The 276,017-nt window shown below is 38.9% G+C and overlaps 7 protein-coding genes across 12 annotated transcripts; 2 read left to right on the top strand and 5 right to left on the bottom strand.

The window, feature by feature from the left end:
• Positions 1-1,155: 1,155 nt before the first annotated feature.
• Positions 1,156-27,273, bottom strand: abs (ATP-dependent RNA helicase abstrakt). Its single transcript, XM_028303381.1, has 14 exons — positions 26,967-27,273; positions 25,915-26,097; positions 24,998-25,165; positions 24,181-24,370; positions 16,099-16,235; positions 13,637-13,734; positions 11,591-11,754; positions 9,232-9,319; positions 8,481-8,598; positions 6,555-6,671; positions 5,184-5,374; positions 3,891-3,990; positions 2,444-2,561; positions 1,156-1,433 (listed from the first exon to the last, which is right to left on the bottom strand). The coding sequence occupies exons 1-13, from the start codon at positions 27,184-27,186 to the stop codon at positions 2,473-2,475; spliced, it is 1,863 nt and encodes a 620-aa protein (XP_028159182.1). The 5' UTR covers positions 27,187-27,273; the 3' UTR covers positions 1,156-1,433; positions 2,444-2,472.
• Positions 27,274-27,848: 575 nt separating this feature from the next.
• PAPLA1 (Phosphatidic Acid Phospholipase A1) lies at positions 27,849-158,934 on the top strand. 4 transcript variants are annotated; one of them, XM_028303373.1, is made up of 21 exons: positions 27,849-28,140; positions 103,360-104,010; positions 115,843-118,836; positions 118,885-121,889; positions 123,269-123,398; positions 124,233-124,347; positions 124,966-125,035; positions 126,142-126,282; positions 128,696-128,846; positions 132,103-132,188; positions 133,152-133,310; positions 134,473-134,619; positions 135,340-135,469; positions 138,539-138,647; positions 139,112-139,197; positions 144,041-144,162; positions 146,033-146,104; positions 146,470-146,595; positions 153,773-153,889; positions 155,764-155,791; positions 156,296-158,934. In XM_028303373.1, the coding sequence occupies exons 1-21, from the start codon at positions 27,987-27,989 to the stop codon at positions 156,325-156,327; spliced, it is 8,625 nt and encodes a 2,874-aa protein (XP_028159174.1). In that variant the 5' UTR covers positions 27,849-27,986; the 3' UTR covers positions 156,328-158,934. The 4 variants fall into 4 exon arrangements, with proteins under 4 accessions (XP_028159174.1, XP_028159171.1, XP_028159172.1 ...); XM_028303370.1 differs by having other exon boundaries at positions 115,843-121,889; XM_028303371.1 differs by lacking the exon at positions 153,773-153,889 and adding an exon at positions 147,707-147,824 and having other exon boundaries at positions 115,843-121,889; positions 146,470-146,594.
• Positions 32,191-86,855, bottom strand: LOC114351977 (uncharacterized). Of its 2 annotated transcripts, none has more exons than XM_028303375.1 (20): positions 86,687-86,855; positions 72,123-72,558; positions 70,117-70,240; positions 67,450-67,686; positions 53,540-53,640; positions 50,553-50,717; positions 49,528-49,650; positions 47,961-48,083; positions 47,327-47,456; positions 46,380-46,503; positions 45,763-45,914; positions 39,448-39,544; positions 38,845-38,975; positions 38,207-38,397; positions 37,857-37,943; positions 37,549-37,646; positions 36,506-36,618; positions 35,697-35,876; positions 34,739-34,912; positions 32,191-33,012 (listed from the first exon to the last, which is right to left on the bottom strand). In XM_028303375.1, the coding sequence occupies exons 2-20, from the start codon at positions 72,510-72,512 to the stop codon at positions 32,855-32,857; spliced, it is 2,898 nt and encodes a 965-aa protein (XP_028159176.1). In that variant the 5' UTR covers positions 72,513-72,558; positions 86,687-86,855; the 3' UTR covers positions 32,191-32,854. The 2 variants fall into 2 exon arrangements, with proteins under 2 accessions (XP_028159176.1, XP_028159175.1); XM_028303374.1 differs by having other exon boundaries at positions 67,450-67,689.
• On the bottom strand, positions 107,651-111,756 carry LOC114351978 (uncharacterized). Its single transcript, XM_028303377.1, has 4 exons — positions 111,535-111,756; positions 110,691-110,847; positions 110,130-110,432; positions 107,651-109,186 (listed from the first exon to the last, which is right to left on the bottom strand). Exons 1-4 carry the CDS (start codon positions 111,715-111,717, stop codon positions 109,110-109,112), a joined length of 720 nt encoding a protein of 239 aa, XP_028159178.1. The 5' UTR covers positions 111,718-111,756; the 3' UTR covers positions 107,651-109,109.
• Positions 158,935-168,208: 9,274 nt separating the features above from the next.
• On the bottom strand, positions 168,209-171,955 carry LOC114351982 (protein MEMO1). The gene is made up of 3 exons (XM_028303382.1): positions 171,881-171,955; positions 169,472-169,576; positions 168,209-168,565 (listed from the first exon to the last, which is right to left on the bottom strand). Exons 1-3 carry the CDS (start codon positions 171,953-171,955, stop codon positions 168,428-168,430), a joined length of 318 nt encoding a protein of 105 aa, XP_028159183.1. The 3' UTR covers positions 168,209-168,427.
• Positions 171,956-208,580: 36,625 nt separating this feature from the next.
• On the top strand, positions 208,581-275,202 carry LOC114351983 (kin of IRRE-like protein 3; the record flags this gene model as incomplete). Its single annotated transcript, XM_028303383.1, is given in 10 exon segments — positions 208,581-208,757; positions 265,205-265,354; positions 265,794-265,977; positions 266,578-266,772; positions 267,672-267,866; positions 268,098-268,169; positions 268,359-268,479; positions 271,244-271,390; positions 273,784-273,968; positions 275,047-275,202. Coding segments are annotated over 10 exon segments (1,582 nt in total), but the record flags the coding sequence as incomplete, so codon positions are not given.
• Positions 233,103-238,350, bottom strand: LOC114351980 (uncharacterized). Of its 2 annotated transcripts, none has more exons than XM_028303379.1 (3): positions 238,240-238,350; positions 235,976-236,055; positions 233,103-235,599 (listed from the first exon to the last, which is right to left on the bottom strand). In XM_028303379.1, the coding sequence occupies exons 2-3, from the start codon at positions 236,053-236,055 to the stop codon at positions 233,313-233,315; spliced, it is 2,367 nt and encodes a 788-aa protein (XP_028159180.1). In that variant the 5' UTR covers positions 238,240-238,350; the 3' UTR covers positions 233,103-233,312. The 2 variants fall into 2 exon arrangements, with proteins under 2 accessions (XP_028159180.1, XP_028159181.1); XM_028303380.1 differs by having other exon boundaries at positions 233,257-235,599; positions 238,243-238,350.
• Positions 275,203-276,017: the final 815 nt, after the last annotated feature.

The following is a 276,017-nucleotide window of genomic DNA, read 5'->3' on the forward strand; positions in this document are numbered from 1 at the left end:
AATAACATATAACGTGACAGAGCATACAAGACGGAAGCATATATGAAGTCTATCTGACGTGTGACGTCACTAAAACACCCTCCCATGCGGCTCCTATAGCTCAGCCACTGACCCTAAACCTATAGTTAACGACTTAAATCTATAGTTAACGACTTTAACCTATAGTTAACGACACCCGTGATATTCCAGTAAAATATAATAATCCTCCCAAACCAAACCTTCCCGTGCGGTCCGCCCCGGGTGCCAAGCATCAGGGGGTGACACAAGTCGCGCAGATTAGTACTCACTGGCGCATCTGCATGGCAAATCTGCGGTCTATGTCATGATACGGGGGGTGCTATTGTCTTTCAATCTTCGAATCGGTTGGTAACCCCAAAATCCTGGGGGGTGCCGGTGTGATCGCCCCGGGTGCCAACCCATGCTACGCCGCCACTGTTCCAACGAACGTGAGGCTACTAAGGGGCTGAATATGCGAACATCAGCCGTCCCTAACCCGTCTGGCCAGTGAGGAGTGTAGGACTAAGCCTTTGGTAAATAAGCCATTTAGTTGATGCTAATGCCATCAATTAAGAAAAAAATCAATTCTATGACGTCATTCACTTTACATTCTTAATATTTAAATGACATTTATCATCATCATTTCAGCCTTATGACGTCCACTGCTGAACACAGGCCTCCCCCAATGCTTTGCACGTTGATCGATTGGTAGCGGCCTGCGTCCAAAGCTTCCCCGCTACCTTTAGGATTAATTTAAATGACATTATCGTTGTCTAATGAAAAACATAGAAATTACGCGTTCTTTCCAGATAAATAAAATAAATATCCTTTTACATAATTTAAACATACACTATCCTATCTAGTCCCAAAGTTTGAGAATTTGTGTAATTATGTTGCTGTCGCGCTCGCACACTAACTGCGGGCGCCCGTCGCACAGTCGCGACAGCAATATAATTACGCGCGAGCGATAAGGATGGGTAGCTTGGGGTCATTGGACGGGATTCTACGTGCTCGCGGACCAGGCTTTATCTAGTCCCAAAGTTTGTGTATTGCAGAGCACCTAAGAGTACTTATTATTATTCCGTGATTGAAGTTTGATAATAAAAGACAAATTAATTCTTACATTAATTTATTTACAATAATATTTACACCATTCAGCTTATTTACTATGGATTAAAATACATTTATAAAATCATGTTCTCTGAAATTTATTTTTTTAGACACATCATTATTATCATCATCTACGACTAAAGATAAAATCGTTGATGTTAAGTGAAAATAAATCGAGTTTTGAGTTTCGTTCTGTAAGACACTGACGACGTTTATAAGTACCCTGAAAAGGCTACATACTCGTACTAATAAAAAATTGAATTTGACAATATATTTGTTGTGATTTTGAAATTCATTAAAAAACGCGGGTAGCCTTAAATTGTAATGAGGATCATTTCGATTTTTAGCTGTGAATGCAGATTTATAGGGCTAAGAAATCCTTAATACACAGTGCAAAAATTTTTGTTCTACGACAAAAATTGACGAAGTTATGGCCAAATTACTAAAAAAGTTCACTGACCGCCCGGCGCGGGGACGATGACGTCATTATATCCGATCCGAACGCTGCCGGCGTACTGCGTGGATAGAAAATATTGTATTCTAGCCAAATTATCAGTTTTAGAGAAAAACTTGTAATGACATTTATTCATCAGAATAAAGTAAGCTATCGATAGGTAATTTTTAAAAATGGAAATTGTGAAAAATAACGCAAAAAATCCATACGCTCATACGATTCAATGGCACGCAGAGACGCGATTGGGGTCTCCGCGGTGGTATATTTGGCGATTTATTCAAATAAAGTGTACATAAGTGTTGTTAGAGTCATATCTTCTTCCAAGTAAAATAGCCAGAAGCTGGGTAAGGCTTGCCCCTCCCCCCAGGCTATAAGTTGGGTATGACTTATCCCCCCCCCCCAGGCCAGAAACTGGGTATTAGCATCATATTAAGTATTATTATGTTCAATACAAACAATCATTAGTTACACTCACCCCAACCGCGTCTCCGCATTGCATCGAATCCTATGAAAATGTGGTTTTTGGACATAGCAATAATTATTTTTCACAATTTTTATTTTTAAAAATTACTGGTCGATAGGTTACTTTATTTTGAAGAATAAATGTTATTAAAAGTTTTTTTCTAAAACTGATAGTTTAGCCGGAAAAAAATATTTTCCATCCCATTAGTACGCCGGCTGCGCTCGATTCGGATATAATGACGTCACGCGGCCTTGCGTACGTTGACTTTTAGCGGCAAAAACGGCCTATGTTTATTACTTAATATCTTCGTAAGTAATGGTCCGATTTGGATAATTCAAAAAGATATATCTTTCTTATGTCTTAAAGATTAACGTAGATACTAGTTTTATTGAATTTTCTACAACAGTACTGATCCTCATTCTTAAAAAAAATGTGGGTAGAATTAAAACTAATAATCCGCAGCCGTGTTCGCCAGGTAGTCCCTGCGACCGATGTTGGACGCTTGCTTGTTCTGCACTGCCTCCAGTTTTGGACATTCTGGGAAAGAAAACTCGTGTAAGTACAGTTTTAGTTATTAAGTAAATAATAAATATCCTTGGACATTTTACACTACGCTTCTAGTCCCAAATTGCGGTGAAATACCTGCCTTGTCTAGCATAAAAAAAAGCAAAGCTTGTACAATGGGTACTAGACAACGGATATAAACATACTTAAATACTTTTTTTTGTAAATCTAAATATATAAAAGGAGAAACTGACTGACTGACTGACAGATCAACGCACAGCCTAAACGGCTAAACGTAGGCACTTGAAATTTGGAAGGGACGTAGTTTAGGTACCGTACAGGTGCACTAAGAAAGGAATTCCCGAAATCCCCACGGGAACGGGAATTAGCGGAAAAATCCTTTTGTATGAAAAATCTAAACCGCTTAAGTTTGATGCTTGAAATTTGGTGTGCAGGTACCTTAGTAAATTTAAAGCTTAGGTACAACAGGATATCGTAAAATTCCCACGGGAACGGGAGTTAGCGGGAAAAAACTTATGTATGAAAAAATCTAAACTGCGTAAGATACACGCTTGAAATTTGGCATGCAGGTACCTTAGTAAACTTAAAGCTTAGTTACAACAGGATATTGCAAAATTCCTACGGGAACGGGAGTTAACCGCTAAAGAAAGATGAAGGGGGTAAAACGGGATCCACGCGTACGAAGTCGCGGGCGGCCGCTAACTTCTATATAATATCTATCTATATAAATAAAAATGAATTGATGTTCGTTAGTCTGATTATAACTCGAGAACGACTGGGCCGATTGAGCTGATTTTGGTTTTAAAATGTTTGTCGTAGTCCAGGTCTAAACGATGAGTAAATACGCGCGCGATATTGTTTTTCTGTGACAGACAAAATTCCACGCGGGCGAAGCCGCGGGCGGAAAGCTAGTACATACATATTATACATAGTAACACCGAGACCTGACAGAAATTAAAATTAATCATTTCAATTTCTGCCCGGGCGGAAATTGAACCCGGGACCTCTCGGCATAGTAGTCCGTTCCGAAACCACTACACCAAACGGCCGACATATTGTAGTAGGGCTAAAATTGTCTTTTTAGAAAAAAAAACTGACTACCTATTTAAGTGGACTATTTTATTTTATTTTTATTTTACAATCTATTGTGAGTGTTTCATGTCATGGTACCTACATACCTGTTTCTTCTGATTAATTTCGTTGCGGATCCAATGCCAGTTTTACTTTCCTTGGGACAAATTTGACCTTCACTGGTTGGGTTATTGGCGGTCAAGCTGTAGATCCTGGCTACACAGGAGTTGCAGCGGTGGGAACGAGAGATGGTCCCGTATATTGACGTACCTGTGATCCTATGTCCGAGACCGCCACAGTATGAGCAGCCCTGGCCGTCAGCCGCCGGCACGTCTGGTTCGCCGATCATGTCCAACAGGAACGAGGGTACCTGCACAATTTATACCAGTTTAGGGCCTGTGCACACGTTTATTAAGTGGTACAGTCAGCGCCAATAGTTTGTGACAACACAACCTTAGTAAGTAGGTAACTAAAGAGGTGTTGCGAACTTTTTGACTACTTTGGGTGTCACGAAATATTTTATGCTGATTACTAGTTAGTTAAGCCCCCTGAATAAACATATACAGGGTGGAATTTTGTAATGCCACCTGGAGGGAAAGTACTCTTAATACTGTAGATAGAAAATTTTACTGAAAGAAAACATTCCTTTATTTTTGAAAAGAAAGAGAACTGCATTTAAAGATTTTAAGAAAATTCTCTACCATACCATACAACTTCCTGTACATAATAAAAATAATTTAAGATTTCATGGTTTTCCTTTCATTTGATTTATCAAGTTTGTTAGAGAGATTTCATCCTTATACTTAACCCTAGCGATCGATGCAATAAAATACAGATTTTGGTTGGTTCGAATCTCGGGTGTAGCAAGCAAATTTTTGGAAATCTTTGAATGCAGTTCTTTTTCTTTTCAAATATAAAGGAATGTTTTCTTTGAGAAAAAATTTCTATGCTATCGATATTGTACGCTTTACATACTTTCTGTCTAGCCTCTCTTAGCAAATGCGCCAAATCTCTCAGTACGCTGGTATCCGCCGCTCGGCCCAACAAAGTGGTAGCTACTCCTTCCCCGCCCGCGCGGCCCGTGCGTCCAATTCTATGCACGTAGTTCTCTATGTCTTCCGGCATGTCGTAGTTGATACTTACGATCGATACGGTAACTATTGCTATTAGGCCTAACGATAGTGTCGATGCTATTTAATTTAGACACTCGATGTCGATAAGTGTCTAGACTATCGATATCGATGAGTCCCTAGTATCGATAACGATAAGCGTCTTTAGTATCGATATCGATAAGTGTCTCCAGTATCGATATCGATAAGTGTCTCCAGTATCGATAAGTCTCTAGTATTGATATCGATAAGTCTCTAGAATCGATATCTACAAGTGTCCGTCTCTAATATCGATGTGTCTAGTACCGATATCGATAAGTATCTGTAGCACCTATAGTCCTTTGGACATCCTGTTAGTCCCTCTATCGACTATCTCACCTTCTGCCTCGCCTTTCTCAACAATTATCGACTTTGTCCTTTCTCTCCTATCGATAGTAAACTCTATTCCACCTACCTTCTGTCTAGCCTCTCTTAGCAAATGCGCCAAATCTCTCAGTACGCTGGTATCGGCCGCTCTGCCCAATAGAGTGGTGGCGACGCCTTCCCCGCCCGCGCGGCCCGTACGTCCAATTCTATGCACGTAGTTTTCTATGTCTTCCGGCATGTCGTAGTTAATTACGTGTTGGATATTCGCGAAGTCCAGACCTAGAGAGATAATACAAAATACAAACAACCCTATCATATTATTTAAAATAATCCCAGATTTTATCTTCTTAGTACCTACTTGCCAAATAGTTATATGTGTTGAAATCCAAATGTAAGCAATATGGCAAAATAATGAGACATGTAATATCAATTGACAGCAAGTACAGATTTAATCAATCCAGACAAATGAATTCATTTTTGATTTGATTTTTGTTCGTCCGATTTCAATTTTATCAAAATCGGTTTAGTACTTTTGTCATTCAGGTTAACATTTTTTTTCAGTGGCTATGTGTCATTAAAATCAAATTAAAATCTAGTAGGGAAATCGATAATTACACTCGTATATTTACTTACAAAATTAACGGTATTATTCTGCATTTAGGTGGCACACTATTTAAAAACACATGTCGTAGTAAACAAACTCTCCATTTATTTATTTAAAAGCAATGTTTTAAAAGAAGCCAAAATTTAATTTTTAAAAACGAAGGGTGGGTTTAATTCCCACTTTAGGTTATTCGATTTTATCACGCTACTAGCGGCCGCCCGCAACTTCGTACGCGTGGACCCTGTTTTACCCCCTTAGGGGTTTAATTTTGCAAAATCCCTTCTTAGTGAGCACCTAAGTTTTAAAACGAACCCCCATGCTAAATTTGAGGCTCCAAGCACTTGTACTTTCTGAGATTTCGTGAGAAGTGAGTGAGTGAGTCAGTGACCTTTCGCTTTCATAAATATAGATTTTAGACACTTTTCAACCGACTTCAAAAAAAGGAGGAGGTTCTCAATTCAACCCGTATGTTTTTTTTTTATATGTTTGTTACGTGATAACTCCGCCAATTATGAACCGATTTGAACAAATCTTTTTTCGGCGTATAGGTAATACCTCAAGGGTGGTCCCATTTAAATTTAATAATAAAAAAAACAACCCCCAATGGTGGAAAATTGGGGATGAACTTTTTTATACGCAATATCTCCGCCGATTATGAACCAATTTGAACGATTATTTTTTTGTTGAATAGGTATTATCAAAAGTTTTTAGTTTTTTTTTTGTGTTCACGCATTTGAAGTCGGTTTTTTTTTAAGTTATTCTGACGCTACGACCACAAAAATTTATCTTACAAAGTTTTTAAAAGCATTATTTACCCGACTGCGCCAAAATGAGGGTTATTTAAAAGAAGCTTACCCTTGCTAGCGACGTCGGTAGCCACAAGAACGTCTTTCTCCCCGCGCCGGAAGGCTTCCACGGCGCGGGAGCGCTCCTCCTGGTCTTTTCCTCCGTGGATGGCCACGGCTTCCACTCCTGGGAAAAAGAACGGTAGATGATGTGCTAGCACAGAATAATAATAAGTACTACGTACAGAAGTTTTACTTCGCGAAGGTATTTAAAAAAATGTATGCTCAATGTCATTAACAGTATGGTGTAATTTAGCCTGTCTCAAGAGTCAAGCACCATTTTGTTGACAAACGTCAGTGATCGGCACTGCGCCGAAGCTATAGGGCTGACTTCGGTAAAATGATGTAACGTGAGGTGCCAAACTGCGGAAAATGGCGGAGGAAATACATGATTTAGCATGAATTATCATGAATAATATTAACTAATTATTTACCTCTCAGTGTCTTGAGGCAACTTAAAAAAGTACATTCTGTGTTTTTATTATTATTTAGGCAGTTAAATACTGCACAGTATTTAGTACACCATTTTCTTTATTTTCATCCATCATACCTACACAAGAATACGCGTGCGTGAGTCAATGTTCGCTCGTATGTGAGGCCTTGTCGAATAGTATCCTGTAGGTGGGCCATCGTGCGTGTTTTGTTTTCGATGTAAACTCGCGGAGATGAACAGGCCTGGTGCTAGTACTTTGTGTAGGAGGTTTCGCTTGCGTGGTCTGTCACGGAAAATCATTATTTTAAAGTTATATTATGTATGATATTTTGAGTTAAAGAAGGAAAAGTATTTATTCGATGCAAGTACACAACAAGATAATAATTACAACTAAACAACAGAACTTTAAATGACTTTATCATGTCAAAAATTATGGTGTGTTTTGTATTTTCCTAGTGGGTCGCCTAATGGTACATCATAAGGGAAGTTATTGGGATGGTATACGTTAGTATATTGTCTACTTCCAACAAAAAAACCGGCCAAGTGCGTGTCGGACTCACGCACAAAGCGTTCCGTACCGTTGATTTATGATTTTTTTTTAATTTAAGTTATTTGTATGAAAGATTACGCGGTAAAAAGCAGTTTACGATTTACGAGGTATTAAAAAAAAACTACTTACTAGATATCGTTCAAAACAATTTTCGTTGGTAGTTTTTATAGTAATGTACATCATAATATGTCTTTTTTAGATTTTTCATTTTTTTATTTTAGAAGTTAGAGCAACTTTTTTCCACTTTGGAAGCGTCTGTCACGCAAACTATTCGGTTTAGAAAAAAAGTATTTTAGAAACCTCGATATGGGGTAGCCCCCAATATTTTTTATTATTTTTTTATTTTTGCATCAAAATCCTAATGCGGTTCACAGAATACATCTACTTACCAAGTTTCAACAGTATAGCTCTTATAGTTTCGGAAAAAATGGCTGTGACATACGGACGGACAGACGGACGGACGGACGGACGGACAGACAGACAGACATGACGAATCTATAAGGGTACCGTTTTTTGCCATTTGGCTACGGAACCCTAAAAACAGGACGTAGTGTCTTCTTAGAGAGATGATGACGATGCGTTGCGTTGTCGCAGCGGTGCCGCTCCGTAGGTCTATACATACATTATACAGGGTGGAATTTTGTGATACTACCTGGAGGGAAAGTACCCTTATGCCCGTTTTCACCATTAATCCCTAATTTGTAAGTGACCCCTATGAAAACAAAATGCCTGTTATGTGATACCATAGGGGTCATTTAAAAATGAGGGAATAATGGTGAAAACGGGCATTAGTCTCCTAATACTGTAGATATAAATACTCAAAGAAAATTACTTTATTTTTGAAAAGAAAGAGTGCATTCAAAGATTTCCCAATTTTTTTTCGAAAATTCACCTCTCATAAAGAAATAATATATCGTATTGTAGATTGGGGGTAAGGGGCAGTTATAACCAACCTTTGAGCAGCAAATACTCGTGTATAGCATCGACATCTTGCTTCCGTTCAGCGAACACTAAAACTGGCGGCGGTGTTTTCTGCAAGCATGCTAGCAAGTGCACCGTGCGCGCTTCCGCCTGTAAAAAAAGCAAAAAGTCTATACATCTGTGTTTCTCAAACATTTGTGTTATGTTTATTTAATGGATAATTAATTTATTAAAAAAATATATGACAAAGTCGCTTTCCTGTCTGTCTATCCCTATGTATATTTAGATCTTTAAGCTACGCAATGGATTTTGATGCGGTTATTTTAATAGATCGTGAATTAAGGGGAAGATTTTTAAGTATAATACATACCTATGCGAAGCACTAGTACATTCTAGTACATCCTACTAATATTATAAATGCGAAAGTTTGTATGGATGTCTGGATGTCAACATGTTTGTTACACTTTCACGCAAAAACTACTGAACGGATTTTAATAAAACTTTGCAGTATTATAGTTTATAACCCAGAGTAACATATAGACTATAATTTATGACGATCTGTGACAAACTAAATTTCACGCGGGTGACACCGCGCGAAAAGCTAGTTCTGTATATTATGTCACCGTAAAATTGTGAATTCTGTCAGATTATAATCTGACGTAGTGAAATTACAATCTAACCTAACCCACTGTTAGTTTACAATCTAACGCGTTATATTATAAACTGACAGAGATCACTATTTCACGTTGACATACACATCACAATGAGAATAAACAAGCTTACCTTGACCGGCTCCAACTCTTGACGTACGTTAAGAGACGCGGCTCCCGCGCGGCCCACGTTGACTGTTACAGGTTTTACCAGGGCTGACCTGGCGAGAGGGAAAGAGAGATGATATAGGTCATAAGGCATAATGCCCGTCTTCACCATCGATCCCTAATTTTAAGTGACCCACATGAAAACAAACTCCTGTTACGTGTTACCATAGGGGTCACTTAAAATTAGGATTGAAGGTGAAAACGCGCATAGGTCTATTAGTGGGCGGAGAATATAGCTCGTCGAATAGCTGTTGGATTAGGAAAGTTCTCGAGTGGCAACTATTGGAAAACATAGTATAGGCAGGTCTCTTTATCAGTGGACCGACGACCTAAAGATTGCTGGAAGTATCTAGATTCGGACAGCTCAGGACCGGTTGTTGTGGAAATCCTTAGGGCAGGTCTTTGTCTAGCAATGGATGTCCCACCTCTCGTTCTCATCGCTGCAACTGTGTCCAGGATCTACAGCTTGACCACTCATCCCAGCGGTATGTCTACCTGGCGAAGTTTTGTATCGTCTGGACCGGTGGCTGTGAAGATTTTTGGAGGTCTTCGTCTAGCAATGGATGTCCCAAGGCCTGTCCCAGCAGTGGCGAAATTCTATCTTTCTGGGCTGAGAATCAACATTGTGGGGATCTTTGTCCAGCAACTGACGTCTCAACCCTCGTCCCAGCGGTGGCCTACCTGAGTAGTGACTGAGTGTCTTGCTATATTGTGCGTGACTTGGAAAGCTAGATTGTGTCCTTGGCGAGCTATATTCTACTTCCCTGGCGAGCTATACTGTGCGACCTTAGCGAGTTATATTGACTATCCTGGCGAGCTAAACTGTGCGTCTTTAGTGAGCTATATTAGGTCGACCAGGCGAGCTATATTAGGTCAACCTGGCGAGCTAGATTGTGCGTCCCTGGCGATCTATATTGTGTGTAACTAGCGAGCTATATTCTGTATCCCTGGCGAGCTATATTCTGCTTCCTTGGCGAGCTATATTCTGCGTCTCTGGCGAGCTATATTCTGCTTCCCTGGCGAGCTATATTCTGCTTCCCTGGCGAGCTATATTCTGCGTCTCTGGCGAGCTATATTCTGCGTCTCTGGCGAGCTATATTCTGCTTCCCTGGCGAGCTATATTCTGCTTCCCTGTCGAGCTATATTCTGATTCACTGGCGAGCTATATTCTGCTTCCCTGGCGAGCTATATTCTGCTTCCCTGGCGAGCTATATTCTGCTTCCCTGGCGAGCTATATTCTGCTTCCCTGGCGAGCTATATTCTGCTTCCCTGTCGAGCTATATTCTGATTCACTGGCGAGCTATATTCTGCTTCCCTGGCGAGCTATATTCTGCTTCCCTGGCGAGCTATATTCTGCTTCCATTGCGAGCTATATTCTGCGTCTCTGGCGAGCTATATTCTGCTTCCCTGGCGAGCTATATTCTGCTTCCCTGTCGAGCTATATTCTGATTCACTGGCGAGCTATATTCTGCTTCCCTGGCGAGCTATATTCTGCTTCCCTGGCGAGCTACATTCTGCATCCTTGGGGAGCCACATAGCTCGCCCTAGCGGTGGACCTACCTGGCGAAGATCTATTTTCTTGGACCAGTGGCTGTAAACATCCTTAGGGAAGGTATTTGTTCATCTATGGACGTCCTAGCAGTGGGCGAAGTTCTGTATCTTCCGGGGCCGGTGGCTGTGAAGATCCTAGGCTGTAAAGGTCATTATGCAGCAATGGACATCCCAACGCTCGTCCCTTTATGTATCTTCCTGGACAACATCTGGACTACTGGCTCTAAAGATCCTTGGGGAAGGTCTTTGTCTAGCAATGTGTGTCCCAACGTTAGTCCCAGTCCCAGCGGTGTCCTACCTGGCGAAGTTCTGTATCTTCCTGGACTAGTGGCTCTAAAGATCTTTGGAGAAGGTCTTTGTCCAGCAATGGACGTCCCAGCGTTGGGCCAACCTGGCGAAGTTCTGTATCTTCCTAGGCGACATATGGACCGGTGGCTGTGAAGATCCTTGGAGGAAGTCTTTGTCTAACTATAGAAGTCTTTTGGTGAGCTATATTGGATGAACTGGTGAGCTATATCGGGCGTATCTAGCGAGCTACATTGGGCGTCTCTGGCGAGCTACATTGGGCGTCTCTGGCGCCCTACATTGGACATAGCTGGCGAGCTATATTCTGCTTCCCTGGCGAGCTATATTCTGCTTCCCTGGCAAGCCATACTGTGCGTTCCTGGCATTGGGTTTACCTGTTGAGCTTAATCTGTTTTCCTGGACCGGTAGCTGTAAAGATCCTTGGGAAAGGTCTTAGGTGTCCCAACGTAGTCCCAGCGGTGGCCTACCTAGCGAAGTTCTGTATCTTCCGCGGCATGGTGGCGCTGAAGAGCAGCGTCTGCCGCTGGCCCGCGAAGTAAGAGAAGATTGTTCGCACGTCCTCCTCGAAGCCCATGTCGATCATGCGGTCGGCTTCGTCCATGCACAAGTAGCGGCATACGTTAAGACGCACCTAGAATATAAATATAATAATAATAATAAGCATTTCGATCATGGACGTACCCTAGGGGGGAAGTCGCTTTGAAGGTACTATACCCTGGTCTTGGTCACGTTAAATTTTGTCCAATGACCCCAAGCTACCTATCCTTATCGCTCGCGCGTAATTATATTGCTGTCGCGACTGTGCGACGGGCTCCTGCAGTGAGTGTGCGAGCGCGACAGCAAATTAACTGACATAAAATAACTGACTTGACCCCCCTAGGCCAGAAGCTGAATATGACTTGCATTTGCCTCAGGAACACCTGCAGTGAAATGAAAGCTAAGACGGTAAGAAGCCCATATCGATCATGCTGTCCGCCTCGCCCATGTACAAGTACCTCGTCCATGCACACGTTGAGACGGACCTGGATATCATCAAAAAATCATATTGTAACATCCCGTATATTATAGTAGTCCTTCGAGCCGGATAAGTCTCCACTGAGGGGAAACGACTTTTTAGTCAAAAAGTCAAAACATTTGTGTTCTTTTCTGTGTTAAATTTATTCATGTGACTTAATATAAGCGTAACAAAGGATTGATCGAATGTCGACCACGGGCCAGAAGACGTAGACAGGCTTCCTACTAGGTAGACCGATCTATTAAAGGTAGCGGGAAACACCTGGATGCAAACAACTCAGGACCGGTCGTTGTAGAAATCGTTGGGGGAGAAATTTGTCCAGCAGTGGACGTCATTTGGCTGAAAACGAAAGAACTGACGAGCAGCCGGTAAGGCCCGGTGTCCACCAAGACGGAGAAATGTTTTGAACAACCAATCAGATGTAATTCAGATTGAAATAAATCTGATTATTCAAAACCAGGGTTCGAAAATATCCGATATTTATATCATAAGGATATTTTCGAACCCTGTTCAAAACATTTCTCCCCTCCGCTTCGCCTTAGTGGAAACCAGGCGTAAGTATTGCAATATGTAACGTATTTATATTATGATGTATCATGAGTAATTGTTGTGCTTAGTAGCGCTCTCCTTGTCTCGGTGTCCACGGAAGACCAGCGTCGTGGCATTATTTACTGAGATACTACGACACCATGCTGAGTGGATACCTTTTCAGTATCATTGTAATTATAGTTCATTCAACTTATGATGGTGATTTAGACAGATAAAACGTTTCGTTTTATGATTCTAACTTTCTACGAATAAAAATATTGAGTTGTAAAAATCAATTACTTTTGTGTGTTTTCATCCTTCCAAAATATCAATCACCAATCTTTCTCAATTAACCTAAACAAGAATTTCTATTTATTTATTAGTTTATTATTTAGAAAAAATTGTGAAAAAATATTAAATGAATTGCTTCTGCATTAGTCAGAACTTTTGCTCATAGGGATGGGACATAAACAATCGCAATAAATCAGTAATCGGCATGGTGGTCATCTTACCATCGAATCACGATTATTATCTCAGGCAGGTCAAAGCTAAGTCAGTACGTGTGCGTTTGCCTTCGATGACGGTTTTGTTTTATGCGATTTCTCCACGTATTGTTTGTTATTGTTATTTTGATGTTTCATTGAATAAAATGCATATATTTAATTCTTTGTGATTTATTTTGTACCACTAAGAATATTCACGTTTATTCCATTTCCAGATAGTTCAAATTCATAGATATAATTTTGATCGAGATTAAAAATCAAACAAATAAAAGGCGATTAGATTTCTATAGAAAATATTCTCGATTCTAAAAAATATCGATTAGGTTTATAAGGAGCGCCTCACTAAATAGAACTGTCATAATCACCATCTTACGCTGAATGGATGGACTATACCTACTCATTAAATAATTTTAAGTAAGTGTATTGTCGATGATACTGAATAATCATTTTTTCTTTCTTTCACTCACCATTTTCTTGTCCAGCATGTCCATAAGCCTGCCTGGCGTGGCCACCATGATGTGAACGCCTCGCTGGACTACCTCCATACACTCGGACACCGCCACCCCTGCACAAAGGATTCGAATTAAGAAGTTTTCTGATTATGTGTTTAAACACTGAGCGAACATTTTAGATTTACACTAATGAAGTTTCTTTAGAAGTAATTTAAACCTCAAGGCCGCTGCAGCCTCTTCCGACCGGTCGCCCGACCAGGTATACAGGGTGGAAACGTTAAGTGATCTCACTCGATTATTTCTAAACTATTCAAGATATTGAAAAACTCGTTACTGATCCTGAAAGTGCTTTATGAGCTCTTTCAAACGGTACCAATAATAGGTTACAGAATAAACTGGATCTATCTGAAAATTCAATGTTTCCAGCTTCCATACTAAATGTATGCCAGACACATAATATTAGAAGTGTATTTTTTTTTCATTGAATAATAAACTCTTAAAATAAACTCTCGTCTTCTGCGTATGGTACAGCCGAACTCTTTAATAAATTACTAGCCCCTTCTTTAGGGGTAGTGGAGTTGGCTCACCTCGCAGAGGCCAGAAACGCTTGGACTAGGGCATGCCCGGGAGCCGATCCACCTACCTCTCTATCGTCTCAGAGGCAGTGGGACGAGCCGCTCTGCTTGCGTTTTCAGAGTGATCTATTGGCTTCCTCCGAAAATGCTGCAGAGCGTGCTCGCCTACTAGCGGTCTTTCAGGCAGAGTCCGGTTATTGGCTACATGCTCTTCCTTCGGCCAATATCGGGACTCTGCTTGACAGGAGTACACTGTCCCTTGCCATTTCCCTTAGACTTGGCGTCAAGACAAACCATCCCCATCGCTGTCGTTGCGGTACTCGCGTCGGTGAGTTAGGACACCATGGCCTCTCATGCCAAATGAGCGCTGGTCGAGTCTCCCGACACGCCTGCATCAATGACGTCATCCGCAGAGCTCTTGTCGCCGTCAATGTGCCAGCAGTTTTAGAGCCTAACGGCATACTCCGTGACGACGGCAAGAGACCTGACGGCATGACGCTCATTCCCTGGAAGCAGGGACGTCCTCTTGTGTGGGACGCAACATGCGCGGATACGCTTGCTCCGTCTCATACAGGAGGTACCTCCCTTGCCGCAGGCGCGGCGGCGGCCTCGGCTGAGTGCTCCAAGCGGCGCAAATATGCAGCTCTCAATGAGAGTTATATATTTGTGCCGTTTGGGGTTGAGACTATGGGACCATGGGGTCCAAGCGCTCGTTCCTTTTATAAGGAACTGGCAAAGAGGCTCACCGAGGTGACCGGTGATCAAAAGGCTGGCAGCTATTTTGGTCAGAGAATTAGCCTGGCCATTCAACGTGGCAATGCTGCCAGCCTTTTGGGCACGATTCCTGACTGCGGCGCTGGGGGTGAAGTATTTTTTATTTTGTAAATAGTTTTTATCATTAGTAATTTTTTAATTTTAGTTTTTAGTCATTTTAAGTTAATGTAATATTATAAAATTTATTCTCTAATAAATAAATAATTAAACTCGTAAATTGTATTCTTTTTTAAAACTATTCATGGAAAACATTGGTTTTAGGCTTTACTTGCTATAATATTGTCAAGAGATGAGTGTCATGACTGTGGTAGTACTAAATGTATGGAAGAAGGAAACATTGAATTTTTTGATAGATCCAGTTTATTCTGTAACCTAATATTGATACCATTGGATAGAGCTTGTGAAGCACTTTTAGAATCAGTAATCAGTTTTACGATATCATGTGTAGTTTTTAAAATAATGTGACTTTACCAAATGTATGGAAGCTGGAAACATTGAATTTTCGGATAGATCCAGTTTATTCTGTAACATATTATTAATACCGTTTGATAGAGCTCATGAAGCACTTTCAGGATCAGTAACTAGTTTTTTGATATCTTGTATAGTTTAGAAATAATCGAGTGAGATCACTTATCGTTTCCACCCTGTATACCGCCACTCGGTCATGCATCGTGCGGTCCACACAACTTTGACCGCAGTCTGTGGAGGAACACTAAATGTGGTCGCGATCCTAGGTGAGGAACCAAGGTCAAAGAAGAACCTCCTGTTATGGAGACTATAATAATACTCCCAAGCTGCTTTCGGCTACGGTAACTATCACAAAGTTCCTTTAGTCCGCAATAAGAGGGCTACGCTGGGCTGCCCTATCAAGTGATCTAACATGGCTATAGTGACCAATCTTGTTGGTAAACGTGCGTGAACAATGTCGACACGTAAGAACACCGCCGATGTAGTTGTAAATGTTAGCCGCTGGTGGTCTGGCCTTGAGAGCATCGCGCTTCAAATCCAGATCAGATTTCCGCTGCTCTTCGAAATCGTTAACTTTTTTCTGCACCAGGCGCCTCCACTCCAGACGTGGACGTCCCAAAGTGGAGACTAAATGACGATGATGATGACGTTGTAACTTACCTCCTATAGCTAAGCAGGAGCGTATCTCAGGGCCGCCGGCTATCTTGATATGCTTGATGAAGTGCTGGACGATGTCGTGCGTCTGCTTGGCCAGCTCGCGCGACGGACAGATGATCAGGCCGTAGGGGCCTTCGTTTCTGAAAACAATATAATACAAGTTGTTTTTTTGACAAAATACATGTTTCAAATGGCACACGAAAGCAGCAGACATAAAAAGTACAGAGTAAATATCATAAGTCGTTTATGAAATCCATTTAAAAATTGAGGAATCCTATTCCATTCTGAAAGAAACACACAACATTCTAGCTGAAATCGAGATGCAAAAAGATAAGCCATGTAACATGGAGTAGCTGTCTCAGATCCTTTAGAGAGAAGAGCGTTCGCTGTAGCCATTAAAATTCCACACGCCCGGCCATCCTAAAACTAACGCTGCTGCTTCTAAATGGTAGCTTCTAATAAGGCTAAAGCATTTATGGCATCCATAGGGGAGGAGTGGAAGTTATCCTGTTCCACTCTTGCTGGATTCAACTCCTCGTCACGCTGCTGTAGTATCTGACGAAAGCCATCTTGATCGCCTGCTCCAAACTAAACATGATGATACTTCTTCCACGTAAAGAGTGAGGGTAGTCTTAATCCGCTCTGCTGGAACCACACAGATAGCTATAGTACCTGACGAAGGACATCTTTTGCTGGAATCACGCAGCTAAAACCACCTTCTCTTTTCCTCACATCTCTTACAGTATCTCCTCTCCCCCTCACCTGACGAAGGGCATCTCCTGCTCCTCCAGAGCACTTGTAGTGACGAGTGACTGAAGATCCTGATGCTATACGAAAAGGGACCTTGGGGGAACCACACACGGTCCAGAGCACTCGCAGTGAAGAGCGACTGAATATCTTTAGGCCAGGCGAAAAGAGACTTTGGGAATAACTACACAGCGTCCAGAGCACTAATAGTGAAGAGCGACTGAAGATCCTGAGGCTAGACGAATAGAGACCTTGGGACAACCGCCACGGTCCGAGTCATTGAAGATACTTGAGGAGGCTTGATGTTCAGATGTTTCTTCCTTAGTGATTTACGAAACGCTTAATAACTTAGGAGATACATGGGAAGAGTGAAGGTGGTCCTATTCTATGGACGAGCGAGACCACACTGAACGGCATCTAATCTTCTGTTCCAAGCAATTGTAAGCGAAAACGCGGGATTTCGGTGTCCCATTTAAGGAGTTGGCTGGACGCATCCAGGGTAAAATCCAAAAGTGGGACATCTGCCCTCCCTAGAAAAAGTTACTAAAGTGACAATCTTGGCTCTGAAATTGCTTCGTTCCGGTGTGTTTTTAGTTACTTCTCTCCAGCGAAGGTTTTCCTTATTCTGCTCTGCTGGAACCACACTGCTGGGAAGAGAGGGAGTCCTGTGGGAAGGAGTAGGTACCTGATGAAGGGCATACAGAGCACTCGTAGTGGAGGCGACTGAAGATCCTTAGGCCAGACGAAAAGAGACCTTGGGGGAACCACGCACGGTCCATAGCGCTCGTAGTGAAGAGCGACTGAAGATCCTGAGGCTAGACGAAAAGAGACCTTGGGACAACCAGAAACGGTCCGAGTCATTAAAGATACTTGAGGAAGCTTGATGTTCAGATGTTTTTTGCTTAGTCACTAACGAAGGCCTTAGTAGATGACTACGAGAAGACTGGGGGTGGTTCTTTTCTATTCTACTAGAACAAAACAGCATCCGTCCTTCTCGCGCAAAGCGAGATGCTACTAAGAGTAACAGAGATGGACAGTACCTTCTCTTCTGACACGGTATCTTTTCTTCACGCTGCTGAAAGTGCCAGATAAATGGACGTTGAACTCTTACTCCAAACAGAGTGGAAAGTGGTCTTTTTCCACTGAAATTTCAGTGGAATCACGCGCCTGTTGAAGGGGGTTTTGAGCTCTTACTCCAAGCACAGCACGGGAAGAATGGGGTGATCCTGTAGGAAGGCAGTAGGTACCTGACGAAGGGCATCTCCTGCTCCTGCTCCAGACAGAAGCAGACGAGCGGCAGCGCGAACACCAGCGTCTTCCCGGAGCCGGTGAAGGCGATGCCGATCATGTCGCGCCCGCCGAGCACGGCCGGGGTGCCACGCGAAAACGGACCTTAGGGGAACCATACAGGGTCTGAATCACTCGTGGTGTGGACTGACGGAAGATACTTAGGTCAGGCGAAAAGGGACCTTGCGGGAACCACACACGGTCCAGAGCGCTCGAAGTGACGAGCGACTGAAGATCCTTAGGCCAGCGAAAAGATACCTTGGGGGAACCATACAGGGTCTGAATCACTCGTGGTGTGGACTGACGGAAGATACTTAGGTCAGGCGAAAAGGGACCTTAGGAGAACCACATAAGGTTCAGAGCACTCGTAGTGAAGAGCGACTGAAGATCCTGAGGCTAGGCGAATAGAGACCTTGGGACAATCGCACACGGTCTGTACTCATGGTGTGGAACGACTAAAGATACTTGAAGGCCTGATGTTTATGTTTCCTTCTTAGTCACTAACGATATCTACGAGAAGATTGAAGGTGGACCTGTACTACTCAACTGGAATCACACTACTAAAGCAAAAAAGAGGGGTTTCGGCGTCCCATTCAAGGTGTTGGTTGAACCAATCCTGGAACAGCTAAAATGTGACATCCTGCCAAAAAGGGACATCCCGTCAAAAAAGGGACATCTGCTCCCTAAGTAACTAAGTTACTAAAATGACAGTTCTAGTTCCGAAATAGCTCGGTTCTCGGTTTTTAGGCTTCGGCATAGGCGTCTAGCTAGATTCCTTGGCTACACTACTAGTATTTGACGAAGAGTATATCCTGTAGTTATTATGACCTAGACACCGGCTGAGAAAGGATTTTCCAAAATTGACCACCTGAGGGGAAAAAAAGGCCCCAAAGACGACTCGAGCGAAGGCTGTGTAATAGTCCTATCTCTGTTCCTCTCCCAGCTTGCAGTATCTCCTCTCCTTTCCCCCAACTTTTCTTACCTGACGAAGGGCATCTCCTGCTCCTGCTCCAGACAGAAGCAGACGAGCGGCAGCGCGAACACCAACGTCTTCCCGGAGCCGGTGAAGGCGATGCCGATCATGTCGCGCCCGCTGAGCACGGCCGGGGTGCCACGCGAAAACGGACCTTGGGGGAACCATATACGGTCCAGAGCACTTGTGATGAAGAGCGAGTGAAGATCCTTAGGCCAGGCGAATAGAGACCTTGGGGGAACCATACAGGGTCTGAATCACTCGTGGTGTGGACTGACGGAAGATACTTAGGTCAGGCGAAAAGGGACCTTGGGGGAACCACGCACGGTCCAGAGCGCTCGTAGTGAAGAGCGACTGGAGATCCTGAGGCTAGGCGAAAAGAGACCTTGGGGGAACCACACACGGTCCGAGTCATTGAAGATACTTGAGGAGGCTTGATGTTCAGATGTTTTTTGCTAACGAAGGCCTTAGTAGATGACTACGAGAAGACTGGGGGTGGTTCTTTCTACTATGCCAGAACAAAACAGCATCCGTCCTTCTCGCGCAAAGCGAGATGCTACTAAGAGTAACAGAGATGGATAGTAACTTATCTTCTGACACGGTATGTTTTCTTCACGCTGCTGAAAGTGCCAGATAAATGGACGTTGAACTCTTGCTCCAAACAGAGTGGAAAGTGGTCTTTTTCCACTGAAATTTCAGTGGAATCACGCGCCTGTTGAGTGTAATTTTTATCTTTTGCTCCAAGCATAGCACAAGAAGAGTAGCTGGTCCTGTGTGGGGGAGGGAGGTGGGAATCACGTTCCTGAAGAAGAGCATCTCTTGCTGGATTACGCTGCTAATATCGTCTTCTCTTTTCCTCCCACGACTGACAGTATCTTCCCTCCTCTTCGCTTATCTTACCTGACGAAGGGCATCTCCTGCTCCTGCTCCAGACAGAAGCAGACGAGCGGCAGCGCGAACACCAGCGTCTTCCCGGAGCCGGTGAAGGCGATGCCGATCATGTCGCGCCCGCTGAGCACGGCCGGGGTGCCACGCGAAAACGGACCTTAGGGGAACTACATACGGTCCAGAGTAGTGAAGAGCGACTGAAGATCCTTAGGCCAGACGAAAAGAGACCTTGGGGGAACCACGCACGGTCCATAGCGCTCGTAGTGAATAGCGACTGAAGATCCTTAGGCCAGACGAAAAGAGACCTTGGGGGAACCACGCACGGTCCAGAGCACTCGTAGTGAAGAGCGACTGAAGATTCTGAGGCTAGACGAAAAGAGACCTTGGGACAACCGCCACGGTCCGAGTCATTGAAGATACTTGAGGAGGCTTGATGTTCAGATGTTTTTTGCTTAGTCACTAACGAAGGCCTTAGTAGATGACTACGAGAAGACTGGGGGTGGTTCTTTTCTATTCTACTAGAGCAAAACAGCTTCCATCCTTCTCGCGCAAAGCTAGATGCTACTAAGAGTAACAGAGATGGATAGTAACTTATCTTCTGACACGGTATCTTTTCTTCACGCTGCTGAAAGTGCCAGATAAATGGACGTTGAACTCTTGCTCCAAACAGAGTGGAAAGTGGTCTTTTTCCACTGAAATTTCAGTGGAATCACGCGCCTGTTGAGTGTAATTTTTATCTTTTGCTCCAAGCATAGCACAAGAAGAGTAGCTGGTCCTGTGTGAGGGAGGGAGGTGGGAATCACGTTCCTGAAGAAGAGCATCTCTTGCTGGATTACGCTGCTAATATCGTCTTCTCTTTTCCTCCCACGACTGACAGTATCTTCCCTCCTCTTCGCTTATCTTACCTGACGAAGGGCATCTCCTGCTCCTGCTCCAGACAGAAGCAGACGAGCGGCAGCGCGAACACCAGCGTCTTCCCGGAGCCGGTGAAGGCGATGCCGATCATGTCGCGCCCGCTGAGCACGGCCGGGGTGCCACGCGAAAACGGACCTTAGGGGAACTACATACGGTCCAGAGTAGTGAAGAGCGACTGAAGATCCTTAGGCCAGACGAAAAGAGACCTTGGGGGAACCACGCACGGTCCATAGCGCTCGTAGTGAATAGCGACTGAAGATCCTTAGGCCAGACGAAAAGAGACCTTGGGGGAACCACGCACGGTCCATAGCGCTCGTAGTGAATAGCGACTGAAGATCCTTAGGCCAGACGAAAAGAGACCTTGGGGGAACCACGCACGGTCCATAGCGCTCGTAGTGAATAGCGACTGAAGATCCTTAGGCCAGACGAAAAGAGACCTTGGGGGAACCACGCACGGTCCAGAGCACTCGTAGTGAAGAGCGACTGAAGATCCTGAGGCTAGACGAAAAGGGAACTTGGGACAACCGCACACGGTCCGAGTCACTGAAGATACTTGAGGAGGCTTGATGTTCAGATGTTTTTTGCTTAGTCACTAACGAAGGCCATAGTCGCACCGACAGGAAGAGCGAAGGTAAAGTACTGTCAGAACAAGACAGCATCCATCCTTCTCACGCAAAATGATTTGCTGACATGAGTGACAGTGACAGATACATCTGAAACTACTTAACCTGGTTCTCCAAGTCCTTGTATTCTTTTTCGACGTCAGTTAGAAAGAAGAGCAGTCGCTTTACACGTCTAAATTTTACACGCCATCCTAAAACTAACGCTGCTGCTTCTAAATGATGAACCTAGTGATGCTGATATGGTCGCATGCCTCAATTGTTTATGACATCCGAGGGAAGAGTGGATTCTCTTCCGTACCGTGGTGTAGTGTTCCAAGAGTAGCTTGTGAGAGTGGGGTGATCCTGTGGGAAGGCAGTAGGTACCTGACGAAGGGCATCTCCTGCTCCTGCTCCAGACAGAAGCAGACGAGCGGCAGCGCGAACACCAGCGTCTTCCCGGAGCCGGTGAAGGCGATGCCGATCATGTCGCGCCCGCTGAGCACGGCCGGGGTGCCACGCGAAAACGTACCTTGGGGGAACTACATACGGTCCAGAGCACTAGTAGTGAAGAGTGACTGAAGATCCTTAGGCCAGACGAAAAGAGACCTTGGGACAACTACACAGGGTCCGAGTCATTGAAGATACTTGAGGAGGCTTGATGTTCACATGTTTCTTCCTTAGTGATTTACGAAACGCTTAATTACTTAGGAGATACATGGGAAGAGTGAAGGTGGTCCTATTCTATGGACGAGCGAGACCACACTGAACGGCATCTAATCTTCTGTTAAAAGCAAGTATAAGCGAAAACGCGGGAATTCGGTGTCTCATTTATGGAGTTAGCTGGACGCATCCAGGGTAAAATCCAAAAGTGGGACATCTGCTCTCCTTAGAAAAAGTTACTAAAGTGACAATCTTGGTTCCGAAATCGCTTTTGTCCGGTGTTTGTTTAGTTACTTCGCTCCAGCGAAGGTGTTCCTTTGTTTCCACTATTAGTGACTTATGAGCTGCATTCCAAGGCTGCATTTTGTTCTGCTTCCCTAACAAAACACTGTTTAGGAATGACGAATTTTTGACCACGGGAAGATTGAGGGTGGTCTTATTCTGCTCTGCTGGAACCACACTGCTGCGAAGAGTGTGGTGACTCTGAGGGAAGGCAGTAGGTACCTGACGAAGGGCATCTCCTGCTCCTGCTCCAGACAGTAGCAGACGAGCGGCAGCGCGAACACCAGCGTCTTCCCGGAGCCGGTGAAGGCGATGCCGATCATGTCGCGCCCGCTGAGCACGGCCGGGGTGCCACGCGGAAACGGACCTTAGGGGAACTACATACGGTCCAGAGTAGTGAAGAGCGACTGAAGATCCTGGGGCCACGCGAAAAGGGACCTTGGAACAACCACAGACGGTCCGAGTCATTGAAGATAGTTGAGGAGGCTTGATGTTCACATGTTCCTTTCTTAGTCACTAATGAAGGCCCCAGTTGCATCTTACGGCACCCACAGGAAGAGTGAAGGTGGTCCTATTCGAATGGTAGTAGAGTAGTAGAGTACTGCCAGAACGAGACAGCATCCATCCTTCTCACGCAAAATGATTTGCTGACATGAGTGACAGTGACAGATACATCCGAAACTACTTATCCTGGTTCTCCAGGTCCTTGTATTCTTTTCCGACGTCAGTTAGAAAGAAGAGCAGTCGCTACACGTCTTTTCACACGCCATCCTAAAACTAACGCTGCTGCTTCTAAATGATGAACCTAGTGATGCTGATATGGTCGCAGGTTCGCCTCAATTGTTTATGACATCCGAGGGAAGAGTGGATTCTCTTCCGTACCGTAGTGTAGTGTTCCAAGAGTAGCTTGTGAGAGTGGGGTGATCCTGTGGGAAGGCAATGGTACCTGACGAAGGGCATCTCCTGCTCCTGCTCCAGACAGAAGCAGACGAGCGGCAGCGCGAACACCAGCGTCTTCCCGGAGCCGGTGAAGGCGACGCCGATCATGTCGCGCCCGCTGAGCACGGCCGGGGTGCCACGCGGAAACGGACCTTGGGAGAACCACACACGGTCTGCACTCGTAGTGACGAGCGACTGAAGATTCTTAGGCCAGACGAAAAGAGACCTTGGGACAATCGCACACGGTCTGTACTCATGGTGTGGAACGACTAAAGATACTTGAAGGCCTGATGTTTATGTTTCCTTCTTAGTCACTAACGATATCTACGGGAAGATTGAAGGTGGACCTGTACTACTCAACTGGAATCACACTACTAAAGCAAAAAAGAGGGGTTTCGGCGTCCCATTCAAGGTTTGACGAATCCTGGAACAGCTAAAATGAGATATTATGACAAAATAGAGACATCCCGTCAAAAAAGGTGCATCTGCTCCCAAGTAACTAAGTTACTAAAGTGACAGTTCTAGTTCCGAAATAGCTCGGTTCTCGGTTTTTAGGCTTCGGCATAAGCGTCTAGCTAGATTCCTTGGCTACACTACTAGTATTTGACGAAGAGTATATCCTGTAGTTATTATGACCTAGACACCGGCTGAGAAAGGATTTTCCAAAATTGACCACCTGAGGGGAAGAAACGAGGCTCCAAAGACGACTCGAGCGAAGGCTGTGTAATAGTCCTATCTCTGTTTCTCTCCCAGTGTACAGTATCTCCTCTCCTTTCCCCCAGCTTTTCTTACCTGACGAAGGGCATCTCCTGCTCCTGCTCCAGACAGAAGCAGACGAGCGGCAGCGCGAACACCAGCGTCTTCCCGGAGCCGGTGAAGGCGATGCCGATCATGTCGCGCCCGCTGAGCACGGCCGGGATGCCTTGCGCTTGGATCGGGGTCGGCTTGGTTATACCTTTGTCTGCTAAACCTCGGAGAATGCCTGGGGAGAAAAAAGAGAATAATATTAATTGGCGTATGTAGGGTTATTTTTCAAGGGGATTCTGGGATTCTGGATATTGACATGCCATGTCACGGAGGGACCACATATAGGTACGCGCATGATAATAAGTATTTTAGGGTATTTCATAAAACAGCGAGCGTTTTTAAACGGTTGACGCCGTTTTTAAAATGCGGAATCATACAAATTGCCTGCGACACATAACTAAATAACGAGTATTAGACGGGATACGCGATTGGGCAGTCTATGTATACTAGACTTGTGGCAAGATGTTGGCAGCTAGTGGCAACATATCGGCGACCTAAGGCAACATGTCTGAGATGTCTGTGACTTGTGGCAAAATATTGGCGTCTTGTGGCAGCATGTCGGCGGCTAAAGCCCGGTTCGTGAGCACGTAGAATTTTGTCCAATGACCCCTAGCTACCCATCTTTATCGCTCGAGCGTAATTATGTTGCTGTCGCGACTGTGCGACGGGCGCCCGCAGTGAGTGTGCGAGCGCGATAGCAACATAATTACGCGCGAGCGATAAGGATGGGTAGCTTGGGGTCATTGGACAAAATTCTACGTGCTCGCGGACCAGACTATAGTAGCTATGTTTATACACTCACCCTTAGGGAATTTCATGTGCTGAAAGGTCTTGATGGGCGGCGGTACATCCTCTCCTTCTACCAGGATACGTAGTTCCCTTCGAACGCGTTCGTGCCTCTCTTCTGGAAGTGCGAGGATGCATCGGGGAGGTTTCCATGACGTTTTGATTGGCTCTTCGTACTGGATGCCTTTGTAGAAAGAAGGGAGGAAACATTATTAAAGTAGCGACATAAACGACAATACCCAAATGGTGGCGATCTGCGCTTGGCTGATTTGAGATACGAGGAATGCTAGTTCTATGCCCGTTTTCACCATCAAACCCTAATTTTTAAGTGACCCCTATGGTAACAAATAACGGGAATTTTGTTTACATAGCCGTCACTTAAAAATTAGGGATTGATGGTGAAAACGGGCACTAGATTCTCTGCCACATGCATATTTACCTTACCACAAAGGGTTAAACTGAAAGTTCATCATTTCAGTTAAGATTTTAAGTTGAACCCCAAGATACTAAGCATCAAAATCTGTTCAGAGCTGGTTTTTTTCAGTGTGTGAAACATTAATTCTAAAGCACAACTTTTTAGAGTAGGCGCACACCGTTGATTTTTCGTCAGCCGATAGTTTAGTCGGGCAGTTGATCAGTATGGGCATGTATGGGAGTGCGCACACTACGCCGATTCGATTTGGCCGATTCTTCATACAATTTGAAATCGGGCACAAATATCGGCCAACTAAAAATCAACGGTGTGCGCCTACTCTTAAAAGCCAATTAAAATAAAATAAATCAATGAGTTCTATTAGTACTTATTATTATTTTGTGGTTCTATGACTATTTTTTTTACAATATGAGTTTGACGCAGCGTGGGACGTCCACCCACAAGGTGAACCGAGCAATGGACGTCCTATGGCTGACATTTTGATGATGATTTATACACACCTTTGGCCAACTCAGCGACGCCCATCAAAGCCTTGCTCTGAGCGACGCTCTCCAGTATATGCTCCTCCTCCCTCGCTTGCCGCTCGGCCGCTGACAACGCCCGGGCTTCCGCTATCCGTTTGAGTTCGCTGTGCTGGTCCAGCAAGGAGACGTTGTAGCGGCGACCCCATTCTTCTTGAGAAGCTAGTAAACACAAAAGTAGAAGTCTTACAGCGTTGTTTATTTTAATTTTAACTTTATTGGAAAAAACAACATGTGGTTCACAAGAAGTAATGCTAAAGTGTGTTTCCACAGATTGCAAGTAACTTAATAGTACATAAAACACTATCTTATATATATCTAGCTTCATAGCGATAAGACCGCCTAATAATTGTACCTTGTGTGTTCCTTTTCTTCTGTTATGTTATTTGTTTGGTGTGCAATAGTGTATTTATTATTATCTCTTTATTCATTTTCCTTCTTATTTTTAATTTTTTTTTACAATGTAGAATATAAAAAAATATTATTATTATCTTTTCACTTTCATCACAGCAATATGTTAGATTTTTATTATTAAGTCCATGCAATAAAAATACATGCTTTTAAACTGGATTTTTCAGATGGTAATAGGCAAAGCTTATACACATAATTTTAAAGTATTAGCTGTGGACTACTCTAAGGTCAGACTTTGTAAGTGCCCTCCGAAATACAGAATCCATATTTCTTTCCTGACAGTAGATTTAAGAAATCAAGCCCACAATGTGCTGGCCAAGGTGGGAACAATACAGTGATAATTATTTGTGTGTGTCTCACATGGGGGTCGAACTTATGACCTCCAGAACAAAAGTCTATCAGTCTACGATAAGAAAATTTTGTTTTTGGACAATGTGTTTTTATTTAACACGTTGGACGCCTCACCGGTGAGCCTCAAACAATACAATTTCCATTGTGTCTAGCGTCTCGGCGTTCAATGACTTAAGAATAGAATAGAATACGTTTTATTGACACATGATTTAAGCTTACATACAGTACAGGCTTACAGCTTGTGTGTAGTATTGTCAAGTTCTACTTACTTTCATCGTCAGGATCGTTGTCGCTTGAGCTCTTGTGGTCTGTAGAAGCCTCAGCAGCCAACTGTCCCAGCCTTCCAAGCTTCAGGAGTTTCTGTTTTTTGCGTTCTTTCACCGGTACATACGGTTCGTAATTATCGATGTCTTCCTCAGATTCTGAGGACTTCTCGTCACGTCTGTACCGTTTTACTGGCGGAGGGGGGTCCTCTTTATTCTCAGACATTTTATTTTTAACTCAACTATTTGATTTATGCTCAGAAATCAATGAAATTAGAGCACAACAAACGCACGCTTCAGGATGTTATTGACATATATTTTTATGCCGATTTGTTAGTCAAAATTAGACCTAAATACCTTGCGATAAGAAACAAATTTAGAAATTTGACCGCAAAACTTGAATTGCAAAGTGATTGTGTACGCGTTTTGACGTTTGAGATGTCATTTACGTTCCTGTCTTTGGATACTGATATTTTCCTGAAGTGTAAAGTAAAGGTTTTGTAATAAATACACTGCTTTAATATTTGTGATTTTATTTATGTTAAACAATTATCTTTTTTCTATGATTTTGGTAGGTATCAAGTTATTAAAGGCTGCAAAATAGTTGTATAGAAATTAAATGAGTGTGCACATTCTGCGTATAACAATACTACTGAGTTAATGTTTTCGAAGACAGTTCTTTATCACTTGGTATAAAGCGTAAACTTCTTTTTTAATGCATGTTTTCTTTTAATAGAATTTGTAATTTATTTTCAAGTTATATTTTTATCAAATAAAAATAACGGTTTAACAATTTTATCGCTGAAATAAATATTTCAAGTTAGGAAATTCAGGGATTCTTATTTTAAATTTCTTATTGAACTACCTTCAAACACTGCCTTGGACACATCGAATTGTCACAAGAAAAATTTGTCAAAATATGCAAGTGACACGTAACTTTATATAATTAAATTTAATTTTTGTGACCTCCAAATGTGTAAATTCGCGAAAAACTTTATTTCCGCCGGTTAATTGTTTTATGACAAAATGTCTGACAAAAGTTTCGGTGATCACACGAACAGGAATGTTGTGAAAAATCCACTTCTTCTGACCGCAGTGACTGGTCTCTCTCTAGAAGATTTGACACATAATGCTGTTTTGCTGCCCGTAGCTCAGAGTCAGGAGCTGATCACTAGACAAGGTGAGTGTTAGTCTTTATTTTTATAACATATCTACGCGCAAAACGATTCTGGGTTGGCCTTGAGACCTTAAACATGCCAAAAGTACGCGTGATCTGTTGCGTTAGTTTACCGTCAACATTTGCGTATATTGCAGGAAATTCGCGAGACTTTGTGTAGTTTTCTATATGAAAACATTAATTACAGACTGTCATCAACATATTAAGTGGACAAAAGTGTCAGAACTCGTGTGTTTAGTGCTAAAATATTAGTGTCAAAATATGTCGTCCTTCTTATATAAATCTTACCGTAATGCCCCTTTTGAGAGCGGTTTCTTCCCCGAATTCTGTATCAAGACCGGTAACAAGCATAGGAAAGTCGACAAGTTCATAGATTTTGTTACTTTTGTAAGTTCCTTACATTATTGATAATTTTAACTCAACTAATCACTGAAACTTTCAGTCCTCTGTATGCCAATATTTTTCAGGGATGGACCCCTAAAATACTACTAAATAATCATAATTTTATCAGCCTAGTATAGTTAGTTTTGCCGGGCAATTGAAGAGTCACACTTAGATTCTCATTGTGCACATCAGCCCAGAATAATTCGATTTGTCAAACATACTATTGATTGATTAGCAATGGTGCCAACAATTATTAATTTTTGTTACTTTCAGTTCATTGGTACTTTTAAGGGTCAATTTCAGGAGCATTTCGGATTCTTGTTATGTAAAAATTCATTAAACATTTCTCAAACAATTGAAAAAGATAAGCACCTATAAAGGCCTATAAGTACTGAATAAAAACTTTTGAAATTTTTATTTTGTGTAACATTCTTGCAATTGCCCCTCCATTTTCTCGTTGGCATATCTATTTGGGAAGTAGAATCCGTCTATTTGTTTTACGAACCTGTAAATACTACGATCTGCTTCACACTACGATGGCTCCTACGTATACTGGCGTAAGTGAAAAAAGTAAATTTTACAGGAGAGCCATTTTAGTGGCCAGAACCATATTTTTGGGTCATATCTTCTGACCTACTAAAACGAATTTAATGAAATTTCACATTTAGCCTTAACATGTAATGCTTTTGCTACTGCTGTTATCAATTTTTATATTTTTCTTATATACTTTGAGATTTTACGCATTGCCCTTTTACGTCGTCACATTCATGTATATTGTTCAACGTAAAGAGACTTAAATGACAACGTAAATATAATATTTTAAGCGATTACTCTCTTTATTTATGCATGTAATTATTTTAATTATTATCATGTGCTATATTAATAATAAATCAGTTAGAAAAAGTTGTTTAATGTATCGTTATTACGTTTTAACGCAAATACGCCCATATACTGTGCTCGAGATTTAGTTAGGTCTTTTAACATAATGTGTCATATTTTTAAAAATTATAAATAACTTGAAAAAATCGAACTGCCTAAGGCGGGAATTGAACCCACGATGCCTTAGGCAGTTCGTTTTTTCAAGTTATTTATAATTTTCAAATTAGTTTGAGATGCGACTCTTAACGCTAAAAATTAAATAACTATATAATGTGTCATAATTTATAAATAAAACAATTTGCTAAATATTTTCATGGCATTATTTAAGATTTGGATTATAAAAAATATATATTTATGTAAGCAACTACTCGTATAGATTGACGAATCGTATGATTGGGCTTTATACGTGGCGTAGTTTTGCACATACGCCTATTTGCCTAAAATTTTATTTTGTATCTAATGGAAAAAAAATTTTTTTTCTTACTGACGTTATACAGGGTGTTAGGTAAATAGGTATATGAGCCGACACTAGCCCATGTTAACATGGGCATATAAATGGTATGGCGAAGTCAGAAATTTGATATCATCATTTTATTTTTTTAAAGTTTCATACAAAAAACATTTTATAAAATCCGATTTGTATGAAAATTTAAATTATTAAAATGAAGATATCAATTTTCTGACTTCACCATAACATTTATATGCCCATGTTAACATGGGCTAGTGTCGGGTCATATACCCATTTACCTAACACCCTGTAGATTAGAGCAAAATGAAATCATTGCTTAAATAATTGGAAAAAGGCGTAAGCGGCAGTTTCGCCTTTATACGTAGGAGCCATCGACTAGGTATACTTTGAAACCTCTGAAGCACTTTGCTTCAGAAATAAAAATACAAAGTCGAAAATACAATAAATATAATGAAATATTTTTGCATATTATATCCTTAAAAAACATGGCGTTTCATATACTTATACCAACATTAAATAATCTTAATTTATCTACCCGTATTAGTAAAATAAAACTTATCAGAAAATTATTTTTTTACGTACAAACTGTATTACCTGTTATGACACTGTAAAACGATAAATACAAGTATGGTCTGTATACTTGTTATTGTACTGGGTGGCGCAAAAGTACTGGCACTAAAGAAAATACTTTTTTTTTTTTATATGACATTTTCTGTCATTTTTTTGTTGAAAATTGTGTATAGTGAACAAATGTAAAATACACTGAAAATAAACATGGACCGTTTTACTCCCCAAGAACGTGGAATAATTGTGTCAATGTTCTTACGGACGCTTTTCCAGGCCGAGTTATCTCTCGTTTTGGCGATTTGCCTTGGCCTGCAAGATCACCCGATCTGACCAGTCCAGACTTCTTTCTTTGGGGTTTTTTGAAATCTCGGGTGTATGTGAACAAGCCACAGACTCTCGCAGCTCTAAAAGAAAACATTCGTCAAGAAATAACGAACATATCGCAGGAAGTGTTACGGCAAGTTATGCAAAATGTCATAAATAGGGCTCAAATGTGTATCAACTCTGGAGGTCACCATTTAAAAGACATCATCTTTAAATCCTAATGGTACGAAATTTAATGGCACAAATATACATTTAAAAAAACCTAAATCTAGTTTTCTAATTTAGAAAAAATGTTATAGCTGAACCAAATAGGGTCTTTACTTTTGCGCCACCCAGTACAAGTATGAATTTTCATTTTAATTTTTCATGACAAGTATGATTTTCAGGAATACATTTTAAATTACAGTATAAAGTATGCATATGAATATAAATTAGGCCTGTGTTGATACTAAAATTCTGTTAATCACAGGCTTGATTTTATACAGATTGAATAAGTTTTGAGCATAGCTTCAGAATAAAAATATAATGGGAGCTTCATATTTTGTTATTATATTGGCTCCCAATATTTGTATCGAAACGGTTTGTATTTGTCCAGAAATTACCTTTCAATTGGAGAAAATTCCATCTGTTACTGCCCTGTTATTTCACCTTTTCAAACTGTTAAAAATTCTGATTCACTTGTTATGTCAAAATATTAATTATTTTTTTAACTCATTGAATGCCAACTATGCAATAATTTACAGGAGTCATCTAAAAAATTTATCATTCAAGATGTTAAAGTTAAATATAGGCAAGTTTTCTAAAGTTCTCAATGACTTTCCTTATTTGTCTTATTATGAATTCAACGCACCATCGTTGGAGTTCCGCGTGACGTCACAAAGTGCTACACTTTAAGCACGCCTTGACGCCACGAGCCTCTTCTTTCTTCTCTTTTTTCTTCGGAACTTTGACGCGCTTTATATCTTTCAATTTTCAGTAGTTTGAAACAGTGAAAAATACGTGTCGAGAATTTTTTGATAAGTTAACTGACAGACTAATTCAAACTTTTGCTTTTTTACCCAGGAAACATCCCTATTGTTGAAAGACAGTTGCACCTGTCACGTTCCGCAACTACAAAACGTCTGCTTTGCGATTGTAATAGCTGCGCAATCATGCAATTTTTGTAGTGTGTAGAATTTTCTTATCTTTTTAATGGTTGATGGTTGATATTTATAGATAGTTTCATCCACGAAGACGCGCTCCACCACTCTTCCGCTAATGTTTGAGTGTTATCGGTACACGCTAAATCATACATGAGTGCACACGCACACTACAATAATGACGCTCGGATTGCTCGGATTAAACTCCCCCCACCCTACGCTTCCCTCGACCAAAAGTGGTGAGCGAGTCTTCGTGGATGAAATGAACTATAATGATACCCTTTTTTTCACATCGGTTTTAGTCTAATCTTACTTAAAACATACATTATTACTCTACGCTTAACTTAAGGTAACAAATGTAGTGTCTTAATTAGTACGAAATTGCATTATTTTCCATACATACAAGTGAATTTAGTATTATCATCAAAAATTAAGACTAGTACCTATTATTTATTATTATTTACCTGTAAAATCACTTTCAGTTTTATGGTTACCACAGTATGTATTTTAAATAATTATTTTAAATTAAAATATAATCTTAAAATTACCTGGAATGTATTGAAAATAGTGGTTCAATAATTTTGGACCTTATTTCGTTGACAGAGACTTCAAAATGGGCAATATTAATTACATTTCTTGAGCACAGTTCGTGTTTTCTGGGTTTACTCCCTATAAGGCAATTGGCACAGTATTTTCAATCTTTGTCCCCTGTGTTAAGGTGTAAAATCAATGAAAAATTATATTGCTATGACAGTGAAAGGAAAAACAAACTAAAATCCCGAAATCATTTCTCAGGTTAAAGTAAAAATTAAGATTTGAATGCATCATGTAATTGTAGTTGACTTTAAATTATAAATACAATCCGGTCCGGTACCTGGCAGCCGTGACGTCACGTCGTCGCTCTGATACGGAGCGAGGTGCGCAGTTAGCATGACCGGTTTTTAAGTTGATTTCTTCAACTGATGTTCCTTGATGACGTGGAGTAGGGCAATTCTCGTGACTCCTTCCGTCTTCTCACACACCAGACGATCAGAAGAACGATGAGGATGATCAGGAATATGAATAGGAACACCCCGAGCACTATGGCAGCGATGCCTGCCTCTGTGATGTAACCTGGAAAGGGAAATTGAATTGTATTTGTACCTAGCTACGATCAAATTTCGGTCAGTCACAGAAAGTGTTTATGACGTGCGTATCCCCGCGTGACCTGGTGCCATTTGCCCTGTACCACAAGGCTCTCTACGGAGTCGGTGTTACTTGTCTAAAGAAACTTATACTAAAGTAGACAGACGTTGCTTGATACCGAGTTCTTGGAGTATAGAATCATTTGCTCGAAATTCTGTCCACGATATTCCAAGCATAAGTTGTACTTACTGGATATGTCGATGATGTAGCTGTTTGCGTTGCCCAAAGCATCTGCTGCGGTGACCTTGAACACCAGTGAAGGTCAAGTTTGTCCCGGAGGAAAGTTGAACTGTCATTGGACCCGCAACATTTGAGCATAGCTAAATAAACATTTTGTAACTTAAGTAATACTTACTGGATATATCGATGATATAGCTGTTTGCGTTGCCCAAAGCATCCACCGCGGTGAACACCACTCTACTACCTAAATAACGGGACTATTCCTACCTCTCGTCTCCACCGCTGCATCTCCTGTGTAGCCAGGATCTACAGCTTGACCGCCAATAACCCAACCAGTGAAGGCCAAGTTTGTCCCGGGGCAAAGTTAAACTGTCATTGGACCCGCAACGAAATTTATTAGAAGAACATAGGAGGAGTTCGAACTCAGGGTTCGACTTCCCTCCAATGCAAAGCGGATTACAGGTGACAAAACAAAGGCTAAATCAAGTGACCTATAAGAAATGATATACATGAGAATAGCTAGATAAGTTTTTTGTAGCATGTGACTGCAAATACTTACTGGATATATCGATGATATAACTGTTTGCGTTGCCCAAAGCATCCACCGCGGTGAACACCACTCTACTACCTAAATAACGGGACTATTCCTACCTCTCGTCTCCACCGCTGCATCTTCATGTGTAGCCAGAATCTACAGCTTGACCGCCCATAACCCAACCAGTGAAGGTCAAGTTTGTCCCGGGGCAAAGTTAAACTGTCATTGGACCCGCAACGAAATTTATCAGAAGAATATAAGCGGATTACAGGTGACAAAACAAAGGCTAAATCAAGTGACCTATAAGAAAAAATATAGGGTGGGTGCACCAGTCCCACACCAGGAACCAGTAGTACACCATTTCTAATTTCACATCAAAATATTAACAATCTGTCGAATTTTCCGCCACTTTTGTAACGTTTGGTAGCACTGCCGTACTTCTACCAATCATTAGTCATAAATAAAAGCGACAAACACGACTTTTACGATCTGGTCAACCTTAGGCACATTGCGACTTTCCACATTGATCTATATATATAAAAATGAAACCCGTTTCGCGTTGTCACGGCATCACGTGTGAACGGCTGAACCGATTTCGATAATTCTTTTTTTTAAATGTTTGTGGAAGTCCAAGGATGGTTCTTACGGAAAAAAATATTAAGAAAATCTCTACGCTAAGGCGGTACGAAGTTCGCCGGGTCAGCTAGTTGTTAAATAAAAATAAACCTTACAGCTATTAAGAAAATTGGAATAAGCTACTTGATTCTATGATAGACAAGGAGTAGTTAATTCTTTTTTTTGCAATTATTGTTGTAATAATTGAGTCACAATATCAAAATTAGTTTTAAAATGTCGCTTATTCGGTTTGTTACTGGTACACCCACCCTACATGAGAATAGCTAGATAAGTTTTTTGTAGCATATGACTGCAAATACTTACTGGATATATCGATGACATAACTGTTTGCGTTGCCCAAAGCATCTACCGCAGTGACCACAACTCTGGGCGCACAACAGGTAGCTCTGTATACTCCGTTGACTTCGCTCCGTGAGCCGGCCACGAAGTTGCTGTCGTATGACAGACCGATGGGCGTTGAGGTTAGGCGTAGTAGACCTGGGAGAAAGATTAATAATAAAGTTAACCCTTTATTAGGCTCTGTCCCATTCTTCTTTTTCTTTTCGTGTCGACAACAAACCTACACAGTGTCAGCCCAAAACTCCGCCATAAGAGTGGCGTTGTCAGTAGCACTCATCAAATCCTCATGAGTGCAGTTGCTCGGGCACTCAGGGCATGACATCAGGTGCTTCATCGACTGTCCCATTCATAATCATCATTTCAGTCATAGGACGTTCACTGCCGAACATAGGCCTGCCCCAATGATTTCCACAATGGCCGGTTGGTGGCGGCTTGCATCCATCTGTCCCATTGTCAGCATATTTTAAAGCTTATATCCTTGTCTTGAGAGAGATTTGACTACCTCTGATTTTACAGAATCCCTGTTCGTATAATCGACATTTAAAGCTTCAAAATTACGAAATAAAAATAAAGAAAACAAAGGGCCATATAAGGTTCAGCTTAAGCTGCCATGATAGCAAGTCTTGGGCTGCAAAAACAACAAACAAAGAAAGAAGTAATTGTTTTATTGAGTAGGTAAGATCGCCAGCGCCCAGCAGTTACCAATATTGGAACTATTGTTCTGATTTATTTTATGAAGCCTAGATAGCAGATACATTCTGCTTTTCTTTTGTCATTAACTGTTGAAAGCTCCAAATTCTTGAGGTCTGAGGTCCAAGACTGAACTGCTATAGGCAGAAATGTTAACGAGAAAAGATAACCATAGGTCTTTTCATAGATCGTTTGCCTCCTGCCACATAAAAGAAAAAGATAATAATATTACCTGCATTGGCATCTCTAGCGATGATAGAGGCAGACCACACGTGCTGCGCACAGTCGTCGCCCATCCTTCCGATGCATGAACCCTGGAAGTTGTGACGTACTTCCGGAGGCCACACGTCATTCACAGCCGTACCAGCGCTCATAACGTAGACGTACGATGAGATTGATACTTGCTCGTCACCTGCAGGGAATTTATGGGTTATTAAATTAATTTCGAAACTGCTTATTCGAAAGGACGCTACTAGTCGACCGCTTAGTGATCCCACTTCTAACACAAGCATACATTTAGCTTAGTTGGAGGATTTGAACCCTTTAACTCTATGTTTATAAAAAATCCGATGTTTAAATTACGCTTAAAACTATTGCGTAATCTAACATTATTATAATTCCTACTCCTTTTTTCCTCAATTCTTCAAGGATTGTTATCAGTTTCTTGCAATCCACTAATGTCCTTTAGAAACTGGTTTAAATCATGTTTTGAAGGACATTGCGAATTTTGTAAGATTTATCTTACATTTGATAATCTACCCGATATTCTATGAAAGTTTTCAAAAATGAAATGCCAATGGTTTTCAACAAAAAGTGTTGTATGAATTGAGTTTTTCTTTTGCAATATCTGCCTTTTAGGCCTAGTTCAGACTCGGCAGAATCCACTTGGTTGCTGGGCATTTCTCGGAAAGTTTGCATCGGACTGTAACCGCACGGTTACCGCCTCAGTCAGTACCACCAATAAACCGCGCGATTACAGCGCGTGCCTGAACAAAGCCTTACCCTAAAAATATCTTATATTTTGACGGATATTTCACGTACCACTAGTGCTCAAAGCCGAGAAGGTGATGAAGTCCCTCAGACCAGGGGTGGCTGTCGCCGTGATAAACAGGCTCACGACTACATTTAGCGTCTGTCCTGGCTGTATGGTGTCTCTGGAAGGAGAAATTATTCATTTATAGCTTATTCTAACAACTTAATTAGTGAAGGAACTAGCCTTTTATACGCCTGGTGCAAGCTTTTATAACTCTTGTCTTCAGTCAGTAAGGTCTGGTCTTCACATCCGTCTTCACGCCTTGTGCTTGAGAATTGGCGTATCTAGGGTAATTTTTGGCCTAGACCCTGACATGCCATATGTCATTCCATGACTGATGAGGGGGGGTTTGTGAGATTAGTAGTTGTTTAAGTTTGTCAATCGAAATGAAGTTAGGCATGTAGTTATTTGTTTTTTCAAATGTTTCTGGCAGAGTAGTAACTCCATTCCCACTCTTCTTGTGGTTGTCGTAAGAAGCCACTTATTAGGCCTTAGCGAAAAACAAATCCTTATTAGGCCTTAGCGAGGGGAGTGTAAAATCAAATCCTCTTTGTTTTCTAAAGAAGAACGGTCACGCCCCATACAAAAAAAACCCAGACCTCACTTATCGTTCCATATGTAGAACCACCCTGTATATTCCGGCTGTATCTCCAGGTCACCTAGATACATTCCATAGCAGCTGTAATAGACATTTAGGTACATACATTTACCAATTTTGGTGATAAATAGGCCTTTATTTATTAGTTTTTGTATAACGCCTGAACAAAAACAAAGGGTAATATTTTGGTGTTATACATAGATTTCGAATATAAAAAATATATAATTTAACTAATTAAGACATGACAAAAAAACTGAGGTATGTCTCGTTTCTGTCGGGCCTGGGTCACAGATGACCGTTCTTCTTAGACAAAGACAAAGGACCGAGCTGCCTGGAGACGCATGATAGGGCCGACCCCAAATAAATGGGAATGGGCCAGGCAAAGAAGAAGCAGAGATAATGTCGTGCTCCTGCAGTGGGGACTAAATGACGATGATGATCAAATAAACTTACTGTAAAGGAGAGATGCCCCTCAGGAATCTTTGCTCCCCGACGGCCCTGAATCTGAAGCTGACGGACTGGTCCCTGTAGTTGGTCACCTCAAAGTGAAGCTGGAAGAATTGGCACTTGTTTTAACAACCATAAAAACATCGTTGACTTATTAAATTCTTTATCGCCAATTTATACCATTTGTCGCAAAATTGTGTCTTTCTATGTCTGTCTTATATCTTTTTAAAAGGTAAAAAGAATTTCGTCAGGAATTCTAATAGCTTCATCTTAATAATTTGACATTCAGGAAATGCAATGAACACTTAATTTACCTGTAGGTTATCACCTGGAGCGCCATACAATCTTGACCCCAGACCGATTTGAACCGCAGTTAGTATGGTACCACGTTGGTTTACAACCTAAAACAAAAAAAAAACATGTAAATGTAAAAGTCTGTCCGTTTGCCACATTTTCACGCGTTAACTGCTAAACTGATTTAGATGAATTTTGACAGAAAAATCAGTAGGTAGGTAGTCAAGTTTCGCAAACTAAAGGTAGACATTGTAGATTCTTTATATCCATGGAAGAGTGGTGTTTTGACAGTTTTTAATGTAATGTTAAGTGACCAGTCAACTACTCCATTGCCTGTTTACTCACACTTCAAGCTATGGTGGAGTCTTACCTGTGAAACGGCCCTGTTATACGGTGTAACGTTATCGTTCAACTCCAGCCTCTCATTGTAGATCCTGGAGTTGGCTTCCTCAGCGGCTTCCAGGTCGTTCTTGGAGTCTGGGAACACCAGGGCTGCTGATCTGCCCATCCTGACCTCTGATTGGTGGAGGAGCGGGCCTGCTAGACGGGCGAAGGGTTCTCCTAAAATGGAAAAAGTTATGGGATCAAAAATCTTCCTTCTAAGTTGTCCTTAACGGGTCATGTTTCTCAAATGAGGAAGTTTGAAATTGTCAAACGTTAATACAACATAAATGCCTATACAAAACATCGTTTTAAACTCGATTTAAGCTCGGTTAAAGATTCCTATTTCTGTGATAGGTCTAAATAATATTAATACCTTCAACCTATAGAAAGCCTCCGCCAAAATCTATGTAAGAAATTGAATCGATGTTTAAGCTTCGTTCGTTCTGTAATACGCACCTGATTTAAAAGTGGTTTTAAAAGTGAGCGAATACCGGGCTTGTCTTTTAATCATCTTTCCTCCTTTGTGTAAATAAATACTGTAGCATGAGGCAATTGTAGTATCCCTACTATTTTCAACAAAACTGACATAGTTTTAGTCTTTCCAATAACAATCTCTTAACTTACCCTTAGTGTCTCTCCCGACGATCTTGGCATATACCCTCGACCCTTTCACGCTCGGTATCTGCACGTCGGCCACCAGATCCGCCACTGGGCTCTCCATGGTGTGCTCTGGGTCTCTTGTCATTGGGGGGTAGCTGGAGAAGATAGATACAAACTTAGTTGATAAACAAATTAAACTAAAACTCATTAATTCATTTAACGTCGGACCTCTGACCGTCAGCGAATAACGGATATTTCTTTTTCGGATAATCAAGTTGATTGAACCCTGATGCTGTGAATAAATAGGTATTAAATACAGAACGGCTTTTTGTTCTATGCGTAATTTATCTGGGAACAGGCCCCTCTTTACCACTGGGCAATCTGGACGTGCCTAGAGCCCCGCGATCAAGCCCTGTCTGCTCTTAAAGAAAAACTTTTTCAAGGTAAAAAGGGCCCCGTTGACCCTGAAGTGCCCAGGGCCTCTAGTAGGTTAAAGACGGCCCTGTCTGGGAATCAAACCCTAATTTACCATTGGACCATGGAGACGGTGGTGGAACAACAATGATAACGGTTATCCCTGGGTCAAGGAAAGGATATAAAATAGTTTAAGGGCTTTAATGAAATTACCTGTAGGGTAGTTTGGCAAGCTCCAAGCCGTATTCGTCGATCAGAACTGACTCCCGCACGCTGGCTACCGGCCCGGTGATTCTGAACTTTAGCTTGTCTGAAACAAGAAACAAAATTGATTGCTGTCTCTTCTTAGGATTCGCGCGTTCTATCCCCATCTCTCGCCCCACCGCTGCAACTCCTGTGTAGCCAGGATCTACAGCTTGTCCGCCAATAACTCAACCAGTGAAGGTCAAATTTGTTTCAAGGGAAAGTTTAACTGTCATTGGACCCGCAACGAAATTGATCAGAAGACCAGTTAAGATAACCCTCGTAAGCTAAATAATTGCGTGTGTTTCTTTGGCTTCACTACAATAGCAATGTCGGCCAGTCCAACACCTTCACCGTTGGGCTATTGCCTATAAGATATGTGCCTGTATTTTTGGACTATGATAGTAGCTAGTGAAAAGTCATTATAAGTAATTGAGTCCTAATGTAAACATTCTGACTCTCCCTCCCCCTTTGCTCTAAAGGCACTTAATCCAGTAGAATGAGGCGCGTCAGCGATGTTTTCAGCATTTTTAATACTTTCCCGGACAGTAACCCAGACAATAAAAGTTTAATTGTTATGACGGCTATAGCAGGTCACTGTCCAGGAAAGTATTAAGAATACACAGTCATTTTCTTTGTACTTAGATAAAAAATCGCTATAAGTGTTGTTTTTTTGACTAATTTCCTCATCCAAAATAAGTTCATTGAAAAAATTTGGAGCGCGGAAAAGACTTATATTATTTGCTTTATCTCGTATCAGTGTTTTTTTTACACCGTATATTGTATTTTGAGAAAGAGGCTGAGAAGATGGTGACGACTGACTTACATACGCTGCATCTTTTCAGCAGAGACCACATTAGTGTCCCGAAGCAGTGGGTAGGATTTAATAGTTGCATAAGAAAATGACTCAAAAAGATTCTCCTATCTTAATCGCTCTTATAAGATTTTCCGAATGAGTGAAAGAGATACGAATGCGGAAAACGGCATTTAGTAAATAGGAAACATGACGTGTGTGCCACGGATCAGGGTTCACAGTTTATCAAGTCGATACTATGATAAAGACAAAACAATTCTGGGAATAATCTATACTTATAATAAATCTGTAGAGAGGTCAATTCTGTACATGAAATATATTTTCAAAATAACTATCACGGGATGATTAGAGATAGATACTGATGCCAAAAATGCAATCAGTAAAATTTTTGTCTGTCTGTCTGTCCGTCTGTATGTTCCTTATAGAAACAAAAACTACTGGACGGATTTTAACGAAACTTGGTACAATTATTCTTCGTACTCCTGGGCAGGTTATAGTATACTTCGGAATTCCCACGGGAACGGGAATTAGCGGGAAAATCCTTTTGTATGAAAAATCTAAACCACTTAAGTTAGACGCTTGAAATTTGGCATGCAGGTATCTTAGTAAATTTAAAGCTTAGTTACAACAGGATATTGCAAAATTCCCACGGGAACGGGAGTTAGAGGAAAAAACATTTGAATGAAAAAATCTAAACCGCGTAAGATTGATGAAGGGGGTAAAACGGGATCCACGCGTATGAAGTCGCGGGCGGTAGTATTAAATATTATTAGATCCCGCCTCTGTGAAGATGAGAAGATAAGCCATCTTCAATGGCTGATAAGAACTAAGGTTATAGGTCTCAGACGTCAGATGTAATGAGCTGTCATAGACCACCAACCTTAATGATATGATAATTATTATTATAATGTAGAACCTGGCTGTATAGCAGGGTTGAAAAAAACATGCTTTTTTATTTTAATAAAAAAAAAAACAGAATTATCAAAAAGTATCAAGTTTCATATTTCGCAAAAATGTTTGTACATAGAAAAAAAATTTTTTTTTCAAATTCTCCATACAAAACGACAGCAATTAGTGAGGGCAAATACCATAGCCCCCATTCTTAGCTGGTTTTAGACAGTCAGCTATTCCCCTGGCTGTACAAAGAACAAACTACTAATATTTCTATGAATATTTATTATATTGATTCAGAAGTCAAAATAAATAATATGATTAGTGTTTTAATCACGTTATTATCAACATAGTGTGTTTCATTTGTGATAGTACACTATTTTATGGCGTAAAGACTGTCGTCCAGTTATGGTAGGTATAGCTTAGTTTATACTTCTGTGTTGGGTAGTGGAACCGGTTTTAATTATTAATTTGTTTTTTAAACATTTGACAGTCACCGTCAAATAGTTCGTGACACCCAAAGTAGTCAAAATGTTCGCAACGGTCTTTGCAATTTTGAATAAGGTTGTGTTAACAACTTTTAGGCCACCTACGAGTCACGAACTATTTGACGTTGACTGTATTATTTTGTTAAAAAAAAACTATTTTTTTTATCCCTAACTTGATTTATTTGTCACTCCGCCATTGCTGCGTCAAATTCTATGTCAACATTTACCAAAATTAACATAACAAATCGAGTATTTTCCGCACTTATGATATTTGTTTACTTTAGACATACACTCCAGTATATAATTATTTGTTGAAAAATAGCACACATAAAAACTCTTAAGAGATGCCACATTGCTGAGCAGTCCGTCCATTACTCATAGCTAGCAGTAGCATCGCTTGCTTTGGACTTTGACCCAAGATTATGATATAGTTAAACAAATGACGAATACCCGATAAACCATGTAACCTATATGATAGTACCAACTTAGTTCCTCGTGTGTTTTGTTTGAACGCACTCGTGCGATCGTATTTTGTTATTTTGTAGCGGCATTTGTTTTTTTTTACAAACGTGACTTCGTTGTTGCCTCTTCGGGAGTCAGTTTTTTGTGTTTTGTTTTAAAAAAATATTGACGGACGTTATTCGATTTGATTGTGCTTTTTTTTTGTTTTTGGCAGTGTTTATTGTTGAGGATGTTGGTTATTTGTGAAAAAAATTATAAATCTAACAAAAATCGGTTATTATAAGTAATTTTTTAAGAAAAAATACAAATGAGTATAAAAATGTCACAAAAGAAAAAGAAACATATTTTTTCTAACTTCCTCCACAAGAGTCATGATTACAGCAGTGATTTGCCTTTGTCGTGCTTTTTTTAAACGTTTCCTCCACTTCTCACGCAATGTGCACAGTTTTCAACACGCATATATTGAAAAATAGCATTTATCACAACTACTTAAAACATATAATATAGTTTAGCTCTACTTGCCGGTCTGTATGGAGGTATTAACGCTTACAAAAGTGTTCTCGTAAAAAAACCAGTTATGATGTCACGTTCGGTGAGTTTGGTTCGACATTTAAAATTACAAGCGATGTTCGATCGAGATTGTGTAGGCATTCGGCGGTTGTGTCCTTGACCCAGAAAAAGTGCGTCGGCATTTTGGCGCGAAGAGCGCTGTCAACTTGACGTCTAAAGGTTATTTTTTTAATTTTTGCTCTTTGGTGTTTGCATGCGCTTTTAATGCTTGGATTCTGTGATGTTCCCTATTTTTGATTATACTTTTTTGTTTTTTTTTTACCACGAATAAGAAATCATGTTTTAAAACTTATTTGGTAGTAAAGAACGCTCTACAACTTCGTGTTGCTTAAAAATTTTACAGGATCTCAGTATTTTATTTTGATGCTATAAAAATGTAGGGATGCATAAGAATCCTTCCAGCATTTTGCATGTGTGATGGACTTACAAACCTATTAATTTTTTAAACTGTTTTGTTTTGTAATAACATTAGTAATAGAATTTACTGTTTTGACTTGCTACTAAAACTGTTTCGTAATTTAACTCTTTTTCTTGTGCAAAATTAAATTTTAGGCTTCTTTACGTATTTTAACATCCTGTATATTATTGTGTATGACCTTTATAGTGTCGGTAAATGCTTTAAAATTTTCCTTGTTTAGTTTTTATGAAGTTATAAATAGATCAAGAAGGTTTGATTGCTCTATTTTTATGACTACAGGAAATTGGGTAATTGCTTTCAAATGACCCATATTTTAAGTATTTTATAGGCCAACTAGCTTTTACCCGTGGCTTCGCCCGCGTGAATTTATCACAGAAAGACTTAAATAGTGAGAGTTTCCAACACCTGGCATACAAACTATTATCCTTGACAAATTATAAACCTAAACCTTCCTCATGAATCACTGTATCTATCAGTAAAAAATATATTAAAATCCGTTCAGTAGTTTTCGAGTTTATCGCGAACAGACAGACACACGGCGAATGACTTCCTTTTGTATGTAGTTAAATAAAATTGCCAGTTTTTATTGAAGCTGATATTTCTATTGGAGATGATTGATCTAACTAAAATATTTGATAGTTTTTTTACAAACGTTTATTTTTTGTACCTTATCACAACGCAATAGAGTCCAAAATAATATGCTAATTACCTACGAGTATATTTCTAGATTTAGTTTTTGTGACTGTACAACCATGAATGGTTGTACAGTCAGCGTCAAATAGTTCGTGACACCCAAAGTAGCCAGAAAGTTCGAAACACGTCTTTGTTACGTTGAAATAAGGTTATGCTGCCAACTTTTTGGCAACTTTGAGTGTCACGAAGTATATGACGCTGACTGTACAGCTTATCAACTACATTTTTAGTGCAAAATCGATTCTATTACAATTGCTTAAGAATCCAGTGTTTCTTTATTTACTGTTGAATGTTTTTTTTAGTTTTTTGCCATTTTTTGCATGTTTTTTGCGCTGCGAATTGACAGTCAATATTTGGATGGACATTCCCAATGCTTTGGAGTTTTTTTGGGAGTTTTGTTGTATTTTTTTTATTTTCCTTGATTACGGATTTGCGAATGCTAACAAGTATGGTTTGATTAGTCTTTATGTTGAATTTTGTTTGAACTTGTTGATCTTACGTTGACTTGCTAAAATAAGTTATTAAGTTTGAGTTGCACCATCTTATTTTAACCGTAGCAATAACAATAACCGGTGTTTTTTGTATTGAGCTTGACAGATTTTTGACACTTGTCAAAGTTAAAGTAAGATGGTGGTGCAACTCAGCCTAAGTGTAAAAATCTCAAAATGCTTAAAACCGAATCGGGTTCTGCATTTTTTGAACATTCAAATCACTCAAACCACAGTTACCTAAATACCTACTACTTTTCTTAGATTATTTTTAGTTCCTGTGATATATTTTTTACCTTTCCTGGTAAAAGGGATTTTGCTTAAAATCCTAACCTAACCTAACCTAACTCATGAAATTATGAAAAATTCACGTTAGAACGAAATTAAAACAGACAAAACCGTAAAATATTAAATAGTCTGGTTAAAGATTAGACTGGTTCTTATAAAAAACAAACATAGCACATCAACCTAAAGAGGGATCTTAGTAGTTGTAATAATAAGTGCTATAATACCACAAAAAATATATTCTGACGTGGTGTTGCCTGTGCTGTAACATGTCAGAAAATGAAAAATTCTCACAGAGGACTTTATTACCTTGGTATAAAGTTGAAAAATGCTTGATGGGTTTTATGAATTTTTGGTACATAAATTAGCAGTTAGTCTACAATCTACATGATGAATCGATGATTGATTCAATAATAATACCGAGTTTTTATGATACATAACTGTTTTGCGATGCGAGACGAGTCGGCGCGAGTTTTTTCGTTAAATCGATTTTTATGTGTCGAATTATCGATACAATCTGTCTTGCTCACTCTTTGTGCTGTAAAGATAGACAAACGGATCCTTGTCCAGTGGACACTAAATGTCCTGATGATGATGTTTATGGTGAATTTTTCCCCTATTTGAAATACATTCAGAAAACTGAGCCCTTCTCTTCGTAATTTATTCGTTCTTCAAAAAACCGAATTTTTGGAAAATACCGGATTCGTCCAGCAATCCTTAAGTTTGGCGCTTAGCAACGTAATTAAGCTACATACTTGTATTAATAATTAATTTAGATAAGTATATTACTTTAATGTGATAAGAAAAAGGTCTTTGAACTGCGTATTAGTTTTTTATACATAGTTTCAAAAGATTTACACCTTTATTGTAAGAAACTAGTATATTTTCACACGGAAGTCGTTCTTTCCATGGTCAGACCATGGGTTTTTTGATGTTAAGATTTTTTGGATTACTTTAACCTTTTCGGGAAGTTACATGTATTAGTTTCTTAATCTCTTATGGTCCGTGTCAAATATTAATTAATATGGTAAACAAAAATTAAAACTTTAAACGTAAAAAATTGGGATATTAATGTGTTGAATGCAGATACAGATATTTGTGATCTTCAGTATTCCTCAGCCACAAAAAAACGAAATAGTACCCTATCATTACCATTATAGAGTTCAAAATACTCACCAGGCCGATCTGTCTCCTCGACGCCAAAATGCAGTTGCGCGCGCGCACCCACACAAAGACGGTAGTCGCAAGTGTCGCAGCGCACGCTCAGGTGCCATGTACCCACCATCGCTGCGTCGGAGGCCACTGGCGTCGCTGGTATCACTGACAGTCTGGTGGGAGAAGGATATGAGTTATATTGGTGGAAGGAAGTCGAGCTCTACTTATGATTGATCTGGTGGTTACAACAACTGTCACGAATGTTAGTTTGTCTAGAGCCCCTGGCCCCCTGGCATGGTATAGTTAGAGTCGGGTGTCCCCATAGTACAACATGATTTATGTAGGTACTAGTATAAACTATCTTGACTATTTTTTTGGCTCTATCTGGTCTGAAAATATTATGGATTTGGAGATATTTTTACGCCCTGTTTTCTTGGAAAAATAAAGTTTATGTCTTATCCATCCTTGCTCCATGGACCGACAACCCCAAGAAAGAAGTTCAAAAGATTAAAAAAACAGGATATTGTGCTCTGTGGCGTAGGCGATCCTTGAAATAGTTCTACGTCCAGTACTGTCACTGAACTGATAATGATGCAGTATGCAGTATTATTCACAGACAAATTCGTGGTAAAACTCACATGTCCTCCTCCAAGTTGACTCCAGGGAAGACCAGGAGAACGTCTCTGGGCATCAGGCCCTCAGTCTTGGAGGCAGGAGAGAAGGCACTGACCGAGGATGTGTTGTAGAGGTCGATTTGAGGAGCTGAAAAATGAATGGTGTTGGAGAAATGATTCTTGTGCTGATATTCTTAAGGTTCGATTCTAGTTGGATGTATACTTTTTATGGCATCACATACAACCGACAAATAAAAGAAAAAGATAATTCGAAACGGCACAATTTAGAATCTTATGCTAGTTTTCGTTAGGGTTAGACTGAGACGGGAAACTGCCAGGATGCCTCCTGGCAGTACAACAATCGTTAGACTATTTTTAGAAAAATAGCGTCTATTATAACTCCATAGATACAAAATTCTTTAGCTCATTGTTGATCCTTGTGAGAACCCTTGTTCCTACAGTGAGATGCAATGCAACTAGCTGATGATACATACCTTCATCGTCTCCTGATTTGAAATACTCCCTAATGTTACTCCCTTATACCTGATTGGTTATTCAGTATGATGTATTGTATTCTAACAGAAATAATACCTATCATCCCCGCTATCATCCACTACGCCGTAGGAAGCTCACAAATGACTCGCAATCACCAAATCATTGCAAATGATAATGACCATACACTGCTGTTATTTAACTGTCATATTAAAAATGATTTTCCGCAATTCAGAGGCATCAGTAATCTAGTGTAATTTTCTTAATCATGTTTGACATACCTACAGTTTGTGCAGGACCATTCACACGAACATCCACGAGAGTCCCGCAAAAAAACCGATCCGTTCGAATTTGGAATTCGAATTTCTGACAGACACACATGTGTTCACACAACAGTCCAGTTTTGCCGGATCCTGCGTTAATGGATCCTGCAAAACTGGATTGCCGTGGGAAAAGGGCTTTAGAGGGTACAAACTCACCGTCATTTGGAGGGTACAGCACCGCGTGCTCCACAGCTCCCTCTATGTACACTCTGAGTGCCGTCACTCCGTTGTCTACCGGCACTCCGAGTGATATCGCTTCGCCGCCCCCTCGCCTTACCAGTAGCGTCTGCAAATGGGGCAGTCTTTAGTGGAGGCTTTCGTCCTCTATATCATTTTTGCTTCTATAGTGGCTCTTGAAGGTTTTTGAAGGACTTTAAGCTTTTTGCTAGGTTTTTATAAAGCTTAAAGTACATACAGACAAGTAGAAGAATAGGTCAGAATCTGAGCTACCAAGCATATAAAATCCTAAGGATCTTCTGGATTATGTCGACCACAATGTCCTAAGCTCTGTGCATCTTTCAAAAAGAAAAGTTTTGATTCTAGATTTCCTTTCCCTTTAAAATTTTAAATGGTTTGTGCTCGAATTAGGACAAAGTTAGTGCTCCAATTCCGCTAAGAATGTGTTGACAATTGCGAAACTAGGTACTTCATCTCTTTCTCTCTTTCTAATTTTAAGACCTTGAATATTAATGACTTTGAACTCTAATGACTCATTAATTAATGATATTTTTTAGGAACTCTTCTTGCAAGTGGGTGTAAGTAAATCAACCTTAAAATTGTGGTCAAATACCTCAAACTTCTCGTCATCCATGTGGGAATTGAGGCGTCCATGCCTCGTCGGCACCATGGAGTCCATGGGGTCCCATTCTTGAAGCTCCGCTTCTGATGCCAGGTTACTTGAGGTCTCCATGTCCTGGGATACAAAGTGAAATAGCATTATGACCTTTTACATTCACAATTAGTTTAGGTGGATGCTGTAAGACGGGACTATTCCCACCTCTCGTTCCCACCGCTGCAACTCCTGTGTAGCCAGAATCTACAGCTTGTTTTTTTTTAATGAGTTTTTTAGACCACTTCAATCATTTCCTGGATGTTGTAAAAGGCGACTAAGGGACAAGTATGCGATCAGGCCTCCCCAACCAAGTCAAGTGTATGCCATATTCTTCCATTTGCCTCTGGTAAATTAGAGAGGTCGTGTCGTGCTCCTGGAGTGGAGCCTAAACGGCTAAACGTAGGCACTTGAAATTTGGAACGGACGCAGCTTAGGTACCGTAGAGGTGCACTAAGAAAGGAATTCCTGAAAGTCCCACGGGAACGGGAATTAGCGGGAAAATCCTTTTGTATGAAATATCTAAACCGCTTAAGTTAGAAGCTTGAAATTTGGCATGCAGGTACCTTAGTAAACTTAAAGTTTAGTTACAACAGGATATTGCAAAATTCCCACGGGAACGGGAGTTAGCGGGAAGAAACATTTGTATGAGAAAATCTAAACCGCGTAAGGTAAAACGGGATCCACGCGTACGAAGTCGTGGGCGCCGGTAGTTAAATATGGGAATAAATAATCCCGTATAAATCAAGACAGAGTTTCAATATTGCAGCGGCCATGATTTTAAACGGTTATTACTTTGTAATTTTGTATCCATTAAACTTACCACAAAATAAAATATTAAATTTAAGACTAAAGATCAAGGCTAGTTCTGTTTTAGATCTTTAATTGGATGAGTTTGTTGTGTAAATTAAGACATCGTAATTTATAGCGGTTCTCTAGCAAAATTTACTATCAATTGAAGTTTATTGCCCCTCGTAGTCGTATTAATTACTTTACTATCAGTTTGGTGGCCCTAAGGTTGACTGGAGAAAAATGTCCGCCTTATGTACAATGTTTTTGTGCATTTAAGTTCAAAATAAATAAATAAATAATAATTATTAAGCTAAATATGCTTGTGTTACAAGTTATTCCAAGTGGGCCCACCACAATAGTCGAGGGACGGCGGGATTCGAACCCGCGTTCCTCGGATTTCGATTCGGCTAGTCCGACCCGTTCACCGTTCGGCTAACGTGGCTTCAAAAATATTAATTAATGCACTAAATTTTTACATCTTGGATTTCCCATAGAGTTAAGAAGGCGGTTTTGTTCCCCAGTCGATGAGGCACCTGATGTCATGCCTTGAGTGCCCAAGCAACTGCACTCAGGAGGATTTGATGAGTGCTGCTGACAACGCCACTCTTGTGGCGGAGTTTTGGGCTGACACTGTGTAGGTTTGTTGTCGACACGAAAAGAAGAAGAAGAAGGCTTGGAATCTTTACAAACTAATTTTTCAATTTTGACCCCCATGGAAATCGAATCTCACACTCACCATGACTTGTAAAGAGTACGGAAGCACTTCTCCCTCTGTATGGAGGGACACGTTCCTCAATTCCTGCAGCTCAGCTTCAGATTCCGTCGAAGGGTGGTTGGGATCCGTCCAGATGGTGTAGACCTGGGGGTAGACAAACATATTTTTACTATAGTTGTTGGAATTCACGAAGGCGAGTGAGCTTTACATATGTGGTGGCTCGCTACTGTTCGTTTTTCAAAAGTTTTGATAGACATTACACTATCGTTATGTGCAATAATGTGCATGTACATGTACACGTATACACACAAGTAAAGCTCACTCGCGTTCATGAGTTGCAACTTGCAAGAACTATAAAATGGAACTAAAAAAATCATATTAGCTTCTTTCCACCTGTAGTCTTATTCAAAAACTTTGACTAGCTTTTGCCCGCGGTTTTACGTCTGAATTTCGGTCTATCATAGAAAAGAAAACTGTTGCTGGCATGGCTCACTTCCAAATATCTTATGTTTTTTCTAGATCTCACGCTATCTCTATCAGTCCAGTGGTTTAAATGTAAAAAGGTAATAGAAGACAAAAAGACAAACAATCGGAATTACTTATGCATTAAAATTATCATTTAATAAATATAATTTATCGTGTTTGGACAAAAAGTGATTTACTGCCATACTCGCATGATCTGCTAATTCGGTACTAAAATTCTCATACTCATGTTAATTATTAAGTTCCATTAACAGTCAATAAACATTAGCAACCTTGACCGTGTGTGTGAAATCCCCCTAAATCTTGAGTTGAAATTCCAAGTACACTGTAAATTTTTTGGTTATTCGTCAGTTCAACTGACTGTGAATGAATTTCCAGCTTTAATTAGTTGTAAAAGAGGACCGGGAAGCGCAGTGGGATGTCCTGTCCGCCCACAAGGTGGACGGACTCATAAAGGTATCAGGAAGGCGCTGGATGCAGGCCGCTACCAACCGGTCAATCTGGAAATCATTCGAGGACGTCCTGTGGCTGAAATGACGATGATAAGCCACCAACCAACATACCTTGAGCCTCTTCTCTATCAGTGCCCTCAAAGCCAACGGCAGCCTCTGAGGGTCACCAGCTCCTTTGTCTGTCACCACGAAGAGTGCGCTGTCGTAAGGCACCAGCTTGGCTGCTGATGCCAAGGCTCGCATGGTCCCGTCGCCGCTAGCATCCGAGTTTACACCCTGGGAAATAATTTTGATTAGACTTCTGGTATATTGACTGTTTACCTTTCCAAACATGGTCTGAACTGGTTGGGTTTTCTTGGCTTGTGGATCCTGGTTAAACCAGCTGTTCCCGATTAAACTTCTTTGAGTAATTTTCATCATAGTTATCATGATCCTAACTGTTCCCAATCCCATAAACTGTTAAAATAGAGTTCATCTGACTTTTCCCAACAACAACAAAAGGCGATACAGTAGGTTCACGTAGTAAAATATATAATCTCGTACCCACCGTTCCTGTACAGCCAGGAAGGCTGAGTAGTTCCGGGATAAAGCAGTTTTAGAACGAATTAATCAGAAGAATGTGAGAGGTTCTTGAAGGTAACCACCTACCACGGTAAAGGTAATTTGACATGTAATGAACATTATGAATAAATTTCTTATTCTTATTCTTATTCCTCCCAAATTACTTTGTAATAATAACGGATCTAAAATAATGTAAACGTCTGGTATAGCCTGTTCAATATAATTTTAGCAGTCTTGTCACATGCCGTAAATTATGTATGACAAATGTGTTGAAAGGCAGACTTTATTGTTCATTGTTTGCTTATACACTGATTCAGTAGGGTCGCTATCATTATACTCGTATATCTAGTCAAAAACAAACTTAAAACGTTTAGCTAAATTCTTCTATTTCCCGTATTTACGTCTGTGGGTTCTGGGGACCCCCATTCCCCTAAACCGATTGTTTTTATAGCGGTTTTATCCTTGTGTTGTGGTCCTGGTGCAACAAGACAACCGGTCCAGGGCTGCTCTATGCCACTGCTTAGTCAACTGTTTAAGGACTGCATACGGAGGATCACTGTCAACTGTCAACCTTTACCTAAAGGTGAACCTACTGTATTTTTTTCTATTTGTTGGTATGAAGTATTGTGGACAATCGGACACGCGAAACACGCGAACTATGCATTATATTATAATTAGCATAAGCATGTATAATGTCATTATCTAGCGAATGACGAGCCTTGGATCAATGTCGCGGTGAACTTCAATGATACGTTATAATGAACTGTGTTTTGACGCTGTTTGTGTCCCAAAATGGATTGTATATTTTGAGAATATTGTGTGCTGATCTACTAATACTAATGATTGGACTACTTACTATAATAAACTACATCAAATGCCATAGTGTTTTTGTGTGATGATCGTCTGTACAGATACGGGAATACGGGACTAATTCCACTTCTCTTTACCACCACTGCAACTTCTAGGATGTTACCTAGTCAGATCGTGATAGCAAAGATGTTCCGGAGTTGTGGTAACACGTTCTGAAAAGGCCTTAATTCCTACTAGTATAGGGGCTATTTCCACCTCTCGTTGCCAGCCATCGCTGCAACTCCTGTGCAGCCAGGATCTACAGTTTGATCGCCAATAAAAACCCAACCCGTGAAGGTCAAGTTTGTCCTGCGTACATTTAAACTCTCATTGGATCCGCAACGAAATTAATCAGAAGATTCATGAACAACCCTTCGGATAGTGGATCTCGCCCAACTGGGCATAACAGAAGGACTTCGTTTTAAGCCAGGTCAGACGGCAGCAAAGCTCCTCGTCCTTTCCGGTCCAGGAGTGGAGGAGAAAGCGGATAGGCTGGCCGCTGCCCTTCGTGCTGTCCCTGCTTTTCCAGCGGAAGTGGTTGCAATAAGGCGACCAATTAAAAGTGAAGATATCCGACTGTCCGGTTTGGATGAATCCATCGAACAGTTGGACATTGCGACGGCAATCTCCACCAAAACCGGGTGCCCACCAGAGCAAATAAAGGTGGGCAAAATAAGCAGAACCCGGGACACCCGCAGTGTCATCGCGCGGGTACCGTCGAAAACGGCGAAACAGCTGGCAGGTATCCGCCGGCTTCTTATTGGATGGGCCTCGGTACAAATTACACTGCTTAAACCGAGGCCTTTGAGGTGTGTGTCATGTTGGGGCGACGGGCATGTCGCCCACAAATGTGCTGCCAACGTCAGCGACCGCAGCGAACTCTGCTTCCGATGCGGTCAGTCTGGGCACCAGAGAAAGGAGTGTCCCGCCAAAGAACCCCGCTGCCTACTTTGTGCAGCGGTAGGAAAGGCAGCGGACCACATGCTGGGGACGAAAGATTGCCCTCAGCCACAGCAGATGCCTAAGCCGGCGCTATCCGAGCCCGGCCGAACAGCTAGCCTCATGGAGGTGGACGCGGGGGCGTCCGCTTCCTAACACTGAGGCCCGAAGTGCGCGCGGAGTCCCCGCGCGCTTTGGAGAGAGGACCCCACTGAAGGGGTCTATAGAGAGAGGCTGCGGCTGTTGCGTGGGGGCAGACGCGCGAACGATTCTTCGACTCGTATACTGCCCCACTAAGCGCGACCAGAGGGACCCGACTGGTTTTTAGTGGGTAGGCCTTGCCCTTCAGGCGAGGAGAGCCCCACATAACTCATCGGCTCCCCCGGGCTGGTGAGTATGCAGTTTCATGCATTTTCCAGTCGAAAAAAAAAAAAAAAAAAAGGGTTTCTCAAAGTGGGGTCATTCGATGGCTGAGGTTCGCGACAAAAACGTAATGTTAAAATTGTCCAAAATCACTCTTAAAATCTCATCCATTTGCGACAACAGGGGGTTCGTGGAGTCGAAAGTTTGAGAAATCCTGGGGTAACGGAACCTGCATCTATTTCTATCAAGGACGTAGCATTCTAAGGTGAATTATTTTTTCAAATCGGTCCAGTAGTTTCGGAGCCTATTCAATAGAAACAATCAAATCTTTTCTCTTTATAATATTACTGGTAGATGAACAATTTGATCCTTTGGGTAGAGCATACCTGGTATTTGAGCAGCAGCTTCGAAAGAGCCTCAGTGACTGCTCGGTCTCCTCTTCCCGTACTGCTGGGCTGAAGACTGTGCCTCGAGCGCCAGTTTACACCTGGGGACAAAAATAATATTAGGTACTCCTTGATTTGAGTAAAAAAAGTTGACTGCGTTAGTTGATTGAGATTTGATCTCAACCACACGGGATGAAACCACATGGGATCCACGATATGAGGTGCACACAGGGCTTACCAATGCGGTTAGGTACCAACTCGGCATGAGGCATACTAAAAAACCAGCGTCGTAGCCTTACCCACCGTGGGCCACTGCATATGCTGTGTGGGGTCCCATTGCGATGGGCATCGCTGTTGCGAAAAGGCACTGCTCAGTTCACTTTTTATTTCCTTGTAATATTTATGTGTTATTTCTGTCTTTTTTCCGTATACCTTCTTTGTCATTAACTAAGTGATGTTCATCGTAATAAATGTTTCTTTCTTTCCTTCTTTCTTTCTTTCAATGGCTTAACATCTCACCTCACCTCGCACATCTGCCGCAATCGGTTCCCTCCAAAGCGCGGCCAAGTGCGCGTCTGCGACTCACTTTGTTAAGTGCCTCCCCACGGAGGGTGCCCCCTGTGAGGTAGCCGCCTTAGAGGCATGCTTCTTGCTTATGCGATCGGCAACTGCTAATGAGTACTCCTTGCAGGACGCGACGACCGCCTTTTTCCCTTTTGAGAGCTGCTTCGTTTCAGACAAATGACGTCCACTGCTGGACAAAGGCCTCCCCCAAGGTTTTCCATAATGAACGGTCCTGCTTTGAGAGCTGCTTAGGCACAGGGCATTTTCTTTCTGGTCCTTCCAGGTGATCGGCAGCTCTCCTCTCAGGGACCTACAGTTCCTCACAAAACACGATACAATGCATTAAAGGCGAAAATCGCATCAAACTCCACCGCCTCTCTCTTAGCAACTCCGAACCCGCGCAACCCGGAATCGCCAGCAATTATGGCCGGTAATGCAATGTCATGACCGCAAGTACCCAGTGTAGGGTTGCCAGTTACCAGGTTGCAATATTTTCTCGTCTGGCCTGTCCGTCTTTTGTTAGGCTGGATCGGAGCAAAGAAGTGTTTTGAATGTGGTCATTCACCATCAATCTAATTGGTATTAGACTTCATTATTTCCACATGTCACCGCTGCAACTCCCGTGTAGCTAGGATCTACAGCTTGACCGCCAATAGCCCAACCAGTGAAGGTCAAGTTTGTCCCGGAGGAGAGTTAAATTGTTATTGGACTCGCAACGAAATTAATTAGAAGAACGTAGGAGGAGTTCGAAGTTAAAGTTCGACTTCCCTCCAGTGCAAAGGGGATGACAGGTGACAAAACAAAGGTTTATTAACTTAAATAAATCTACGATTAGCTATTAATAGAGTTATGTCCGGTTCTTGGGGTAAATGTGCCAATTAAGCACCGAGTCCAGCTTTTGCGCGCCTTCTTGGCTGGTAGCCTCAATATGGTCTCGGTCAAGAGGGCGCGCAATTCGCAATCTCATCGTATGATGGTTCCCGCTGAAAACCAGCTTCTCGACATGGCGCTTGCTATGTCGCGAATATAGCTGAGCGGACGCCACTTCAGCATAGTGTATATGTTACGGTCAAAGTGATAAATGTGAAAATTATGAATAATCGCCGGTTATTATGAATAATTACCGCATGATTTGGTTAATGTGATTATTATGAGGTCATTTATGTGTGTATAAAACTAAATGGGCGGCTTAGGGGGTGGCCCAGGGCCCCCCCCCGCCGCACCTTAACCTATTTTTCACTTTAAATCAAAACATTATGTTATAGGCATCATGGAAAAGTAATATTATGCAAGAAACATTCCAAACTCATTATGCCAAATTATATTAATATATGATATCAAAACGTTCAAAAGTTTGGCTGTACACGAGCACGTACACAAGATGTTGTTCTCTTTTAAGAAATTTGTTAGTACTAAGGTTGAATTATTAAATAATCACTGTTAAATGTGATTAATTTATCACTTTTACCGCGACTGTCGGTAATTATTCATAATAACCGGTTATTATTAATAATTTTCAATTTATCACATTAACCGTAACATATAGATTAATGTTATAAGTATGTATGTACTGTATTTTTATTTTATTTTTTCTATGCTGAATAAAGTGTTCTTATTCTTTTGTTTTTTCACCTGGCAACCCTACGAGTGACCTTGTCCAAGTGAATGTGCGTTATATAAACTTATAATGTTACGCTCTAATTAGTCTGTGGTTTGCCAGAAAGGTGTTCGCTTGAGAAAAAACGATAGGTTTTAAAAAACACGAAAAAAACCACTTCTACTGTACTTTGTAACGATAGAGAATTATTTTGGAAACATTCGTAAAGAATCGTGCACGAAATTGTACTATTTGTATGAATTCCTTTAACTCTACCTCTCCTCTGAACAGGAAATGTTATTCACACTGCAAAGCATAAATCTCCTTAAAATTCCCATGTCAAATGAAAAAAAGTCCTATGTCGTTATATCGTGGTTGGTATCGTGCATCTCTATTTACCAGAGGCAAATGGAGGATTTGTCCTACACTCCCCACGCTGGCCAGACGGGTTGGGGAGGCCTGATGTTCGCAATTCGCATATTTGTCCCTTATAGGCCAGTAGAATTAAACACAAAAATTTTCGACTTCGACGGAGTTGTGCTTAAGTGGTGGGGGCCCCCGAAAGGGGCGCTTTTTCGGTTTTCCGGTTATGCCGCGTAAAGGACTTACCCTATCGAAAAGTGGTCTTCCTGACGGTTAAAGGGCATTTAATCCTGCATTAAATAAGACCAAATTCATATGTTTTGAACAAACCGTTCTCGTGCAAATGTTCGGCAAAGTAGAAAATATGTGTATAATTAATGACCCTCTCCACGTCCAATAGCTCGTCGCCCGTAGGCTCCCAAGCCTTTCGGGGGCCCCCACCACTTAAGCACAACTCCGTCGAAGTCGAAAACCTAGGAGAGTCTTTATGGGCAACTAATGAAGCCATTATAACTAATAAAGCACTAAAATCTTTAGTAGGAATGATTTCCGACTTCAAAGCTAATTCTACTGGCCTATTAGTCGCTTACGACATCTTACTAGAAGAATAGGGATTAGGTTCAATACACATAATTACGTTATTTATGTAGTAATTATTTTTTGACATTAACTCATTTGTAAATTCCATGCCGCAATATACTATTATTTTAGCATTCGAGTCAGGTATAAATGGCTTCACATCTATTATTATTTCGATGATTATTTGCGCAACAAACCGATATTTCTGATCGTTTGTATAACCTGTAGTTATTACTACGCCATGACTAGTGTTGTTAGGGGCTTGAGTCCTGAAGTTTTATATTAATGGGACTTTCGGATTTCTTGAAGAAAGGATCAGCTCCTTATAAAGACTTGTCACTTAGTCCGATCAACGAAATTGAGTCTGAGTCTTTTAAAAAAGATGTTACTGCGTCTTTTAAAACAGATTTTTAAAAATACTCTTTTTAAAGAGCTTGGAAAGAGTGAGTCCTCCAAGTCCCTAACTCAAGTCAACAAATTAAAGCATCATTCGTCTTCAATTAATCACAAAGTTAATAAATTGTGTCACTTTTATTACGAAGGAACAAAAGATCGGCATGGCTATAGACAAAATTACAAAAACTCCAACTGAAGAGGCTCAAAAGACTCAATGGTATGAAAATAATCAAAGAGACTAACTAACTAAAAAACTCGAAGTCATTTACAACACTAGCTTAAGCCCTCAGGGCAATACCTCTATTAACTTACAAATTAATTCGAAATTTCTGTCATAATCATTACGTACACAAATCAGCACTTTTCGACCTTGAAATCTCCTCTATTCACTACGTAATAACAGCTACATTGGCAGAGCAAATGTAAAGTTTGACGCACCGGGTGTACATACGTCATGATGACAGTTACCCATTTATTAATGGCGTACACGTGTTTTGTAACTTAACTGGTTTAGCATAGCAATAATAATATGTTGATCATTCAGTTAGTTATTGGTAAAAAAATAAAATGGTGTTTTTATTTATCGTGGTTTTAGCCTAAGCGCAGACCATCGACTTTTAGTTGGCCGATAATTGGACCTGACTAATTTGTGTGAAGAATCGGCCGATACCAAATCGGTGTAATCTGCGCACTTTCATGCATCTCCATCAGCGTTGCCAGTTTTTTTTTTGCCAAGTCGGGAATTTGGTACTTTTTAAAATAGCGGGATTCTTCCTTCAGAAGCGGGACATAGTAAAAAAACGTATGTAATCAAAGATTTTCAAATATTTATCTTTTTATTTGACTTAAAATTACGTTTACGTGACAATCGATAGCAAAAGTAGCCATAGAAAATGTATTTTAACAAAAAAATAATAATTTTAAATCAAATTTAGTACGTACGCCACGTACGGTCGAGTTCTCTCCGAAAAGCGGGACTGAGCCTGTCCCGCGCAGGACATTTAAATTTGATTTAAAAATCGGGACGTCTGGCAACGCTGTCTCCATACTAATTAATAGCACGACTCAACTATCGGCCATCTAAAAGTTGGTGGTCTGCTTATATTGCTTGTTACTAGCTGACCTTGTGAACTTCGTATCGCTTAAAAGTCAATGAATGGCGATTATTTTATGTATTTTAAAGAAGAGATGTAGGTACTATTATATCACTAAAATCGGTAAATCTGTTTTTCCCCAACCGGTCTGGCCAGCGTGGGGAGTGTAGGCCAAATCCTCCATTTGCCTCTGGTGAATTAGAGGGTCATGCTCCTGCAATGGAGACTAAATGATCTGATGATGAAGCTGTCATCAATCCGAAAAATTTTGGCACCAGTTCGAACGCTTCCAGAATATGCCTCATGGCCCTTGGGACATGGTAGCTCTTTGGTAATAATAATAATAATAATAAATAACTTTATTAACACACATTATGACAACACAATACAATGGTTAAAATAAAACGAAAAAGACAAATGAATGTTAATAGGGCGCCCGCTCAGTTTTAGTTGGGACACCTTGTAGGATGTCCCAACACTGATTTTCAGCAGGAAGCCCTATCAGCTACTGCGCATCCCTACCGGCGAACCTGGTGTTAGAAGAAGAAGTAGTAGAAGTAGTAACGTAGTAGGTAACAGTTTTTTAGAATAATTACTGGTTTGATTAGAAAAAATATTTTTGTATTGGATAGCCCATTTATCGAGGAAGGCTTTGGGCTATGAACATCACCCTACAGCCAATAGGGGCGGAGCAGTAAAGAAAAATGTTGCAAATACGGGAAATATTATTCAAACTATTTCACGCGTAAGACGTCGCGGGCACAGCTAGTGTGAGATAAAATACTCATTAAACTCATTTATTTTTGCAAATGGGCTTTGAAAAAGCACTTATACGTTCCAGTATTAACCCTACCACTGCTTCGGGACAATAAATGGGCCAGTGCTGAGAAGAAGCGGCGCAAGAAACTCGGTATACGTATTCACAAGCGGTTCTTTAGCCTTCAAGTAAAATTTTGCTCACCAAAATACATTATATTTGCATCCATTTTGAATAATAAACGCTTGTGAATTAGTTATGCTTATTTATTATTTAAATTCACGAACCACATCTGTTTCATATTGTTGATTGAGAAGTTTACATTTTGACATTGGACTGACATGTTTAACTGTGTTTGGTTAAACAGACTGCAGACTTTTGGTCAGCTGATAGTCTGTCTGGTCGGGTTGTTAATCAGTATGAACATGTATGGAGGTGCGCACATCACACCGATTTAGTATCGGCTGATTCTTCATACAAATGGAAGCTGATCAAACTATCTCCCGACTATGGGCCTTTGCTCACGGCGACTTTTTGTCGCGCGTTTCGTAAACGAGCGACAGCATCGCTACTAACGCGCGTTAGTCGCATTTGCAACGCACTTCAGAAGTGATGCCAACGCCCTACTAACGCGCTACAGCAGCGCGACTGCATCGCTACAAAAAGTCGCCGTGGGCGAGGGCCCTATGACTTTGTACTCTGCGGAGTGTCTAAGTGACGGTGTTATACATTATGCATGATTATAATTTGTATGAGTGTGATTTTTATTCTTGTATTTTTTCTGTTTCAGGTAAGATTTGCTGTATTCTTAGTGTATCTGGTAAGAGCTTTTGGGTATTCTAGTTCTGGCAGAGTTCGTTCGTTTCAGCCAAATAGCGTCCACTGCTGGACTAAGGCCACCCCCAAAAATCTCCATCTGGCAGAGTGGAATAGGATAGCTCCCACTGTTCCCGTGGATGTCGTAAGAGGGGACTAAGAGACAAATATGTGAACATTATGTCTCCTCAACCAGTCTAGCTAGAGTGGAGAGTGTAAGACAAATCCATCAATGCCTCAGGTAAATAAGTGTCTTGCTCTTGCTGTGGAGACTAAATGACCTGCAGGAGCAGACCCTCCAATTAACTAGAGGCAAATGGAGGATTTGTCCTAAACTCCCCACGCTGGAAAGACGGGTTGGGGAGCCCTGATGTTCGCACATTTCTTCCCATAGTCGCTTACGGGAAGAGTGGTGGTCCTTCTCCACTTTACCGGAGACACACGGTTTTAAACTTTATGCTCCTGAAAATAAATGCCACAAATTCCTCCGTAGTTAGTCGCCTCTTTCGACATCCACGGGAAGAGTGGTGATCCCCTCTTATGATATCAATGGATAGAGGGAGCCTTTGTTCGGTATAGGACAGATTCTGGGATTGGACAGATTCGTGGATTCGGCAGATACTGGATTGGACGGATTCGTGGATTCGGCAGATTCTGTGATTCGACGGATTAGCTATACGACAGAAAATGAACAGTCGTGCTCAAAAAGATTAAGTAAAGTAAAAATTGGCCAAGTGCGTGTCGTGACACGCGCAGTGTAGGGTTCCGTAGTTGTCCGTCGTTACCACAATATATTTGAAAAGCAAGCAATTACTTCATCTAAAGTAACTTTTCATATTTTCTTCTAAGGATTTGTTAATAAGGTATGAAATTTTATAATACATGAGTTAAACGACTATTAACTCTTAAACTAACTAATCTATCTTAACCGTTATAGTTTTCCTTGAAAGTTCATAAAACTACTATTATTGTGAATTTTTACAGATTTTTCAAGCTAACAGTNATCAGTTAGTTACTCGTAGTAGCGATTATTTAGAGCTTGGATAATAAATTATAGTTGTTGCAATTCACAAAGCTTTGCATGTGGTTAATTACATTAATCAGTACACGCATCAATTATCAACTGACTTCAAAAAAAAGGAGGAGGTTCTCAATTCGACCCGTATGTTTTTTTTTTTTCTATGTTTGTTACGCGATNAATACATGAGTTAAACGACTATTAACTCTTAAACTAACTAATCTATCTTAACCGTTATAGTTTTCCTTGAAAGTTCATAAAACTACTATTATTGTGAATTTTTACAGATTTTTCAAGCTAACAGTTTAGTTTTTAGAGGGGGGGGGGGGGGGGGGGGGGGTTGTTACCGCAACACTGAAGAATGAAATAAGTGTATTCGATTGTTTATAAAACCCAACTACGACAAAAAACGACGCTGAAAAAGTATAAAACAAGATTTTCAGAATACTGAACTGAACAAAGTTGCTAATGTAGTTGTATAGTAATATTCATGTTTGGAAAACCGCAGTCACACGTTGTCAAAGTGCTACGGTAGGTAGGTATATGTAACGTGTGACTACGCCTTTCCAAACACGAAAATTACTTTGCAACTACATTAGCAACTTTGTTCACTTCAGTATTCTGAAAATCTTGTTTTATACTTTTTCAGCGTCGTTTTTTGTCGTAGTTGGGTTTTAGTTTTTTTACTTTTTATTATTTGTACTATTTTGGTGTTAAAGTGTATTTGTGGCGCATATTATAAATTGATGAACTAATAAGTAGTAAAGCTATGAACCAAAAGATGTGAATTATATGCAATCAGCCCATGAATACAGGTATAGTCACAAGCAAATGCTAGTAATAAGTACAAGTAAAGCGCTTTCAAATGATACCAAACACGACATATTTATTGGTTGGGCCTATGTCCAAATTTCTTATCTTCCTTTTCTTCGGTGGCTCCAACTCTCAAAATTATCTAGCTGTATGAGATGGTTTCCCACTAATCTGTTTATCGGATTCTTATACCATTTTTATCCTTACATTATTTTTTTACTCTGTATGTTTTCTCCGCTAGAGGGCGCCACATTAGATTTGGGAAATCCCATATAGCCTATAATCAGCGGACAATTAAGACGCTTCTAATGATATGTCATTTGTCGAATTCTGACAAGTAGTTTAGAAGTTACAGTGACATACATACACATACATACATACATACAAATACATACATACATGCATAGCCTGTCAAAATCATAACCCTCCTTTTGCTTTGCCGTAGTCGGGTAAAAACGGTTGTGCAAGATAATTTTTTTATTTAAAACAAAGTAATTAATGTATTTATTTACACCTGTACTTCTGTCGTATAGCTAATCCGTCGAATCACAGAATCTGCCGAATCCACGAATCCGTCCAATCCAGTATCTGCCGAATCCACGAATCTGTCCAATCCCAGAATCTGTCCTATACCGAACAAAGGAGAGGGAGGATCCTATTCCCAGACCTAGGAATCACGGCAGACTGAGCTTTATGCACCTAAAAATAAAGGCTACAAGCTTCCCTGATTCCTATCCTACTCTGCCACACAGTACTGAACTTTATGCTGCTGAAAATAAACGCTACAATTCTTCAGCTGCGCTTGCGCATAGCCACGTTGCCACATGTTGCTTGACACCTGTCGGTTTGCAATGTTTCGGCATTGAGACTCATGTTTGTATTGTGGTATTATTCATAAAACCGGTCAATTGCGATTCGGACTCGTGTACGGAGAGTTCCGTACTTATGGTGCAGTAAAAAGTCTGAAAACATTACTTCCAATTACTTCAGAATTAAAATCAATAATCATTTGTTTAGACAAATTAAATTAGTTCTTACATATCGCCAAATGGTGTTAAAGAGCCCCTACAAATCTCATTTTTTTGCCCTACCAATGCTTCGAGACCAACATAATAACATAACCAGGTAAGATAGCCAGTTCCTCTGTGGTTGAGGATTCCGGGTGAAGCTCGCTTCCACCTTCGGCCTGCTCGTCACTTACCATCAGGTGAGATACAGGCCAAGAGCTTCCTCGTTGTGGATAAAAAAAAACATTTGGCAAGTGCTGGGAAGAAGCGCTGCAACAAACTATGTTACCACACCACTGATAAAACAATCAAAATAATTTAAAAGTTAATGCCTTTGGGTACGGAACCCTAAAAAATGAGTTACATGTATGACGTTAAATTAGTGTCAGTGACTTTAGCTCTTGATGTCCAAATAGTAACAATAATTTGTGGTTTTTCGGTCCTAATTATGTTATATCGAAGAGGTAGTAAGGCAAACAAAAGTTTGTCTCTAAAGGCTGATTTACACGTATTAAGTACTTAAGTAGGTAACTAAATATTAATTATTAACTTAATTTTTGCTTGCGACTTGCTACTTAAATTCTGTGTATGTGTATGTTGCATGTAGCAATTAATCACTTAAAAGTAAGATAAAATCTAGTTACCTACTTAACAACCTAATATGTGTAAATAAGCCAAAATACGTACGTACGATGTAAAAGCTCCTTAAGAGCCAGAAGTTTCCTATTTTTGTAGGTAGTATTTAAATGAATTTTAACAGAAAGATTTTTTATTGCATTAGTTGATTAGTATCTTACAACCGTATTCACAAACGATGCTTAAGTGAAGCAGCAAATCGAACGCACAGCGTTGAATAGAGCTTTGTGATTGGTTTAATGGGTCGTGTGTCACCCTGTGCGTCCACGCGCACTGTGAGACCTCATAGTGATATTTGTGAATACGATCGTTAGTTCTATCACCAGGCTTGTAACCTTAGTTATCACCAAAGAAGATTAAATACTCTAACGTATGATTATAACCATTCGAGTTGTTTGTCTCCGTTGATTAATGCCAGTTTTAACTGCTTGTCGTCACAAGTAACGTATCCTAACAATTAACCGTGAACTTGAGTGAAAATTAGCATTTAACGACAATAGCACAATGGAGGTAGGTATAGTAGTTTCGTAGTTCCGCCAGAGGATACCGAGGGCAGAGTAAATATAAATGAGTAGGTCATCTTCATAAAAACGCACCGAGCGCGGTTTGTATGCGAGCGCGCCAATACGTATGCGGCGCACACGCGCCACACGCACACACTGACAACGGCGTTCGTTCGTTTCAGCCAAATGACGTCCACTGCTGGACAAAGGCCTCCCCCAAGGTTTTCCACAATGAACGGTCCTGCGCTGCCCGCATCCAGGCTCTTCCCGCGACCTTTACCAGATCGTCGGTCCACCTAGTAGGAGGCCTGCCCACGCTACGTCTTCCAGCCCGTGGTCGCCACTCGAGAACTTTCCTGCCCCAACGGCCATCGTCTCTACGAGCTATGTGCTTCGCCCACTGCCACTTGATTTTAGCAATTCTGCGAGCTATGTCGGTTACTTTGGTTCTCCTGCGGATCTCCTCATTTCTGATTCGACGGCGCGCACTCACATACGAGTTTGTTCCGGCGTTTCTTCTCAGCACTTGCCATATATTTGTCTCGAAGCGCTGGTAGGGCCCAAAAGATAAGGAGACATGTAAAGTGCCCCATAAGGGCTACCTTTTTCTTTTTTTATTATTTTCTATTGACGTTCATAAGTGCCACTTGTGGTCTAAACTGAATAAATATTTTTGATTTTGATTTTGATTTTTTGATACAAACCGCGCTCGGTGCGAAGATGACCTACTCATTTTTACTCTGACATTACTCTAAAACGCTCCCTAGAAGTTCATACAGATCGGCCGTGCGGAGAGGGTCCGCACCGGACGGTCCGCATGACACTAAAACCACCCTTAGTATGAGTTTACATTAAACGACTATTTTAATTGTAATGTTAAGTGACATACAATAAGTACATTATTATCCTGAGGTGACATTTTCAATATGATATGACAATAATTATTCAATATGACATTCTGTATTAGTTTATAATTTAATTAATGATAGTTTATTAGTTTTCTGTTTTTAATCAATTAATGTAATATGACATGTTAGTATTATTTTCGATATAAAGTCTACTACTCTTTTTAATATTTGTACGCTTCCTAGTTTGAGCAAATTTCAGTGAAACCTACCAAATCTATGTAAGACCACTTATGTACCTGGAATTACGCAAATAAAGAAATTTGATTTGATTTGAACGTCGTCACTAGTGAGCGCGTAAAAAAATAACATTAATTCTACGACGGATTGTACAGCGCCCCTAGCGGATACTTTCAGAACTAAAATATTCATAGATTTTTTAAACGTGCTCACTAGTGACGACGTTTTATGTAAACTCACTCTCAGCTCTCCGGACAACTTGATAATACCGAACTGCTTAAGGTGGGAATCGAACCCAAGACCTTTCGCTTGCAGGGCGACTGCTCTTCCATCTGAGATACTTACATACTGGATGAAGGAAACACGTCGAAACTTTCAAGTGTCTAACGCCCGTATTCACAAACGATGCACTTCATTATGTGCATGTTCACGTACACACACAAGTAAAGCTCACTCGCCTTCGTGAGTTGCAAGAACTTATACCATAGTAACACCATAATAAGCCTTCTGGAGTATGCCTCAACTGTGACTATAGGATATGTGTGGTTTACTCGAAGTAATTTGATAACCTCAACGTCATTAATATATTCATTATTCATGCTAAATGCAGTCGTGTTTACATAATTCTATTTGCCTGGAGATATGCTAAAACCATAAAGTTAATATTCCTTTGGAATAGAGCAACAACCACGAGCTGTCAAACGAAACCGATTTTGGATGACACTGGATATCATTTGTGTGTAAGTGTCAGGATTACTTCACTATTTTGTACATATCAATCACTGAACCAGTCACCACGTTTCTGAAGCACTATTTCTCATAAACATCCACGATTTCACTCACGTAAAATCTTAAAATATGTCAGAGTTCAAATTTTCAGCGTGCCACTAAGTACATCCGAACTGGTGAAGCCGTCGACCTTTGGAAAGTGTTGATGTGGTGAAGATCAGGCTGAAGGTTGAAGCGAGCTTCACCCGCAATCCTCAACCACAATTGAATAGGCTATCTTACCTCCAACTGCCAAAACAACTATGCTCTCACCATTTTCGTTATGGCGACAGACTCTCATTTCTGGATAGGTAATATTGTCATTTAATATCTCTCGTTTCCAACGCTGCAACTCCTGTGTAGCCAGGATCTACAGCTTGACTGCCAGTCAATTACAACTAGTAAAGGATTAGTAATCCCACGGAAGTTAACCTGTAATTGGATCCGCATTCCGCACGCAACAAAATTAATAGAACAAAATAGGATGAGTTCTCTAAGCTAAAAATTAATTTATAACCACTAGTATAGTCTTGTCTGTGAGCACGTAGAATTTTGTCCAATGACCCCAAGCTACCCATCCTTATCGCTTGCAATAATATAGCAATATAATTACGCGCAAGCGATAAGGATGGGTAGCTTGGGATCATTGGACAAAATTCTACGTGCTCACAGACCGGGCTTTAGCTCTTCTAACCACTAGGTACTTACTCGTAACAGAGTTTCGTGCTCGAAATTTTCATAGAATTACACAACATTCCAGTTACGTTTTCTTGGTAAAAAAATGGCAATCATCATTAGTAATTATCGCATTGTAAATTGCCCGAATGGTCATCCATTGTTTTGTTTTATTGTGTGAGACTGGAACAGCTAATGGTCAATTATTGACCAATTTGCAGTACATGACAATTCACAATGTGTCGTTAAAGCATACTGCGTTATTATAAGGCTTTATAGTATCCAAAGTGGTCTACTTTAACCCCTGAGGTGGCATGCAAATGGAAATAAAATGTGCTATAGGGTAGTTGAAACCACTCTCGATTGAGTTAGTTATTAAAAATATAGTTTTCTTTTGCTAGAAAGGGTTCTAGAAGTTTAATGGCGTCAATTACTCCGTTATGCAACTGATAAGTTTCTTGCTTCTGTATGCGGGCAGCGCAGGACCGTGCATTGTGGAAAACCTTGGAGGAGGCCTTTGTCCAGCAGTGGACGTCATTTGGCTGAAACGAACGAACGAACGAAGTTTCTTGATCCGAGGGGCGCTCATACACATTTCTGTTAGTGGTTTATCATTTTTCATGTGTACAAAAACCTCGCTCCGCTAAGCCGTTTCCATTTACACTAGACTTGCTATGAGTCATCATCAACATCATCATTTCAGCCATAAGACATCCACTGCTGAACATAGGCCCCCCCAATGATTTCCACAATGGCCGGTTGGTGGCGGCTTCCAGCGCCTTCCCGCTACATTTATAAGGTCGACGGTCCACCTTGTGGGTGGACGTCCTACGCGGCTACACTGCGCTTTCCGGTACGTGCATGCTATGAGTGTAGTTTGGTAAATGAAGCGATTCTATTGGTGCTAGCTTAGTTCTTCCCTTAAAAAAGGCTTACCATTGTATACTGTCACTCATTCTTCAATCTTTGTAAGAATGAGACATAAACCACTTACGAATTGGAATTGTGACCAGCTTCTAAGCTAGGGGGGAGGGAAATCACACATTTTTAGACAGGATCCCCCTGGCTTTTAGACATTTCCAAACGAAATTTATTCCTGCACATTCTTGTTCGCTTCTGAGCCAGGGAAGGGGTTATTCTTGCTCGCTAAGGTAAGGAGGGACCACATATTAGGCAGGGTCCTCCGCACTTAGAAAGTTGAGGATAAAAATGGTGGGTAGGTGGTATGTAGGGACTTACCATTAGAGTCATATCCCACAATGACGATATCAGACACGTTCAGTCCTTCCACCGTCAGGTCGCTCCACACAGCGAGCGCTCTGTTCAGAGCCATCGGCCTGAGAGGCACCAGCAGGCCTGCGGGAGGCCGCGTCCAGGTGTCCTCCAACCAGCTCTTGAGGGTTGAACTCTTGCTGACGACTGGTGTAGGGCGGGGCTTGACTTCGAAGTTCCGCTTGTCGATTAGAGTCTTGGGGTCTGCTGGAAAGAGAAGGGTATACGTTAGTGTTTACTGCTTCGCTCATATGAAGGTGGCGCTCCTCGTTCTAAGGTGTCAGGACAAATCGGTATAGGTTTTATTAATAGGTAACGCCCGTATTCACAAACATTACTATGAGGTCTCACAGTGCGCGTGGACGCACAGGGTCACACACGAACCAATCACAGAGCTCTATTGAACGCTGTGCGTGCGATTTGCTGCTTCATTTATGCAAGCATCGTTTGTGAAGACGGGCGTTTGTGTTCTTGGGCCAAATGAAATAGGATTTCTTTTGGAATCAGCAATGTAGGGATGGTACGCTAACCTGCGTCTGGTTCCCCGATGATGGAAGGGAAATATTACTAAATATTCTTTGGAAAGAAACCTATGATTCTTGTCCCATTTTGTGACGAATCACGGGACTATTCCCACCGCTGCAACTCCTGTGTAGCCAGGATCTACAGCTTGGCCGCCAATAAAAACTCTACCAGTGACGGTCAAGTTTGTCCCGGGGAAAAAATAAACTGTCATTGGACCCACAACGACATTATTCAGAAGAACATAGGAGTTCGAAGTTAAGGTTCGACTGGCTAAACTCGTGACGAATCACCGAACTAAACTAGACAAGACGGCTATACAGTTTACCTTGATATACCAGTCTGACTAACTGACACAGATTAAAGCCAATCAGATACAAACTTACGTTTTCCTCGTAAAAAAATCAAATAATCCTACTTAATATTATAAATGCGAAAGTTTGGATGTCTGGATGTTTGTTACTCTTTCACGCAAAAACTACTGAACGGATTTTGTTAAAACTTTACAGTATTATTGTTTATAACCCAGATTAACATATAGGCTATAATTTATGATGTTATTTTATTAATTTATTGGTTAAAATCTACAGCGCAGTACAGGAAACTATGTACTGTTTTTGACGTTCGTAAATATTCATGCGGGGGAAGCCGTGAAAAGATGGCGTTTCAACATGATATCAAACAACAGAGGTGCGAACTAAGGCCCAGAACAGACGGTGAAACGCAACTGCAACGAAACTGCAACTTTCTGATGATTCTTATGAATGAAACTGAAAGTTTCAAACTGGTCGCGTCATGTGTGGTCTCTCAACGGACGCTATGGCAGAAACTTAGATGCAACTCAAAAGTAACTAGCAGTTGCAGTTGCGTTTCACCGTCTGTTCTGGGCCTAAGGGGTAAAACGAGGTCCACGCGTACGAAGTCGCGGGCGGCCGCTAGTTATAGTCATAATTTGTCTACATGTGAAGATCCAGTTGCATGGAGTTTACTACGTTGGAATAAGGTCAAGTTTGCAACCGTAGTATTAATATGTGTGTGTACGCTAATTTGATGCTAAATGGCAGGGCTGTCATCGATTGGAAGAGAATAGTGTAACGTTTTAATATTTATTGAGGAAGTTGTTCAGATATGATATAAATTATCGATGTTATTTAGATGTTAATTTATTTGCATTTTAGCAAATATTCCTTGTCTACACTAATATTATACAGAGGAAAGATTTCATTGTTTGTTTAGAACCAATAGGCTCCGAAACTACTGGACGGATTTGAATATTCTTTCGACATTAATTTTTTTTTTAAATAAGTTGGTCAAAAAACTTCGATAAATTAGGTATTTACTTTGCCATTTTCCGCGCTATTGACACTCATGTCACATTTGAGTTTAGTCAATTTGCCGAGCCAGCTATTGTCAAATATTTATAGGTGTCAATTCCACTGTCCACCGTGTTTCTCTAAACACTCGACATTGGCAAAACCAGTGTGCTTCAAATTCGCACCATTGTGCATTGTAGCCATTAGACAGAATAATAATAGGTGTCAAACAGAATACGTTCAGAAATTAATATTGCGATTTTATAATAAGTTAAGACAACTTTTTATTTACCGTACTAAGTTCGCTGGGACAGTTCATAAATACATAAATACGCAGGTGTCAACCCTCGACTCAGCGGTAATCCGTAATTTATGTAAGCGCAAAGTTGATGCCACTTTCTAAGCTGCTATACAAGTTTGCAATTCACAAATAGGGCGTTATGTAGTTGATATAGGAGCTATTTTTCAACGAAAAATTGTGTGTCCGATGTGCTGTCGATTGTACTTGAAGTACACGTCTGTTATCTGATTCCCTTTTTAACCGACTGCAGATGGGAGGTTCATGTACACAAATATTTGTATGTAGGGAAATGTAGGCCAAATTAAAGTTTAATGTCTAACCCGTATTCACAAACGATGCTTGCTTAAGTGAAGCAGCAAATCGCAGCAACGCACAGCGTTGAATAGAGCTTTGTGATTGGTTCGTGTGTCACCTTGTGCGTCCACGCGCACTGTGAGACCTCATAGTAATGTTTGTGAATACGGGCGTAAGAAAAGTAAATCAAATATAAGGACTCACTGTTGTCAGTCTTCGGACTCCTCTGTCCGGTGATCTCCAGGTCATCTCCAAGCTCAGCTATCCTGGGCACGAAGTCCTCCATCTCATCCATGGGCCTGGTGGTCCACTGGGTGGTTGCTTCTGTCTACGAAACATTTTATACCGATTATTGTCAACTAGTCTAGATTAGGCCCCCGCCCACGGCGACTTTTTGGGGCCTTAATGACAGCGTTTTGTCACAAGAAATAGTATTTATTTATCTTTGTCTCCCAACAATTTTTAGTCACACTAAAAATAATACAGCTATATTAGCTAGCACTAACCAGTGCGTGTGTCAATTTGTTAACACTCCAAAAGAATTAAAAACAAAACAGAAAATATTGTGGATTTTTTTAAAGAATATTAGCAAAGGACATCATCCATTTTAGTCCAAAATCAAAAGTGCCGGCCAAAAAATAAAAGTGCTGTATTCTGATAGAATACGTCCGCCTTAGCATTTCTTACTATGGCACCAAAGCTGTAGCACCACTGTGCATCGTAGTATTTGAGTTCTAAAAATATATGAAACGACTGACTTTGATCTCAAATACTACGACGCACAGTGGTGCTACAGCTTTGGTGTCATAGTAACAAATGCTAAGGCGGACGTATTCTGTCAGAATACAGCACTTTTTTTTATTGGCCGACATTTTTGATTTTGAACAAAAAATGTATGAATCGTCGATGAATTTTAGATCTCAAATACTCGACGCACAGTGGTGCTACAGCTTTGGTGCCATAGTAACAAATGCTAAGGCGGACGTATTCTGTCAGAATACAGCACTTTTTTTTTATTGGCCGACACTTGATTTTGAACAAAAAATGTACGAATAGTCGATGACTTTTAGATCTCAAATACTCGACGCACAGTGGAGCTACGGCTTTGGTGCCATAGTAACAAATGCTAAGGCAGACGTATTCTGTCAGAATACAGCACTTTTTTTTGTTGGCCGGCACTTTTGATTTTGGACCAAAAATAGGATCCTCAAATGCTGTATACAACATCGTATCAGGTGACGAATCCTGGATATACGCGTACGAACCCGAAACAAAAAACCAGTCACGAGTTTGGGTGTTTGAAAATGAGTTAAAGCCAACAAAAATTGTTCGTTCACGGAGTGTTGCAAAAAAATTATGGCCACGTTTGTCTCCAAAACCGGCCATGTTGCGACTATTCCTCTTTGGGGACAAAGAACGGTTAATGCAGAATGGTATGCTAGCATTTGTTTGCCACAGGTTGTTTCTGAACTCCGTAAAGAGAACTGCAACCGCGGCATCATCCTCCATCACGACAATGCGAGTTCTCACACCGCGCACAGAACAAAAGAGTTTTTAGAGCAAGAAAACATAGAATTATAAGACCATCCGCCGTTCAGCCCCGACCTAAGCCCTAATGATTTCTATACTTTCCCTAAAATAAAGAATAAATTGCGTGGTCAGACATTTTCATCACCTGAAGAAGCTGTGGACGCCTACAAAACGGCCATTTTGGAGACCCAAACTTCCGAATGGAATGGTTGCTTCAATGATTGGTTTCGTGTATGGAAAAATGTGTCAAATTTCGCGGAGAATACTTTAAAAAGCAATAAATACATTTTTAAATAGTAATGTTGTTTCACTTCCTTGATTCCCGAAATTTTCAGTGCCGCCCTCGTATATGAAACGTGGATGATGTCCTTTCAAAGTCGATTTGTGACAGAAAAAAATATGATTATTTTGATATACAACCGCAATCGCACCTGGTGTTAAGTGAGATGCAGTCTATGAAGGTACATATCTGCCCTGTAAGTGCCTATTCACTCTCGCCTTAAAAAGGCCCGGATAATAGTGTGATAGGGATAGTTAAGGTACGACTAACGTCCTGCTCAAAGCGTCTAATTTGATATAGCCCTTAGTTTAGTGTTTAAAATACTATCTCACACTACGTCAATATTTGTTGCTATTGTCCCACACCGTCCATTGAATAGTTCAATAACAATAACACTCACCTTAGTATCTTTGGCGTGTTGTGTGTCGCCCAAATAAATATCCTCCTCCGCTTTAGTTCTGTAAACAGTATTCTCAACTGTATCTGTTGGCAGTTCTGTTGGAGTTACTGCTTCATCTTCACTTTCCACTTCTTCACTCTTATTATCTTCTGGCACTTCTGTAGTTGTGTAATCTACAGTCGTCGGTCTATCATCACTTCTATCAGTATCTTCAAACATCATAGACTTTTCTGGTTCTATATCTTTATGCCTATACTCCTGGTCGTTGCTTCTAAGTAGATCTGCTTGGATGTCGTCCATATTATAATTCTGTGTTCGGATATCATCTTGGCAGTTGGTTATAACTATGTTCACTAATAATAATGATAATACTGTCTTGGTATACGCCATTTTGGTTCTTTCACTAGTACATCGTTTTTGGAACTGGTTTGTTTACCTGTAAAGAGAGAGAGATTAGTTTGTTTTTTTTCTATTTCATGCCCGGCTATTTTTACCCGACTGCGCCAGAATGAGGGTTTTGTTTTTTTTTTCTCTAATTCAAAACATAGCAATTACTTTGTGAAACACTTCACTTGATAAAGTTCAGGTACCTACATAGTTTTTTGACATAAATAACTACGTCCAACATAAAGGATATTAATGGTGACTGATACACAGGATCAGGAACTTTCTTAGTTCAGGCACAGAATAATAATAAGTACTACGTACATAAGTTTTACTTCACGAAGGTATTTAAAAAAATGTATGCTCAATGTCATTAACAATATGGTGTAAATTAGCCTGTCTCAAGAGTCAAGCACCATTTTGTTGACAAACGTCAGTGATCGGCACTGCGCCGAAGCTATAGGGCTGACTTCGGTAAAATGATGTGACGTGAGGTGCCAAACTGCGGAAAATGGCGGAGGAAATACATGATTTAGCATGAATTATCATGAATAATATTAACTACTTATTTACCTCTCAGTGTCTTGAGGCAAATTAAAAAAGTACATTCTGTGGTTTTATTATTATTTAGGCAGTTAAATACTGCACAGTATTTAGTACACCATTTTCTTTATTTTCTTCCATCGTACACAAGAATACGCGTGCGTGAGTCAATGTTCGCTCGTATGTGAGGCCTTGTCGAATAGTATCCTGTAGGTGGGCCATCGTGCGTGTTTTGTTTTCGATGTAAACTCGCTGAGATGAACAGGCCTGGTTCAGGTATAATCCCACCAAAACATTTTAAAAAGTAATAGAAAATGTTGGGTATTCCCATTTATTGGAAAAAAACTATATTTTATCTGCCAAAATGTCTCTTTTCAAGACCCATGAAAGCAAGTTGTAGTTTATCTATCTAGCAGATAAGTTTTCCTAATAAGTTGTCAGGGACTTTATCAAGTAGTGAAACAGCCTGTCACACTATAGCAAAAATTTTAGTACAGTCTGCGTCAAGTAGTTCGTGATATCCAAGTTGACAACACAACCTTATTCCAATGAGGGCTATCGTTTTAACGCTCACCAGTTAGTGCCACTGTAGAGTAAGGTCCTGTCACTTGCTAGCAGCGAAGACAGTGGCACCAACTGGTGAGCGCTAAAGTGGTAGGAGGACTATCGCATTTGCACTCATCAAGATGGCGCCAATGTAGAGTAAGGTCCTGTCAATCGCTAGGGGTGCCAACTGTTAAGTATAAAAACGATAGCCTTCATTGCAACAAAGACATGTTGCGACCTGTTTGGCTACTTTGGGTGTCACGAACTATTTGACGCTGACTGTACAGTCGCGGAATGAAAAGGTTCGTCAGTTTTCAAATTGATTCCTTCAACGAATCGCGAGCACATATTACCTTTTGAAACTATGTTACAGAATAATCTCGAGATAGACAAAATAATCTTTAACTGTTAGTCAGTAAAGTTCAAAATTATTCAGATTAAAGTTGTTTGACATTTATCTTGTCAAGAAAATTTTTATGATTGAAAAACTAAAACCTTCTTGTTGGTTCAACCTGCCATTATTATTTCTATAAAATAAAAAAAATACATTTTGTAACATTGCACTGATGCGATGGGACAGAAAAATAAGCTAAACCTTCTTCGTTAGCAAACGTCACATTTATTTAAATGTTAGCAGCACTGTTTCTTGCACTGGTATGTTGGCAGGTTTGACTCTTACAGTACCTAGTGCAAGCGAAAACCGACACTAAGGTGACGAACCTTTTCATTCTGCGACTGTACATCTCTGTCTGAAATATATCTCATTATAGAGTCCTTTACAAGTAAGATAAACTAGATGCCTCAAACTTTTGTCCCTCTCGAAATGTTTTTTAAAAGATTAGTGTTGTCACGAGACTTGTATCGACATTGTCGATATTTTTTCTAAAACACAAGCTGACCCAGCAAACGTTGTTTTGCATCTGGGGGTATGAAAAAATTTTCACGTCCTGTTCCTAGAGCTACTGAATATACGCACAAAATTTCATAAGAATCGGTGAATCAAGTCGTTTCGAAGGATTTTTGTTACAATCACTGTCTAACTGAACTTTACTCGGCCTGAAAACTTGTTTCTTGTTTCAGGTTTTAAATTAAAATAAATAAATACTAAGACTAATTGTGTTCGATGTGGAAATAAGCGACGTTAGATTTTTACGTAAAATCTTAGCAATAATCGCGTTATAACAGCTAATGAATGTTCGCCAATTGATTGATTTAATCGATTACGCAACAATTTAAAAAAGTACAATTAGCACACTGCAGTACAGTTACTAAAATTGTACATTTGTGTCATTTTTTGGGAATAAAAATAATAAATACTTTTTTTACTTTACTTTATTAGAACTCTTTTAAGACTATCGAGCAATTATCGACAACACAGCTATCGACACGTCCCCAACACTGCCGCATTTCAATCGGGTACCTGTCCAATAAAGCGAGAAAAAAGGCAAAGGAATTTGGTCATGTCACCGGCGCGCGCGCATGTATCGAGCGGTTCTTAGGTCCGTATTATGAACCTTATGTACTTATAACAATAAGTGCTATTTTGCAACGAAAATTTTTGTTTGATATGCTATCGACTACAAGGTGCAAAAGTAAGATTTGTAGACCACAGACTTTTGTTAACCAATAGTAAATTCATTTATTTCGCAAGTAGGCTTTTAAAAAGTTCTTTTACACGTCCCAGTATTAACCCTACCACTGCTTCGGGACAATAAATGGGTCAGCTGAGAAGAAACAGCGCAAGAAACTAAATTGTGACTAAAACTCAATTGTTATTATGACGTAGGCATCCGCTAAGAAAGGATTTTACGAAACGGGGTAAAACGGGATCCACGCGTACAAAGTCGCGGGGGGCCGCTAGTTACTTATAAATATCAATCAAATTGGAAGCCGATTAAACTATCGGCCGACCTAAGTTTGTAGTCTGTAGGAAGTCTTTCTTACGTCATAAAATAACTCCTGAAACTTGATTCGATCTCAGTCGTAAATGTTCTGTGATTGTCAAATTTGGGACATTTTACATTGCAATTAGTGAGTACTATCGCCTGACCGGACAAGACCGTCAACTACTACCGACAGAGCGCGAGTCGTGTATCTGGCGAACAAAAGCCGGACAACCCGGACACCGGTTCTGACCGGCCGGACACGCAATCAAAAAGCCTAACTATGTCTGGCTTTATCCGGACGCCTGCAACCCTAATGTGGCAAATCGTTTAGGTTTCTAGAACTAGACTTTTGCCTGTGTTTGTATTAATATCAAAACAATGCGGTTCCGTCTGTTGATTTGTTACAATTTATAATTAACCGACACTCCGAAAGGGAATGCCAATAATGTCAAGGTTTGCACCCGGTTTCCTACGTGCTTATAGACAAGCTAGAGCATTGGTTCCCAAAGTGGGGGGCGCAAAGACCTTTAAAGGGGGCGCGGGCCATCTGTGTACTTAAGTATAAAAAACCTGCGACCGCTGAGAGAATGCATTCCAGAATGCTCGTTACAACCAATAAATAATCTTGACTGGAGGAGGGGGGCGCGGAATTTTTTGTATGGTCGAAAGGGGGCGCGTCTCAAATAAGTTTGGGAACCAATGGACTACAGACTAGAGAATATGGGATCTAGAACTTTATGTGTATGTGAAATAGAATGGTAATTGCTTTAAAATACGTAATTAATATGGTGTGTGTGGCTTGGTCGAGGCAGACATTATGGCACGAAACTAATTTTGAGTATGTGAAGTTCATTAAACTCAGCTGGCTTGCCCACTAGAGACCAGAGTTAGTTAAATGCCCGGTACAGCGTCAGATCGCCGCAAAATGTAGAGTTTGTTGCATAGTGTAGCGTTAGTTCACTGCATAGTGTAGCATCACTGTTCCTAGAGAACTGCCCAGTGTAGAGTCAGTCCACTGTACAGTGTAGCGTTAGCTTGCTGCCCAGTGTATCGTCGTTCAATTTTCTGCCCAATGTACTCTGATTTCGTAATATAGCGCGCAGTAGCTAGCTAGCTCTTTGACCTCTGTACTCTGTAGTCATATCGCTGCATAGTGGACTAGCTAGCTACCTACTACAACCCGTACTCATTGTCTAGTGTAGCGTCTGGTATTTGCGTTTTGTCACTTTACCTCGCTGCCCAGTGCCAGTGCAGATTAACTCACTGCTTAGTGTAGCGTTATTTCCTTAACCAGTGTATTGTCAGCTCACTGCCAAAGTAGCAACATATCACTGTGTAGCTAGTGTAATGTAGCGTCAGCTGACTGCCTTCTGTAGCGTCAGATCGCTGCCTCCTGTAGCGTATCTCCACCCAGTGTACCCCCAGCCTAACCTCAAACGTTAAATAGCTCTTTAATAATAACAAGTAAAAAACATATTTTACTGTTACGATTTAAATATTAACTGACGGGCTTCCTGACATAAAACAAAAACTAAGGCGGTGCAAAAAGTTAAGTAATGTTAATATTATGTTGTTGTGACTCATTCCAAATGATGTATCTCCCGGTGTAAGGCTCGGTGCACACGGTTGTAGTAATAAATGTAATAAGAGTACTGTCAATTTGGGTAACTTTGACCATCAGTATAACATTGGCGCAAAAATACTAAAAATATGTTATTTGGAATTTTTTCACTTTGATTTTGTTGCTTTAAAATAAGCTTTGTAATTTTGACTCGTTGTTCACAAAGCTTGTTTGAAATATAAAAAATCAAAGCGAAAAATTACATTACGACCTAATGTTATATTATATTGATGATGGGCAAAGTTATCTTCAAATGACATGCACGATTAGCAAACCAAGATTATGGCTTTCCCTCGAGTGCATTTTTCACACTTAAAAATACTTTATTTTCGTATCAAACAAAAATACAAAACACGATATTTCATAAAATAAATAAGTGAAAAATTACGGTAGCCACATAATATCATTTTTCTCATCTACATAAATCTAAAGGTGTTCATCAAAACATTGTTTTTGTTGTTGTTGTTAATTTTTTGTGGACAGTGTGTTCCAACCCCAATACTGGTCCAGTTAGTCCCCGAATATAATGGGAGGATGATGTAATTTTCTCGCGGCGAATTTGGCAGTAATTTGGGTAAATATTCGAGGGTCCACAGTGACCCGTGATTGCGTATCATTTCTGTATTGGCACAGCTCGGGGAGAACGGCCAGGACGCTTTATAAATGTGTCTTGAAATCTCGACTGCAATAGATTAGTATACAAACGTGATCGTGTTTCTATAGAAGTTTATACTACTAAGTACGAATTTAGATAAAAGAGAAAAAATATGTTGAGGACAGTGAGGAATCAGAGGTTTAGAGAGAAAAGAGTGAAAAATATCCAAATAAATTTACTTCGCGTTTATTTCGTACCGTTGCTAAGACACTACCAACAAGACAGTAGTCAAAAACAGAATTCTTAGAGAAAAATAAAAAATATCAATAACAAAGAGGTTCGGTTTGCCACAAAATAAATAAATAAAAAAAGTATTTATTGCCTTCGAACCTTAATTTAGTCTCCACTTCAGGCGCACAAATCTCTTTAATACACCAGAGGCAAATGGAGGATTTCGCATACATTCCACACTGGCCAGACGGGTTGGGGAGATACGATGTTCGCTAATTTATCTTTCTTTTAGCTGCCTCTTCATATCCATGGGAAAAGTAGAGTTCCTGTTCTATTCTGCCAGAGTTACACGGCCAACGGCTAAAGTTTAAGCAAAACAATTTTTTTTGTGAAATGCGCACAAATCTTAGGGCCAGTTATACCCGGTTTCTTGTTGTTTTTAAGTCATGTACAGTCACTCCCACGTTCAAAGTCATTTGTTCATACTGTCCTCTCTTGGCTGTGGTATCAATGACCCACGATCGGGTGTAATTTGGTCTTATTAGACAGTTTGAGGTGGTAAAGTGATCATTACGGACGATTGAGTTTTTTAAGTGTATCCGAAGAACCAAAAGGGTTAAATATACAGCCGGGAATTCGGGATTATGTGACTCTTCAGTGGTGGCTTTTTTGATATTTTTCCCGTTAAAAATTTTTTTTTAATCCATAACGAGGAATGAGAGAGAAAGAGATGCAGGCTCTTGGCCAGAATCTCACCTGCTGGATAGGTAAGGAAGTGATGATCAGATCAGGCTGAAAGGTGGAAGTGAATTCACCTTTACACGTAAACCTCAACCACAGAGGAACTGGCTATTTTAGTTTCAACTGCCGGAACATGACAATGCTGTTAATATTGTTGTTATGGCGACAGATGGTTTGCACAGATGGTGGTAGCTAGCCAGGCGGACTTAGAAGATGTAGAATGAGGGTTTTCGCGTATGAAAAATCCACCAAATGGCAATACGTCCAGATGTATGGCAGTACGCGAGGTCCAAATGCTGCATGATTGGTTATTTTTGACATGACATTGACAGATATGTCAAAATCCACCAATCATGCAGCAGTCAGCCCACATCCACGTCCCGCCATCTAGCGGATCTTTCATACGCGAAAACCTTCATTGCATGAGACCTGATAACTTTTTTTACATACATAATCTTTTCTTAAAGGTTTTAAACCTTTGTTTGTCACCTGTCATCCGCTTTGCAATGGAGGGAAGTCGAACCTTAATTTCGAACTCCTCCTAGTATGTTCTTCTGATTAATTTCGTTACGGGTCCAATGACAGTTTAACTTTCCCCCGGGACAAACTTGCCCTTCATTGGTTGGGTTATTGGCAGTCAAGCTGTAGATCCTGGCTACACAGTCAGGAGTTGCAGTGGTAGGAACGAGAGGTGGGAATAGTCCCGTAACTTTTTTTACAATGGCAATTTTACATGAAAATGTTTTTGGTAGGATTGTTTCTTTACGCCTTAAAGTGAGTCATGTTTTATATTACTTGAAATATAAAATTGGCAATAATATTCTTGCATAATATGATGGTTGATGATGTTGTAGGCCTTTCGAAATACCCTCAATTCTTGCAGTTTTACTTGTTTTTATCGTGTCGCTCGGTGTTATATGCGAACCGGCTTTGGGGTTCATTACCATTAAAGGTGGATTCAGATTCATACTTGGCATACGTATAATGTACCCTTTTTCTTAAACAAATGTCCTTGCTCTCCCTGGGTTGCCTGGAAGATATCAGTTCCTACAGATAAGAATGTCTAAATTGTGCCATAACTTCGAACTAATATGTTCTTCTGATAAATTTCGTTGCGGGTCCAATGACAAAGTATGACCTTCACTGGTGGGTTTTTATTGGCGGTCAAGCTGTAGATCCTGGCTACACAGGAGTTGCAGGTGGGAACGAGAGGTGGGAATAGTCCCATAAATTGAACCGTTTCGATTTATTATGAGCATGTGAATATGTATAAAGAGATCTTAGTTGTACAACACACCTGGTTGGAATCAGAAACACTAGGTCGAGTAATTTTATCATCATCAGGTCAGATCTTAGAGATATAGAGAGATACCAAATATACCAATGCGCTGAGTTATGAGAAATTGACACAAACCAAGTAATCAAAATATGTGCTCATTATCTACTGCGGTATCAGTAGGTACCTACTCAACTTTCGAATAATTTTTAGTACTACGCAAGCAATGTAAACTACATTATGACGTCTGCAGCAATGTGTTCTGTTTTTGGGCATATTGCTGCGACACCGGCCCCGCCCCTTTTCACTCATCTTTTTAGTTTCTGCGATCTGTGGGTCAGGTCATTTCTGCGCAGAACAAGTGCAGCGGATTTCGGAATTATATCTTTAGGACTGCATTTACTCGTATTATTGAACTTAAAAGCCTATCTGTCCTGACGTTTGACTTTACAGTTCCCAAGAAACCATCCTGGAAAATCTTTCCCGCAAAACGCACTATTTTGCCCACAATTCCAGGATATGCCGCATCACGTACTGATCAACCACAATGGATTGCATTGCCGTTCCAAAACAGTAACTATTCCGACTGCATAAGACGCTAGTCTCTAGCTTGATAAGCCGGCTGTTTGCGTCATGTAAACCATGCTCGGACATGATCCGAATACTCAATGAAGATAGTATAATGTCAAGGACAGATCGACGCTTTCCGGGAGCACTAAACTGTGGGTATACTCGTTTTTTCTGGTTACTAGTTTATTGTGGGAATGACACGTTTATTTTTGAGCATAGACTATGGATTTATCTACTCAAGGCTCTTCGCAAGAAGTTGAGAGGAACGTTTGTATCGAATCGATTTGTAAGTATGAAGAGTGATCAAAACTGATTCTATGCTGGCTAAGCTGATGGTAGGAGCTAGTCTAAATATTCTGAAAAATAATTAAAATTGTTTGCATTGAATTGGCTCCGAAACTATTAGATCGATTTGAAAAAATATTTCACCACTATCCCTGACGAACATAAGTAAGAAATCTTGGATATTGTAAATTGTAATGTTTAAGGGTGGATTCGACTAAATAATAAATATTAATCTCAGAATAAATCGTCAGTTTTGACTTATTTCCCATACTGAAACTGTCAATGTGCCAGTTACATCAGGAGTTATTCCCGGATAAAAGTTGGTCGAATCGGGCCTAAATAAATTAGGTATTTACTCCGCGATTTTTCGCAATTGACACCTCATGTCACACATTTGACTGGGCGGTACGAAGTTCGCCGGCCCAGCGTTTATCATATTTTCGGATAATGTAAGCCTTTTTCTATTACATAACAACACAATGACGAAAGAGTGTCAAAATTTTCAACCTCTTGGGAAATAGAATTTCACTTTCTGTCACTTCGTAGCGTAAGCGCACAATGGTACATAATTAAAAGTAAATGAGAGAACGCCAAAGTATCTGACTATTAGATATTTTGTATAGCCCGTAGAGCATTGGTTCCCAAACTTATTTGAGACGCGCCCCCTTTCGACCATACAAAAAATACCTCGCTCCCCCTCCTCCAGTCAAGATTATTTATTGGTCGTATCGAGCAGTCTGGAATGCATTCTCTCAGCGATCGCAGGTTTTTGGCCCGCGCCTCCCCTTTAAAGGTCTTTGCGCCTCCCCTGGAAGGTGTGGGCCCCCCACTTTGGGAATCAATGCCGTAGAGGGACATAGTATTTTCATATTTTTTGTTTTTAGACTTTAGGACTAGGTAATATGCTTCAAATTAATTTGAGAACTATAGTATAGTCCTAACTGCATGTAGACTTGTAGAGTTCGAATTCAGAGGGACTTTCGTGTGATAAAAACTCATTTATTTATGCTAGTAGGCTTTTAAAAAGCACTTTTAACGTCCCAGTATTAACCCTACCACTGCTTCAGGACAATAAATGGGCCAGTGCTGAGAAGAAGCAGCGCAAGAAACTCAGTCACTATTGTCAGCCTCTTTTTCAAGGGTTCACAGACTTTAAAATATACACTCGCGAGCAAAAGTGTGGAATCAACCCATTCGTTTTGAGTAATCTTTGTAGCTAAACGACTATGAAGATTATGATGATGATGATGATCCATCCGACCGATTTCGGCCATGGCGACCACTCCGACTCCTAGCTGTCTTGGCGGCGCTGGTGTGATGTGACGTGTGTGAAGATTAAATTAAAAATGGTACCAGTTTAAAGGTTACATTACAAACTTTAACTTGATACCATAGATGCATAGATAGTCATTGAGTTCAAAACTCGAGAGAAACAAAACTCTAGAGGGTGATTCCATACTTTTGCCCTTAAGTTATAAATATTTATGCAAGCTAGGCAGTCAACCATCAGATCATTATTAGAGAGTTGGAATCCCTCAGCCCTAGTAAGACCAAGAGTGGGAGCACTCTTCCCGTGGATGTCGTAAAAAATATGCGAACATCAAGCCTCCCCAACCCGAGTGTAGGAGAAACCCTCCATTTGACTTGACTTGACTTATGGTCCTATGTCCCCTAGATGGGGCAGAGGGCGTCCACAACAGTCCTCCATCTCGTTCGGTCTTGAGCTTCTCGCTTGATCTCGCTCCAGGTCTTGCCGATCTTCTTCGCCTCGTCCGCTACAGTGCGCCGCCAAGTTTTCCTGGGTCGACCACGTTTGCGTTTTCCTTGGGGATTCCAATCCAGAGCCTGCTTAGGGATGTGATCGGGGTCCCTTCGGAGAGTGTGGCCAATCCAGTTCCACAAACCCTCCATTTGCCTCTAGTAAATTAGAGAGTCGTGCTCCTGTAGTGGAGACTAAATGACTGTTGATAATGATTTTTTTGTTTAATATAATGCCCCGATTCTGAATGAAGATTTTTAACTGGAGTTTTCTCTACTTAATCTAAGTGGACATAAAGAGCCAAAAATTAACTTATTAAATACATTTTTGTTACATATTTTTTAAACACAAAACATTCGGACCGGTAAAAACAGAAATCGACATGCATACAAATACGAACTGATTAAATTCAAACATTATAATGATTGTCAATTATGTTGCAGTTTAAAAATAACCAAGAAAACGAAAGTTAAATTAGACAATTTATGACAACAAAGAACTTAACTGAATATTATTATAATAATGGACCCGCAATTTTCTATTGAGGCCAAGGTGTGCTATTTCCACACACAAACTGATTTTGTTTGTATTGTACGATAATTGACAAATATTTTGTGTGGTAAATAATGTGTCTGGTTTATAAATAAGGTATTTTAAGACGTGGAAAGTCAACGCTTTATGCTGCGTTTACACTGCGCTGAAAATTAGCCAAGTCAAGTCAAAAAAACAGTGGGGTGGGGATGAAAAAGTATCATCATCATTAGTAATTAAACGAGGTCCACGCGGCCGCTAGTTGTTGATAATTTGTTTCTTCCCGATTAATATTTATTAGTATGTTGATTTAGAATATAAACCTATCTGAAAAGTACATTTTGTTTTATTTAAACTCAACTCATTGCAAGTGGCTTACACAATCCTTTAAGTAATTTATTAAAACATTTTTGTAGATGACTATACATAAACACGTCAGATTTCAAAAAGGTGCGAGTTGATGACATAAAAAACAGAAGGTGCCAACTCGCATCTTTAGAGGTGCGAGATGACGAATAACTCGAATGAATTTCATCCCCACTCCTGTGTTTTTTTGACTTGACTCGGCTAATTTCCGCATAGTGTAAATCCGCCATTAGAGTCTTCCAGCGACTTGGCCCATTTTTAGCTTGATCCTCGGGCCAAATTCTTGTCACTATTGTCAGGCCTGGCTCACTCCGCGCGGTACATCCGATAATTACTAACAGCGAAGCGCCCCGCCGGCGGGTATTATATCAGTCGAGTGTCACGCGCGCGCCCGTCAGGACGCTGGCGTGCGTTGTAGTACCTAATTCTATGATCGAGGTATTATATAAAAATGGACATAAAGAGAAAGAAATATTGTGCGGCGTTCGGGTGTTTAAATTCGAAAAGAAATCTACTGGATTTATCTTTTTTTTCGCTTCCCAAAGATGCTGAAAGGCATGTTGGCCATGTAGGTAATCAATAATTCTTAGGATAGTATAGGAACCTAACCTACCATGACTACTGCTCAGAATGCGTTCGTTCGTTTCGTCGACGTCCACTGCTGAACAAAGGCCTCTCCCAAGGTTTTCCATAATGAATGCGTACTTACATACATACGTGTCATGAGGTACGTACCTCATGACATATAAGTAGATTAATTATTTTTTTCACTAGACAGCAACCCTAACAGCGTAAGAAGAGTTCAGAGGCACGCGATGGAAAGAGACAAAACTTGTAGGTGAATAAAATTGAATTCCACTGTATCGCGTCGTAGCAAGACTCGCATTTATTTAAATCGTCTTGCGGAGTAATCCTTCTGTACCTGTACTATTACTTATTCTGTGCTATTGTCATCATCATCATCAGGTCATTTAGTCTCCACTCCAGGAGCACGACCCTCTAATGTACCAGAGGCAAATGGAGGATTTGTCCTACACTCCCCACGCTGGCCAGACCGGTTGGGGAGTAAACAAAATAAACAAGCGATTATTTTTATCGATTTACAATTCATTCATAATCATTATTCTTGACATAAACCACGTGTGACATTGACACTTGTGTCGTAGTGTGGTGTGACATTAGAATTATCATAATTATGTTGAAGCGTTGTTAGTTTGTGCTATTATGTTTTATTACTGTAGACAACGCCGGTGTGTATTTAAAGTTGAACTCGCGTTTAGGTCTAGGGTTCAAGAGTGTTCAATGCTTTACGTAAGCCTATGCTGCCACTTATTGAGATCGTCAGTCCATCAAGTAGTCGGGCATCTTACGCTACAAGTTTCGGTCCTGCCGGCCCACTGCCACTTGAGCTTATCGTTCGTTTCAGCCAAATGACGTCCACTGCTGGACAAAGGCTTCCCCCAAGAATTTCCATAACGACCGGTCCTGGGCTTATACAGGTTGTCCCAAAAAGTAGTGTCATGCCGAAGCCCAGTGGTAGAGCATCACTAGAGCTACCCGAATCACCCCCATGTATGTTCCGCGATTTTTGATAGTTTTTGGCTCTGGGCTTCGGCTTGATACTATTTTTTGGGACAACCTGTATTTACATACATATTATTATGCTTTTGGACTATGTTTTCTGTTGATTGACCTCTTTTCAGGTTATTATCCTCTATCATCTCAGGTCATTTAGTCTCCACTGCTGGAGGACAACCCTCATGTGCCAGAGGCAAATGGAGGATTTGGTATTAACTCCCCTTGCTGGCCAGAAGGTTTGGGGATTGGGGAGGCTATAGATCCTCTAAAATCTCACTTATTGGCCCGAAGCAGTGGTAGGATTAAGTTACACTACTAGGACATGTATGGGGTATACAAATTCATGAAGTATCCTGAAGTTAAAGGACATTTAGGTTAAAGGTAATGGCACTGTAAAAAAGCCTATTTATTTACCTAAAATAATTGGCTTTTGTGCTAGTTTTAACGAGATCACAAGCATCGCGACCTTCCCTTAGTCCGCCGAGTGACGTGTAGTTAGTGTTAAAAATTTTAATAATTTGTAACATTCATAATAACTCAATTCAAAATTTTTGGCGGAAATATCGTAATGTAGACGTAAATAAAATATTTTATTCACTTCTCGTATATTTCCGGATGTATGTTGAAATGTTTTACGATTTGTTGTAAATATTACGATTTGTTACTGTTCTTACAAAAGAACAAATAGTTGCCTTCGGTTTTGGTTGCTTAATGATGGATTTTTTAATGAAAATTATACTTGCAAATGGTATACTGTTGAAACATTGTTTAAATAAGTTTAAAAAAATACTCTAATCGTAAATCCGCCACTGACAGATATGTTCTATGGAGAGAACCAGTCAAGAAAATGCTTAATCACTGCATAGAGAACTTTGATTTAAAACTACAAGAATGGTTTCATACGCAATATAACCATTTTTAAAATAACTTGAAAAAATCGAACTGTCTAAGGTGGGAATCTAGAGGCGACCTTAACGCCAGAAAAATTGTAATAACAATGTAAATAACCATTATTTTAATAGACTTGGTTTGTGTATTTAAATATTGTGTTTTAGAAAATTCAAGTTTTTTTTTGTGTTAAGCTTCTCAGTTTAATATTTTTATTTTCAGTTGGAACTTATTGGTTGTATTAATCAAATGATAGAGTCAATAAACTCAGCCAGAGAGGAAAAATCTGTGTTGTGATAAAACAACAAACATCATTTGGTATTTCGAATCAATATCGATGAAATCTGATATTAAAATGTAATTTAAAACACAAAAACAACGTATTAATGCAATCGGATGCTAAAATATTTAGAGACGAAAACAACGACGTTCAATCTCGCGAAAGCTTTTTATTTACTTTTTGTGATTATTCGATTAGAATGAATTAGAATTTATTTTCCTATCTCTATTAAATCAAATCAAAAGTAGAGTCCCTTACTGCATCTTTTTAAAATCTCATCACCAAAGCGCAACATAAAACGCGTGAACTTATATTATACCATTAAGTCTTGAATTACCAACTTATTTCAAGTCCCCAACGAGGTTTTAACAACTTATACCTTTAAAAAACACATTTCTTTAACGCGATAAGTGTCCTGAGCGGATTTTTCCTTCAATACAAAGGTGACTTTAAACCTGCTCTTTTTAAAGCTCACCAAACTTACTTTGAGCTTCCAATTATGTAAATCACAGCACGACACTGTTAAGCAACGGTGTGTAAACACAAAAAATATTATCCAATCACTTGGCACGGGAAAAAAATCGCGATACTTGGCGCGGTGGGAGCGAGAACCGACGTGCGCTCGCTCTGAATTCTGAACGCGTACTGAGGCTTGCGCTTGCGCACCTGTCTTTTACACCGCTCAATGGCGGACGGCGTTATGCCACTGTGAGTAATTCTTATTTTTCGCTATCATTTTCCGGTTGAGTTTCTATTATCTTTAAAACTTGGGAAAACGTTTCCTGTTGAGTAAGTTCGGGATTAGGTCAGTAAGTCAAGAAAGCTTTTACACCTTTTAAATAAGATAACAAAATGAAAGTCGAAGTTTCGATGGCTTTTGGATAAGATAACAAATGAAATGAAAGTGTCGATGTGTTTTGGTAAGTTTTGCAATTGTTTTTCGTATTATTAATTCTTATTTGGAGGAATATTGAGATGAACAAACTCAAATCAAGCTGTATATTGACACAAATTAGCCCTCTTCTAATCTTAGCCTAGGTATTAAGTAAAGATTCAAGCTTTTAACTCAATGTTGACCTGTGATGATAGTCAAATTATTGTTTTCAACTAAGCAAAGGCTTGTATTCTTATGTGGATTCATAAATTTATTGATTGCAATGAAAATCACATTTGAAAAAGCGTAATTCTTAGGCTGTAACTTTAGGGTACTTAATTTTTTCTCCCTTCGTCATATTTCTGTTTCTTAGTTGTGCAATTTAACAAGTAAGTTTAGTGATTCAAAATCGTAAGTAAATAACTGAGCAAAGATTACATTCGCGTTAACTGTAACTACAAAGATAGCTAACTCGTTTGATGTCGCCGCTTCGTTGTTTTTAATCTTACGCGCATCCGTTTGGCGTAATTCATGAAATTACAACCTAGACAAAGTAATATTCGTGACAGTTATAATTCCGAAATCGCTTCGCTGAAGCGATCTCCAAAATTTAATGTGTTCTCAGCCTCAGTGTTATCATGCAGGCTTATACAGTATACATTATATCACTATTTTTTTTATTTCCTTTATTAAAATATAAAAAAAGAAATGGTAGAGTCGCTCTCACGTCAGCTAGTTTAAGCCTTCAAAGAAAGAAGTAGCCTCCAAAGGACTGCACATACAAACAAAAACAACACAATCATGCCTTATGGCATTAAGTACGCCTTATTTTCCAATTTATTTGGTATTAGAGTATAAATAAATAAATCATATTTTCTGGCTATATGGGTTGATAAATCTATAAAAACAAATTTAATAGACGCGAAAGTTTGAGAGGATTTGGATATGAAAATAAGTTAACAAAATCAAAAATAATTTGATTTTTTTTAATAGTAACACAAATTTTCCCGTTTCCAAATTAAATCTTGTACCAAAACCTTGTACATATCTGAGCGGTTTATCACCATTTCCTGTGATGAGCAAGCTTTTCCTATTGTTTCCTTAAGATATCATAGCGATGTCATAATGATAAAGTTTTGTCTAGTTCCAAATAGTCAACTTGATTCATAGATTACCTGAAATTTAATAACTACCTAGTCTGGTAATAAATTCACTCATCACAGTTGATTTTCAATAACATCATCATCAGTTTATGTGCGACCTAGAAAGTGAGCCCAATATTAGTCAAGGGAGTCTTACTTCACTTCATTATCATCATTATTTCAGCCATAGGACGTCCACTGCTGAACATAGGCCTCCCCCAATGCTTTCCATGTTGCCCAGGGGTAGCGGCCTGCGTCCAGCGCCTTCCTGCTACCTTTATGATGTCGTCGGTCCACCTTGTGGGTGGGACGTCCCGTGCTAGTCCGTGAAAGTCTTTACTTACCGTGTCCGTGTTTCTTTGTCCGTGGTTAATGTATCTCATTCCTAAATAAAAGGTATAATACCTTTTTAGTTATCTGTCTTCCCTTTGCAACGGAGTTAATTCGATGTTATATTTCGAACTTCGCCTACATTCATTTGATTAAATTAACAGTAAGTAAAAGGTATATCCTATACCCGGTTGGGTTTCATTGGAGGCCGAGCTGTAAATCCTGACTGTAGACGAGTTGCAGTGGTGGGAAAGAGAGGTAGGATTAGTCTCGTCTTACCACTTAATTAATTTGATAATCATTTCATATTGTTATGTTTCATCTCTGTCCATTGTGGTAATTTCATAATTAAATCCCATTCATCATCATTTATCACACAAGTAATTTTAAAGGTCAAAAGTCACGTACTATTTTTTTATCATTCGTCGTCAAATTGCTATCCAACACGATGTATTACATAACGGATATTGTTAGAAATAACATGACATTAAACTTAAGGCAGTATTCGTGAATATTTTCGCAACTGTGAAGCTTCTCCCGAATAAACGTTCGCCAAAGTTTCTAATGTTTCCATCCCTCTCACACAAAGATAGATGCCAGCAAGAGCGATAGTGATAGAAGACCAGAAACTACGTAAACGGCATTTCCTCAGTTCCATCCTCCATGAATCCATGATATTAGTTAAAAAATGCAATGGATTTGAATTTTCAGTAAATTGACTTAAAATATCTCATACCTATTGAATTCTACCATCGCTTTTGGGACAACATGTGGGTTAATTTTCGAAAGAAACAGCGCAAGTAACTTTGTCACTGTTTGTCAGCCTCTTTTTCAATAAGTTACAAAATAGGTAATGTACTTTTTTCACAATAAACAGAATAAAAATTGATTCAGTTGGAACTTCCAGAGATTAATTTACAAACTTTTTTTATACTATTAAACTAGATTAGTACACAGTATTAAGCCTTGATCACACGTACCGAGCAAACGGGCGAGACAGTGCTCTTGGCGCAGTAGGTACTCGGTGTGTATGAACATTACGCCGAGTGCTCGGCCGAGCGCTCGAGTATGTGACTCGCTCACCCAACTGTCTCGACCGTGTAAACATTTTACTGTCTCGCCCGTTTACTCGGTACGTGTGATCAAGGCTTTAGGAATACATTTTCGGCTAGATACCTCTTGGTGCCGTCCCGCATGAACCCAACCGTGCGTACTACAAATCCGATCTCCCTTTCTCTCTCCAACGGTCGTCTATCTCTCTCTATTGTCCGCTCACATTATAATAGTAAACAAAACATTTGTGCAACACGCTAATAGTGGTTTATGCAATTTGGCGTTTCGGCTGTCGGCCGGTGGCCGTGGTAGGAAAACCTGTTACTGGGTTCGAATCCCGCATTCCTGAATTGTGTATTGAATGACGTATTTTGCGTGATCTATTATGTAATGTGTTTTTTTGTTTTGTTCATTATCACACAAACTGGATGTGCTGTCGTCAATAAACTCAACGGAAAATTAAAATTCCAAAGATCCTTCTCTGGAATAAATTTCCGAGATTTTGATAAATTCTTTGATGAAAGTGGGAAACCGGGTACCCGGGTCTTACTATGAAGGTACTAAAATTTTCAAATACTTCATAAAGAAAGATCTACTTACTTAAATTACTGTATTTTATTGAAAAAGAGGCTGACAAAGGTCACTGAGTTAGTTCCGCCACTTCTCAGCACCAGCCCATATGTTGTCCCGAAGTGGTGGTAGGGCAAGCTATATTTGGGACGTGTATAAGCGCCCTGGAAAGGGCCTATGTACTGAATAAAATATCTGAATTTGACCAGTCAGCGTCATATACAGTGTGAGTCACGTTAAAGTGTACATATGAAAATAGATGAAACTAGACCTATTTTTATCGACAAAAAAGAGATCAAAAAATTTTTGAGATTTTTTTTAAATTTTTTATCGAATTTTTTTTCTTCCAATTACCTATTGTAAAGAAAACGTAATAACTTTTAAACTAAGCGGTATATCCTGATAAAATAAAAACAGTAATAATGCTAAATAACAGGCGATACTAAAAAAAACTACATAAAATACACAAAAAAGGCCAACAAATAATAAATAAAAAAAAATAAAACCGACTCCAAAAAACCTACACTAAAAAGTAGAAAAATAATTACTAATTTCCTACTTATTTATTAGGACGAATTAATATTTATGTAGGTATACCATGATTGATACTTCTGGAGTCGGTGCCAAGATTATGAAACATGTAAAGTTTACCTGCACCGACTCCAAAAGTATCAATCATGGTATATCTACATAAATATTAATTCGTCCTAATAAATAAGTAGGAAATTAGTAATTATTTTTCTACTTTTTAGTGTAGGTTTTTTGGAGTCGGTTTTATTTTTTTTTATAAAATTTTACTTATTTCTTGCTTTTTAGTTAACTAATTATTACCTTGATGTTACCACTGAAGGTAGGCAGTACATTGATATCCCTATCACAACGTTTGCAATGATTGTTTGAACTAAGCCTCTCCGGGCGCGCCATTCAACGCTTCGTTAACAACGAAAATGAAAATGGCTCTAGATTTGTAATTTTGATAAAGACAAGTTAGATTTCAAATAAAAACAAAAGATTTCGAAGTAAAATAAGCATTTTAGTTAAAATTAAAATTGTCTCTACCTGTAGCGGAGAATAATGTTGTGGCAGGCCTTTGTTCAAACGATCATAGCAAATGTTGTGATAGGGATAGAGACATGCGATTTTTGGTTTTACAAAGATAATACGATAGAGAATAATACAAAGTAATAAAAACCACCTGTTATAGGGGCATTTTTTTGAGAAATTTATCAAATAACCAAAAAAATACGAATTTTTAAGCAGATTTTTTTCAAAAAGTCTCATTTTTTATTATTTGTTAGCATTTTCTGGGTACTTTATGTATTTTTTCAGTATTGCCTGTTATTTAGCATTATGACTGTTTTTATTTTATCAGGATATACCGCTTAGTTTAAAAGTTATTACGTTTTCTTTACAATAAGTATTTGGAAGAAAAAAAAATCTATAAAAAATTAAAAAAAAATCTCAAAAAAATTTTGACCTCTTTTTTGTCGATAAAAATAGGTCTAGTCTTATCTATTTTCATATGTACACTTTAACGTGACTCACACTGTATAGTTCGTGACATCCAAAGTAGCCAAAAAGTTCGCAACACGGTTGTGTTGTGTTGTCAACTTTTTGGCCACGAACTATTTGACGCTGACTGTATACGCGAAAGTAGTTAGGATGGAGAGGTGTTTTGATACTTCAAGCAAAAACTACTGAACGGATTTTGATGAGTAAGCCCCGGTAATTCACAATCACACGTTTGTCGTTAATCGCTTTTTCTTCGCCGACATCCGCTAGTGAATATGCGTGAAATCACGCTTGTTCGTGGTAAAACCCTTTTGTTTGAGAATAGATTCTGTTTACTTTAAACTCCTCCTATGTTCTTCTGATTAATTTCGTTGCGGGTCCAATGAGAGTTCAACTTTCCCTTACACAAACTTGACCTTCACTGGTTGTGTTATTGGCGGTCAAGCTGTAGATCCTGGCTACACAGGAGTTGCAGCGGTGGGAACGAGGAAAGAATAGGTCCGTTTAGATTATTATTTCATTTTTGACGATCTCAGAACCAGAGGTCTCAGGTTCTAGGTTCGATTTCCAGTGGTGGCAACATTTTTGGCCAAACGGTTTGAGGCCTGATGCTCGCATATTTGTCCCTTAGTCGCTTTTACGACATCCACGGGAGGAACAGGAGTGATTCAATATACTAATGATAATGGTACTTAATACACCTCTCTTTCCTTGCACCACGTGCGACTCCTGTGTAGCCAGGATATACAGCTTGACCGCCAATAAAAACCCAACTATTGAAGGCCAAGTTTGTCCCGCAGCGAAATTAACCAGTAGAAAATAGGAGTTCGAAATCAATGATCTACTTCAATCCAGTGCAAAGCGGATGACAGATGACGTACAAAAGCTTAAATAAATGGATCATAAAGAAAAAGATATAAAATCTCCAAAACCCAACCAAACTCGTTTTACGGTCGCTCGTTGTATTTATTTTATAATATAAAATGTATTGGCCATGACCGTCACATACATCCTTAATGAGAAGGCCGGATTATTAATCTGGTTGTACACGTTAAATTAAAGCAAAGCTTAGATTAAAGACCGTTTCACGCTTGCCGCTTTGGATTTGCATGCTTGAAGGAGGACCAAAGTGACTGACATAGCCCGCAGAATCGCTAAAATCAAGTGGCAGTGGGCGGGGCACATAACTCGTAGAGCTGATGGCCGCTGGGGCAGAAAAGTTCTCGAGTGGCGACCACGAGCCGGAAGAAGTAGTGTGGGCAGGCGGTCCACTAGGTGGACTGATGCTCTGGTGAAGGTCGCGGGAGGTGCCTAGATGCGGGCGGCACAGGAGCGGTCGTTGTGGAAATCCTTGGGAGAGGCCTTTGTCCAGCAGTGGACGTCATTTGGCTGAATCGAACGAACACTGGCAGAATTCTGTGACCCCTCTCTTTATTTTACTAATCTGTTGTATCAGAAGTTCATCAGGTCTAATCCTACCTCTCCCAACATTGCAGCTTTTGTACATCCAGGATCTACAGCTTGGCCTCCAATGAAACCCAACCAGTAAAGGTTGAGTAGTAGAGGATTGCTTACTGTCTTGGAACCTGCAAAAAAATTAATCAGAAGAAGATACGAGGAGTTCGAAATTTAGTATCATTGACTCAACTCTACTTTTCTGCAAGACCACGCTTTCTCTAATTACCACACGCAAATGGAGGATTTGGTCTACACCAAGGATGTTATAACCGTAACCGAAACTATCGGATATCCGAAATAAAAAAATATCCGTAACCGTAACCGATTCAAAAGTTTCGGATAGTTTCAGATAAAGGCGGAGTCTAAATCTTAATATTTGTAACTTATCTGGCATCCCCTGGCACCATTCTGATATACCCACCTGTTTTACCTTCATCATAGGTACCGTCATAGTACATTAAGTGACTATTTGAGTAGCGCAGCATCTTGCTATGTGAATTTTACCCTTTTAAAATTCTAATATCCGTAACCGAAATTATCCGAAACTTTCGGATAATCTGAAATTATTTACTATCCGTAACCGAAACCGTTATAATATTATTATAATATCCGTAATGTATCCATAACCGAAACTTCATATCCATAACATCCCTGGCCTACACTCCCTACGCTGGCCAGATGGGTTGAGGCAGTAGGCCTGATTTTCGCATATTCGTCCTTTAGTCGCTTTTTTACGACATGCACGGCCAGAGTTAGGGGTGGTCCTATTATATTCTGCTGGAATCACACGGCTAGGTGCGGTAGATGTAATGTATTACTTGTGGATAGTATCACTTAGCAAACATAGCAAATGTGCACCACGCCGTACATAAAAGGTAGTCGGTCACGGGCATACAGATCGAATTAAGTTCAAGACGCACCGGTTTGCGGACGTAGCATTGTGCCAGTCCTGCCAATGTTATGCCAATATAGCACATGATATCTAGTCTAGCGCTTAAATCAGTCAGTACCTGAGGTATGGGAGAGGCACGGGAGGGTGTTTTTGAGACGTGTACGCAGAATTCCTCCTACTAAGTGGACCGACGATCTGGTGAAGGTCGCGGGAAGAGCCTGGATGTGGGCAGCGTTCGTTCGTTTCAGCCAAATGACGTCCACTGCTGGACAAAGGCCTCCCCCAAGGATTTCCATAACGACCGGTCCTTGGGGGAGGCCTTTGTCCAGCAGTGGACGTCATTTGGCTGAAACGAACGAACGCAGAAGTCGCTAGCACATCTAACTACACATTCTCGTTGCAAAATCGCCTTAAAACTGTATAAAATGCGCACACGCATATAAAGACAGCATATTTTCGTTGCAAACTCGACCTTACTCCAACTAAAAGAGGTGCATTATCCTTTTAACACGCTTTATACCAGCGCCTTGATGTCGATAGCACATCACACTTCCATTTTGTTGAAAAATCAACTTTAATCCAACTACATAAGGTACAATAACATGACATTGACGTAATAAAGTTCGTAATAGCATAAAAACTCGACTGCACATCAAACTTAGTTTCATAAATTTTCGTTGAAAAACCAACCTTACTGAGACTACATAAGGTGCATTATTCCAACACGCGTGTTACCGGCGCGAGCGCAGACTGCGCGTCGCGTAAGTCATGAGGTTTATGAACCTATGGACCAGGCTTCGAAAGCGAATTAACTACTATTAGAGGCCGGTAGATCTATTCTCGTAAATAAAACACTGAATACTCATCTTATACATTATATTGCCTTATTTTAGATACAATTCATCACTTAGCACAAAAGCGCGCGGAGTCATCTCTTCTTCTTCTTCTTCTTTTTTTATGGCCGGAGTCATCTCTGCGCGTCCCTCTATTCTGACGTTTGATTCTCGTGTGACATTGACAATACGTCAATGTCACTATGACAGCATCTCATTGGCCACAACGATATAGATGACCCACGCTGAACTGTCCCGCCAAACTCAATGACAGGGGGGCGCTACCATCGTTCAACTTTATGGTTTCCAATATGGCAAAAATCGGAACCAGCTCAACCAGCGATTCGGTATTGACGGTGGCGCCCCGCTGTCAATGTCATCGGTGGGACAGTTTAGTATTTTGGAACTATACCGTTATTTTAACGTTTTAGATTTTTCATAATTAACACTACATACTATCGAGTTAACTGCGCACCTGGCAGCTGTGACGTCACAGACGCTCTGGTACGGACGGGGCGAACGCGGGGACGTGTGCGGGTGAGTGCGAGGGAGAGTCGCATTCCAGCGAGGTGCACATTTAGCTCGATCGGGTTGTGCGTACAAAAAATTCGGAGCGAAGCGATTTCGATGTCGACTGTCACGTACCGACGGACGGAGATCAAAGTACCGACTCAGTAAACGACAACGACAGCCGTGTGGTGACGGCAGAGTAGAATACATTTGTCACCAACCCCTACTCTTCCCACGGGTGTCGTAAGAGGCGACTTAGGGACTACACATGAAACAGAGAACGGGCAGCAGCGCTCTCTGAAAAACATCAATCTTTTTTAAACTGCGATCTCCAACCCGCCTGCCAAGCGTGGGGATTATGGCAAATCCCTCCACTATAGTGGAGGAGGCTCATAGTCCAGCAGTGGACTGTAAAGGGCTGTTGATGATTGATGAAACGACAATTCGAATTCGTTCGATGCCAAGACTGAGTTTCTTCCACCACTTCTTCTCAGCACCGGTATGTTGTCCCAAAGTGGTGGTAGGGCAAGCTATGCATATTTAGGACGTGTATAACAGTGCACTGAAAAGGGTCTACTATACTAATAAAGAATTTGAATTTAATTCTCTTAATTTAATTTCTCTCGTGGTAAGCTAAATATGCTTGTATTACGAGTGGGTTCGCCTTCGCCACAACAGTCAAGCGGCGGGGATCGAACCCGCGTTCCTCGGATCACGAGTCGGCCAGTCTGACACCTTCAACATTTTTCAAAGCAACCTAGTTTCAGAATGTTCTCTAGGTGTGCCGCTCTACTAATAGGTGTATTTACCCAATTTACAGCATTCTGGGGTAATTGCTCATTACTCACACTTACAGTGTCAACACTGCGCCTTAGGGCTTGTCCTTTGCACAAACTTTGGGTTGGTGATGATAAGATTTTAAGTACATATATCGTAACTGTGTCGTGTGTTACCAGTGATGACATACGGCTCCGAAACATAGCCTCTCACCATAGGCTTCATAAAAAAACTCAAAATTGCACAGCGTGCTATGGAAAGGGCTATGCTCGGTGTTTCTTTACGAGATCAAATAAAAAATGAGGAGATCCGTAAACGAACTAAAGTCACTGACATATCCCGACGGATTAGCAAGCTCAAGTGGCAATGGGCAGGGCACATACCTAGTACGCATAACTGACGGCCGATGGGGCAGCAAGGTTCTGGAGTGGAGGCTACGTACCGGAAAACGCAGACTCCACCTACAAGGTGGACCGACGACCTGAAAAAGGTAGCAAGGCGCTGGATGCAGGCCGTTACCAACCGTACCGATGGAGCGTGCTATGCTCGGAGTTTCCCTGCGTGATCGAATCAGAAATGAGGAGATCCGTAGGAGAACCAGAGTGACTGACATAGCCCGCAGAATCGCTAAAATCAAGTGGCAGTGGGCGGGGCACATAGCTCGAAGAGCTGATGGCCGCTGGGGCAGGAAAGTTCTTGAGTGGCGACCACGAGCTGGAAGACGAAGCGTGGGCAGGCCTCCCACTAGGTGGACCGACGATCTGGTGAAGGTCGCGGGAGGTACCTGGATGCAAGCGGCGCAGGACCGGTCTTTGTGGAAATCCTTGGGGGAGGCCTTTGTCCAGCAGTGGACGTCTTTCGGCTGAAACGAACGAACGAACGAACGAACCAACCGTGCGATGTGGAAAGCATTGGGGGAGGCCTATGTTCAACAGTCCTAGCATAGGACGTCCACTGCTGAAATGATGATGATGATGATCGCAACTGATGTACCAACTCAGTCATAGACTTATGAGTGTGGCAGACCAAGAACTAACTCCCCATTATTGATGCTTACTGTCCGTAGTGTATCATCATCATCATCAGGTCATTTAGTCTAATGCAGGAGCATGACCCGCTAATTTACCAGAGGCAAAGGGAGGATTTGGCCTACACTCCCCACGCTGGCCAGACGGGTTGGGGAGGCCTGATGTTCGCATATTTGTCCCTTAGTCGCTTCAGACGGGTTGGAGAGGTCGTGGTTATTAACCTTAGTTTTGTCGCCTGTCTTGCTTTGCACTGGAGAGAAGTCAAACCCTAACTGCGACTCCTATACTGATTAATTTCGTTGCGGGTCCAATGACAGTTTAATTTCTCCCTGGACAAACTTGACCTTCACTGGTTGGATTATTGGCGGTCAAGCTGTAGATCCTGGCTACACAGGAGTTGCAGCGTTAGGAAAGTGTGGTGTAATAAGTCCCGAGTCCGTCGTCCGATTTCTACAGCAGATTTCTTGATCCGTATTTTGACGGAGTCGGATCGGATTCGGATCGAACTTAGTGTGAAAACGCTCTTTAAGGTGCTCAATTAAACTGGAGTTAGATCAATTTGTTGCAGTTTTTCCAAAGACAACGCGCCTATCTACCACCCACGTTAAGGGCAGTGGTTGCATAACTTTTACAACTTCACATTGTCACCTACTATTAAAGCGTATGAGATCTTGAGGTTCTATTTGCAAAAATGAACCTTGCTTCTCCCGTTTAAAATATGTCCACTGCTAGACAAAGATCTTCCCCAAGGATTTTTTTTTTAAATAAAGATTATTAGTAATTTGTTATTACACAAATTACTAATACTCCCGTTACGGGACTATTCCCACCTCTCGTTCCCACCGCTGCAACTCCTGTGTAGCCAGGATCTACAGCTTGACCGCCATGAAAACTCAACCAATGAAGGTCAAGTTTGTCCCGTTAGTCCCTCGTACTAAGCTAAATATGCTCGTATCACGAGTAAGCTCACCATAATAGTCGAGCGGCGGCGGGAACCGTACCCACGTTCCCCGGATCACGAGTCGGCCAGTCCGACCCCTTCACCGTTCGGCTATCGTGGCTTCAAATCGGCTATCGGGATATCCAAAACGTCCAGCTTAAAACTAGGAGCATGACACTACATTTATCACAGGCAAATGGAGGATTTGGTCTACACTCCCTACGCTGGCAGACGTGTTGGGGAGACCTGATGTTCGCATATTTGTCGCTTAGTCGCTTCTTACGATATTGCTCTACCGGGTCTACCAGAACCCAATGGCTCATCTTCATCATCATCATCGTCATTCAGCCACATGATGTCCACTGCTCAGTATTAGGCACAATTTTGCAACAAATAATTATTGATGTTTGGGAGTCGCTGGTCTGGGGCAGGTTATGATTCTGGCGCAGCCAGTCATTAGTGCCCAGGAAGTGGCTGTGTGTCGAGATTGACTGTACCACTTTCTACGTCTGAAGTACAGTCGGGCACAAAATGACAACCCTTTGTTGGTGACCACCTGTTGTTTTTATCCTTGAAAAAATTAACTTAGCGATCAGTAAGCATATTTTGGGACCTATTTATTTATTTTAATCTCGTGTAAAAGTTATGTCTTAAAGGTTATAACTCAGAACTGTAGAAGCGCTTTTTTAAAGTTTATTCACCAAAAATTAAGATTTTTTAACAAAAAAGCAAAGTAGATATTAAAACCTTTAACTATGGTAGGTTTAGTTGAAATTACCAGACATTTCTATTGGCAAAATGTCATAAATTACTACTTTATAAATTACACAATCTAAATTAGGGCATGAATATCGGAATCTCGGAATCTCGTAATATCGGAATCTCGGACTGCGAGATCCGATATTTCAATTCCGATATTGAGCGACCCAATATCGTAATATCGGAATCAGATAAAAGTTTTAATTGAGATTTTAAACAAAGCGTTTAAACTCGCCACAACCTGCCACAAAGCCCAAAGTACATGATTGGCAAAGACCAATGATTTTCTCATGTCTCTCACCATCACTTTTTGTTCTACTGCAAATATTTTAATATCTTTACTATGGTTAATTTAACTTGTTCTAAATCAATTTTAGCATTTGCCATAAGTACTTGGTCAACAAAGAACGACATCTCAACTCCCTTTCAATTAATTTTACTGGACATGGACCGTCAGTTCTGCGTACTATGTGCCCTGCCCATTGCTAGTTCAGCTTGCTAATCCGTCGGGCTATGTAAGCGACCTTAGTTAGTTTACGGAGCTCCTCATTTCTGATTAGGTCTCGTAAAGAAACACCAAGCTTATCCCTCTCCATAGCACGTTGTGCCCTATATTCAAAGGCCACGTTTTCGAGCCATATATCATCACTGGTAATACACACTAATTGAAGACTTTCGTCTTCGTATTCGACGATTTACCTCTTTCTCGAAATTGCATCTAACTACCTAGCTGATCGTTTGTCCGAGATAGACATACTTACTTGTTAACAATCTCGAGAATCGAGCTCCTAACCGAAACTCGGTAAGAAGCAATATGGACATTCGACATATTAAGCTTCGTTTTTTCCATATTCATCCGAAGGCCTACCTGTTGGGAAACTCGATTAAGGTCTTCGAGCATTGTGACAAGGCCTTCCAACGGTTCTGCCTTAGTACGCAAAACAGACGGACGATGAGGCAGCAAGGTTCTGAAGTGGAGGCCACGTACCGGAAAGCGCAACGTAGGACTAATAACCACAAGGTGGACCGACGACTTCATAAAGGTAACAGGAAGGCGCTGGATGCAGGCCGCCACCAACCGGCCATTGTGAAAATCAGCATCGGAGCCTGTGTTCAGCAGTGGACGTCCTATGGCTGACATGATGATGATGATGGCTCGTGGTTTTGCGAGTTGTACATCGATAATCAAAAAGGAACAAATTACAAGCATATTCAAGTTTTTTACCACTCTCTACAATTTTTGTAACACGTGATTTGAATGACTATAAAATTCATTCCGCCAACATAAAACAGGGTATATTGAAGGAGTAAAAAAGTTTGTTTGATACCTGTGATTTTACAAAAACACTTTAATTATTTGCTAGTCCATATAGAAAGAAAGGCTCATTATCAGTAACCATTCATTATCAGGTGATCCGTCTGCTCGTTTGCCTCTTGTCACATAAAAACCAAATGCAATGGATACCCATAACGTAAAAGTGGTTTTAAAATACTTCAATTTTATGAAGTGCTGTTTTGTACTAAATTAAAGATTTTGATTAAAATCATCATTTTATTGTAAACAATCCAGAGTTGTTACGAAAATAATCAAATATTAATTTCATAGCACATGAACTCAATTCCGATATTAATATCGGAATTCCGATATTGAGATCTAATATCGGAATCCAATATCGGAATTGAAAACCTTCCGATATTACATGCCCTAATCTAAATGGAGATTCAAATTTGACTTTGAAAGAGACAAATGACAGCTCATATAAATAATCTAGCTAGAGGTACAATCGAGTTTTGACCATAAAAAGTATCCTCCCCAACAGTATAATCCGGGCCTTTTCATGGCGAGAGTAAATATTTAAGCACTTACGATATATACCATCCTAGATCACTTAACATAAGGTGCGTGCGATTGCGGTCAAATACCTGCCTTGTTCTGCAGAAAAAAAAATGGGGTGTGGTAACTACCCTATTTTAAAGTTTTGATTCAACATAGTTGTACAAGACTGTACCAGTTTAGCCTGTAGCATGATCCCTATACATAAACTTAAATTAATTACAACCCAGCCGGTGATTTACCACGCTATGAACTATATTTGATGTTATCACTGATAGTGCAAGTGCAACTATGTTGCATCTAGAAGAAAACCAGAGGGGCCACTTCTAAAACCGAATGGACTGACGATCTAGGCGTAACATCCGAGGCTCGTGGCAAATTGGATCCCTGTGTTGGAGTTAGAGCCCTGCCACCCTATAATTACGCCACTGGCAGCCACGGATCTATGTATTTTTCTAAGTGGGGCCAAATTGAGGCGCCATTTTCATGTATGACTCTGTTGTGTCGATGTGTTGTAAAAAGCAAATGCAGGCCACGATGCAGGAGACATCTTTAAAAATCCTCACAGATGGGGTGTTTTGCCATGCCCATTCTTTGGAGGGCTGCTCTCGGTACTCCTCATCAGTAAAAACGGGACTATTCCCGCCGCTGCAACTCCTGTGTAGCCAGAATCTACAGCTTGACCGCCAATAAAAAACCAACCAGTGAAGGTCATTGGGTCCAACGAAATTAATCAGAAGACATCCTTGTCAGTAAAGCTGAGCTGCGATATAGAGCAGACTGTATAGATCTTTTCATCCACGAAGACGCGCCCTACAATTTTTGGTCTCGGTCGCGCGGGGTGCGGAGTTTGATCCGAGCAATCCGTAAGGCATTATTGTAGTGTGCGTGTGCACTCATGGATGATTTAGCGTGTACCGATGACACTCAAACATTAGAGGAAGAATTGTGGGGCGCGTCTTCGTGGATGGAACGTTTAAATGCTTACTTTAAAAATTCGACCTACTCGCAAGTCCGCAGTCCCAATCAGTAATCTCCAACCTTAAAAGGTATTAACTAATGTTAACGTTTTGCATTACTCAACCGCCGCGCCCGAAGATGGTCACTTGTAGTAAGTTTAAGTGTGCCACGATAAACTCGGTTTGTCAACAGGGCTTGCGAAATATGTTGGTTTTGGTTTGGTTATTGGTATTTTGCATTTGATAATATTTGTTTGGTATTGGTTTGAGAATACCGAGAATATCTACGTCTACCCCCTTGGAGGAGGCCTTTGTCCAGCAGTGGACGTCGTCATTTGGCTGAAACGAACGAACGAACCCCCTAAACAAGTAGCAAAGAAGCGTGACAATAGTAATAAAAAATACTTTTAAAAAGCACTTTTAGAGTAGACGCACACCGTAGATTTTTTTATCGGCCGATAGTTTAGTCGGGCAGTTGATCAGTATGGGCATGTATGGGAGTGCGCACACTACGCCGATTCGATTTGCACGATTCTTCATACAAATTAAAATCGGGTACAACTATCGGCGAACTAAAAATCAACGGTGTGCGCCTACTCTTACACGTCCCAATATTAACCCTACCACTGTTTCGGGACAATAAATGGGCCAGTGAGAAGAAGCAGCGCAAGAAACTCCGTCACTATTGTAATTTCAAAAGGATTTCGTTTCGTCGATTTTTCGCTTCGTGATTTCGATTTTTGCAGCGATCAAAAACGGCACTTGTCTAGACCATATAACCTCAATATTGATATTTATTTCAATAAATAAAGCCAAAATTCATGCCATAAGAAACAAGTCTTCAATTGGTCAATTGAGAAGTCACATGCATTTCTTTCGACGAGCCGGAAGACATAGTGTGGGCAGGCCTCCCACTAAGTGGACCGACGATCTGGTGCCTGGATGCGGGCGGTGCAGGACCGGTAGAAATTCTTGGGGGAGGCCTTTGTCCAGCAGTCGACGTCATTCGGCTGAAACGAACGAATGAACGATTCATTTCTCTCATAGTATATTTTATAAAGAAACACCATCAAATAATGTGTTATGAAACCCGTCTCTTCTCATCACCGATTTAAGATATAAGTACATCAGGGAGAAACCACAACTATAAAGATGTCAGATAATCATCTTGCATTGCGTAACTGAGGCCCAATACGACTTTATAATTACTTGTATGCGTGTAAACATGGCTATTTATCCAACGTCATTATCTTAACGCATTCACGAAACGGCTCGTGAAGCAAAAATCGGAAGTATTTTTGTAATTAAGTAGCAAAGAAATGCGCTTGGACGTTTTACACTGAGAAATATTAATCCAAACTAAGCAAAGCTTTTATTGGGTACTTACATTCAGATAATGAAAGCAGCCGATCCTAACAGCATAAACAATATGCCATTATTATATTTAAAAGACACCCTTTTCTACTCAAAAACGTCCACTGCTGGACAAATTCCTCCACAAATCATTTCCAGCACGAAGTCTTGCGTTTTCAGACTTTCAGCAGACCTATACCAAGACATGTTTATGCACATAAATGTATGTACCGATCGGGGATCGAACCCGCGACCTCTAGCTTAGTAGTCCAGTCACGCTCACGCTCAGAATCGTTGAGTAAAAGTTTAACCTATTCTTCCTTTTTGTTCCAGACCAACACAGCGGGTTCCAGAGCATTGCCCTGGCCGAATCCGACCCCACCGCTCCTAGGGACTCTCCCAATGTCGGCAACCCTCCTCCCCCCACCCCGAACCAGAATGACAGAACGTCAACCGTGTCAAAAGCCTCCAAGTCTGACGACGATTTTGACGTTAACGAATACTTCGCTAGGCTGCAAGGCACGAGATATGTCAGCGCTCCTATAAACAGCACACTAAAAGAAGATCCGCAAGTGGATTTGCAAGCGACAGAGGAAAACCTGGAAGAAATAAACCTAAATGAGCCAGAGAAACCTGTAGAAACGCAAAGCATTACAGCAGATATAGCGCAGAATTTCTCTCAACTCCCGACGGTTTTACCCCAAGTTGCTAGCGCTGTCTTCAGCTCTTTCTCCAATTTGATGAACTATAAGAGCAGAGAGCAGACTCCTGATGAGAAACCCTCTGAATATAAAGAAGTCCATAAGGATGTGGGGTTCCCAAGGCCGGATAATGTGGGGTTCCCAAGGCCGGATGAGGTGGGGTTCCCAAGGCCGGATGATGTGGGGGTACCGATGAGGACAGAGGATGTAGCGTTGATGGGAATGGACGAACCGGCGGTGCCGAAAGAAGTCCCGCCGCCTCCGACCGTGCCTCCTCCTAGTGGTGAGTAGAATTTTTATAATCTTCTGGTATTTAATGGTTTAGTAATTACTTATTGTCATAATCAGGTCATTTAGTCTCCACTGTAGCTTTTTTAAGTAGTATAAGGCTTGCTCTTGAATATAATTTCATCCGGGGGTGCAGATATGATGGGGGTGCGACTAGCGAGCTTACCCATAAGATACTTGTTTACTCGTGACTTGGAGGCTTCATGGCTGTAAGACCAAATGAGCAATTGGCCTACACTTCCCACGCTAGTCAGAAGGGTTGGGGAAGCCTGATATTGCCATATTTATCCCTAAGATTTAGTTTATTCCCGTCACATCCATGAGAAGAAGAGTGTAAGTGGTCCTATTCCACTATATTGGAAACATTAAGGAACTGGCTGTTTTATAAAAACAATCATATCTTTCCTCTTTCTAATATTAGTATAGAAAACCAACACGATCAAAGATTGAAATGTCTCTTAGTAGGTCCATTATTAAGTACCTACTGCACTGATTTTTAACTTTCCAAATCGTATTAATTTAATGGGTTTCCAAGTAACAAAAATACTACCGAATGGAGAACCTCAATTTCTTCAACTCGGTAATTTTTTCTACGGTTAAGTTTATACTTACATACAAATCATTGGGTAGAGTACGTAGGTACTCCACCTTCATAAAGATTCGTTGCTAAACTATTACGATAACGGTTAGTTAGAACGTTTGCGAAGACCTTCTCACGACATCCTGACCTTTATCATGACAGAAGGGCATTATAATTATTCAGAGTTATCGGTGCTTCCGTTGTAGTATTAATCGAATCGTGAACGTCGTCTCAATAGTAAATAATACGTATACTCTGCGCATGTAAAGGCAGGCAATATTTGAAACATAAATAAGCGTAAACTGACACCAAAACTACATACAACAAAAAGGCACATAGTACACAGAACTGACGGCCGATGGGGCAGCAAGGTTCTGGAGTGGAGGCCATGTACCGGAAAACGCAGCGTGGGACGTCCACTCATAAGGTGGACCGACGACCTGATATAGGTAGCAGGAAGGCGCTGGATGCAGGCCGCTACCACAACCGTGCGATGTGGAAGTCATTGGGGGAGGCCTATGTTCAGCAGTGGACGTCCTGTCGCTGAAATGATGATGATGACGAAATCAAAACTGCCTGTGTATGTCATGATTTTAACATGAAACTGCCTGTGTATATCGTGATCAGTGTAAACCTACATTATGTGCAAAGTGAAGTTGGTAATTCTAATTCTAATATCAGGCAGAGCCCATAATATTATGTGTTAGTAAAAAAGATTCTAAGAAATATCATTTAAAATTTTGAAGTTGGGCATGCGGAAGTACCCTTTACCTCTGAGTCAGAGGTAATTCCCAATTCCCATCGATCCACAAAGTATTAATGAGGATATTGAGACATGTAAAGAGCTTCCTAAGACTTAAGTATTCTTTATTTTTTTATTTACGCGACTGTGCGACGGGCGCCCGCAGTGAGTGTGCGATCGCGACAGCAACATAATTACGCGCGAGCGATAAGGATGGGTTGCTTGGGGTCATTGGCCAAAATTTTACGTGCTCGGAGACCGGGCTTTAAGTCAAATGAAGACATTTACACCCGTATTCACAAACCATGCTTGCTGAAGTGAAGCAGCAACGCTATGCGATGTCGAACGCACAGCGTTGAACAGAGCTCTGTGATTGGTTCGTGTGTGTCACTCAAGTATTGTCTATGAATAGGTTTTTGGGACCCTGTGCGTATGCGCACTGTAATGTTTGTGAATACGAGTGTACCTATGTTTCATTTCTGCTCGGTTTCTATGTCTGAGAGTCCTCCACCTGGACATGAGCTCCCCTGGCTTACCTGGAAGTCTTTAAATAGACTTCGGACGCAGGTTGGCCGTAGTAAGGACAATCTGGCCAGGTGGGGATTCTTGGATGGCTTGAACATGGAGTGCAGATGCGGTTTTGTTCCCCAGTCGATGAGGCACCTGATGTCATGCCCTGAGTGCCCAAGCAACTGCACTCAGGAGGATTTGATGAGTGCTACTGACAACGCCACTCTTGTGGCGGAGTTTTGGGCTGACACTGTGTAGGTTTGTTGTCGACACGAAAAGAAGAAGAAGATTTCTGCTCGAGTCTTTTTTATCATCTATACTAATATTATAAACTAGCTGACCCGGCGAACTTCGTACCGCCTTAGCGTAGAGATTTTCTTTATATTTTTTTCCGTAAAAACCTTGTACAGAGTATTAGAAAACTACAAAAAAAAAATCAGCCAAATCGGTCAAACCGTTTTCATGTTATGTCGTGACAACGGAAAACGGGTTTCATTTTTATATATATAGATGCGAAAGTAACTCTGTCTGTCGGTCTGTCTGTCTCGCTTTCACGCCTAAACCACTGAACCGATTTTGATGAAATTTGACATAGAGATAGTTTGAGTCCCGAGAAAGGACATAGGATATTTTTATCCCATTTTTTGAAACAGGGACGCACTCGATAAAGTTTTTCTGTGACAGACAAAATTCCACGCGGGCAAAGCCGCGGGCGGAAAGCTAGTAATCTATATATTTACAAAATTGACAGTTGCTATTGGCGCAGAATACATATTTATAGCAAATGATGAATGAATGTGCTTTTTCATTATTTAATCACCGGAAGCGTCTTGTAAAAGATTTGGCTGCTTGATTTTGTTCTCATATACCTGCATTATGAGTTCGTTCCTATGTCAGAGGTCGCGGATTCGATTCCCGCATGGTACAATAATTTGTGTGCATGAACATAATAATTATGTTTATATTGGTTTGAACGTTTTAAATGTGAATTTGCATGCGTGGGAAGTGTTTATAGTTTTATAATAGCCACGATAGCCAAACGGTGAAGGGGTCGGAGTGGCCGACTCGAGATCCGAGGAACGCGGGTTCGAATCCCACCGCCGCTCGACTATTGTGGTGAGCCCACTCGTAACACAAGCTTATTTAGCTTAACACGAGGGGCTAATGGGATTATTAGTAATTTGAGCAATACAAATTGCTAATAATCTTTAAAAAAATATATCTTATTTTAGTGTAGGGTCCATTTCTCTCTGGTAAATTAGAGGGGGTATTGGAGACTAAATTACCAAAATGATGATGTTTATATTATTTAGGACCGATTCGACCAAACTTTCATCCGAGAATAACTCCTGTTGGTATTATAACTGGCACATTGACAGTTTCACGCCCGTATTCACAAACGATGCTTGCTTAAGTGAAGCAGCAAATCGAACGCACAGCGTTGAATAGAGCTCTGTGATCGGTTCGTGTGTCACCCCGCTCATTGTCAGACATCATAGTAATGTTTGTGAATAAGGGCGTAAGTATGGGAAATATTTCAAAACTGACGATTTATTCTAAGATTAATATTTACTATTGTTTGGTCGGATCCTTCCTTAGGGATTTTTCAAAATATTTAAAATGCGTTTGTAAACTGTATTTTTTTTGTTAATCTTTATAGTAATTTATAAAATAAATTGCGTTTTATTTAAGTACCAATTACTTATAACAATAAATTTTCCTAATATATTAATATTATTTACAATAATATTTAACTATGAGTATTTTTAAAAATAGTTTAACAAACTCAAATAAAATCTAACGGAAAAATCGCCACATTTGGCGCAATAGTAACTTATAAGAGAGCCTTTCATGTTAGTTACAAACCAAGATCTAAGTTAGTTTAGCTCGAATACCTGACGCAGTTTTTCATCATCATCATCAACATCACTTCAGCCACAAGACGTCCAAGACGTCCACTGATCCACAAGACTGGACCGACGACTTCATAAAGGTAGCAGGAAGGCTCTGGATACAGGCCGCTACCAACCGGGCGATGTGGAAATCATTGAGGGAGGCCTATGTTCAGAAGTTTTCTATAGTTATGTGAAAACTGAAAACTACACAAACTCTATGGGAAACTGCGTCAGCTATGAGTATGTGAGTTTTTGGTTTTTTAACGTCGGTAAATGCTTTGCGCATACTGGTCGATGGGGACGGCCAATGGGTTATGTGGGACTCTCTCTGCCTGCTCACTAAAGACGGGACCTACCCATTAAAACCCGACGGTGTCCACCGGAGCCCAATGAAACGGAGCCGCGAGTTATTTTCCTAACTTGGACATTAAAATTTGTTCGCAATGCGAGCTAAGCTGACTAACTTAGCTTAGATCTTGGTCAGGAACCGGTGTTAGGGCTCTTTCAAATAAGACGGTTTGAGCAGGACGTCAGTCGTGCGTTTGCAAGCCCTCACATAAGACTGGTTTCGCAATACCTCCGATCCGATTCCGTGAAGTCTGGAGTAGTCGTAGAGCTATGTGTATGGTAGGTTTACGCACTAGATCCTCTCTCTGGTAGTTTCTTGGATCCGTTTGACGGATTCTGATCGGACGCAGTGTGAAACCGCTCTACAAAACTTGTACTTTGGGTACCAGACAACTGTTGGTAATTGTCATTTTTATAACAAAAAAGGATAAAACGGACACTCCGTTCCATGTGCGGTTCTGCAACCAGGTGTAAACAACAAAAAGTCGGTGGCCTTTCTAGGCTTACGCGCCACTAACGTTCGGCTCAAAACGTTGTTTTTGAAAGAGCAATATTATTCAGCAATATACTTTTGACAGTGACATAGCAAGGAATACCAGCTAGTTTGTGAAATATTGCAGGGCATCCCGGCTATACTAGGCTAATTAGTTAATTAACACGTCACTCTGACATCAGAGATTGAGATATGCGCCTGAAAATTATCTGACATGTAAGTAACATAAAATATACAACTTTATAAAACAATGGTAAAACAACTATCTTTTAGATAAGTGACATGTATTCCTAGTTTGAGAGCTCACATTTATATAATTCGTTTATTGGGGAATAGTCCCTATACCCACCGCTGCCACTCCTGGTTAGCCAGGATCTACAGCTTGACCACCGCTAATAACCCAACCAGTCCAGACCAAGTTTTATTTGGGCACTTTGGATGGACAGTTTCAAAAGTAACAAACCATTGGACAATCCACACAACTAGCTTCATAATACTATATTTACAATATTGCTAGTTTGTTCCTTCATTCGTTTGGTGAAAAATCCACATTCAATTCTTGTCTCTTGCCTTCGTAATCTGTTCTTGTTGGGGGCTGACCTCCTGAAATGATAAATATTCAAGAATTAGATTATTACTTCTTCAACAAAGACTCCTAACCCGGATATCCTGTTTTCCATATCATAAACTATAGCTACACCAAATTTCATCAAAATCCGTACTTAGTTTTTGTGTGAAAGAGTAATAATAAATGTTCATCTATCCTTTTAAACTTTCACATTTATAAACTGTTAGATTTTTTGGCGGGAATGTAAAGAGGCAGTCTTCTTATGGTTCCTGAATATTAATATTAATTACTAGCTTTTGCCCGCGGCTTCACCCGCTTTAAATTTATTTCTGTCACAGATCGTCATAAATTATAGCCTATAATATGTTACTCTGGGTTATAAACAATAGTACTGTAAAGTTTCATCAAAATCCGTTCAGTAGTTTTTGCGTGAAAGAGTAACAAACATCCAGACATCCAAACTTTCGCATTTATAATATTAGTAGGATAGTAGGATCATTACCTCCACTGTCTGACCCTATAATTTCTTCTTAGGATCTTCCTTTCGAACTACGCAACGGATTTTGATACGGTTTTTTTTAATAGATAGTGACTCAAGAGGAAGATTTATAGGTATAAAACATGCATATTATAGAAAAGCCGGGAAATTCCATTGCAACCGTGCGAAGCCGGGGCGGGCCGCTAGTAAGATATAAATATCCTTAAAAAAGACTGGCTGTAACTATACGAGTATGTGCAAATCGCACAAAGTAAACTCTCGAAGCCACGATAGCCGAACGGTGAAGGGGTCGGACTGGCCGAATTGTGATCCGGGGAACGCGGGTTCGGTCCCCACCGCCGCTCGACTATTGTGGTGAGCTCACTCGTGACACAAGCATATTTAGCTTAGTACGAGGGGCTAACGGGAGTATTAATAATTTGTGTAATAACAAATTACTAATAATCTTTTAAAAAAAAATAATTGATTTGTATACCAACCATCATTTTTGTGTTTCGTCAACACCAATTCAGCTAAATCGGCCTTCGCTTTCGCTTCTCTCAGTCTCTCCCTCAAAATTTGCATCTCCATATCATGAATCTCATTCACCCTCCTTAATCTATCCCTCCTTTCCCTATCTTTATCTTCATCGTCACTATTTCCATTGGGTATACTTCCAAAACTGAGGAGTTTTGGTATAATTGGGATCGGGGTGGTGCTTTGGCCTTGACAGTTTGTTTCTGGTGTGTGACGGTGGTGACTGGGCAGGGAGAAATCTGAACTGTTCTCTGATTTCGCTGTATCTGGAATGAAAAATGTAGAACTTAGGAAAATTCTATCTATACTTCTCACAGTATTAAAAAAAAATGTTTAATTGAAATTTTGTACTTAAAACTTTATTGTACAAAAAATTTAAAGTACAATAGGCCCACTTAGCAAGTATTTTTTAATGAATTTACATCAAAAAGACTACGAAGTGTTGTGCATTATATTAATTAATTACAAAAATAAGTAACTAAAAATTAAATCTTACCGATTAAAAAATTTATCTTTCTACCGACCTGTGTTAAAGCTAGGAGTACTTTTAATTATTATCGGAGCGTAGAGATCTTGCTCGCCTTGGTCTGACAGTGGGTCTGGGTTTGTTATACGTCGAGTGAATTCCTTCTGTCGTTGCTTGAGATTTGCCCACAACCTTCTCAGCTGTTTACTTGTGACCTGAAAATAAAATAAGGTTTTAATGAAAATACAATTTAAATATGCCTATTTTAAAAAATCACAACTATGATAATTGATAACCAATTTGATATGGTTAAATTCTAACTAGAATTTGATAAAAATTCTTCTGTAACTTTTATAACTAAGTGTATTTAGCCATGCCAGTATTGCCAGTGCATGTTGTGATTCATAGCAAACTACCTGACCGTCTATGTTCATAAAAGAAATGTAGGATGTATGATGAAAGAATTTTCCAAATCGGTCCAGTAGTTGCAAAGCCTATTAAACACAAACAAACAACCAAATCTCCTCTTTATAATATTAATGTAGATTCTCTTTTAAGAATGTACAACTCTGTGGGCACTGGCCCGTAATATCCCAGACCTGGGTATAATAAAAATAAGAAGATATTTGGCTCGAAGCGCTGGTAAAGCCCAAAAGATAAGAAGACGTGTAAATGTGCCCCATAAGGGCTACCTTTTCTTTTTTATTATTTACTATATTTTGACGTTCATAAGTGCCACTTGTGGTCTAAACTGAATAAATATTTTTTATTTTGATTTTGATTTATGAACTATTTTACAAAGAAAGGTGGGGTCAGGTGCCCGTACATTCTAGAACAGAGCTAGCAAAGGCAACCACGTATAAACCAGCTAGTTAACCACAAGCATTTAGTAGATTATTTACCTTATTATACGTAATACTAGGATGAGAGTTGAATTCCGCTGCCACTCGGATCCAAGCTTCGTTTTTGGTGCGGGCCGACGCCGCATCCGTACCTTTGTTTTCTACTATTGTCAGATAAGTTTTAACAATATCTCTAAACACCCGCTTCTCTACAGGCGTAAATACATGCTTTTTGTTTTCCATTTTGGTAAAATAAACAATTTTCGCACAACCAAAATAGCTCTACATTATGTGACAGTGACAGGACTGACAGCTACGTCAAGTCAACACAAAGTTGGATGCGTTCCGTTTCACATGAAAATAAGTTTAATTTTCCAAAAAAAAAAATTTTTTTTGTTTTATTATAAACAAAGAATAGTTATCAATTTCAAATAAAAATTAGAATTTTTGTATAATTTGATAAAATGGTAGGTATTATGAATAATTAATAAAAAAAATGTGTCCTAGAAACGAAACGCATCTAGGTTACCTTGATAGCACTGTAGTTCCACTTCCATCGCAGTTGCAATCAATAATCTCAATTTTACGTACGCAGCAGCATCCTTCATATCAATAATAACTGCATACCAGTCAGGTGTCACTGCAAGCGATGATAGAATACCAATCATGGTCAGTATAGTTAAACTGGATGTTTTTTTTGTGCTTAATTTTTGTCATTAAATTTTTTTTCGAGACTGCCAGTTGTTTTTATTTTCTCTCTATCTGTCTTTGTCTGTTGCGAATGCTTTGTTCCTGACCTGCCCCAGTGCTACCTGTTGGTGTTTTAGTGAATGATAAATGTTTTCCAGACTTTTCCCTTTCCCCCGTTCGCTCCCTCAGTGTTTTCCTCCCTTGACCTCGTTACAAAATGGGTTTATGGGGGACTCACACCGCGAAAAAATAAAAGACCTTATGCCAAGAGCGCTTGGGCGATTGTGGTGTGACTCCCCATACCTTTTCAGAGATCTGTGTTCTATCTATCTATCTTTTTTTTATCTGGATGAGTTTGCAAATCGTGACCTAGTTTTCGTCTCTCTCTCCCTAAAAGCGATTTCGCACTACATCCGATATGAGTCCGTGAAAATACGGTCCGGTATAGTCGTAGAACTAATTGTATGGGAGTTATCGCATTAGATCCATTTTTCTAGAGATTTTTGACGGATTTAGGGACGTATTGTGTAATTTTTTGCTCTAATATTAGCGGAATGTAGAGATAAAGGATATATGGAGCTGATCTTTCGACTTCTTATGATAGATTCTGTCGCCTTCTCTCTTTCTCTTGCCATGAAAGGCAGTAGAGAGTGATATACTGACTATTACTGACTTCTATTGCGGATAATATGGGGTGTTGTAAAGTTTTTGTTTTGCTCCGGTCTATCTGTCCTTGTCGGTCATATTAGCATCTCTCTATCTCTCAGAAAGGACGAACTCAGTATCTACTGATGCACTTTATAAGACTTTATAAGAGCTTTAGCTTGAAAACTACAGATTTTTAGTCGGCCGATAGTTTGTTCGGGCTACCAGTATGAACATGGAAGTGCGCACATTACGCCGATTTGATATCAGCATATTCATCATACAAATTCGAAGGCGGCCAAATTACAAGCTGACTAACGCTCGTATTCACAAACGATCTTGCTTAAGTGAAGCAGCAAATCGAACGCACAGCGTTGAATAGAGCTCTGTGATTGGTTTGTGTGTCACCCTGTGCGTCCACGTGCACTGTGAAACTTCATAGTAGTGTTTGTGAATACGGGCGAAAAAGTTTGCGGAGAGTGCTGTCTTTTACATCGAATAAATCAATATACAAATTAAATAAGTGTACCTATCCAATTACCTGGACTTCGATTGGCCGAGGATTCTGCGCATGCTCTGAAATTCTGAATCCGTACCTGTAACAAAACTAGGTCATCCGGGGATACTGCATTATATGAAGGGTCACTGCAATAATGATGAACAGACTACGGCACGTCAAGCTTAGGACTTTAGGTTCTTATCCAGTTGTAATAGGGGTGATATTGCTACAAAAATGTATATAGTTGATTGTGCAATGACAGGACATTATAAATTGTACTTTTGCTGCAAAATAGTATAGCTAGGGACTGGAATTCGCTGCCTGCTATCTTTCCCGAAGACTATAAACCGGGCCTTCTCAAGGCGTTAGTGAATAACAGTCCGTTACTTTCACTTGGAGATTATTGTTTTGGAAATGGTGGGGACAAGGAATTTTTCTATGTAATTAGAAACATTGACATTTTAATTTACGGATTGACCCTTATAAACCACAAGAAATCATAACCAAATCCCAACCAATAGTCATTCATAGCCCTCATTAACTCAATAGTCCATCAACTCAAGGGGATCAACAAAACATAGCATGCAAATATATTGTTTGATCTCTCGCATTTCACGTTTGGTAGCAGACTGTATCCATTAGCAGACTGGAATCAAACGCCCTTTGCGCTCAGAACTTCCGAAATTCAATCAACTATGAGCACATTAGTAGGCACTTTAACCAAAAACTCAAAAAGTGACGAACCAAAAAAAAAATTATGACGTGACAGAGCTTTTGAATCTGAAGAAGATCTGAAGTCTCGCTGACGTTTGACGTTACAAACACCCTCCTGTACCGCCCCCATATTTCAGGCACTGTCTGAGTTAAGCGATAGACCTATAAAACTTCTACTAAACTTCAGGAAAATTTAAGACTATAAAATGATATTTAAGATAATTATTGCCTAATCCTATTAGGGCCCAAGGCTGGCTAGTTTACCTCATTTAGAGCCCATGTGAATTTATAATCGTTAAATTATGCATCGCGCCAAAACTGGTCTTTGGCTTGACCTTACTTATACACTTGATGCAAAGTTAAACCTTTGCAGAAGATATTCAATTTCGCCTTTTAATTAACTTAGAAATAGCACTGTTGATAGCGTTTGATTTCACAATAGATTTTGCCTATTGTTTATGTAACTTGAAAATATAGGGAGGGAATCCTCCATGATTTACCTTAGTTACCCGGATGCGCCAGAAGGAGGGTTATTATTTACTTTTTTTCTAAATCAAATTGTGTCATAAACGGCACAATGAACTAAATACATTTCTTCATCTTCTTCTTATTCGTTACGCTCTTGGCAGAGCGGTAGTTGTCGCGTTGAGGCGTTGTTCACATTGGTTGTAGAGGCGGATACAACTCTCCGCACGATCTCCCGCCATCTCTCTCTATTGGCAGACTGTCTGGTGCAGTCACATACGCCGTCTCCCACTGCTGATTTCACTTGGTCGGTCCAGCGCATTGGTGAACTGCCTGAAATACATTTGGAATGGCACAATTTAGGAGCTCTCATAGTCAAGGAGTGTTGTCTTCCTTCCAAGAGAGGACAATAAAATTTTATAGGATCTGGGGGCACGGCAGTGCCCCCACCAAGTCGAGCAAAAAAGCGGCACGGCCGTACCATCCTTTTCTCGAAGCAATTCAGGCCATTTTCGACCGCCTGTAACTTCGTTGTGGATAAAACTAGAAGGCTGAATTTTCATTAGCTATGCAGGCATTGTAAAGACACGGTATATTTAAAATTTCATTCAATTTGAACCAGTAGTTTAAGAATTATAACGGGTCAAAGTTACTTAATTTTGTCACTCACTGACTCACTGACTCACTGACTCACTGACTGACTCACCGATCATCAAAATTCTAAGGCACTTCTAGCAGACCTAGAAGCTTCAAATTTGGAATATAAGTAGTGTTTGGTGTATGAATCAAGGAAAAACTAAAATATTTGGGGGCACGGTAGTGCAACCGCCAAGTCGAGTAAAATTTTTCAATTTCGGTCCAGTTTTCTAGATACATAACTGCTGTCTACAAAATACAAAAAGAAATGAGATCCCATCAAAAACAATACTTGTCAAAAAAACCAAGTCTCGCAACTCAGTTGTTCTACGGTAAAAAGTTGTGAGATCCATGTAATACCAAGTCCAGGCCAGGAAATCTTTAACGTTTTACATAAATATATTGACTTGGCCATCGCATGAAAACACGAGTAAATTAAATTATTTAGTGCGATGGCCAAGTCAATATATTTATGTAAAACGTTAAAGATTTCCTGGCCTGGACTTGGTATTACATGGATCTCACAACTTTTTACCGTAGAACAACTGAGTTGCGAGACTTGGTTTTTTTGACAAGTATTGTTTTTGATGGGATTTGATTATATCTAAGCCCTTCTTATACATGAGTTTTTCTTGGAAGAATTGACCACCCCAGACAGGATGTGAACCTGCAACCATTCCTATTACTCTATTAATAACGAATTTTCTTATTTGTTCCAGGTGCCTCCAGCTACCGGATAACTACGAGGAAGAAGATATACGCGCAGATCCCTGGGCTTAGTTCGCAGACGGGAGGGTCTAGCTCCCAAATGCCAGGTCTAAACGCGGACGGGGTCCCAGGGCTCCGACCCGGGCTGGGGCGCCGCCCCCCGCCAGAGGAACAGCCGCCAGTGCCTGAGCATCGGCCTCTGACCAGAGAAAACCGACCTCCCTCCTCGCAACCTTCTCATGGGGCAAGAAGCCATGCGCCTACGTCTCGTTCTCAGTTGCCGGAACGACCGCCTTTAGCTCATTCTGCTACGCCAGAGAATAATGCTTCTAGGCCAGGCAACAATGCGTCCATGGCAGGAAATAATGCTACAATGCCAGGGAATAATGCTCCATTGTCAGGGAATAATAACTATATCCCAGGGAGCAACGCCCGCACTCCAGGGATTAACGACTATATCCCTGGGAATAACGCTCATATGCCAGGAATTAACGACTATGTCCCAGGGAACAGCACCCACAGGCCAGGAAGTAACGATTATATCCCTGGGAACAACGCACAGAGGCCAGGGATTAACGACTATATCCCTGTAAACAACGCATATACGCCAGGGATTAACGACTATATCCCAGGGAACAATGCCCATATGCCAGGATATCAAGTCCCGATGCATCAGCAACCGTTTGCGGCAGGATCTCATGCTCCACAGCAACCCTTAATACCGTTTCCTTTACTAGGAATGGGCGTTCCTGATGCAGGGTATTACACTCCTCTAGCGGGGTACCAAGCTGCGGTACAAGTGCACTACGATCCGGGGTACCACGGCGGTAGTTATCCCCCGAACTATTCAGTTCAAACATATCAAATACCTCCAGTACATCCGCCAAGGCAAGATTGTTACGTTCCACCAGACCGCCATGCCCCTCCTGGTTTTCCCCAAAGGGTTTCACCCGCATACTCGCCCAATCCACAGGCTGATACGAAACCGACTATGTTTCACGAGTACATGAATCGCCGCAGGTCTTTTCAACACGATCTCTACAATTTAGGGGTTCCACAAAACCACGCTCAGTCCGATGATCAAGTGGCCAATGTTTACGCGACACAACCTAACGTGACTGTACCTTCCAGAAATACTGATAGATCAGTTACTATATACCAACCATCGGGTCTCCCACATAGGCTGCCTTTACGCAGAACTACGACGCCGGATCCATCAGAAGTTTGTCCCTCAGATGAAATTTTACGAGCTTTAGATCCTTGCAATATTTTCAATCCAGCAGCACAACGGTCATCACAGGCAGTTCCACGTACATCACAGAATATAATTGGGACTCCGTCTCAAATGCCACAAGCTGCGAGCTCTCACCAGGGTATCAAAATTTTTAATCCACTAGAATCGCATCAAGATACTCCAGCTCAAAATTTGCCGCCACCAGATCTAACAAAATCTGTAGGCACATCAAAAGAGTTTAACATATTAAACCCTCTAGAAGCTCGCGGTCAAGATATTAGGCCTGCAGCAGTCAAAGAGAACGAAGCCAATTTGTTTACGACAGTTGAACAAAAAGCACAGCAATCTAACCCGCCACCACCGATCCAAGGACCGTCAAGTGTTCCATCGACTTCGATCATTCCGCCCCCGCCCATGTTCTCAAATCTTGCTAGAAGAGATAGCCAGTCTTCTGTAGGAAAGGCAGTCTTACCTCCGTCTGTAGCCAGGCGCATTGGAGCTCACCACCCCATTATAAAACCTCAAACAATGCAGCCTGCCTCAATTCCTACTGGCAATATCTTCGTTCCTGCAACAACATCCAACGACAGTGGTAGATCTCCAAGCGCATCTGACCTGCCAAGGACAGACACACCACCAAGTACCAATGTACCTTCAGCGTTCGTCCAATTCCACGCGTCTTCGCCATCGGTTGTCAATTCCAAGTCAGGGTTCATTGATGGGGGTATCTCAACTATTTCCATACCATACAAGCAGCCCCAAATGCGATACGGGTATGACTGTGATCATGAGTTCCCACCAGCGTGGTTCCCGCCTGGTCCACCTGTGCAAAGGCCTAATGACAGACCTTATGCAGTCCCTGATGATGGGTCAAATGACACGCCGCCGCCGCTACCTCAACGGCGACCGAAGAGAAATACGTGCCAATGCTTTGACCAAGAACCGGCGTCAAATGATGCTGAGGTTTCTGAACCTGCTGCTGAACAAACTACTGCAGAGGCAGAATACGATGCTCCTAATGAAGAACAACAGGCTCCAGTAGCAGAAGACCCCACACCAGAAGCCGCTAGAGCTATTCCTGAACCTCCTAAAGTGACTGGGAATTTAAATTACCGGATGACAAATAGAAGGCCTCAATATTACTCCGGGCCGATAGAAGGCGTTGGAGCTATAAGTAATAGTGTAAGGCCTGTTATACCGACAGCAGAGCCTTATGCTTTTCAAGGCGCCGTGTTCATCCCTAGCGCACCTCAACCAGAGGCTTCCGATATCGAACCAGCTCCGTTTGATATAAGCCAACCGACTAATTCAGCGTCTTATGCCCAGAATGATATAAATCAAGCTCAAGCTACTGCTCAACCGGGTTACAACACTGCTTTTGATGTAAGCCGACCGATTTCAGAACCATTCGAACCCCCTCAAGAGTCCAAAGGCTTCGGTATCATTGGATCTTTAAAATCTAAACTGAGTGCCCTAGATATCAATAAGATCCAAAATACTGTAACGACGTTCTTCGATCCTGCTTACAACGACGCTAAAGAAGCAGCGACAAATGAAGGAACTTCTCGTGATTACAATCAGGGGAGTTCAGCTTTTGGACAACTAGATGGCGGTTTGGAAATATTCGTGCCCAATAACGAGCAGAGTCAAACTTACACACAGGGTTATAATAGTCAATTGAATTACCCTAGTTATAATTATAGTCAAAGCAACCAGTATTATCAGAATCAACCGTATTACACGCAAAATCAAGGATACAGTTATGAACAGGGTTATGCTTCTCCAGACTCGCAAAATCAAGGATACAGTTATGAACAGGGTTATGCTTCGCCAGTTTATGGAAATTATTTACCAGATCCACCGTCAACTGTACATCCAAACGTTCCTGCACAAGTACCCTCATCGCAAGATGTTCAAAGACAAGTCTCAGAGGCTCCTGGTCCGAGCCAAATTCCTTCAGCCCGTATACCTGATGTAGTGCCTTTGATTGAGCCAACCAATCAACTAATCGTTGGAGATAATATAGAGCGTGCGATTGAGGAAACCAATCAACTCGCTTTAGTTGAACCTGAAGCTGAAGAAATTGTAAAAAAACCTATGGCTAGTGAAACACCGATGGAGACCAGTTCGGCGTTAACGCAAAGTTATAACTCGTTTATCAATAACAATGAAGCGATTTCAACACCAGTGTCTATATTTTCGCAAATAAATGTAGACACTAACAAGAATAAACCAGTCAATACAGACTCGAATTCAGAGCCACAGGCATCGCTGAATTTCTTTGACAATCAACAATTTCATGTACCAACTACAAATGCAGATATTAGTGATCAGTTGAAGAATATGCAAATATCTCAAAACAGTGTTGTCGAGAATTCTTCAGCGTCTTCAGTATTCTTAAATAATAATATTCAACATGACGTCAAAAGCAGTATTGACTTCTTTGAAAATATAACTATTGTAACCAAACAAAGTGACACTGAAACGAATAACGCTGACTCTGAGACGAATATGGGCAATAATTTACTGCAGATTCAAGAAAGACAGGACAGTGTATCAACAGTTGACGTGTCTTCTGTCCCGCTATTCGATTTGTCCACAATTCTTGCTGCAAAATCAAAAGAAAGTGAGGACCATGATGTTAAAAATGTTGCTTTGGAAGGAGCGGACAGAAAGAAAGTCGATAGTGGTTCTAGCATCGATTTTACTGAGAACATAAGTACTTTACCTCAACCACTGACAGATGAAGAAAACGAAGGTGTCTCTGAACTAAGCATTTGTGAAACATGTCGAGAAGTTACCAAACCAGAGGAAAAAGACGTTGATGATTTAACTAGGCAGCTGATTGAAAATATTACCTCACCAATACAGCTATCAAATCCTGTGGTCGCTCCTCTTACAGAGAGTAACACGCCGGTTGATGTTCCAACAGATTTTGAGTCAAATCAATGCGCTGAGATATCACATATAACTGAAGAAACGATTGAAACTATTCAAGTACAGTCTGCCACTGAGTTATTAGATGAGGTTGAAGATATACCGATTAGCAACGTCGTTAACTACGGTTGGAAAGACGAAACATTTAATGCACCATCTGAAGTGCTATTAGACCATGACTACACTTTTCAGATGGATCCTAATGTGCTAGGATTTTACGGGAGCAATGCTATGTTCTTCGAGAACATTCCTAATAATGCATCAGATGAGTTGAAAGCTGAATTTAAAAGTTCTCAAGAAGATTCACCAGTGGTTCTGCCTTCACCAATAAGTGTGCCTTCAGCGCCCCCAGCGGAAGACGATGATACTAAATCGGACGAAACTGGTGGACTTGACGTTCATTCCATAGAGCAGGATGCAAAGAAAGACTTCCCCATTTTCGAAGAGTTCGTCATTGAACCATCTGAAACAGATGATGACAAAATAGAGTACAAAGAACGGGAACGAAGCTCAGACGATCCGGACCCGGATGTAGATTCATTCACGAATAGAGTGGAGAAGTTCAAGAAAATGGAAGAGACTGATAATGATGATTTAACAGAGGAGCAGAAGAACATGCTTTTCGATATCGCATCGGCCAGCCAGAACGCTATCGCGAGCCCCTCCATCGCGATTGCTTCGTATTTTGACACGGGAAACTTTGCTGTCGAATCGCATTACAGAAATTCGCTCTCATCCCCTTCAGGGCTGCATTTCCAAATGGGTTCTCCCGAAATCCCTATGCGCATTCCGCCAGGCTTTGAAAACGAATTCAAGAGGAGACTAAGTGGTTTGATCGCTAAAGACAATACAATGCATGACATCAACGATGATAAGGATAAGGATAAAAATCTACCGAACATTCCAGAAACATCAACCCAAACGCCTGTAGTATCCACTACTACATACAGCAGCGTGTCAAACGTTGGCGAAACCACTGTCACGTCATCGAACATTGGCCCAATAGCTTCGGAGGAAAAGCCTAAAGTGCAAGAAAGTGATATACCAACATTTGCAGTATTCCGCCAAGATTCGGGCGATGCTGCGTCTCCTCTAGCTAATATTGTGAAGAAAGAGACAGCAGAACCACCAGCAGCAATCATTACATCAATTCCTGTGACAGAAAATCTTCCAGACCCTATAGGCTTCTTTTCTTCTGCCCAAGAAGCAACAAATGCTGAACCTGACAATAACTTCAATAGATTAGCTAGTTATTTCACAACTCCAGCCAAAACGGACCCTGAAAAGTCTTTTTTTGAGCTTAGTCAAAGTCAAAACCATTATAGGCATGCCACATCAATTTCTAGTAATAATTTAATAGCTCAAAACGTACCAAGTAGCAATTTATTTTCAAACAATAACATTCCAGCCGACGCTTATTTAGCAAACATACAACTTATAAAAGACTTGACATCACCCCAAAATATCGAAATAAATAAAGATCAAATCGTTCGAACTGTGAATTACTTTACCGTGGAATACGACAACGATGAATTCAAAATAAAAACAGATGATATTAAAAAAGATGATTCAAAAAAAGAGAATTTAGATAAATCTACGAATTGTACTGAAGATGTGGAGGATGATGATAGTTTAAATGACGATAAAATATTGACTATTATGTCTAAATGCAAACACTGCTGCAATCTTGACCCTCGACGCGTTGTGACATTCAAAGTTGAGTTAGATAATGTTAATTTCAAAGTTAGGAAGGCTATGGACACGGAGGGATCGGATCCGAGTAAAGGTCCTGCAATGGAGGGAAAGAAAGATGAGAAAAAAACAGAAGTGACTGTTACGTTTGAAGATACTAATGAAGAGAATGCTGGGGTAGCGATCTTGTCTGAGGTAAATGTTTAACTATTAATAATAGATATTATTTTGTAATAATAAGTAATTGTGTTCTTACTTCATTGTGAAATGAAACGCCATGTTAAGCAATAGCCATTTAGTTTAAGGGCCTTCTCTTAAACGAGCAATGTTTTATGTTGTGAACGAAAATCAAGTTTTACATAAAATAAAATCTTCAGATATGTATGATATATTTTTAAAGGTATACATAGACAGAAACTCACATGTCGTGTACCATTTATGATATACAGGGTGGATAAGATAAGTGATCTCATTAGATTATTTCTAAACTATACAAGATATCGAAAAACTGGTCACTGATTCTGAAAGTGCTTCACGAGCTATTTCAAACGGTACCAACAATAGGTTACAGAATAAACTGGATCTATCCGAAAATTGGATCGGATCGGATCAAATCAGTGAAGGTCTGCATTACAGACTTATCCTGGTTTGCGTCATCTTAATTTTGTATTTGTATTTGTATTTGTATTAGGCGCAGGTCACAAATTTTTAGTTGGCCGATAGTTGGGTCGGGCTGTTAATCAGTATGGACATGTATGGAAGTGCGCACATTACACCGATTTGGTATCGGCCGATTCCTCATACAAATTAGAGTCGGGCCCAACTATCGGCCAACTAAAAGTCGGTGGTCTGCGCCTAGGCTTAGGGCTACATTTCACCGGGACACCACGGCGGCGCAACCAGTCGCCCGCTACCAACAAAACGTATACAGCTCTAGAGAGTTACTCACCTGGTGTCCGTTTGGTTGCGCAAAGCTGTATATGTTACGGTTAATGTGATAAATTGAAAATTATTAATAATAACCGGTTATTATGAATAATTACCGACAGTCGCGGTAAAAGTGATAAATTAATCACATTTAACAGTGATTATTTAATAATTCAACCTTAGTACTAACAAGTTTCATAAAAGAGAACAAACATATTGTGTACGTGCTCGTGTACAGCCAAACTTTTGAACGTTTTGATATCATATATTAATATAATTTGGCATAATGAGTTTGGAATGTTTCTTACATAATATTACTTTTCTATGATGCCTATAACATAATGTTTTGAAAAATAGATTAAGGTGCGGCGGGGGTGGCCCTTGGGTCACCCCTAAGCCGCCTATTTAGTTTTATACACACAAATGACCTCATATTAATCACATTTACCAAATCATGCGGTAATTATTCATAATAACCGGCGATTATTCATAATTTTCACATTTATCACTTTGACCGTAACATATACATTTTGTTGGTAGCGGCGACTGGTTGCGCCGCCATGGTGTCCCGGTGAAATAAAGCCCTTAAAGTTAAGGTGATGTAACTCAGACTAAATGACCTGATGGTAATATTTTCTAAATTCTAGAGCCGTTCGTCGTCCGACTACTCCCCAGTGAAGCACCACTGGTTCTACCGAGTCGACGTCGAGGGCAAGTCGATATGGCGCGGGTTTTCAGCGACGGATAGCAGGGCGCTGGAGGAAGCTTTCCACAGCCGTAAGTCCTACAATTCGTTCGTTCGTTTCAGCCGAAAGACGTCCACTGCTGGACAAAGGCCTCCCCCAAGGATTTCCTCAAAGACCGGTCCTGCGCCGCTCGCATCCAGGCACCTCCCGCGACCTTCACCAGATCGTCCTACAATATTCTTTTGTAACTGTCCTTTGTACTTCGATGTTTTTTGCAATAAAGTTTAAAATCATAAAAACTTGGCACAACCTACCTACCAAGGGCTTCCTCGTTGTGGATTAAAAAAATACTGATTTTCTTCCACTAATTCTTCTCTCAACACCAGCCGATTTATTGTCCCGAAGTAGTGCTAGAGCAAGCTATTTTAGGACGTATCACGCCGACAAAATGGTGGTATTATGAAAAATATTTTTAGGGTAGCTCTCCTACATGTAACGTGGGGAATGAGTTTTTTCTTCGTCTACCCGTCTATCGTGTGGGGTATCTTTGAATTGATTTAGGGTTTTTATTTGCCAAGACTATTTTTCGATTTAGAGATCCGTTTGCGAAATATGAAACTTTAAAGTGATAATTTTTTTATGGTCATCTAGCTGAACTATTAATTTGACAAATCTGGAAAAAATCATGATACTACTACTTTGATACTTTACTAATTGATCAACGTGGAAAACATTGGGGGAGGCCTATGTTCAGCAGTGGACGTCCTATGGCTGAAATGATGATGATGATGAAATAGTGCTTTTCATGAACTTTCAAAACTATAACGTTGTATACGATAGATCAGTTGGTTTGAGTTAAGAGTAACAGTCGTTAAACTTTTGTAGTGTTCTAAAAATAAAGAAAGTGATTAATATCTTTTTACAGCGGATCTGAACGAAAACACTCTGGTGGCTACCGACGGAGGCAGGTTTGACGTCAACGTGATGGGGCGGCTCCGCATTGCTGTCTACTGGCCGGATAAGCCAACGAATGTCAGGAGGTGAGTATTTAACATAAAGGCTACTTTTTACCTGACTACCCAAAAATAAGGGTAATGTTTTCAGTAGTAGGTAGTGGTTCTCACTCATGGGTTTTCTTAATTGCTACAACGCCTCGAGGTCAATAATAGCATGTAAGCTACGGCCCACGATACGATTTCGCTAAGTATGTGGTCATTCTGTGATTGCCTCAAGGCGTCGTGAGTTTTTTCATTAAAAATTCGCTCAGTGAGCGTTGGTCTTTGAGTGCAACATCCCTACTAAAGTTAGGTTAGCTTGGGGTCATTGTGCGAAATTGTATCTGCTCGGCGACCGGACTTTAATATTATAAATGCGAAAGTTACTCTTTCTGTCACGCTTTCACGCCTAAACCACTGAATCGATTTTGATGGAATTTGGCATAGAGTTTGAGTCCCGGGTAAGGACATAGGATAGTTTTTATCCCGGTTTTTGAAACGGGGACGCGCGCAAAACGTTTTTCTGTGACAGACAAAATTTCACGCGGGCGAAGCCGTGGGCAAAAAAGTAGTTTATAATATGGTAAATAAATAAAATAATAATGTTATTATTATAGGCATGTAGAGTCCCATATAATAATAGTAGTTTTTCTATGTTTTTAGATGCAGCTGGTTCTACAAGGGTGCTACTTTATACGTGCCGTACACAGAACCCATCGCTGAGAAGTTGGAGGTATGTCATTTTAGTTTCTTTTTTTACGGGTTATTTTATTATATTGTATATCCTTTCTCTTTATAACTTCAGGCTTCTCCAAACCTTCTTGCCAGAAGAGTATAGGCCATATTCTCCAATCCTTTTGCCTCATAAATTAGCCTCGTTCTCTTGCATTCATCATCATCATCATCTTCATCATCATCTCAGCCACAGGACGTCCACTGCTGAACATAGGCCTCCCCCAATGCTTTCCATGTTGATCGATTGGTAGCGGCCTGCGTCTAGCGCTTCCCTGCTACCTTTATGATATCGTCGGTCCACCTTGCGGCCTCCATTCCAGAACCTTGCTGCTCCATCGGCCGTCAGTCTCCGGCATTAGATACTAAATAACCTGATGTTTAAACATCCAAGCCTTTTTTTCACTCTGGTTATTTAGAGAAGGTCTGCTAAAGAAGAAAAAACATTTAAACCGTTAGTTGTTTATCAAAAAATTAGCGATATTATTATTGACGTCACTTTTTGTAAAGTGGTGACCTCACGACCCCCCCTCTTTAAGCTTTGACGCTTTTTATCTATATCAATTTTAATTGATTTGATAAATCAAAAAATATGTGCCAAAAATTGATAAGTTACCTGACGGACTAATTAAAACTTTCTTTTTTGTCCAGGCAACATCCATTATCATCTAACCATCCCATTTATATTCTAACTAGCGGCCGCCCGCGACTTCGTACGCGTGGATCCCGTTTTACCCCCTTAGGGGTGGAGTTTCGTAAAATCCTTTCTTAGCGGATGCCTACGTCATAACATCTATAGTCTGGTCCGTGAGCACGTAGAATTTTGTCCAATGACCCCAAGCTACCCATCCTTATCGCTCGTGCGTAATTATATTGCTGTCGCGACTGTGCGACGGGCGCCCGCAGTGAGTGTGCGAGCGCGACAGCAACATAATTACGCGCGAGCGATAAGGATGGGTAGCTTGGGGTCATTGGACAAAATTCTACGTGCTCACGGACCAGACTATACCTGCATGCCAAATTTCAGCCTAATCCGTCCGTCACCTTTGTCAGTCAGTCAGTCACCTTTGAGTTATGTATATTTAGATTTGTAACTCAATATTGCAGGAGGAATACCGCCACGGTGTGACCACAGGCGAGTGGCACAGGCGTTTAGTGCTGCCCAACAACGAATCAGTTGTGATGCACGGGCCGGCCGTCATGGTGCACTTCCCACAGTCAGCTTCCGATCCCTTCGGTTCAGCTCCCGTGAGTGACAAAAGTATTTTTAACCCCAACAGCTTTTGACCCGCATCTCCTGGCAACATGGAAGCACAAACTGGAAGAACACACACACTTTAACACAGATCTGTTCAGGTGAGGATTCTTGGATGGCTTAAACTTGGAGCGGTTTTGTTCCCCAGTCGATGAAGCACATGATGTTGTGCCCTGCGTGCCCAAACAACTGCACGCAGAAAGATTTAATGAATGCTGCTGACAACGTCACTCTTGTAGCAGAGTTTAGGCTGATACTGTGTAGGTTTGTGTCGACACGATAAGAAGAAGAAGAACACAGATGGATCTTTGATCTAACCTGGAGCGCATCTGTATTCCCAGTATCAGCTCTTAGACAGTTATTATTTGGGACTAGTTCGTTGGTACAGCACTGCAACTCCTGTGTAGTCAGAATAGATCCTCAGTGAAAAAACGGGACTATGCCCTTCTCACGTTTCCACCGCTGCAACTCCTGTATAACCAAGATAGATCCTTAGAGGGAAACGGGTCTATTCCCAACTCTCGTTCCCACCGCTACAGCTCCTGTGTAGCCAGGATAAATTCTCAGTAGAAAACAGTACTATTCCCACCTCTCGTTCCCACCGCTACAACTCCTGTGTAGCCATGATTTAGTCTAGTAGGAAACGGGACTATGCCCTTCTCTCGTTCCAACCGCTGCAACTCCTGTATAGCCAGGATCTTGTGGGAAACAGGACTATTCCCACCTTTCGTTTCCACCGCTGCAACTCCTGGATCTAGTGGGAACTTTCCCCGGGACAAACTTGTCCTTCACTGGTGGGGTTATTGGCGGTCAAGCTATAGATCCTGGCTACACAGGAGTTGCAGCGGTAGGAACGAGAGGTGGAAACTACACCCCCCAATATCCTTTCCCAATCCTAACCCCCCTTTTCTCCCTAGCTCTTCGCTTTCGGCAAACGCGTATACCGCAACCCGCCCAAGGTGAAAGTATCAAGAGACCAGCCCCTCAAGATGGATCACTTACTACTGCTGGTGCATGGGGCAGGAGAATACAGGAGCCAGAAAGAAAAGGTTGTAGGTTGTTTCAGAAATGAATGGGGAGTGAACGGAATCGTTTTACTAAGGCACTATTGAACGAGTGAACGGAACGATTCGACTTGGAATTGTTATTCATTTTTGATATGAAGGCCAACCAGTTGGCGCTATTTGATTTATCATTCATTCAATGACATGAAATGTTAAAAAGTTGGCGCCATTCTCGAATGATATGACTTTAATTTTGTTATAGTAATTTTGTGAACTGAATAAACTATTTTTTTCCTTATTAGGCAGATGGCACCACTATAAGGCCACTAATACGATAATTAGCGGTCACCAGTTGGTGCCGTCTTTCTTTTTCACTACATTTTGAAAACAACTGACCGAATTTATAGGTATCAGCAACTATATTTTAGAGTACAAAAAACAGACTTTTAATGCACAAAATAAATGACATATTTTAATGACAGTTAATGGGATATAGACACCAATCAGATGAATATTTTAAAATCTTACGTTCACTCGTTCAATTTATGTTATGAAGTTCATTCCAATATTTCTGAAACAACCTATACAGTTGGATGTGGAATCGAATGAATATTAATCGAAACGTTATTCGATTTCATACTCTCAATTCGCTGACAGCAAAAACAGTTGAAGGTGAACTTTCCGATGAACTTTTCGTGTAGATTGTGTAGAAAAGTTTTGGAGAATAGATTAATTGTAGTTCTAGATGTTTGACAGGATTTTTGTGCCAGTGTACTGGTTCCTTTGAGTAGGTATCAGATAGTTATCTGACAGGTAAAGCTATCTATCTAGAAAATAAGTGTGTAATAGAATAGGCTATCAGAGACTTACCCCCTTACTAATAAAACTTACACGCTCGTTGAACAGTATTTTAAAGTGACGTTTAGTGTGGAAATGTCATTTTAAAACAGTGTTCAACAACTGTGTAACTTTTTATTAGTAAGGGGGTTAATGAATAAGATAAGTGATAAAACATAGAACCTTGAAATTAATGTCCATATGTAAAAATAATGTCCATTTAGTAATGTATAAATAAGTAAAAAAATGTTGCCTTCAAACCTTAATAGAAAAGTATAAGTATTATTAAAAAAATTGAAAATTAGTTACGTTAGATTAATTAATATTCCATTAGCTTATATCAAAGATTATTAGAATATTTATCGATCAGTTGGCGCCCCTAACGAGTGGCCGGTCATTGACTCGCCGGGGGCGCCAACTGGCGTTTTATTTCAACGAGTATATACTTCACTAGCTTTCCGCCCGCGGCTTCGCCCGCGTGGACTACATTTTTTTTCCTAAATAAAATGTAGCCTATGTTACTAAAAGCATATTTGCACAAAATAAATGACTAAACTTTTTGTAGGAATCCACAATGCGCCCACGCGTCGTAAGGCGGGGCATAGACGAGGCGGAGATCGAAGACCCCGAACCATCGAGCATAGACCACCTGCTGCTGCTCTGTCATGGCGTCGGATCCGCTTGCGATATGCGCTTCAGGCCGGTTGAGGAAGTGGGTGAGTGACGTCATAGCAATACTACCTCCATAGCTGGACAAAGAATCTCCACAAAAACTGGTCCTGCGCTGCAGGTGCTTCCCGCGACCTTTACCAGATCGTCGGTCCATCTAGTGCAGTGGTTCTTAACCGGTGGGCCGCGGACCACTGGTGGTCCCTGGAGGCATTCCAAGTGGTCCGCGAAGACATCGTAATAAACAAGTGACGTGACGTGACGTGATGAGTCGAGTCAACACAACGCAAACGGCGCACAGTGGGCGAGAAATCGACCTCCCCTTTCATAGGATTTTGAAAAAAATATAAGTGGTCCCTGACAAGACAGAAAGGTAAAATCGTCCCTCGTGACTTAAAGGTTAAGAACCACTGATCTAGTGGAAGGTCTGATCACACTACAATCATAGGCGTACCCAGCTTCTGGCCTAGGAGGGGCAAATTAGATTTTTTAGGTCAGATACTTTGTCTTAGTTCCTTCAAAGCGACTAAAAGGGGGCCAGCTGCCTCCCTCCCCATGTAAGTAGCTTCCCTTCTGCCCCTCCCCCTGACTACAATGGTAAGACACTAATGCCCGATTTCACCGTCAATCCCTAGTTTTTAAGTGACCCTTACAGTAACACATAACAGGAATTTTGTTTTCATAGGTGTCACTTAAAAATTAGGAATTGATGGTGAAAACGGGCATCAGACCCGCAAGCCCCGGTTCAGACAGTAGAGTTAGAACTTGTAGTAAGGCGGGGCATAGACGAGGCGAAGATCGAAGACCTCGAACCATCGAGCATAGACCACCTGCTGCTGCTCTGTCATAGCTTTGGATCCGCTTGTGACATGCGCTTCAGGCCGGTGGAGGAAGTCGGTGAGTGACGTCATAACAATGCTTTTTACAGGTCTTAAGGCGATTAGTGTCCTCAATCCGCGCCAAATGGGCATTTTGTAAAGCCTACTCCTCTTTTACTGCTGGACAGAAATAGTTGAAAAAAATATATGTTATACAACAGTTCAAGGACTACATTTGTGACGTTTGAATTTTCGCTACGTCTCTTTGTTTTGGATTAAAAAAATAAATACGGGACATCGATTTTTTACTTAAATTCCCTACTCCTCCAAAACGGCTATGTTAATTTAAAAGATTTTTGCACGAATAGATTGGGAATTCTTTAATCTTTAAATGACACGTTGCGTTTTTCAATCGAACATTACTTTCATTCATAAATTTTACTTTTGATAAATTCCGAACGTTTTGCTGTTGAGGGGGCCTTCGCGGGGTGCGGGCGGCAGTCGGCCGCTGGCCTTCAGACGGGGAGGTTGTGTCACTCGCTGCAAACTGACATTAGCGATCAAAATGAATTTTTTCTTTGGCTAAGTTGCACCACCTGACGTGACCTAACTTTGACCACAGGAACAAACCTGAGACACAGGAATCTTCCTAGTTCAGGTATCAACCCACCAACATTCTTACTTTTTGTTTTTCCTGATTGTTTGTTATCATAATATTATCTGTTATGTTGGTGAGAAATAAACATTACTTTACTTTATTTTAAACTTCCAGACATCTAAACTTTCGCATTTATAATATTAGTAGGATACAATTATGTAATGTAGAAACAAACGAGACAAAAAAAATGTATATTTTTTAGTACTTCAGCATATTTAGTACACCCGGCAGCGTGTCCTGCCATGATCAAAGAAAAAATAACTCGCAATTTAGCAGGTACATTAATTTGACTGTTTCACAACTCTAAATCTATTTAACTTACATTACTACTATGTGTTCCAATAGCTACAGTTGTCGTCAGGAAGTTGGTCTAACAAATTCAGCTTGCAAGATTCCACCCGAAGTTACCTACATATTACATGTTCAAATTTCGAGAACGGCTGAACCGAAAAAAACATTAGAAAATTTACGAAAAATTTAAAAAAATATATCCCGTACAAAATGTTCATGGATTGTGTTATTTTTTATTAAATACCTTTACGCCTGAGTTAAATGACACCGACATCAAGGTTCATCAATTCAAGTTTAAAATAATAGGCAGTAATGTCATGAAAAAAGAGCTTCTATTCTGTATCTACTTATGCCCGTGTAATTTTGATCGGTGTCAAATCGGAGTTTTCGTGCGGGGTGCGCGGGTGTTTCGCGCGGCGTGAAGGTCAAACGCCCAAGGTCATTGAGGACTCTAATCGCCTTAATTAAGTCAGTGCCTGAGGTATGAGAGCGGCACGGGAGAGTGTTTTTGTGACGTTAAACGTCAGCGAGACTTCAAATGTGCTTCAGACTTGTATAGTTCCAATATACTGAACTCTCCTATCCATGACATTGACAGCGGGGCGCCACCGTCAATACCGGAACGCTGGTTCCGATTTTTGCCATGTTGGAAACCATATAGTTGAACGATGGTAGCGCCCCCCTGTCACTGAGTTTGGTGGGACAGTTCAGCGTGGGTCATCTATATGCTCTGTCACGTCATATTATGTCACGTGTCACCCCTCCCGTGCCGCTTCCATACCTTAGACACTGACTGGGTTTTTAAGATAATACAAGCACTGACTCAGTAACGCGCTAGACTACAGGTCTAGGTTCGTTTGTCCAGCAGTGGACGTCATTTGGCTGAAAACGAACGAACGAACTACGTATAGAAGGTTTACTTCGCAAAGGTATTTGAAAAAATGTATGCTCAATATCATTAACAATATGGTGTAATTTAGCTTGTCTCAAGAGTCAAGCACCATTTTGTTGACAAACGTCAGTGATCGGTACTGCGCCGAAGCTATAGGGCTGACTTCGGTCAAATGATGTGTGACGTGAGGTGCCAAACTGCAGAAAATGGCTGAGGAAGTGCCTATTCCAACTTCATAAGGTACAGTGTTTTTTTTTATCCACAACGAGGAAGCTCTTGGCCTGTATCTCACCTGATGGTAAGTGACGATCAGGCCGAAGGTGGAAGCGAGCTTCACCCGGAATCCTCAACCACGGAGGAACTGGCTATCTTACCTCTAACTGCCGGAACACAACAATGCTGTTAACAACGTTGTTATGGCGACAGACTTCTTTAGGTAAGATGGTGGTAGCTAGCCAGGCGGACTTAGACAAGCCCTACCACCAACCAAACCGAACAGAAAAATCTGCCCCCACTGGGAATCGAACCCGGGACCTCTGCGTCTGAAGCAGGTGGTCTTACCACTAGACCACAAAGGCGGTTTAAAACACAACAATGCTGTTTCTCTTCACGTGCCGTCCTGACTTTTGTACATTTTGTTTCAGTGGACGACTTCAGAGCGACTAGTCTACAGTTACTGCAGTCACACTACAGGAATTCATTTGACAAGGGCGTCGTGAACCGAGTCGAGGTAAGAAACAAGTAAATTATGTGTCAAGATGTTTGCAAAGAAACACAAAAATATTTTAATGGTGTGCTAAGTTTTTCAAGAGTTCTGTTGCGATACATTGAAACATGATGCTATTAAATAATCATTACTACTATTGTTCATCAACAAAACTGTCGTCCATTCTATGCAAAAATATTTATTAATCGGAAGATTGATTTGCAAAGAGTAAACATGTGTATACACATCTTGACAATGACACCCTACGCATAGTTTTTGTTTATCGTCGTCGTTTCAGCCAGTTGACGTCCACTGCTGGACAAAGGCCTCCCCCAAGGCTTTCTATAATGAACGATCCTGCGCTGACCGCATCCATGTTCTTCCCGCGACCTTAACCAGATCGTCGGTCCAACTAGCAGGAGGCCTGCCCACGCTACGTTTTCCAGCCCGTGGTCTTGTTTTTGTTCATATTTTTACAAACATCTTGACACATAGACATGTGTCAAGACATTCATATACAATAATTGTATACAGGGTGTTAGGTAAATGGGTACATGAGCCGACACTAGCCCATGTTAACATATGCATATAAATGGTCAGAAATTTGATATCATCATTTTAATTTTTTAAATGTTCATACAAAATAAAATTTATACAGGGTGTTAGGTAAATGGGTATGTGAGCCGACACTAGCCCATGTTAACATGGGCATATAAATGGTATGCTGAAGTCAGAAATTTGATATCATCATTTTAATTTTTTAAATGTTCATACAAAATAAAATTTATACAATCAGATTTGTATGAAAATTAAAATACATGGGCTAGTGTCGGCTCATATACCCATTTACCTAACACCCTGTATAAATCTCCAAAATTACAATTTCATACTTGTGCTTGTTAAATAGACAATCTAAGTATGTTTTTCATATAATAACAATAAAAAAATGTTTTTATATTCACCCTAATTCTTCTCCCACCTCCCCAGGTGCTCCCAATCTCGTGGCATTCCACCCTCCACTCAGGCGAAACGGGGGTGGACAAGCGACTGGCAGAGATCACCCTCGAGAGCATACCCCGCCTTAGAAGTTTTACCAACGACACGCTATTGGACGTACTGTTGTATACCAGCCCGGTGTTTTGTCAGGTAAGGCCGATTCCCACGGGGGACATTTCGTCTCTCTGTTTAAATGTGTTATTTTGCTGTGAATGAAGTTGTGTTTCTTTTTACTAGAAGTCCCGGGTTCGATTCCCAGTAGAGAGAGACAAAATTTTGCCGTTTTGTTAGAAATAGGGTTACGCAGTAGGTTGTTTTAAGAGCGCCTGGTCTTAACACCTTTTTTTAAGTCTTTCGCCAAAAGAACAAAATAACATTTTAATGTGTGAATCTGAAAAGCTTTTACTAAGTACGGACGATAGCACTTCAAACTAAACTGTGTGTTTTATGTAATTGTAATAGAAGGTACTTTGCAACTATGCGCTGTGGACCTTACAATCAGCGTCAAGTAGTTGACATGACACCCAAATTAGCCGAAAAGTTCACATCACGTCTTACCAGGCCTGTTCATCTCCGCGAGTTTACATCGAAAACAAAACACGCACGATGACCCACCTACAGGATACTATTCGACAAGGCCTCACATACGAGCGAACATTGACTCACACACGCGTATTCTTGTGTATGATGGAAGAAAATAAAGAAAATGGTGTACTAAATACTGGGCAGTATTAACTGCCTAAATAATAATTAAAACATGTACTTTTTTAAGTTGCCTCGAGACACTGAGAGGTGAATAAGTAGTTAATATTATTCATGATAATTCATGTAATTATTTCCTCCGCCATTTTCCGCAGTTTGGCACCTCACGTCACATCATTTTACCGAAGTCAGCCCTATAGCTTCGGCGCAGTGCCGATCACTGACGTTTGTCAACAAAATGGTGCTTGACTCTTGAGACAGGCTAAATTACACCATATTGTTAATGAGATTGAGCATACATTTTTTTAATACCTTCGCGAAGTAAAACTTCTGTACGTAGTACTTATTATTATTCTGTGGTCTTAGTTACAATCGGAATAAGGTTGTGTTGTCAACTTTTTGGCCACTTTGGGTGTCACGCACTTGACGTTTGTATCACATTTAGCGTAAAAAAGTTTTAAAATATTCATTCATTCAATTTAAAATGGCGGCTGATATTTTCTGACTGCGTTTTACCAAAGCTTGTAACAGTTTTGGTAAAAAGCTGATTCAATAAAATACTTTTAGATTTTTTCTCAAAATAAAATACATAAATTTCTTTCCTCCACAGACAATCATAGACACAGTCTGCGCGGAACTCAACCGCATATACAAGCTGTTCAAAGTGCGGAACCCACTGTTCAAGGGGTCCGTATCATTAGGGGGCCATTCACTGGGCAGCGTGATACTGTACGACTTGCTGTGCCATCAATTGGGGGTGAGTCAATACTAAATAAATAGCATAACGGGACTATTCCCACCTTTCGTTCCCACCGCTGCAACTCCTGTGTAGCCAGGATCTACAGCTTGACCGCCAATAACCCAACCAGTGAAGGTAAAGTTTGTCCCGGAGGAAAGTTACACTGGTCATTGGATCCGCAACGAAATTAATCAGAAGAACATAAGTAGCGTAAGTGACGGTGATAATTTTAGGCTTATTGGTTAGAACAGATGAATGTAAAATGTTATATTTTAGATTGCAAACATAATTTTTTTTCTCCTTCAAAGTCTATAATTGTTTCAAAGTGTATAATTATTTCTTAAGCCCTCATAACTTTATTCTCGCTCAACATCCTAGAGAATTGGGCATGGCTGAAAACCAGTGTTGCAAGGATCTCTCCTTACAACGTAGACTGAGCCAGGTCCAATTGCCTTCGGTGTACTTCATATAGTTGTAAGTCTAACTACCTGTACCTGTCTAATGGTTCGAAGGCAATAAATACATTTTTATTTTTTATTTTTTTTATTTCCACACACATTATCACTATCTTTACAGGTACTTAAAACCTAATGCGATAGATATTTATTTCAAAACAATCGATATGCCTTTCTAGATGAAGACCACTACCAACCGGTCAATATGGAAGACATTGGGGGAGGCTTATGGCTGAAATGATGATGAATTGAAAATTTATTATGCTTTGTTCTTTGTTTTCAGGCGACTGAAAAGGCTAGCTCGCCTGATAAGAGCTACGTAAGTGGCGGCGCCGGCACCGGCCAGCCTTCCGTGATCTACCCGAATTTGGAGTTCACTCCCGCCGCTCTATATGCCCTTGGGAGCCCTATCGGTGAGTATCTTGCTAGTAGAGATTACTTGAAGCCACTTGAGAGCTACCTGTGTTATCTCAAGCCAGCCCTACGTGAGCTATCCTACTTTGGAGTTCACTCCTGCCGCACTGTATGCCCTTGGGAGCCCTATCGGTGACCATTTTGCTAGTAGTCTTTACTTGATGTCACTTGAGGCTGCCTTGCGGCCTTGTAGTGTGCTGTAGTCATTACTCCATCTTCTTCTTGTGATCATAGGCTAGCCCTCTGTAAGCTACCCTGCTTTGGAGTTCACTCCAGCCGCTCTATATGCCCTTGGGAGCCCTATCGGTGAGTATCTTGATGATAGAGAATACTTTAGACCACTTGAGGCTACGTGAGCTACCCTCAGTGATCATAGGACAGTCATCTGTGAACTACCATGCTTTGGAGTTCACTCCTGCAGCACTGTATGCCCTTAGGAGCCCTATCGGTAAGAGATTCTGCCTTCTAGTGTCCTTTAATTTATGTGAGCTACTATGGACCAGTCCTAGACGTCACTCCTGCCGCTCTATATGCCCTTGGGAGCCCTATCGGTGAGCAGCTTACCTTCTAGTGTCTTAAAAGTTGTGGTAATCCGTGAGCTTTGGTGTTCAGTCCCGCCGCGCTGTATATATTATACCCTTGGGAGCCCTATAGGTAAGCATTTTGCTAAAGCCTGGCCCGTGAGCACGTAGAATTTTGTCCAATGACTCCAAGCTACCCATCCTTATCACTCGCGCGTAATTATATTGCTGTCGCGACTGTGCGACGCGCGCCCGCAGTGAGTGTGCGAGCGCGACAGCAACATAATTACGCGCGAGCGATGAGGATGGGTAGCTTGGGGTCATTGGACAAAATTCTACGTGCTCACAGACCAGGCTTTAGTAGTCTTTACTTTAAACCACTTGAGGCCACGTGAGCTACCCCGTGTTATCATAGACTAGCCCTCTGTGAGCTACCCTGCTTTGGAGTTCACTCCCGCCGCATTGTATGCCCTTTGCCCCTATCGGTGAGTATTTTGCTATAGTCTGGTCGCCAAGCACGTAGAATTTTGTCCAATTATGTTGCTATCGCGCTCGCACACTCACTGCGGGCGCCCGTCGCACAGTCGCGACAGCAATATAATTACGCGCGAGCGATAAGGATGGGTAGCTTGGGGTCATTGGACAAAATTCTACGTGCTCGCAGACCGGGCTTTAGTAGAGATTACTTGAGGCTACGTGAACTACCCTGTGTGATCACAGGCTAGTCCACCGTGAGCTACCATGCTTTGGAGTTCACTCCCGCAGTGTAATATGCCCTTGGGAGCCCTATCGGAGAGAGATTCTGCCTTCTCATGTGCTTTTGTCGTTAGAAAATTATAAATAACTTGGATAAATCGAACTGCCTAAGGCGGCAATTGAACCCACGAACTTTCGCTTGCCGGGCGACTGCTCTACCAACTGAGCTACTTAGACACTGGATGAACCCGTCGAAATTTTCAAGTGTAATACCAGGCCTGTTCATCTCCGCGAGTTTACATCGAAAACAAAACACGCACGATGGCCCACCTACAGGATACTATTGGACAAGGCCTCACATACGAGCGAAAATTGACACACGCACGCGTATTCTTGTGTATGATGGAAGAAAATAAAGAAAATGGTGTACTAAATACTGTGCAGTATTTAACTGCCTAAATAAGAATAAAAACACAGAATGTACTTTTTTAAGTTGCCTCAAGACACTGAGAGGTAAATAAGTAGTTAATATTATTCATGATAATTAATGCTAAATCATGTATTTCCTCCGCCATTTTCCGCAGTTTGGCACCTCACGTCACATCATTTTACCGAAGTCAACCCTATAGCTTCGGCGCAGTGCCGATCACTGACGTTTGTCAACAAAATGATGCTTGACTCTTGAGACAGGCTAAATTACACCATATTGTTAATGACATTGAGCATACATTTTTTTAAATACCTTCGCGAAGTAAAACTTCTGTACGTAGTACTTATTATTATTCTGTGGTAATACGCTGTTTCATCAATGTTGGGTATACCTACCCTTAGAAAGACTTACCTACCTTGGAAGAGCAGTCGCCCGGCAAGCGGAAGGTCGTGGGTTCAATTCCCGCCTTAGGCAGTTCAAATTTTTCAAGTTATTTATAATTTTGAAAATTTATTTCAAATGCAACTCTTAACGCTAAAAGTTAAATAAGTAATCTTTTGTCCGTTTGTTAGTCGTATACCTTGAAATCAAAAACTCCTTGTAGCTTTTCACCTATTCGCATTTCGCCGCGATATCAAAATGCCCTTAGGAGTTTAAATGCCATCTAATTTTAAGCTACAACCATAAAAGACAATGCCGGAAATTGGCGTCTTTTTTTTTTCGCGCGGCCATCGACCAAACTTTATTTTTTAATTACAAAATAGTGTAATAAACCAAACTTACTATGGCATGAATACCTCTAAACTCAGTCTGAACTAAGTTACGAGCATTAGAAGTTTGATGATTTTCATACTAGATTTGCTTTTTGCGCGCAAAGTTTTGTAAGAAATTGCAACAAAATAGTGAGATTGTATGTGTAAACAAACAATACCATCCATTAAAGGCTCCAGACATCAGTATGGAGCAGAATCAGCGCAATAAAAAAATAGCGCAATATTTTGTTGCAATTTCTTACAAAACTTGCACACAAAAAGCAAATCTAATATGAAAATCATCAAACTTCTAATGCTCGTAACTCAGTTCAGACTGAGTTTAGTGGTATACATGCCATAGTAAGTTTGGTTTATTACACTATTTTGTAATCAAAAAACAAAGTTTGGTCGATGGCCGCGCGAAAAAAAAAAGACGCCACTTTCCATACAAAATCTGGCATTGCCATTTTAATGTAAAATATTTTTAAACGTATAATAGTACAAAAATACAGAGTTTCTTGCGCTGCTTCTCAGCACTGACCCATTTATTGTCCCGAAGCAGTGGTAGGATTAAAGTAATATTAGGACGAGTAAAAGCGCTTTTTAAAAGCCTATTTGCGGACTATCCTCTCTGTTTCTATCTTATTTATCTATTTGTTTTGTTTCCAGCGATGTTCGAATGCATACGCGGCGTGAAGTCTCTTGGAGCGGACTTCACTCTGCCGACTTGCAAGAATTTCTTCAACATATTTCATCCTTACGACCCCATAGCGTATAGGTAAGATATTAAAAAGATGTAGTTTATCTGACAGATAACTTCCTGATAGGTACACTTAGACATTATTATTTTACATTAGGATGAAGTGAGACAGCTGGCTTTAACAACGTCAATTTATCTGACAGTTAAGTTCCTGATTTGGTATCAGTCTCTATCGGCAAAATCAATGTTCAAATATTATGCCCTTTATTAGCAGTAGGTATATCTGTCAAATAAGTCACTGATAGGCATGGACTTAATTGAAAGGTGGTAAAACAAGCCCAAAAGTTTGTTTATTTGACAGATAAGTATCTGATAGGCTATCAGGAACTTAATTAGCAAGTTATGAAACAAGGCTATGAGAGATACTATTGCAAGTGGTAAAACAGGCTTCCAAAGTTGTATTTGTCTGAGAGATAAGTCTCTGATAGGCTATCAGCGACTTTATCAGCAGGTTGTTAAATATTTTCGTATTGTCTTTTCAGAATCGAACCGCTAATCAACTCTGAGCTTGGCATAGTGAAACCGTATTTGATTCCGCATCACAAAGGAAGGAAACGCATGCATTTAGGTGAGTTTTATTCATCATCATCAACATCATCAGGTCATTTAGTCTCCACTGCAGGAGCAAGACCCTCTAATTCAGGGTTTCCCAATTTTTTTTTGCCAAGGAACCCTAATTGATTATACTTTTCCTAGCGGAACCCCCGTACTACTCCGCCCGCACGCCCTGCCCCTCCCTTGTGCCACAGAATAAGTAATAGTACAGGTACAGAAGGATTACTCCGCAAGACGATTTAAATAAATGCGAGTCTTGCTACGACGCGATACAGTGGAATTCAGCTCGTACAGCACTACGTACCTACAATTTTATTCACATACAAGTTTTGTCTCTTTCTATCGCGTGCCTCTGAACTCTTCTTACGCTGTTAGGGTTGCTGTCTAGTGAAAAAATAATTAATCTACTTATTTGTAATGACCTACGTATGTAGGTAAGTATGCATTCATTATGGTAAACCTTGGGAGAGGCCTTTGTCCAGCAGTGGACGTCATTTGGCTGAAACGAACGAACGCATTCTGAGCAGTAGTCATGGTAGGTTAGGTTGCCAACATACCTTTCAGCATCTTTGGGAAGCGAAAAAAAAAGATAAATCCGGTAGATTACTTTTCGAATTTAAACACCCGAACGCCGCACAATATTTCTTTCTCTTTATGTCCATNATAACGAAAAAACTACATGCTATATTTCCCAAACTGGCACACTGCCTAATTATATCTAACATTACTTTTCACCTAAAAAATATTTCACCAAGTTATCTCTAATAGCGACGAAGCAGGATTTTTTTTAACTTCAAATGCGATTTCCCAAAAATCACCATTTTCGACTTAACTCCGTTTTCACTGGGGGTACAGAATTGTCGTATAAACCATTTTGGCCAAATCGAGTTATATATACCATTTTAATCAGATTTTTTTTCTCTATCGATCTGTATATTCGAAATATTAAAATTCGCTAAAAAAATGTTTATACGCCCCAAAAAACTATAGCCTAAAAGATAAATAAATATCATAAAAACAATGTAAAAGCCGAATGGTTGTTTTTGGTATTTTTGCCAAGATGTATTAACCATAAATTTTTTAAACCAGGATGTAAAACTCTCTCGTAATTGAAAATGGTTTTTACGCTTAAAGACATGTGGCGTTTAATGTCCAGATTATTTGGATCCAACGTCGTAAGTCCATGTATTCAATATGGTAAATTCTTATAAACCATGATCATTCCTTCGTTAATCTCATGGATTGGCGTATAAACCACGTTCATTATTATTTGATTTCATTATTGACGTATAAACCACGTTCATAGCGCTTACGGGCGCTGCCCGCGATTGGCAGTTAGTGAAATTATTAGTCTGCGATTGGTTTAAATTCGAGCGTGTCCGGCCGTCCCATTGGTTCGCGCCGCCGCGCCGCGCGCCGCATGCGAATAAACGCACACATCAAACGTCGCGTCGTAAGATAGCCGGCAATCATTGTTTGTTTACATTGACTTGTGTTCATGCTTCAAACAGCCGCATTGTGCATCAATTACTGATTTTATTGTTATAAACTATCAATTAACACCGTTTCTGAGTAATTAATAGCTTTGTGTAGTGTAAAATGGAAGAAGACAGAAAAAAAGTTACTCTGGATGCTTTATTAAGGCGAAGGGAAGTGGTCAGTGCATTATATCAAACCGGATAGAAAACCGGGCCTAAGACGTCAAGTCAAACGCTCTGAGTAAATCATTAAAAAAGTGCAGTTTAAAGTGAAGTTGGCTTACTGAGTCAGTGCAATTCATAAACACTAACCCTTGTGCAATCTGTGAGTGATAAAAAATCATGACAAAGTGCACAGAATAACGATTTTAATCATCAAAATAATCACGGACCATAAGAAACTATTTTCGACATACCCGCGCATAATTATCGTCGGCCGCTCGGACTAAACGCGTAAGCGACGCGCTCTGCACGGCGCTTGAGCCCTTTTGGTCGCGACTTTTGGCACATTATAAGTTGAGAGCATTTATTAGTGGGCAACAGCAGCAATTTACGAAACCATCTTGAACCACTTGAACGTACGTTTCTATGAGCGCATTTAGTGCCGTGCAACCTGCTTGATTGTTTTTCTGCTTTTGTATTTTTTTTTATTGCGACGTGCAACTAATATGGAATCAACAGGCAAGTCAACTATGGACGAAGTAGTAACGGAATGGGGCTGTTGTCACCTACTTGACCTAAACGAGAAGTTTTTAAAATGTGATAGCTGCAAAAAAGCTTTCCATTATAAATGCCTGACCTTGGACCTGTCCTGTGAAATAGGTTCTTGGACATGCCCTGTATGCATCTTGAACATACCCAAGGCCACAAACAATGATCAAACCCCTGTACGTTTTAATCCGAACATAACTGTGCGCAACAGCAAGAGACCGGCACTGCAGTCTCCACCGACCCCCTCTCCGGCACCTATCACAGAAGATGGAGTACGCACTATTGTACAGGAGGTGGTGGATAAACAAACGCAATCTTTACTGGAACAGTTTTCATTGACCATGAAGATGATGCTGAGCAACGAAATGAAAGCAATGCGAGATGAGATAAAAGAAATTAGAGATTCTGTAGGTTTTATGAGCCTTCAGTATGAAGATATTCTAAGAGAAAACAAAGAGGACAAACAGAAAATTAAGGAATTGCAAGAAAAAAACAATATCATGTCAAGTTCAATAAAAGATATGTCAACTCGGCTTAATAATTTGGAACAACAGACAAGGGCCAGCAATATCGAAATTCAATGTGTTCCCCAGAAGAAAAACGAAAACCTGATCAAATTAGTGACACAACTGGGAAAGGTTATAAACAACGAGGTGAAGGAAGAAGATGTTTCTCATTGCACACGAGTGATGAAGTTAAACACCAACAACAATCGGCCAAAATCTATCATAGTGCAGTTCAGCACACCAAGACTCCGCGATTCGTTTTTGGCAGCCGCAATTAATTTCAACAGATCAAAATCTGCTAGCGAGAAACTCAATACACAACATCTAGGATTTGAGGGCGAAAAATCTCCAATATACGTTTCTGAACATTTAAGTCACGCTAATAAAGCACTGCACGCCGCAACACGTGTTAAGGCAAAGGAAAAGGGCTATAAACATGTGTGGGTCAGAGGAGGCCGCATTTATGTGAGGAAGACTGATTTTACCGATTACATTCTAATTAGAGACATGGAATCACTTAATAGAATAATTTAATAAGTATAAAATTACTTTAGATTTAAGCAAGTTATAATATATTGTTAAAAACATAGAATTCGCTAATTTCAGGATATTTTATCAAAATACTCGTGGTCTAAGATCAAAGACAGAAATATTTTATCGCAATGTAAGTTGTTCTAGATATGATGCAATTGTTTTGACCGAAACATGGTTAAATGAAGATGTTGCAAGCAGTGAACTTTTTGACAGTAGATATAACGTCTTTAGACGAGATAGACAAATTTCCAGACTTAATCATAGAAAAGTTGGAGGTGGCGTTCTGATCGCAGTTTCCAAACAGTTCACTGCTAACGCAATGTACGATTGGAATAGCGAATGTGAGGACCTGTGGGTCACCGTCGATATTGGATCGGGTTTTAACATTGCACTTTGTGCAACTTATTTGCCACCACCTGTGCAAAAACCAATTCTCAAACACTTTATGGATAATTTTAATTCCGTAACAGATAAACTAAATAATTACCACCCTGTCATAATAGGAGACTTTAACATGAGCAGTATAGACTGGATTCAGTTGGGTGACACCGCGGGTCCTGGCATCAGCATTGCTTGTTCTAAACTATGTCAAGACTTTGTAGACTTCACGCATTTAAATAATTTGAAGCAATGTAACACTGTCTGTAACGCAAGCGATAGGATTTTGGATTTGGTATTTATTGATCAACCTTGTTGTCATGTAACTAAAGCTACAGATAGCCTTTGTAAAGTGGACCCTCACCATCCTCCCCTCGACATTGTCCTTAATTACCACTCCGATCAAACTCTGAAACCTAATAATACAACTAGACTTAATTATAACAAAGCTGATTACGATAAAATTAAAATTGAATTGGGAAAAATCGATTGGCACTATTTATTCAAAGACATTACAGACCCTAACCAAATGTTAGACTNTTATAATCAGACTACAACGCACGCCAGCGTCCTGACGGGCGCGCGCGTGACACTCGACTGATATAATACCCGCCGGCGGGGCGCTTCGCTGTAGGTAATTATCGGCTTTACCGCGCGGAGTGAGCCAGGCCTGCTTGTGCGTAAACAAGTCGGTGCGAGCGAACAACGTCAGTCACGAAACGTGGGATAATATTTTTTACGGAACCCTTGCGGCCTTTCCACGGAACCCCAGGGTTCCGCGGACCACCATTCGGGAACTGCTGCTCTAATTTACCAGAGGCAAATGGAGGATTTGTCCTACACTCCCCACGCTGGCCAGACGGGTTGGGGAGAATTGGCTGAAACTATGTAAAGATAACAGGCTTCATCTAGTGACTAGAAGACAGAGATTATGATGCCTAAAGTCCGGTCGCCGAGCACATAGAATTTCGTCCAATGACCCCGCTACCCATCCTTATCGCTCGCCTCTCGTAATTATAATGCTGTCGCGCTCGCACACTCACTGCGGCCGCCCGTCGCACAGTCGCGACAGCAATAAAATACGCGCGAGCGATAAGGATGGATAGCTTAGGGTCATTGGACGGAATTCCATCTGCTCGGCAACCGGACTTTAGCAGGGCTTATGTTACGGGTCTATGAACTTTTGTACTGACATGTAGGAATCAAGAACATTTGATTTGACAGTTGTGAATATAACGTATCGTTGCAGAACTAAAGGATACCATGGCGCGAGTGGGCGCCGATCTCAAGCAGAAGCTGTTGGAATCCATTAAAGCTACCTGGACCAGCATGTGGAAAGCACAGCCGCCCAGCGATGGACAACTGGAGAAGGTAAGTTCATTCTATATTCTACAGCAGTGGTTCCCAAAGTTGTCTGGGCTACGACTCATCTAACACAAGTTCCCAAACTCAGGACCCCCACCTATAGGAAATTTAACCATTACCAATATGCCTAAAAAAGGACTCGCATCTGTAGTGTGGTGTGTCGTTCTACAGGCAGGGCCCACTAAATGTTCGCTCGCGACCCACCATTGGGTAGCGACCCTTAGTTTGGGAAGCCCTGCTCTACAGGACTTTTTACGCCTTGAAGCATTTGCCACATTGGATGTGTTCTGCGGGCAGCGGTCTCGTCAAAGTGAAAGTTTGAACGAACAACATTGTCTTTTATTCAGTACTTAGGCTGGTTTTAGTGTCACGCGGACTGTCAGTGCGGATCGCTCCGCACAGCCGATCTGTATGAACTGCTAGGGAGCGGAGCGGTTCCTCCGGACCGCATTACCACAAAATATAACAGAAGGTAAACTCATGTATGTACCTCGCTTTGCATACCTCGCTCGCTCGCACGCTCGGCCGTCGCGCTAGGGTTGTCTTGTGTAACTCTTAATACTATGGAAGAAAGACAATAACAGATATCCACGTATAATTATGTAGTTATGTTTAGTACGTTATTATAGTAATAGTTTGCAAAAAAATACACAAGAAGGAAGTAGTATGTAGTTGAGTGGTTAACACTATATCCAATAATTCCTAAAACCTCTTTAAAACAATTCGATATTCCTAATAATTGAGTTGGCTTTCAATTTGTCAACGTTAAACGAACTATTGAAATACAAATAATACCTTACTTACCTCCCGGAATCAACTGGTAGTTTAAAAAACGAAAATTTAGTTTTTAATGTTGAGTGTAAGCAACCGTCTACTTAACAAATGTTATAATACCCCATTTTGTGGTTTACTCATTTTCGCACAAACAAAATAATTTTACAAACGCATTCGTCCAAGACAGTCTTGATAACGCGTACGTGAGCGGTGTCTATGTGTGCGTGGCTCGAGCGCGCTTAGTATGGAGTTTACCTTCTGTTATATTTTGTGGCATTACACTAAAACGCTCCCTAGTAGTTCATACAGATTGGCCGTGCGGAGCGGGTCCGCACCGGACGGTCCGCGTGACACTAAAACCAGCCTTAGGCCATTTCCAGGGCGCTTATACGCGTTCCAAATACAGCTAGCCATGCCACCACTTTGGGACAACATATGGGCTGGTGCTGAGAAGAAGTGGCTGAAGAAACTCAGTCACCTTTGTCAGCCTCTTTTTCAATCAGATACAGCAAATTGCAACTTACATCATGGTCACTTTGATCTGACCGCAGACCAGTGTGTCAAATCCTTCAACCTTCAATGGTTGGGTTTCAGTGGCGGCCAAGCTGTAGATCCTGGTTATACAGGAGTTGCAACGGTGGGAAAGTGTGGTGTGACAAGTCCCGTTTTACAGGCATAGCATTTGTAGACTTCTGTACTTCAAAAGTGCCTCTGTGCCAAAACCGCCTCTGTGGTCCTGCTTCAGAGGCAGAGGTCCCGGGTTCGATTCCCAATGGGGGCAGATTTTTCTGTTCGGTTTGGTTGGTGGTACGCTTGGCTAGCTACCACCATCTTACCTAAGTCTGTCGTCATAACAACAATGTTAACAGCATTGTTGTGTTCCGGCAGTTAGCGGTAAGATAGCCAGTTCCTCCGTGGTTGAGGATTCCGGGTGAAGCTCGCTTCCACCTTCGGCCTGATCGTCACTTACCATCAGGTGAGATACAGGCCAAGAGCTTCCTCGTTGTGGATAAAAAAAAAGGAAAAAACTGAACTTTATGGGTTCACTGTATTGTCCGTCAGTCTGAGACCCTTAATATTTTTTTTAATGTTTGTTTTTCAGGTTGTTGAAGAAGAAATAGAAAAGGAGCAGTTATGCGAAGAAGTGAAAGATGATGCAGCTCAGAATGACGTGGTGAGTTAAGTTTTTTGATGACTTAAAAATCAAAATTCTCAAGCACTGTACAAAAACTAATAAAAACTTGGTTGTTTATCGTCCGTATTCATTAACGATGCTTGCTTGATTGAAGCAGCAAATGGAACGCACAGCGTCGAATAGAGATCTGTGATTGGTACGTGTGTCACCCTGTGCGTCCACGCGCACTGTGAGACCATAGTAATGTTTGTAAAAATGTAATTAGTCTACACAAATAAAGATAATTTTGATTTTGAATACGGGCGTTACTTCCTTACAAAAGTATTATTATACCTAGTTTTATCTAATTTTAGTAACTTCACCCCTGTTTTTTGGATAATTTAGTTATTAATTTTGTATATCAGGTGGCGACCCCAGAAATGCTGGGGCGCCTTAACGCGGGGCGCCGAGTGGACTACGTACTTCAGGAGGCGCCGTTTGAGATGATCAACGAATATCTGTTCGCGATGAGCAGCCACGTCTGTTACTGGTGAGTATGCTATAGTCCAGTGGTTCCCAAACTAATTTAATCTACTGCCCACTTTGAGAATAAATTATTTTTTAGCGCCCCCCATTTTTGTAGTCAAGGGTCGAGCTCAGTCGATGTCTAAGAGTCCTCCTAGTAGATGACGCCTCCCAAGCCTCTACACAACGTCCCAATTTTTTTTCTGGGTCTCTTACCCTTTAAGCCTGCAGCGCCCACAAGGGGGCGTTATCGCCCACTTTGGGAAAGACTGCTATAGTCAGTTGGCGCCACGCAGCCAGTTGGCGCCGTATCGAGACAGTTGGCGCCGCGAAACGTCACTTGGCGCCGTATCAAAGCTGTTGGCGCTACTTCGAGTTACTTGGCGCGACACCGACTCAGTTGGCGTCATGCTTATTCAGCTGGCGTCTCGCCGAGTTAATTGGTGCCATGTCAAGTCAGTTGGCACGCTACGAATCAGTTGGCGCCACATTGTAGCGGTTGGCGCCATGCTGAATCAGTTGACGACTTCGGAGCAATTGGCGCCGCTTCGAGTCAGTTAGCGCCACACGGAGTCAGTTTGCGCCTCAACCTGGAGCATTTGGCGCCTCGTGACTTGAAAAATAAGAAGTATTTTGGCTTGAAAGTTTCTTCAGTGTCATGGTTTTGTTGCAAGTGATTTTAAGCAACGAGTAGCCTACTTGACACTTACTCAGAGATGGTGTACGAGGCCCTTATGCCCGTTTTCACCATCAATCCCTAATGTTTAAGTAACCCCTGTGGTAACACTTAACAGACTGTTCAGACGCGTGCCTGTGCGGTTTCTAATAGCAAAACAACGATCTCGTGAAAGTGTTTGTGTCGACACATAGGCGCGTCCATAGATTTTATTCTTGTATAATGTAGGTACTTCACTTGCCATCCAACTCTCACACTGCAAAAGTATCTCTGAATAGATTTACTCTAATTTCATCAAAAACCTAGTTGTATTGCTGCTACCATACTGTGCCTAAACACAATACACAGACATTTTGTCTTTTGGTCACAGTCATTTTTGGGTCACTTAAAAAATGATTGATGGTGAAAACGGGCTTAAAACTATTATGTGCGATCACTGAATAAATATTTTCCTTCCACAGGGAGTCCGAAGACACGATGCTACTCATCCTCCGCGAGATATATGACTGCATGGGGGTCCAGCCCGACTGTACTGTTCCCCAGCAGAGCATGACTGTACAGCGGACACGGGTGGCGCAGGTTCGTAGCTCTAACAAACCTTCGTTAGTTTCAGCCCTATGACGTCCACTGCTGGACAAAGGCCTCCCCCAAGAATTTCCACAACAACCGGTCCTGCGCCGCCCGCATCCAGGCCATAGAAGTCATAAGTCGGCTATAGCTCGCGCAACGAAAGTTGAGGCGAACACGTACTCACACTGATGTAATATTTGAATACAAAACACAAACAACACGGTCAATTCAAATATCGGATACACTAGCTACCTCGCTCTTGTTAAATGCCTGCAAGCGAGACAGAAAGCACTTCAAGATGTCAGCGCAGACAGTGTATACAGATAGAAAGTTTTGCTTGCGTTGATGGCCTCAACTCTCATTGGGCGACCTATACTTATTTATTTACACGCATCTGGTTAGAGCGGTCTTGCACTAGGTAGATCCCATCCGAATCCATTAAAATACTAGTACTTAGGGGCTAGTACTTACCCGAAAACTATGAAAAATGGTATATATTCAACTAGCGACGGTGACGACATTTGTAACATGTTTGCGTCGTATTTTAAATCCGTGTATTCTCCATCTTCGAAACCACATGGAGAGGTCAACTCCTCTGCATACCTAAACAAGCTAGCTAATAGTTCGGATTCTTTATCTACCTTCAATATAGACATTGAGGATATTATCACATCTCTTAAAAAATTGGATATATCCAAGGGTTCAGGATCAGATAATTTACCTCCCATTTTTATGATTAGAAGTGCTAAAGAACTAGCGGTTCCCTTATTTTTAATATTTAATCAATCACTTAATTCTGGAATTTTTCCAGACAAATGGAAAATTGCCAAGGTTGTTCCGATACATAAGGCGGAATCTAAAGACATTGTGACCAACTACAGGCCTATATCAATACTCCCTACACTAGGTAAAGTTTTCGAAGCCTTAACAACACCAAAGATACAAAATTATTTCAAGAAATATTTGTCTGATAGTCAACATGGCTTTACTTCTGCTAGATCCACATGTAGCAATTTAGTGACATTTATCGAAAATACTATAGAGTCGGTGGATTCCAACAAACAGGTAGATACGATTTATACCGATTTTAGTAAGGCATTTGACAAGGTTTCACATTACGTATTAAAGCAGAAACTGTCCGCCTACGGTTTCACAGGTTCTTTTCTTAAATGGTTGGATTCTTACTTGTCTAACAGGCATTTTTACGTGGTAGTCAATGGTTATAAGTCTAACATCTTTCAAATAACCTCAGGTGTGCCTCAAGGGTCACATCTGGGACCGGTTCTATTTAACATCTTCATCAATGACCTGCCCGAATGCTTTAGTCATTCTACGCCATACTTATTTGCAGATGACCTTAAATTAACACGGACGGTGGAAAGACTGGAAGATGCCTTACTGCTCCAAAGCGACATTGACAAACTGCTATGTTGGTGCGCAAACAACGGCATGGAACTTAACATTAAAAAATGCTCACAAATTACTTTTACCCGGAAGATTAAACCATTTGTTCATAGTTACTCCATGAACGGTTCACCCCTCAATGTAGTTGATATTGTAAGGGACCTAGGAGTCCTGATTGACAGAAAGCTAACATTTGTCCCACACATCGATGCAGTCATCAAGAAAGCGTCAAAATGTTTAGGCTTTATAATGCGAAATTCCAAATCATTTAGGAAAGCAGAAACTAAGATTACTCTATTTAATTCACTGGTACGTAGTTTGATTGAATACTGCTGTGTCGTGTGGCGCCCTCATTATGCTGTACACAGCCTCAGAATAGAGCGAATACAAAAACGCTTTCTTTACCATTTAGCTTACTCTGCAGGCATTGCCAAAAGGGTTGATGGATATGCTTCACGACTCGATTACTTTAAAATAAAAACTTTAGAGAGCAGAAGAACCATTCATGACATATTATTTTTGTCTAAAGTCCTAAATGGTAATATTAACTGTCCAGATCTTCTATCCAAATTTAAATTCAGAGTTCCCACAAGGTATCCCAGAAATCCCATCAATTTTCTATATCCTCCTTTCCGTAAGACGGTACTGGGCTTTAACTCACCAGTCCCGAGGCTCTGTAAGCTTAATAACAATATTAATGGGGATATAGATATTTTTTGCACCTCTTTGAACAGGCTTAAATACCAACTTCATCATCTAAATTAATGTTGATGAGCCTCACTTTTTTAATATTATATATATATTTGTCTAAAGTCCTAAATGGTAATATTAACTGTCCAGATCTTCTATCCAAATTTAAATTCAGAGTTCCCACAAGGTATCCCAGAAATCCCATCAATTTTCTATATCCTCCTTTCCGTAAGACGGTACTGGGCTTTAACTCACCAGTCCCGAGGCTCTGTAAGCTTAATAACAATATTAATGGGGATATAGATATTTTTTGCACCTCTTTGAACAGGCTTAAATACCAACTTCATCATCTAAATTAATGTTGATGAGCCTCACTTTTTTAATATTATATGTATATTTATTATATACACCTTTAAAGGTGTACCGTGTCAATCTTTCATGCATGCAGTGTTTACCGTACTATTATTGTGCACTTAGTTCTAAGTTATTGTTATCTAATTTTTTGTAAGCATTGGTGTAACAATTATTGGTAAACCAAATAAATTAAAAAAAAAAAAAAAATATATCAAAGAAGACGGTTAAAATCTGTGACCAGGTAAGTTGGTAGAATCAGCTAGTTTGTACTATCAGTTAAATACGTGTTTCAGTTTTAAATTTCACGGTGAATCTGTTACAGTTACATAATTTTATGTTAAATTATTTGAAATTGTTACTTCGATAGTGAGTGTAGTAGAAGTTAATTAAATGAAAGAGTGGACTGTATACAATTAGTTGTCTATTCGGTATAAATAATTAACAATATTATCGAGACCGTTTTGTGCAAAGTCGTTGAAGAGAGTGCGTCAGGATCGTCTTCTTAGATGTTCGCTCGCGAACCGAACATTGCTCGTTCGTTCGCCGAACGCTCGCCGCTCCCTCCGGTCACGCCGCCCGCGGGCAATGTCCGTGAGTAGACAGAAATCGTAAATTTTGTATTCGTTATAGCTTATACGACAGTCACCTACTGTTAATTTGCGATACCATTTACACTGGTAAATTATACCCTTAAATAAACTCTTGTGCCTAAAGGAGCAAAGAAAATATTCTTTACGCCTTCAATAGTTATTCAATAGATTTCGAAACTGCTTCACAATTTTATTATCGACTAGTGGTGTAAGGGCGTATAAACCAATGTCTACAAAAGTGTGTTGGAAGTGGTTTATACGCTCCTAATATAAAACATTATTACATGATTTAGAATTAACGTCCCAAATGTTGGTAAAATACTTATACTCCCAAATGGTTTATACTCCCTCACGAAGATACTTTATATATCTGTTAATCTTGCATTTACGACATTGGCGTTGATCTTAAATTAATTATTTTTTGACAGGGATTAGTTTATATGGCCATAGTGCTTAAAACTGTTTAATTTACGGCCTGAAATAACGCACAAATTTTAAAATTATGGTTTATGATTCTAAGAATGTTTTAAATTTTAGGTCATGAAACCTCGAATATTGAATTTACTTGTAGTACGTAGCACTAGTTCTTTGTAGCTGAAAAGTAAAACTAAGTGAATAAAATGTGATTTTAGTGTTTTTGTTCGCAGTGCAGCTCAACGAGCAGAATCTAAAGCTGTTTCACCACACAGCACGTCACGGTAGAGTTTTTCATCGAATACTAGTGACGTTATCGAAGACAGTGACTTCGAATCATCTGCAAAACCTGAGAAGAAAAAACGGAAAATGTTAGATTCTAGTTCCAGTAACAGTGAAGATACAATTAATACTTCAATGATTTCACTTCCATTGACTCATCCTTATTTTGGCGGTCCTGCTACACCGATAAAGAAACCGATGAAAAACAAGATTAACATTTTATCAAACCAAATTATTGAAAATATGTATGAAAAACAACAAAACGAAAAGTTACTGTTATCTTCATCGCCTATTCCAGTTAATATAAACTATCTGGACATAAATGTCACGCCTTCCACGAGCAACGCAAACTCTTTTTTAACTGGTGTATGTGTTACAGGAAATGTATGAAATCCGTCATTGTATACAATTCCTAGGAATTGTGTATAAGTCCTAAAATCACCCGGAAATGTGTGATGTAAATCATATTAGACACATTTCCTACGAAAATTACACATTTCCTAAACAGCAGTCGGAAATGTAATTAAGATATTTTTTTACACAAAATTATTTTTATTGCGCCCATTTTTGCTCTCCGAAACTTAAATGGCGCTACCGCGCCGCGGCAGCTGTGTATGTGTAAGGTCGCAAGTCTAACCTAACCTAACCTAGACTTTGTTATCCAGCTACAGGATTACTAAAACCTTCATGCCAATAATAGTTTAATAAAAGAGATGTTAAAATTAGGGATTTCCAATATTTCAGCGTAATATGCGTGATGCCGAAAGAAAGGTATGCCAATAAATTTAAGCAAATATTTTTTTCGGCCAAAGTATAATAGTGCGAAAACAACTGTCAGGCTAAACAATAATTTGTGANAAGCCCGGACACACTGTATATTTATTATATACACCTTTAAAAGTGTACCGTGTCAATCTTTCATGCATGCAGTGTTTACCGTACTATTATTGTGCACTTAGTTCTAAGTTATTGTTACCTAATTTTTTGTAAGCATTGGTGTAACAATTATTGGTAAACCAAATAAATAAAAAAAAAAAAAAATAAATAAAAAAAATACGTTCCGGAGTAGCTGTGGGTGAGACTTCCTTTATCCGATTTCTCTAGTTACTTTTCTAAATCCGTATTTTGACGGATTCAGATCGGAAACAATTAGGCTGAGTTGCACCATCTTACTTTACGTTTAACAAACTTCAAAACTGTCAAACTCCATACAAAAAACACCGGTAATTGTCATAGTTACGGTTAAAGTGCAACTCAGCCGTACTGAGTCCGAAGACACGATGCTACTGATCCTCCGCGAGATATATGACTGCATGGGGGTCCAGCCCGACTGTACTGTTCCCCAGCAGAGCATGACTGTGCAGCGGACACGGATGACGCAGGTTCGTAGCTGTAACAGGCCATAGAAGCCATAAAAAAGCCATGAAAGTCAATTATAGTTCGCGCAACGAAAGTTGAGGCAACGCAACAAAAGTACGAACACTGATGAATACAGAATACAAACGCTTGTATTCACAAACAGTACTATGAGGTCTCACAGTGCGCGTAGACGCACAGGGTGACACAGGTTCGTAGCTATAGCAGGCCATAGAAGCCATGAAAAAGCCATGAAAATCCATAAAAGTCAATTATAGGTCGCGCAACGAAAGTTGAGGCAAGTGCGGTGCGGTGCGGTTCAGTGGAATTTTGTCCAATGACCCCAAGCTACCCATCCTTATCGCTCGCGCGTAATTATATTGCTGTCGCGGCTGTGCGACGGGCGCCCGCAGTGAGTGTGCGAAGATGTCACTGCTGACAGCGTATAGAGAATCAGAATCATTTATTTGCTTTAAATGTGGTACACAAGATGGATACAGATAATGGTTAGGTTAGGTTAGAATCTTTCTTGTGTTGATGGCCTCAACTCTAGCTGCGCTACCTATACCTCTGGATCACACGGTTAGTGGTTTCACACTAATGTACGATACGAACCCATGATAATACAGTCTGAAGTAGTCGTAGGACTATTTATATGGTAGCTCTAGATCAAATTTTTGTCATCCGATTTCTCTAGTCACTTTTCTAGATCCGTATTTTGACGGATTCGAATTGGACATAGTGCGAAAAAACTCTTAGGCTGAGTTGCACCATCATTTACCTTTAACAAACTTCAAAAATCTATCAAACTCCATAAAAAAACCGGTTATTATCATAGTTACGCTTAAAGTGCAACTCAGCCGGACTGAGTCGGAAGACACGATGCTGCTGATCCTCCGCGAGATATATGACTGCATGGGGGTCCAGCCCGACTGTACTGTTCCCCAGCAGAGCATGACTGTACAGAGGACACGGATGACGCAGGTTCGTAGCTCTAACACAGTGGTTCTTAACCGGTGGTCCGCGGACCACTGGTGGTCCCTGGAGGCATTCCAAGTGGTCCGCGAAGACATCGTAATAAACAAGTGACGTGACGTGATGAGTCGAGTCAACACAACGCAAACGGCCCACAGTGGGCGAGAAATCGACCTCCCCTTTCATAGGATTTTGAAAAAAAAAAAGTGGTCCCTGATAAGACAGAAATTTGGTAAAATGGTCCCTCGTGACTTAAAAGTTAAGAACCACTGCTCTAACAGGTCATAAAAGCCATAAAAAGCTATGAAAGTCAATTATAGATCGCGCAACGAAAGTTGAGGCAAGTGCGGTGCGATGCGGTCCGGTGGAATTTCGTTCAATGACCCCAAGCTACCCATCCTTATCGCTCGCGCGTAATTATGTTGCTGTCGCGACTGTGCGACGGGCGGCCGCAGTGAGTGTGCGAGCGCAACAGCAACATAGTTACGAGCGATAAGGATGGGTAGCTTGGGGTCATTGGACGAAATTCTACGTGCTCGACCGGACTTTAGCTCTACCAGCAGGCTATACTAGGGTCAAGTCGCCTGTTTTCGTCCACTTAAAGACTTCAGAACATCGGACTGTACATTTTTGTAGCAAACTCACCCCTATTATAATTGCGTAAGGTGCCACAGTGTTTACCTGGGGATTACTAATGTTTGGCCAAAAAACGTTTCCCAAATTATCACATCGCAAACAACGTTTCGCAAATTTTCATTTGGCAAATTCTCATTTGGCAAAACAACTTATAGCAAACTTTTAATTCGCAAATGCCGTTTTTGGCATATTATTGTTTAGCAAATTATTGTTTGGCAAAGTATGTTTTAGCAAACGTTTCATTTGGCAAAAATATTTCACGATACACTATTTACAAAATAATTTGATTGGTGCGTAGAATGGAATACAAATTAACTTGTGGTTATTATTTTGTTTAGTGGGTAGTTAATATAAAATTTGTTTTAAATTAATTTTCATATTTCATTCTTTTTATCGAAATTTCCAAATGATTCATTAACAATAGAGGTGATTCTAGAGCTCGGCGGCCGCTGCCGCGGCACGCTTCGCTCGCCTTCGCGCGTTAAGGGTCACTGTTCTAACCTAACCTAACCTACTATTTTCTGCAATACCTACTTTCTGCAACCATACTATTTTCTGCAATCTCTTTGTTTTACATAAAATTCTTGTGAAAACCATGATCATCTGCCTTATGGTTTGATTTGTGGGTAACGGTGGGTAAGTATGTGAAGTGTCAATTTGACCAAACAAATTATTTGGGATATAATATTTGGCAAAATAAAACATTTGCTATATAAACATTTGCCAAGTAAAATTTGGCCAAATGATAATTTGACCAAATGAATTAGTTGCGAAAAGTACAGTTGCTAAAAGTTCATTTGGGAAATGAAACTTTGGCGATAAGTTGTTTGCGAAGTGAAATTTGGCGAAAAGTAATTTGGCCAAACGGAAGGATACCGTTTACCTGGATTTCCTGTCATCTGTATCCACTTATACGTAAACTATGTCGATTAGTTTGGTTCTCCTATGAATTTCCTTACTTCCGATCCGATCACGTAGGGAAACCTTTGATCCCAAATTTTTAAGTGACCCCTATGGTAACACGTAACGGGAATTGTGTTTTCATAGGGGTCACTTAAAAATTAGTAATTGATGGTGAAAACGGGCATTAGCCTTCTTATTTAAGGGAAAAATCATGTTTGAAATGTTCAATTCAATAAATATTATCAATTTAATATTTATTTATTTATTTAAACACCAACAAGGTTACATTTAGGCTTCACAAAAGTAACTATAAAAAAAGACAATATGTTTGTTTATTGTTACAGGACGAGACCATCATTTCGGGAACGGCAGGTAAATTCTAATTCCATATTAGTACGTGCTTCTTACGTAGTTATAATCATCAAATTCTGAAAATCACATTCAGAAAAGTGAATTATTTTATATCATTTTCTGTATGTACCTGTACACTATTTCGGTTCGGTACAAAAATCAACCATTAAGGGGATGAAAGGGGGGTTTTCATCCCCTTAAGCCCAGAACAGACGGTGAAACGCAACTGCAACGAAACTGCAACTTTCTGATGATTCTTATGAATGAAACTGAAAGTTTCAAACTGGTCGCGTCATGTGTGGTCTCTCAACGGACACTATGGCAGAAACTAAGATGCAACTCAAAAGTAACTAGCAGTTGCAGTTTCGTTGCAGTTGCGTTTCACCGTCTGTTCTGGGCCTAAGGTGTTGAATTTTGGGAAATTCTTCGTTCAATCCGTTCAATAATTTGAGCTGTGTGTCAGTCTGTAACGGATTATATTAGAGATTTTTTTAAAGTTATTTATTTATATTGTTTTTATTACAGGATACCCTTCAACAAGCCGCGGGGGTACATGAATGATTTAAAAATTATAGCATAATTACAATTATTACATAAATAATACGTAAAGTCAGTAATATTATGAACGAAAGAAACATGGAAACAACCCAGAAGCAAACTAAATTATTTCAAACTTTCCCGCGGCCACTTTCAAAAACCGGGACAAAAATTTTATGTTTTTCTCCTTGAAAAATTATAATACCTAAACCTTCCTCATGAATCATTCTATCTATTGATGAAAATTGCATGAAAATCCGTTCAGTATTTTTTGAGTTTATCTTGAACAGACAGGCGCAGCGGAAGACTTTGGATGTTTTACAATGTTTTATATTCAAATTCAAATTATTTTCAAATTATTTATTTGCAGAATGTGGTACATTAGATGTTACATAATTAAATGGAGCAGGACACATTCGCCAGATATGAACCAGCATGCAAATGTTTTACATAAGTCAATTTATTATTAATCAAAATTTAAATATCATCTACCTAATTTCTAAATGTTTTACACAAGTCAATTTATTATTAATTAAAATTTAAATAACATATACCTAATTTGCTTAGTCAGAATAATTCCTCCAGTCATAATATTCCTTAAGTGAATAAAAACAATTTGTATGTAACCAATTTGTCAACCCTATTTTGAATTCCCTACCATGTAGCAGCTTAATATAGTCAGGAAGATTATTAAACAGTTTAATGCACATGTTATATGCATTTCTTTTGTAAATATCGTAACGACATGGTGGTTGGTACAGGAGATTTACGTACTGCGCTCTTTGCGGCCGGACAGAGACCTCTGTTACTTTTTGAAAATATTCTGGGTGTGATTTTACCATTAAACACGCCTTCAGTATATACATACAAGTCAGCGGAAGAATTTTGAGTGTTCTAAACAATGGTCTGCAGCTGTCCGTAGGCAGTGCATAGGTCATAGCCCGTATGCATTTTTTTTGGAGCTTTAACACCCTTTCAATATCTACGGAATTGCCCCACAGGACCAGGCCATAGTTCAAGACTGAGGAAACATAGCCATAGTAGGCTGTTACTGCTGCTTCGAGTGACACAGTATTCCTGAGTCGTCTCAATGCATACACGAAACGATTTAGTCTCTTACATATAGAATCGACTTGGCCCTTCCAATTCAAGTATTTGTCTATATGTAGCCCCAAGAATTTTACACTATTTGTTTCCGTTATATTGTCGTCCAAGTAATTTATGTCTATATTTCTGTGTCGTGTTCTGTATGAATGAAATTGGATAAAATTTGTTTTTAATAAATTAACATTCAGATTATTTTTCTTTAACCATGCTATAACATCCACCAAGGCCCTGTTTGCATTTATCCCATATTCGCCAATATCCTCACCTCTGACTATAATTGTTGTATCATCAGCAAACAAGATACATCTTTGTGCTGTAGCCAGAGGTAAGTCATTTACGTAGATCAAAAATAGCAAGGGTCCTAGATTGCTCCCTTGTGGTACACCGTACTCGTTTTTTCTAAATTTAGATCTAAAGATTTGTTTATTGTAGCTTTTTCCAGATTTTAAAATTTTTGTTATTTCGGTGCATTGTTGTCTGTTTTGTAAATAACTTTTAAACCATTCAAGTGTAGTCCCTCTTATACCGACCGATTCCAGCTTTGTCAGTAGATTAAGGTGATCCACAAAATCGAAGGCTTTGCTCATGTCCAAGAAAATAGACATAACGGGAATTTTTTCATTAATAGATTCCGTTAAACTCCTAATTAAATTAAAGCAAGCAAGTTCGGTATTGTATCCCTTACGGAAACCAAATTGTTCGGGCCGTAATATTTTATGTTTAGACAGAAATTCGTTTACTCTAAGACACATAGCTTTCTCAAAAATTTTAGAAATAATGGGGACAATTGTTATCGGTCTGTAGTTGTTTGGATCTGTGCGGTCACCCTTTTTAAAGATTGGTTTGACGATAGACAATTTAAGCTGTTCAGGAAATTTACCCTGAACAAAGGATAAATTGATTAATTATTTTCTGCTACCTTTACCTGCTACCTTTCACTACCCATAACTTCCGAGAATGTTAGAGATTTCAAGTACATTCGGAACCTGTCGATATTGTCTGAAGAGTAGTCTCTCTTCATTTCAAACCATGTCATGAGTGCATTGGACTTTTTTACATTGAATGCTACGCTCTGACCCGTCTCATGATCAGAAAGACAAAGTTTATGTATCTGTGGCTCTACCTCTTCTATATTTGTAGCGATTTGATCCAGACAAGCATCCATTCTAGTAGGGTGCTTTATATGCATAATAATGCATTTCCAAAAATATAAACTTGGAAGAACAATTAAAATAATAGAAAAAGGTTAGTTTCTATGATTTTTTCGTTCGCTGTATTTAAATTTATATGGAAATAGTGGTAAGTAAGTCAATTGGAATTATTTCAGGCTTAAATACAATATTTTGCACCTTACCCATTCGATTTAAGGTTGATTATACAAATAATAATTTCAATTATAATTTTTTAAATCTTTGGTGCATCAATGTGTTGAAACTTATTTACTGGGTGTTAAAGTATAAAATTGATTGTTGTTTTATTACATACAGGGTGTAAAATATATGTTTATAACTGAAATAATATCAATTGATAAAACTAAGTGTCTAATTTAAGTAGAACTTACAATTCTTCTTGTACAGTTTCATAAAATGATTGAAAAAACACAAAAACATTATCTGATGGATGTTAAATGTTAATTTATAAAGGTGTGTTCACACTGCTGCAGTAGATGTGGATACACCTTAATGCAATAGTAAACTTTTAATTAATAAATAATATACTCGAGACTTATCAGAAAGAGACTATGTACTTTTGAAACCAGGCGATAATCTTTCTCTTTCTATCACTTTGAAAAGCTATAACGAGTGAGGCAGACAGATCAAGTCCCATGTCATTCCTAGATATCGCTCAAAATTCGATTTAAATACAAGAAAACACTATTGTACATACTAGCCTTACGTAGTGTTCTGTCTGACGAAAGTATGTATGTATTTCCAAAAATATTTTATCTTTAACTAGATTTTGCCAGCGGCATCGCTTGCGTAAAATTTGAGATAAAATAGTTCTACTTATCACGATTCTATATTAAAAAAGTTCATGCTTCAAAAATGACGGACTTCCATACAAAATTTCAACCCCTTTTCACCCTTTTAAGGGTTGAATTTAGAAAAATCCTTTCTGATTCTTGGACTAGTGAAAAATACCAGAATTGTTATTTCAGTACTCAGACTAATCACAGGACGAATATTAAATTGAATTTTGAGCGTTGTTTGGTAATACGCCTCATGTCCGTTTTCACCATCAATCCCTAATTTTATAAGTGACCCCTATGGTAAAACATAACAAGAATTTTGTTTTAATAGGGGTCACTTAAAAATTAGGGATTGATGGTGAAAACGGGCGTCAGTCTCTTTAAAAATTAAACTTGATATTATTTCTTGAAATCATGTTGATATTAAATATGTAAATAAAACACGCTGTATCTTTCGCTTGGCGCTAACACTTTTGGAGGTACACGATTACTTTTTCAAAAATGTAAAAATAAAAAAAATATTTTTTTAATAAAAAAAATTTTTCGGAAAAAAATGCAAAACTTCGCTTTTAAAAAATTATGTGTATTTTATTTATTTTTACTGTCAAAAGCTTTAGGTTTATTTTAATGGAAACGTCGCGTTTTTTTTTTTGCAAATGTTGGGACCAAAACTAAGGATTTCTCTATGAATTTATCTATGGTTCCGACATAGATTATTTTCTACCTTCTCTTTGAATGTCTATGAAGCACAATTAAATCTTCGTATTTAATCATTTGTATGTGTTAAATTAGGTAATTTAAATATACAATAGTTAATAAATGGAATTTCCTTCTTTTTCGTTAACCGACTGCAGAAAGAATGATGTTTAGAACTATCTGTTCTTTTAACTTGTATTTTTTTTAATTATAAATTCAAACGATTACATGGATGAATTATTATTTTTTTCGAAGTAAAAAATATTTTTTGTACAGTCAACAGCATAATATAACTCATAATACAACTACATAAATGTCATAGAATTTATCTCGATGTGCTGTCTGTACAATATAAAATATTAATTAAACTTTGGAAATTCCTTTTAAAGTAAATGACAACAATATTAATGTTTAGGATAATGCCCCAGAGTCTTATTTTTGAACCGCTAGAGTTCTGATTCGCATACGATATCATCATCAGGTCATTTAGTCTCCAATGCAGGAGCACGACCCTCCAATTTACCAGAGGCAAATGGAGGATTTGTCCTACACTCCCCACGCTGGCCAGACGGGTTGGGGAGGCCTGATGTTCGCATATTTGTCCCTTAGTCGCCTCTTACGACATCCACTCTCGGAAATTTAAATTGTCTATGGAGTATTCTTAACTATGCGAATTTGAACTCTATTGCTTTAAGAATACGACTCATAACCCTCCATCCCAAACGTAGTAATGAATTTGATGGCCGTATAACCATAGTAATAAACGAATGTTGGATGTCGTGCTCGAAATTTTATAAATGTACCACTGGATACACCTTTTGCCGTTGTGTTAAGGTCGATTTTGATTAGCAACAGGAACGAAAAAGTTTTTGCACCTTATTGGGTTGGAATAAGACAATTTGCAATATATTCGACATAATAACTAACTTATTCATGCGACTTTGTTCGCGTTAAGCTTGAGACCCCCCTTTCATCCTCTTAGGGGGTGAATTTTGGAAAATCCTTTCTTAGCAGATAAAAATAACTATTCTTTGCTTTTATCCATCCAGTAGTTTGAGCTATGTGTTGATAGATCAGTCAGTGGTATAAATGTCCTGCACTGACCCTGAACCGTCCTAGCTATGACATTGTCAGGAGGGCGCTACTATCAATACTGAATTATTAGTTCCGATTATTGCCACGTATAATTGTGACATTTACAGGATGGCGCTACTATCAATATTGATTGTTCGTTTTTGATTTTTGCCACTTGACGTTTCAAAATTGTAACATTATTAATAAAACCAGTGGTACAATTATAAAATATGAAATAAACAAAAATATAAACACAGTAAAATAAATATTTACAGGTCAATCAAGACATTTATTTACCTAAATTCTTAAGCTGTACTCATTTTAAATCTATTCCGTATAATTTTAAGGACTACTTTCGTATGTATAAGTTAATTGTTAAAATTTAATAAAATTACATTCTGTTGCAAAAACACAAGAAATTGTTTATTTTTAAAGGTTGTTCTCGTTATGTTTTTGACGATATTTATACTTATGTAAACAAACATTGGTTGGCAGTAAAGTTTATATTTTACTACAAACAGTTGTTTTATTGAAATATCAGAGTTTTTTTACCTAATAGGTTCTAAAGCCCGGTCGCCGAGCACGTAGAATTTCGTCCAATGACCCCAAGCTACCCATCCTTATCGCTCGCGCGTAATTATGTTGCTGTCGCGCTCGCACACTCACTGCGGGCGCCCGTCGCACAGTCGCGACAGCAATATAATTACGCGCGAACGATAAGGATGGGTAGCTTGGGGTCATTGGACGAAATTCTACGTGCTTGGCGACCAGACTATAGATTTTGTTTTTTTTCTGTCTGAATCTGAAAAGATCTGAAGTCTCGTTGACATTAGACGTCTTTAAAACACCCTCACTGCACTGCACTGGCACTGACTGAGTTAAGCGCTACCTATAGCTTAAGGTCTGAGAAAACAGTACTTTAAAAGCAATCTATGTATGTAATGCCGGTTACAAACAAGTCAAGATGATCGCAAAAAAGCCACTCTTTTCAAATGATTAAAAAATTTGCAAATATATTTGCCGTGTTTGTGCAAACATTTGGCCAACATCTAGACACGTCTGACCGGGAATTTTGGACAGTCCAATCTTCTTTCAGCAACCTTCTCTCAAATCCTGTCACGTAAACTTGACATTTGACAGTACCTACATCAATGCCATTCCCCACAACGTGCGACCCGGCTGCGGTCATGAAAATTCAACGTGCAATGTGAATAACCACACAAAACTAACTTTCTAATAACCCAGAAACTTATGGCCAACCCAGTATTTAACTGCAAAGATGACCGCGTCAGCCAAACCGACTTAAAAGCAAGCTTTGATAAGCACAAGTCCTGGTACTATCTCGACGTGGAAACCGATAAAACGAAAACCTACACACCGAAGAAGAAAATGGTGAAACCAAAGCCCGTTTCAAGTATATACGTGCGTCCCAAAAATCTTCAGGCGAAGGCGTCCAAAATAGTTCCAGATGTTCCGCCGCCGAAAGAGATAAGTTATGTGCACGAGTTAGGCATGAAACTGGCGATCCATATTGGTGTGTTCCTCGTGTTTATTCTGTCATCGCTCTGTGGGGTATCTTATCTGTGGCCGGTGAGGGTGGCCAAGTCCAAGCCGAAGGTTCAAGGAGTATTTTGAGTCATTAATTTCAAGTACGTAATAAATACGTTAACTCCTATTTGGTTCATCATTTAACGATGTCTAATTTGATGATTCGCGTTGGTTATTCTTAATTGCCGCTTTTAGTATCGACCAAACTGTGGGGCAACTGGGAATTCCTTACAAAAATGTGCCAGTTTCCTTCACTTTCATTCAATAGATTAACAAATTATGAAAACCGTATGGAAATCTGTTTGGTAGTTATTGAGTATCGTGTTCAGGTTTTAAAATTTGTAATGACTTATAATTTATAGTACATACTGTTTTACATGCGGGGGAGACTGGGATATTTCTGTTAATTAATTCCCAGCTGCCCCCAGTAGAGAGGGCAACTGGGAATAACCCGCGTACAACGCCATCTGCGTTAGCGAATTTAAGTCTCCATGGATGTAGTGTGGTGTGGTGAACAATGATGTTGTGTGTGTATTGTCAAATTCTTGGAAATAATTCTTATGTATAGATCTATTAAAATAAAACGCACGTATGTAGCAAATAGGTGTATTAGACAACTCCAAGGTTACATACAAAATAAATGCGTATTTGAGACCGAATCTTTTCAAGTATGTTCACAGGTTTTTCTACAATTTTTTGTTGAGATGTACTTAAACTAAAGCGATAGTGAACTTAAAAATAGTTTTTAAACGAACATTTAACTAAAATATTAACACCCGTATTCACAAACGATACTTGCTTAAGTGAAGGAGCAAATCGAACGCACAGCGTCGAATAGAGCTCTGTGATTGGTTTGTGTGTCACCCTATAGTAATGTTTGTGAAATCGGGCGTTAATCATCAACTTGAATATAATATACCTAATAGTATAAAAACAAAAATAAACAGAATAAAACACTCAAAACTCGATTCAAACTCAAGATTATTGAGCATAGCTTCAGAATACGGGTCCAAAGACAAGGCAGGGTGTAATAAGTTGTATAAGTATACATTAGAAGTTGTAGATGTTGGTTACAAAGATTTAAAGCATTTTTTATTATTACCAATTTTAGTCACTCTACCTACGGTCACTAACAAGCAACCAGACAAAATTATTATACAATCTCAAAAGAATCCCTTTGTGTCCTCACCAGTTGTTGCCACTGTAGAGTTACGTCCTGTCACTCGCCAGTGGTGCCAACTGTTAAATATAAAAACAATAGCCCTTATTGACTAGGGCCTAGAGTGTCAACTATCCAATGAGAAGTATAATTTTGAGCGCTCACTATAGATAGTTCCATCCACGAAGACGCGCCCCACCATTCTTCCGCTAATGTTTGAGTGTTATCGGTACACGCTAAATCATCCATGAGTGCCCACTACAATAATGCCGCTTGGATTGCTCGGATCAAACTCCCCGCACCCCGCGCGACCGAGACCAAAAATTGGTGGGGCGCGTCTTCGTGGATGCAACGATCTACATTCCACGTCTAGTAACAGGACTTTACTCGCTACTGGCACCAACTGGTGAATGAAAATACAAGTCCTACAGTACTGCACCTTGGTGATTCAACGCATGTTTTTTTTTTTCAAATCTAGTTGCTGTTACTGACCGATATAATGCTACACAAATACACAGTAAACTAACAGTTTATAAAGTTCGACCCTGAGAGCAAACGAGTTTTTTCCCAATATCCACCAGTGGGGAATATGCGAAATACGTCAAGTAGAAAGTTTCAAGTTTAAATTCAGACAAGTGTGCGTTAGTTTCATTGTTTATTTAAAAAATTTAATACGTAATATTGCTTGTTTTTAAAAAGGCATGTAAATGCAACATTTTGAAAATTTATGAGAATAAAATATAAGTCCATATTCGCCGAAATTATTTTTTATAACTGTAAATATAAGGTAAGGTACTTATATACAACCAAAAACTTTTATATATACTACTAAACAAATTTAAAGTTACTAATACACACACAACATTAATTTGGTAGAGAATTTGAATAAAAATCTGTTCCTTAAAAAATTGTTACCTACGTAATTTAAAGTGATTTTCTTATTTAAACACAATTTTAATTTACATCTTGTATAGTTGTATACATAAAAATATTTGTATACAACCTAATTAAGTATACAATAATAATGAGAACAATAATTTTTAATTATTATGAGATAATTTTGGGTTCGCTAAATGCCACTTATAATAAAAATAATGATAAAAAAATCTTAACTAGGCATAACAGTGTAACTATAGTGTTATTTTATTTAACTAATATATTTTTAAAATAAAATAGCTCAAGGTATAATACATATCAACATTATATCTACACTAGCGGCCGCCTGCGACTTTGTACGCGTGGACCCCGTTTTACCCACCTTAGGGGTGGAGTTTCGTAAAATCCGTTCTTATCGGATGTCTACACCCTATCTAAGTTTGCCAAAGTTTGTAGGTGTTATAGTTTCTGAGATTTCGTGATTAATCAGTGAGTTTTATTTCGCGTTTATTTATATTTAAATAGTCTTTTAAAGTCATAACATTGTCTTTTTCTTTGTTAGAAATGGAAAGAGACAACAAAATTTCAAATGTATATCTGTGGGTAGAAGTCAAGAAATTAATGTTAGACCACAGAGGGTAGGATGTTGTTTAGTTCTTGGTGAGAAAATGAAGCGTCATGTGTTGTTACACATGACGCTTCATTTTCTCACCAAGAATTTTTTGAAAAGTGTTTTGTTAATTTTTTGAAAAGTGTTGAGCCGACTATTAACATTTAATAATGGTAGATTATTAACCAATAAGAGTGTTCGTGAACGTGCATGAGTGTATCAGATGAAACAAGGCTTACCTACGTTTAGTAGTGAAACTACCCTGAAATAATTCTACATTATGGTAAGTGTGATGATAATTTTCTTTAAGATAGTGCATGCTTGCTCAGTGTTAAAAAGAACACAAAAATAGTGTTAAGTAAGAAATGTAGCTTTTTTATGCAGAACGAGGCAGGTATTCGACCGCAATCGCACATGATGTTAAGTGAGATGCAGTCTAGGACGGTACATATAATATGCCCTGTAAGTGCTCATTCACTCTCGCCTTGAAAAGGCCCGGATTATAGTGTTCAGGAAAGACAGCAGCAGGCAGCGAGTTTCAGTCCCTAGCTGTTCGCATTATAAAAGAGTTGCATTATCATGCAGCTATTGCATATTGCATTAATGTACTCAAGAGTTTATAGTACATTCTGTGTGAATTGTGTAGGTAATTGGAAATCGTAAAGTTTTGAATTTCGTTTTAGAAGAGAAATAGTTGATGCGTATTAATACCTCAAGAGTAAACTATATTATTTACTAAATAAAATAACGTAATATACCTAAGTAAATAATTTTACTATAGAGCTGCTATAGGGATGATAATTGAATTATTAATTATTGCCAGTTTTATTATTATTGAGTTGTTTATTGCGAAAATATACAGCCAGATGTGCTTATTTTTTATTTAAAAACCAATTATAACTATCAAATGTCAGTATTTTATTTTTGTGACTTAACAAATTGTATACAAACCGAGTATAATATTAATAATAATAATAGAAGAGAGATAGCTCTTAGTAACTCGTTAACTCACTGAGTTATAGGTTTAACTCAGTCGGTGTCTGAGGTGGTTTACCTCCACCATATCGAATTACAAATGATCGAAAATCAAAATATCGAACACGTTTCATCGAACGATCAAAATATCGAATGATCAAAATATCGAACGTTCAGAATATCGAATGATTAAAATATCGAAAATCAATATATTCATATAGGTACACATATTTTTATTTCCCACTTTAGGGTACCATAGTCAACAAGGAACCCTTATCTCCATCTTCCTATTATACTATGCAACATAAGATCGACTTTCGATATTTTGATCGTTCGATATTTTGATTTTCGATCATTTGTAATTCGATATGGTGGAGATAACCCGTCTGAGGGGTGTATGGAAGCAGCACTCGAGGGGTTGCATTGACCTATTATGACGTGACAGAGCATACAGTTTTAACAGGTGATACATGTTGTATCACCGGTTAAAACTGTAAGACCAAATCATGTTGCTCTGTAATATGTTTTCACACATGTTTGTGTAAATAAATATCTTTATCTTTACAAATCTCAAGGAGATCTGAAATCTTGACGCTATAAAAACACCCTCCCGTGCCGCTTCCGTACCTCAGGCGTTGGCTGAGTTAATCTCTAGAACAGGGATGGCGCACCAATGGCACGCGTGCCATTGATGGCACGCGCCACAATATTTAGGGCACTCCACCAATGACCCCAAAATTCACTATGAAATAAAATAGCAAATAATTGTTTTCAACCCTCCCTCATCTATTGTATTGTGCCACATCAGTTGGCGCCATTGTAGAGTAAGGTGCTATAATGCTGTCATTCGCCAGTGGAGCCACTTGTTCTTGTACGATGCTCCCTCATTGATAGCATTTTAAGTGGCACGTCTACGACTACATCAAAATTGTTTTTGAAAAGTGGCACGTTGCTACATAAAGGTTCGCCATCCCTGCTCTAGACATATGACTCAAAACATATACAGCCTGTATAACGTAAAACAATCTCAAGCAAAACCAGTGCTTGAGCAAAGATTTGTCGAAGCTAATTTATACCTTAAACTGTTCACAATAAGGACCATTTTGGCTACATTAATCTATGTTTTAAGATAGATTTTTGAAGTATGAGCGCTTACACACGGCATTATAAACTATTTACTTATATTGCTATATAGGGTGGTGGTTAAGTCACTTGTATACAATATAACCGACAATTTTATATACAGGTGAATTATATGTATATTTTTTTTGCAATTTTGGCCAAATATAAAACAATACAAAAAGCCAAAACTTGTGGTAAATTATATAGTTGACATCCTGCAACAAAAAATGTATTATATTCTTATGTTTTTGACTGAACCACCACCCTATAGATTGCACTCGTCCCGCCGATGATAAAGCGACTAACTAACGACAAAGAACTGAGCGAGCGAGATGTCACTAGCAGCAACACTGTGTGATAAAAAGAGACGCTTTTTGCAACTATTTGACAGTTCGTTAGCACTTATTTTCTGATTTTACGTGAGGTGAAATCGTGGATGTTTATGAGAAATAGTGCTTCACAAAACGTGGTGACCGGTTCTGTGATTGATTTATTGTACAAAACGGTGAAATAAACCTGACACTGACACAAGTGTCATTCAAAATTGATTTTGTTTGACAGCTCGTGGTTGTTGCTCTATTCCGAAGGAATATTAACTTGGGGTGAGTCAGTTCTGCTTACTATGTGCCCTACCCATTGCCACTTCAGCTTGCTAATCCGTCGGGCTATGTCAGCGACTTTAGTTCGTTTACGGATCTTCCTCATTTCTGATTCGATCTCGTAAGGAAACACCGAGCATAGCCCTCTCCATAGCACGCTGTGCAATTTTGAGCTAATTTATAAGGCCTATATTAAGAAGCCACGTTTCCGAGCCGTATATCATTGCTGGTAACACACTGATTGAAGACTTTCGTCTTTAGGCTCTGAGGTATTTTTGTCACGTTTTGACAGCCCATAAATATCAATTGAACTCGTCAGCTAGTCGCTTTCGTCAGGGGTAGAACCAGTGCCTAACATAAATCGCTCTGCAGCCTCAAACTCGCCTTATTCGAAGACCAGGGATGCACTGGCATAAGACACGGAGGAGTCTTGAAGATTCATACACTGGGATGACTGCGCGTACTTTAGGAACTTCATCGACATCCTAGGCGCGTTGGATTGAGACTGGAGCCGGGCTATGGCCTGGAAATGGAAATAAATACATATAAATAATATTATTTTTATCTTCTCCCATCATTTGGGTAAGTGTTGTCATTCTTCATGCACAAATCACAAACGCTACACTTTAAAACGATGAAAATCTTTAGTATTCTTTTATAGCATTTTTGATGATTTTCTCTAATCATTTCTATATTAAAAAAAAATATTTAAGTAGGTATGTTTATCTCTGTTATTTAGTGTACCTATAGTACACGCTTTCCTTATAAATAATAATAATAATCAATAACTAAATTCCTTCATTGAAGTTACAAGTTTTATCATTACAGGGTTTGGTTGGTACAACTTCTTTTAAGTTTATAAAGGCCTATACAGGTTCTTAGGTAATGAGCCGACACTACCTAACCCATGTTAACATGGTCATATAAATGGTATGGTGAAGTCAGAAAATATATCTTCATTTTAATTATTTTATTTTTCGTACAAATCGGATTTTATAAAATTAATTTTGTATGAAAATTTAAAAAAATAAAATGATGATATCAAATTTCTGATTTCACCATACCATTTATATGACCATGTTAACATGGGTTAGTGTCGGCTCATATACCTATTTACCTAACACCCTGTATATGTGCCCCTCTCTCATGGTTTCTGCAGAATACCAGTGGCCGTAACGTGCTCCCGAGTACGTTATGGCTTCATACTGAGCAGAGACCAATTTGGTACAACTATTTTATTATTTTTGAATTATTCTATTTTTAGTACCAAATAAATATTTTTTCTTTCTTTCTTTCTATTAGAAGTGTTTCCTTTTAGATATATTTTAATGCACTTTTAATTTTTTTTATTAGTCTTATTTTTTTCTTTACGATTTGTAAGCACTACTGAATAGCCTATGCAAATAAAGAAACTTTGACTTAATCTCACTTGCAGTAGCACCCCGATAGGGTGTCTCCCGCAGATGGTATTCCCATATTTGTTGAGGTATTCTGTGAACGCTCGCGGGTCCATTTTCTCTATTATGTCCATGCCCTGAAATGAAATTACATTGGTATTAGATGAAGGACATAGAAGTCGCTGACATAGCCCGACGGATTAGCAAGCTGAAGTGGCAATGGGCAGGGCATATAGTACGCAGAACTGATGGGACAAAAAGGTTCTGGAATGGAGGCCGCGTACCGGAAAACGCAGCGTGGGACGTCCACCTACAAGGTGGACCGACGACATCGTAAAGGTAGCAGGGAAGCGCTGGACGCAGGCCGCTACCAATCGATCAACATGGAAAGCATTGGGGGAGGCCTATGTTCAGCAGTGAACGTCCTATGGCTGAAATGATGATGATGATGAAGGAATCTTTTTTTTATGCATAACAAGGCAGGTATTTGAGCACAATCGCAGCTGATGTTAAGTGAGATGCAGTCTAGGATGGTACATATCTGCCCTGTAAGTGCCTATTCACTCTCGCCTTGAAAAGGCCCGGATTATAGTGTTCAGGAAAGACAGCAGCAGGCAGCGAATTCCAGTCCCTAGCTGTTTGCATTTTAAAAGCTACCGCTTGAAGTTTGATGGGTTATGAAATTGATGGTAGGGTAAAAAGATTGAGAGACATGTAGAGGCTCCTTACGAGCAAAATATTTCGTTCGTCGGCCGTTTGGTGTAGTGGTTCAGAACGGACTACTATGCCGAGAAGTCCCGGGTTTGATTCCCGGCCGGGCAGAAATTGAAATGATGAATTTTAATTTCTGTGACGGGTCTGGATGTAAATATGTATAATATGTGGATTACTAATGTTTGGCNAAATTTACCCTGAACAAAGGATAAATTGATTAAGTGAGCAATCGGGCGGGATAGACTGTCAGCCACCGACTTAACTATCTCAGTCGTGATATCATCAAGACCACTAGTCTTACTATTCCTCAGAGACATTATTAGCCTAAATACTTCATTTTCATCAGTAGGTCGTAAGAACATAGAAAACGGATTACTGGGTATTTTATGGTCTAATNTGATAGCATTGTAGTTCATAAGTAGGGTATTTTCGGGTTTTAGTTCTGTATTGTACAATGATGATGTCCTACTTACCTTTATGTATACCTAGTTTATATTTTACTGAATTTCTCGTAAAGCTAATTTCGACTAAAACATTATACAATTCATCTAAGACTAACATTATTCGCGCACTAATATCTATCTCATCGTTCGCTCAATGTACCTTATACCTACCATATTTATCTAGCTAGGAGCTTTCTGATAAATAAATCATGGTATATTCAGCTAACTACCGAGTATTATCTTTAGAAACAATATAAGCTGAACAGGCAATTCATTGATATTTTGTAGTAAGAATTTGAAATCTGTAAAGGATCTTCCACAGCAAACGATTTCAAATACGATTTATAGTTCACTGTTTTAGTAAGTCTTCGTGTATTGTTTTGGGAAAAGGAATTGTTTAATTTGAGTTAATTGTAAATTTATTGTTAACCTGAAAGTAAATCCAAACTTGGGAGTAGGTAATATGACCATAAACAAGGAGTAAGTATTTATTTTAGAAGTAACTATTCACTAAGCTACAATAAGTTACTCTTAAAAAACCGACATGAAACTGAAGTTTAGTACCGATATGAAAAATTCTTCATAAAAATATTACTAAATTCCGAACACGAATAAAAAATCCACTAAACCTATTTCATTTTCGCGTCGAAACACAGTCGGTATACAAAAGGCGTTTCACATTTTAATATAAAATTACTTTTGAAACTCGGGCGGTTAAATAGACTTTTTCATACGAGCTAAAACTGTTTGCTTAGGAACAGTTTGTGAACTGAACCAAAGCGCACACAGAATGAAGGAGAACAGTAGGACCACACTATCAAAAGTATTATTAGTCAGTGTTCATAACATATTTTTGTAATCGCTCGCGAACCGAACATGGCTCGTACGCCTACTACAACTGCTTGTGAATGGTTGAAAGCCACACTGTAAAGTAAATGTTTTTTTCGAAAACAAAAGTTCCCACTTTAATACTTGTTTCGACAACGGTTATAAGCCGGGTCCAGACGGGTGTAATGTGTAATGTAATCCGCCATGTACCTAATGTGATGGAAATAGTTTGGGCAACACTTTACATGTAATACTCATAGTGTCCACACGTAGAATTCGTGTTACATTACACGTAATCTTACATTACACATTACACCCTTCTGGATCCGGCTTTAGTCGAATGTTTTCATATCTGATTCTTCTTTCTTTCTTCACCGACTTGTTCCGAGCCTCTCTTAGGGATAAAATTACTGCAGTTCACATCATTTTGTCGCTAGAATTATGTAGTAGGTATACTTTCTGCTCCTTTCTACTCTGTGCCCGCGGCGTGTATACCGGGTTGTCACGAAGCGAATCCGTTGGTTCCGCCATGCCGCGATATCCATTTGACGCGAGAAGGGCCGTAACAATTCCAAATAATCAGTGTTTGACAACGTGAGAAGTGGCCCCTGGACACTATCCCGGATTCCCTGAGAAGTCCCTTAAATGGGTTTCGAATTTGAGCTACATTGGTTTGGGTTCCACGTAATGATCGTATAATTAAATGGCGCTTAGTTTTCGGCACTTCTGAGAACGGATCAAAATATTATAGGAACTAATTTGATTTTAATTAGGCACTTCACGTTATTGATGGAAAAGTAATAACAACAAAGTTATGGGTACCGAAAAACGGAATAATTTAATCGACCTTTTATTAACTTCTGTAAATTGCTTAAAACTTTTGGCTTTTGGGTTGTAAAGGTTTTCTTTCTTAGAATAAAACAACAATAATTAGGATATAACTACAAAAGTTATAAAGTTGAAATAAGTAGAAATCCATAATCTGCGCTATTGTATAGACAGATAAGTTTCCTTTAGCTGGAGAAACCGCATTTGAAGCAAAAATGCTGACTAAGATACTTACTGTGTCCATTTTTCCGTATCTTCGCTTCCTTTAATGCAATAAACCCTTATCGGAAATTCTCAGACGGCAGGAAACGCATCGACATTTCTATTTGTATATTGTATCGATGTTTGTCGATATACAATAATAGACTTTGATAAGCGATAATAGTTTTGGAATCTAAATATTTGGTTAGAATATCGCGTGGCACAGACGAGAAACCTTTTTTAAACGCCCGATAAGAAAATCTTAGTCCAGCTGCAATATATTTGGGTAAATAGCAGGGTATACGCTGTAAATCTAAAGCTCTAAGCTTGATAAGGTACGGTGGGCGATTACTGCCATTTTATACTTTTCCTTGAGCCTATGGATAAGCCCAAATGATGTTGATGACTTTTACTTTCAGCAACTTTTCTTTTAATTAAACAGTATTGTAGCAAAGAAATAATTTAATTAACATTCAAGGCAAGCCGGTTTACTTTATCTTTACAAGTTATATAGTCGTTTTCAGGTGAAATATTCATCCGAAATGAACTCGTTGGAAAAATACTTCTGCTTTGTTTCACAAAACGATTTAGATTAGGCTCAGGGTAACCGTTTTTAATTTGCGTAATTATTTCATTGCTTAAAGGCTTTGGTCTCGAGGAAAATGGTTTGATGGTGTAAAAGTAACAAATTGACTGACTAAAAAAACAGGAAAGTGACAAAAAACCTGTGTAAAGAAAGATACCTACAATGAACTAAAACGCGAGCAGAAATATGCGTCAAATTGCGTGTTTTCAGAAAATTATTAAAAGCTATACTAAAAAATAATACCTCTTTCCATAACACCATACTTTTTCAATGCGATTTGTGCCGTTAGAAATAAAATACAATCGCAACCAACTTCACAATTTTGGTCACAATGCAAATACTGCTCTTTCTAATTTGCTACAGCTTACCGAAATTGAATAGCACAATGAACTAATTCCGACTAAATCAACACCGAAAAAGTCATGGCGTTCCGATCTGGTGACCACGAGGGATTCAAATTAAGACCTCCGGGCTACAATGGTGGTCATAGGTTCGACAGCATATCAGGCTGTACAAATTCGTTGGAAAGTAACCTCTATTACAACTGTATAAGATGCCATCATGTGCAGCTTGATGTGCTGACTGTACAATAAAAGGTGTTACAATAGGGTCCCAGGGTAAATAAACATTAGTGACGCTTTTTATGCTAGAATTTGACCACTATTAATAGAGTTTTTTTTTTAAGTTCACCGCTTTGGGAAAAGGATCGTTTAGGGTTTGAAACTGGAAACATCAGATTTTATAGCTCTAGCGTTTAACTCAGCCAGTTCCCGAGGCATGGGAGCGGCACGTTTTTGGGACCTCAAACATCAGCGAGACTTCAAAATATGTGCTTCAGATTTGTATGCTCCTCTGGCATGTTTAATAATAATATTACTTATTATAGTTAATTAACATTAATAATACTACCATTAATGTTTAAATAGCCAGCTACTCTATTGCGATACCACTCAGGTAACTAAGTTTTTAAGCTCCTGTATGTTATGTAATTTACACCATTACAAATTGTCACTTAGTAAGCAATAAATATTTTGAATTTGAATTTGAATTTGAATCATGTCATTGTAGATGCTGTCATTTAACAAAATACCACACAACCTTGTCGAATTGCCAATAAACAAATTTAAGATACATATAAAAAATACCCTTATGTCGAAAAGGTTCAAGACTATATGGATGACAAGGATGCGTGGTCAGTTCAGTCTGCACATATTTGATGTACTTAAATTTGACTATTCTTACCGTTAGATAATTCCTGGCAATAAGTGGTGACTGAGTTTGTTCCGGCGTTTCTTCTCAGCACTTGCCATATGTTTGTCTCGAAGCGCTGGTAGGAGGGCCCAAAAGATAAGGAGACATGTAAAGTGCCCCATAAGGGCTACCTTTTCTTTTTTTATTATTTTCTATTGACGTTCATAAGTGCCACTTGTGGTCTAAACTGAATAAATATTTTTGATTTTGATTTTTTGATTATGTCAATGTCATTCCTTAGACATTGACTGAGTTAAAGGCTAGACAAATAGAAGGAAGTATAGAACCTGTTGACTGGAGTTTTATAAACCTCTAAATTCAGTTTAGGTCCAAAATGCCATTCTAATAATTCAAATCGGAATCCTTATCTTAATTTATTTTATGGAACCTTTCCATTCAAACCCTTATCGGTTATTTAGTATAGGGATGCAAATAATTTTGCTTTGCGGTTATGGACCCCTAAATCGTACCCTATCGTTACGTTGATGGTTGTTTGCTCCAAAATCTGACCGCTCTAGGTCAGATCGAAAATTGATAGCGTCTGTTTACTGCCTATATTTTCTCTTTATCTAATGTTTGTAATTTGACGAGGACAGAGGATATACATACAGGCTTGTTAAATGTCAAATTTGATGTCATCTGTCAATCACATGCTGTAGGTACGGATGAATCTGATACTAGCAATATTTTCTACAAACTTTTTATCTGCAATGTATGTAGTTATGTAACTAGGTACTCGTATATTTGTTCGGGTGGAATCTTGTTTAACTATCAAAATAACTTAGCCTATAGCCACTGTCAGATTATAAGTATAGCTTGTAGCCATTGATTGATTGAATAGGTTCTGTGAGATATAAATCAAAAGCTTGTGGGTAAATATGAACTGGTACAACCATGTTTCAGTTTCTGAATTTACTTTCTGGATTTAGCTTTCAGCCCGTTATTCATTACTTCCCCCTTAAAAATGTAACAAGAATCTTATTTTTATTGAGTTTGGACATAATGAAACAAGCAAACAAAATAATTTTATTATTATTAAATAAAATTTTCTGCATGAGAGGTGTTCACCCTCTCATCTTTCCATCTCTTTTTCATTTCTTTTTTTTTGTCATAAAAGATTGAAATAATTTGGTTAGTGGGATAGGTGCATTGACTATCATCAAATCATATCACCATTGTCTCTTGAGGGTTGAACCCCTTCTTCTCCTCTCTTTTTCTATATTTATCTAAAACCATAGACAAAAAGTATCCAACGAGACCGCGCTACGTGCGTCGGTCTCGCGCCGCTTGCCGCGAGTGGTTGCGCGGGCGCAGCGCAGGAAACAAAACCAATTTTATATTGGCTAAGCAGGGCCGCTGGTTTCCGGGACCGTTTCCTTGGAACAAAAACATCATCGACCGAGACACGTAGTAGACAATGCTGAAGTAGGCTCACTAATGTAAGCAAAAAAGGTATTTAATTAAGTTATTATGTTTATATCCGTTGTCTAGCTAGACCCTATAGATAGTACAAGCTTTGCTTTGTTTGGGACTAGAGGCACTATGTAAAATATTCAAGGATTTTTTTTATTTAAATCGAAAAGGAGGGTTGTAAACCTGTCTGGTTCCCATTGCTGTGAAAATTCAAATTCTATTAAAGGCCCTTTTTCAGGGCACTTATTGTATGGCCCAACATAGTTTGCTCTACCACCAGTATGTCACCAGAATCGATAGCTTGACTACCACATAAAAAAAACCAGAGAAGGCTAAGGTTTAGATCATAGATCACATATTAATAGATCTAATTCTTATCTATCAACTTTAAAAAAAAATTGTCTGAAAACTGTGTGCATAAATTAAAATGTAAATTACGGCAAAGCAGTACTGTCTTATTATTGTAGGAATTCCGTAGGCGATTTTGTTTTGTGACATTTTACAATGGATGTCAGTTTGTCATCCGAGGTTACTGAACCCATCCTAATTGCCCTGTCCCATGACTACTGTTTTTGATAATTTCGTCTCGAAGTCAACACGTGCTTGGACCTTTTGTCGGAACTCAAAATTGTCGCAAAAAAAGGTCAGAATAGTCAATTGTACTAAGAAGCCGGTCTCTACCTGCTAAGACAAATAAAAAAGAACGAGTAGTTTGTTATTCTTTAAGTTAGTGTCAAAAGGAACGTGTGAATATTATAATTAAAACGTAAATAAACCAAACTTATGTAGGTAGTATAAACTTCCTTGAGTAGGTATTATACGGTGTGAATGCGAATAAATAAAGGGTTTTTCGGTGTTGTCGGAGCTCGATTTGCATATACATAGATATGTGACTCAATGAAATGGAAATGAAGCTTATTTCTGTATAAATCAAATCTACTCGTAGATACTCACCTATCTTAATACTTTATGTTAGGATAATACAAGTTCCAATGTTATATTATGGTTTCCATCTTGGTAAGCAAAAGAAATATTGGATTTAACAAATTGATCCCATTATTATGGGTTTCTTATTTTTCTTTTGAGATATGATACCCCAAAAAGGACTTATTCTGTGTTTTGCAGGGCTCATTAAGGTGTCATGAATGTCGACATTGAAGAGAATGGCGACTTTGTACGCGTGAAAATAGTAGTTGAATAATAAATCCTGTTTTTGTAACATTTTTCTCTACTGCTCCGCCCCTATTGACTGTAGGGTGATGTCATAAAACCTACCTCGATAAATGAACTAGGTATCCAACACAAATTTCTGTTTTGAGTGTCTGATAGCGGTCATGGGCTCATAAAGTTTGACAAAGTCTATGAACTCTATTATGACCTCAATTCTAACCATATTATGGTATAGATTTCAAACGATGCTCACGTTCATCCCAAACCAACCATTGTTAGTATTGATTTGCTATTTTGCATTTATAAATGCATGAATATGTCACGTACTGAAATACCATCCCGCATAGATCCGAACTTTAATGTTACTAAACAATGTTTCAGTTTGAAAGGTATTTTATGAATATCCGGATATTTAATTTTAAATCCGGATTTCACACTGACACGCATCCAGAAAATAGTTTAAGCTCCTGGTGGCTCTGGAATATATTTTTTTATGTTTTAACAATGGAAGGAAAATTAGGTCTTGGCTTTACCTACTTTCTAAGCTTTATCTCTGTCCTTGTAAAAGCACAAAGCACTTGTTTCACTGTTTACAGTATTTTCTTAGCTACTTTCTTTATTGCAACTTCTAAAGTCCTCTTGCTTGCTAGTACCTATTGTAAGAAAAACCTTTTGAAAAGGAATGTCTAAATACCTAGTAGGTACTTGAATATGGGCTGAGTTAAGAACCGAATACTGTATCAACTCAGCAAAATAGAAAAACAAGCGCAAAAACAATATAGGTATGTTCATTAATTCAAATTGCGTTTTAATAGGTTAACTGAGACTTAATCCTTTCCCGAATTAGACCTAATCATTTCCAAGGTTGAACCCGCCGTAATTCTGGCTCAAAAAAATGATGTTTTTATTACATGTAATTTTATTCCAAAAGCGGGCATTTCGGGCAAAGAGTTTCAGCTAAAAAGGATGTTGTTAAAACACAGAATAAATACAAAACTGACCCATTAACCGTTCTTTAAACCGCAGGCGAACGTGGTCGAGTTAAAAATATCAAAAAACTTGACAGTATATTAATTTTATGTTTTTTAAACTGATATCGCCGCGTGCGGCACGAAGCTAGGAAGTGGCTGTTGATATAGAAAAAGTGAGATATTAGGGGCTAGTAATTTAATTATAGATCGCGAGATATTTTGTGGCTATTTACTTCTTTCCATAATTAAGAAAAAATGCATTCTCAGTCGTGAGTTGCTAAAAATATTCGTGACCGATCCTTACAAATTATAGATGTTGTGGAATGTGGTTAACTCGTTAATCATTAACTGCCTTTTCAGTCCAATTCGGAGGCAAACAGCTAAAAGTACTGATTTAATTATATGGTTTGTGTCTGTTCATATAAATCACATAAAAATCTCACTTTCGAAGTTTAACGACGCCTATAAATTTTGCGGCAAAAACACGGTAATCCGAGCAAAATATCTTCGTAAAAAAGTTAAAACCGCCATAAATCGTTACAATACCCATTTGGACCCTTTCCATTCGTACTGCTAAACTGTGTTATTATCCCAGATCAACTTTGATTTCAATAACTCACGCGGACGTATCACTGGCCCATTTCTACCAGCCCTATACTTTCCCATCCGACCGATAATTGAAGCGTTTATTCCAGTCGAGGGTTTGTTCAGAGCTTTAGGCAAACTAGGTAATTATCACATCGCCCTCGGTCAGTTCCCATGGGACCACGGAATTGTAAAGTTACATACGTGTCGAAGCTCGCGGCAATACTCCTTTTGTTGCGCTCGCTGTAGGATACTGTGTCGCGGTCAGTGTCTCGGCGAAGCCGTAGAGCGCATCCTCGCTAGCCTCGGCCCCTTCCACATCCATCGCTCACTATTCTCAGAGAAACATGGCCACTCGTGAGCAAACACAAGAAATGTAGTAATGGTGTACAAGAAAGCCGCTGGGTCGAGTTACAGAAATGTTTGTCCCGACCGTCGCGTGAGAACCTTCGAACTGCATGGGCGTGACATCGAACGCTTTTTTGTATTATTTCTTTTGTAAGCCTAATATTGAGATGTATAATGGTACGGTTCGACGTGACCGTGACAATGCATCTTTAGTTTGGTGCAGGCTTTAGTTTCACACATGTTTCGGCGTATTGTTTCCGTATAATAATATTCCGGTTTACGACAGTATTGTCGCGAATGGTCTGTGTCGATTTCACGCTAATTCTCTCTGTTCTTTTGGGGACGTCGTCAAAACCCCATATTTGGTGGAATATTCAGCGTGCAGCGCGAAACTCTAAAATTGATCGTGCCCGCGGGCCGGGTGGCCATTAAAAATACATTAAGTTTCTGGAACTCATTGCCGACAATGTTAGTAATGCAATAGTATGAATAGGCTGCCCGTCAGTTTGTTTTCGTTCACAGAGATTGGCGTACTTTCAACACGTTGGTGTTGCTTAGGGTGAAAATGCATTTATTATTTTGCACGGCAATTTTCATTTGTAAAATGAAAGAGAACGCTATCTCGCCTTATTTATGGGGCGGGTGATTACACGGGCTTTGCCATTAATTAACGTGCCGGTTTATTTGGTGGTATTGTTTTAGAGAGATCCGAATATAAAGGGGTGATAACTTGTCAAATAAAGTGAGAGAAAACGATCTTATTGTTACATTTTAGTCGACAAAAAGATGCTTCACTTTTCATGATATAGTAAGTAATGCAATTTGCCATATCAATAGGTTACACAGGTGAATTAATTCAGTGCTCCCCCGTGGAAAACCCATCTCAAAAAGCTGAACTTAAAAATGGTTTTCCTGCAATCTTTTGACGTACGAAGCCGAGCCGTCTATTCACGACGGATTTTGTAAGTGAATTTTAATATAGGTACTTGGATTGAAGCGGTTCACGGTGGCCGTAATAAAAATTAAACAAGTTTCTATTAAGTTTCCCGCTGCAGTAGCTGAGGTAACCCGGGTTTATAATTTAGTTAACCGGAATTGATCACTGTTCCGAACTGCGGGTAGACGGGCACTTTTAAGGGATACGTTCGCGTTTCAATTGAACTGTCTTCGGAAGTTAATTAAATGGACTGCTGAACAGTTGACTGGAGGTAATAGAGCCGATAGTTTCCGATTAATTACGTCTATTTAGTTGAAGATAAAGACTTGGAATCTTGTAGTTGATGCCTACTTATCTGCCAATAATAGGCAGGGTAGAATAGAAAGTATTTATTTGTCTCAAAATAGGTTCGTAGTCATAGTCATAGTCATAAATGTTTATTGCATTATGTTAGTACATGTCGTATAGTCTTCATTGGAGATCTAAGCAAGTGAGTAATATGAGTGTAACATTAGTCAGTCCCTATCTAAATACTAAACATCATAATATTTTAAACCAGACGTACAGAGCTTAACTAAAGCCTTTTTTGCCTGTTCTTTGTAAAGCTTTTGAATAAACAAGAATAAATTATCAATTCTGTCTGACATTTTTATTCTAATAACTTTTTTGAACTTTACATCAACTTACGTAAGTTTTAACTTATTCATTGGCATATTGAATAACATCTACAACATAACGAATGTCCGACAGACAATATTTACGTGGGGCCACCGATCGCGCTGTGGGATCGATCAACAGTCCCAGACCACTTCCAAACATTCCTTACTATGGTATAGCAAACAACTCATGGTTGTGCTGACGCTACTTTGGTAGAGGCAAGGGAAAGTATTTTATGCTGATTTGGCGTCGTTACTGTAGATAAATAATAAATAATAAATAATAAAATAAATAATAAAAACTTTATTTGTAGCCAANCTAACCAGGTCAATGAAGAAGTCATTAAAGACATCTGAAATCTCCTGTGGTGAGTCATATGAATTATTTTTGTAATTCAAACAGTCGATGTCATTCCTGTGACTTTTTGTTCCTGTGTTCGAAGAAATAATGTTCCAGGTTGCCTTGCACTTGTTCCCGGATGCCTTTATGTACCTAGTATTATTGATTCTCCTAGATTTAAATATACATTTTTTAAAATTTTACTGTATTTCTTAAATTTCGATTTATTTAATTGTCTCTGTTCGCCCTGAGCTCTAGCCTTCATAAACAAAATACGTTTATTACAGGATGACTTTCTAATGCCCTTGGTTAGCCATTTCGCGGTTTTGTGTCTGCTGTTGGCTTTAATCTGTATGACAGGAAAGCACAACTTGTGGAGAAGGCAGAGCAGCTGGTAGAACAGATTAAATGCATCCTGTAACCTTTCACTACCCTTTAAGCTGATTAAGCAAAGGGCTTACAGGGACGGGTATTTATACGGGAAAATGTATTCTCATTCTTGTTCCACATGAGCTGTAATTTTAATAACCACCGTAAGCACTTGCAATGCTTCAAAGTAATTTCCGAAACCCGACAAAATATTTTGATTCATTAAGGAAAATGGTACTGTAACTTTTTATTGTTACATACTTACTATAATGTAGGAACATTATGTGCATTAATTAATGTAACAGTCATTATGTCTATTAGATTATTTTAAAAGTCCCAAAAACTAACAAAAACTTCTCATGACGTTAACACGTAATATAAAATGTACCTAATGGACTGGTTTCGTCTTCGTTTTGTACTGTATTTGAGCTTTGACTGCACCACAGAGGCTGAATTTTTAACTCTGAAACAACCGACTCGTTCTACAATCCAACCTACGGCTGCAACTTTAGCACAGTCAGCCTCAAATGTTGCATTCACAAATGAAAGCTTTTATTGGTTATGCGAAACAAAAGCTTCAATACTCCTTAGTTTAGTGTATAATAAATTTTATTGTTATCCTTATAATGTAATGTTCCAAATCCATCAAGTATTTTTATATCCTCACAACATTTTGCGATTCACTCCTTATCATCAGATCAGATTCTTGGTATAAAATGTAGGAAATCCTTCTAGTTACCATCTTAGAATATATTTCCTATCAAAAGTATGCTTCATGGTTTGTTATTACGGCCAAAATTAAAAGTGCATTACAGAATATTTCGATTTGAATGTACCTACTTGTTAATCTCTTTCAGCTTATGCAGTCATACAGGTTTTTAGTTTGGACCGAATAAAGAAGCTTTTAGTTCGCGTTGTGAGCTCATTATATCATTATGCCCAGTCACTGTAGTGTGTATTTGTTTATTCAGGTCAGACGTCAGAGATTTTTTGATTTTTTTTGATTTTAACATTTTTAGTAGATAATTTGATACTTAATACCAAAAAACACGTTGGTCGTTTTCACTTAATATGAAACTATAACCACCTATCTACTGCAAATAGGATTAAACGCTCTTACAGATAACATTAGGCATCAACTGGTCAAGGAAACACTGAAGGAAATAATAACATAACCCAAAGTTCTTATCGCTGAAGCACAGCGACTTTAGCCATTATCGTTCTGTGCTTAGATTTAATGCAGTTTATGGAACTATAAGTTCATTTTGATTACTCATTTAAATCCCTTAACAATGTACATGAATGTTATGTGCTCTGTTGTGAGTCCGCGAGGGAAGCGGCGCATTTTTAACGCAAACCACGAATGCGGGTGACTCGTCCCTAAATATTTAAAACAGCTGGCATTGTTGTGCGAGCCCGAACCCGACGAGTATACATATTATGGAGTTAATTACATGAAAGGTGTATAATTAATATAAACTCACAAATAAACATCAGCTAAAGCTATGATCCGCCTTTGGGTCCGACAAAATTAAAAATGCATTTGTAATAAGCATTTAGAGGACTTTTCTGCTTCGGACCTTTATTTTTGGAAGCACGAATTTTCGCTTTATTAATAGGATTTCTGTTAAATTTCACTAAGACCTATCATAGTGGATTAACAATGAGGGGCCAAAATTTTAGTTCTATGTGACATGAAACACTTAAAAAACGTGTTATAAAACCTGAAAATACGAGTACCTAGCTCGGGAAAAGTTTCAAAAGTCTTATCTTATTTTGGCCACAATAGTCTGAAAAATCTTCGTCGTCGGAATCATAATAGCAAAATTAAACTTAAACTTGGCAAGTTGCAGAAGTTTCAGCTACAGTTTCCCGCTTTCCCGAGATGCCGATAAAATTTGATTGGCGCCCGGGGAGCGACCGGCGCCAACTATCGTAAATAACCGGGAACTTTGTATCGCTCGCGGGATAACATCTGCGAAAGTCAGGTTGAAAGACACTGAGATTGCAGGCTGTGATAACATCCTGTGGTAAAAATAAAATATAAAACCAATACACGGCGAGTTTGAGTAGCATACGTCATACCCATACTCTCTCATTTTGAAGCTGTAGAGCTCATTCATGTAAAATTTAAATCAAAAGCTCTAAGAGATGCTGAGCAAGCTAATGTCAAAATTCCTCTTAAAAAAATATTATTAAGACACGTGCTTTAAACTAAATTCATTTATGTCGCTACGAAGATCAAGGAAACGTCTAAGAGCAATTTGATAAAAGATTTTTCTTTTCTGAATGGTGTCATATTGTCGCCATAGGTATGCCACCGTATCGGCGCGAGGAGGAACGCGAATGGTCAATATCGGCGGAACCCGCAGAAGCGATGTCGGCTCGATGGGCTATTACGGGCCCAATAGAACATAAGCTTTATTGCACAAATAGCTCAAAGCCCAAAGTACCCAGTTTTATTTATTAGGTAAAATAAATCCAACTTTACTGTCCAACAATAAAGAAAAATGTGATGTGCTCTACAAAATCTCTCGACTCGGCCTGTTTAGATTACAGACATGAAAAAAGAAAATAAAGTCAATGTCTTTATAGCCTAAAATGGTAGCATTTTCCTTCCACTCTGTAAAATACTTATTTGTCCGCGGCAGACGTGGAGGAATGCNTATAATTCAAGTAGGAAGTTCATTCGTTTTGACCTCAATTTACTAACGTAAAGGTCGTTTGATATCGTATGGACTCTATTAAATGCACATTGACTAGTAACTGACCTCTATCCTTATAATAATAATAATAAATACTTCATTGTACACCATACACAGTAACAAAAACAAAAATAAATACACAGACAGGGACAGTACAATTTAGGCGGTTTTATCACTTTAGAGCGATCTCTTCCAGACCCTGTATTATGTATAGTATTTATAAAAAATAATTTATTTGCCATAGAAATGGAATGCAGAGGAGTTTCTTTCTTTCCTCAAGACATCGCCTTTGATTACGATTTACTTGCGTTCAAAGTACGGCTCCCGCCGTGTCGGACCGCGCGTGTGGAAAATTTAATTATCGTTCTAGGTAGTGGACCTCTGATCATTATTCAAGAGGCGTATGTCTGCTGTCGGTGACGTAATGACTGGATGTATTGAAATAGACTGATGACCTCGACTGTTTGTCTAGCCTTTACCGAGGTGTTATTAGGTGTGGTTTGACGACCCCGCCGTGGTTTATGAAATTCCTAAAATTAGTATTGCGTTGTTGAAATTTGAAATGCCGCAGAAATAAGGTTGGTTGGATTTTTGTTGATTGTCTGCGTCTATAGCTGGAGAATGTCCATGTGTGAATTGAATAAAATGCATAAATTATTAGCTTGTGAGTCAGTGATGGATTAAAACATACTACATTATTGAAAGCTATTGGAACTGATGTTGATTTACAATTAGTGTTGACGCTTTGTTTATATTAATAGGACAAAACTAAGCTAATGGTTTGTACTGCTCTCGTATCGTCTTTTTGGTCTGCCGATTCATTTTTATTACTTAATTTATTTAGTATTTCTATGTATTAATACTTTCGACCCTTATTTAGTAACAGAAATGTTTAATTCATTCATAACCAAAAGTTGTATAGTAAAGGGCAAAGTTGTTGTTATTATTGTCTAAAGCGCTGGAAGCTGTAGCCCTCGAAATACCGATTTATTCTTAACTGTGACCTTAACGATCATTATATTCGAGTGAGGTGCTTAACTCAATGTCGATTAATCCCGGTCTTCGGTGCCAAGGTCTTCGGTAACAGATGAGTATTGCAACACAACAATGGTTTGCGATCGTCACGGTTCAGTTTCGGGTTTCAAATCGTCATGTCGCGGTTCAGTTTAAGTCTCTGATTGTTTCCAAAATCCCGGTTTGAAAGGACCCAGGAACATGCTTCCTTTGTGATTCAAATGAGACGGCCGTCGCGTCGTAACGCACCCTGACATCGCGATGAATATGTAAAAACGATTATGGAAAACTCCTGAATAATACTAAGATTGTTTCAGTTATTGCAGAGTCTCAAGACTTAATATCTGGAGGTAATGAGCGTTTTAGTTCACCAGTTGGCGCCACTGTAAAGTCACTGTCACTTGCTAGTGGTAAAGACAGTTTGCACTCACGTGGCGCCACTGTAGAGTCAGGTCACTGTCACTTGCTAGTGGTAAAGACAGAGTGCAGAGGCGCCAAATGGTGAGCGCTGAAGTGGTAGGAGAACTTTCACATTTGCACTCACCAGGGTAGCGCGACTGTAGATTAAGGTCACTGTCACTTGCTAGTGGTGAAGATTTGGTGCCTTCTAGTGAGCGTTCAATTGGTAGAAGGACTTTCGCATTTGCACTCACTAGGATGGCGCTACTGCAAAGTCACTGTCACTTGCAAGTAGCGAAGACAGAGGCGCCAAATGGTGAGCGCTGAAGTGGTAGGAGGATTATCGTATTCCACTCACCAGGATGGCGCCACTGTAGAGTCAGGTCGCTGTCACTTGCTAGTCGTCAAAATAGTGGCGCCAAGTAGTGAGCGCTGAAGCACTGGGACTATCGCATTTGCACTCACTAGGGTGGCGCCACTGTAGAATCAGGTCACTGTCACTTGCTAGTGGTAAAGACAGTGGTATCAACTGGTGAGCGCTGAAGCGGTAGGACTATCGCATTTGCACTCACCAGGGTGGCGCCACTGTAGAGTCAGGTCACTAAACTTGCTAGTGGCGAAGATAATGGCGCCAACTCGTGAGCGCTAAAGCACTAGGACTATCGCATTTGCACTCTCCAGTGCCTCTTTAACTTTCGTCTTCGAATCGTTTGCGTATTCGACAAAACTCGATACTCAACCTTCGAATTAAACGATAATGTGACAATTTTGATTATTAAAATAAGTTTCGTGCGACCATTTCTCATACTAAGTTCACTTTACGACACGTTCACAAGGGCGCAGTTGTAGTTTTCGTACTAAATCTTTTGATGGCGATTCGAATACGCAAACGATTCGAACTCGAAAGTTTTTCGTGCTAGCCGTACAGGATGGCGCCCCTGTAGATAGATCCATCGACCAACGTCAATCGCCAGTATTGCCAACGGTTAAGAGCGTTGTAGCAAAAAGTTGGCGTTCGAAATTTAGGTTTTTATTGCTTGACGTCGCTTAGTGAGTGCGCAAACTGCATTTATCTGTACAATTTCAACGCTGCGTCGACTAAACGATCTTAATCCGTAGTTGTATCGTACCTAAGACAGTACATCATACATAATAATAAAGAAATAATGTATAATTTACCTATTTGATTTTTTCTCAGATCAGACTTTTAGCAAAATCAAGTTACGTAATTAATGTATTTTTTACACTAGTAAATCCCGCGACAAGTTTTTAATCTTTAAATTGAGTAAAATAATAAGTTATTGGGTTTGAAAGAATTTATGTTTTATTTTATTCTTTTTACAGCATCAAAAGCTTGTTTATGAAAAATATTTACTATTTAAATTTTACTTTTGACTTTTTAGTTTTTATAATGCGGGATGGAAAAATGAATTTTGCAATATCCTGTTGTAACTAAGCTTTAAGTTTACTAAGGTACCTGCATGCCAAATTTTAAGCGTCTAACTTACGCGGTTTAGATTTTTTCATACAAATGTTTTTTCCCGCTAACTCCCGTTCCCGTGAGAATTTTGCAATATCCTGTTGTAACTAAGCTTTAAATTTACTAAGGTACCTGCATGCCAAATTTCAAGCGTCTATTTTACGTGGCTTAGATTTTTTCATACAAATGTTTTTTCTCGCTAATTCCCGTTCCCGTAGGAATTTTGCAATATCCTGTTATAAATAAGCTTAAAGTTTACTAAGGTACCTGCTTGCCAAATTTCAGGCGTCTAACTTAAGCGGTTTAGATTTTTCCTACAAAAGGATTTTCCCGCTAATGCCCGTTCCTGTGGGAATTCCTAAGTATCCTATAACCTGCCCAGGAGTATGAAGAATAATTGTACCAAGTTTCGTTAAAATCTGTCGAGTAGTTTTTGTTTCTATAAGGAACATACAGACAGACAGACAGACAGACAGACAGACAGACAGACAGACAAAAATTTTACTGATTGCATTTTTGGCATCAGTATCGATCACTAATCACCCCCTGATAGTTATTTTGAAAATATATTTCATGTACAGAATTGACCTCTCTACAGATTTATTATAAGTATAGAAGAAGATTAAGCTTAAAAGTAGAACTTAATACATAAATCATGATATTCTTTCCTACTCAACTTTTACCAAGCAGAAACTACAGATTAGTACTAAGGATAAGTAGTAACTATAAAATATTAGATAAAATACTTTGGAAGTAAAATTACGATAGGATCTAGACCGTATAAATCTGTTTACAAGTTAGCAACTTATAAATAACTCGGAGATAATTAACTTTGACTAACTTTATACAGATATTGTAAAAAGCCTCCTAAAACGCTTCGGTACTTATACTTTTTCCATTAGGTAAGAGCACTTAATAAGTTTATAAGTAAGTAATAAGTTCATGCCGTAATTTTAGCGAGTGTACCTCCCTACAGCATAAAATTTTCAGTGTTACCTCGTAGTTCTAAACCACTTAAATTGTGTCAAGAAACCGATAAAACTATTTTAAAGCTCATTTTAGTGTATAACTATTTCAGACAGAGAAATTGCAACATTACATTTAAGTAATAATTATTAAGAATTTTTGTTCCTTTATACTTTTATTTCAATACTCTATGTGCACGCTTTTCATGTAGATAATTCCTAATAGCATATGGACTAAACGCCTCTGGCATTTTACGTCTCTTTTACACAACCTTTTTCTCTATGCTATCTAACAAATTGCAAAAATAAATCTCAGATACTGGCTGAAAATTTTTTGTTAAAGTTATCACATCTCATGAGCCAAGCTTCTAACTCTACTAACACGCCGTAACTCTACATATTTAGTCAAAATATGAGTCATTTTTATGAGTAGGTGAAAACAGTAAGATGCTTGAGTTTGAAGTTTTCAGTAAAGTTTCATAAATAAACCTGGAACTATAGACACTGGCACTCAAACTCATAAACTCTACATTTTCATTGCAAATTAATACCTAATCCAACTGCATAAGATCCTAAGTAAGATGCCATAGTTTAGCTTGTTCTGCTGTCGCCCTACCTACTTAGTCGGTGCATACTCGTATAATCAAAATGTACTTTATGGCGTATTCGTTATGCTTTCGCTACGGCCATAATGACACCATTCAATTTGCATTTAACATACTTACACCATAAAATACGTATAGTACTTTAAGTATGTCAGTGTGATATGCGACTTAGTAATAAGTATGCTAAAAGATTTTCTAAGATTGCTAAGATCAAAATAATTATTTAGAAGTTTTGTTTAGTTCTGCATCTACTTTACCTGTTACAACTTTTTAACTTACTGTTAAGTTTTCCTAAAAGTGCCTCAATTTGTAGAGTACATAATATATCCACAATTTTCTGTCCGATTGTAATCGAACGAAGCATTGTAATCTAAAATAAAAATTTTAGACAGAGGCATTTTATTGCTTATTATAGACAATTTCAAGTCCAAATTGTACCTATACGGCTCCCTTTAATAAAATTATCATATATCATTTTTATTCGGATCCAATATACCTGCTAGAGATATTGTTTTTGAGCGTTCTATTGAATAAAACATATATTTTATAGCATGTTTGCTACACGCACGGTGCATATTTTTTATACGCTTCCGTATTGGACCGCCGAATGGTCTGTATCTGCATTTTTATTCCGGCTCCCTCTTTTATTGCAATTTGTTTTAGAGTCCAACAAAACAAGTGATACAATAATATTTTTGGTCGGTAGCTCTGTTATAGTTTCGCTAACGACGCAGTTTGAGGCTGCACTACGAATAAAATGAATATCTGAGATGGTTTTATTATTTTTCGGCCAAGACACCAACTGCAGGCTTTGTAGAGACGACAAAATATAAGCCCTGTGGCATTGTAATAGACGCTACTTCGCCACGAAAATGTAGAGTGGCATGCTGTTGACTGTATGAAGGAAACGTCTTGCCTTTGTAACTAAAGTGAACATCTAGAAGTTTCTATTTCTAATAAAACTTACGTTAATATTGTGTAGGTGTGTTACTGGAAGTAAACAATCCTGGGAAAGGTGCATCGTCCTGCCTTTAGGCGAAAAGGTAAACCTTCGAAGACACAGGCCATTTATAATAATAACAGAGGAGGCTAGCTGACTAGTTAAGTGCCTGCTTTTGTTTTTAACCTACTCATTATTGGTATGGGACATGCCATAAATTAATTTTATTTTTAAGTTTACATAGTAATTTTGAAAAAATATTTCCATTTATAGTAATACTTATTAAATCTATTATTCCTATTTACCACCTAAATAACGGGATGTTGCGGCTTAATTACCTTAATGGCTGTCAAATACAAAAAAAATACTCTGACAAAAATATTATTAATAAATCTGTGGTCAACAAATACGCGGGAAATCGAATCATTGACGCTCCACTTCACTTATCACAAAGTATCTCTCCCACAACATCGCACGGCATTGTCTGGCCGAAAATAAATCACGGCTAAAATCACGTAAGAGCAAACTAATGAAAACCATTAGCTGCCACGAAATAATCGTTCAATACACTCGGCGAACTTCCCACGAGCACTATTATGGAGTGTTATGGCCGAGAGTGCGAGGCTTCAAGTGGAACAATACTTTTTAGAGTTCCGTCTGTACGAGCTTATTTTTTAAATGGTTCTATTTTTGAATTTGATTGGGACGGAATAAAATAATGTTTTTCTTTTATTTCAAAGGCTTGCAAATACACGTACGTGGCCAGTGTTACGTGTTTATTTTCTTTTTTAATAACCTTAGGCTGAGTTGCACCACCATACTTTGACGTAACTATAACGTTAACCAGTGGTTTTTGTATGAAGTTTGACAGATTTCTGACGTTTGTCAAAGTTAAAGTATGAAAGTGCAACCCAGCCTTAGAGCCGATTTACAATTGTCAGATAAGTGTCATTTTGACATATTTCCTATACTGAAACTGTCAATGCAGCAAAACTAATTCTTTAGTTAAAAGTTATACGACAATCGAAAAATCTGCCTTGCAAAAGTTACTACGAGTAAAGCGTAAATATGTATTAACGTTCTTTAAGGCTGATTTTTCAATCGCCGGTTAACTTTTATCTGAAGAATAAGTTTGGCACATTGACAGTTTCAGTATGGGAAATAATTTATGTCGAAATGACAATTTTATTCTTCAGTTAAAAGATATCTGACGATTGAAAAATCAGCCCTTAAAGAAATAACTTGTATGATATATACACAAGTCTGACACTGTTTGCATTATAGAAAAAGTTCTAATAATGTGCCAAAATATCGTCGGAAGTTTCGGCATGGAAATTCCGAACGTTACTAGATGAAATTAATTATGCCAACGGAACCATTCACAAACTATACTTTGCTAATCATCTGTTGCGCATCCCGCCACCTCGCGAAGTGCCGAGCGACCGGTTGTCTGTGGCTGCCTTTGTTGAAGTGATTGATGGGTGTGGCTAGGGTTGCTATGATGTTTAATCAAGAAAAAAAACAGGTACCTTGGCGGTCATTTTCCCAAGCTTAATTTTGTTTTTGGGCTAATTGAAAGAGAAATTGAAACAAACATGACTTTTAATATTTTTATTTTCAAAATGACTTAAAGACTAACCCCCTTACTAATAAAAAGTTACACAAATGCGTTAAACCGTAATTTAACAAGTCATTTCCATAAGTACTAAACGTCACTTTAAAACACTGTTCAACAAGCGTGTAACTTTTATTAGTAAAGGGGTAAGGAAATGAAATGGTTTATTTACACTAGTTTAGTTTTTAGTTTTTATAACTTTCATAAGCAAGTTATTGTTTAACAAGTCAAACTATTGTATTTTTAAAGATGTCAATAAAATATTAACGAAGTAAAATAAAACATTTCAAAAGCAACATGATAGCAAAAGCCGGCTGCCTAGTTATTGATTTAATTGACACAGCTTTGTGTATCGCAACTATCGTAGCGTTTACGTATTTTTTTTTCTCGAAACTGAATACACATATCTCTTTTTACTATAAATATAAACAATGGCTGTCAACACTAGCTACTCTCAGCTGTTTTCGCGTTAACATGAAAAATGCCTCCGTCCGTGATGGCTCTTCTATTTAGACTACGTCAGTTCCCAGCGATGTTCGTTTGTTTTGACTTTTGACGGACACTCAATTGAATATGGTAAAGTAATAAGCGAAGTAATTACTTATAGATGCGTAAGCACTTATATGGACACGTTTTGAGCATCCCTTGTATGGTAATGGACAAATCGTTTGAGTATTCATTATTATATTGATGACGGTTGGTGAGAAATAAATCGTCTATGCAAATTGCTGAATTTTGACCTAAACGGTTTGGTGGTTCGACATCCCTTGTTTGGTCGATACTTCGAGGGTCGGTATGGCACAGCCATGTTTACTGCACCTTATTGATATCGCTATAGAGTTTATTTTGCCACATAAAATAGTCCTATAATACCTTGAACTCTTACTTTGATTGATTTTGATTTACATTATAACTGAAGCTTCATCGAGGGGCTGCCCACGGCTCGTGCTTATTGGAATGAATCCTTACAAATTTTCTATAATTTGTGTCGTTCTTTGAACTGCTATATTGAAAGAACTCTATGTAAGTGAATATCTGATATACTTTTAATGATTTTTTTTTTCAAAAAAACGACGCTTAAAAATTAATGTGCTTGAGTTGAGCTTACTTAAGGTAAACCTCAATTTTATAGTGTAGGTAGGTAATATTATAGCCTCACAATCACCATTTAAAAATAACATTAAGTTCATTAATAATCCCAACTATATATAATATTATAAATGCGAAAGTAACTCTGTCTGTCTGTCTGTCTGTCTGTCTGTCTGTCTGTCTGTCTGTTACGCTTTCCCGCTTAAACCTCGCAACCGATTTTGATGAAATTTGGCATAGAGATAGTTTGAGTCCCGGGAAAGAACATAGGATAGTTTTTATCCCGGTTTTTGAAACAGGGACGCGCGCGATAAAGTTTTTCTGTGACAGACAAAATTCCACGCGGGCGAAGCCGCGGGCGGAAAGCTAGTCCCAAATAAAAAATATACTCTAAAGTCAATTTTTTTCAAGTTCATCAAAGTCCTAAATAATGACTCTACATTACACCTAGATAGCTTGATTTTGTGAAAGCAACTGTACTTTTCTTTTCTTTTAAAAATAGTATATTTTGTATTTCACATAGTTACTTCCTTTAGTTAGAGTAAAATAAACTATGATATACCTTGAGTTTGCTTTCCCAAAGGCACAATGCTCTGGCAGCGGACTTGTCAACAGTGCGAGAGCTGCAAATACTACTGCTCTCAAGCTCACCGTGGTTTATATACAGGGTGTTCCTTTTCTTAGTTAAAATAAATAAATGTGTAATCCAGTAAGTACTTATAAGTAATTTTATATGTGTTGCTGATAAGCACGTAGTCAAAATATTAACAAACCCTAGCTTTCACCAGCGACTTTTCGCAAGTCATTGCTCTCCCTAACTTTCTTTGTTAATGAAAGCTTAAGCTGAGAATAGACATAGTAACATTCATGACAGTTTTGATCTCAAAATCACACGGAGCGATTAACTACAATAAAAAAATCTCCTTTAAACTTTTGTAACTTTGTAATAGACGATGGCACATCAAGCTAAAAACTGTGGCCTCTTACCTACTGAGTAATAGAGACGATTTGCAACAAAAGAATATAATCTGATATGCCGTCGTCTGTACCATCAATAAATTTGACACTTTAACACTTTAAGTCTGGGTTGCACCATCATATTTTAACTTTGACAAACGTCAAAAATCTGTCAAACTCCATACAAAATACACCGGTTATCATCATAGTTACGGTCAAAGTTAGGTGGTGCAACTCAGCCTAAGACTTATATTTCTCTGCAGCGACTAGACACAACCCGCATGTGTCGTTTGTTAGGTCACGGGGCCGATATAAAAAAATTTTCCTTATCCCACCTCGATTTGTTTACACCCTGTATACACTAAAGCTACAGATCTTGACAGAGACGAACTACACCAGCGATGATTGAGCGACCGTTACTTTTGACACTGTCTAAATTGAATATCTCCGTCTATGTAACTAACAATTTGTAACCATAATGACTTTTTGTAAAAAATTGCTACCGAGTTATTTTGTTAATTGAGATATCTAATATCATATGATAGTGTAACTAAAGTTCATTAAACACAATCAATGTTTAACGGTAAGTTAAAATAGTTCGCGGTTTGTTTAGATTACGAAGATTTTAGTTGCACAAGTAATTTTCAGGCGAAACAAGAGAAATATCCGATATTTAACAACATTTTTGGTGAATGTTTCTTAAAGTTTTAGCAAAAATACTTAACGCCTATACTAAGTGCAAAAAACTTTCATATCCAAAAGGGCACCTAAAACAATGTTGGTACCTATTGTAGTATAGACATTTTAAGTAGGTACTTATCGAGCGATAAGTGTAAGCAGTAAGTACTTACTTTCATTTTTGTTTAATTTTATCTATCTACGTCTTTCAGTTGTTTTGTAACCTAATTTTGTGATTTTTGAGTTTTTGAGCCTTGAATTTAGAATATTATTTACTACTTACTTGCGAAATAAATGTAAATTTTATTCAGGGTGTTGAAATCCTAGTCTACTAATCGCGTATGTATAATTTATATTGTGAGTTTGTGTTAAACCACACATGCGTAAATAAGTATGTCTGTCTCTTCATAGTATCCGAACCGTAAACTACTTAGGGTGATGTCGCCTGTTATCGTTCACCGCTTTATTCGTGTACTTATTACAGACAAATCTTTAAGCACAGTGGAAAATAACTACCCTACATCGACACACAAAAACAGATGCCTGAATTAAAGCCTGAATGTATAGTAGATTGCTTCTGCACCCTTGATAATGATTGTTTATTAAGAGCAAGCCATAGCCATAAGCAAAGTACATATTAAAATATAAACTAAATACCTTTTTTGTACTTATTTTGCATAGATTTTAAAGAGTGAACCGTCGTTTACGCGAATATGTAGGTGGAAGTGAACAGGCAACATGACTAGTTAAATGTTTTTGTGTGTGTATTACATACGTGTGTGTGTGTGCGTCATATCAGTCACATCTTCATGGTTTCGTGGTTCCACAGCAGGTGCCGTACTGGAAAGATCTATATTAGAGATGAAACGGATAGTGGTTTGGCCGGATACCGGATACCGGATATCCGGCCAGCTGCTAGGCCGGATAGCCGGATATCCGGCGGCCGGATAGTTGGCCCATTGTCTCGTTGCATGTCGTGACGAGTATAGCGCCGCACAGGTGCTTTGAACGCGATCAGTGGGTCTATTAGTAGACTAGACTAGTCACACTTTTCGAAAATCGAATCCGTCCGAATTCTATTCGGATATTGCCACTTGTCTAAGGGGCAGATCAATTCAATTTCGGTTGCAATAGTGAGTGTGTGATTGAATAGCGAAAATTTAATTAGTTGCATAATATCATCAGACCGTCAGTGAAAAATAAAACGACTATTTTATTTGGCAATATTTCGACATTAAAGATATTTACTATTTAATTTATGTATTCGTCATTAGAACCCTTATAGATTCGTCATGTCTGTCTGTCCGTCCGTCCGTCCGTCAGTCCGTCTGTCCGTCCGTATGTCACAGCCATTTTTTTCCGAAACTATAAGAGCTATACTGTTGAAACTTCGTAAGTAGATGTAATCTGTGAACCGCATTAAGATTTTGATGCAAAAATAAAAAAAATATAATAAATATTGGGGGCTTCCCATACTTAGAACTGAAACTCAAAATTTTTTTTTCGTCAAACACATACGTCTTCAAAAATGATATCGAGGTTTCTAAAATACTTTTTTTCTAAACCGAATAGTTTGCGTGACAGACGCTTCCAAAGTGGAAAAAAGTTGGTCCCCCCCCCTTTAACTTCTAAAATAAGAAAATGAAAAATCTAAAAAAAACATTACTATAAAAACTACCAACGAAAATTGTTTTGAACGAGATCTAGTAAGTAGTTTTTTTTTAATACCTCGTAAATCGTAAACCGCTTATTACCGCGTAATATTTCATACTAATAACTTAAATAAAGAATAATAATTTTAATTTCATAAGTCATAATGGTACGGAACCCTCGGTGCGCGAGTCCGACTCGCACTCGGCCGGTTTTTTTGTAACTTTTTGTACTTTAAATAAAAGTCGTCATTATTGTAAGCCATTTTATTGATATTTACCTCATGATTAATGTATTTCATTTTAATAATAGGAAATTGTCGTAGTTTTTTAATATCCGGTATCCGGCCGGATAGTGAGTAACTATCCGGTATCCGGCCGGATAGTAAATTTAGGCCGGATATCCGGCCTACCGGATAGTTACCGGATATCCGTTTCATCTCTAATCTATATGTCTTTGAACTTCGTGGAATTTTCGGAAAGTTGCACAAGATTGCACACGGCAATGTTAATTAAGCAATCTATTGCAACTATTTAATAAAGCCTTTCGCTTGATTGTCGGTTTAAAAAAAGTACTATTGCACTCTTTGTTTTTGAAACGATTACTATAGTTTTTCCTACGATTTTCACGAATAACAGGCAAATTATTGTAAATCCACCACCAGTTTATGCAAAAGCCCTCTCTAATAAGTTACAAGGTGTATAAAAACCTCTCTGATTCGAAATTCAAATAAACAACATAATTTCTTTGTATCAGACCAAAAATAAAAACTCAAACATAAATTAACTTTCCGATATAAACAATTAGATGGATGATCCATCCATTAAGATGATGGATGATTACTTTTTTAGGTTTTTGTGTCCTAGTAATATTATTATTATCATCCTAGGTATAATATAAAAATATGATATTCTCTGGAGCCCTATGTAATATCTGTGACAAAAAGTCTATGTGACGCTCGGGAGTGATATATCTTGTGGAAATCATCAATTCAGAAAATATTTTGTACAAATAATATTACAGAGAAATGTTCATACCTTTACCTCTTTGAAATATCACAAACATTATTAAATGTTGTTTCAGATTATTTCGAAGAAAACGTATATTAGGAAGAATGGTGAATTATTGCTGACATTGAGTTGTCGGTAGCCAGTTGGTTTGCGTTTCGGACTAATTCTTTAGCTAATTGTGGATTCGAATCTAGCTGGGCCCATTTTCATAGTCTAATAAAGAGTACCTAAAATAGTTATAATATACGGAGTCAAGAATTTTTATAAGAATATACAGCGTAATTTATTGATTATGAACAACTTTTTTTACCTTGTATCTTTAATATGTGGGTCTCTATTTAGGTATCAAATCTTGGTTGATCACCATAGAGTCAACAGCAAGTGATTTTTTTGGTGCAAAACAGCACATTTACAACTGCATAAGTTACCACATTATTTATCTTACTAAGTACAGTCTGTACTACAAAGTTAACCATTTTTAACCCGGTATAATGTTAACCATTACGGCACAGGTGTGTTCGGACGCGCGCAATCTACTTTCCATCAGGTAATACTTACCAGCTGACGCGTCTCTGTCTCTATAATACATTAACCGAATGGCTTAGATATTGCCTTCCCAATACCAGAATTGATGCTTTGTAATACGGAATATTCTAGACACAATATGAAAGCATATCTATTTACGTATAAATGGAATGAATGTGATATAATATGTTGATTTTTTTAATCCACAACGAGGAAGCTCTTGGCCTGTATCTCATCTGATGGTATGTATCAGGCCGAAGGTGGAAGCGAGCTTCACCCGGATTCTTCAACCACAGAGGAACTGGCTATCTTACCTCTAACTGCCGGAACACAACAATGCTGTTAACATTGTTGTTATGGCGACAGACTTAGGTAAGATGGTGGTAGCTAGCCAGGCGGACTTAGAACAAGCCCTACCACCAACCAAACTGAACAGAAAAATCTGCCCACACTGGGATTCGAACCCGGGACCTCTGCGTCTGAAGCAGGTGGCTTTACCACTAGACCACAGAGGCGGTTAATAGTTAGATAGAGGAGTCTGATGTTATAGTCAAACGATTCTGAAACGTCAAGTGGCAAAAATCAGAAATAATAACTCAAATACTGATAGTATCACCCTCCTGTCAAATTGTCAATGCCAAATATAGGGTACAGTGGGTCACAGTTCCAGCTACGTATTTCCGGTCATATCGTCTTGTTTTATCGCAAAAAATTACCACTTGAGAGACAGAAAAAACAAAAATGGGTAAGCTGAAAATGTGGCCACTTACCTGTCTAGTTCTTGAAATTACTCTGACAATCAGTCATCATTCTAATTGGAAATGAGGTCGATTCATCTGCGATTTTCCGATCAGTAACACGAATCGGCATAAGCGAATACAAAATGAGTGTAATATTTTTCTGATCCATTAAAATTTTCCCAACGTTACCTTGGACACTAATCTTTCTTTCACAAATAGTGGGTACTTTATAAACATTCGTGCTCCAATGTCAACCCTATCGGGCGATCTCCGTCGAATAAAATAAGGGTTACGATCCCGAATCGACAATAAAGTAGAAATAAGGAAAACTTAAACTAGGTTAAACGGTTCTATTTTCTATTTTACTTGAAGTATTGGATAGTTCCAATACTTCAAGTATCGAGTAAGTATCAGTTTACGTTGAAAGCTGTGTTATGTTCTTACATAATACTTTGAGATTAACAAACGTCAAAAATCTGTCAAAATCCACACCTAAAAAATCACCGGTTAACACGGTTAAAGTTAGTTGGTGCAACTCAGCTAAGTAGGTATAATACTTCTACAAAAAAGTCACATGACATAGACAATAGACATATTATTAAGTCACGCCGTGATGCCTAGTTTGATTATGAAGATGTGTCACGACACGATGCGCGCCGAGGCATCGCTCTACCTGGCTGTCCATACTAATGTAATCGTACGTAAATAACTCTATCCGCCAGTTAGTTTACCTTTCACGCTTAAACCAATGAATCGATTTACAAGAAGTTTGTTATTAGTGGAGTTTGGTTTCGAAGAGACCCAGGAAAAATGTGGGATAGTTAAAAACCCAAAACGCAACCAAGCCGCGTAATGCAGTCGAGATCATGCTTTTCTGACGAGAAATACACTTTCTCGTCATCAACTAAAGCGTCCAAGTCCACAGTAACTAATTTTATTGTACTTACCTATTTTCGGTTTTCATACAGAAAACAAATTATTTGGCGTCGCAACCCTTGTTAGGTTGACACGCAGCGCGCAGGAAGTGCCCTAATTCGGGGCCTTGTATGTTGTTTAACCCATAATCAATTTGTAGCGCTAACCTCAGATTTTTCCATGCAGTCATCGTCATCAGCCTATAATAGTACGAGAGGGGACCGTAAGATACCCTACGTCATTAATACTAGCTCTATGGCACACGTTCAGAAAAGTTATGATAAGCTTGGAACAATTTATTAATAAACTCCGATAAATGAATTAATGATTAGTTTATTGCCTATAATTTTCCTTACTCTACCTAATTCCAGTAGCCAAATGTAGAAATACGACTTGTACGTCTATTATGTTATTTATCAATTGTTAACCAACCCCGTAAATTTTCCCTATTTTACACATTTAAGTTTGTTTTTGTTACAAAAGGTAATTTATCCTCTAATCCCTAAATCCATAATATCCATTCGAAAATTGTATCTGCAGCTGTTTAGGCTTAACGAATATATTACATATGTATAGTTAGATTACATAACATCAGATCAAGTGAAAAATATATAGTTCCGAAAAATATAGGTCCACCTATTGACACAATTCTGAGGTTTTATGTAGGTCGTAGGACACACGCAAACGGCACTCACAATCATTTTATATTTGACCTAGATCATATCTGCAGCGAAAGAAGAAAGCGCCAAGACTAAGCACTTATTGAAAGTAGAGGTCATAGCAGACTTATCAACTCGGAAAGGAATCAACACCGTATCGCCTTTCGCGAGCTGTCATCCCCTTTTACGCACTGTCAACCACGAGGCGAGGCGTTTACGTTACGGTGCGGATAGTGTGCGTTGCAGTATGGGGTTTCATACAAAGAATACTGACCGCCTTGAGTTGATACGGCTACGATCCCTTTCCAGGTTGATAAGTGTGCTACGTCCTTAACACGGTCTTATGTTTTCCTCTTTTATCGAATCTGGGGGCGTATTTTGAACGTTTCCAGACAGTTGGTCGCAAATCATTCGGAAATGAATGTTTTTGTTAGCGACCCGTACGACTTCGGCGAGTCCTTTAACGTTTTTGTATGACCCTTTTATTTTGGTGTTAAGGTTGCTATATTGCAGCTTTGCAAAGGCTGCATAAAGATGCTAATGTAAGAATTAAGATGCATTTAATATTATGCCTGAATCAATCTGTATTGTGCATTAACCATAGCATAAAGGAGCCTGTACAAGCGTGGCAAGAAGGGAGTTATGAAATTCAGAGGTTGTAAGCCGACTACTACATAATTATCAAGATGCGATGTTGAAACAAAATGGCGCAAATGTATCGTCTGATACGCTGTTTCCTGTATTTAATGCCTGATTACCCCGAAATAAAACGTATATGTTAGCTCCTTGTAGTGAACAAAGGGATTGCACGATACTATCCTGTTATAGATTTCTTGTTTATTACATTTTGGTTCAAGCAAGTTTGAGATCTTTTTTGACTTTCTGAGAACTCATAAGAAGGTAATATTGTTTACGCAAATATTGTTACATCCTTATTTGTTGGCTTTCAGCCTGAAATTAATACATATTGATGTTGATTTTTCTAATATTCTTCGAAAGATTTCAAAATAACCGAAATATTTTAGGCTGAGTTGCACCATCTTACTTTAACTTTAACAAACGTCAAAAATCTGTTTAACTCTTGCTTGTTTAGTTACCGTTAAAGTTAAGTGGTGCAACTCGGCCTTAAATTTTTCATTTTATATACTTCGCTGACAACTTTCTCATATAGTGTGAAGTGAAAAGAGTTTTCATGCAACTTAAGCTCACGGATAGGGATTGCAATCCAGCGGCGTTTTCAATCCAGCTGGATTTTTGCTGGATTGACCTGAATCCAGCTGGATCCAGCGCGGATCCAGCAAAATGTGGAACGCAAATAAAAATACGACATTTTTAAGACTTTTTTTTATTATGTAACTACACTCGCGAGCAAAAGTATGGAGTCACTTACATGAAGTTGTTTCCACGCGATCTTGTGTATTAACGAATTTGTTAGTAACAAAAAAAGTGGCACCATTTTAAAGATTAAACTTTTATCTTTAAATTGATACCAAATTCATTTTAATCACACCAATATTTAAAAAGATATCCCGGCTGATGTGAAGAAGTAACGAAAAAGACATGTATCAACTGTTTAATATGTCGCGAGTTGCGGCCTATTTACCCCCTATAAAAGCACGCGTTTTCGGATTTTTGCTTTCACACGTTGATTCATACACATCTCCGCTTCTTTTGACACTTTACCTGGGATTCTACACCTACAGAAGCAGCACAAATCGTTGCACTATTGCAAGAAGGGCTCAGCCAGCGGGCTGTCGCACGTCAGCGCCACATAAGCCAGTCCTGGGTTTCGAAAGTTTTAAGACGCTTTCGGGAGACTGGTGGCTTTATCCCGAGACCAAGTTCTGAACAGCGCCGGTGCACATCGCAGAGGGAAGACCGTTTTTTCATGTCAACCTCTCTGTGAAATCGTCATTTGACTGGAATCGACCTCCAGCAAGAGCTGAGAAATGTTCGTAGGATAGCTGTTAGCGAGTGGACAGTTCGTCTAAGATATAAGCAACAGAATTTGACTCCAAAAAGGCCTGCCACAGACTCGAAACTGACAGCAGGTCACCGATAAGCACGCTTTCAATTTACTCGTACACATCTCGATGGGAAGTCGAGCAAGCCACCCCCATAAGCCACTGTTTCATCGAACCAGCACTGCACAAATCGCTCCCCAGGCCGCCTATAAACCCGACCTCTTTGACTACTGCACTACAAACACAGTTTGCATTCATCGGAGAACAGAACTCGCCTCCATTACTCGCCTTCCCATCGAGATGTGTACGAGCAAATTGAAAGCGTGCTTATCGGTGACCTGCCGTCAGTTTCGAATCTGTGGCAGGCCACCTTTTGATGTCAAATTCTATTGCTTATATCTTAGACGAACTGTCCACTCGCTAACAGCTATCCTACGAACATTTCTGAGCGCTTGCTGGAGGTCGATTCCAGGCAAATGACGATTTCACAGAGAGATTGACACGAAAAAACGGTCTTCCCTCTGCGATGTGCACCGGCGCTGTTCAGAACTTGGTCTCGGGATAAAGCCACCTGTCTCCCGAAAGCGTCTTAGAACTTTCGAAACCCAGGACTGGCTTATGTGGCGCTGACGTGCGACAGCCCGCTGGCTGAGCCATACTTGCAATAGTGCAACGATTTGTGCTGCTTCTGAAGGTGTAGAATCCCAGGTAAAGTGTCAAAAGAAGCGGAGATGTGTATGAATCAACGTGTGAAAGCAAAAATCCGAAAACGCGTGCTTTTATAGGGGGTAAATAGGCCGCAACTCGCGACGTATTAAACAGTTGATACATGTCTTTTTCGTTACTTCTTCACATCAGCCGGGATATCTTTTTAAATACTGGTGTGATTTAAATGAATTTGGTATCAATTTAAAGATAAAAGTTTAATCTTTAAAATGGTGCCACTTTTTTTGTTACTAACAAATTCGTTAGTACACAAGATCGCGTGGAAATAACTTCATGTAAGTGATTCCATACTTTTGCTCGCGAGTGTAGTTTTCCGTCCACGCGTGAAAAGAGGGCTATTTTTGGAGTTTTCCCGGAAATTATTCGATTTTGCTTGCACATTTACTTCTTATACGATAATCTATGAAATACGACTAATCAGTAGGAAACAGTCTTACAAATTCTTTTAAAATTAACTACAAAAAGGACCGTAATTTAATCTGCAATCTATCTTTTGTATCAATAGAAGTTACGAATCCGAAATAATCTTCTGCTATAATTAGGCAGTTTAAAATCTGACGACATGAGACTGATTATTTCTTGTTTTGAATCCTCTGGAAGTAAATGTAGCCGGTTGCTGAGAATGCCCTTTCGGCCTCTACACTGCAGCACTTCTTCGGTCTCATAAACGCTCATTTCTTTTTTCAAGACCTTTTCGTAATCTAATTGACCACTTGGCTTTGGCTTTTGTTTATTAAAGTTCTCTTTTTTAAGTTTTGTACCTTCTCTCTTTTAAGTTGCATCTCAAGCTCTTGCTCTAAATTCATTTTCACGAGTTCTGCGTCATCATTTAGACCATTCTCTTCTAACTCCATGATGTCTTCATCTTCTTGCACCGGCTCCACAATATTTTGTTTATTTACACGTTTTGACAAAGTTTTTATTTTCTGCCGCATCACATTCTTTTTTGGCAAAGGAAAATAGACTGATTTTTTACTGCTTCTTCATACTTTTTTGGATTTTTCAAGCAAACAAACGTACCAGTAACTTCGGAGAGGCGCCGTTCAACGCACACTACAACAGAACGGCAACGGCACCGCGCCGTTTTGAAAATGGCGGCAATTCGAAACTAAGCAATAAAAATTTATGTGTTTGCGGATCCGCATCGCTGGATCCAGCACTGTATGCTGGATCCAGCATGTTTAAAAAAGCGCTGGATCCAGCTGGATTGCTGTATGCTGGATCCAGCAATTGCAATCCCTACTCACGGAATGGTACGTTCAAGTGCACGGATGACAGCAAATCAAGTTCAGTAGCATTTATGTAGTTGTAATACGTACTATATTGCGACAAAATGTGTAGTCTGGTGTGTTCTCGATTGTATACAGTGTCACTCCAAACCAAATCCTACCTTTTGTCCAAAATTGTATGCCCACCTGTGGTTTCCATATTGTATTGCGTATAACGTTTTAAACCACTTATGTGACCGTGACGCAGTCATTGACAGGTATTTTTTAATCCGTATACAGTAGTAGCCATTGTAAATTTTGTTCCCTTCCGAAGGCTACCTTCGAGTCGGCTCCATTGAGTCATGACAATCGCTTATGGCATGCATAATGTCGTTAGCACACGATAGATAGAAGTAAGGAACATTAGTTCAATGTTAATGTTTAGCTTCTGCTACATAAATTTTGAACCGAAATTCTGTAGCTCTTTATAAACCCTAAAACCGGTTAAAAAAAATTACCAACCGGAAACTATATTTTGAAACTTACTGGAAAATTCCCGATGGAAACGGTAGTTTCCGGGAAACTTAAAATACACTCCGCGCAGCTTCGAAAAGTTATACAAGGTGGGTTCGACTTCGGCCAATTTTTCGAGCTATTGTGCAATAACTTACTTCGGAATTGGGGTAAGAGAAAAATGATTAAAAAACAACAAATTGCGAAGTTCAATTTGTGGTGGAATTGAGAAGTTATTGATTCGTAATTTGGCTTTTGCGAATGCTTTTAGGTTACTGTTAATGAAAGCTTTGAAGTTCGAGATAAAGTACGAGTGTAAAGGTTAGATAGAAAGAAGTTGTCGTATTTCGCAAAAACGTAGCAATTTTAAATACTGCTATTAGTTTTTCCTTTCTTATTGTAGACTATCTTATGGAAATTGTATCAAAACATGCATTTCTTCCTTTTTTATTTCTTTTTCGTGGCCTGCGTCTCAGCTGATTTTCCATCACGTAAATAAGTTTATCTGTTTTACAGTGTACATTTTAGGTTCTCCTTAAACAAACTTTGAAGTATGTGCTTTGATGACACACGGCGTGGAAGTGAACCGATGTGTAATTAGGTGTGTTTATAACGAGTAATGCCGAGGTAGGGGACATAATGAAAGGATTAAAGGCCCGATTATAGCTCTATGATCCGAAATTAAGGGGTTTTTTAAAATCATCAAAGTAATTTATTTTTTCCCACCCACGCATAAATGTTGCTGATACTCACACATAAAAATATTGTAAGTGCGTCATTTTGCTTATTATCAAAGATGAAAATTATATTAACTTTCTAGTACCAAACTAAGGAGAGCTTTAATTGATAACTATATTATGTAGCGTAATACATAAATTAGGTACCTACACATGAATAAACATGATATTATTGTAATCTAAATGCTTGTGCTCAACATACTAGCATGTGTCTCTAGAGGGATTCAAATACGCAAACGGATCTTACTCGTACATATGTATTAATCCCTTACGCGGACTACCAAGCCATCTAGCTGTTATGTGTCAAGTATACATTATGTCCAGCGCTTTCCTGCTACCTTTATGATGTCGTCGGTCCACCTTGTGAGTGGACATCACACGCTGCGTTTTCCGGTACGCTCCTCGGCCGTCAGTTCTGCGTAGTATGTACCCTGCCCATTGCCACTTCAGCTTGCTAATCCGTCGGACTATGTCGCAGATGGACGCAGGCCGCTACCAACCGGGTAACATGGAAAGCATTGGGGGAGGCCTATGTTCAGCAGTGGACGTCCTATGGCTGAGATGATGATGATGATGATGATGATATACATTATGTGTCAAGTATACATTATGTGTAAATCGCTAACCAACTGTCAATATTTCCACGAACAACATATAGACGGCTTCTTCAGCCCTTGCGAATGACACACTTTGATGTCACACAGTGCAATAAAGCGATTAGGATTACGTGTGTAGCGGACAGGTACACACTGCGCATCTAGATAACCTTTATAAGGCAGATGGAATATAGTTCCCACCATATTTTGAAACTTATTCGCCTGTCTTAAGGTCCAAAAACAATGGAAAATTTGACTATACAGGGTGGAAACAATAAGTGATCTCACTCGATTATTTCTAAACTATACAAGATATCCAAAAACTGATTACTGATCCTAAAAGTGCTTCACGAGCTCTATCCAACGGTACCAATTCTGAAAACATTGAATTTTCGGATAGATCCAGTTAATTCTGTAACCTATTACTGATATCGTTCGAAAGAGCTCGTGAAGCACTTTCAGGATCAGTAATCAGTTTTTCGATATCTTACATAGTTTAGAAATAATTGAGTGAGATCACTTATCGTTTCCACTCTGTATATGCTATGACTGTTAAAGGGTTAAGATTCTCGCATCTTATAGAGTTCTAAAAAAGGGCTATTTTGCAACAAAAAAATATGGTTTATGTGACTGTACCTTGTCACGGTGAGAGGAGGGGATGATACAAATTAAATGTTTATGAATGGAGAGTTAGCCACGTGTCACAATTAGAGGATTACGATGAATTTAGGAGAGTGAAAGTGAAAAACTCGGGGACTTTGATCTTGAGTATGTGGCTGAGCCCGAAACTTGGAAATCATTTTATAGAATAGCTACAGTCCTCTTATCATGCGCTATTCAATAAAATCACCTCAATTAACAAGCAGAACAGGAATCCAACTTACTTACCTGACTTTTTGCTAGTTGTGCTACAAAAAGTTGTAGGAGTAGGTAGCCTATAGTATAGAGTCCCTGGGTAAACCCACAATATTACTACTTTTGTACTGTTTTTATGTTATAAATATGGAATTATTAGAATACATGAACATTAAAATCAAAAGAACATCAAACTATTTTTAGTTCAAAAAACCTAACTACAGAGAAACACTTATATGTCAATCGCTCAAAGTAAAAAGCCTGTACTTAGCCGCTTATTGATTTCAAAGTCTTTTTACTAAGTCGTCCTTTGATGTCCAATCCGCTTATGCTAGTAATTATGAGTCCTGGGACATTCTCACACGTCTGGCCATAAGTACAGGGGAACACGATACGGGTGTGCGGCTCAACTTTGAATAGCGAGCTTTGGATCCACCACAATGAAACGAAGATAGAGATACCAAGTGGGGTCGATAAGAATATCGATAGACCTGCAAATAATAAAAAAGTTCATAATTTTTATGATACATGAGCTAAAGAATACTGTGCGTATGTAAAATAAAGTACCGCCACTGCTACGCATCGCGTGCTTTGGCTCTAATGATAAATTTTTGGGAATCGTTCCAAGAGTGCACACTAAATTATTATTCAGGAAATCAACTGCGATACATTTTAGATACCTGTCAATAACAAAATTTTGATTTTTGTTAGTACCTAATAAAAATACTTTCTACAATCTCTAAATTACCTATTTATTACCAAAACAAGTTACTAAGTATTCAGGAATCCAAGTAACAAAATATTGTTACAGCTAATTAAATATTTCACAGATTGGTTGAACAATTTACCTTGTTTATTTTTAGCTGTTGGATGTTATTGATTTTAGATTTTGCTTGTTAAGATTAATATTTTAAACCAAGATAAACGAGCTTTACTAGTATACAGGGGCCTTCTGATCAAGCTGCGTTCCATTTAGGCATCTATGTATACCTCACTTTGAACAAGTTCACGAAGTTTGAATATGTATTTTATAATTTTACAAAGTTAAATTTTGTAACAAATATAAAAATTCATTTTGTTTTTCTTAATTATCATAAAATATTATCAGTTTCAATTATCATCAAAGCTAAGACACATTCACAACCTGCACTACCAATAAAGTATTCCATGTGTTATTTTTGGAAATAATATTGAGTCCAGCTCCACGGTCATATGACAAATCGATATCGATAAAACTATTATTCGGACGTCTCTATTTCTGTGACAATAGAAGGACATGCAATTTCACAATGCGTTCTTCCCTAAAGACATACGATACGGTAGGATACAAGCAGGAAAGATTGGGGAGAGTGGTAACCAGACCACGATGGGTCTAAATATTAAAATATTTATACAATTATATTACTATATGCATATTTGAATAAACAAAATGAACTTGAAATTTGAGCCAACTGCTAAATAGTACAATAAACATTGTGTGTGATAAACCATAAATGAAAAGGGGTATTTTATTACTTCTTTATATTTTAAAGGGCAATGAAGAGACCACTTAACAATTTACTGTATAGTAAACAAATATTATAATACTTGGACATTTTTACACAGCGCTGTCAATTACAAACTAAATAAAGCTTGTACTACAAATAGGTTTAGGTATCTGTAAAAATATCACTTACCTACTCTGAAAATAAAATTGTCAACTCATAACTGGACCCAAATAGTGATTAAAATTCTTTCACACGAGCGCAACAGCGTTCTGAATTTTTAAGAGCTGCCCTACTCCAGTCCACACTAGTTAGTTTTTTCACAAAAAGTGTCCTGATACTAGTTAACTTCATCAAACTGCCCGACACCCCACAAACTGGACAGTTTGCTACCTGGTGCCGCCACCTGCAAAAAAAGAAAACCATACGTTCAACAACGAAAAAATTTGGAAAACTTTATAAAAAGAACGAATGATGTGCAGGCGACGGTATGTCAAAAATTTTTGGCGCAAAATAGCATATATTTAACTATAGGATGCCACAGTGTAAAGCTTGATGTACCGTCACATAAAGAATCTACTAATTAATCCATCTGTAATACAATATCATAATTTAAAATACTGTGAGTTAACGAAAGTTATCAGGGTAGAATTTTAGTTGGAAACATAAATCAAACGAATTTTCTCGATGACAACGTTTGGCAGCAGATTTTATAGTACAATACGGTTTTATAGGTCAGCGATATTGTAAAACCTCGGGTAATTTCTATCATGTGCAATAAGAAAAAGGCAAGGTAGAATCTCGGAATCAAGAAATCATATTTTTACAGACTTACCATTCAACAATCTGCAAATCTGCAATGTTCAACTGGGAACGAAAACATGCTAAAGTTTTATCTTTTAACTAGACCGTATTATTTTATTCGATACTTATACTTTAGTCTAGGCGCAGACCACCGATTTCTAGTTGGCCGATAGTTTGGCCGGATTCTAATTTGCATGAAGAATACATATATCTCCATTCTGATAAATAGCCCGACCCAATCCGCCAACTAAAAATCGGTAGTTTGCGCCTAGGCTTAATGTTGATGTATCCAAGATCCGTATTAGGTTTTTAATTAATTTTTTTTATTAGCTACTACGAGTATTATTGTAAAGGTCGCATACGACCAAACTCCTTGGCCGCATGCCTGGCCGGCGAGAAACTTATTTTTAAATTTTTGTGTTCTTTACGATTGTCGCTTGTTTATCTGCACTTGAATTTCTTAATTGAACAAAACCAAAACCTAACTATTGCAATGTGATTTTTAAACAATAAAATACCATAAAAGCCTTTCAATTATAAAATCTAAAGAAAAAGTATTTCGTTCTGTGATTAGTATTCAACCAATAAGCTACATTAGATATTATTATTAACCTTAAAATTGAAGAGTTTTGAACTCCGTTTTGTAACCTTAGAGCTTTATTTTGTGTATGAAAATAAAAAAAAACTTAATTACATAAATTAATATAAATATTTTTGTCCTAGATGCGGTGCAGCGGTTCATAGAGATGCCTACATACACGGAGGTGAACCCTGGCGAAGACGCGTTGCTCAAGTGCCGGATATCTGACAAGAAAGGCGTCTGTTCATGGCAGAAGGACAATAAGGTATGTACTTATTAGAGTATGCGCACACCGTTGATTTTTAGTTGCCCGATAGTTGTGCCCGATTTTAATTTGTATGAAGAATCGGCCAAATTGAATCGGCGTAGTGTGCGCACTCCCATACATGCCCAATTGCCCATACTGATCAACTGCCCGACTAAACTATCGGCCGACGAAAAATCAACGGTGTGCGTTCTTATAGTATTGATTGGATATTATTATTCTTCTATTTGTATTTAGGTATTTAGCACAACCGGGTCTGGTAGACAGTGAGAATTGAATTTGTTATTATTATACTCGTAGTTCTCCTCAGCAGAACCAAAAACGTTATGAGACATGTAAAGTATCTTTAGATACAAAATTTAAACAATTTGTTACAGCCTTTTTTCATACTACATATTTTATAGACCATGACTTAAATACCTATGCTACATGTTGGAGTAGGCTTTATTTTTTCAAATAATAATTATTATTTATCACAAATTTCGTATCTACAACATTAAATACAGTTTCATGTTACAAATGTACTGAAATAAATAAAGAGAGTAACAATTAAAGCCTTCAAGTCATGTATTAATAATTTACGGTCACCCGACTCTTACAGGAAAGTTTTCAAAGAAACTTAACTTAATTTCAGTTAATACAAAATAACCGTATAATTTTGTTTTCCCTTTACGTTTTCAAACTGGACATAACGTATTATTGACTACAGGGACATTTCCTACAATTATGGGGCATGAATTATTCAGGAGAAAGGATAATGTTGGCATTCCATTTTCTCTTTCTCCGGTGAAACCCCGTGTCAATATTAGTCACTGGTCAATGTCCAGTTTCTATCAGTCAAATCACGTGCGACCTCATTCTCATTAACATCCTTGCGTTTTGCCGCCACTGACTCTACTGCATACAGTTCTGTGAAATGAGCCACCTCATTTTAACTACGTCATACGAGATTTTTTCACAGGAAAGTGTTTGTGAAATGAAATGAAACAAAACTGTGCAACATCACTTCTTAATTTCTCTCAAGAAGTCCGTATGAGGTCTCACTTAAGCGCCACATCTTTACCAAAACTCCAGGATTTTCCTAGAGTGACACGATTGTCATTTAGGGCTAAAGTTTAAGGTCATTAGAAAAAATGAAAACTGAAGACTTACAGCCGGTTCACACATGTCTCCGTTTTACTGTTCCGTTTTATCGTGTACGTTTTTTTTTCGTCGATATATGTATTACTGTATACAGAATACTGTGTCATGTGTGATGTCGCTCAACAACCACATCGACGAAAACAAACGTAAAACGATAAACGATAAAACGGAACAGTAAAACGGAGACATGTGTGAACCGGTCGTTAGCTGTATGGCATGGCATATATTATAAAAACACACTTTTTTTATGAAACTACCGTTATTTAGGCGGCTGATTAACTCTTTTAAAATAGTATCAAAAGTGACTTCACTGGCTGCACTTGCTTGTTTGTGGCCGTATCTTAATGAGCCTAATTCTAGAAGGGTAGACTTAATTGTTCACCCGTTTACCTTTACCTTTGACTAATTAGTCCAATTGGGGAGGCGGTGTGACTGGCATTCGTCATTCGGTTTCGGCACGAACGTGCAAATGCACGAGCTATTTGCGAACATCTTCGCGAAACAACTCACTCAATGTTGTATTTATTTCCTAGTGATTTAAGTAAATCAGATGCGACGTTATTATTAATTTATGTGACAAGCTGCTTATACTATCAGTCGAGCTAAGATGCGCGCTATGATAAAATCTTATTAATGAATTTAGTCGTGTAAAATCGACAAAAGATCGAATGTCGAATCTAAAATCGATCCCTATTAAAAGACAAATAAATATTTCTATTTCTAAAATGATTCGATAACAGTTTATTGTGGCGCCCAACCCTACTGCATAGTAATATTACTTCAATGCCCTATATTACCCACTGCAAAGAAAAAATATTATTATGAGCTTGAAGCATTTTGATTTTTAAATTGCAAACGGATTCAATTAGTTCGAATCCCTAAAATATCTTCTTTTTTTTCAACGAATATTATGGTTTTTGCAAAGTACTCTTATCTACTACTCTACTCTATTCAACAGAATACAAAAGAGTCAGTAAATATGAGTTCAGTATCAGTTCCAGTTCAGTTTTTATTTTTCCATTTATAAACAGATTCAAGGGTTGAATTTAATAGGCACACGGCTTTGAGTGATGCATAAAATAGGTACCTAGGTACGTAAAATCGGAAGTAACTGTGGAAAATTTTGTTCATGTTTTGTTTTTGTGCACCAAATCAATATTTTATTCCATTTCCCCATTTCAATAACTCAGCGACCGCAACGTAACTATATTCAATTTGACCAAAATATTCATCATCATCATTTCAGCCATAGGACGTCCAAAAACATAGGCCTCCCCAATTTATTCCACATCGCCCGGATGCAATGGTAGCGGCCTGCATCCAGCGTTTCTCTTAAAATTGTGACATCATTTTCACTAAGCTACACAAGTTCTACGTAAAAGCCTTAAAAATGATATTACTCGCGTGAAACAGCTTTAAGTCGGCCATTTCAGCTAGGTCATTTTATATTTATAGCTAGCAAAGCATGACTACGTAAGTGTGCGATTATGATTTTAAATTACAAGTTGACTCGCTTCGAATGCAACTAATCAAGGCTTTTTCAGTCCTTCTAAGCGGGTAAAAATAAAAATATTATGCACGGAAGTTTTTGCTCACTTTATGCTTTCTCGGAGTCGGAGCTGCATTAAATTCTATTTCTAGTGAATCGAAGTCTTTAAAATGGTTAAGGGCGATGAATGTACTAAATGTAGCACGGTTGTAAGTCTAATAAAGTTGCTGCTATTGCTTGTTGTTGTAAAGTTTATTTTGCAAGTGCCAAAAATTCAGTAATTTCAGTCAGAAGCTCGTACTGAAATGAAATGATGCTCAAATAAACTCAAGTATAGTATACGAGTATGTCCTGTGATTGGTCTTTAATAAATATGTGTAACAAGAGCTTGAATTGCTCAGATTGAATCAAATAAGCGTCTTGATGTTGAGTCATACGGGTCTAAATTTTAATATTTCCCTTCCCAATTCGATAGGTGTTTATTGAGAAATACACGTCATCATTTAATATCTCTGATTACCTATCTAAAGATGCACTACAAATATTACGCACCCTTCCTTTAACTTGCTCGTACTCCCCTACCTTTTTGAGGGTGGGCCGGAAAATCTTAACATTTTAGGGTTCCGTACCCAAAGGGTAAAAACGGGACCCTATTATTAAGACTCCACTGTCCGTCTATCTGACACCAGACTGATATGACATGAAAGCTGGACAGATACAAATTACTAAAAATAGAATAAAATTAATATTTAGGTTGGATTTTATTTAGATTTTTTGCTCGAGAACCTTCATTTTAGGAACAAACTATGTGTTTACAAGGAACTCGCACTTGACCGTATTTTTTAAACCTCTCCCTATGATTAAGATTTTATCTAAGGCCTTTATCCTTGCCGCTATCCTTTGAAAATATTTTTATACAACTGCATTAAAACCCGAAATCCCTGCATGTCCGGCAGATGTATAACGTTCACAGATAAACTAAACGCTACGTTTAACTGCTTATCAAGAGTTAAAGTTGAACCGGCCGTGTTTAGTATGAACAATCGCCGACGAGATCTGAATCTTAACTAGGGTTAGTCACGACCGTTAACTCGCGGTGGTTTACGAAATGTTAAACGTTTGTTAAGCTTGAGGAGTTAGGAGGACTGGTGTGATCGAGTAGCAGGCGATGGGGAAGACGGGCCTTGATTTGATTTTGATTTTGAATTCATGCTTAGTTTTGACTCGAGCATAATTTGAAATTTGAATTCACACATTACACATTCAAACCCGCACCGCTCGACTACTTCTGCTTTATTTATTTATTTAAAGTTTATTACAAAGGTTATGCTTACAATCTATTCATTACATTTCTTATTTCACTAAACATTAAATGTATGAACTGTATATTCTGCCCTTGGAGTTTGTGATTTCGATATGTCTATTATACTATGTATATCTAAAACATGGTAGTGAAATCGAAACTATTCTGTAATGTAACTTCTTATCAGAACTGAAGATAAAAAATTTCATACCGCTAACTTTAGGAAATGGACTTATAAAATTTAATTTACCATGTTCTGCAGTTCTTCTCCAAAACCTAAACTATCTCTATAAAAATATTGAGATTAGTGGACGTGAAAACGTAGTAATCAGAATCAGAATGTCAGACATTCGCATAAAAATGTTAGTGACCGCCTTCCGTAAGAACCGTCATAAAAACTTTGGTTTAATTGTCACTTTACTAACTATAATTAAAAATTCCACAGTAATAGTACTAATATTCTTCAGCACTAAAAACTATTATTACTACTATTCGAAAATTAGTCCAGTGCTGCCACAATTGTAGGTTGCGCGGCATGCAAATAAACTCAGAAATAAATTATTTTCAGCCAGTAACAATAAAAATAGGTTGTTTTGAAATTTAAGTGGATAAGTTTATTTTTTATTTTTTTAAATTAGTGCAAACCTATTTAGGTTTAAAAACAACATAAGACGGAGTAGGTTACAGTCGCCATTACTTTCTACATTTTCGTAGAAAAATTGTTTCAAGATCAGATAACTCTAATTTTCTAAAAAACAGCTGTTATCTATTCATATTGTATCAATAATAAATCCCTTAAAAAATAAGTTGATTAATAATACGAGTAATTCTACCAAGATGTTCTAAGTATGTAATATCGAAACACAAGATTAATAATTTCTTTCATATCTTGGGAATACGTTGCTTAGACGTAGTTAGACAAATAATCTTACAGAATGGTCTTATGATGAAAATCATAATCTTATGAAAATATTTTCGAACCACACTAAACATAACCCAGCCAATCTTAATCTACTGAAAGCTAATCATATCACATACTCGTAGCCTTGTTCCAAATTGTTTATGTCCCTGTAACTGTATACATTCTGTTTACAGAATACCAATATATTTACTATCAAAATTCCAGTCGCGTATTTGCTAAACGCGGAAGCTCAAAGACTTTTACTTGGAAAGCTACATTGTAAGATTAAGTGCGTCCAGATTTGCGAGCTGGAAACAAAGCGGCCAAAATAGACTAGTTGTTTACTCCTCGAGAAATATTGGTACTTAGCTTCCTACTTACGTAACTATGAGATAGATATTATAGCCTTTGTTGTTAGTGCGGCGATGGAATAACAAAGGTTTTATACAGGGTGGAAACGATAAGTGATCTCACTCGATTATTTCTAAACTATACAAGATATAGAAAAACTGGTTACTGATTACGGAAACGGGAAACATTGAATTTTCGGATAGTTCCAGTTTACTTTGTAACCTATTATTGGTACCGTTTGAAAGAGCTTGTGAAGCACTTTCAGAATCAGTAACCAGTTTTTTCGATATATAGTTTAGAAATAATCGAGTGAGATCACTTATCGTTTCCACCCTGTATATTTTTTCACTCTGACACACACTCTCTCACACAACTGGATATAAGACGTGAGACGTGTTTGATTTTACCGTCATATTCCAAAAACAAAAGGCTGGTACGTTACCAAACTATTGTATTATTAATGTAGTTGTAGCTTTTAAATATTTGATTTCAGTAAATCAAAGAGTTTAACTAGTACCTATAATTTAGTAGGGGCTGAATATTGATTTTCAATAATTCCATCAAGACATTTGGCCTTTTGGCCACCAAGATACGATTTTGTAACATAAACAGTGTTTAAGTAAGTCTCATGTGTGTTCACTTAACTCTATTTATGTACTCAAGTAGTTTTACTGAACTGAAACTATGGAAACGTTCAAAAGTTTCAACCACTATGTACAAAATACACGCGCCCCAGTTTCACTTGACGAATTCCGTAGATTACAATCGCAACGTGTAGTTACAGACTTAAACTATAAAAATCCCTGAGTGTTTATCCTTTCGTTAATTTGTGACTGGCAACAAAAGGGTTAAAAATTAAAAGGCATTGTGCTCACAATTTGAGTTTTTAAGGCTCTGTAATTATGGTAATGCAGCCTTATTTGGGGTTCATTTGTGTATGGCCATTGTGCGCCGTGGTGGGCTCAAAAATTAACTGAGCCGAGTCTTTCATTTACATTTTAATAAGACACGTTTTAAGATTCGTTAATCTCGTTTGTTGCTGTCCAAATTTGGCCATTGATGTGTATTATACATATATAGTGCACTCAGTTCTAAGCCTTTTAGTTTATGTGTGAGGTCCATAATATCAACTAGCTCTGTCCACGGTTCGTGATTTTGGTCTGTCATAAAACATTTTCATGGCGTATCACGAGATCATAATTACTGTGTGTATTAGTCTTAAAAATTTTGAAACACTGTATTTTACCAAAAGTGTAACATGATTTTTTTAAGATATTACATTCGAAAAATAATGATAGATTATTATAGCCGATAGTAAAGTAATGTTGTACTTACAACATGACTGATAATTTGTAAGTTGAATTGGAATGATGAATTTTAATTTCTGTGACGGGTCTGGGTGTTTTCTATGTATAATATGTATGTATTTACAAAAAAAAGTATTTAAGTATGTTTATATCCGTTTTCTAGTACCCATAGTACAAGCTTTGCTTAGTTTGGGGCTAGCGGCGCAGTGTAAAATGTCCAAGGATATTTATTTATTTATTTATAGATTTGCACAAAAAAATATTCAAACATCTGCACAGCAATCAGCACTATTTAGAGCTTTTACGTGTTGTCAAATATGTACTTGTATGTAGGTACCTAAAGGCTCGTCTAGACTAGTTTGTTATTTGAAAGTTAGTCCTGCATATTGTGACACGTTATATTTATCACGTATTTAAAGTTGGATGTTAGTTGGATAGAGTAGATTTCCGTGTACACTATCATTGTCATTCTATTCATCTAAATGTGTCATAGAGAACTATTAACTATTACTGCAATACACAATCACAGAGCTATCAGATGAAACAGGCATTCAGTTAATCATTGATAGATAGCATTCTCCTATCCGCTGCAAAGTAAGTAAGAGAAGTAGAATCATAAATTCTCTAAATAGTTGGAAAATTCGTCTATGACAAATCGTAATTTGAAGGCACTAACTATGCAAGTTACATAATTATGCAAATCTTAAGATTGCAATCAAATAAGAAGGCACATTAGTCTAGTAGGCACTCTTTAATATAAAAAAGTTAAAAAGACGGTTTTAAGAGATAGTACATAGATATGTGTTTAACTCAAATGTAGAGCTGAAGCAACTCGAATATGCTACCAATGCATTCTTCTAAAGTTTAAATAGTTTTTTCCACTTCCTCTCATTGTTTTTCTAAAGTGGACATGATCTAGAGGTGCGTTAAACCGCGGTGATTTTATGTCGCATCCTGGTGCGTTGCATTTACATAGTATTTGAATTTCAAACAGCTGCAGGACTGGCATTATAAAAATGGTTTTGTATGCAGATGGAAAAAAAATATGTATTTAGAACAAAAGAACTACCTACATCAGCGGTATAATGGTGATAGTGTGGTGCGGCCCTGCGCGTTCGCGCTGTTTCTCATTTTCAAAAAGTGAATGTAGAAATATTTTTAAATACCTCCTTCCAGCTCCGCCTTCTAAGCTCTATGAAATCATAACATTGAGTTTTTATCCATAATTACTTCGATAATTGTCAACTTTGTTCCGTGAAGATAAACTGAAGTTCTGTTATCGTGTCATACAGCTTAGTTGAAGCTTCGTATTACCACTTCATTTTTTTTTTTTTAATGGCAACCAAACCTCTCTGGGAGGTTTATTTCTGCCAATGTCGAGTGAAAATTGACATAGTTAACAATAGAACGTAGGTGTTTCAGTTCTATTGATTTTTCATGGATTCCGTGGAGTTAAGTATGCCCGTAAGCAGGTTTCAAGACGCCACCGGGTCCAAAGCGGGTTGTTCATACGACAACCCACTCGACACTCGATGCGCGCTTATATTCGAAGTATTTCAATGTTTTTTATAATTTATCACTTCACTGCACTTTAGAACACAAAATAACACCAAATTTGTACACTAAAGTCCATTAAATAATAAATTGAAACCATTAAAACAGATTGACCATGCTTCCCGTTCAACTACCCTCCACGGAATCCAACTCTTCATTTTTTCAACACAAAAATTACATTCCATCACAAGGCGTGGGGTACAGATTATGCATAATTCTAAACACGTTATTAAACGTCAAGGCGATAGTAAATCTTCATCGGCACGTATTTTCGCCGCTGGCAATGTTAACCTTGACGTAGCAATTGCCCTTAACATATTTAGAGCCACATTCCAAGCACATCGCAAATGCGAAGGTAATTTCAGATAAAACGAATTTATTTGACGCTCCTTCCGCCTAAAGTTGCTTCGAATAGCTTTGTTTATGTCAAATGGAATTGTGTTGCCAGTTGCTAAATTGAGTTATAAGTAAACCCTTTTTTCTTTCGTGAATAAAACTTATTCCAAAGTGATGTCAAACCTTTTATTGGTAAGGCTTTCTTCAAAAGGTCTGCCCGCCTAATCCATTTAAGCAGTTTTCAGGTGTTTTCATGATATATTGGAAAGAAAACTCCTTTAACACAGTTACAGAGAGAATTGATTAGAAATATGTAAGCTTTTTTTTGTTTTTAAAGTATATTTATCAAGATTGTTGTAATGTTGTACCATTATAAAATAATTATACGAGTAAATAGAAGCACGATATGTATAATATGTGTAGATATAGTAGATAATGCGCAATCGCATGACATTTGTTTCCTTCTCACCTTTGAAAATGTCACCATATTCGCCGGGACTGAGTCAACCACCGCAGAATAGCGCACATACAATAGCACCACACAGGTATTGTTGATCAAACCACAAGAATGACAACGTTTTCATAACAGCCGATGACTTAACCCTTAATAACGCAGTGGGAATGTACTTCCTAGTATTATTGACCTTATTCCATTGTCTTAAGGTTCAACAATAATGAAATTTGAACTTGCAATGTAGATACGTTTAAGAATTAGGCATTAAGTCTTTACTCTGTAAGTTCAGCGTATAGGCACAGACGACGGCTCATCAAGCTATACATACACTGTAGCATCTTATTGAATTGTAATAAGAGTGAATTTGCAATAATGGATAGCATAGTCGATTTTAACAGCACATAAGGCTTTACATTTCTGTTGCATAATAGCACTTAACACAACGATATAAGATGCCCCAGTGTTAAACTCTATCTGCCGTCGCTGCACATCACAATGCAAGTTCGAGCGGTAAGACACTGTCGCTCATTAGCAAGCAAGTCACGCTCGTCGTGAATCATGCTCTGCTCATCGTGCGAGGTAGGGTCTACTCTAAAATACCATATCGATACCGTCAACTCTATCTGTTCCTCTCACACACCTACCAGAATCAAAGGGTGTGTGACAGAGACGTGTAGATCGTTTTTGAACATGTCGACTGTGAAATCACAGCTCGGGAACGATAGATACGTTTACTGCTCACGCGTTGTAGGGTTCTTATGAATATTTAAGCAACTGAAATCCCACCGTCGATGTCAACGGATAAATCAAATAAAACAATATGTAAAATATTTACAACAATAAGTAACTTATGCCCGTTTTCACCATCAATCCCTAATTTTTAAGTGACCCCTATCGTAACACAACAGGAATTTTGTTTTTAAAGGGGTCACTTAAAAATTAGGGATTGAGGTCCGCTTTTAAATTTAAACTTTTAACTGCCAGTGACTTTTAACTTATTTATTTTAACGTATTTTTAAATAGATGGGTGGTAACTGGGCCTAGCGCGGTAACACTCAACCGCTAATAGCTTCGTGCGACACAGCTAACCGTGCCAGCCTACGCCGTGCTAATAGAAACAAAAATACGCAAATTTAACATTAGGACTGTGGGAAAATGTGCATGTTGGTGTATTGGCGTTAGTTTTACGCCAATTTCTCGCCGAACACACGTCGGTATCGCACGGCATCCATGGAGTCACGCCTCGTGGTCACGCCGCACTCTGCATTGTTATTATGGCGCTGGTCAGCTGGTGCAATTTGTAAACTTAGTGACGACGTCATAATAAAGGCTTAAATGAGCGAATGTATCTAATTTAGAACAAAGTTAGAGTTAGTAAGGCTGAGTTGCACCACCCAACTTTGACCGTAACTTTAGAGTAGGCGCACACCGTTTTCGTCGGCCGATAGTTTAGTCGGGCAGTTGATCAGTATGGGCATGTATGGGAGTGCGCACACTACGCCGATTCGATTTGGCCGATTCTTCATACAAATTAAAATCGGGCACAACTATCGGCCAACTAAAAATCAACGGTGTGCGCCTACTCTTAGTGTTAACCGGCGTTTTTTGTATGGGGTTTGATTTTTGACGATTTTCAAAGTTAAAGTAAGATGGTGCAATCCAGCCTTAGTGTTTTCAGTTTAAGATTACGGTCATTATCACACTGGATGTCGTCTGCGGTCGTCAAAGTAAACGCAGCCTTATGGGTTTACTTTGACCTGACTGCAGATCGCATTCAGTGTGACATGTCCTTTACGCTTCCTGGTATCACTTGGACCAAACTATGCTGTATTTATGCCGGTTCAAACGTGATGACGACATACTACGCAATGCTATTGACTCCATCCTCACGAGTAAATATACGAACGGGTGTAACCTAAATTACAAAAACAGGAGTTCAGCTGATTACTAATCAATTAGTCCACACAATTAAATGTTTTGAAATTGACAATAAAGGTGTAAGTATACTTTTAATTTTTAAATCTAGTAGTGGTTTAGCACTTTATTCATATACAATTGTACCACACATTTGGTTCGGCAGTATTGGTAGAGCTGTTAAGCCACGTTTTCGTCTAAAACATTACAAAGCTACTTCTTTGAAATTAGTGCCGCATACCATGTTGGAAAAAAATAATATCTAACTGCCTCATATTAAAAATGTTGACAACAAGTACAAGGGAATCTCGCCCGCATTTCCTTACTTGCACCAAGCCCTAGGCTCTATTTTCGCCGGTGCACGTGTGATACGCGCCGCGTCCGCGCGTAACGGTGTTAACGCAGTGCTTTCGGCTCTCTCCTATTGGGCTTTACTGCATTTGCACATTTTTTCAACCCGGATTGAGGCCTGGGAAATGTAAAGTCATATTTCAGTGAACTGGGGCACGCTATTTCGCGCCTATAACAGGTTTGCGAGCTTTACGATAATGCTAGGTAAAAAAGCTGTTAAAGCTCAAATTGCTGCCGTTGTATTTTTATCGAGCTTGTATTACGATACGGATCCCAAAACTTTGATTCTACTCAAGAAAAATTCCAGCCTAAGTACAAATATTTATTGGTTGAATCTCAACTTAGTTACACCTTGACTTTTAAAGCACCTGTTTAGAATAGCAACTTAAAAGTTAAAACGCTTCTTCTACTCACTTGGCAATGCGTGATTTTTTATGCAGAATGAGACAGGTATTTGACTACAATAACACTTAATCATAAGTAAGATGCAGTCTAGGATGGTACATATCTGTGATAATACTGCTTAAACAATAACACTCTTTTAAAATGCAGGATTTAGCAGGAAACTGATAAAGGACCGCACCCACTAGTAGTGTCATACCATGACGACACTTTTAACTACTCTATTCCATAATGACACTTTAAAGGGAAAGTGTCAGGCATGTCACGAGTTGCTACAGATGCTGGTTGGTGACGAAACTGTGTAGTAGGTGCTGTCTGATCGTAGTAACCCGGTATTGTTGGAAGAGCTCAAAACGTAAACAGACTAAGAGCTGATTTGAAAATTATAAATAACTTGAAAAAATCGGAGGCTTCCGTCAACTGGGACCGCAATTAACTGGGACCGCGGTCCCAGTCGCCGGATGCGTAAAAATTAAATAATTTTCTTCCGGCGACTGGGACCACTCATAGATAACTTAAAAGAAAATACTTATTATTCAATCCAAAATCGGTACAGTACTAAAATCCATGAGTGGTCCCAGTCGCCGGANTGGGACCACTCATAGATAACTTAAAAGAAAATACTTATTATTCAATCCAAAATCGGTACAGTACTAAAATCCATGAGTGGTCCCAGTCGCCGGAAGAAAAATATTTAATTTTTACGCATCCGGCGACTGGGACCGCGGTCCCAGTTAATTGCGGTCCCAGTTGACGGAATCCTCGAAAATCGAACTGCCTAAGGTGGGAATTGAACCCACGACCTTCCGCTTGCCGGGCGACTGCTCATCCAACTTTACCTACGCTGATAAGAGCTGATTTTTCAATCGTCAGATATCTTTTAGGATAAGTTTGGCACATTGACAGTTTTAGTATGGGAAATATGTCAAAATGGCAAGGTTATTCTTCATTTAAAAGATATCTGATGATTAAAAAATCAGCCCTTAGTTATTTATATTTTATACAGATTGATCACATACTCAATCGAGTAGCTACTGAACAAAAAAAAACAGAAATAAAGGTAAAAAATCTGTAAGGTAAATCTCGACTACATTTTTAAACGTTAACAAAACTTTAGTATTGTGTAATAATAAACACAATCTGATATACTCACACGTGTATAAGCTCTATTTGTCCCCAGCAAGTAGGTAAGTACCTTAGTAACGCTCAACTAATCATTCAAAATTGCCATAGAATTTCCGAAGAATTTATTGTGCTAGCAACACAATACAGGTTACAAGGACATCGATCTTATACAAAGATTTTTTGTCACTAAAAGCGGCACATGTGTGTCGGGCACTCTTTGTGTAGGGTCCCGTATATTGTCAAGTGATGAACAAAAAATAAGAATTTACTTTTTTTATTTGTTTTGGAGCATTATTATCATTTTAAACTTAAAAAAAAATAGAATTTTATATCTTAAGTAAACACAATAGATACAAATGACATATAAAGCTAAATCTATGTTACTAATAAATGATTTTTTACTTATTTTATCGATTCATCCACTTTACATGTTATTTAATAAACATGAGACATGGAACTGTATTATAACCATATTCATATTCATTAAAAATATTCATGCATACAACATTTCATAGCCTACAGCAAAATAATAAGTATTCCAACTTTAGCAAATATTATATTGAAAAATTATGCTGAAAACAAAATTAAATGTAATCGTACAACGTCACAAACCATGTCCCATTTCTAAGCTGAAACCGTTAACAAACAACAATATTTATTTCCCACGGAATCCTAAAATCCGTACAAAGCAAACAGTCGAACATGACAAATCCCGCCAATAATAGCAAACAATGCCCTTTCCATAATGTTATCTTAATCTAAGGGACTGAGGCTCGGCCATGGCCAATTAGCTGCACAATACTGTTGCGCAGTCATCCCATTCCTACACTTTGTCACTGACTCTCAAACTTTACTGTCATGGGAAAAATCGGCAAAAGAGCATAAAGGCACGGCCGTACGTAACCATCTTTACTGGTGGTAAAAATAATCATTTTTTATGAAAAACTCGAATGTAGAGCGTTGTTTTGTAATTTATACAGTACACTTGAAACCATTAGTTAGTGTAGGTATATTTGAAAGAAGAAACATTTATTTGACACCAAATCATTTTGCAATTTTAGCTCATTTAGTTTAGTTTAGTTTATTCAGAAACTCAACAGCTATATTTTTTTCAAATTTTTTGCATTAAACTTGCTACTTGACTGTTAAGATTAGTCACAGACTAAATAAAATGCGACAGACTGTGTTATACCTATTGACCAATATGAAAGAATCAAAGCAACACACCGACTTTATTGCTTACTGTACCAACGTAAAATTCATATTTTGAATTGCCTTTTTGAAAGTTAAATGTAGCGGCCACAGCTGGCTGGCGAGATTAAATTTTGTGTCATAGCTTTTACAATATTCACTTTGTGGATTTACTTATTGCTCAATAGACAACAATTTTATTCAATAAACAGAATATTCAATGAATTTGAAAAGTTTTTGTTTGACTTACTAGACTACCAAAACAATAAGATACTGGATAATTTTGATAAATACTAGCTCACCCGGCGAACTTCATATCGCCTATGTTAATCAGAGATAATGTGGGATTCTTATGGTGAAAAAATTCCCAAATCGGTCCAAAGTTATTAAGGAGCCTATTTAATTAATACAAACAAGCAAATATTTTCCCTTAACAATACTAGTGTATATGTATTAATGTACTTAACCATCTTCAAGTTTATGGTCAATTTTATTTTATATCTTACTCCTTCATTATGGCTATAAAACATTACAAATTTTTGCACGTTTGCTCTACATTTACAACATTTTAAGTAAGTGCTTAGAATTGTAATCATAAAGCTTTCAAAAGTTTTAGAACCTGAGTCGAAATCCATTATAATAATCAGATAAGTCCACTGCGGAGTTGACTCATCACTCACGCGTCTTTTGCATACTATCGGCCGGTATTGGAAACAAAAAACGCTGATGTCAGATATCGAAAGCTAATGTACTGAATGCAGCTGATAACAATCGATTTGAAGTTCAAGAACACGAGTAATTCGTGGTTAAATGTTTTAGATTGCTGCGAGTTGACGAGGGTTAACAAAGTGTGTGTCATCGTTTTTTGACTCTACAGTTTTCCTCATATTATTATCCTGGTAGATAATGAAGATAGGATCAGGTGAAGTTGACTCAGCTAATTTGGTAGTATTTTGGAGACAGCTGGATAAAAGCGTGTTCGTTTCATAAAAGTGTATTGCACTGCGTTTTCATGTAGGTAAATGAATATATCACTTGGTCAAAATAATTAGGTGCTCTGCAGTAGGTAACCCAACATTAATTTTCTTACTTATCCTATAACTACAAAATATATAGATACACAGCAAGTGATTGCAATTTTGTCATTACATTATCAAAATGCACGTAGATACAAAAAGCTCTTTTCTGAATTTTCAATGAAGAAGGTAGTTATGACTTTCCAAAGCGCACTTAATGCACAACCACACGGTGAGCTTTTAGTTTTGTGTATTTTCAGTTAACACAAGTACCTAATCTACCTTTGCCACTTAGTTTACGCAATGCAATTTCAAAGTACGACTAAGCACTTACTTAGTTTAGTAACTATTAACTATTCTATGATTGGGTCCAAGTTACCCACAAACGGTTAAAATTAATTCAATGTAGGTACAGCGGTAGTTAAGTTGAAGAGCATGTATAGTAAAGTTTACGGTTAAATCTATTATTAAAATTAAACCATCTGTTAGACAACTTGAGCTAGTAATTTTACTTTGATCACTGTAGTGAGTCGCGTAGATTGCCATTGAACTAAATTCTTGAAAGTAAACCATGAAACATCGGAAACCAAAAGTAAAATAATATGCATATTGTACCTAAAGCTTTTTTTACCTATTAACGGTTTTTGCAAATTCAGTGTGGAAAAGCGGCCAACCTTTGGCACGATCTGATCCAGTACACTTTGTATCTAATAGCAATATTTATTTTTCCATCTTTTAATTTAGGAGGACTTTAACCTGTTACCTATGGACTAAACTGCACAAACTTTAAAATTTCATAAATTTGAAAATTGCCTTTGTGTTATTATAATGTTGAAAAGATTAAATTATTGTTATGACATAGGTACAGTCGAGTTCATAATGTTTCAAAATATTGTAGCGCAGTAGTGCAGTCAATACAGCGCTACCACAACATATTAATAAACAGTTTATTATGATTAAATTTTATTGATGTTTGAGTTTGTATTGAAATATTATATGATCGTTAAAACGCTGACAATATTTTGCAATATTGGCACTGCCAATATTTATGAACTCGACTGTATCTGCCATATTATCTGTTTATATCACCGCTAGTAACAGAACCTGTTTTTTAGAGTCAGGAAAATATACAAACAAACGGTTTATGTTGGTTCTGTTCGTATAAATTCTCCTTTTTCCGGGAAACTTGAACGTTTCATTAATTTTATTCTCTCTTTAATGTATAATTCATTTGTACTCATACTTAGACATTGTCATGATAAATGATGAAATTTACGTGAAAAAAACGACTGATTTTCAAAATAGAAGCTTGGTCGGATCTCACTTTATACTCACGCAAATGTTTACATTGTGCGAGGATCGAACTCGTGATCTCTAGCATACTTAGTAGTCCATTAAGTGAACCACTAGACAAGACTTCCAAAATGCAGTTAAAGATCTTTACTATGTAGAGACACTCTACTACAGTCTACATTGTGGTAGTGTTAAAGTAATACTGAAACGTGTAAAAGCGCTTTTTAAAAGCCTAAAGTTTTGTGAGTGTTTATTAATTTTGTATGACGTTTTACCACGTTTTACGGGATTGAAAATCGCCGTTGATTTGTGCGTGAAGCAAAGTTATCGGTGTTGCCACGCTTTTTGGCACGTCATGAATTAAACATGGCCGCCGAAAGTAGATCGCAAATACAGCATTAACTTTGACTAAATAAACCGACTGTGACAATATTTTGCAAGCTTGCTTCCCCAACTTTTTTATTTATTTATGCCGGATAGATGTCAACGCATAAAGGACAAAGTTCGTTCTCCATACATTGTTCGCCTAAGAACCAACAATTTTGACATATTACTACCCGAAAGCGAATTAATACGATTCTGTGTGTAAGAACAATGATTCCTGATGGACACTTGCCATAAAATTAATGATTAAGAATATTANTTGTCCAGATGAGTAGTGTTATGTCGTGTATTTGTCGTAAGTGTGGGTAATCTTTGGAGATAGTTTTCCAAGCAATAGTGGGGAAAGTAATTAATTTGGTATTTTTTGTTTTGGCACCTGGGCTATGTTAGTTTGAGATAATGGAACATATTATACGCCCGTATTCACAAACGATGCTTGCTTAAGTGAAGCAGCAAAAAGAACGCACGGCGTTGAATAGAGCTCTGATTGGTTCGTGTGTCACCCTGTGCGTCTACGCGCACTGTGAGACCTCATAGTAATGTTTGTGAATACGGGCGTTAGTTATAGATGTACATTGTTTACCTAAGTAGGTACATTATGTGAGAATGATAGCTTCTGCCTGTGGCTTTACCCGCGTGGGTTTCGATCATAGAAGTTTTTGCAATATTCCGCGATCTATCTTACTTAATTAAAATCATGAATATGAACCTTAATTATAAGAGAAGTATTCTAATGGATCTTTACAAACCTACTTCCTCTTGTTCTAAAATTCTGAGTAAAATTTGTGAATAAACAAATATACTTGTAACGTAAATTATTCCGAGAAGACCCATTTTTTCTCGGAAGGTCTATCGAATATCCATTTTAGCTTCATTTGAAGGTTACAGTGGTGGAAATTACAGATTAGAAGCAATCTAGTGATCACATCTCCACCCGTTTGCTCGTACAACGAACGGACGATAATTTTAAAGTGCCCAACACTATTAAAACCATTAAAGCTCAATACCCCAATCTCGCTAGCAAAGTAAACGGCATCAAACTTAAATTATCGATTTCAAAAACGATTCCTTAAAGCAAACCAAGTTACGGTAGTGGCGTAACACGAAATTTTACTTAAACCCAACTTAGAAGTTTGTGCATAATTTAACGCGACTCTACCTGCCCTTGACTTCGATTGAGCTTGGTTATAGTGTTGCTTATTGATAGTCCACTTTTATCGATAGTAAAGGCAAAAATAATAGTAAGTATCGATACTATCGGGATACAGCATACTAATAAGTGTGCTTGTGCTTGCGCTGCGGTTCCGTAAGTGTATTATAGAGCTTGGTGACATTCTGTTTATAATTTATAAGATCTTTATAAGATGAATGGTCCTATAACTGTGCCTATATCGCGGGTTTATAAGTACTTCTAATAAACGAGTATCTTATAAGTACAAAAAAGTAGTCTTGAAGTCTTTTTTTTTAAAGATTATTAGCAATTTGTCTTGCCTAAATTACTAATAGTCCCGTTAGCCCCTCGCGGTAAGTTAAATAAGCTTGTGTTACGAGTGGGCTCACCACAATAGTACATTTTTATCATAATAGTAATTCCACATTTTTGTTAGTGTCGATACTATAATACTATCTAGACTGGACTATCGATAGTGAAACCATAGACGGTTCTACAACACTACTTGGCTATGAAATTGACTTTGTAACTTGACGGAAAAATGAATCGGTTAAATTTTAATTCCGATTGGTTAGCGAAATTTTGGGTTGTAGAGTTACATGATAAACAATCACGTTTTGGGTTCGATTAACACATTTAATGCCTATTTAATACTGAGATGTATGTGCAATTCCCACCTTATCATCAAAGATGTTCGCGTAGGACCAAATTATTTTAATGTTTCTATAGTTAATACTCGTAGAAGGCACCCTAGGGCGATTTATCAAAAAAAAAAGTCATTTGGAATGAATTTAAGTAAAAAAAAGGATAATCCACGGTGCCGTGTAGTCGGCCTGGCAACATGTGTGTGGCCGACAACACGGCGCCGTGGGGAGGAGAGATTATCTTGTTTTAATCTATTTTATGGTTTATATAAATTTTATTATTAGGTTAATGGATGAAAATAAACAATTAATCATTTGTGGAACTTAAAAGTTTAGTGTTTATTATTAAAAAAGATAAAATTCAAAAGAAAAACATACACAAATCGTAAATTTATATGAAAAACAGGAAATAGTTTTGTTTCTAAAAAATAAAATGCTTAAAAGTCTGAAAACTATGAATGAAAATTACAAAAACATTGGGTACAGAAACCTGGCGATCTGTCGCATCCTTTACATTCATATAAATATATATATTGTCAATATCTTTTTAGCTTTTAACGCAAATCTAGTCTTCAAAGCAGTTTAATCGATTTATTTTATTTTCAAAATCGATATTTTATTGTCTATGATGGCCGCAGGAACATCACTATACATGGACTCCCAGCAATAAAGTACGGTAATGCCTCGTACAGATTTTATCGGCAAAAATTATGGAACTTGATAGGTTTTAGACCATGCCACGCACCAAAACGTCCGGAAGTTGTAATAGTATTATAGAATAAACGTTAAAAGACTTATTTATTTAATTTTTCAATGCTTAAGTGTCCATTAGAATGAATGGGTGCTTAATGTATTAAAAAAAATAGAAAATAATTATGATTGGTTAATTTTTTTGGGCGGTTTTTAGGCGGTTTCTGACAATGTCCTTTGCGTTCCAATTGTTTAGCATTTCTAATTCAATTAAATATCTACCTACTTTGCTTTTTGTCCAAAAAGTTCGAAAGTAATATTTAATGCAGATTGTGCAAAATACACGGCACGGCGCATCTTTCAATCCTCAGAATTTCAATCATATAAACTTTGACAGCTTATTGAGTTGTGTTGGAGCGATTTTGATATAAAAATTCACTACTTAAGCCTAGTGTAATTTTTTTACTAGATAAGTTTTAGAGTTTTTCAAATCATCGCGGAAATTCTGATCCAAAGTATTAACATGATAGCTTTAATATGTTGTTCCTAAAATCGAATAATATTGCAAAAGGTTTCCATTTTGCTAATGGTTCAGAAATGCATAATAATTAATTTATAAATAAGTCCTGTCTATTTGTTACTCCATATTCACACGTGTGGGGTTTACATTTTAGGTAGTAAGTATCTACATCATAAGTTTGTATGCTGGGGAATCGACTATTTTTTAGATGAGAGTAGATGAATTTAATCAATGTACGATAATTAATTATTCTATCAAATCGAATACCATGCAATCCGCAGGCTAGAGTACTATTGAAATTATGTAATAATCATTTTCATGCGTAAAACTTGTTGACTGAAAATTATTTTGGCTTACAGTTCAAAGCTCTACCCTATGATATTTTAATTATAAACTGTATAGTTTAATTAAAATTATTCCATTAATGTCATACTTTATCAATAAGGCTTAATGAAAAGCTGCTGATAAAATAACATAAAATATGAATTGATTTGGACATTTTAAACATTAATGAGTAGCCAGCCCATCAAACCATATATTTTTATTGCAAAACCTATTTTATTACAATTAATTATGATACCAAATCATTATGATTGACGGGCCTTCTTCCGTACAGTCAGCGTCAATAGTTTGTGACATCCAAAATGTCAAAAAAGTTGTTCAACACAACTTTATTTTAACAAAGACGTGTTACGAACTCTTTGGAAACTTTGAGTGTCATGAACTATCTGACGCTGACTGTACATCAATTTATTGTATGGTCGACACGAGTAAAAATTATAAAATATATCTAAGTACATAATATTTTCACTTATTCCTTTTTTCCTCGCCTTTCCTTATCTTTGATCAAGAATAATGCGATCGCTTTTTCCTTATTTAGTTATACCTATTTAACAAAAGAACTTTTCGGAGAATAACATTGTTATACAATGAAAAATATCAAAGCTTTATGTATAAAATATTTCGTTACTCAACTGTAATTCATCAAATTGTATGGCTACTTAAGGAAATTATTGTTTAGCGAAATGTACACAAGTTGATTTAATTGTGGAAGTCGAGGCTTATACATAGACGTACCTATAGGTACTTACTACATTATATCCATAAGTTGTAATAAATCATATGTTTATCAGATGACAGGTAGTTATTACAGAAAGATATACCTGTTTAGTCAAGACGCGGTCAAAAAATTGAGTTATCTAGCGTAAACATTGTTAAAATTTCGACTAGTTTACCAAAGTACAGTGACGTAGTATAATGTAAGTTGTAGAGTCAGCTAAGTGTCAACTACAACAAAAACAATATTATACAAAATAACTAGTAAGATCTGCACTAACAAGTTAAACAAACCTAGATATTATCTACTTTACAACAACCTAGCTAAGCAAACACAATAACGCGGGCTTAACTTCTGAAGGCATTTGCATTACTATCCTAGCTACGTCTAGCTTTTAGATTAAAATTTTGCAATTAAAGACGGAAAAGCTGGGTTAGCAGTTAATGCTTGACCGCTTTATAAGAAAAGTTGTAGAAAAATATACAAAATAGCATATTATTTAATTAATTATACATTTAAGATGATTCACTTTAATTTGACAGATTTACCGGTTCCTGATAAAACTTTTCGGTAAGATTTTCTTTGCCGCTTTGCTTTTGGTCGTATTAGATAGATAGATAAAAACTTTATTGCACACCACACAAAACAAGAAAAGAAAGAAATAGACAAAACAAAGCAATCTTATAAGTACCTATGTATCTCTACATACCTATATCTTAGTTTAAGTGTTGAAGATAAGATGCTGAAAAAAATTTGTAAGGCCAATTTTTCATGCCTTATTTCGCCGTGACGTCATGTTGTATTTCAATCATATTAAACTTGATGAACGACGCGTACAGCTGTACTCAGCTTCCCCCCACACATGTTCGTACGAGTCCTGAAAAGCTGCTATTTGTCTCCAAACCCCGACACTGATTAAACGACAGGGAAAAGTAAAAGTAAAAAGCACGCTAAGATTGATGAATTAACCAAAATCATTCTTTCAACTTTATCGATATATTGCGTAATCGTAACTTTCCTCATTTCTTGTTGTCGGCGATGATATATTTGCGAAGTTGCGGCAAGTTTCCGCAACGACAAAATATTTCAGTTTAGTTCTCTATTCCCGGTGGCGTGTAAGTTGTACTAATAAGGTTTACACGCAAATTGTAGAGAAAACTTTGGTCGAAGATATTACTGATGGTAGACACTATCGGTTAGGTTTGCTTTATCATCATCATCATCATCTCATTCATAGGACGTCTACTGCTGAACATAGACCTCCCCCAATGCTTTCCATATTGCCCGGTTGGTAGCGGCCTGCGTCGCAGCGCCTTCCTCCTACCTTTATGATGTCGTCGGTCCACCTTGTGGGTGGACGTCCCACGCTGCGTTTTCCGGTACGCGGCCTCCACTCCAGAACCTTGCTGCCCCATCGGCCGTCAGTTCTGCGTACTATGTTCCTTGCCCATTGCCACTTCAGCTTGCTAATCCGTCGGGCTAGGTAAGCTTAGGCTAGCGGGATGGCGGTCATAATTCTATTTATAGTCTAGTCTAGCAGATTCAAGCATACCTATCTAATTGGTTGAATTTTACTATTTCGAGCAAAGGCAGTCAATTAATATAAGTATTATTCAGTGTAATGAAACACTTAAAATGTAGAGGAGAAGTGCAGGTAGAGCAAGCAATAATAAAACCTTTAAAGGTTACAGTAAATGAAGCTTTAATCGTTCGTTCGTTCGTTCGTTTCAGCCAAATGACGTCCACTGCTGGACAAAGGCCTCCTCCAAGGTTTTCCACAATGCACGGTCCTGCGCTGCCCGCATCCAGGCTCTTCCCGCGACCTTTACGAGATCGTCGGTCCACCTAGTAGGAGGCCTGCCCACGCTACGTCTTCCAGCCCGTGGTCGCCACTCGAGAACTTTTCTGCCCCAACGGCCATCGTCTCTACGAGCTATGTGCCCCGCCCACTGCCACTTGGTTTTAGCAATTCTGCGAGCTATGTCGGTCACTTTGGTTCTCCTGCGGATCTCCTCATTTCTGATTCGATCACGTAGGGAAACTCCAAGCATGGCCCCCTCTCAACAAGTGGGTCTCAAAATGAACATGGACAAGACAAAAATCATGTCTAATGTCCGTGTCGCACCCACTCCTTTGAAGGTTGGAGACTCTACACTCGAAGTTGTTGACAATTATGTATACCTGGGACAAACAGTTCAGTTAGGTAGAGCCAACTTCGAGAAAGAGGTCAATCGTCGAATCCAACTCGGCTGGGCAGCGTTCGGGAAGCTACGCAATATACTCACGTCCGAAATACCGCAGTGTCTCAAGACAAAAGTCTTCGAGCAGTGTGTGCTGCCAGTGTTGATTTATGGATCCGAAACGTGGTCGCTTACTATGGGCCTCATAAGAAGGCTCAAGGTCACCCAAAGGGCGATGGAGCGCGCCATGCTTGGAAGCTTTAATGCTTAGCTAAAATATAATTATTTACTTACCTACATTTGCAGCTATAGAAGCAAATGAGTACCTAGATTTAAAATTGAGTTCCAATTATTTTATTGAAAAGGATAATATTACAGGCTCTGAACTACCTAAACTATTTCTAAATCCTAAACCAACTCTGAAAAAAGTAAATCTGGGACTCAGTGACAACGGTTAGGCAGACCAACACGTCATCAAGCTTAGAACCTACTATTTTCTTTAGAATTTGTGCGGAACTCTAGAAAAACAATTCAGCTGTAAGCTGTTTCCATGATCCGTTGGATGTATTTTTAGCGATCCCCAAGGAAACGCTTCCGCATTAAGCAGGGTCCACTTCCTTTCTGCCGATCCATCCTTTATCCTCAGTTAAAGCTTATTTGGATATAATTGTATTGTTTTAGTGACATTATCCTTAAAGTTTCTCGCCTATTTTCCAGAGGTTTTTCCGATCATAGTTACAGTCAGCGTCAAATACGTTAAGTTCTTGACCCTAAAGTGACCAAAAAGTTGATAAAAGTACCTTAATCCAGTTGTTTATTTGTGTCACGAACCATTTGACGCTGAATGTACCAGTAGTAGGTAGGTAGTTTATGTTAGTTTGTCCTAACGCCACACCAGTATGTGTATCGTAGCTAGTATGTACTTACCTAGATAAGCCTTAGAAAATTACGTTTCCAATATCCACGCTAGCCACCATTTGAAAAATGAATCCTTTTTCTTCTAAAAGAAAATTGCCAACCTCGTGTTTAGATAGTTTTATTTTTATTCTAGCGTATATGTGAAAAACAATTAGCTGTACTGCACCTCAAGAGTTCGCACCCAATAAAAAGACAACCCTCGTTCATTATCTCGAGATGCGAAAGCGAAACTGATTCGATCGAAGCTGCGTTGCGAAGCGACCCGGCGCAGCCGCTAACGAAGCCGGTTCAATTAAACCTGGTAGGTGCGGCGGAAGCAAGTGAGTGCGGGGCTTTATATTATTGCTTTGTACACACGACGAGTCTGTTATGTAGTTGTAATAGGGACTTTGCAACTAAAATGAATAGTCCGATGTGTAGACTGTATACTGCACGTACTGTAGGTACATTTAGTTGCAAAATCGCACCTGCCAGTGCCAGTTAACTGCCATAGTCAGAACATTATTTTTTTAAGATGATTGGATCATAGCAAAAGACAATAACTAAACATATTCATACTCATACACCTCAATTTTATTAACTCAACTTCGCATTTATAAGGTTAACCATACTATAGGCACACGAATTCATGCGTGTTTTACGAGTATATTAGAAGGGTTTTAATTTAATGTCCATGCATTTTTTATATTACTACCTGGCATCGTTTCGTAGTCTTAAAAGAAATAGGTATATGTATACAACCATAGTATAATAATGAGAATTTTAATAGAGCAAAGTCGAATCCAAACAATCAAATAACCAGATATCAAATCACAACTTGCTTTATTAAGACAAAAAAAATTTCACAGTTTCATCTAGGTCTCATGAAAGTTCCTTGTATTTTTTGAGGTTTGTTTCTGAATGCCACGTCATCCAGCACCTCTGAAAGCACATGTGTTCGTTGCAAGTGACACATCGCGATCGAACCAAATTCTTTAATCCCATCCGAAAGCAAACGACACAAAACTTTGGAACGATTGCCGTTGAAGGTTCGTCGTACATAGGCTCATGCACCAAGTGAGATTGAGAGCCAAATCTTTTATCGACAGTATTCTCATCATCTTCTATTAGATCACTAGCAAGCCGGTTTCGCGAACTTTGGTACGATGACTCTATTTTGATTACGTCGTATCCCGACTTCGATTTGCCTTTACTCAAACCGTGGCGATACTTATTCATTATAGAAATAGCAAGTTCCTTACGAAATTCTTTATAGATCATAGCATGTTTTTCACGCTGAATCAAAGACCAATAATATAAAACGTGAGCATTGTGTACACTTGCATTTAGCAGATTCAAAAACATCTTTTGATACCAAATTAGATCTGTCTCTTGTCCAATTAAATATCTACGGAGGTTTTGATTCTTTTCGTTCAGTTTTTCCATTGCCACTTTGTAGTCTCGCACCACCTGAGGCTTCACTGACGGCATACCTGCTTCTACATCAAAGAAATTTGTATTACTGTGGAAGTTTGATATCAAACTTAACTGTTCGTTGTCAGCCTCGTTCCATTGTAAAATGGAAACATCATGACTATGACGAGCTATTCGTGTAGCAGTGCTAAAACCTGTTATTCTGCTCCCTTGACCCCTGAAGTCATAAGGAATGTTAAGACTGTTAATAATATCCAACTTTCCAAAACAATTAAAACCCTTTCTTTTAAAACGCCGCGCTAAAAATGGTGAAATGTGGTAAGGAACTGATGTAACACAATGACCCATATTTCTCAAATCCTCTAATAAACCAAAAATAATATCAGAACTTCTCAAAGAAACACCATTAAAAATTAAGCCAGACTTCGCCTTCTCCTCAGTAATTTGGAATTTGTATAAGTAGCCCGTATTCACTTCGCAAATTTCATACGATCTCACATCATAAGGCTTAATAAAGGGTATTCTATCAGATGACTGGTCTGGGATTGCGGTCAATGATTCATTAATAGCAATATCTTGTTTTAAAGTATATAAGGAAGAAAATTTTTTATTCAGATGAAAGATTACGTCAGTAAGTATTTGTAGTTGCTTTGACGGTGAAGCCATTAGTTTTGCCATTTCATCACAATAATCATAACTTCTATGATACGAGAAACTGCCAAAATAAAGAAACTTCGTTAAGAGGCAAAAACGACGGTGGCTCATCAATGTCTTGAATAAAGGTTCTTGGTTGTAATATTCTTCGTTCCACAAGCGCTTATCGAACCCTATGTAAATGTAAATAGCGAAGAGAATCATTAACTCTTCGAAATCTAAGTCGGTCCAGTTAGCTAAATCATTCACATTTCCTTTAGCCTTAATTATCCATTTTACATGCTTATTAGTTTGTTTCACAATATTGCTCATGATATCTACAGTCCATATATCGGTGAAGGCTTCAAAGGGTGTGTCGTAAAGTTTGCATGGTCCAGGTTCAGGTCCTCTAAACTTTTTAAAAACTCCTTCAAAGGATTGAAAATCGCTTTCCCATTTAATTTTTCTGTACTCTCTAGTTACTTTTCTGGTTCTTTTTTCAGATTTTATATTAGACGTTTTCTTATCATCCCTTTTCCTTTTCTTATTATTGGAATCATTACTTTCTACAATTTCAGGTTGTGCAGAAACTATTGACTTCCCAGGATGCCCTTGAAGATTGGACGGATAATTCGTTTCGTTCTTTTTAAGGATACCTGATGAACTTTGTTGTATCCTAATAGGATCATCATCTTCGCTTTCCGAACTACTACTTTCATTAGGCTGGAATTCCTCCATGTCTTGCTGTTTAGGAGAGCTCTCTTCATACTTTACAAATGCGTCCGGCGACATCGTTCGATGGTCGTCGCCAGGTGGATCATCTAAATCTAAATCAGAAGTCATATCTGTAGCTTCAGATTTCACAGTTACAATATTTGGCATTAAACGTGACAATAAAACACTACATTCTTTTAGCTGGAATTCTGAATAAATTCCTGTAGACATCGAAACTTCTTCATCGTCAAAATTTTCTTCTTTCACGGGTAAAAAGGTAGAACTTGAAGAATTCGGACTAGATGGTAAGTGATGACTTGCTTGCTTTGCGAGGAGATCTTCTAAATATTTGGCCTGTTCAGAGTCATTTCTTTTTTCACCTTCGCCACTGTAGAAAAAGAAAGACAATTACTACAAAGGCGATCAATGAACACATATTTCAATTTTTAAAAGATTGATATGGTTTTTTTTATGCATAACAAGGCAGGTATTTGACCACAATCGCACCTGATGTTAAGTGGTATGCAGTCTTGGATGGTTCATCTCTAGCTCTGTAATTTGAGCTTGAAAACGAAAAACTTTCGAGTTCGTATCGTTTGCGTATTCGCATCGCCCATCGAGAGCCCATGTTGATGCTAAAACTGATAGTGACACGAATGAAGTAGGTACCAAACGATCAGAAATCATCCAAAAAAGCTTGAAGTCATTATGAGTAATTTAAAGAAGATAAAATTTTGAATGTGCATATTAAATTAATGCCTTACCTTATAGTCGATATTACTGTCTGAAGAACACCGCTGTTTTGTTGGCCCGTCTGGTCACGCGCCAAGCGCAAAACGTACATCTAAAAATATGAAGTAAAAAGTTACTGACATCCAGTATAAAACTTAAATACATAAATAAGGGTTCCTTGTCAGGACTACGGAACCCTAAAAATGGGGACGTGTTTCTTACATAATCTATTAAATACATCCTACTAATCCTATTAATCTTACTAATATTATAAACGCGAAAGTTTGTACATAGATGTCTGGATGTCAACATGTTTGTTACTCTTTCACGCAAACACTACTGAACGGATTTCGACGAAACTTTATAGTATTATTGTTTATAACCCAGAATAACATATAGGCTATAATTTATGCAGACAGGTTTTCAATAAATAAATAAGACGTGAGAAATATTTACAAAAAAGCGCCATTTATCAACATTGCTTTTGAAGTTCGTAAATATTCAAGCGGATGACGAAGCCGTGCAACGCCGTCTATCAAGCGCTGTTCAAACTACTGCTTTTGACGTTCGTAAATAATATTGAAATTTTATTAAATAAAGAAATGTTATGTATTTGAATCACAGTGTAATATTGGTTAAAATGGGGTCCACGCGTGCGAAGTCGCAGGCGGCCGCTAGTAGGTATATACACTTGAAAAACATAACCTTCTAGCGCAGTCGGGTAAAACAAAAAATATGCAGAAGTATTATAATTTTTAGAGCATTTTAACGAAAGATTGTTTTAGAAATATTAATGTATGTTAAGAAGTCACTTTGATAGGGTCGTATACCTACGCATTTATACAGTGTGAGTCACGTTAAAGTGTACATATGAAAATAGATGAAACTAGACCTATTTTTATCGACAAAAAAGAGGTCAAAATTTTTTTTAGATTTTTTTTATTTTTTATGGAATTTTTTTTCTTCCAATTACTTATTGTAAAGAAAACGTAATAACTTTTAAACTAAGAGGTATATCCTGATAAAATAAAAACAGTAATAATGCTAAATAACATGACAGTAATGATACTAAAAAAATGAATAAATTACACAAAAAATTCCAAGAAATAATAAAAATTGATACATTTTGAAAAAAATCTGCTTTTAAATTCGTGTTTTTTTGGTTATTTGATAAATTTCTCCAAAAAATGCCCCTATAACAGGTGGTTTATTACTTTGTATTATTCTCTATCGTATTACCTTTGTAAAACCAAAAATCGCATGTCTCTATCCCTATCACAACGTTTGCAATGATCGTTTTTAGTATCGCCTGTTATTTAGCATTATTATTGTTTTTATTTTATCAGGATATACCGCTTAGTTTAAAAGTTATTACGTTTTCTTTACAACAAGTAATTGGGAGAAAAAAAAGTCTACAAATTTTTTTTTAAAAATCTCAAAAATTTTTTGACCTCTTTTTTGTCGATAAAAATAGGTCTAGTTTCATCTATTTTCATATGTACACTTTAACGTGACTCACACTGTATAGGACCAAAATAATAAATAGGCTCGTCCCTCGTCGATTCACACGAAATTCGTTCGCACCAATATGCGAAACGTCCCAAAAATAATATTGTTTTAGTAGGCGTTTCGCCCGGATGTATTAAAATCGTGTGCGAATTGACTCCTTCGAGAACTAGTAATCGCATCGCATACTTTGATTTTAATACATCCGGGCGAAACGCCTACTAAAACAATATTATTATTGAGAGGGGACGTGTCGCACATTCGTGCGAATTTTGTGATTTTCAATTGAAAATGTCGGCTTAATTTAAAACCACAAAGTTGGACTTTGGGACAGGTTGCGATAGATAGGTATTTTTTTATAATGATGTATTTGTATATTTGTAAAGTTTGTCCTTTTGATGTCCTTAACAATAATAATAAGGATGTTTACATAACATTAAAATAATACAGAAGAAAATTCATAGTGTGAAACAAGAAACAAAACTTCTTCGCTAATTCCAACGCCTGAAACTTACGATAGAGCAAAGGCATCTATACTTTGTTTTGCTATAAAAACAAATGAATATTTTCTCACACGATATTTTCATTATTAAATTATTATGCAATGAGATTTCTAAACCATTTTATAAGCCTAAAATACTAGGTATTTATTACATGATATATTTTTGTTAAATTACAGAACAGTAGAGCAAATACAAACGTTAACAAAACAATGATTAAAAACAAAACATCTAATGTTATCTATTCAATCGAACAAAGGGATTGTAAGTATTATTTTGATTTAACTTACTGTTTTGTTGACTAATTAACTGCCATCAGACACCACAAACCAAGGGTTACACTGTAGAAATACACCTCGTTCAACGTAATGTTGACAACTGAATAAGCTGGGAGGCAAACTGGCAAATGGCGACGATAACGATATTCGTCTCTAGCGCGCACACTCACTCGGCGGTCTTTTACCTGCGTGTGAGCGGGATAGCTATATTTACCCCGTACTACTTTAGTTTTTTGTTGCAGCTGCGTCAGTGACGGTCCGATTCACACCGTGTCCGTGTTATACGAACGTTACTTTACTTGGTTGCTTGATCGAATGAATTTAGACTTGTTTAAAAGTACGAATGGCGCGTGATTCGGACCGACATAATCATACAAATTTAAACCCGAAAACTGTTTGATTCGTTTATCTTTTATTATTAATTAATAGTTATTTTTTTACTCTTGTTTTTATTAAGCAATTTTTAACAGTTTTTGTTCTTTAACGATTTTATTTTTTATTTATTATTATTAAGTAGGTAATTATCTAGTATGTGCTATCTAGCAAAAAGGCGGTAGATAAATAACTTACATAAAATTTGATTAAAATTAATCAAATTTTATTTTTACATTTTGTTTAAATAGTTTTTAAAAGGTACGTATTTGGGGTTTTGGTATTTAAGTAAGTACAACATTAGTTTATTATTTAGGTATCTGCATCTACGATTTCAATTCTGGTAAACTTGTAGGTACCTACTCATTATGAAAACCGCACTGTGCTCCTTCCTTTTGCATTCGGACCATTCTGCAGAAAATAATGAGGCATGCCATGGCCCGGTTAAAAGGGGATTGTTTTACGGTTTTTTAAGTAAAAAAAAACATCTGTTATTGCTCAAACACTACCTATGTAGGTCCAAGGATCCCATACTCTTATGATTAGTATAATTGTTAAACAAAATTGAAAGCAGTTTGATAAGATGCATCAGTGTTTAGTTTGATGTGCTGTAAGTCTAAATTAATAACTCAAAGGTGACTGACTGACTGATAACATAGCGAGCGATCTATCAACGCACAGCCATAGCCCAAACCACTGGACGGAAAGGGCTGAAATTGGGCATGCAGCCTGCAGGCATTCGCTAAGAAAGGATTTTGATCAATTCTACCCCCAAGGGGATAAAATAGGGGATGAAAGTTTGTATAAAACTTTGTCAATTTTAAACCGATCGGAATACTTCTTAACGGGCAAAAGCTAGTTTAATGTTAAGTGTGTACTAGTACTACCAATTATGTATTCTGTGGTACTACTGTTCGGCGAACGAACGAACAATGATCTGTTCGCGAGCGAACATCCACGAAGACGGGCCTGACGCACTCTCTTCAAGTAGGTACTTCATAGTAATCGGTCTCACTTTGTTATCATTTTGTAAAAATTGAATAGATTACTAATTTTATACAGTATACAGTCCACTCGTTATTTCATTTATTAAACTAACTTCCTCTATCGAAGTAACCACTATCACAACATTATCTATCACGGTTAAAGTAATTATAATAGGTATCTGTCTACATAACAGCACTAGGTGAGCGTTCAATCATATAATAATGTATAGGTACCTACGTTCAATCAATTAAGCTGTAGGCCTAGTAATCAATTATTCAATCAAGCAGACAATAAGCAAATAATATCTACGAAACCTAGTTAAAATTAATATTTATGTGGCATACTGAAATTACTTATGGTGTTGTTTTTTGTTCGATATCAAAAGGTAGGCTTATGCCCATTTTCACCATCAATTCCTAAATTTTAAGTGGCCCCTATGAAAACAAAATTCCATACCTGATGTGTTACCATAGGGGTCACTTAAAATAAGGGATTGATGGTGAAAACCACAGATAATATAATACTAGGTGAAAACAAACGCTTCGTCAAAAGTGAGGCAAAACTCTTGTCATTACTGTCAAATCAAAAAGTTGTTAAAATGTTGAAATTAAGGTTATTTTATTTTAAATTGAGAGATTTTTATCGTAATAAAATGCTATTAATTATTATTTAATAAATAAGACGTTTAATTAAAACAGAAAAGTTTCAAGTTTCAAGTGGACCAGAATGGTGCACTAAAAGTGGCCTCACTTTTAGTGGACCAGAATGGTGCACTAAAAGTGGCCTCACTTTTGCGCTTACATGTCTAGGCTTTATCTATGAAGTTAGGTAATTCGCATACCTAGTCAATCAGTAGGTACTGAGGAAACAGTGCAATCCGCGTCAGGAACCAAATTGGGAACTAAAAGGCGCTAAAAGTACGTTACTCACAATGGAAATGTGTGTCCCAAAGCAAGATGAGAATCGAACCCACAGTCTCTGAATTAAGCAGCTATACTAATCCCGAATCACATGCGTACTCGAATAAAAATGAGAGGCATAGAAACCGCCTACAAATGCCCTCGCATCGGTTGCGTATTTCTTTTCATTCCACGTCATTGCCTTTCCTAATTTGTTAGGGAATCAGTCGGTTGTATTTTAGATCCCTCCATACATATTATTTTATTTTCTTCATACCTACATTCGTCGTATTTCAGATAAATACGTTAGATATTCAATCGTATATGGATATTATTATATACATACTCGTATAATATCCATATGATTTGAATAACGTAACATATCGGCTGTATAAATGTAGACACAGGGTCCTGATAATTAGTTCGTGACTGCACATTTTAATATTCAGTCGGTGTACAGTCAGCACGAGAGTTTACCATGTTTGTAGCAATATAGAACCTACGACAACTACGTAAGATGGCAGTGTTTAGTTTGATATGAGGATGTCCGTACTCCGTACGTTGCTATGCTTTGATACATCAATAAATACGTTACCGCGAAGGGTGGACGCAATAAGCGAAAAACAAAAAGCAAGTTTTAAAACAATCTTCTTTGTTAGGTCAAAAAAGTAACCTAGGACTAACTCATTATTAAAAATGCCTTTAGTACCTACCATTTTTTATTCAAGAGTCATAAGAATTACTGTCGAGAGAATGACACAGATGAAAATCCATTTAAAACAACTCGAGTCGTTTTAAACAAGTTTTTTGTTATTATTATGATTGAATAAATTATAGCTGGGCACTAAAAGCTGCACAATTCCGATTCTATCTTAATCCAGTTGTGTCCATTTATTTCCTTTTTTCATGGACTTGAAAATATAAAAGTTGTTAAAAATCGGTTGCTTGAGTTTTCAGTGCCGTGAATCCTGATACTAATAATTATGTAGAACTTATTACTAATCAAATAAAATATCAAATCAACACCGATTATTCGACCGTTTGTGCTCAGCCTAAGTTCGTCATAGGTCGGCGACAACGCTAAGGCAGGAAGTTTACACAATACAAACTCGTAATTATGTTCGTAGCGCCCGTGAATAGGCTTATTGAATACCCACATATTAACTACCACGGTTATAACTTACCCATACGTTAAGGGCCTGACGTAGACAAATATGAAGTCAATCTAATGCCTACTGCTCAACATTTTCAGTCTAAAGGACACACACTTGTCAACCCGGAAACGGATCGTAACCGTATCAACTCGAGGCGGTCAGTATTTGTATCAAACTCCGTACTGCAAGTGGCGATTCGTTGTTGATCCCTTCCTAGGTTGATAAGTGTGCTATTTTATTTAATTTTATCTACATAACTAGCTTTCCGCCCGCGTGGAATTTCGTTTGTTAAATTTTCTTGAATTTTCTTTGCTATAAACCAATGCAAAACCGTGGAAATCGGTTCGTGCGTTCTGGAGTTATAGCACAGAATACATAATAGTAGCAACAGAAATTGCACTCCTTTGTGTAGGATCAGATGCCGACATTTTAACGGTAATAATAATAATGCAAAATACCCAACGCACATGGTGCATTNGTCCAATTTCGAATAATCGCAACACTGACGTTTATTATTAGGTACTTTGGAGATGGTACGAAATACAAACACCACTATATTAACGTTTACCAATCGTAAAAACAATAAATGCTTCTTAAAATTAAGATTTTATTTATTTTACTTTGCTTGAACAACCCTGACGCTTGAGCTGTGACGTAGATCAATTCTGATCACAAAAAAATTGCGCTCTTGTGAGCGTAGTAGTAGGGTGCGATTTCGAATGCACCAGGTTCGTTGGAAATTTTGCATTATTATTATTACCGTTAAAATGTCGGCATCTGATCCTACACAAAGGAGTGCAATTTCTGTTGCTACTATTATGTATTCTGTGGATATACCTAGATAACGCGAATGCACCTACTTCGCGTGTCCCAATCCCGATAAATCATCGGAATGAGCTGCCGCTGCTTACAGTCCACGCGCGTCTGTTGTTGCATGCGGACGGCCGCGAAAAGTAGAAAAATGCCTCAATGTGTGATAATTAATTGCAATAAGCCAAAAATTTCGAGCTCCCAAAGGCAAGGACATATTTCCTATCACGGGTAAGTTATTTTAATATTATATTAAGTGTTAATTCATTTTAAAACATTTTTTTAAGTATTCCAAGCTGTGGTTTCAAGACTGTACCTAAAAATCTATAACTTACCATTCAAAAAATTTTTACGATACATTGCCGGGTTTGTTTTGAGCGTTTGATCTGACGTTATGTGTTAAGAGGCGATGTATAACGGACAAGCGCCACTGTCGCGCATCGCTTCGACTTCGTTGTACACGCAACTTCTCATTCGTCTGTCAAATTTTGCTACTAGTGTTGTTCGTTCTACTACTTTAATCAATAATCGATTCTTATCGATATCGGACAGACGAATGATACTACTCTCATATATAAATAAATATTCTAATTAATGTGTATTTGTAGTATTTATATGTCTTTTTTTTCCTAGTTTCCCACAAGATGCAATATTAAAAGAAAAATGGATCGCGGCTACGGGACGGAAAGACTGGTTTCCGACTAAACATAGTACCATTTGTTCAATTCATTTTGAAAGTACCTGTTTTATTGACCCTTCAAAAAAGAAGAGATTGTTAAAAAAAACGGCATGCCCCACTTTACATATCTTAAAACGGATTGACAATGATGATGAGGTTAGTGAATAGGTTTAATGAGTAACAATATTTTTATTAATAACGTATAATATACTAGCTGTTACTCGCGACTTCGTCCGCGTGGAATTTTCGCAATAAAAAGTAGCCTTTGTCCTTTCTCAAGGTCTAGACCATCTGTATACCAAATTTCATACAAATCCGTTCAGTAGTTTTGGCGTAAAAGAGTAACAGACAGACAGTTGCTTTCGCATTTATAATATTATTATAAATATTATATTATTATATATTATGTTAGATTCATACACATACTCACTCACAAATTATACATATATAATATATTATAGGTATTGATATTATAAATTCGAAAGTAACTCTGTCTGTCTATATAGGTACAGGGTGTTTGACGGAAGGTTAGACCAACGCACATGGTGCATTCGAAATCGCACCTTACTACTAAGCTCACAAGAGCGCATTTTTTTTGTGTTTAGAATTGATCTACGTCACCGCTCAAGCGTCAGGGTTGTATGAGCAAAGTAAAATAAATAAAAACTTAATTTTAAGAAGCATTTATTGTATTTACGATTAGAAAAATTTTAATCTACCTAGTGGAGTTTGTATAATCGTACCATCTCTAAAGTACCTATTAATAAACTTCAGTGTTGCGATAATTCGATATTAAACAAACAGTTTTAAAAGGTGTAGTGTCGGAAAATAGACACGGTGAAGTAAAGTTAATGTTTTTATTAGCTAAAATAATTTTTTTGCTATAGTTTTTTGTCAAAGTATTTCAAAATAAGTTATTATTTAAAAAGTGTAGTTTTTTTTATTATTTAAATCACTACAGTTAATTATGATTCCTAAATATTACAATTTTTCATTAAAGAAGAATAACAGTGTTGTTGGAACAATAAACCTTGATTGAGACTGATCGACCGAGCGTGTATAGATACGCGTGTGCAAACAGGCGCGTGGCGGCCCGGACTGATTTGCAACTTGAAGTTGTCGCGCGATGTAGGTAATTATCTCGGCCGGCATAGGCGAGTGACGGAGGCCTGGTTATAGCGTCAGGAAGGAAACCCCGACTTATTTTTATACAGGGTGTTAGGTAAATGGGTATATGAGCCGACACTAGCCCATGTTAACATGGTCATATAAATGGTATGGTGAAGTCAGAAATTTGATTTCATCATTTTATTTTTTTTAATTTTCATACAATTTTTTTTATAAAATCCGATTTGTATGAAAATTAAAATAATTAAAATGAAGATATCAATTTTCTGACTTCACCATACCATTTATATGACCATTTTAACATGGGTTAGTGTCGGCTCATATACCCATTTACCTAACACCCTGTATAGTAGATATGTAATTGGTGAGTTTATTCTTTAAAAACAAAGTTCACCATTTTGGGCGTGTGTTTGTCTAGTTTGATGTCTAGCTTAAGGATAGCATGTTAAGGATTCACATTTATCATGGTTGATTCTATCAAAGTTGATGAATTATTTATTACATGCGTGTCTCTGAACGTGGAAGTTTAGGTTGATAATTTGACTTATACATGATATTTTCCCCCAATTTCAGTAAATAAACGTATCGTTTTCAGAACTATGAAATAAACAACGTAGGTTAACTGTCTTTTATTATATGCTATAATCTTGTTGAGTGCCTTATCAAGAAATAAAGCAAAAACAAGCATAGATTCAAGTCTGTTGGTTGAATTTCAATATCTTAGACTCTAAGATCTTATATCTAAGAATCTTAGAATTCTATCTTAGAATCTAAGACTTAGACCAAGCAGCGTTACCATGACTACGAGACACGTGCATCGGACCCTTAACAAGCCCGGATTATTAGAACGATCGTTATATTGGACGCTCTGATTTTTACGACCCAATGCATTAGTTGTAACGATGACAAGTATATAAATAAAAATTTAAACGATCTAAACTGGACGTTTGTTGACACGATGCGACTATAATTCGTAGATTTATGGTTTGGTACTTTTTGAAGTTAAATATTTTATAGCTACTACCTACGTATTTAAAAAAAAAACTCATCTCTCACCATCATGGTGGTGTGTGTGTATAAAATACACATAGCTTTTAGCATTCTTTAATCCAAGCAAGGTGATAGCGAGCAACAATACCTTAGTTACAACATAAGACCTAGAAATCATAAAAAATGTAAATGAAAATAAGTAACTTATTTGAAACCTTATCGGCTTATCGAATCTAATTAAAAAGAAGTAATCCGTATCTTGAAGCAATCACAGGACAAGCGGAGCCCAGGGCTGTTCCCTGAATGCCCCCATTGAGTCTGAATGCGCGCCTTGATCGATCATGGGCATCTCGTATTAACATCACTAATGTTCCTATAGATACTCGACAGCGCATCAGTTGTGGCATCAGGATGCACATTTCCATTGAAAACTCGCCCCTATTACAACTTACATAAGATGCCGCAGCGATTAGCGTGTACTCAATGAACAGACGATTCAAGATGGCCGTAAGCCCCTCACAAAAGACTACTATTCGAGGATCAATGGGGTATGCTTTCGCTTTTTATCGGCGGGGTTGAGTTACTTGAATGAAGATTAATAATTTGATGTTCAATGCTCGCTGTATGGGAATCGAGACTAGGACGTGTGTCTGGCTAAATATTATTTATTTCGTTTGCTCTTTTGGATTGTGTTAAAGTTTCATTGAAGAATTGATTGAGGATACAAAAGTTCCATCAAACTAATTCTCCCGAAAATTGCTGAACCTAAAGATGTGGTATTTATTCTATTGGTATGCCATTTTGAATCCCATTTTGAAAAGTTTAGGTTACTTATGTCCGTTTTCATAATCAATCCCTAATTTATAAGTGACCCCTATGGTAACACATTACTAACAGGAATTTTGTTTTCATCGGGGTCACTTAAAAATTAGGGATTGATGGTAAAAACGGGCATTAGGTTGTCATTGTCAATGACACTGCATAAAATGCAACCTCATAAAAACATTAAGGATAGATGTCTTGATAGAAAAGTCTAGACTCTAGTCTGAACTCTAAAGTAATTTAATTGCGAATAATGTGATCCTACTCTGTAAAACTATTTTCAGAACACAATGGCGGGTACAGGCACAGCTTAGTAATCAATTCTAAAATTGGATGCAGTTTGAAAACAGTCACTAAATATTCAATCACCAGAGTCCCTTGACGCGATTTCCAGAGCTATTGGTCTATAGAGACTTAGGACAACTATTCTATATTCTATATTCTAAAGCTTTTGACTGGATTTTCTCTATAACCCAAAACGATATAAATAGAGTTAAAGGGCCCATTTTCCGACTCAAATAAACATTGCCTCCTTAAACAAGAAGTTATGGTCTCGGTTGTTTTAAGTAGTCTGACGATTAATACACTAAAACTAAGACAGTTAAAGAACAAAGCCCCAACAAACCCTCCTGTAAGAACCACCAACCTCAAACAAACATAAGCATAACCTCTGATTTGGTGGATAATGCTTGAGTATTTTTGATACAGGCCCAAGTATTTTGCATCACTAGCCATTTACTAGACTTATAAAATCACGTCATAGATAACCCGACTTAATTTCCTGAGCAGAGGGTTTTATCAAAATAATCCAAGACTCCGTTTACGAACGGAACCTTAAAAATGACGACATGCATTTAAATCTCAGCTTTATGATTACGGGAGTAAAAGTAAAACCCCTGATGAACGGTTGCGTGCGCTTTTGACGACATCAATGGGGATTATGGTATGGGGTGTATTCGTTCATTCGTTTGTCATTAGAGGGAATATCGCAGGCGAGCACCTGTGTTATTCATTACCATCGGATTATTAGGGCTGTACCTATTATGTTTGCGAAACAAACAAAGGATTAAAAATAAATTTATCCAGCCCTGTACCACGCAACTCGTTTCGCAATCAATCTAACGGCTGTCGCTGATGAAATTCTAAATGCATATCAAATAAGAGCCATTTTGCTCCACAATGACACTACGATATCGTTTTTTATTCGTTTTTGCGTTTCACAATAGGTACGCGCGTATTTATTGGGGCTTGTATTATATGGGAATCGAAATAAAGGATGAAAAGCATTAAAACAGAGAGGGCTTGAAATGGAAAATCAGCTTAACGACGAGTGCTTTTAGATTTTTGCGTAGGAAGGGTTTACGGAATATTTGCACTTACTGGAAATTTTACTAAGTACGCTGTACGTAAATGGTAGGAATACTTGAAATATAATTAATCCTCTTAGAAGTACTTTAATGTGCTTAAAATAATAAGGGACCTTGTATTAAGGACTTTATTTCAGACAAAAGATTCAAGAGCTAGAGCGTTTGATAAGCGTCAACCAGGTAAAATTTTCATCATTTTCAGTTCTTAAGACAAGGAAATTAAATTCTATCCAAAAACCAAATCAATTAGGATACCTCCAGATTCGATTTCCAGGGTTCGATTCTCTGGCGTTATTCAACACAATAAAAAAAGTGTGAACACTGTCAACACACGGAGTTTATTTTCAGCATTATTTTATTCTACAGTTAATTGAAAACCACGGAGTTAATTTCGGCCTCATGCACAGATATAGATATACCAGGCCTCCGTCACTCGCCTATGCCGGCCGAGATAATTACCTACAGCGCGCGACAACTTCAAGTTGCAAATCAGTCAGGACCGCCACGCGCCTGTGTAGGTACACACGCGTACCTATACACGCTCGCGCTCGGTCGATCATCGACGCAATCAAGGTTTATTGTTCCAACAGCACTTTTATTCGTCTTTATGATGGAAAATCGTAATACTTATTTAAAAATAATAATTAACTGTAATTTAATAATAGTAATTCAAATAATGAAAAATAACTGCAATTTAAAATACTTATGACAGAAAGCTGTAGCAAAAACATTATTTTAGCTAATAAAACATTAACTTTACTTCACGGTGTCTATTTTCCGACACTACACCTTTTAAAACTGTTTATCCAATTTCGAATAATCGCAACACTGACGTTTATTATTAGGTACTTTGGAGATGGTACGAAATACAAACACCACTATATTAACGTTTACCAATCGTAAAAACAATAAATGCTTCTTAAAATTAAGATTTTATTTATTTTACTTTGCTTGAACAACCCTGACGCTTGAGCTGTGACGTAGATCAATTCTGATCACAAAAAAATTGCGCTCTTGTGAGCGTAGTAGTAGGGTGCGATTTCGAATGCACCAGGTTCGTTGGAAATTTTGCATTATTATTATTACCGTTAAAATGTCGGCATCTGATCCTACACAAAGGAGTGCAATTTCTGTTGCTACTATTATGTATTCTGTGGTTATACCTAGATAACGCGAATGCACCTACTTCGCGTGTCCCAATCCCGATAAATCATCGGAATGAGCTGCCGCTGCTTACAGTCCACGCGCGTCTGTTGTTGCATGCGGACGGCCGCGAAAAGTAGAAAAATGCCTCAATGTGTGATAATTAATTGCAATAAGCCAAAAATTTCGAGCTCCCAAAGGCAAGGACATATTTCCTATCACGGGTAAGTTATTTTAATATTATATTAAGTGTTAATTCATTTTAAAACATTTTTTTAAGTATTCCAAGCTGTGGTTTCAAGACTGTACCTAAAAATCTATAACTTACCATTCAAAAAATTTTTACGATACATTGCCGGGTTTGTTTTGAGCGTTTGATCTGACGTTATGTGTTAAGAGGCGATGTATAACGGACAAGCGCCACTGTCGCGCATCGCTTCGACTTCGTTGTACACGCAACTTCTCATTCGTCTGTCAAATTTTGCTACTAGTGTTGTTCGTTCTACTACTTTAATCAATAATCGATTCTTATCGATATCGGACAGACGAATGATACTACTCTCATATATAAATAAATATTCTAATTAATGTGTATTTGTAGTATTTATATGTCTTTTTTTTCCTAGTTTCCCACAAGATGCAATATTAAAAGAAAAATGGATCGCGGCTACGGGACGGAAAGACTGGTTTCCGACTAAACATAGTACCATTTGTTCAATTCATTTTGAAAGTACCTGTTTTATTGACCCTTCAAAAAAGAAGAGATTGTTAAAAAAAACGGCATGCCCCACTTTACATATCTTAAAACGGATTGACAATCATGATGAGGTTAGTGAATAGGTTTAATGAGTAACAATATTTTTATTAATAACGTATAATATACTAGCTGTTACTCGCGACTTCGTCCGCGTGGAATTTTCGCAATAAAAAGTAGCCTTTGTCCTTTCTCAAGGTCTAGACCATCTGTATACCAAATTTCATACAAATCCGTTCAGTAGTTTTGGCGTAAAAGAGTAACAGACAGACAGTTGCTTTCGCATTTATAATATTATTATAAATATTATATTATTATATATTATGTTAGATTCATACACATACTCACTCACAAATTATACATATATAATATATTATAGGTATTGATATTATAAATTCGAAAGTAACTCTGTCTGTCTATATAGGTACAGGGTGTTTGACGGAAGGTTAGACAAACTTCGTGGGTGTATATGTAAGGTCATTTTAAGAATACGAGTTCGCCCATTTGACCCTAAGTGAGCCACTTTTTTTTAATTGATATTTTTGTTTTTTTAATTTTTTTCCCAAATTTGACCTGAAAACTGCTTAATTTTTTTTCTTGCGTATTTTCAACCGCTTTTTTTATTCGATATTAATATCGAATATGTCTTTAGTCAAATAAAATAAATTTTAGATCCAAATAATGATTGAATAGCTAGTTACGAGCCGCCAAAGTTTAACAAAAGTACAAACCACGATAAAAAATCAACTTGGAAGTCGATTTAAAAAAAAAAAAGAAGGTGATAATGGATTGGCAATAATCTTAAAAACATCTCTAGCTTCTCTTCTTTCTAATGATATATCACATGTAGGTACACAAGAATACGACAACTGTTGCCACCTCCAGGCAAGCAACAAATAGTCGTTGACCGCCGCCCTCGCGCGTGGGCGACTCGCGAGAATGCCGCCCGCCCACCGGACTGCCCTACATTGAAGTCGATGCGAAAGATACATTTTACAACTTTATTTGTAGTAGTTACATATTGAAATTCGTCAAAAATTCAAAGTTTATGGAAGAAAATTGAATAATAATACAAAATTCATCCCTATCGTTTATCGGATCGTGTCTAAAATTACCCTTTTGTAGTTATTTAATTGTGTTTTTTAAAAGAAAACTACATGTGACTTTGTCTCAAAATAAACTTAAACAGGATGAAATTAATGATACAAAAAATTTTATTATGTGTGACAACACTGGCGGCTCGAAAAATGCCCGCGCAGCAACGATGTATTATAATAAGCAATCTGTTTTAGAATTATACATTTTTATTTAAAATTCAATGAAAATATTATTTATTTAAACATTCCGTTTAATATCATTCGTCTGTATATCTCATTCGTCTGTGTATCTCATTCGTCTGTCAGATAATCGATGCCATTTCTGTGATCGTAGCGGTGCGTTGGGGCAACGGCGGCATCGGCATCTTTGAATCGATTACGATTTCCCGTCACTAAATGTTGGCTGTGACGTCACAGTAGGTATTAAAAAGTCGGCACGCTTGGTTTTAATACAGATCGTGTTACTTGCGTTATCTATGTATATCTATATCTGTGGCCTCATGGTACTCTATTATGTCCCACGTTTTATTGCCTCATCAGCAGCGAGTCTGACAGAACTATAGCTAGTAGTATGTTTCTACTACAGGTGTTCCTACTATACAGTTACTATTCATACTTTATTTGCAACGGTCATTGTGATCGACAAATCACAAATAGTGGAGGCCAACTAAGGTCGTCCTTTGAGCTTCACTGCCTGCATTGTTGAGCACTTCAGTTGAAATGGTACAGTCATTCGAATAATTAAGTATTTACACCTGACTAATCTCTTATTAGTCACTAATGATTTTGAATCGACTTATAAAAGGAGAAGGTTCTCATTTCGACTGTGTTTTTTCAGTCTATAGAATTTATAGAATAAAATATGATAGAAGTCTCACGATGATAATTATTCAAATTTTAACAACATTATCTGCGGAAAAAAACTAGGCAATTCAAAATATATTTTTTTTATAACAAAGTCTCTGTCCACACTTTTACTTACTGAGTTCTTAAGTAAGTTTATAACTTAAGATTTTGGCCTTGTATAGGTACTAGTTTAGAACTTTTTAATTGATTACAATTTACGTAAATTGATTTGCCCTCTTGTGTTCCTTCCAAGAATGTATAGCTTAAAACTTCCTAATTGATAGATTCCAGTCATTGAATAATAAATACGTAGAAACTATCGAAGAATGAGACCATAGTTTTTGTTACAAAATACATATATTCGTATGGGACAGTGGCGCAGTCGTTTTAGGATTTGTATGCGAATTCCTATGCGATTTGTGATTCGAATGACTCAAAAATACATTTTCCAATTCTCGTGGCACTGACAACTACTATTTTTCCATTTTCACGTCATGTAAAATAACTGGGTTAAATGAATGCAATTTTTGACTTCGATTGTACATCAAGCTAAAGACTGCATCTTATTCAATTGTAATAAGTACGATTTTTCAACGAAAGTAAGCCAATAAACTGATGAAAGAAGAGTATTTTGAATCTTAAACTTTACCCGATATAAAGTGCGAAAGTGTAGGTATACAATTCCATGCAACTGACTGTACCCTCTAGTACACTATTGAAGTAACATAAGCCAAATAGGTATACAAAGTACATATTGTTACTCATTCAGGAGTAGGTAAACCTTGTTTCACAAAACGTGTACCACCTCAGGGTATATTTCAGAATATTCCTCTGTTGTTCTCTCAATTTACTTAGTCTTAAATAAATTGTATCTACAATCTACATTTTAGATGTTACTACTTACTGTATGTTAAAACTGTAAGAAATTAGTGTCAATCCCTAACTAAAGACTAAAATTATTCATTAACGACGATTATGAGAAACTCTCTCAACTCATGACTGTTTATGAACAACATGAAACATGAACTAATTATAATAGGTCATTACATAACTGTGCATCAAATTAAGCGTAACTACATCATTTGAATGTGTAGTTGTTTTTGCATTAATCGCACAGTTATTAATAATGTAATCAACTAATCAACAATCAACGCAGTTACATACAACCGCAATTTGGCTAAATGTACATCCACTACGCATTAATTAAACCGCGTTTAGAGGAAATTACTGGTTTAGTTTTCGGTTTTCGTTGAATTGGGATTTATTGCCAACACATATGGCCTCCGTGTAATAATACCTTCCTAGTTATTAATTATTATCTAATTTGTAATAATTAATAACAATCAGCACTTTTCAGTATTCGTTTCAAATGAATTCGAAAGTAGATTGTACCTACCTAGATGTGAACTTTAAACTTATGCAAAATACAACTTTAGTCTGCGCCAAAAGTCTTTGTCAATTTTGCAAACCTATGCAACTTACTTTTGCTGACTTAAAGTTGACACCTAACCTTAGGTAGGTAGGGTAAGTGCGCTAGTTTTCGTCCAATTAGCGGAGTTGCCAACTTTGTGATGCGAAATGAATATCTTAAAATACCCTTACTCATATGTATCATATGTCATTTTAGTCCTTATATAGTCTACTTTAAGTTAATATTATATGACAATAAGTAAATACCACGGGTTTTTTTATAAAAAATATTTTATGCAAAAGAGGCGATTTCACTAGTTTTCGTCCAAAAAAATCAGCTTTCGTCCTAGTGTACGCTAGTTTTCGACCACTGTGTAGAAAAAAGGGTGCAGTTGCATTATTGAGTTAAAACCAATTCTACAATACAGTAACTATGCATTGTGGTATATCATTTGAAAGGTAATTTTGTTAGCTTTCAAATGATATCAAAAAGATTTAAATAAGTTTCTTACCTAAATTTAGGAAAATATTGCAATAGGTCGAAGGACAAATGGACGAAAACTAATCTACAGGAATAGCTAATTTTGGTTTTCGTCCACCCCAGTGCTTGCTCATGACGTCATGGACGAAAACACAACAACGTTTAAAGCTGTTTTTTGTTTTCGTCCACATCTTTTTAACGGTTTTTATGGGTTTATCACTGTTAAAAAGTGGACGTAAACTAAAATGTTTAATGTAATAGCAATAAAGATCATATTGGAAGAAAAAACATTGTATTTTGTAGGTCCATTGAAGTAAAATGATTATTAAAAATATTAACTAGGTGTCAGGGTTTCCGTCCACGTGGACGAAAACCAAAATCTTGCAAAATTGTTATGCTAGTATTAGTCCACTTAATTATCTAAGATTTCTATACAAAAACTTTAATAAACCCTTAAAATAGTGTTTATTATGCTAATAATTAGACATACGTGCCAAAAACATTACGTAAAGTAGCTAAAACAGTAATTAAACATACCATGAAAGTTCCCTACCGGCACGTTTTTTTTTTAACTTGACGACGTTTTCCATTCACCTGTGTGCAGCAGCAACTTCCGTAGATTTTTTTGGAGTTATTACTTGTCAAATTACATTTTCATGCAGGCAGAACTGTTACTTAGATATTATAGATTGTCACAAGTCCAAACTTGCACGGAAAGTTAGGTTTGTATTCTAATTTTCCGTATTTGTTTGTGGCAAGTCGGTCAAATGGACGAAAACAGGAGCTGGACGGAAAACCGGCGCAATTACCCTATAATAATATGGCCCCGGTTAAATGTTTCTAATTGCAATAGCTAATTTGGCAATTATTGAACAATTCCGTGTATTTTCAGTCTATTTTTGTTATTTGCCAAATTGCCAATAAATCTTATAAGTATTTCAACATAACTTGTGCGTTAATCAAAAATAACTCTCGGTTTGATAAACGATAAGTACCGGCATTTGAGAATTATTACCAAATCCTATTTTCTCGCCAACTTAGGATCTTATCTAACTTCAGGATAAATCACGAGCTGTGATTTAGCAAGCCACGCATGAATGGCGGCGTATACATAATCGAAGATTTATAACTTTCCTGCTTGTTGACATATTTTCGCCGTTTGCGTATTTACATTTTCGCCAGCCTCCATTTTACCTCGTCGTGTTTTGTTCGCAATCGGCGAGGTGTCGCTGGAATATTCCAGGACTAGGTATTTAGATTTTGTAATAGAGAATCAGGGTGGAAATGTGGTTATTTAATGAAATTACCATTTTCTACATAAAAGCAGTAATAACCAGTAGATACCGCAACATTTACAGTAAATCTGATAAGTTCTGATTTTTCGCATAATTTTCTTGTCTCATAACTTGCACTACAGAATTTACCAGTCAGATGCCCGTTTTCACCATCAATCCCTAATTTTAAGTGACCGCTATGGTAACACATAACAGGAATTTTGTATACAGGCATAAGTTTTCTTTATAAGCTTTCTTTTAAGTGATTAAATGCAAATGTCTGCGTAATCCACGCCAATGGAAACTGGTAAACAATAGTAATTATGCTGTATTATAAAAATCGACTCAAATAAAGATTGAACTGTCATGTCATCGCCGAACTGTCTATGTAGGTAGGTATATTATTATTGTCACAAAAATTACCGGTTTCTCTTTGCACGATATGATAAAACAACATTTACCTATAAAGATATTTTGACTTTCATACATGACCTGACGTGCCTAAGTTGACCCGTGCAAAGTGACCTTCACCCGATCAATCAAGCTGTGGGAACCGTGGTTACGACACCATAAACACCTACTTTCAACACTATTATAATTACATAAGATTTACATTCAAATCGTGCGTGCAATACGCATTGTATTGATGCGCAAATTATCCCTATTCAACGTTTTAATGACTTTGGAATCGTATGCTTAAATCAGCATACCCTGTGCATGGCATCCTATAATAATAAATTGGTTATAGAGTAGGATGGCCATGATTGAGAATATTGTGGACTAGCTGGCCCGGCGAACTTTGTACCGCCCAGTCAATTAATGTGTAACATGAGGTATCTAATACGAAAAATTGTGGAGTAATACTTATACGATTTTTTCATACGGATCCCTAACTTTTTGGAAATATTTTCTATGTTCTTCAGGGATAATTTAGGATCCAAATGGTGGATTTTTTTTAAAAATCGGTTTAGTATGTACTTAGTTTCGGAGCTTATTCAATTCAAACAAACAATCTCATCTTCTTTATAATACTTGTATAATACCTACTCAAATTAATGTATAATACTAGTATTTTATTATCCGGTAGAAGTGTAGATAAATCCACGTGTGTAGGAGATATTATATTGCCAGAAAATGGGGTCACGGACTCACGGTCCAACTTCCTCGTGTTTCTTCTTCGAATAGACAATACACTAATGATGGTTTGCTTTATCGGGATCGGAAATCACTTTTGGTTTCAGATCAATGCCCAATCAATATGATTCATACGAATTGAGCACAAACTCATAACCGCATGGTTCCTTCTACAGATTTTGTTTTATTTATTGGATCTAAAAGCAATGTAAGTCAATAAATCATTGATTCTAATAACTAAAACATGCCCGAAACTTGGTAAAACTTGATACATAATGCTGATTAGGATACCTATTTATAAACATACGTACTTGACTAGGTAACTATGTATTTTTATGCATTCGTCTATAGCCGTATACCCAATGCTAACGATTATCTCTCTACCTCCAACGGGAATCAAACCCGCAGCTTTTGAATTTCAGAGTACCAATGGTCATTTCATGACTTGAGTTTTCTAGTTTCACGGAAAACGCGGTGCAATTTCAACCTAACTCAATAAATAGGGATCTTTTGCCCATCGAAATTTGCCTCTAGAAAACGGTCTTTGTCCCGCCAAATGTATAGGCTACGTGGCATGCGTACACAAGAGGCACAATGGTGGGTTTGGCTCATTATGCTGCAAGGGCGAGGAGCCACAGGTATGCGTGAATGGACCTATTTATGATTTAAGGCCTTGGCATGGCTAGGAGCATGCTGGCAGGGGGTTTGAAGACAGGTACCCTATTAATATGCCTACAAGATTCTGGCAGATCAGGATTTCCATTCAGTTCGAAGATGTTAGTCAGGAGATACGTAGGTAGGTATTTTCTCCATGTCAGTTTGTTAACATAAACTAATCTCATGAGAAATGGCCCATCCAATCATGTCCTTGTCGCCTTATAATCCGTAACGATGTGAACTAAGGGATACCATACTTAATTTTTTTCTAAATACGTACATAACTAACTATACATGGATATCCTAACTTAGGCTGAGTTGCACCACCGCACCTATAACGCTAACCGGTGTTTTTTGTATAGAGTTTGACAAATTTTTGACGTTTGTCAAAGTTAAAATAAGATGGTGCAACCCAGCCTTAGAGGTGTTAATATTTTGTATTGTACGATGATCGAACCCGTCTTCTCTGAAGTAGTATCAGAGTTCTCTACCATCTCCGTCAAATCAGAAGTCTCGAAAGTGCTGAAGGTGCTTAACAGCTAGTGATTGTTCTAACACAAACCAAAGCAATTTACATTCGATACAACAACACATCCGCTAAGTAATCCGAACCAATCTAGGTTAAGTGACTGAGCCTATCAAGTTCCATAGAAAGTAAAACCAACAGATGCGCCGTCACGGTTCATATATGCGCGGGCGCACGTCGCGCCCTCTACCGGAAGTTGCGTCTCGGTATTGTTCTCGATCGACATCAATCAAAAGACTATCGTTCTTTTAAGCTTGGGACTCACGAGAGGGCTTATTATCCACCTGGACATACTACCCCAAGTCACTGAGACCGATTCTCAACTGTTTTTGGGACGGTGTCTCAAGATCCGTTACTTGTAAAACATGGTCTCCACTCAAGAGCTTGATAGTCGATCCCATTATAAACGAAAATAAACTGGATGTCAGATTATCGTCCCGAACTGGCCCATTTATTGTCCCAAAGCAGTTGGTAGGGTTAAAGTATTTCTGAGACTTGTAAAAAAGGTTTTACAAGCCTATTTGCAAAATAAATTTTGAATTATGCATTTTCTCTACACTGTAGACAATGTAACATTCGTTATCAATTTCGTTTCGATTAGTCGTTTTGCGAGGATTTTAATCCATTTGATTTGCAAAGTCACTACCTAATTGACCACACTGTTGTATGTTGTATGTATTCCACAAAATGAATCAGTTTTAACTAATTAGCAACTGATTTATTTCCAAAAAGGTATTAAACGAGCAAAGTGGTGGCATTTGACCGCTGCATGTGGATTTTATCTGTGTGCTAAACCACAGATCGGTGGATGTGGCACCAATATGTCCCTCATTAATACATTTTGTAGCGAATCACGTACCTGATCCTAGTAATTAAATCTATAGCTAATAATCAGGTACTACGAGTAGGTACCTATTGGTAACAAATCCCGAAGCTTTTACTTTTCATTCAAAAAGTTTCCATTTCAGTAGAGTGCACACTCTTGCCTTATTTTGTTCTACTTGTAAAGGATCCTAGGTAATGATGTTAGGTATAATGACATTTTTATTAAATTAATAAATTAGACTTGGGATCATTAAACACCACACGTGAGTCCCTAGCCTTATTTTATTTACTCCCGAATAAATCGTCATGGCAAATGATTCGCGAAGGTGAACCATAAGTGGAGGATATTTGGAAACTGGGTGTTACTTAGTAGCATATCAGAGCAACATTTTTATACCAACATAGCACATATTTATAAGTACATAAGATGCACAGTGTTTAGTTTTATGTATCAAAAGCCGTATTACTTAGAGTAATGAGGATCAGTACTGTTGTAGAAAATTCAATAAAACTAGTATCTACGTTAATCTTTAAGACATAAGAAAGATATATCTTTTTGAAATATCCAAATCGGACCATTACTTACGAAGATATTAAGTAATAAACATAGGCCGTTTTTGCCGCTAAAAGTCAACGTACGCAGGGCCAAGTGACGTCACTATATCCGAATCGAGCGCAGCCGGCGTACCATTGGGATGGAAAATATTTCTTTCCAGCTAAACTATCAGTTTTAGAAAAAAACTTTTAATAACATTTATTCATCAAAATAAAGTAACCTATCAACCAGTAATTTTTAAAAATAAAAATTGTGAAAAATAAGTATCGCTACATAGCGATTTGGACATCCAAAAACCACATTTTTATAGGATTCGATGGAATGCGGAGACGCGATTGGGGCGAGTGTAACTTTATGATTGTTTGTATTGAACATAATAATACATAATATGAGTGCTAATACCCAGTTTCTGGCCTAGAGGGGGGGGATAAGTCATACCCAGCTTATAGCCTGGGGGGAGAGGCAAGTCATACCGGGGGTAAATCATACCCGACTTCTGGCCGAGGAGGAAGTCATGCCCAGCTTATGACCTGGGGAGAGGAGAGGGGCGGGGGAGTCATACCCAGCTTCTAGGCTAAGATTAAATAGATTTCCAGGAGGGAGCAGCTGGCCCGCCCATGGGAACGGCGAATAGATAGGTAGGTACGTAGGTTTAACTCAGAAAAACTAAATAGGTATTGCGTGTACCTACATCGAAATGATCTTCATAGCAATGTCTTGTAGCCTAGGCAGAGTTTATCTGCCTCAGCTATACTTATTATTAGAAGTAAATAAATTAATATTTATACATTTTTATATTTTACTTGGAAGAAGACAACACTTATGAACACTTTATTTGAATAAATCGCCAAATATACCACCGCGGAGACCCCAATCGCGTCTCTGCGTTCCATTGAATCGTATGAGCGTATGGATTTTTTTCGTTATTTTTCACAATTTCTATTTTTAAAAATTACCTATCGATAGCTTACTTTATTCTGATGAATAAATGTCATAACAAGTTTTTCTCTAAAACTGATAGTTTGGCTAGAAAAAAATATTTTCTACCCACGCAGTACGCCGGCAGCGTTCGGATCGGATATAGTGACGTCATCGGTCCCGCGCCGGGCGGTCAGTGAACTTTTTTAGTAATTTGGTCATAACTTCGTCAATTTTTGTCATAGAACAAAAATTTTTGGACTGTATATTAAGGATTTCTTAGACCTATAAATCTGCATTCACAGCTAAAAATCGAAATGATCCTCATTACGGCTTGGTTAGGTGAACTAATCCTTTGTTTAAGTTCTACAAATATTGCTTCATTACATTTTCCTTTTGTTACTAAATGGCTATGGTTTCAGATAAATATTAACAAATAATAAAATGGAGTTGAATTAGTTTCATGTTAGTAGCAGTACTTACATAGTTTAGTTTTAGTGACGGTATTTGTTTGATTACTAGGTACACAAATTTTAAAATTAAACTGAAAACTGAAGAATCTTATTTAGTTGTAAAAGGTGCTAGTTTACAATAAAATGTTTATCTTGAGGTGCTATCAACCATAAATGCTCTACAATTTAATGTCGAGTGACGAATGACGATAATTTATTTACGTATCTACCTACAAATGGAAAATGTCTCTTCAACATGGTTTTTCCGACTTAGGTACTTGAGTAGAGACATACGCCCGTTTTCAAAAAAATTAGGACCTCACAGTGCGCGTAGATGCACAGGGTCACACACGAACCAATCACCGAGCTCTATTCAACGGTGTGCGTTCGATTTGCTGCTTCACATAAGCAAGCATAGTTTATAAATACGGGTGTAACTTTATTTTACATATTTCACACGTAGAGCCTAAGTTTACTCTAGGAGTGTCCTTTGTAGATGAAAATAATATGGAAATAAATGTTTGCAAAAGGACGGTGAAAAATGACGCAAACGTATAGACTTAGGAGTGGGCGGTGAAAGATAAGTTCCATAGGTAAGACGGTCAAAGTGCAAAGCTTTTACAAGAAGCTTATTTTTAAGCACGTCGCTGCTTGCGTGTCTCGCTCTATTTAGCCTTGTGAGTGTTAGAAGAGTACATTTATTTATTTATCATATAGGTTTTTTATTTTTTTATTTGTGGCAACCAAACCTCTCTGGGAGGTTTATTTCTGCCAATGTCGAGTGAAAAATATTGACATAGTTATCAATAGAACGTGGGTGTTTCAGTTCTATTGATTTTTCATGGATTCCGTGGAGTTAAGTATGCCCGTAAGCAGGTTTCGAGACGCCACCGGGTCCAAAGCGGGTTGTTCATACGACAACCCACTCGACACTCGATGCGCGCTCAAATTCGAAGTATTTCAATGTTTTTTATAATTTATCACTTCACTGCACTTTAGAACACAAAATAACACCAAATTTGTACACTAAAGTCCATTAAATAATAAATTGAAACCATTAAAACAGATCGACCATGCTTCCCGTTCAACTACCCTCCACGGAATCATCATATAGGTTACAAAACTGGGGTCACTAACGGTCACTGTCACCAATAAAATAAAAGACTGACAGAGGTGACAATTTCTTCCTCCACTTCTTTTCGGTACCAGCCAATATCTCGTCCCCAAGTAGTGTTAGGGCAAGCTATAGGACTTGTAAAAATGACCTGAAAAAAGCTTAGATACCTTTAATACCCAATGAGAATGAGTGCAGCCCCCCTAGACAAAACGCACTTTTTGATCGAATCGAAAATCGAATCCGTCAAAACTCCATACAAAAAAGGGGCTTTTTGACCACTTATCGACTGGTTTGCGACAGTAATTTGCACTTTGTCTAGACCCACAGGACAGTTGTTGTAAATTTATACTTACGTCATGTATTAATTAGAAGCACTTTGACAGTGACGAGTCGATTACGCATGCTCTATGTGGATTACCGATATGACATGTAGAGCTAGGTTATCAGGAAGCTGGCTTGTCAAAGACCTCACAGGACATTTATATGACAAGATCGAATTCCTGAGGTCTCTGTATTATTACAGACACGTAGTTAATTTTAAACACAACCCCTTCTTTGTATTTTGTGCGCTGGCTACATACTACACTACCACATAATTATGTATAGATAGATAGACGAATCGCAGAGTGGTTTTCGTAGAGTCAAAGTCAAAGCTAGTTTGTAGTCAATTTCTCACTCAGTCGATGTTGCTCACGCGGCTTTGAGTCATGCGGTGGTTGGTGGGAATAAATCGCTTAGTCCAGAGATATTGTGCATCTGAAAAGGATGACGGCTGGATTAATGATTGCACTGTTCCGAGTTCAAATCCCATAGAGGCAATTTTTGTCTCAAAATCCAATACTTATCTACGAGTAGGTATGATGTGCGGTATTTATTATGTAGGTACAGTGTGTCATCACAACATTCAATAACACCAGTATACCACATTTAACTGTATTCAATAACTATAATGGTCATCAGAAACTTTGTTAGCCAAGATATAAACAACAAAATTAGTCTACAGTTAGTTATTAGCAAGGAAATGGTCAAATAATTGTACTTATAGACAAAGTTGATAGCTTTTCACTGAAACTGAAATGTTAGCAATTGGCCACTATAAATGGGCGCTTGTGGGTCAAAACTATAAATTTGTAAGCACCTAATTGGTTTCACACAACCCATGAATGCGGTATTACCGTTGTAAATTACATTGACGTGTTGCTTCAATTTTGGCCACACAATTTATGCCCTGGCCTGGTGGTGTTTGAACGGTGAAATATAGCGGGCAAACGCCCTGCATATAAATATTTTATAAAATGGTACTGAAAATATCATCACCGGGCTTTCCCCAGTAAATTACCATAATAAAAATAAAGGTTTGGTGTACGAGTATTTGATTACTGGGTTTTCCACAAAGACCGGTCCTGCGCCGCTCGCATCCAGGCACCTCCCGCGACCTTCACCAGATCGTCGGTCCACCTAGTGGAAGGCCTGGTCTTTGTGGAAATCCTTGGGGGAGGCCTTTGTATAGCAGTGGACGTCTTACGGCTGAAACGAACGAACGATTACTGGGTATTGGCCGAACAGCGTTTTGGCAGCTCATAAAAATTACCTAGGTATCTCAAAGACTGGTGTGGTACTTATATTTATATTATTATTATATTAACTTTTAAAACCTTATTAAGAAGAATTTCCTTTCAGATTTTGAGAAAATTATGTAGCAGACTTTAAGACGCTTACAGTCACTTTAGTGTGTAAAATTCTTACAATAGATTTTCTCTGAGCTATCTTTAAACAGTTTTCCTTTGTTTCTGAATCAGCGGCACATAGCTCCACCTATCGACAGTTCAACGTAACATCTTCACAACTAATGTGTGTGGCGACACTTTACTACTCTGGCTGGAGAAACAATCTTCTGTGCACCTACCATGAGTTTACGTTAGGTGTGCTCGCTAGCGACTACGTAAAAAAATGACATTAATTGTATGACATATTGTGCAGCGCCCCTAGCGGCAACTTTCAAGAAACAAAATCTTCATAGAGATTTTTGACGTACTCGTTAGCGAGCACACCTAACGTAAACTCATGGTAGGTGCACTGAAAACGAATTTCCATTTGTGGACTGGATTTTTAAGACACAAAACATTAAATTATCATGGTCTTATGATGAATCGAGATTTGAGAGATTCAATCTCAGTTACAGATCCTGTAATTGAACTACATACCTACCAATCAAAAGTAGGTACTTATATCTATGCTTGACTGAATCGAGTGTAGGGACGTTTTTTAATACTTTCTTTAAAGATAAATTGCGTTGGTATTAATTACCTACTTCGTGGGTCCTGAAAAAATAATTCAATAGTGCTGAGCTATTAAATAAACGTACTTATCTTGAATCTGCCATACAAAATCAACAGAAAGCAATAGAAAAATTCCCCTTTTCTATAACTACCTACTTACTGAATAGCCTTTAAAGCGAGTAGGTAAGCAATCAAAAAACAAAAGGTATTCATACAAAACAAAACCTTGTAAACTAATCGTGTTTTACACCAAGATTATTAATCAAATGGTTTATAGAGCTGCCCTGTGCCCTTGGAGTCACAATCAATATCAACCCTTACAATAACATGTCTGCTTCCTTTCGAACACACTAATAAAACTGTTTTGATGCTTCGTGATTGAGTTTGCTGGTAATACTCGTATATGTATAGGATCTACACGATGCCGCAAAAACAAACAGCTAGTACAGCGACAACACGTTGAAAATCGCACTTATTTGGAACTACAAAGATGCCACAGTATTAACATTGACATCAGATTGACTGATGCTCTGTACTTTGGCGATTGATGACTAGCTAGACTAGATAAGCCTAGGCGCAGACCACCGACTTTTAGTTGGCCGATAGTTAGGCCCGATTCTAATTTGTATGAAGAATCGGCCGATACCAAATCGGTGTAATGTGCGCACTTCCATACATGACCATACTGATTAACTGCCCGACTAAACAATCGGCCGACGAAAAATCGGTGGTCTGCGCCTAGGCTAAAGGCATGGAGAAACTTTTTTATCTGTGCTTTTTGTTAATGACCATACCAGGAGAAGCTCGCTTCCACCTTCGATATTCATCTTGTGAGATGTAGGCAAAGAGCTTCCCTGTTGTTACTAATGTAAACTAACAATTAAAACTTCGACTGAAAATCTTAAAGACGCTAAAATCTGATGCCCATGATAGTAGTCTGCCTTTCTCCTACCTACGTCTAAAAGACTTTCTGGGTCTTATTAAAAAAGTTAAACGCACTTTGAACACTGGTTTAAAATGATATTTCCATACATGTCAATTAAAACAACTGTTCAATGCGCGTTAAACTTATTTAATAAGGCGCTCTATGTCTTAAAATCTGTGCCTTCATAGGAATCTGTCCTTATGTATCGTACTAGAAGACTCCTTATCAAAACCCTCCACTGCCTCTTAATTAGTGCAGGCGGTAGAGTTTACGCCATAATTCTGTACGGTCAACGCGGGTCAATGAGTTTACAAAATGGGAATAGTCTTCAGTTTACAATATTTGTAATGAAAATGTTGGCAAAAATAAGAGACGATATAATAGAATATACGCTTTAATGTATTATAATAATGTAACAACGCCACTCTTGTTTTGGGCTGACTGTGTTGTCGACAAGAAGAAGAATGTATTGTCTTCGTCACTACATTACCTACATTTAATTAGGTACCTAAATACAGTTTCTATGTTTAAAATAATAAATATAAACTATTCTTAAGTACTAGCTGCGGTTATAACTAGCAAAAAATTTTTAGTTTAAAAATAAATATCGTGACAACTCAAACGACAATTTGAATACGTGAATTTATAACTGAAAATCAATTCATGGTTTCAATAGGTTTCAATTTAACAGTTGGAATTCACAAAACTAAAATATTCGTGACCTACAACATTTATTTTCACTGTTCACGACGAACTCGTGAAATGCGACTGTAAACCAAATTAACATTTCAAATGAAATGTGAGGGTTTGTAAACTGAGTTTCCGGCGTTATCTTAAGTCAAGGGCAGGGCTGAAATATTGTTAATTACTTATTTGAATGACCTTATAAATAAATTCCTTAGAAGTACTTCGTAAATTTATAACTAGCTTTGGTTCGTCACAGAAAGTATTTCGCCGACACTCAGTTTTAAAAAGGTCAACTTTTTACATGTTTAATATAAAATAGTCATTAAAATGTTTCCACGCAGCGGCTTGTTACCTATTTTTCCACGAAAACCCATTACACTTTTATGCCCACAAATTGTTCATGTATTTCACTATGATTTTTAACAAGATAGGTTTTTCATTTGCATAAAATAACAAGAACACTTATTTAAAGAATCGCTTTTTACCAGTTAACTAAAGCGAGAATCGCCCAACTGTGGTGTCATTCTGTTTCAATAGTCGGTACTTTGATCCGTGACGTCCGCTGCACTATGTGGTGAACCCATTAATACCAGTTATTTAGTATAACTGAAAGGATTGACGGGAATGTTAATTATTAACTTAAATGTTTCGTTGAACTATTTGTTGATTTACTTTTTCTTCTTTCCAGCCAGTGGGAATCTACCGCGGCAAGTACGAGTGGGCCAACGAGAACAGTCCAGTCGGCGGCGACTGCTCGCTGTGGGTCCGAGCAGCCACGCTGCAGCTCGACGACGGCCAGTGGCAGTGCCAGGTCACAGCTAGCAACTATGACGTCCAGGTGAGAGGATTAAAGAAGTTAAAAATAGTCCTTTCAGCGTTAAGTGCTCCTTACAACGCCCACGCTGCAACTGAAGAGTAGCAAGCAGTAAGTGAGAGCAGTGCTTTCAGCAGCGACTGCTAAGTCAGGTTCCGAGTGGCCACGCTACAGTTCGATGACGGCCAGTGGCAGTGCCAGGTCACAGCTAACAACTATGATGTTCAGGTGAGAGCATCTTTCGCATTCATCAGCATTCGCGCTGTAACTAGACGATGCCGGGTTACAACAAGCAACAAACAAGATCAGCTTTCCGAGTTGAGTGGTTACCGTGGAGTTATGTCAATGTCGAGTTATGTCAGTTATGCCTACAAACAAATGCATCTACACCGTAGAAAAAAGTTAACAACACATAAGCTAATAGTATATATATGTAAAAATGATATATTTTATTTTTTTCCAGGATGCCCTATCTAGTCCACCGGCAGCGCTAGCAGTGCGAGTGCCCCCCCAATCTCCCAGGATACTCTTTAACGGGTCCCACGTGATGCCAGGACAGAACATCACCGTGCCCGCTGGGTCCCGGGCCACCGTCGTCTGCGAAGCCAGATACGGCAACCCGCCTGCTTATATTGAATGGTATTTGGGTAAGTTACAAAGTCTTATAAGTTTCTATGCTATGATCCGCCTTAGTTTCTCTGCTTGACCTGTGGTTGATAGAGAATGCCAGCCGGTATTAAGTACGCCACTGTACATCAGTTTTACGTGCGCCGACGATGGCGATCTGCACGCGTTGGTGTGGTTGAAGTTTAAATAAGATTCTCTCCGATCTCAGGTCCCCATGTAATAATTCGTTTTTCTGAATAATCTCATTACATTCGCTTTTAAAGCATATCACATAAGCAGTTCTCGTATCTTGGTGAAGACGCGAGTCTTTCGAGTGTAGATTTATGCATTATATTATTAATGCTGAAACACGAAACTTAACGCGTCTGTACGCTAGTCTTTCAAAATCTGACAAAATTACCTAAGTTTTGATCTGAACAAGGTCTAACGAATTTAATATTAAGTGCAGAATAATCATATTTTCTTGTTATTTTCTGCTAGCTTTTATATTCTCTATTACCTAATACCTCAAGGTGGGACAAGAGATAAATATATCTTGTTATTCTTGCCCTATTCTCCCAAGAAACTTCTATGTATAAATCTTAATTTGCTATAAATAAAATGGTCTTATAACATTTCAGAAAAAGAACGCCTCACAGCCTGGAGCCAGACCAATGCTTCTGAAGTGGAGCGACCACGAGTGTGGGCCTCCCGATCAGTACTAGAGCTGGGGGCCACGAGGTCAGCCCACGGCAGGCAGCTGGCGTGCAGAGCTCATCACCCTTCCTACCCATCTCCGTACTATAAAGACTCGTTTACTATGCTGGATGTTACATGTAAGTAGATATTTCAACAAATGCATCTTTAATACATACTAGCGGCCGCCCGCGACTTCGTACGCGTGAATCCCGTTTTTCCCGCTAATTCCCGTTTTCGTGGGAATTTCGGGAATTCCTTTCATAATCATAATAATCATAATCATTTATTTGCAATTAAACATGGTATATAAAGATGTTAGGTACAGACAGTGAGAACTATACATGTTTAGCTAAAATTTCTTAGTGCACCTCTACGGTACCTAAGCTACGTCCCTTCCAAATTTCAAGTGCCTACGTTTAGCCGTTTAGGCTGTGCGTTGATCTGTCAGTCAGTCAGTCAGTTTCTCCTTTTATATATTTAGATTACTTCAACTTTAAGTCTTAGGTCCAGAACAGACGGTGAAACGCAACTGCAACGAAACTGCAACTGCTAATTACTTTTGAGTTGCATCTAAGTTTCTGTCATAGCGTCCGCTGAGAGACCACACATGACGCGACCAGTTTGAAACTTTCAGTTTCAGTTTCATTCATCAGAATCATCAGAAAGTTGCAGTTTCGTTGCAGTTGCGTTTCACCTTCTGTTCTGGGCCTTAGGGCTGCCACTGTTAACAGTTTCCTAAACGGCTGACAGTTGCCTGAAATCTTCATCATTTTACCTCCGTATCTAATAATGTTCTATGCCTACATAAGTATGTACGTTCGTACCTACTCCAAACTGTAACTGTACGCATGTACGTATGCATCTAAATCGACTGAGTTTGTTTGTGTGACTCCAAAACTACGGAATGGGTTTAGCTACAGTCAGTTAGTTTCATTTTCTTCTTGTTACTACTATCTGCTGCCATAGAACTCTTATACCTCTATAACTGAGACGGCTACATGAATAATATTTGATGAAATATTTGTCACTCTTTCAGTCGTCCCAGTAGTATCCATAGTGGGCGCCGACGCCAGTTCCTTGGGCAACCTGGAGGAAGGCTCCAGTGCTCTCTCCCTAGAATGCCGTGCTGAAGGCAACCCGGCGCCCTACGTGTGGTGGACTCGAAACGGACAGGTCATCGCCACCAACGGACCCAAGCTGATACTGGCACCTGTGTCGAGGAATCATTCAGGTACAAACTAAAAAATATACATCAAGCTACCTAAGTATGTATTACTTCTACACCTTTATGTGAGTTGTAGACCTAATGGAAACTGATGATCAAGCCGAAGGAATATAACATATCTCTTGGTCTGCCTCATTACGTTGTAAATATCTAGGTGTTTGCAAATACATATAATGTTTTACCATTTTTTTTTATTATAAGGTGAATTAGTGCAATAACATCTTGCCTGTTTTACAGGAATCTATGGCTGTCAAGCAAGAAATTCTCTGGGGACATCAGACTCAGTAAAAATTGAGATTGATATCAAATGTGAGTAACTTAACTGTTTCTCTTGCTTTCCAAATAAGTGTTTTATAAACTCAAATACAATAATGCTATTCAAACATTTTTAAACTCGTAGTGTAAATACTCGTAGAGACATTAGTTATACCTTGTTAGCCCGGCTTATTAGATTGTAGATTGATTATCTACAACTGTTCATTTTGTTTTCTTCAATAGATCCTCCAAGAGTGACGTGGGTGGGTCCCGATACGGTGGTTGAAGCAAACCTATTTTCTCAAGTCACGCTGGAGTGCAAAGCCGACGGGAACCCCACACCTTCCTACCAGTGGTATCACAAGTGAGTACAATACTCATTATACTCGATAAGTCGCTTAATTAAATGCCAAAAGAACTCACAAAACTACATTCAAAACTCGATTCAAATCCAGGGAACAGATTCAACTTTCAGCACCGGTGATTCTTCTAAAAAAATTGTGGGAGTCGCATCGTGTCAGCAGCCGTACTGCGAGATAGGCCGCTTTTTTTTTTTTTTTTTGAAGGGACGCGCGCTGGTAGCTTGAGGAGCTTTTCCAGCTTCACCGGGCAGAGTGGCGAGTACAGAAGGTACTCTAGCCGTTTGGCGATCGTCGGTGCGCGTGCCGACGAGGCCGAGTGTGGGCTGAAGCCCAGGCTCGTCCGCGTCGGTCGCAGACCGACGTTCGCGATCGGGCCGTATCGAGCGCATAAGGCGCCCGATCAGTGGCGAACCCAACTAGAGGGTTGCCCACCGCGGTGTTGGACCAAAGTCCAGCCTACGGCGGGCTCACTCTAGTGGGCCCGATCGAGGGGACTACGGACGCGGCCTGAGGGCGCCACGGTAGGCTCGGACCTCGGCTCAGGCCGTGTCCGGGGGACGGATAGGGGAGAACCGGCCCGGTACATGTCTGTACCGTCCGAAATGGAAAGCAGGGCCTCGTACTCGCCGGCGAGTACGGTGTAACGAGCTACTGTGTTGTGGAGTAGTTGGCGTGCTTAAGGCAGTGATGTCTGTGTTCAGAAATTGAGATAGGCCGCGAAGAGGCCGCTTATATTTATAACCTCCGGCCGAGAGGTCCGAGAGGCTGTCTCGCTCGCACACCCACCGCGGGAGCTCCGTGGATGTAACCTACGCGCGAGAGGACAGATATCGCTATCCCGCTTCCTCTATGGTGCGCGCGCAGAAAGCACTGAAAGTTTTAATGTTTTCATGTCGTGTGCGACAACCAATGTTTCTGTCTCCTTTCTGTGTACTATAAATGTAGCGCATTTTGTAAATAAATCATCACTTCAAATCTGGACTCTGAGTTTCACTCATCTACCTGCACCTACCTTCCCCTCGACACACAGTTAGGCTCCATATCTGGTGACCACCGACTGAAGACCTGAAGACCCTGTTTATTGGAGCTACTTATCAATGGCTGAAGAACAATCGAAGACGAGTCGAGAAGAGATGCCGTTCGGCGATATTGGCGCCATTTCCGTGCAGTCGCGCCTTCTACCATTTTGGCGGGAACTCCCACGCGCTTGGTTCGTGCAATTCGAAGCCGTCGTCGACCCGCTGAAGACTTCAGATGACCAGAAATTCCGGTACCTGCTGCAACAGCTGCAAGCCGTCGACCTGCAACATCTCACTGACATCCTGTACAACCCACCTGCTACGGACAAGTATCTCGCCGTCAAAAATCGCCTGCTCGCTGCCTACGACAAATCAGACGTCAAGAACTTCCAGAAGCTCATCAGTGGTCTCGAACTCGGAGATCAGAAGCCCTCGCAGCTCTTACGTAAGATGAGAGAACTCGGCTGCGGTATGATAACCGATGAAGGATTGAAGATCGAGTGGTTAAATCACTTGCCTACACAAATACGCGTCGTGCTGTCTGTCAACACCGAATCCTCACTCGAAACACTCGCTGCGATGGCGGACAAGATGGCAGAGTACGCCGATGGACCCAGCATCGCCGCAGTAACATCTTCAACATCAACATCAACAGCGGCGTCAGCACAAATAGAAGTTGTATCGAAGCAAATCGAGAAACTTTCACTGGAGATCGCAGAGATTCGACGCGGCAACAACAACACGAACGGAAGATATCGCCGTCCCTTTCGCTCACGCTCTCGCTCTCAGTCACACCAACGCAAGTCAGCGAAACCTGGAGATGAAAATTGGGAATGCAGATATCACTATCGCTTTGGTGACAAGGCGAAGCGTTGCGANACGAAAGACGAAACCTGTGGACGAAACTCAACAAATCGCCCTAACCTCAAATTGACAATGACACTTGATAGTTTTTTATTTCGGTGTTCCGAAACGCTCTAATGTAATTAATGGTGAGATAAAATAAAACAGTTTTTTTTAAATCGTTTGAAGTAGGTAGTTTTATTATTATGAAAATCATGATTATTAATAATAATATTGATAATAAAATCATGTTTGCTTGCTAAAACTTACTTGGCAAACAAGATTTTTATTCTTATTGCTTACTCACGAAAATAGGTGACAGCTGAAATCGGAACAAAAAAGTTTTCGGAAATGATTTTTTGTACGGAAGTAATTGTTAATCATGTTTCGTATAATTAATTCTAATTTTCTAAATCCGGATAAGAAAAACGGTTAAAAATTAATGAAGTACACATATAATTTAAATATTATTTTTGATGATAATTAGCCTGTGATGCAATTTGGTACAGGTAATGGGCATTGTCCTTTCTTTATTTCCCACCGAAGCGAAGGTAGAATAGCAGCTGCCATATTCCGTTCCGTCCATTTATAAATGGCACCTAACAACTGTACTAATACTTTAGGGCTTACTAGCGGCCGCCCGCAACTTCATAATAATCATAATCATAATATATTTATTGCTTCGTACGCGTGGATCCCGTTTTACCCCCTTAGGGGTGGAGTTTCGTAAAATCCTTTCTTAGCGGATGCCTACGTCATAACATCTACCTGCATGCCAAATTTCAGCCCGATCCGTCCACTGGTTTGGGCTGTGCGTTGATAGATCACTATGTGAGTCAGTCAGTCACCTTTGAGTTATGTATATTTAGATAACAGCAACTCATTTATTTTGATTATATTTCAGCCCAACCCCATCAGTGCACATCAACTCGGCGCCCGAAGACGGCTACCCCGCCGCGACCACCGCCCAGCTGCAGCTCCACAACGTGTCCTACAACCAGCACGGCCGGTACACGTGTGTAGCCGTCAACCACATTGGAGTCGAGGAGAGGTAGGTTCCTTTCCTAGCAACTAAATATAAAGTGCCCTGGCAGAGTAGAATAGGACCACTCCCATTCATTCAACACGGCAACTCGGCTCCCGAGGACGGCTACCCCGCGGCCACCACCGCCCAGCTGCAGCTCCATAATGTTTCCTACAACCAGCACGGCCGGTACACATGTGTAGCCGTCAACCACATTGGAGTCGAGGAGAGGTAGGTTCATGGTCTCTGGTAACTAAGAGCCAAAGCACACGATGCATTGCGCGCCGTACCGCAAAGATTTTGCCATATCGCGCGGCGCGCTGCACCGCTCGTGTGACCGCCACAAATATTTCTATGTAAGACGCAGCGACACCTCTTCGACGTTGAACCGCCGCCGCAACGCATCGTGTGCTTGGCTCCTAGCCGTTTGGTTCTGACAGAGTCGAATAGAGCAGTGTAAAGGACGGCTATCCCGCCGGGACCACCGCGCAGCTGCAGCTCCACAACGTGTCCTACAACCGGCACGGGAGGTACACCTGCGTGGCCGTCAACCACATTGGAGTCGAGGAGAGGTAGGTTCCTTTCCTAGCAACTAAATATAAAGTGCCCTGGCAGAGTAGAATAGGACCACTCCCATTCATTCAACACGGCAACTCGGCTCCCGAGGACGGCTATCCCGCCGCGACCACCGCGCAGCTACAGCTCCACAACGTGTCCTACAACCAGCACGGCCGGTACACCTGCGTGGCCGTCAACCACATTGGAGTCGAGGAGAGGTAGGCTCCTTCCTAGCAACTAAGTATAAAGTGCCCTGGCAGAGTAGAATAGGACCACTCCCATTCATTCAACACGGCAACTCGGCTCCCGAGGACGGCTACCCCGCGGCGACCACCGCCGCAGCTCCACAACGTGTCCTACAACCAGCACGGCCGGTACACCTGCGTGGCCGTCAACCACATTGGAGTCGAGGAGAGGTAGGTTCCTGGTCCCTGGTAACTAAGAGCCAAAGCACACGATGCATTGCGCGCCGTACCGCAAAGATTTTGCCATATCGCGCGGCGCGCTGCACCGCTCGTGTGGCCGCCACAGATATTTCTATGTAAGACGCAGCGACACCTCTTCGACGTTGAACCGCCGCCACAACGCATCGTGTGCTTTGGCTCTTAGCCGTTTGGTTCTGACAGAGTAGAAGGACAGCGTCAAAGGACGGCTACCCTGCCGTGACCACCGCGCAGCTGCAGCTCCACAACGTGTCCTACAACCAGCACGGGAGATACACCTGCGTGGCCGTCAACCACATTGGAGTCGAGGAGAGGTATGTTACTATTACTATAGTCTGGTCGCCGAGCACGTAGAATTTCGTCCAATGACCCCAAGCTACCCATCCTTATCATACATCCGACGGGCACCCGCAGTGAGTGTGCGAGACCGGGCTTTAGTTCCTAGCAACTAATTATTAAGCCATGTGGAGGATCACTCCCTCGAGGCTGTCGTTAAAGGCGACTTGGGGACAATATGCGTACAACAGGCTTTCCCAACCCGTCTGGAATAGGGAGCACCTTACGGCCTATTAGACTCTAAACTAAGGAGTCATCGAAGCTGCAGCTCCACAACGTGTTCTACAACCAGCACGGCCGGTACACCTGCGTGGCCGTCAACCACATTGGAGTCGAGGAGAGGTAGGTTACTAGTTCCTAACAGTACTCCGATAGCTCATAGCATCCGAAAAGATTCCGCTACATATCCTCAGACATCCTTCTCAGACATCTTAGTAGCACCTCTCTGGTAGAGCCGTGCTCCGTGCAGAGTAGAATAGGACAACTTCCATTCATCCCGCGGATGTCGTAAGATAACTAGGGGAATTAAGAAGTACATACCAGACAGTGGCGGCTATATTATTATCGCAGCTGCAGCTCTACAACATGTCCTACAACCAGCACGTGCGGTACACTTGTGAGGTGGTCAATCACATCGGAGTCAAGGAGACGTAGGTTCATAGTTCCTGGCAAATACTTCGTTAGATAGACAGATAACTCAAAGCATCCCGCTATACATCCTTGCACCGCTCATCTTCGTAGCACCTCTCTAGTGTAGATGCAGCCTCAAGCCGAGCTCCGTACAGAGTAGAACAAGACGTCCCATTCTTCCATGGCGTATCCAGGCTTTAACAAACCTCTAGCAGTCTACTGTCGGCAGCCGTACATCGAAAAGATTGGACACGGCCATGTATGAGATCAAGCAATATACTGGAGCATCTTTTTCAGTTTCAATACATAGTTATTATGTACAGTCGACAGCACATCAGACTATACATTTTCGTTGCAAAGTCGCCCCTATCACAACTACGTAAGATACCACAGTGTTTACGTTGTCGTACAAACAATTTCTTATGTGCTGACAAATCCCGTATCTTGTTCCAGGACCCACCAATCAGAGCCGATCACTTTGAACGTGCTAGGGCCACCAGTGGGCGCGGAGACCGGCACGGCGCACGCGTGGAGCGGCGCCGAGGGCCGCGTGCACGCCACCGTGTGTGCCGACCCTGCGCCGCGCCGAGCCGCTTGGTTGTGGGGTAGCCTACGTCTTGATGTACCTTCGCAAATTGGTAAGAATATACTTACACTTTGATTTTAAGTTTAGATTCTTTAACTGGAATCTCCCCCACCCCATATGAAACAATGATCATGAACTTAGACGATGGCTCTCCTACTGGAATTTACGAATAGGTACACTTATATTTAGACCATGACTGTCTTACCAGGCCTGTTCATCTCCGCGAGTTTACATCGAAAACAAAACACGCACGATGGCCCACCTACAGGATACTATTCGACAAGGCCTCACATACGAGCGAACATTGACTCACGCACGCGTATTCTTGTGTATGATGGAAGAAAATAAAGAAAATGGTGTACTAAATACTGTGCAGTATTTAACTGCCTAAATAATAATAAAAACACAGAATGTACTTTTTTAAGTTGCCTCAAGACACTGAGAGGAAAATAAGTAGTTAATATTATTCATGATAATTCATGCTAAATCATGTATGTATTTCCTCCGCCATTTTCCTCAGTTTGGCACCTCACGTCACATCATTTTACCGAAGTCAGCCCTATAGCTTCGGCGCAGTGCCGATCACTGACGTTTGTCAACAAAATGGTGCTTGACTCTTGAGACAGGCTAAATTACACCATATTGTTAATGACATTGAGCATACATTTTTTTAAATACCTTCGCGAAGTAAAACTTCTGTACGTAGTACTTATTATTATTCTGTGGTCTTACTAGAATGCCCCTCATTTACATCAGGAGATTATCCTTGTTAAAACCTGCTGAAATGTGTCTGCTCTGACTACTAAGCTATGGAATTGGTTCAAGATTTTCAGATCAGATCACGTTGTCAAATATAGATAGATGCAGCTGTTCATTCAAATAAGTTGAGTCACTTTAGCCAGCTGCCGCCTTAGTGAAAAGAGCGCTTCTTTTTTTGAGGCTCGTTAGACAGACAGCGAGTTATCCAAAACGGTTTAAGTAGAATCTGGTGGCTTTTATCGCTGCAAAACTAAAAACAATTAATTATTCTTACTGCTTTATCAAATTATCCAGACGTCTACCTACATCCATAGGATCCCTTTCAAGCTCTCAAATCCCTATTCCTTAAACTCCTGATAACTTCTTTCCAGGTCGCTACCGAGCCCTAGAGCCGTCAGGCGCGAACGGTTGCTACCGCTACACGCTTCTCATCTCCAGCACAGCCGTCTCCGACGCAAGGGTCTACGTGCTGCACGTGGAGAATGAGCGAGGCTTCTCGTCGCATGCCGTCTCCTTGACTGTTCATGGTAAGTCCTTGGGAGACACTCGTCTGGAATACCAGTAAAATATTAGCGGAGATAGTCGTCGTAGGCCTCCTCCAATCGAATATGCATCATTCTAAAGCCTGGTCCGTGAGCACGTAGAATTTTGTCCAATGACCCCAAGCTACCCATCTTTATCGCTCGCGTATAATTATGTTGCTGTCGCGCTCGCACACTCACTGCGGGCGCCCGTCGCACAGTCGCGACAGCAATATAATTACGCGCGAGCGATAAGGATGGGTAGCTTTAGGTCATTGGACAAAATTCAACGTGCTCACCGACCAGGCTTTACCAATCTTTTTTTGAAGCCACATGATAGATAAACGGTGAAGGGGTCGGACTGGCCGACTCGTGATCCGGGGAACGCGGGTTCGACTCCCGCCGCCGCTCGACTATTGTGGTGAGCTCACTCGTGACAAAACATTTATTTAGCTTAGTACGAGGGGCTAACGTGACTATTAATAAAATTATTGTGCAATACAAATCTGCAGCTGCAATCTTATCTGCAGCTTGATGCATTTAGCTCCTGCCAGCATTTCGCAAGTCCTGTAAATGGTAGAACAACGGGTTTAGAAATACATTTTTAAAAGGTTCTTAATGTAGATATTTGGTGGTAAGCTATGTTTTAACTGTACAATCATAAGTAATCGTCTCAACTGAAACCATTCGAATTAAAACTCTTAAATAGAGATTCAGCAGCAACGCACCGGCAGTATTTGTCAGTTTAAAAAAAATACTGATGCCCGTTTTCACCATCAATCCCTAATTTTTAAGTGACCCCTATGAAAACAAAATGCTTG

Source organism: Ostrinia furnacalis, unplaced genomic scaffold, assembly GCF_004193835.3.
Source record: "Ostrinia furnacalis isolate ACB-3 unplaced genomic scaffold, ASM419383v2 OfSCF1233, whole genome shotgun sequence".
NCBI lineage: Eukaryota > Metazoa > Arthropoda > Insecta > Lepidoptera > Crambidae > Ostrinia > Ostrinia furnacalis.

Excerpts from the sequence above, each read along its gene's own strand:
- abs (XM_028303381.1), bottom strand. The coding sequence starts at position 27,186 with ATGTCTGAGAATAAAGAGGACCCCCCTCCGCCAGTAAAACGGTACAGA. Across the intron at positions 16,236-24,180 it reads CAGGAGATGCCCTTCGTCAG|AAACGAAGGCCCCTACGGCC; the intron begins GTAAGAAAAGCT and ends TATTGTTTTCAG. Across the intron at positions 8,599-9,231 it reads AAGAGTTGGAGCCGGTCAAG|GCGGAAGCGCGCACGGTGCA; the intron begins GTAAGCTTGTTT and ends CTTTTTTTACAG.
- PAPLA1 (XM_028303370.1), top strand. The coding sequence starts at position 27,987 with ATGTCTGACAAAAGTTTCGGTGATCACACGAACAGGAATGTTGTGAAA. Across the intron at positions 124,348-124,965 it reads AAGCCAACGAATGTCAGGAG|ATGCAGCTGGTTCTACAAGG; the intron begins GTGAGTATTTAA and ends CTATGTTTTTAG. Across the intron at positions 125,036-126,141 it reads CCATCGCTGAGAAGTTGGAG|GAGGAATACCGCCACGGTGT; the intron begins GTATGTCATTTT and ends TCAATATTGCAG.
- LOC114351977 (XM_028303374.1), bottom strand. The coding sequence starts at position 72,512 with ATGGCGTATACCAAGACAGTATTATCATTATTATTAGTGAACATAGTT. Across the intron at positions 47,457-47,960 it reads TGGATGACGAGAAGTTTGAG|ACGCTACTGGTAAGGCGAGG; the intron begins GTATTTGACCAC and ends CCCCATTTGCAG. Across the intron at positions 36,619-37,548 it reads AGGGGCATCTCTCCTTTACA|AGACACCATACAGCCAGGAC; the intron begins GTAAGTTTATTT and ends TTCTCCTTCCAG.
- LOC114351978 (XM_028303377.1), bottom strand. The coding sequence starts at position 111,717 with ATGGAAAACAAAAAGCATGTATTTACGCCTGTAGAGAAGCGGGTGTTT. Across the intron at positions 110,433-110,690 it reads TACTCCTAGCTTTAACACAG|ATACAGCGAAATCAGAGAAC; the intron begins GTCGGTAGAAAG and ends TTTTCATTCCAG. Across the intron at positions 109,187-110,129 it reads GACGAAACACAAAAATGATG|GAGGTCAGCCCCCAACAAGA; the intron begins GTTGGTATACAA and ends TTATCATTTCAG.
- LOC114351982 (XM_028303382.1), bottom strand. The coding sequence starts at position 171,955 with ATGGCGGAACCAACGGATTCGCTTCGTGACAACCCGGTATACACGCCG. Across the intron at positions 169,577-171,880 it reads AGAGTAGAAAGGAGCAGAAA|GGCATGGACATAATAGAGAA; the intron begins GTATACCTACTA and ends ATTTCATTTCAG. Across the intron at positions 168,566-169,471 it reads CTATCGGGGTGCTACTGCAA|GCCATAGCCCGGCTCCAGTC; the intron begins GTGAGATTAAGT and ends TTCCATTTCCAG.
- LOC114351980 (XM_028303379.1), bottom strand. The coding sequence starts at position 236,055 with ATGTACGTTTTGCGCTTGGCGCGTGACCAGACGGGCCAACAAAACAGC. Across the intron at positions 235,600-235,975 it reads ACAGTAATATCGACTATAAG|TGGCGAAGGTGAAAAAAGAA; the intron begins GTAAGGCATTAA and ends CTTTTTCTACAG.